Source organism: Scyliorhinus torazame, chromosome 15 (assembly GCF_047496885.1).
Source record: "Scyliorhinus torazame isolate Kashiwa2021f chromosome 15, sScyTor2.1, whole genome shotgun sequence".
Lineage (NCBI taxonomy): Eukaryota > Metazoa > Chordata > Chondrichthyes > Carcharhiniformes > Scyliorhinidae > Scyliorhinus > Scyliorhinus torazame.
In genome coordinates, this window is record NC_092721.1 from 52,800,045 (window position 1) to 53,071,833 (window position 271,789).

General features: G+C 51.3%; 1 protein-coding gene across 3 annotated transcripts; it reads left to right on the forward strand.

The window, feature by feature from the left end:
• Positions 1 to 391: 391 nt before the first annotated feature.
• LOC140391595 (claudin-10-like) lies at positions 392 to 163,464 on the forward strand. Of its 3 annotated transcripts, XM_072476243.1 has the most exons (6): positions 392 to 662; positions 31,990 to 32,151; positions 49,781 to 49,856; positions 137,190 to 137,297; positions 150,974 to 151,054; positions 162,948 to 163,071. In XM_072476243.1, exons 1-5 carry the CDS (start codon positions 434 to 436, stop codon positions 151,011 to 151,013), a joined length of 615 nt encoding a protein of 204 aa, XP_072332344.1. In that variant the 5' UTR covers positions 392 to 433; the 3' UTR covers positions 151,014 to 151,054; positions 162,948 to 163,071. The 3 variants fall into 3 exon arrangements, with proteins under 3 accessions (XP_072332344.1, XP_072332345.1, XP_072332343.1); XM_072476242.1 differs by lacking the exon at positions 150,974 to 151,054 and having other exon boundaries at positions 395 to 662; positions 162,948 to 163,464; XM_072476244.1 differs by lacking the exons at positions 137,190 to 137,297; positions 150,974 to 151,054 and having other exon boundaries at positions 393 to 662; positions 162,948 to 163,464.
• The last annotated feature ends 108,325 nt before the right edge of the window (positions 163,465 to 271,789 follow it).

The following is a 271,789-nucleotide window of genomic DNA, read 5'->3' on the forward strand; positions in this document are numbered from 1 at the left end:
TACTAAACAAAAACTTCAAACCTCCTTTGCTCAGACCATATTTGACTTTGTCCTTTGTGTTAATATTGTGCAGCTCATTGCATCTTACAACAGAACAATCCAATTGTTAATCCAAACAAGCAAAAGCATGCAAAGACAAAAAAATCCAACCTCCAATAAATCCAATAAAACTGGGTATTTTCTTCTTTTTGCACTTATTTCCCCTCATATGTGTTTTCCAATTAGTGAAAAAAAACCTAAAAGTGGTGATTTATTCAGAAAATATCACTAAGTAAGCATGTCCTGTAATATATGCAAATTGGCTAAGTCCAACACAAGTGCATTTGTGATCTTTTAATATTTTAATAGCCAACCATGCTGTTTCTGAGAAAAAGAAACACATTACGTCAAGATTGCTTTTTAAAGAAGCACTGAGTAAACACGACTTCAGTACATGTGTAACATGGCCAATGCCCGATTACAGATTCTAGGTTTCATATTTGGTTTTGTTGGTCTTGGTTTTGTGCTTGTTGCTACAATGTCTAAAGAATGGAAAATAACAAGCAGAGCAACTTCAGTGATCACTGCTACCTGGATTTTCCAAGGCCTTTGGACAAACTGTGCTGGGAATGCTCTTGGATCTGTTCAGTGCCGAGATCACTTAACTCTGTTCAAGTTGGCGAGTAAGATTCATTTACAACTTCAGTAGTTTTTGTAATGATATTAAAACCTAATTTGTATTGCATAAAAATGTGAATCGAGGTAACACTGGAAATATTAATTAATTTAGTTCCCTGAGGAAATACCCAGTGAAACGCGTTTTGATTTCAACTGTTAACCCCTGTCTTTTAATTGGATTAACCATCCATTAAAATTATGGGCACATTGACAAAGCATGTGTTTGACTAATATCGACTAATTTCTAGGTATAAAAGTTTTCCAATCCAGTAAGCAGATTTCAAAGGTCCAGGATGGTCAGTTTCAGGATGGTTGTCACTCTGGCTGCTTTCAGTTTAGCTGCAGTGTTGACAGAGCAGCCTCCTTCAGCAGTCACTGGTTAAGCCACAATACATTCAACACCAAGGGTGTGAGGAGCAGAACCCATGCTCCAGCCATTGGAACCTGATTATTAAATTGGAGGCCCACGAAAAGCCGTTGGATCTTAAATTAATTATTTTAATCAGACGGTTGCTAGTTTAAAGTTGACTGCTCATTTTGAGGCTTGTTTAAAAATGGAGTCTAATGTGACTCAGGCAGACTGTGTGCAGTTTCTTTCAAAATAAACTTTTGTCTGTCTCCCATCCTGTATAACAGTATTAAAATTGCAGTCTTCATGAATTCCCAGTCTCATTCAGACTCGCCAGGTGAACACAGGACGTTTAGGACCATAGGTTAATCAGACTGAAACCTGAAAAATCGGTCTGCTCTGCCACCGCTAAAAATATGTTGCAGGGGTGGAAGTTACAGGGCGTGATTCAACCAAATAGGAACTATGTCCCATAGCGAACGCATTTAGCCATGTGTTTCCCGCCAGCTTCACATCGCGACGTCTCGTGAGATCGCAGCACGGTAGCATTGTGGATAGCACAATTGCTTCACAGCTCCAGGGTCCCAGGTTCGATTCCCGGCTTGGGTCACTGTCTGTGCGGAGTCTGCACATCCTCGCCGTGTGTGCGTGGGTTTCCTCCAGGTACTCCGGTTTCCTCCCACAGTCCAAAGATGTGCAGGTTAGGTGGATTGGCCATGATAAATTGCCCTTAGTGCCCAAAATTGCCCATAGTGTTGGGTGGGGTTACTGGGTTATGGGGATAGGGTGGAGGTGTTGACCTTGGGTAGGGTGCTCTCCCAAGAGCCGGTGCAGACTCGATGGGCCGAATGGCCTCCTTCTGCACTGTAAATTCTATGATTCTATGATTCTATGATCTCGTGAAGCGTGGCAGGCAGGGTAGATTGCAGGAGCGGTGCCTCCCGTCATTTACCAGCCATATTGCGCCACGGCGTGCTGCTTGTCAGGTGCTGCGTGGCCAGTAGATCGTGCCCGCAATATCAGAGCTCAGAGGTCCCGGGGTAGCAGCCGACCACATTATTTCTGTCTGCGCTGGATTTGAACACCTATTCTTCTGAATTCTTCCCTTCAGCTAACTGCTCCATCGCTGGTCAAGTTGTTTTTGTCTGCACTGTGCAGACTTCGCTTAAGTTACTAATTAAAATGGCGAATGGGGGGCTAATTGTTTCAAAGGATCACAACTTTCATATTAAAAGGGGCCTTTCACCTGAATTTGACACCAGGTACAAAGTCCCTTTTAAAATGGAGCCGTCTGCATTGCTGCTGCGAATGGGATGATAAGGCCCCAGACTCCAGGTACTTCCCCGTTAATGCTAAGTAATGACACTCAAAATCAACCACGATATTTCCACAGAATGATTTTTGTTTCAATGTTTTGTGAGGGCCACGAAGAATCCAGCACGAGTTTCAAGGATACAAAGAAATAACATTTATTTACAATAACATATATATATACACAACAGCAGCAACCTCGCTTGCTGCTTACTCCTTCCTGTTGGTTCCAAACTGGCCAGTTATATTTATACAGGGAGTCTGCTGATGATTTCTCTGCCCCCCTCATTGGGGAAGCTCATACTCCCACAGGATTGTGGGATTGTCATTAGTCCCCAGCCAATGGTAAGCAGGCAGGTTATAACACAATGATTATTATAGTGGGTTGAATTTTAGGAGATGCTCATCTCTCCCCGAGGGCAGGAACAAAGTTTGAGGGGGCTCTGAAAAGCAGCGCTGGCTGGCTTTTCATTCCCAGTGCTGGCAATGTAAACCAGGGCAGGGAGAGGGATCTAGAGGGATATGAATGCAGAATACAGGGTTAACGGTAGAGTTCTTGGCAATGTGGAGGTGCAGAGAGATCTTGGGGTCTATGTTCATACATCTTTGAAAGTTGCCGTGAGGTGGTGATGCAGCTGTACAAAACTTTGGTAATGCCACATTTGGAGTACTGTGTACAGTTCTGGTCGCCTCATTTTAGGAAGGATGTGGAAGCTTTGGAAAAGGTGCAAAGAAGATTTACCAGGATGTTGCCTGGAATGGAGAGTAGGTCTTACGAGGAAAGGTTGAGGGCGCTAGGCCTTTTTTCATTAGAACGGAGAAGGATGAGGGGCGACTTGATAGAGGTTTATAAGATGATCAGGGGAATAGATAGAGTAGACAGTCAGAGACTTTTTCCCCGGGTGGAACAAACCATTACAAGGGGACATGAATTTAAGGTGAAAGGTGGAAGATATAGGAGGGATATCAGAGGTAGGTTCTTTACCCAGAGAGTAGTGGGGGCATGGAATGCACTGCCTGTGGAAGTAGTTGAGTCGGAAACATTAGGAACCTTCAAGCAGCTATTGGATAGGTACATGGATTACGGTAAAATGATAGTGTAGATTTATTTGTTCTTAAGGGCAGCACGGTAGCATTGTGGATAGCACAATTGCTTCACAGCTCCAGGGTCCCAGGTTCGATTCTGGCTTGGGTCACTGTCTGTGCGGAGTCTGCACGTCCTCCCCGTGTCTGCGTGGGTTTCCTCTGGGTGCTCCGGTTTCCTCCCACAGTCCAAAGATGTGCAGGTTAGGTGAATTGGCCAATGATAAATTGCCCTTAATGTCCAAAATTGCCCTTGGTGTTGGGTGGAGATGTTGAGTTTGGGTAGGGTGCTCTTTCCAGGAGCCGGTGCAGACTCGAGGGGCCGAATGGCCTCCTTCTGCACTGTAAATTCAATGATAATCTATGATTAATCTAGGACAAAGGTTCGGCACAACATCGTGGGCCGAAGGGCCTGTTCTATGTTGTATTTTCTATGTTCTATGTTCTATGAAGGTCTGCTCTCTATTGAGACCAATTAAAGTAGCTAAAAGGTTATTAAGAGCTTGCTAGAGTTCATAAACAGAATTCTGAAACAGGCTCACGAATTTCAGGCAGTGTCTGAAGTGGATCAGCTGAAGGAAGGTGGGTGGTTACATATTGGGGTACCAGTCATGACTGCCCCAGCCATGACATCACCCTGGCTCCATAAGGGAATCAGCAGGGCAAAGGGGGGACTGGGCACTCAGTTAGGAGGGACCCTTGGCATTGGGCAGGTGGCAGGGACAACAGACACTCAGTGGGATGGCACTTGGGAGGGGTCTCCCAAGGGATCGGAGGCCCATGAGTGGTTGGCCTCTGGGCAGGGTGGCATCCTGGCACTACTGGTGCCCCCTGGGCACATTGGCACTGCCATGGTGCCAGGCTAGCAGGGCCAATGTGCCCATGTAGCACAAGCAGTGCCAGGTGCTGGGGATTGGGCCCAGGGGTATCCTGCCCTTCTGAAGTGGCATGTTTGTGGGGGGGGGTGGAGAGTGGGACCTGATGACTCCCTTATATGTGAGTTGGGGCGGTCGCATCACCGAGATCGTGAGATCGGGGCGCCATTTAAAAATAGTGTCCCTATCTCCTCCTGCACTGAGGAGTTCTGGCCAGCAGAGCTCTTGAGTGCCGGGATACTAAATGAATATTTTTCGTCAGTATTCACTCAGGAAAAAGATAATGTTGTGGAGGAGAATGCTGAGACCCAGGCTATTAGAATAGATGGCATTGAGGTACTTAGGGAAGAGGTGTTGGCAATTTTGGACAGGCTTAAAATAGATAAGTCCCCGGGGCCTGATGGGATTTATCCTAGGATTCTCTGGGAGGCCAGGGAAGAGATTGCTGGAACTCTGGCTTTGATTTTCATGTCATCATTGGCTACAGGAATAGTGCCAGAGGACTGGAGGATAGCAAATGTGGTCCCTTTGTTCAAAAAGGGGAGCAGAGACAACCCCGGCAACTATAGACCGGTGAGCCTCACGTCTGTAGTGGGTAAAGTCTTGGAGGGGATTATAAGAGACAAGATTTATAATCATCTAGATAGGAATAATATGATCAGGGATAGTCAGGTCATGCCTCACAAACCTTATCGAGTTCTTTGAGAAGGTGACTGAACAGGTAGACGAGGGTAGAGCAGTTGATGTGGTGTATATGGATTTCAGCAAAGCGTTTGATAAGGTTCCCCACGGTCGGCTATTGCAAAAAATACGGAGGCTGGGGATTGAGGGTGATTTAGAGATGTGGATCAGAAATTGGCTAGCTGAAAGAAGACAGAGGGTGGCGGTTGATGGGAAATGTTCAGAATGGAGTTCAGTTACAAGTGGATCTGTTCTGGGGCCGTTGCTGTTTGTCATTTTTATCAATGACCTAGAGGAAGGCGCAGAAGGGTGGGTGAGTAAATTTGCAGACGATACTAAATTCGGTGGTGTTGTCGACAGTGTGGAAGGATGTAGCTGGTTACAGAGGGATATAGATAAGCTGCAGAGCTGGGCTGAGAGGTGGCAAATGGAGTTTAATGTAGAGAAGTGTGAGGTGATTCACTTTGGAAGGAATAACAGGAATGCGGAATATTTGGCTAATGGTAAAGTTCTTGGACGTGTGGATAAGCAGAGGGATCTAGGTGTCCATGTACATAGATCCCTGAAAGTTGCCACCCAGGTTGATAGTGTTGTGAAGAAGGCCTATGGAGTATTGGCCTTTATTGGTAGAGGGATTGAGTTCTGGAGTCAGGAGGTCATGTTGCAGCTGTACAAAACTCTGGTCCGGCCGCATTTGGAGTATTGCGTACAGTTCTGGTCACTGCATTATAGGAAGGACGTGGAGGCTTTGGAGCGGGTGCAGAGGAGATTTACCAGGATGTTGCCTGGTATGGAGGGAAAATCTTATGAGGAAAGGCTGATGGACTTGAGGTTGTTTTCGTTAGAGAGAAGAAGGTTAAGAGGAGACTTAATAGAGGCATACAAAATGATCAGGGGGTTAGATAGGGTGGACAGTGAGAGCCTTCTCCCGCGGATGGAAATGGCTGGCATGAGGGGACATAGCTTTAAACTGAGGGGTAATAGATATAGGACAGAGGTCAGAGGTAGGTTCTTTATGCAAAGAGTAGTGAGGCCGTGGAATGCCCTACCTGCAACAGTAGTGAACTCGCCAACATTGAGGGCATTTAAAAGTTTATTGGATAAACATATGGATGATAATGGCATAGTGTAGGTTAGATGGCTTTTGTTTCGGTGCAACATCGTGGGCCGAAGGGCCTGTACTGCGCTGTATCGTTCTATGTTCTATGTTCTATGTTCTAATGTGACTGACTGCGGTCTCAGAGGGGAGCATTCCCCGCTGAGCCACCAAAAAAATCAGAGTGCTGTTAGATAGCGGGCTCATTCCCAATTTCTGCCCAGAACAGAATCTGATTTTCTTTTGGTCAGATCGCGCCCAACGTTTCGAGTTCTTTGACTCTTCGTCAGAACTGAAGGGCAGTAGAATATGTTAGAACTGTAGAAACTGCAACAAAAAGTAACAACTTTAAGAACAAAAGACAGGTGGCCTGGTGTGGGAGGGGAAGGGGACTTTGCATTGAGGAAATACATAAATGGGATATAAATAAAAGGGGATTTAAGATTGAGGAAAAAGGTCAAAACCTAAAGTTGCCAAACGCAACATTGGGACACGAAGGCTATAATGTGATCAAATGGAAGATGAGGTGCTGCTTCCCCAGTTTGCATTGGGCTTCACTGGAGTATTGCAGCAGGCCAAGGATGGACATTTGGGCATGACAGCAAGCTGCTGAGTTAAAATGACAAGCAACAGGAAATATGGGATCATTCCTTCAAACTGAACGAAGGTGTTCTGCAAAGCGGTCACCCAGTCTGTGTTTAATCTTCCCATTGTAGAGGACACCACTTGGGAGCAATGAATACAATGGACCAAATTGAAGGAAGTGCAAGTGAAATGCTGCTTAACTTAAAAGGAGTGCTTGAGGTCTCGAATCATGAGGAGGAAGGAGGTGAAGAGATAGGCGTTAAGCTTCTCCAATTGCAAAGGAAGGTGCCATGGGAAGGGGGTGGGGATTTGGGCGTGATGGATGGGTGAACAACAGTGTCATGGACTGAGCGGTCCTGGTGGAACCATGGTTAGCACTGCTACCTCACAGCTCCAGGTTCAATTCCAGCCTCAGGTCACTGTCTGTGTGGAATTTGCACTTTCTCCCCGTGTCTGCGTGGGTTTCCTCCGGGTGCTCCGGTTTCCTCCCACAGTCCAAAGATGTGCAGGTTAGGTGGACTGACCATGATAAATTGCACTTAATGTCCAACAGGTTAGGTGGGGTTACTGTATTATGGGGATAGGGTGGAGGTGTGGGCTGAAGTAGGGTGCTCTTTCCAAGGACCGGTGCAGACTTGAGGGGCCGAATGGCCTCCTTCTGCACTGTAAAAAATCTATAAATGCTGACTGTTGGGTGAGGGGGAGATGTGTTTTGTGGTGGCAACGCGCGTGAGCTGTGGAGGAAGATCCTTTGAATGCAGAGGCTAGTGGTATGAAAATTGAGGACAAGGGTGACCTTATCATGGTTCTGGGAGGGAGGGAGGGTAAGGAGTGAGGGAAGAGGTGTGAGAAATGGGTTGAACCTGGTTAAATGGCCTGTTAACCACAGATGGGGGAATCCTTAGTTAAGGAAAAAAAGCAGACATGTCAGAAGCACCATTTTCAAAGGTGACATCATCAGAACAGATGTGACGGAGGCCAAGAAATGGGATGGAGTCCTTAACGGGAAGCAGGTGTAAATGGGATGGAGTCCTGAACAAAAGTAGGTGTGAAGAGCTGTAGTCGAGGTACCTGCGAGAGTTGGTGAGTTTGTAATGAATACTGGTGGGCAGTCTATCACCGGAAATAGACACAGAAAGGTCAAGTGAAGTGTTGGAGATGGACTATGTGAAGGTGAAAGAGGCATGGAAATTGGAAGCTGGATTGATAACATTTCCAGGTCCAGACAAGAGATGAAGCGGCATCAACACAGTCATCAATGTAATGGAAAAAGAGTTGTCGGAGGGGCCCTGAGTTGGACTGGAACAAAAAGTGTTGGCCACCTAACCCACAAAAAGATGGGCATAATTGGAGAAAATCTGTTCGCCATTGCCACACCTTTTATTTGCAGGAAGTAGGACATGTTTCCTGGAGGTGACTGAGGGTGCCAGAGAGACTGTTACTGTCCAGGCAGGTGGTCGCAAAGATTTCGAATACCTCACACCTCACGGCACCAGTCATTGTGCCCTGCTCGTAGCCACCAAAGCCCCTGAACGTCTTCACCTGGACTTCTTCATTTCTGGCTCTTTCCAGGGATTAGCTTATGAGCATCTTGCTCGTTACTGATGCCCTTTTTACCAGAGCTGGAGAGTGCATTCCTTTCACAACTTGTACTTTTTTTGATGAATACAGGTCATGGAGGGCGGGATTCTCCGTTTGAGAGATTAGGTGCTGACGCCTGGACTGAATGGCAGGTGTTCCACACCCCGATGGGCGTGAGACTGTCAAAGGCATTTAGGACATGCTAATGGGCCAACACTCAAGCCACATGGAACTAGTGCAATTCCAACCCGTGCCTGTGTCTATTTATTTACATTGTGTACCTTGTGTTGCCCTATTACGTATTTTGTTTTCATGTACTAAATGATCTGTTTGAGCGTCACACAGAAAAACTTTCACTGTACCTCGGTACACGTGACAATAAACAAATCCAAAAAAATCCAATGCTCGCCGGAGTGTGATTCATTGGGGTCGGGAATGTCACTGAAGAGCCTGACAAGCTGCAGCTGCATATAAGCACCCCCCCCCCCCCCCCCCCCGCCCCCAATACACTGTCATTCCAGCCAAGAAGATGGCACCCCGGAGAGCAGCCCTGAGGTTTGCAGACGCAGATCTGGTAGATAGTGCTGGATGCCATGGAGGAAACGCAGGACACCCTGCTCCCCAGGGCGGGAAGGAGGCTGTCAACAGCTGATGTTAACCGGGCCTGGATGGAGGTGGCAGAGCCTGTGAGTTCCTTGGGCCCTACCATGAGGACCGGACAGCAGTGCCGGAAGAAGGAGTATGAGCTCCTCAGAGCGGTCCGGGTGAGTCACCAGTTCCCTGCCACTGGCACCACCCTCGTCCCACACACCTCAACCCTCGACAAATACGTGGATAGAATGGGCACAGAAGGATATGGCACTAGGAGGTTCTGAGGGGTTTGGCAAAGGGTGGTATCAAGACCGGTACAGGCTTGGAGGGCCTTCATTCTTTGTTCACACCCATCACCTCACCCCCCCCACCCTACCTTGCGGCCCTCATCAGTCGGGCTGGGTGAGTCACCACCACTTGGCATCACCCCTGTCTCACACTCACGTAATCCTCCCCCACTCCGAGAGGGTGATCGAACTCCACCTGCTGATAGTCCGCTCGTACCCCACCCTGCACCACATGCCAATACTAATATCGCCCGCCATGTTTGATTGCCCTGTACATTCAGGCCACTAACTGTGGACCCTCTCCAGACAGAGCCCACCAGTCCTGCGCCCCTCACCGTTGCACAGCAGAGGGTAATGGACATGGTCAGCGGGGTGAGAGAGCAGGCAGTCGCAAAGGCAGAGGTGGGCATGGGACAGTCAAGTGAGCCCCCAATGCAATATCCCTCCCCCCAACACCCCGGCCCCAACACCACACCTACTCGCAATCCCCAATGTAGAGGAAAGGATTGCAAAGATGATTCTGGATAGGAGCGAAAGCAACAGAGTAGTTGTTATGGGGGACTTTAACTTTCCAAATATTGACTTGAAACGCAATAGTTCGAGTACTTTAGATGGGTCCGTTTTTGTCCAATGTGTGCAGGAGGGTTTCCTGACACAGTATGTAGATAGCCCAACGAGAGGCGAGATTTGGTATGGGTAATGAACCAGGACAGGTTCAATCTAACGATTTGGAGGTAAATGAGCACTTTGGTGATAGTGACCACAATTCGATTAAGTTTACTTTAGTGATGGAGAGGGATAGGTATACACTGCAGGGCAAGAATTATATCTGGGGGAAAGGCAATTATGATGCGATGAGGTAAGACTTAGGATGCAACGGATGGAGTGGAAAACTGCAGGGGATGGGCACAATGGAAATGTGGAGCTTGTTCAAGGAACAGCTACTGCGTGTCCTTGATAAGTATGTACCTGTCAGGCAGGGAGGAAGTGGTTGAGCAAGGGAACCGTGGTTTACTAAAGCAGTCAAAACACTTGTCAAGAGGAAGAAGGAGGCTTATGTAAAGATGAGACATGAAGGTTGAGTAAGGGCTCAAGAGTTACAAGTTAGCTAGGAAGGACCGAAAGAGAGAGCTAAGAAGAGCCAGGAGGGGACATGAGAAGTCTTTGGCAGGTAGGATCATGAATAACCCTAAAGCTTTCTACAGATATGTCAGGAATAAATGAATGACTAGGGTAAGAGTAGGGCCAGTCAAGGACAGTAGTGGGAAGTTATGCTTGGAGTCCAAGGAGATAGGAGAGGTGCTAAATGAATATTTTTCGTCAGTATTCACACAGGAAAAAGACAATGTTGTCGAGGAGAATACTGAGATTCAGGCTATTAGACTAGAAGGGCTTGAGGTTCATAAGGAGGAGGTGTTAGCAATTCTGGAAAGTGTGAAAATAGACAAGTTCCCTGGGCCGGATGGGATTTATCCTAGGATTCTCTGGGAAGCTAGGGAGGAGATTGCTGAGCCTTTGGCTTTGATCTTTAAGTCATCTTTGTCTACAGTGCCAGTGCCAGAAGACTGGAGGATAGCAAATGTTGTCCCCTTGTTCAAGAAGGGGAGTAGAGACAACCCCGGTAACTATAGACCAGTGAGCCTTACTTCTGTCGTGGGCAAAATCTTTGAAAGGTTTATAAGAGATAGGATGTATAAGCATCTGGAAAGGAATAATTTGATTAGAGATAGTCAACACAGTTTTGTGAAGCGTAGGTCGTGCCTCACAAACCTTATTGAGTTCTTTGAGAAGGTGACCAAACAGGTGGATGGGGGTAAAGCAGTTGATGTGTGTATATGGATTTCAATAAAGCATTTGATAAGGTTCCCCATGGTAGGCTACTATAGAAAATACGGGGGCATGGGATTCAGGGTGATTTAGCAGTTTGGATCAAACATTGGCTAGCTGGAAGACGACAAAGGGTGGTGGTTGATGGGAAATGTTCAGACTAGATTCCAGTTACTAGTGGTGTACCACAAGGATCTGTTTTGGGGCCAATGCTGTTTGTCATTTTTATAAATGACCTGGAGGAGGGCGCAGAAGGATGGGTGAATAAATTTGCAGATGACACTAAAGTCGGTGGAGTTGTGGACAGTGCGGAAGGATGTTACAAGTTACAGAGGGACATAGATAAGCTGCAGCGCTGGGCTGAGAGGTGGCAAATGGAGTTTAATGCAGAAATGTGTGAGGTGATTCATTTTGGAAGGAATAACAGGAAGAGAGTACTGGGCTAATGGTAAGATTCTTGGCAGTATGGATGATCAGAGAGATCTCGGTGTCCATGTACATAGATCCCTGAAAGTTGCCACCCAGGTTGAGAGGGTTGTTAAGAAGGCGTACGGTGTTTTAGCTTTTATTGGTAGAGGGATTGCGTTTTGGAGCCATGAGGTCATGTTGCAGCTGTACAAAACTCTGGTGCGGCCGCATTTGGAGTATTGCGTGCAATTCTGGTTGCCTTATTATAGGAAGGATGTGGGAGCATTGGAAAGGGTTCAGAGGAGATTTACCAGAATGTTGCCTGGTATGGAGGGAAGGTCTTATGAGGATAGGCTGAGGGACTTGAGGCTGTTTTCATTAGAGAGAAGAAGGTTCCGAAGTGACTTAATTGAGGCATACAAGATGATCAGAGGATTGGGTAGGGTGGACAGTGAGAGCCTATTTCCTTGGATGGTGATGCCTAGCACGAGGGGACATAGCTTTAAATTGAGGCGAGATAGATATAGGACAGATGTCAGAGGTAGGTTCTTTACTCAGAGAGTAGTAAGGGCGTGGAATACCCTGCCTGCAACAGTAATGGACTCGCCAACACTAAGGGCATTCAAATGGTCATTGGATAGACATAGGACGATAAGGGAATAGTGTAGATGGGCTTTAGAGTGGTTTCACAGGTCGGCGCAACATCGAGGGCCGGAGGGCCTGTACTGCGCTGTAATGTTCTATGTTCTATGTTCTATTATTTCTATAGCCACCTCCTTCAATACTCTGTAATGTAGCTCATCTGGTCCAGGGGGTTTATCAACCTTCATTCCAATTAATATTTTGAGTCCCATCTCTTAATGCTAATGTCTTTTATTTCCTCATTTTCACAGTCCCTTCGTCCCCTACTCTCGCTGGGAAATTTTCTACACCTTCTCTGCGAAGGTAAACAAAGTAAATATTTAGTTTCTCTGCTATTTCCCTATTCTCCATTATAAATTCTCCTGCCTCTGCCTGCAATGGACACATATTTGAGCTTGCTAATCTTTCACATCTTTTAACAAGCTTTTACAATACACCTTTATGTTGCTTTCTATCTTGCATTCATATTATCTTTTCCATTTCTTTATCAGTTTCTTGATCCTCGCAATCCTCAGGCTTATCATTTTTTTGGAAGCTTTACAACTCACTTCCTTTTGACTGAATGCAATATTGAACTTTTGTTGGCCACAGCAAATTTACATTTCCTGTTAGGTTTATGTATCTTCGAGGAATGTTGATTTCTTGTAAACCATGTTATACTTTCCACTGTCAAATCTTACAATCTACTTTTCCAATCCACCTTAACCAACTTGCCCCTCATTTCTTCATAATTTCCTTTCTTCAGATTTAGGACCCTGGTTTCAGAATGAACTATATCACTTTAAAACTTTGTGTGAAACTCTAGCATATTATGGTTACTATTTCCTACTGGCCCCATTCCGGTGAGTAGTTATTTTCCAGCAAGTAATACAACAGGGACTTAGATGCCCATCCAGAACCAAATGACGGGGATAATCGGCTTTAAGGATGCATTCTTGGTAAAGATGTGGAATATTGAAATAATATTTGAATGTTGTGATGTAGAACACTTAGCAATTGTAATCCCTTTTCTAACCAAACACTTCTGCTCACCTCTTCAGATACCATCATGGCAAGAGCAGTTCTTCCTCCCATTGCTGGAATACAAATGTGTTCCTCCTGCTCCTAACTATACCCATCAGTAATTCCAGCGATGAATCATTCAACCTGGGTGCTGCCCTTCCTTTATATCCCCTATCCATTCTCCAATTTCTGTTAGTGGTCTGTCCCTTTGAATACAGCTGAGATTGTGTCTTGTGAGTGAGTGTCACATCTACTGCACAGCTTGCAGAATGGAACCATAGAACCATAGAATTCCTACAGCGCAGAAGGAGGCCATTTGCCCATTGAGTCTGCACCCAACCTCTGAAAGGGCTCCCCACCCAGGCCCACTCCCCTACCCTATCCCCACCTAACATGCACATCGTTTGACACTAAAGGGCAATTTAACATGTCCAATCCACCTAAACTGCACATCTTTGGACTGTGGGAGGAAACTGGGGCACCCGGAGGAAACCCACACCGACACGGAGAGAAAGTGCAATCTACCGAGGCCGGAATTGAACCCAGGTCCCCTGGCGCTGTGAGGTAGCGATGCTAACCAAAGAACAACAAAGAACAAAGAAATGTACAGCACAGGAACAGGCCCTTCGGCCCTCCAAGCCCGTGCCGACCATACTGCCCGACTAAACTACAATCTTCTACACTTCCTGGGTCCGTATCCTTCTATTCCCATCCTATTCATATATTTGTCAAGATGCCCCTTAAATGTCCCTATCGTCCCTGCCTCCACTACCTCCTCCGGTAGTGAGTTCCAGGCACCCACTACCCTCTGCGTAAAAAACTTGCCTCGTACATCTACTCTAAACCTTGCCCCTCTCACCTTAAACCTATGCCCCCTAGTAATTGACCCCTCTACCCTGGGGAAAAGCCTCTGACTATCCACTCTGTCTATGCCCCTCATAATTTTGTATACCTCTATCAGGTCGCCCCTCAACCTCCTTCGTTCCAGTGAGAACAAACCGAGTTTATTCAATCGCTCCTCATAGCTTATGCCCTCCATACCAGGCAACATTCTGGTAAATCTCTTCTGCACCCTCTCTAAAGCCTCCACATCCTTCTGGTAGTGTGGCGACCAGAATTGAACACTATACTCCAAGTGTGGCCTAACTAAGGTTCTATACAGCTGCAACATGACTTGCCAATTCTTATACTCAATGCCCCGGCCAATGAAGGCAAGCATGCCGTATGCCTTCTTGACTACCTTCTCCACCTGTGTAGCCCCTTTCAGTGATCTGTGGACCTGTACTCCTAGATCTCTTTGACTTTCAATACTCTTGAGGGTTCTACCATTCACTGTATATTCCCTACCTGCATTAGCCCTTCCAAAATGCATTACCTCACATTTGTCCAGGTTAAACTCCATCTGCCATCTCTCCGCCCAAGTCTCCAGACAATCTAAATCCTGCTGTATCCTCAGACAGTCCTCATCGCTATCCGCAATTCCACCAACCTTTGTGTCGTCTGCAAACTTACTAATCAGACCAGTTACATTTTCCTCCAAATCATTTATATATACTACAAAGAGCAAAGGTCCCAGCACTGATCCCTGTGGAACACCACTGGTCACAGCCCTCCAATTAGAAAAGCATCCCTCCATTGCTACCCTCTGCCTTCTATGGCCTAGCCAGTTCTGTATCCACCTTGCCAGTTCACCCCTGATCCCGTGTGACTTCACCTTTTGTACTAGTCTACCATGAGGGACCTTGTCAAAGGCCTTACTGAAGTCCATATAGACAACATCTACTGCCCTACCTGCATCAATCATCTTAGTGACCTCCTCGAAAAACTCTATCAAGTTAGTGAGACACGACCTCCCCTTCACAAAACCGTGCTGCCTCTCACTAATACGTCCATTTGCTTCCAAATGGGAGTAGATCCTGTCTCGAAGAATTCTCTCCAGTAATTTCCCTACCACTGAAGTAAGGCTCACCGGCCTGTAGTTCCCGGGATTATCCCTGCCACCCTTCTTAAACAGAGGAACAACATTGGCTATTCTCCAGTCCTCCGGGACATCCCCTGAAGACAGCGAGGATCCAAAGATTTCTGTCAAGGCCTCAGCAATTTCCTCTCCAGCCTCCTTCAGTATTCTGGGGTAGATCCCATCCGGCCCTGGGGACTTATCTACCTTAATATTTTTTAAGACACCCAACACCTCGTCTTTTTGGATCACAATGTGACCCAGGCTATCTACACCCCCTTCTCCAGACTCAACATCTACCAATTCCTTCTCTTTGGTGAATACTGATGCAAAGTATTCATTTAGTACCTCGCCCATTTCCTCTGGCTCCACACATAGATTCCCTTGCCTATCCTTCAGTGGGCCAACCCTTTCCCTGGCTACCCTCTTACTTTTTATGTAAGTGTAAAAAGCCTTGGGATTTTCCTTAACCCTATTTGCCAATGCCTTTTCATGACCCCTTCTAGCCCTCCTGACTCCTTGCTTAAGTTCCTTCCTACTTTCCTTATATGCCACACAGGCTTCGTCTGTTCCCAGCCTTTTAGCCCTGACAAATGCCTCCTTTTTCTTTTTGACGAGGCCTACAATATCACTCGTCATCCAAGGTTCCCGAAAATTGCCGTATTTATCTTTCTTCCTCACAGGAACATGCCTGTCCTGTATTCCTTTCAACCACTGTGCCATCATGCCGCCCTGTAGTGGCAAAATCCAGAAGTCGGAACTAATAGACTTGAGTTGAGATTGCAGATTTCGATCCATTCAGTTGCGCTCCAAATTGCCTTCACACGATTCTATCTCACTGCATTACTGCTGGTTTCAGATTAACATCACTTAAAAAGGAAGTCACTAGGTATTTGGAAAGAAAGTCAAACAATTAACAATTAACAAACAATTAAACTAATTTGGCAGGGGGAGGCGACACAAACTGTTAACAGAATAGGGACACAGAATAATACAGAAAAGCAATCAAGTCTGAGAAAATACAGCGGTATTATGTTTCAAGGGAGTAAGGCAAGGCTGGATGGAGTATTACAGGTAAAACGGATGAATAAAGGGCAAGGATTGACATGTGGAATTGTGATATAGTAGCCATCACAGAGATGTGGTTGAGGGAGGGGCAGGATTGGCAGCTCAACATCTCGGGATATAGAATCTTCAGGTGAGACAGAGGAGGAGGTAAAAGAGGAGAAGGCATTGCATTATTAGTTAAGGAGTCAGTTACTGCGGTAAGGAGAGGTGATATCTTGGAAGGGGCATCAAATGAAGCTTTGTGGATAGAGATTAGGAATAAAAAATGGACAGGCACATTGCTAGGTTTTTATTATAGACAGCAGGAAATTGAGGAGAAAATATGTACGCAATTCGCAGAGGTGTGTAAAAATAACAATCGGGTAATTATATTAGGTAATTCCAATTTTCTCAATTGGGAATACTAGAACATAGAATGATACAGCGCAGTACAGGCCATCCGGCCCACGATGTTGCACCGACATGGGAAGTCAAAAAACAAAAGCCATCTAACCTACACTATGCCATTATCATCCATATGCTTATCCAATAAACTTTTAAATGCCTTCAATGTCGGCGAGTTCACTACTGTTGCAGGTAGGGCATTCCACGGCCTCACCACTCTTTGCGTAAAGAACCTACCTCTAACCTCTGTCCTATATCTATTACCCCTCAGTTTAAGGCTATGTCCCCTCGTGCTAGCCATTTCCATCCGCGGGAGAAGGCTCTCACTGTCCACCCTATCTACCCCTCTGATCATTTTGTATGCCTCTATTAAGTCTCCTCTCAACCTTCTTCTCTCTAACGAAAACAACCTCAAGTCCATCAGCCTTTCCTCATAAGATTTTCCCTCCATACCAGGCAACATCCTGGTAAATCTCCTCTGCACCCGTTCCAAAGCTTCCACGTCCTTCCTATAATGAGGTGACCAGAACTGTACACAATACTCCAAATGCGGCCGTACCAGAGTTTTGTACAGCTGCAACATGACCTCATGACTCTGGAACTCAATCCCTCTACCAATAAAGGCCAACACACCATAGACCTTCTTCACAACCCTATAAACCTGGGTGGCAACTTTCAGGGATCTATGTACATGGACACCGAGATCCCACTGCTCATCCACACTTCCAAGAATTTTACCATTAGCCAGATATTCCGCATTCCTGTTATTCCTTCCAAAGTGAATCACCTCACACTTCTCTACATTAAACTCCATTTGCCACCTCTCAGCCCAGCTCTGCAGCTTATCTATGTCCTTCTGTAACCTGCAACATCCTTCCGCACTGTCGACAACACCACCGACTTTAGTGTCGTCTGCAAATTTACTCACCCATCCTTCTGCGCCTTCCTCTAGGTCATTTATAAAAATGACAAACTAAATGAAAATACTAATTGGGATAATCATAATGTTAAGGGCTTATATGGAGTGGAGTTATTAAAATGTGCACAGGAGAACTTTTTCAGTCAATATGTAGAAGGTCCAACAAGGAACGGAGCATGCTAGACCTAATTCTGGAGAATGAAGCTGGGCATGTGGCTGAGGTATTGGTGGCTGAGGTATTTTGGTGATAGCGACCACAATATGGTAGAATTTAAGCTTGTTATGGAGAAAAAATAGACAAGTTGCAAAGAAAGGTTTTGCAGTGGGGCAGAGAGGATTTTAATAAAATAAAGCACGGTAACTGGGAAGAGTTATTTGTGGGGAAGTCTACAGAAGAGCGATGGGGTGTTCAAAAAGGGAATGGGGACAGTTCAGGCCCAACATGTTCCCTCTAGGGTGATAGGAAGGAGCAACAAGCCCAGAGAACAATGGATTGCAGCGATATTCAGTTTACGATGAGAAGAAAAAGAGAGGCTTTAGCAAGTACAAGGGGAGCAAATCAGTGAAGGCATAGAAAGTGCAGACTGGAGCTTAAGAAAGCAATTAGGAGAGCAAAGAAGGGATATGAATAAGCTCTGGGTGGTAGAAGTAGGGAAAATCCTAATATTTTCTCAGTGTATCAATGGGCCCATTAGGGACCAATCTGTGGGTGGAGCCAGAAGACATTGGAAGGGTATTGAACAAATACTTCACATTTGTCTTCACCCAAGAGAATGGCAATGCAGGTATGGAACTCAGGGAGAGAGACTGTGAGGTTCTTGAGCAAATTGACATAGGGAGTGACATGATATTGGAGGTGTTGGCAGGCTTAAAAGTGGACAAATCTCCAGGTCCGCATGAATCGTGTCCCAGAATGTTGTGGGAAGCGAGGGTGGAGATTGCAGGGGTTTTGACCCAATTTTTTAATTCCTCTCTGGCAACAGGGGAGGTGCCAGAGGACTGGAGAACAACTAATTTGATCTCACTATTTAAGAAAGGTTGTAGTGATAAGCCAGGGAACTACAGACCAGTGAGTCTCACGTCAGTGGTACGGAAACTACTGGAGAAAATCTGAGGAAGATAATCAATCTCCACTTGGAGAGGCAAGGTTTGATCATGGATAGTCAACATGGCTTTGTCAGAGGGAGTTCATGCCTACCAAATCTGAATTTGTTGAACGAGACTCTGGGCGGGATTCTCCGACTCTCCGCCGGGTCGGAGAATCGCCGTCTGCCCCCGCCGGCCACCGAATTCTCCGGCGGCAGAAATTCAGCGGGGGGGGGGGGAATCGCGCTGCGCCGGTCAGCGGGCCCCCCCGGTGATTCTCCGGCCCGCAATGGGCCGAAGTCCCGCTGTTGTCATGCCAGTCCCACCGGCGGGAATGAAACCACCTCTGTTACCAGCGGGACTGGCGGTGCAGGCGGGCTCCGGTGTCCTGTGAGGGGCGCGGGGCGATCTATTCCCAGGAAGTGCCCCCACGGTGGCCTGGCCCGTGATCGGGGCGCACCGATCTGCGGGCGGGCCTGTGCCGTGGGGGCACTCTTTTCCCTCCGCCTCGGCCATAGCCTCCGCCATGGCCAACGCGGAAGTGACCCCCCTCTGCGCATGCGCGGGGATGACGTCAGCAGTCGCTGACACTCCCGCGCATGCGCAGACTTCTGCCGTTTGGCGGAGACCCGTCGGCCCCGGCTGGCGTGGCGCCAAAGGCCTTTCCCGCCGGCCGGCTGCCGCCAACCACTCCGGCGCGGGCCTAGCCCCTCAAGGTGAGGGCTTGGCCCCTAAAGGTGCGGAGAAATCCGCACCTTTGGGGCGGCCCGACGCCGGAATGGTTCCCGCTACTCCATCCCGCCGGGACCCCCCGCCCCGCCGGGTAGGGGAGAATCCCAGCCCTGGTGTGTAGACGAGGGTAGTGTACTTTATATGGATTTCAGCAAAGTTTTTGATGAGGTCCCACATGGGAGACTTATAAGGAAGGCAAATGCACATGAGATACAGGGTAATTATATAAGGTGGAATCTAAGTTGGCTGAATTGTAGGTGACAGAGGGTGATAACAGACGGCTGCATTAGTGACTGGAAACCAGTGTCCAGTGGCGTAACCACAGGGTCCCCTGTTATTCATCATTTATATAAACAACATAGATGACTATGTGGGTGGTAGGATCAGTACGTTTGCGGATGACACTAAGATTGGAAGATATAGACAGGATGACCAAATGGATAGATAAGTGGCAGATGGAATTTAACACTGAAAAGTGTAAGATGATGCACTTCGGAAGGAGTTAGTTGACAAGGAAGTATTCAATGACACTGGGAAATTCCAAGGAACAAAGGGACCTTGGCGTGTTTGTCTATAGATCTCTGAAGTCAGAAGGGCAGGTTAATAGGGTGGTGAAAAAGGCATATGGGACACTTGCCTTTATCAATCGAGGCACAGATTATAAAAGCAAGGAGGTCATGTTGGTGTTGTACAGAACTTTGGTGAGGCCACAGCTGGAGTATTGTGTGCAATTCTGGTCGCCACATTATAGAGAGGATGTGATTGTATTGGAGTGTAGAGGGATTCACCAGGACATTGCCTGGGATTGAATATTTAAGTTATGAATAGAGGTTGGATAGGCTTGGGTTGTTTTCACTGAAGCAGGGGATACTGAGTGGCGACCTGATCGAGGTGTACAAGATTATGAGGGGCATGGACAGGGTGGATACGGTGCAGCTCTTTCCCTTAGTTGAAGGGTCAGTCCCAAGGGGACATAAATTCAAGGTGAGGGGTAGGAGGTTTGGGGGGTATTTGAGGAAAAGCCTCTTGATGCAGACGGTGGTGAGGGTCTGGAATGCACGGCCTGGGAGGGTGTTAGAGGCAGTTTGCCTCACATCCTTTAAAAAGTACCTATATGAGTACTTGGCACGTCATGACGTTCAAGGCCATGGGCCAAGTGCTGGCAAATGGGAGTGACTAGGTAGATCAGGGGAACGATCTAACCATTTCTGTTCTAAGTGTGGGACCGAGCAGTAACCGCTGGGTGTTTCCCGACGACTGACCCAGTGAGGCCCTCACCAGTATGTAATGTTAATTAAGGCACTTAATCATGCCTCACAGGCTTTACGTTGCAAATGACTGCCCCGCCAGCTGATTCGCCAGGACCGCTCCTGGAAACTCCCCTGGGGGAGCAATACTCATGCAAACAGTAGTGGACAGGCCTCTGGGGTACATTCTGGTGAGCACCACTCAATTACTGATGCACATTAGGTGGAGGCAGTGACACCCAGGTGAGACCGCAGTTGGAAGTCTGCTGGATCCCAGGACCCAGCTGGGTCCCAGTCAGATGCTGAGTCTGGACCAGACTCTGCCGGAGTTGATAAGGAGCAGCTGTGAGATTCAAAGGGGGATGTCAGCAGCACTCCAGCAGTTCCATAGCCGATTGGAGGAGTCGCAGAGGCTAAGCTTGCAGGAAATAGCACCTGCAATGCATGGGACCGAGGCCAACACGACTAGGGTGGCGGCCACAGTGAAGAGCCTGGTGCACGGTGCCAGCAGTATGAGTGCTGGTGTCCAAGGCATGGCTCAGTCAGTGAAGTCCATGGTTGAGTGTCTCGACAACATGTCCGAATCACTGGGGGACATGTCCCTGATACAGGTGGACCTTTCAGAGGCGCTGAAGGTGCATGTCCCAGTCTCAGGTGGGCATTGCTGAGGTGCTGTGGAGCATGTCCCAGACGCTGGGGACGTGTCTCAGTCTCAGGTGGATCTTGCTGAGGTGCTCCAGAACATGTGCCGGTCACTGAGGACCGTGTTCCAGATGCAGGTGTACATTGGCGAGGCACTGCAGAGTATGGCCGAGTCACAGAGTGGCATCGCTGAGGGCATCGACAACATGTTGCGGACATTGGGGAGCCGCCAGGGCTCGCAGAGTCAGATGACAGAGAGTTATTCGGAGCTCAATCCAGCTGCCCCTCCATCCCACGGTGACCCCCAGGGTCCTACGGGCACCGATCGGAAGGAGGGAACGCTAGAGGCTGAACCGGAGCCCCCCGACAGGGAGACGGCGGCTGTCACGAGCTATCTTGTGTCTACCCCCACCGCCCCCTCTCCCTGACAACAGCGTGTCTCAGAGTTAGCGTGTGGCACAGGGCGGCACGCAAAGACACTGTTGTGGAGGGATGGTGGTGGAATGGAGGGAGGGGGAAGAGGTGCGATATCGTACAAAGCCAAGCCCTATGAGAAGTGGGCTAAGATGAGGGCCTCCTTTGACCTCTGGGCATACTAGACACTCGCCGCTACCTCCTGTCATCCATCCTCCGACTGCTCCTCATCCTCCAGCCCTTCCTGGTCCGGCTTCTCCTCAGACGTGACCGGATATTCCTCCTCCACTCCTTCCAGCAGGTTGCCCGAGTGCTGCACCAGGTTATGGAGGAAAGACCACCACAAAGTGGGCGACCCTCCGAGGCGTGTACTGCAGTGCACCACCAGAGCGGTCCACGCATCAGAACTGCATTTTGAGCAGTCCGATGCACCGCTCAATGACAGCCCGGGTGGCCACATGGGCCTCTTAATATCGGATCTCCGCATCAGTCTCCGGCCTCTGTACTGGTGTCATCAGCCAGGATATGATTGGGCACCCTTTATCCCCCAAGAGCTGACAGGTCACCCGCACTGGTGCCGCACCATCTCCTTGTTGAGGCGGAGGCTCCTGCGGCACACATTGTCCGACATTAGTTCAAAAGACCAGCGATGCCTGGATACCTTGGGGTGTCGCTGGCCTCCCCTCTGGGACCCTCAATGGATGAGAAGGGGGTTTGTGTGATGGACTGGGCGGTGTTCACGACTCTCTGTAGTTTTTTCCAATCTTGGGACGAGCAGCTGCCATACCAGGCTGTGATACAGCCAGATAGGATGCTTTCTATGGTGCACCTGTAAAAGTTGGTAAGAGTCAATGTGGTCATGCTGAATTTCTTTAGTTTCCTGAGAGATTTTAGGCGCTGTTCTGCTTTCATGGTCGTAGCATCGACGTGGGTGGACCAGGACAGATTTTTGGTGATGTGCACACCTAGGAATCTGAAGCTGTCAACCATCTCCACCTCGGCCCCATTGATGCTGACAGAGGTGTGTACAGTACTTTGCTTCCTGAAGTCAATTGCCAGTGTGATATTCTGTTTCCTTGATAAGGATGGCTTTGATGTATAGTGCTCAACAAAGAACATCAAGCTATGTTGATTAACAAAGCTAATTTACTAACACTACGTATAATTAGATTCAAACGTTTTCCTAAGTACAGAGGTTGTGAAATAAACTTTGCTATAACTTTATCTGCAGAACTCCAGAACACATGACTACTTTCTCTCACGCCGAAACACCTTCTCTCAGAATCAAGGGTGTCACGTGATCTACGTGACTGCTCTTGATCACCATCTGGTGATTAGATGTATTTACATAAAATTGTTAACCATTCATCTCCCATCCAATATCCATATTGTTACAACCAGCTCTTTAGTTTTGCTGACATTGAGGGAGAGATTGTTGTCTTTACACCACTCAACTAGGTTCTCTATCTCCCTCCTGTATTCTGACTTGTCGTTGTTTGAGATCCGACCTACTACGGTCGTGTCGTCAGCAAATTTGTAGATGTAGTTGGAGCCAAATCTTGCCATGCAGCACGGTAGCACAAGTAGATAGCACTGTGGCTTCACACTGCCAGGGTCCCAGGTTCTATTCCCCGCTGGGTCACTGTGTGTGCGCATTTTGCACGTTCTCCCCGTGTCTGCATGGGTTTCTTCCGGGTGCTCTGGTTTCCTCCCACAGTCCAAAGACGTGCAGGTTAGGTGGATTGGCCATGCTAAATTGCTCTTAGTGTCTAAAAAAGGTTAGGAAGGGTTACGTGGATAGGGAGGAAGTGAGGGCTTAAGTGGGTGATTGCAGACTCGATGGACCAAATGGCCTCCTCCTGCACTGTATGTTCTATGTGTGGTGATGTGCATCAATGTAAATGCATGTAGGCTAGCTAGACACTTGAGGGAGCATTAGAAACATCACACACACACACTCAGCCAATAGATCAGTTGGATAGGAGATGACCAATGGACAATCACGATGCACGCGGAGGTGACACGACCACAGGGGGCACTACACCAATCCATATATAAAGGACACACATGATCTGCCTCTTTCCAGTGGAGACAGTCAGTGAGAACAGACACAGGGTTGATTCAATATTACACCCACCACGTGGATTGCAGCGGCTGGTTAGTCAGTCTGGGTAGCTATAATAGGATTAGCAGTAGTGTCGAACACGAGTAATACAAGTGTAAATAGTTTAATAAACATGTTGAAGTTATCTCCACATCTGAACCTTCCTTTGACAAGTGCACCACAAGGAAGCCGCTTATGTTACACCTACAACATAGCAAATCACTATGTTCAGTCGTGTGTGTATAGGGAGTATAGTAGAGGGCTTAGTACGCAGCCTTGTGGGGCCCCGGTATTGAGGATTATCGTGGAGGAAGTGTTGTTGTTTATCCTTACTGATTGTGGTCTATGGGTCAGAAAGTCGAGGATCCAGTTGCAGAGTGAGGAGCCAAGTCCTAGGTTTTGGAGCTTTGAGTGTAGGGCCAGGAGATGGCATCTGTTGTGGACCGGTTTTGGCAGTCTGCGAATTGCAGTGGATCTAGGCATTCTGGGAGTATTGAGTTGATGTGCCTCATGACTAATCCCTCGAAGCACTTCATTACGATCGATGTCAAGGCCACCGGATAATAGTCATTGAGGCACATTGCCTGGTTCTTCTTTGGCACCGGTATGATGGTGGTCTTCTTGAAGCAGGTGGGAACCTCGAAACGGAATAGGGCGAGGTTGAAGATATCCACGAACACATAGAACATAGAACATAGAACGATACAGCGCAGTACAGGCCCTTCGGCCCACGATGTTGCACTGAAACAAAAGCCATCTAACCTACACTATGCCATTATCATCCATATGTTTATCCAATAAAGTTTTAAATGCCCTCAATGTTGGCGAGTTCACTACTGTTGCAGGTAGGGCATTCCACGGCCTCACTACTCTTTGCGTAAAGAAACTACCTCTGACCTCTGTCCTATATCTATTACCCCTCAGTTTAAAGCTATGTCCCCTCGTGCCAGCCATTTCCATCCGCGGGAGAAGGCTCTCACTGTCCACCCTATCTAACCCCCTGATCATTTTGTATGCCTCTATTAAGTCTCCTCTTAACCTTCTTCTCTCCAACGAAAACAACCTCAAGTCATAGAACATAGAACAATACAGCGCAGTACAGGCCCTTCGGCCCACGATGTTGCACCAAAACAAAAGCCATCTAACCTACACTATGCCATTATCATCCATATGTTTATCCAATAAACTTTTAAATGCCCTCAATGTTGGCGAGTTCACTACTGTAGCAGGTAGGGCATTCCACGGCCTCACTACTCTTTGCGTAAAGAACCTACCTCTGACCTCTGTCCTATATCTATTACCCCTCAGTTTAAAGTTATGTCCCCTCGTGCCAGCCATTTCCATCCGCGGGAGAAGGCTCTCACTGTCCACCCTATCTAACCCCCTGATCATTTTGTATGCCTCTATTAAGTCTCCTCTTGACCTTCTTCTCTCATCAGCCTTTCCTCATAAGATATTCCCTCCATACCAGGCAACATCCTGGTAAATCTCCTCTGCACCCGCTCCAAAGCCTCCACGTCCTTCCTATAATGCGGTGACCAGAACTGTACGCAATACTCCAAATGCGGCCGTACCAAAGTTCTGTACAGCTGCAACATGACCTCCTGACTCCGGAACTCAATCCCTCTACCAATAAAGGCCAACACTCCATAGGCCTTCTTCACAACCCTATCAACCTGGGTGGCAACTTTCAGGGATCTATGTACATGGACACCTAGATCCCTCTGCTCATCCACACTTCCAAGAACTTTACCATTAGCCAAATATTCCGCATTCCTGTTATTCCTTCCAAAGTGAATCACCTCACACTTCTCCACATTAAACTCCATTTGCCACCTCTCAGCCCAACTCTGCAGCTTATCTATATCCCTCTGTAACCTGCTACATCCTTCCACACTGTCGACAACACCACCGACTTTAGTATCGTCTGCAAATTTACTCACCCACCCTTCTGCTCCTTCCTCTAGGTCATTGATAAAAATGACAAACAGCAACGGCCCCAGAACAGATCCTTGTGGTACTCCACTTGTAACTGAACTCCATTCTGAACATTTCCCATCAACCACCACCCTCTGTCTTCTTTCAGCTAGCCAATTTCTGATCCACATCTCTAAATCTCCCTCAATCCCCAGACTCCGTATTTTCTGCAATAGCCTACCGTGGGGAACCTTATCAAACGCTTTACTAAAATCCATATACACCACAGCAACTGCTCTACCCTCGTCTACCTGTTCAGTCACCTTCTCAAAGAACTCGATAAGGTTTGTGAGGCATGACCTACCCTTCACAAAGCCATGCTGACTATCCCTGATCATATTATTCCTATCTAGATGATTGTAAATCTTGTCTCTTATAATCCCCTCCAAGACTTTACCCACTACAGACGTGAGGCTCACCGGCCTATAGTTGCCGGGGTTGTCTCTGCTCCCCTTTTTGAACAATGGGACCACATTTGCTATCCTCCAGTCCTCTGGCACTATTCCTGTAGCCAATGATGACATAAACATCAAAGCCAAAGGTCCAGCAATCTCTTCGCTGGCTTCCCAGAGAATCCTAGGATAAATCCCATCAGGCCCCGGGGACTTATCTATTTTCAGCCTGTCCTGAATTGCCAACACCACTTCCCTACGTACCTCAATGCCATCTATTCTAATAGCCTGGGTCTCAGCATTCTCCTCCACAACATTATCTTTTTCCAGAGTGAATACTGACGAAAAATATTCATTTAGTATCTCTCCTATCTCTTCAGACTCCACGCACAACTTCCCATCCCTGTCCTTGACTGGCCCTACTCTTTCCCTAGTCATTCGCTTATTCCTGACATACCTATAGAAAGCTTTTGGGTTTTCCTTGATCCTACCTGCCAAATACTTCTCATGTCCCCTCCTTGCTCGTCTTAGCTCTCTCTTTAGATCCTTCCTCGCTACCTTGTAACTATCCATCGCCCCAACTGAAACTTCACACCTCATCTTCACATAGGCCTCCTTCTTCCTCTTAACAAGAGATTCCACTTCTTTGGTAAACCACGGTTCCCTCGCTCTACGCCTTCCTCCCTGCCTGCCCGGTACATACTTATCAAGAACACGCAGTAGCTGATCCTTGAACAAGCTCCACTTATCCAGTGTGCCCAACACTTGCAGCCTACTTCTCCACCATATCCCCCCCAAGTCACGTCTAATGGCATCATAATCGCCCTTCCCCCCATCTATAACTCTTGCCCTGCGGTGTATACTTATCCCTTTCCATCATTAACGTAAACGTCACCGAATTGTGGTCACTGTCCCCAAAGTGCTCTCCTACCTCCAAATCCAACACCTGGCCTGGTTCATTACCCAAAACCAAATCCAACATGGCCTCGCCTCTTGTTGGCCTGTCAACATATTGTGTCAGGAAACCCTCCTGCACACACTGTACAAAAAACGACCCATCTAATGTACTCGAACTATATCTTTTCCAGTCAATATTTGGAAAGTTAAAGTCTCCCATAATAACTACCCTGTTACTTTCGCTCTTATCCAGGATCATCCTCGCCATCCTTTCCTCTACATCCCTCGAACTATTTGGAGGCGTATAGAAAACTTCCAACAGGGTGACCTCTCCTTTCCTGTTTCTAACCTCAGCCCATACTACCTCGGAAGATGAGTCCCCATCTAGCATCCTCTCCGCCACCGTTATACTGCTCTTGACTAGCAGCGCCACACCTCCCCCTCTTTTGCCTCCTTCTCTGAGCTTACTAAAACACTTAAACCCCGGAACCTGCAACATTCATTCCTGTCCTTGCTCTATCCATGTCTCCGAAATGGCCACAACATCGAAGTCCCAGGTACCAACCCATGCTGCCAGTTCCCCTACCTTATTTCGTACACTCCTGGCATTGAAGTAGACACACTTCAAACCATCTACCTGAACACTGGCCCCCTCCTGCGACGTCAAATCTGTGCTCCTGACCACTATACTCTCATTCTCCCGTACCCTAAAACTACAATCCAGGTTCCCATGCCCCTGCTGCATTAGTTTAAACCCCCCCAAAGAGCACTAACAAATCTCCCCCCAGGATATTTGTGCCCCTAAGGTTCAGATGTAGACCATCCTGTCTGTCGAGGTCCCACCTTCCCCAGAAAGAGCCCCAGTTATCCAGAAAACTGAATCCCTCCCGCCTGCACCATCCCTGTAGCCACGTGTTTAATTGCTCTCTCTCCCTATTCCTCATCTCACTATCACGTGGCACGGGCAACAACCCAGAGATAACAACTCTGTTTCTTCTAGTTCTGAGCTTCCATCCTAGCTCCCTGAAAGACCACGACTTGGGGCTGCTCCCCCTCCCCCTTAAGGACCCGGAAAACACGATCCGAGACACATCTGTCAACTTGTCCGCACAGGCTCTGAGTGCACGATTAGGGACTCCGTCAGGACCCGTCGTCTTCCGAGAGTTCACTTTCAAGAAGGCCGATCTGACTTCGGAAGCTGTGATGGTGGGTATGGGTGTGTTATGGGCCGCTGGGGCAGTCAACAGCAGTAGAACATAGAACATAGAACATAGAACAATACAGCGCAGTACAGGCCCTTCAGCCCACGATGTTGCACCAAAACAAAAGCCATCTAACCTACACTATGCCATTATCATCCATATGTTTATCCAATAAACTTTTAAATGCCCTCAATGTTGGCGAGTTCACTACTGTAGCAGGTAGGGCATTCCACGGCCTCACTACTCTTTGCGTAAAGAACCTACCTCTGACCTCTGTCCTATATCTATTACCCCTCAGTTTAAAGTTATGTCCCCTCGTGCCAGCCATATCCATCCGCGGGAGAAGGCTCTCACTGTCCACCCTATCCAACCCCCTGATCATTTTGTATGCCTCTATTAAGTCTCCTCTTAACCTTCTTCTCTCATCAGCCTTTCCTCATAAGATATTCCCTCCATACCAGGCAACATCCTGGCAAATCTCCTCTGCACCCGCTCCAAAGCCTCCACGTCCTTCCTATAATGCGGTAACCAGAACTGTATGCAATACTCCAAATGCGGCCGTACCAAAGTTCTGTACAGCTGCAACATGACCTCCTGACTCCGGAACTCAATCCCTCTACCAATAAAGGCCAACACTCCATAGGCCTTCTTCACAACCCTATCAACCTGGGTGGCAACTTTCAGGGATCTATGTACATGGACACCTAGATCCCTCTGCTCATCCACACTTCCAAAAACTTTACCATCAGCCAAATATTCCGCATTCCTGTTATTCCTTCCAAAGTGAATCACCTCACACTTCTCTACATTAAACTCCATTTGCCACCTCTCAGCCCAGCTCTGCAGCTTATCTATATCCCTCTGTAACCTGCTACATCCTTCCACACTATCGACAACACCACCGACTTTAGTATCGTCTGCAAATTTACTCACCCACCCTTCTGCGCCTTCCTCTAGGTCATTGATAAAAATGACAAACAGCAACGGCCCCAGAACAGATCCTTGTGGTACTCCACTTGTGACTGTACTCCATTCTGAACATTTCCCATCAACCACCACCCTCTGTCTTCTTTCAGCTAGCCAATTTCTGATCCACATCTCTAAATCACCCTCAATCCCCAGCCTCCGTATTTTTTGCAATAGCCTACCGTGGGGAACCTTATCAAACGCTTTGCTGAAATCCATATACACCACATCAACTGCTCTACCCTCGTCTACCTGTTCAGTCACCTTCTCAAAGAACTCAATAAGGTTTGTGAGGCATGACCTACCCTTCACAAAGCCATGCTGACTATCCCTGATCATATTATTCCTATCTAGATGATTATAAATCTTGTCTCTTATAATCCCCTCCAAGACTTTACCCACTACAGACGTGAGGCTCACCGGTCTATAGTTGCCGGGGTTGTCTCTGCTCCCCTTTTTGAACAAAGGGACCACATTTGCTGTCCTCCAGTCCTCTGGCACTATTCCTGTAGCCAATGATGACATAAAAATCAAAGCCAAAGGTCCAGCATTCTCTTCCCTGGCCTCCCAGAGAATCCTAGGATAAATCCCATCAGGTCCCGGGGACTTATCTATTTTCAGCCTGTCCAGAATTGCCAACACCTCTTCCCTACGTACCTCAATGCCATCTATTCTATTAGCCTGGGGCTCAGCATTCTCCTCCACAACATTATCTTTTTCCTGAGTGAATACTGACGAAAAATATTCATTTAGTATCTCGCCTATCTCTTCAGACTCCACACACAATTTCCCATCCCTGTCCTTGACTGGTTTGATGGTTTCCTGCTCGAACCGAGCATAGAATGCATTGAGTTCATCGGGGAGGGGTGCGCTGCTGCCGGAGATTCTGCTCGGCTTCGCTTTGTAGCCTATTTTGCTGTTTAAGCCTTACCACCACCGACAAGAGTCTGTAACGCTAGTCTGTGACTCTAGCTTGGTCTGATATTGTCTCTTGGCATCTCGGATGACATCCCTAATGCCTCATGCCCATAACTTAATTCAAAGAGGTTGATGCCTGTGGACTTGTTAGGGGAGTCCCTGGTAATGAACAGCGGGAAACCTAAACCCTTCTCTTAGTCATGGAATAGTCCGGGCAATAGGTCCAAATTGTAGTTTTTAGGGTCTGGTGGTACCACTTGGATGTACTTTGGATTCATTGGCTTCAGCTGAGTTATTCCCAGACTGTGGACAACTTCCTGAACCAAAGGGACCATACATTTATTCTGTGATCTGATTGGATCTCTTTTGACAGGCTGTACTGGGCCAGTCCTTCGATCATGTCTTTGGCTGTGATATTTTGAGGGGAATGGCCTTGGGGAATCGAGTGACCAGGAGGCACTGATAGCCTGCCTGCTTGTGGCCCTACACAGTCTGTAAGAATTTGGTCAAATGCTTGTATGGGTTTGAGAGGTGCAGGTTTAATTTTAATTAATTGACTTGTACTTTTCCTACACCCTGACAGGTTTCGCAATGTGTGGCCACATCGGACTGGAGTCAAGGCCAGAAAAATTGCTTGCGTATGCGACTAATGTTTTGTAGATAACTACATGTCCAGTATTGGGAATAGCATGTGCAATTTGTAAGGTTTCCTTATGATATTTTGGTGAAGTGCTGTCCACTCTTCACCTACAGGCCTCCCAGGGACATCCATTTCATTACTATAATATCTCATAAGTATTGGACTCGGAGAGCTGAGCAGCTTTCTCCTCAGATCAGTCAGTATGTGCTATGTGCTTTAATTTGGGATCTACCAGCTGTGCTTTAATTGAGGCTCCCCCTCAGATAGGCTTTTAAAGGAGGTCTCAGCTAGAACTTCCTCCTGTAGCTGTTCGGTTTTTCCTTATCTTGCTTGACTGGTCTAAAATTATGGAGAAAAGTCACCACCTTACTACCAGCTAAATCATTCCCAAGAAGGGAATCTAGCCCTGCCACCGGCAGCTCGGTGACAATCCCTAAAGTGACTGAACCTGAGACTACATAATTCTGTAGATGGACCTGAAGGAGGGGAATGGAATAGATCCTCCTCCAACTCCCTTAATTAGCACTTGGTTTTCATGGCGGATCCTGGAGAAGGGGTCAGGTTTTCACCAGCACCAGGGATCGAGTGGCTCCTGTATCCCTGAGCAGTACAGTGGATTTGCTTACTTCCTGAGAGAAGTACAGTGACACCATTCTTTTGAGGACAGAACTTTGGTAGCTTTCGGGAATTTTGTCAGTTTCTGCCACATGTCAGACAGCACTATTTGAAGGGCAGAACTGAACAACACATCTGGCCTACGGTGAGTGAATGATAATGAGGGTGCGTTTAAATATGGTGACAGCATCTTTGACCTTATAAGGTAACACCCTGATTCACCCTGAAAATCCGCAGGGCGGATTAATCCTTTCCTTCCCCACCAGGAGATTTGACAAGTCCCTCATTGAAGCTTAATTAATGAGATGAAAAGTGAAAAATCGGGGTGGGGGGGGATGAATTTGATCCGCCGCCCAGTAGGAATCACACCGACTTTCCCGTACCAGCCCACTTAGACTTCAGAATGGAAAACTCTGCCCTCTGATTTAAGATGTTGCAGTTCCATTTCCAATCTGAGACCTCTGCAACAGCAGCTGTCAGCATAGTATCAGATATTATGTCTAGAATTTCACTGTGATGGCATGGACAAAGGGCTCTGGTTCATCTATTCTGCTGCCACGGAGTATGCTTTTCAGGGTGAATCAGGCTGACCAGTTCTCAATCTCGGTTTCATTGACATGTGAAATAGTCCTTCTTGGATGCTATGTCAGATTGTATAATCTTTGCTCCTCTTCATGAAATGGCCTTAAATCAACAAGTAGGTACACGTTTTTAGCTGACTTACTGATATTTATTATTCAAATACATTGTTCATATACATATATTCTAATTTATGTCTTTTTATGTTAATCGCAATTTACAAGTAAACCCTTAAAAGAAATTCTTACATATTGTTTGATATTCTTGAAACTTAGCCTACATCCAGGTCGCCAGAGCCCTCATGATTGCTTCTATCTGTCTGGGATTTTTTGGTTCCATATTTGCACTGATGGGGATGGAATGTACCAACATCGGAGGCTCAGGAAGGAGTAAAGCAAAAGTTGCTTTGTGTGCTGGAGTTATTTACATATTCGCTGGTAAGGATAATTCCTAATAAAGTGTTCCTTTTCTGACAAAGTATCACACTCACAGTTCTGGCCCCAGCCAGCTGCAGTATTCCTGTGAAGCTCAATGCAAGCTTGAGGAACAGCTTCTGATGAGGCACTTTGTGGTCACTTTTCACACCATGAGTCCTGCCCCCCAATTTGATGCATTTTTGCTATGTGCTGGTTTGAATTTTGTTTTGCATGTTTTTGCTTTTGGACAGAGCTGTTTGTTATTCTGCCATTCACACTCACTCCAGGAAAATGCATTATTTATTTTCGACAACTATTATGGAACTTTTGTTCCATGATATCTTGGTCATTTAATTTTTCTCAACCTCTACCCTATCACAAACCTTCATTTGCTCTTCCTTGCTGTGGGTCTGGAGTCACAGATAGGTCACTGTTACAACCTAAATGGAGGCCACGGGTTTGGACCATGAGGTTCCCCGTGGCCTCACCTGAATACCACCTGCCCAACTGAAGGGGTGGGGCTTAACCCTCAACCAGGAAGCTTGGAGCTTGGTAGACATAAAATCCCTGACCCATGTGTGGGTGGGTTGTGGGAGACCCTCTGTGGAGTAGTGAGTATAAGTACCTATTGTATATTAAACCTTTGTTCGACATCCAATATCGCTTCCTCGTGGCTGCTTGCCTGGGACCATACACTGGTGATGGGGATCCACTGGAGCTGCCAGAGACATCATTTCCTTGAACACGGCCCACTTTGCATAGGCCTCAGGAGGTCTCAAGCGAGGCAAGAGATGTACAGCATGTAGGGAAGTTAGAGGTGTTTGACGCCCATACGAGAGATCGGAAACAGTACATTGAATGGATGCAGTATTTTTTTGGTTTGAATGCAATCATTGGGAATGAAAGGCAAACAGTTACCCTCCTCACGGTTTGCGGGGCCACCACATACAGCATCATAAAGAGCTTAACCTACCCAGAAGCACCTGATAAGCAGTTGTTCGCGGAACTGGTCACGTTGGTTCCGTGCTCCACGGAAGCATTTTAACCGAAAACCACCCATTATAGTTTTCTTCTACTCCCTCTTCTTGGGCAGTCCCTCAGTATCGAGGATAACTTGATTCCACTCTGGGGAGGTGGGTTCTCCGGTGAAAAGTAACTGGGACCCCGAGGATCAGTGGCCATGGTCCCCCAATTCGGAGGACCTAAATCAGAGGGGTTGGTATGCCAGTGACCAGAAGGGCCAAACAGAGCGGCACCGGTAAAGAAGCCCACCGCCTGCCACCCCACCGGGTGCAGCTGCCCTGGGATAGGTCACCACGGCACCGAGAGTGGCGTCAATCCGTGTTCGACTGCATCGGATCTGGAGCCCGACAGTCGGAGCTACCGAACACAAACATATGATTTGCAATGCATACGGGGGGTACCATTGGCGATTGCAGGTACTTTGGTGGTCCCCATGGAGTATGAGCAGCAGTCTGCAAATTTACTACGGGTACGTGGGACTGGGTCTAGCTTGCTGGGGCTCGATTGGTTAAAGCGCCTCCGTTTGGATTGGCAACATGTTTGCCAGTTGTGCCCTGATGGACTGGACGCAATGCTGGCAAGGTTTTCCGGACGTATTTAAAAGAGGCCTGGGAACTATCCAGGGGAACGCTGTCAAGATTGTCATCGACCCATCGATCTGCCTCATTCCCTACATCCTGAAAAATGGATGCAAGCTGGACTGATTGGAGCAGTTGGGCATCATGAACCTGGTACAGTTTACGGATTGGGCAACATCAATCGTGCCTGTCTTGAAACCTGATGGCACCCTCAGATTATGCAGGGATTATACAAAATGACAGCGAGTACCCCAAATTGATAACCTCTATGCGTGGCTCAGCGGCAGGCACACCTTCACCAAAACGGACATGACCCATGCATACTGGCATTTGGTTTTGGAACGGATTTGTGGTGCCGAACGTGCACCGTGGCTTATGTAATACACCAGGTGGTCCTTTGGAGTGTCATCTGCCTGTGCCATTTTCAATGGGTTATGGAAAATATACTTTGGGGTTTGCCACGAGCTGCAGTTTGCCTGGACGATATTTTGATCACTTGGTCGTTGGACCAAGAGCACATGAAGAACCTTGCCACTGTGCTCCACCGGTTCGAGGTGGCAGGGGCCTGACTGCGCAGAGAAAAATGCATATTCCACGCCCAGGAGGTAGTTTATCTTGGGTATCGCATGGACCATTATGGATTGCACTCAGTTGAAGACAAGATGAGGGTGATGAGACAAGCCCCGCATTGAAGGATCCAATGGAACTCCGCTCCTTTTTGGGGCTAATAAATTACTACGGCAAGTTCATCCTGAACTTGGCGACGCTGTTGACCCCATTGCACCAACTATTGAAGATGGGTTTTGGGATCCACCGCATCAGGCAGCTTTCACCGAGGTAAAGCGGCAGCTCTCATCAGAGCCGCTTCTGCTGATTTGCAACACCTCGCCGTACAGCATCAGGGCTATTTTTGCCCACAGAATGGACGGCAGGACAGAAGGGCCCATAGTGTTTGCCTCACAGTGGCTGAAAGGAATTATGCCCAAATTGAGAAGGAATGGTTGGTGGTGGTTTTTGGGGTGAAAGGTTTTCACCAGTACGTTTTACAGACATGCATTTATGGTCCTTACAGATCACAAACCCTCATTGGGGTTATTTAAAGAGGATAGGGCGATTCCGCCCATGGGAATGGTGTGGATTCAGCATTGGGCATTGATACTGATGGCCTATGAATATGTCCTAGAGGACAGATCAGGGACGAAGATTCCCCACGCCGACGCCCTCAGCTGGATTCTAATGCCAACAATTATAGAATCACCAATGTGCAGAAGGAGGCCATTTGGCCCATCAAGTCTGTACCAACCCTTTCAAAGATCATCCTGCCTAGGCCCACAACCCGCCCCATTCCTGGAACCCAATAACCCCACCTTTTGGACACTAAAGGGCAATTTATCATGGCCTATCCTCGAATATCTTTGGATAGTGGCCTTACATTTCATGGACACTCTACCTGTGACAGAGGCCCTAATCAAGGCATGGACTCAGACAGACCTGGTATTAGCCAGAATCCACCATATCGTAGTCTAAGGGTTTCAGCATTGCGTGCTGTCGGGCGACCTGAGAGCGTTCAGGATGAAAGCAGCAGAACTCAGTGTTGAAGACAGGATCCTGCTATGGGGTTCGCGTGTGGTGGGGCCCATTCTGAAGGACCTTCACAACGGCCACCCGGGGTCTCCAAGATGAAAATGTTGGCCTGTAGCTACATCATGGTGGCCTGGCATAGATGCGGGTATTGAAACATTGGCAAAACAGTGTGTGCAGTGCCAGGAGCACCAAAAGCTGCCACCAGCAGCATCCCTCCATCCCTGGGAAAGGCCGGGCAGGCCATGGTCAAGATTACACGTCGGTTTGCACTGAGTGCTGAATTTGGGTGCATTTGAGTGCGATAGTGAGAGTTTGGTGACTGAGGGAGTGCTGAATTTGGGTGCATTTGAGTGCTGTAGTGAGAGTTTGGTGACTGAGGGAGTGCTGAATTTGGGTGCATTTGAATGCGATAGTGAGAGTTTGGTGACTGAGAGAGTGCTGAATTTGGGTGCATTTGAGTGCTATAGTGAGAGTTTGGTGACTGAGGGCGTAAGGTGCTCCTTTCATTTATTTCCTACATTTCCCCAAAGAGCGTGAAGGGAGCCGGGAGTTTACAGAGAGTGCAGCTGACTGGGAGCAGAGGCGGAGGGTGGAGTTCCAGTTGGTCCACAAAGTTCTGTAAGGTAAGAGGGGATGGAGGCTAGGACAGTTGCATGCTCCTCCTGTAGGATGTGGGTGGTGAGGGATACCACCGGTGTCCCCGCTGACTATATTTGCGGGAAGTGCACCCAACACCAGCTCCTCAGAGACGATGTTAGGGAACTGGAGCTGGAGCTTGATGAACTTTGGATCATCCAGGAGGCAGAGGGGGTAATAGACAAGAGTTACAGGGAGGTAACATCACCCAAGTACAGGACAAGAGTAGCTGGGTTACAGTCAGGGGAAAGAAAACGAGCAGGCAGACAGTGCAGGGATCCCTCGTGGCCGTTCCCCTTCAAAACAAGTATACCGTTTTGGATGTTGTTAGGGGGGATGACCTACCGGGGGAAGGCCCTAGCGGCCAGGTCTCTCACACTGAGTCTGGCTCTGGGGCTCAGAAGGGAAGGGGGAGAATAGAAAAACAATAGTGATGGGAAACTCAATGGTTAGGGGAATAGATAGGAGAGTCTGTAGTCGCGTGCGAGACTCCCGGAAAATATGTTGCCTCCTGGGTGCCAGGGATGTCTCAGATCGTGTCTTCAGGATCCTTAAGGGGGAGGGTGAGCAGCCAGAAGTCGTGGTGCACATTGCTACCAACGACGTAGGTAGGAAATGGGGTGTGGATGTAATAAACAAGTTTAGGGAGTTAGGCTGGAAGTTAAAAGTCAGAACAGACAGAGTTGTCATCTCTGGTTTGTTGCCGGTGCCACGTGACAGCGAGGCTAGGAATAGGGAGAGAGTGCAGTTGAATGGTGTAGAATTGAGGGCTTCAGGTATTTGGATAATTGGAGCACATTCTGGGGAAGGTGGGACCGGTACAAGCAGGAAGGGTTGCATCCGAACCAGAGGGGCACCAATATCCTGGGAGGGAGGTTTTCTAGTACTCTTCAGGAGGGTTTAAACTAATTTGGCTGGGGAATGGAAACCGGATTTGTAGTCCAGCAACTAAGGTAGCCGATGTTCAGGATGTCAAAGCATGTAGTGAGGCAGTGGGGAAGGGAACACTGACAAAGGAGAGTACTTGCAGGCACGGAGATGGGTTGCAGTGTGTATACTTCAACGCAAGAAGCATCAGGAATAAGGTGGGTGAACTTAAGGCATGGATCGGTACTTGGGACTACGATGTGGTGGCCATCACGGAAACTTGGATAGAAGAGTGGCAGAAATGGTTGTTGGAGGTTCCTGGTTATAGATGTTTCAATAAGATTAGGGTGGGTGGTAAAAGAGGTGGTGGGGGGGGGGGCGGGGGGGGGGGGGGGTTGCATTGTTAATTAGAGATAGTATAACAGCTGCAGAAAGGCAGTTCGAGGAGGATCTGCCTACTGAGGCAGTATTGGTTGAAGTCAGAAATAGGAAAGGAGCAGTCACCTTGTTGGGAGTTTTCTATAGGCCCCCCAATAGCAGCAGCGATGTGGAGGAACAGATTGGGAAACAGATTTTGGAAAGGAGCAGAAGTCACAGGGTGGTTGTCATGGATGACTTCAACTTCCCAAATATTGAGTGAAAACTCTTTAGATCAAATAGTTTGGATAGGGTGGTGTTTGTGCAGTGTGTCCAGGAAGCTTTTCTAACACAGTATGTAGATTGTCCGACCAGAGGGGAGGCCATATTGGATTTGGTACTTGGTAATGAACCAGGGCAAATGATAGATTTGTTAGTGGGGGAGCATTTTAGAGATAGTTACCATAATTCTGTGTCTTTAGTAATGGAGAGGGATAGGTTCGTGCAACAGGGCAAGGTTTACAATTGGGGGAAGGGTAAATACGATGCTGTCAGACAAGAATTGAAGTGCATAAGTTGGGAACATAGGCTGTCAGGTAAGGACACAATTGAAATGTGGAACTTGTTCAAGGAACAGATACTACGTGTCCTTGATATGCATATCCCTATCAGGCAGGGAAGAGATGGTCGAGTGAGGGAACCATGGTTGACAAGAGAGGTTGAATGTCTTGTTAAGAGGAAGAAGGATACTTATGTAAGGCTGAGGAAACAAGGTTCAGATAGGGCACTGGAGGGATACAAGATAGCCAGGAGGGAACTGAAGAAAGGGATTAGGAGGGCTAAGAGAGGGCATGAAAAATCTTTGGCGGGTAGGATCAAGGAAAACCCCAAGGCCTTTTACACATATGTGAGAAATATGAGAATGACTAGAACAAGGATAGGTCCGATTAAGGACAGTAGCAGGAGATTGTGTATTGAGTCTGAAGAGACAGGAGAGGGCTTGAACGAGTACTTTTCTTCTGTATTTACGAATGAGAGGGGCCATATTGTTGGCGGGGACAGTGTGAAACAGACTGGTAAGCTCAAGGAGATACTTGTTAGGAAGGAAGGTGTGTTGGTCATTTTGAAAAACTTGAGGAGAGACTAGTCCCCCGGGGCTGACGGGATATATCGAAGGATTCTATGGGAAGCAAGAGATGAAATTGCAGAGCCGTTGGCAATGACCTTTTTGTCCTCACTGTCAACAGGGGTGGTACCAGAGGATTGGAGAGTGGCGAATGTCGTGCCCCTGTTCAAAAAAGGGAATAGGGATAACCCTGGGAATTACAGGCCTGTTAGTCTTACTTCGGTGGTAGGCAAAGTAATGGAAAGGGTACTGAGGGATAGGATTTCTGAGCATCTGGAAAGACACTGCTTGATTAGGGATAGTCAGCACGGATTTGTGAGGGGTAGGTCTTGCCTCACAAGTCTTATTGAAATCTTTGAGGAGGTGACCAAGCACGTGGATGAAGGTAAAGCAGTGGATGTCGTGTACGTGGATTTTATGAAGGTATTTGATAAGGTTCCCCATGGTAGGCTTATGCAGAAAGTAAAGAGGCATGGGATAGTGGGAAATTTGGCCAGTTGGATAACGAACTGGCTAACCGATAGAAGTCAGAGAGTGGTGGTGGATGGCAAATATTCAGCCTGGATCCCAGTTACCAGTGGCGTACCGTAGGGATCAGTTCTGTGTCCTCTGCTGTTTGTGATTTTCATTGATGACTTGGATGAGGGAGTTGAAGGGTGGGTCAGTAAATTTGCAGACGATACGAAGATTGGTGGAGTTGTGGATAGTGAGGAGGGCTGTTGTCGGCTGCAAAGAGACATAGATAGGTTGCAGAGCTGGGCTGAGAAGTGGCAGATGGAGTTTGACCCTGAAAAGTGTCAGGTTGTCCATTTTGGAAAGATAAATATGAATGCGGAATACAGGGTTAACAGTAGGGTTCTTGGCAATGTGGAAGAGCAGAGAGATCTTGGGGTCTATGTTCATCGATCTTTGAAAGTTGCCACTCAAGTGGATAGAGCTGTGAAGAATGCCTATGGTGTGCTAGCGTTCATTTGCAGAGGGTTTGAATTTAAGAGCCGTGAGGTGATGATGCAATTGTATAAGGCCACATTTGGAGTACTATGTGCAGTTCTGTTCACCCCATTTTAGGAAGGATGTGGAAGCTTTGGAAAAGGAGCAAAGGAGATTTACCAGGATGTTGCCTGGAATGGAGAGTAGGTCTTACGAGGAAAGGTTGAGGATGCTAGGCCTTTTCTCATTAGAACGGAGAAGGGTGAGGGGTGACTTGATAGAGGTTTATAAGATGATCAGGGGAATCGATAGAGTAGACAGTCAGAGACTTTTTCCCCGGTTGGAACAAACCATTACAAGGGGACATAAATTTAAGGTGAATGGTGGAAGATATAGGGGGGATGTCAGAGGTAGGTTCTTTACCCAGAGAGTAGTGCGGGCATGGAATGCACTGCCTGTGGAAGTAGTTGAGTCGGAAACATTAGGGACCTTCAAGCGGCTATTGGATAGGTGCATGGATGACGGTAGAATGATGGGGTGTAGATTGATTTGTTCTTAATCTAGGACAAACATTCGGCACAACATTGTGGGCCGAAGGGCCTGTTCTGTGCTGTATTTTTCTATGTTCTATATTCTATGATTTCGCTGGGCCCTTTCAGGGCTCTATGTTTGTCTTCATCATGGATGCTCATTCAAAATGGTTGGATGTCCACCGCATGGCATCCATTACATCGCGGGCGATGGTTGAAAAACTCCAGCAAACATTCTGCATCCACAGGATCCTGGAGGTCTTGGTCTCAGACAATGGGACAGCCTTCACCAGCACAAAATTCGGTGACTTCCTACGGACAAATGGCATCCATCATGTGCAGACTGTGCCGTATCACCTGCATTGAATGGATGGTGTTATGAGCCAGGGTTTAGAGAACCCCAAAGTGTATCATGGAGTTCACCTGACACACAACCTTTTAAAATTGTGGTATGGGGAGCACACGGCCCACTTTACAGGTGTGGTACAGCAGAAATCAAAAAGCACTTTTTAAAGCAAAACAATGTTTATTCTATGAACTCAAGTTAACCTTTTCAAAACATACAGTGAACATCTTAGCAACCATCAATTCAAATACAACCCCCAAAGAAAACAACACTAAGTAATCCTTTAAGCTTTCCTTTCAACATCCATAAGACTTAAAACATTTTACCAGAAGCACTGTTATTAGTTTTAAATCACCAGGATCGATTTACAGTCTTTAGATTACAGAGAGAGATTCATACACCTTCTGGCTGTGACTGCAGCTATCCAGCTCTGAAAACGAAACTATAACACACCCTGCAGCAAACAGCCTAAAACGAAAGTAAAAAGCTAACAGACAGCCCAGCTCCACCCACTCTCTGACATCACTGCAGTAATAAACACCCATTTCTTAAAGGTACTCTCACATGACACCTCCCCCCAAGAACAAAAAATAAACCATCAACTTTAAGATGGTTTCATTTTTCACCTTTTCACTATTCTTTAAGAAATGTACACAGTAAATATACTTTTTGTTTTTAAAAAAAACAACACACGCAAACAGGTACAATAATATAGTCCATTTTTGTTCTTCTTCCTCCAACTGAAATGCTTCCTGATTGACATTCTCTTTGAACAAGAAGGTCTCTGCACGATCCGTCCATTTCTCTACGCCTCGGCATTTCTCTTTAAAGTCAGATACTTTAGTTCAATCTGATTATAGAGTCCCTTGCAATTCTCCAACACAGGAGCATTGGTTATCACAGCTTTCAGTCAAATGCCTATTGACACTCTGCTGTCCACTGGAATTTGTTACGCTTCTTCAGCAAGTCCATCAGTGGAGCAATCACGCTACAAAACCTTTGCACAAATGTTCATTCAAATCCACTCATGCCAAGAAATCGCATTATTTCCCTTCGTTTTGAGGGTATCGGAAACTCCTCAAGGAAAGTGACTTGGGCTTTTCCAAATTCACTTTTGGCTAGGTTTATCACCAAACCCGCCTCCTGAAGTCGATCGAATAACTCCCTCAGATATTTTAAATGTTCTTTCCATGTCTGGCTGAAAATTACCGGATGGCCGATGTATACCACACAATTGGGTAATCCTGAAACAACTTTGTTAGTGAACCGTTGAAAGGTGGCTGGGGTATTTTTCATGCCAAATGGTATAACTTTGGATTGGTATATACCATCTGGAGTCACAAAAGCTGAAATCTCCTTTGCCCTTTCGGATAAAGGTACCTGCCAGTAACCTTTAAGTAAATCCAGTTTGGAAATAAACGCTGATTGTCCCACTTTCTCAATGCAATCCTCCAAATGTGGGATAGGAGACCGTCTGGTTTTGGTACCATCACTATGGGTGAGCTCCATTGGCTGCAACCCACTTCAATTATGCCATTTTTAAGCATACTCTCAATCTCTTTGTTAACCTGCACCAATTTAAAAGGGTTAAGTCTATATGGATGTTGTTTGATTGGAACAGCATTTCCCACATCTACATCATGTATAGCCATTTTAGTACTTCCCAATTTATCTCCACAAATATGCCCATGTGATATCAATAACTCTTTCAGGTCAGTCCGTTTTACCTCTGGAAGGTAACTAACAATCTATCCCAATTTTTAAGAACATCGTCGTTTTCCAATTTTATTTGAGATATGTCAAATTCACAGTCTTCTGGATTTGGTTTGTCACTTTGAGTTAGAATCATTAAAACCTCCTTTGTCTCGCCTTCCCTTTTAAAGTACCTTTTAAGCATAATTTTTACCACATAATTCACCTCACTTAATTTCCTTTCAATCTGATACGCACTTGATTTAAATTGTTTTATTCCTAAGCTATCCATCGCTTCTTTGAATAACCTCAATGTAAAATTCAATCCTTGATCCAATTGTATTTCTGTGGGTAGTCCATATCTAGTAAAGAATTCATGTAACTCCTCCACAATCTTTTTAGCTGTAATATTACGTACTGGAATGGCCTCTGGAAACCTAGTAAACACATCCATTATCGTCAAAAGATATTGATTCCCACTTTTCGTTTTCGGAAGCGGTCCTACGCAATCAATTAGGATCCTTGTAAAAGGTTTCTGAAATGCTGGTATGGGTATTAAGGGCACTGGTTTTATCACTTCTTGAGGTTTCCGTATCACTTGACATGTGTGACATGATTGACAAAATTTAACTACATCTTTATGTAGTCCAGGCCAATAAAAATGTTTCTGGATTTTAGCTTGAGTTTTCCTTATTCTCAAATGACCTCCCATTGGTACCTCATGTGCTACTCGCAACACCTCCTTTCTATACCCTACCGGCAATACTACTTCATGAACTTCTGCCCACTTTTCATCCGCCTGCATATGTAAAGGTTTCCATTTTCTCATCAAGACATAACTTTTACTGTAATAACACTCTGGTATCCACTCAGATTCCTCTTCCGTGTATGCTTTCTGATACATCCGTTTTATTTCTACATCTTTCTGTTGTAACAACGCAAAACAATGTTTATTCTATGAACTCAAGTTAACCTTTTCAAAACATACAGTGAACATCTTAGCAACCATCAGTTCAAATACAACCCCCAAAGAATACAACACTAAATAATTCTTTAAGCTTTCCTTTTAACATCCATAAGACTTAAAACACCTTTTACCAGAAGCACATCAGGTTAAAGTCACTATTGGTATTAGTTTTAAATCACCAGGATAGATTTACAGTCTTTAGATTTCAGAGAGAGATTCATACACCTTCTGGCTGTGACTGCAGCTATCCAGCTCTGAAAATGAAACTAAAACACACCCTGCAGCAAACAGCCTACAATGAAAGTAAAAAGCTGACAGGCAGCCACTCTCTGACATCACTGCAGTAATAAACACCCATTTCTTCAAGGTACTCTCACATGACAATGGGCCGAATGGTGGGACACACGTTTAAGCAGGGAATGCAAAAACAGACCACAAGTTCGCTGGGGACTAACGCTGGGGACTAACGCCTAACGTGTTTCTTGTGATTATGGGGGACTTTAATCTGCATATAAATTGGGTGACTCAAATTAGTCACAGTGCAATAGAGGAGGAATACAAATTAGCAAGGAAAAGCAATGGACCTGAGGATTAGGAACAGCTTAAATTCAGCAAAGGCAGAACAAGGGATTTATTAAGATGGAGAAAATACAATTTGAAAGTAAACTGGCGGCGAACATAAAAAAGTTTCTATAGGTATGGAAAGAGAAAATATTAATAAAAACTAACGTAGGCCCCTCACAGTTAGAAACAAGGAAATTCATAACAGGGAACAAAGAAATGGCTGAGGAACTAGATTCGTACTTTGGTTCTGTCTTCACAAAGGAAGACGTGAATCATGTACCAAAAGTTCTGAGGAGCACAAGTTTTAGTGAGGAGCTGAAGGAAACTAGTATTAGTTAAGAAATGGCTTTGGCAAAATAAATGGGGTTGAAGGCGGACAAATCTTCAGGGCCTGATAATCTGCATCCCAGAGTACTAGAAATAGTAGATCCATTGATGGTCATTTTCCAAATTTCTTTGGACTCTGGAATGGTTCCTACAGATTGGACGGTAGCGAATGTAACCCCACTATTCAAAAGGGAGTTAGAGAGAGGGATCTATAGACCCGTGAGTCTAATGTTCGTGGTAGGGAAGTTGCTGGCGTCCATTATCAAGAATTTCATAGCACAGCATATGGAAAGCAATAGTCGCTTGCCTAGATCCTTACAGTCACCATACCAGGTAAGATCCTTGTTTAAAGTACATTAGAGACCTATGTAGTTCAGAACAGTCAGGGATAATTTCATGGTCACCATTACTGAGACTAGCTTTCATTGCCACATTTATTCATTGTATTTAAATTCCATCAGCTGCCGTGGTGGGATTTGAACTCGTGTCCCCAGAGGATTAGCCTCACCCTCTGGATTATCTGACTAGTGACATTTCCACTATGCCACCATGTTGCTCCACCTACCCTGCTTCATTTATGAAGTGTCATATTTGACACTAAGCATGGCCATTGTTTCTCTCTCCACAGATGCTGCCAGGCCTGCTGATTAATTTCAGAACTTTCAGTGTTTTGCTTTAATATTAGACTAGATTTCATCTGCTTTTGACTTAAAGGTTAAACATACAGCATCCAAATTGTTATTGAAAATCTATATAGGCACTGTAGAGGTCATGAAAAATATTAAACTAATAATTAAATAATAGTGATAGGTTCAAGGTGTTGGACCTCGAGGAATGTAAGAATGGGCATTTAACCTCTCAAAGTGATTCTGTCAGTCAAGGCTGATTTGATAACCTCCAATTATCGGCCTCATTTCCTTATCCCCTAAAAAAAAGATCTTTCAATCTGTTTATAAATTTTCAGTTGACAAGCTCAACCGAATATTGTGGGCAGAGAGTTTCAGATGTCCTTTGTGTGGAGAAGTGCTTCCTGGCATCAGCCTAAATGGCTTAGCTGTAATATTATGTCTCCTGGTTTCAGATTCTCCACGAGAGCAAATCACAATTATCTCTCCACTCTCTCAAATCCTTTAATCATGTAAAGCTAGAGCATCATCAATGGTCGCACAAATCCACCCTTTTGTAACATCCACCTTTCCATTGACCTGCTTGTTTTTTCAATCTGTCCACTAGATTGTAGTGATCTGCACACAAACCCCGAAAGCTATTTCTCTGCCACAGTTCGCAGCTTCTCTGGATTGAGCAAATATTTCTGATCTATCTTCCTTTGGTCTGAAATGGATGTCCTCACAGTTCCCAGGTTAAATTCCATCTGCCACAGTTTCTCCACTCACTTTCAATGTTGTCCCTTTTGCAATTTTCTGTTCCTATCTACATAATTAATATAGTTTGCAAACTTGGAAATATGATTCTCTAATTCCATTTAAGTAATTTTGTAAATACAATGAAAATATGAAGCCCCAGAAAGGATCTTCAGCAGACTTCCTTTCCTTCTTTTTTATAAATTTAGAGTAGCCAATCATTTTTCTTTTCCAATTAAGGTGCAATTTAGCGTGGCCAATCCACCTAACCTGCACATCTTTGGGTTGTGGGGTGAAACCCACGCAGACATGTGGAGGATGTGCAAACTCCACACGAACAATGACCCAAGGCCAGGCTTTGAACCTGAGTCCTCAGTGCCGCAGTCCCAGTGCTAACCACTGCACCACATGTCACCCTCAGATTTCCTTTCCTAAGGGACATTAGTGAACCAGATGGGTTTTTACAACAATAGTTTTGTGGTTATCATTAGACTTTTAATTCTAGATTTTTATGGAATTCACATCTATTCATCTTCCATGATGAGATTCAAACGCAGGTCCCCAGAGTATTGCCCTGGGTCTCCAATCCAGTGACAATACCACATCCTCATTTCCCCATGTCCCTTTGTCCTAACTGAATCCCTATCTATGTCAATATTTTGGGCGGATTCCCGGTTGCCGACAACAAAATCGCAAAATTGGGTGGAGAATAGGTTCCATAGCCAAAATCGCGGTGGGTGCCGATTTGATGCCAAATCGCCATTCTCCGTCACCTCGAAGCGGTGACAATGCATATCGGAACGCACATACAGTAAACACCGTTTGCATATCATCAGCAGGCCAAGCCGATATTCTCTAGGGCATCTATTTCGATGTGGACCGAGCCCACCAGAATGCTCAAGAAGCGGGGTTCGCCACCATCAACGGGATACCCCGGACCCAGGGGGTGATCGATGGGGTGCATGTCCCCCTACGAGCACCTGCAGATAACAGGCCACCCTACACCAACTGAAAGGGGTTCCACTCGATGAACGTGCAGCTGATATGTGACCGTCAGCTGCGCATCATACACGTTTGCGCCCGATACCCGGTCAGTTTGCACGCCGCCTTCATCCTGGCACACTTGACGATTCCTGATATGTTCGAGATGCCCCCCCCCCCCCCGCCGGCTGGGGTTTTGGATCCTGCGTGACAGAGGTTATCTACTGCGGTCGTGGCTGATGAAGCCTATCCGGAGGCCACAGGCCGACGCCAACACCTGCTATAATGAAGCCCATGCAGCACCCAGGAGAGTGATCAAGTGATGCTTTGGCCTCCTGAAGATACGGTTCAAGTGCCTGGACCATTATGGAGGGGCCCTCCAATATGATGCTGAGAGAGCTCCCCACATCGTGGCGACCTGCTGCGTTCTCCACAACATCGCGCAGCACAGGGGCGATGTGCTGGAGGAGGAGGAGGAACGCCAGGCCTCGTCTGATAAGAAGGATGCAGGGAAGGGAGTGGATGGACATGACATGGGCCCAGGCAGGCACAGGATGCCGCACAGTGTGTGCACCAGGGCCAACGTACACGGGAAGCTCAGATTGCCTCCAGGTTCACCGACTAGAGTGGAGGTGGAGGGGGGTTGGAGGGGGGGGGGAACTGCTGAGGGTCACAGACACTACACCCCACCCCCCCACCTCTCCCACCCCGGGCCAAATCCCGCCTGCAACTCCCTCCGTGATACACACTACGGGTTGAGGGCCATGGTCGAGGGGATGGAGGATGATGACAACCCACTCTGTGAACAGCTCTGGTTCTCCGCTTCGTATGACGAGGTTTGACTCCTACCCATGGTATCACTTTCCACCGTCCACCTGGGTGATCCCTACATGCGAGCTGCCAATTCCATCACACGGTGCCATCAAATCCCTGGGGTGACGGTGGTGGGGGCGGTTGGTGTAGAGCTCAAGCCATCCATAGGGTTCACCCATTACCACCCCAACATCAGCCCATTCCCCCTCGCCCCCTCACCATCCGACCAGCCCAGTCCAGCCCACCCCTCACACCCATCAGACAGAGCACTGAGGCAGGTAGTAACAGTGGCAACAAATGTTTGATGTGAACAAACAAACACAGATTTGTGCCCTAGCCCCTACAACTAAACTGTGTCCTCCACCCATGCCAACTGAAGTAGTGTCTAACTTCCTGGCCTTATGGGCCCTAACATTATGTCTAGGTGGTTTCCCAGATGGTACAGCAGGACTAGAGATGCCCTGCTATGATCCCTGCCATGTGACCCTGTTGGCGGGCGTCTTCTGGGGCGACTGGGCCTAGATGGACCTGGCTCCTGCTCTGGTGCGCAAGATGGCATGGTGCCGCCCAGCCCTGCCTTCTACCCACCAGATGCGCCAGTGACAGAAGGGGAGGGAGTCCGAGGTGCTGCAGTGTTCTGGTGCCTCCCCTGCGGGAGTCATCGGTACAGACCCCATTACCTCCTCCTCCCTCGGAGTTCCCGATGGCCGCCGGGTTACTCCATGGAGCAGGGGTGTGAGGGGAGTTATCCCCTGAGGCTCCAGCGCCACCTGGCGGTGCCAGTCCTGGAGGTCCGCTCTGGTATGGTGCGCTCCAGATAGTGTCCCAGAAGCCGCTTCACTAACATGCACAACTGAGATGAGTGACTCTGGAATGGTGGAGGATGTTCAAGACAGCTGTGATGGGAAATTACTGTCATCCTCTGACCCGAGCTCCGAGGTCTCCTGAATCTCGCACAGAGGGCTGGTGTCCGAACTGCTTTCAGCGTTGGTGCTGGGCTCACGAGGGGGGGCTCTGGCTATGGCATCTGCTGGGGCCAGGGATGCCTGTTGGACCCGCTCCATCTCCAGCAGGTCCTGTAAGACACAAGACAACTCGCATGATTAGACCGCGGGCCGGGGTGGAGTGGTGGCGGGCATGTCGGTGGGGCTGGGGGGGGTGGTGTGGGGGTGAGGGTGGTGTGGGTGTGAGGATGAGGGGGGGGGTGGGTTTTGGCACACCTGGCATGGGAAACCACACATAAGTAGGGTCTCACTTCCTCGCCCACGGCTGATCTACACATCGGCGACCGCCCTTTCCTCTGGCCTGCCAACCCTCCAGGACCCTCTGCTAGACCATGGTGCGGGTTCACAGGTCCAGTGGTCCCCCTCCTGTCTTCTCCCGCTCCTGGCGGTTGTGCGCGGCCTTCTCCTAGGGGGAGGGCGGGGGGGGGAACACAAAAAACAACAGTATTAGACAGTCCGACTCATGCAGCCCAGTGGGTGGGTAGCTGGTGGCCTCAGTGGCCAGGGCACCCAGCCATGGCGGCCGACATGCGTGCCAGAATGTGGGGCAGGGTGGGGGTTTGGCTGCCCTCCTGGTTGGGTGGGGTAGGGTTACGGGTGGGTGGGACTCGGGTCAGTGCCAGGAGCACAGTGCTGCCTACTCACCCTGGCAGATTCTTCCGGCACTGCTGGCCGGACGGTGTTGCTGGTGGTGCTCATGGCCTCTGCCATCTGCACCCAAACACGATGAATGGCAACAGCTGGCAACCTTCTTCCCGGGCCGGGGTACAGGGTCATCCGCCTCTGCTCCACCGCGTCCAGGAGGGTCTCCAGTTTGGCGTCGGTGAAGCGTGGAGCTGTTGTCCTTGCTGCCATCTTGTTGGCTTGGATGGTGTGCGTGGGGAGTGCAGTGAGTATCTGCGGCAGCAGCTTGTCAGCCTCCTGAGTGTTGATCGCTAAATCGGCGAATCAGGCACCGTTTCACATTAGAATCGATTGTGTTCCACGTGGCGTGGTGCCTTAACAGTAGCAGAATTCTTCCAGTTGCAGCGGCAGTTTTGCTATTGTGTAGGTCCACGAATTCTGCGTTGGCGTCAACACTTATCTCAGAAACAGAGAATCCCGCCGCTTGTCTCTCATTCCATGTAATTTCATTTTGGATGCCATATTTTACAAAATCTGAGAAATTAACGTCCAAAGATGTGCACACTAGGTGGATTGGTTATGCTAAATTGCCCCTTAGTATCCAAAAATGTGTAGGTTAGATGGGGTTACAGGGATAGGGCGGGGGAGTGGGTCTGAGTAGCGTGCTCTGAGAGGGTTGGTGCAGACTCAATGGGCAGAATGTCCTCCTTCTGCACTGGAGGAAGTCTCTGGTTCGAAAGCATACGCTTTGGAGAGAATTGATTGAAGTATTCAAAATATTGAAGGGACCAAACAGTGTACTCGTAAACAGATTAATTGAGTTGGATACATTAAACAGAGTGAGGGGACATGCATATAATCTATGCAAGCATAGAGTTAGGAGAAGTTTGAGGAGATTTTTGTTTTCCCAGAACGTCATTTAACTTTGAACTAAGTTGCAAGCTCATGCAGTGAATGCAGATTTTATGCAAATATTCAAAAGAGAGCAGGTCATGTTCCCAGAGATTCCTGATATCACTGAGTACTAAAGTAAATGAGATGTTGGGTAATTTTCTTCATAGTCATCCGTAATGGCTTGGACCTCATTTTCATTGCCTTTTGCCGTCAGAGAGGAATCTCCCAGAATCGTCTTTTTCCCAGAATTGGCCCAAGATTTTGAAATCTGCTTTTTTACCCTGCTAGAATATGAAATAGCCAGCAGTGAGTGGGGGCATTGGGAATTAATTATCAAGTTCCAAGAAGGCTGAATGAGATAGACCTGATGGAGCAACTGCTCTTTTATGTATGTTTGGAGATATTTTTAAAATATGTGATATTAATATTATTTTTATACTTTGCAGGTTTATCACCCTTGGTTGCTTGTTCATGGTATGCATATCAAATTGTCTTAGAACATTATGACCCCATAATGCCAAAGTAAGTATATAATTTCAATATTGGTACTTATTATTGTTGACTGGTGTAATGATGTACATTGACAGACTATAGAAACACAAGGGCACCTACCGTTACATCCCCCGACCGCACTTTGGGAAATCAGACCATAAGACGGTGCTCCTTCTCCCGGCATACAAGCAGATACTCAAGCAGGAGAATCCAGCTAAGGAGGTCGTGCAGTGTTGGTACGAGGAAACAGAAGAGCTCTTACGTGACTGCTTAGAGACAGTGGACTGGTCCATATTTGGGCAGCACGGTGGCATTGTGGATAGCACAATTGCTTCACAGCTCCAGGGTCTCAGGTTCGATTCCGGCTTGGGTCACTGTCTGTGCGGAGTCTGCACATCCTCCCCGTGTGTGCGTGGGTTTCCTCCGGGTGCTCCGGTTTCCTCCCACAGTCCAAAGATGTACGGGTTAGGTGGATTGGCCATGATAAATTGCCCTTAGTGTCCAAAATTGCCCTTAGTGTTGGGTGGGGTTACTGGGTTATGGGGATAGGGTGGAGGTGTGGACCTTGGGTAGGGTGCTTTTTCCGGTGCAGACTCGATGGGCTGAATGGCCTCCTTCTGCTGTGTAAATTCTATGAAATCTATGAAATATTTAAGACCAACTTAAATGAGTATGCCACCACCGTCACAGACTTAATCAGCAAATGTGTGGTCAACTGCATGCCAAAGAAAGCAGTACGTACGTTCCCCAATCGGAAACCATGGTTCAATCGCGAGATTGACTCCCTACTGAAGGACAGATCTGAGGCGTTCAAAACAGGCGACCCTGACCTATTCAAGAAATCCAGGTTTGACCTCCACAAATCCATCCGAGATGCCAAGAGAGAATATGAAACCAAGCTAGAGTCACAGACAGACTCTCAGCGGTTGTGGCAAAGACTAAACAACGTAACGGGCTACAAAGCGAAGCCGAGCAGTATCTCCGGCAGCAGCGCACCACTCCCCGATGAACTCAATGCATTCTATGCTCGGTTCGAGCAGGAAACCAACAATCCGCTGTCAAGTGCCCCAGCAGCCCATAACTCACCCATACCCACCATCACAGCTTCCGAAGTCAGATTGGCCTTCCTGAAAGTGAACCCTCGGAAGGCGACGGGCCCGGACCGGATCCCTGGTCGTGCACTCAGAGCCTGCACGGACCAGCTGGCAGAGGTGTTCGCGGACATCTTTAACCTGTCCCTACTCCACTCCGAGGTCCCCACCTGCTTCAAGAAGACCACCATCATACCGGTGCCAAAGAAGAACCAGGCAACGTGCCTCAATGACTACCGTCCGGTGGCCCTGACTTCAGGCGTAATGAAGTGCTTTGAGAGGTTGGTCATGAAGCGCATCATCTCCATACTCCCAGAATGCCTTGATCCACTGCGATTCGCATACCGCCGCAACCTGTCCACAGCAGGTGCCATTTCCCTGGCCCTACACTCATCCCTCGAGCATCTCAACACCAAGGACACCTACATCAGACTCCTATTTATTGACTACAGCTCCACCTTCAACACCATAATCCCAGCCAAGCTCATATCAAACCTCCAAAACCTCGGACTTGGCTCCCCACTCTGCAACTGGATCCTCGATTTTCTGACCAACAGACTACAATCAGTAAGAATGAACAACAACACTTCCTCCACAATAGTCCTCAATACCGGGACCCCAAAAGGCTGCGTACTTAGCCCCCTACTCTACTCCCTATACACACGACTGCGTGACAAAATTTGGTTCCAACTCCACCTACAAATTTGCTGACGATACGACCATAGTGGGCCGGATCTCGAATAACGATGAGTCAGAATATAGGAGGGAGATAGAGAACCTAGTGGAGTGGTGCAGCGACAACAATCTCCCCCTCAATGCCAGAAAAACTAAAGAGCTGTTCATTGACTTCAGGAAGCAAAGTACTGTACACACCCCTGTCAGCATCAACGGGGCCGAGGTGGAGATGGTTAGCAGTTTCAAATTCCTAGGGGTGCATGTGGTAGTATGCATTAGGGGTCATGTGGGACTGTGAAGCCGTGATGTCATTGGCTGACAGATCCCGGGTCCTGGTTGGCTGTTGATCTCTAGCTCCGCCCTGAAGGCGGAGTATAAGAACCAGGAGTTCTCCCCCGCAGGCCAGTCTGTTGCTGAACTGTGGGGAACAAGTCACGCTTAATAAAGCCTCATCGACTTCATCTCTATTCGTCTCTCGTGAGTCTTTGTGCGCTACAATTTATTAAGCGTGCTTAAAGGACTATGGAGCTCAGGATCTTCCCGGAATGCCTGAGGATCAGCCCCCATGCAGTGAACTGAGCAGCAGTTTTTAAACACTGGCAGGCTTGTTTCGAAGCCTACCTCAGAACGGCCCCCGGCCGGGTCACAGAAGACCAGAAACTACAGGTCCTGCACTCGAGGGTAAGCCCGGAAATTTACCCTCTCATAGAAGACGCAGAGGATTTCCAGACGGCGTTCGCAGCACTAAAGAGCATCTATGTTCGCCCAGTGAACCAGATCTACGCACGCTACCAACTCGCAATGAGACGGCAAAGTCCTGGAGAATCGCTAGACGAATTCTACGCCGCGCTGCTAATTTTGGGACGGGCCTGCAGCTGCCCGCCAGTAAACGCGATTGAACACACGGACATGTTAATTCGCGATGCGTTTGTGGCAGGTATGAACTCTCCCCAAATCCGCCAAAGACTTTTAGAAAAAGAGTCGCTAGGACTCTCAGAGGCACGGGCCCTTGCAGCCTCCCTAGATGTGGCCGCGCGAAACACCCGCGCCTACGGCCCCGACCACGCGGCAGCCCCTTGGGCTCCGTGGACCCCCGTCGCGACAAACCCCCCCCCCACAGGCTTGCGCGGTTCAGACGCCAAGTCGTCCCGGGGGGGCCCGCTGCTATTTCTGCGGCCAGGCGAAACACCCCCGGCAGCGCTGCCCGGCCCGCACAGCGATTTGCAAGAGCTGCGGGAAAAAGGGCCATTTTGCGGCTGTGTGCCGGTCCCGGGGGGTCGCCGCTGTCCCCGGAGAAGAAGGAGTCCTGCGCGTTTCAAACGCTCCCCGACCCCCCCAGCGCCTCATGTGCGACCCGCAGGCGCCGCCATTTTGGGTCCCGGCCACCACGAGGGGAGGAGGGGCGCCGCCATCTTGGGACCCCCCAGCCCTGTGCGACGCATGGGGGTGGCCATTTTGTCCACCCCGCCGCCATCTTGTGACCCCCCAGCCATGTGCGATGCATGGGGGCGGCCATTTTGTTCACCCCTGCCGCCATCTTGGACGGCAACAATGGACCCCAGCATCGACGGCTCCACGGGGTTGGAGGAAGACGCTGAAGCACTACGACCACGTCTGGCCTCAATGACGCTGGACCAAGCACGGCCCCGGACGCTCCAGACGACGACAACAACGGTGCTGATCAACGGGCACGAGACACCATGCCTGGTCGACTCCGGGAGCACAGAAAGCTTCATCCACCCTGACACGGTAAGACGCTGTTTTTTGACCATCCGTCCCAGTGCGCAAAAGATTTCCCTAGCTGCAGGATCCCACTCCGTACAGATCAAAGGTTTCTGCATCGTGACCCTAACGTGGCAAGGGAGGGAGTTTAAAAACTACAGGCTCTACGTCCTTCCCCAACTCTGCGCGCCCACATTACTGGGATTAGACTTCCAGTGCAATCTGCAGAGCCTAACTTTCCAATTCGGCGGCCCAATACCCCCACTCACTATCTGCGGCCTCGCAACCCTCAAGGTTGAGCCCCCATCCTTGTTTGCAAACCTCACCCCGGATTGCAAACCCGTCGCTACTAGGAGCAGATGGTACAGCGCCCAGGACCGGACATTCATTCGGTCCGAAGTCCAGCGGCTACTGAAGGAAGGCATAATCCAGGCCAGCAATAGTCCCTGGAGAGCACAGGTGGTAGTAGTAAAGACAAGGGAGAAGCAAAGGATGGTCATAGGCTATAGCCAGACCATCAACAGGTACACACAGCTAGATGCGTACCCTCTCCCCCGCATATCCGACATGGTCAATCGGATTGCCCAATATAAGGTCTTCTCCACCGTGGACCTCAAGTCCGCCTACCATCAGCTCCCCATCCGCCCAAGTGACCGCAAGTACACAGCCTTCGAGGCAGACGGGCGATTATACCATTTCCTAAGGGTCCCATTTGGTGTCACAAACGGGGCCTCGGTCTTCCAACGAGAGATGGACCGAATGGTTGATCAACACGGGTTGCAGGCCACGTTCCCGTATCTCAACAACGTAACCATCTGCGGCCACAATCAGCAGGACCACGACGCCAACCTCCAAAAATTCCTCCAGACCGCTAAAGCCTTGAACCTCACATACAACGAGGACAAGTGCGTTTTTAGCACAAACCGGCTAGCCATCTTGGGATATGTAGTGCGCAATGGGATAATAGGCCCCGACCCCGAACGTATGCGCCCCCTCATGGAATTTCCCCTCCCTCACTGCTCCAAAGCCCTAAAACGCTGCCTGGGGTTCTTTTCATATTACGCCCAGTGGGTCCCCCAGTACGCAGACAAGGCCCACCCCCTAATACAGACCACGACCTTCCCTCTGTCGACAGAGGCTTGCCAGGCCTTCAGCCGCATCAAAGCGGATATCGCAAAGGCCACGATGCGCGCCATCGACGAGTCCCTCCCCTTCCAGGTCGAGAGCGACGCCTCCGATGTAGCTCTAGCGGCTACCCTTAACCAAGCGGGCAGACCCGTGGCCTTTTTCTCCCGAACCCTCCACGCCTCAGAAATCCGCCACTCCTCAGTGGAAAAGGAAGCCCAAGCCATAGTGGAAGCTGTGCTACATTGGAGGCATTACCTGGCCGGCAGGAGGTTCACTCTCCTCACTGGCCAATGGTCAGTAGCTTTCATGTTCGATAATGCACAGCGGGGCAAAATTAAAAATGACAAGATCTTAAGGTGGAGGATCGAGCTCTCCACCTTCAACTATGAGATCTTGTACCGTCCCGGAAAGCTGAACGAGCCGTCCGATGCCCTATCCCGCGGCACATGTGCCAACGCACAAATTAACCGTCTCCAAACCCTCCACGAGGACCTCTGCCACCCGGGGGTCACTCGGTTCTACCATTTTATAAAGTCCCGCAACCTCCCCTACTCCGTGGAGGAGGTCCGTACAGTCACAAGGAACTGCCACATCTGTGCAGAGTGCAAACCGCATTTTCTCAGGCTGGATAGTGCGCACCTGATCAAGGCCTCCCGTCCCTTTGAACGCCTCAGTCTGGATTTCAAAGGGCCCCTCCCCTCCACCGATCGCAACACATACGTCCTGAACGTGGTGGACGAGTACTCCCGTTTCCCCTTCGCCATCCCCTGCCCTGACATGACAGCGGCCACAGTCATTAAAGCCCTTAACACCATATTCACACTGTTCGGTTGCCCCGCATACGTCCATAGCGACAGGGGTCCTCCTTCATGAGTGACGAGCTGCGCCAGTTCCTGTTCAGCAAGGGTATAGCCTCGAGCAGGACGACCAGCTACAACCCCCGGGGGAACGGGCAAGTAGAGAGGGAGAACGGCACGGTCTGGAAGACAGTCCTACTGGCCCTACGGTCCAGGGATCTCCCAGTTTCACGGTGGCAGGAGGTCCTCCCGGACGCCCTCCACTCCATCCGGTCGCTACTGTGTACCACCACTAACCAAACGCCTCATGAGCGCCTCCTTGTCTTCCCCAGGAAGTCCTCCTCTGGAACGTCGCTGCCGACCTGGCTGGCGGCCCCAGGACCCATCTTGCTCCGGAAACATGTGCGGGCGCACAAGTCGGACCCGTTGGTCGAGAGAGTTCACCTCCTCCACGCGAACCCGCAGTACGCCTACGTGGAGTACCCCGACGGCCGACAGGACACGGTCTCCCTGCGAGATCTGGCGCCCGCCAGCAACACGCACACCCCCTCGACACCAATCACCCCCTCCCTGCCACCGGCGCACCCCGCGACCGCCCCCTTCCCGGGAGGATCGGTCCTCCTCCCAGGTCCGACCAGAAGTGAAGCTGAAGCAGAAACCGTAAAGCTCCCGGAGACGACAACACTGGAACAAGCACCACCACCACCGGGGCTGAGGCGATCGACAAGGACGACCAGACCGCCCGACCGACTCGTGGCATCGGTGTAACACTAGAATGTTGTGGACTTTAACGAGAATTTTTTTTCCTTTTTCCCTCTTACGAATACTGTAAATAGTTCAAAACAAAAAAACCCTGTACATAGCCCAGTGTAGGGCACTGTGATGACATGCAAAAGTTTTTTTTTCCTCCCAGGACCAGCCTTGTAAACCCCTACCACCATGCGAAGCACCACCCCGCCGGGTTCATTTTTAACAAGGGGTGAATGTGGTAGTATGCATTAGGGGTCATGTGGGACTGTGAAGCCGTGATGTCGTTGGCTGACAGATCCCGGGTCCTGGTTGGCTGTTGATCTCTAGCTCCGCCCTGAAGGCGGAGTATAAGAACCAGGAGTTCTCCCCCGCAGGCCAGTCTGTTGCTGAACTGCGGGGAACAAGTCACGCTTAATAAAGCCTCATCGACTTCATCTCTATTCGTCTCTCGTGAGTCTTTGTGCGCTACAGTGCACATCTCCAAATGTCTGTCCTGGTCCACCCACGTTGACGCTACCACCAAGAATGCACAACAGCGCCTTTACTTCCTCAGGAAACTAAGGAAATTCGGCATGTCCACATTAACTCTTACCAACTTTTACAGATGCACCATAGCAAGCATCCTCTCTGGCTGCATCACAGCCTGGTATGGCAATTGCTCAGCCCAGGACCACAAGAAACTTCAGAGAGTCGTGAACACAGCCCAGTCCATCTCACGAACCTGCCTCCCATCCATTGACTCCATCTACACCTCCCTCTGCCTGAGGAAAGCATAATCAAAGACCCCTCCCACCCGGCTTACTCACACTTCCAACTTCTTCCATCGGGCAGGAGATACAGAAGTCTGAGAACACGCATGAACAGACTCAAAACCAGCTTCTTCCCCGATGTTACCAGACTCCTAAATGTCCCTCTTATGGACTGACCTCATTAACCCTACCCCGTATGCTTCATCCGATGCCGGTTTGTGTACCTTGTGTATTATGTATTTTCTTTTATTCCCTTTTCTTCCCATGTACTTAATGATCTGTTGAGCTGCTCGCAGAAAAATACTTTTCACTGTACCTCGGGACACGTGACAATTCCAATCCAATCCACAAAAGGTATTTATTAATTAGAAAAACTGTACAGACCTCATGGCCCACACTCAACTGCCCCAGTCCCTACATGTCTTCTCAATGTCTCCTGCTTAAGAGAGGACTCTACCCCGGGATGATTACCCACTCTCGGTCCCTATTGGTCCCTCAAGACAGGTGACCCTCTTCTGCTGGGTTGCCCTTCAAGGGTCAATCACCACAAAACACCACAGCTGGCTGAACCTTTTCATATGATTTCTTGACCTGTGGCTTTTGCGTCAGTTCAGTGAAGTGTGCAAAGATTGTATTTCCATAGTTAGAAAAAAATGACAACACTGTATTTTACAAGTTATGATCTGATTGCTCTTTGTGTTCCCACATTACTGAACACAATGGGAGTAAAAATTATAAATATTCATTATAAATAAAAGTGAGGGAATAAACATTGTGGCAAATTCTTTGAGGGACTGATGGAATCACCAGTAAAATGGCAAAGACTGGTTTATGTCAGGTTTCTATTATTTCTGTGATTTTGAGAGTAATCTAGTAAAGGACTGAATGTGTGCTTGTGATCCAGTGGCTCAGTCAGGCTAGCTCGAGAAAATACTGGAAATGTTCAGCAGGTGACACAGATCAGTGGCGAGAAGAAAGAGCTAATGGGCAGAATTCGAATTGTCAATGCAGGAGAAGGAAAGAGAGGCAAAACATTGCAAATTGCCAGAGGGTCAGAAACCCAAAGTGATCGTGCCAACATTTAGAGTTTACTGGGCCATGTTATGAGACACACAGTAAACCACCATGCAGATGTTGGTTGAGTCATTTAATAATCAACTGAGGTTTTTAATCCTGAATTCTGGCTTTAACAGTCAGTACAGAGGTTTTGCAGCTGCTTAGCATTTCCGCATCAACAAGATGAGCACAATGAAAAGTCAGTGATCAACGAAATTCACAGGCTGGAAAGCATTTAAACAATGACATTTTGTAACTGCTCGCCTGCTTGTGTGAAAGACTTCTGTTTACAACATATTTGTTCTGAGAGCCTAATTTCCCTGCAACGTAGGTGATTGTCAGCATTTTAGAAGTCATTGGACCTGCCCTGGACTTTACTCACCCTGATCTCAACTTCCCTTGCTGTCAGCCTCCTCTACTGCATGGGAGCAATCTATGCAGCTATAACATGGACCTCTGACGAGGAAGAACAAAGAACAAAGAACAAAGAAATGTACAGCACAGGAACAGGCCCTTCGGCCCTCCAAGCCCGTGCCGACCATACTGCCCGACTAAACTACAATCTTCTACACTTCCTGGGTCCGTATCCTTCTATTCCCATCCTATTCATATATTTGTCAAGATGCCCCTTAAATGTCCCTATCGTCCCTGCCTCCACTACCTCCTCCGGTAGTGAGTTCCAGGCACCCACTACCCTCTGCGTAAAAAACTTGCCTCGTACATCTACTCTAAACTTTGCCCCTCTCACCTTAAACCTATGCCCCCTAGTAATTGACCCCTCTACCCTGGGGAAAAGCCTCTGACTATCCACTCTGTCTATGCCCCTCATAATTTTGTATACCTCTATCAGGTCGCCCCTCAACCTCCTTCGTTCCAGTGAGAACAAACCGAGTTTATTCAATCGCTCCTCATAGCTTATGCCCTCCATACCAGGCAACATTCTGGTAAATCTCTTCTGCACCCTCTCTAAAGCCTCCACATCCTTCTGGTAGTGTGGCGACCAGAATTGAACACTATACTCCAAGTGTGGCCTAACTAAGGTTCTATACAGAACTATACAGTTCTATACAAGAAGCGGAACAGTCACACCCGTAACAGCATGAGCAAAGTCAGCTGCACCAATAGCACCAGAAACAGGAGCATCCCAACACCAACAACAACCCTGCTTCCTCCACAGCCTTGTGCCTCTCCATAGGATGGAGGGGATGGGTAAAGAGGTAAGACTCGCAGCACAGACTATAGAAGCAGAGAGTCAGCTTCCTCAACTTGAAGGAGCAACAGTTCTTCAGGCTCAGACCTCTGTGGCATTGTTGCTGACACCTGTAGCCTCCTGGAACCAAGTAGATCACCACAACCCTGAATTTCCTCACCACTGCCTTCTTCCAGGGACCTGCTGATGACATCGTCACAATCTACTGCCCACAAGTATATCTGCCAAATGACCAATGTCAATTTTGCCAAGAATGCCACATATGCCACTTTGACACTGATGCGGCCAGTCAGGCATAAATGAAACTGTGGTTGACAGGGCCCTCAACCGTGTCTGACCGATCTGCTGTGTTTCTGTCCTCGCGCTTTCCCCTCCCTGCCAGAACTATGATCAGGTCTGCCTTGTCCTTACTTTTCACCCTACTGGCCTCCACATTTAAAGGATCATCCACTTCCATTTCCGTCAATTCTTGCATGATGCCACCACCAAACATATCTCCCCGTCACCACCCATGTCAGCATTCTGTAAGGACCGCTCCCTCCGTGGCATCCTAGTCCACTGTTCCATCACCACAATCTTCTCCTGCAGCATCTTCCCATACAATCACAGAAGGTGCAACACCTGCCCCTTTACCTTCTCCCTCCTCAGCATCCAAGGCCCCAAATACTCCTTTCAGTGAAGGATCATTTCACTTCCACCTCCTTCAATTTAGTCAACTCTATTTTCTGCTCCCAATGTGATCTCCTCTACACTGGGGAGACTAAACGCAGACTGGGTCACTGAGTTCCATCAGTCGGCAAGCACAACTCCTCCTTTCCTGTTGCTTGCCATTTTAATTCACCATCTTGCTCCCATGCCGACATTCCCATCCTTGGCCTGCTGCATTGTTCCAGTAAAGCCCAACATAAACTGAAGGAATAACTCCTCATCTTCTGATTGGTCACTTTACAGCTTTTTGGCCTTAACATTAAGTTTAACAACTTCAGACCATGAACCCTCTCCTCCATTGTGATTTTTTATTTCCAAACCCCTCCACCACAGAGCCATTTGTAACTTGTTTTGTCTCACAGAGCACTGACATTTGTTCATGCCATTGTTAGTATCCTCTTTACTCTTTAATGCTCCCCTTGTCTTGTGGTTCATGACATCCTTCTCAATTTCTTCTGAGCTCCCACCTATCTCTGACCTTCTATCCTGCCCCACCATCTTCACCCCCCTCCTCCCAATTTATAATCCATCACCTTTCTGCTCCTCATCAACTGCGAAGAAGGTAGGTGGACTCGAATCGAAGCATTAAATCTGTTTCTCTCTCCACAGATGCTGCCAGACCTGCTGGCCCTGTGCAGCTTTTTCTGTTTTTGTCTCAGATTTTCAGCATCTGCAATATTTTGCTTTTATGACATAAAGTGATGCTCGCTGCAGTTGTTGGATTCCCACAGATACAGGAGGGTCATAGATTGCAACATGTGGCAATATGGTTACTTTCAGATCAGTCTGGAATGTTCACCACTCAGAAGGGAATGCACTCCTGCATTGTCTGGTTTGTCTGTACAAGATATCCTGGAAGCTGTGATGATTTATTTACAGTCACCTCTCCCACAGTTTTTGAAACCTCTACATAGAGTAGATCAGTATTTCCCTGGAAACAGGTGCTACCCCCTGAGGACTTAACTGATAACTCCTGTAATGACTCCTGATGCAGTGAGTCACAAGGACTATGATAGCAAGCCGTTGGGATGTGGAATATGTGATTCAGATGCATGGATGGACTTGGAGACACCCTTCAGTACGTCCCGTCAAGGCTTCCTAGAATGATTGTGGTCCGCTGTGCTGTGCACAAAGTCACACCGTGAAGAAGAATGGAGCTGCAGGAAGAGAAGACTGATCAGTATGTGAGGAGGTGGTGAAGGAGGAAGGGGAAGTGCAGGAGCTAGATGTGGCCATGATGTCTGGAGTTGCTCACCTGCCTGTGAAAGAAACCCAGGATTGGCTTATACAGGCAAGCTTCAGATAACCTGAGTGTGCGAAGAAATATGACAGAGCACTCAAATTCTCTAGCCCCAGAAATAACTCCCATCAGAAATCTAACTGTTATATTCATACCCTTCCCGCTTCTTTCAACTTGATTATACCACTCACCTGAAGATTACAGTCCATGTGAAGTTTGGGATTCAACAAATTACATGGCAGGAGAAGAGTTCAAATAACGTGTTTGATTCATTTGAAGAAACATATTCAAAATGTCATGAACATTATTATACACACCCAAATAAATCCCTTTATGTAACTAATACACTCTTCTTATCCACTTCCTATTACTCCTATGCAGCAGCTTCAGCCTCAGTCCCTTGCTCTTACATACACAATGGTCACTCTGTTTTATACTAGCTTACCTTCACCTGTACAGGGACAGAGTTGGTCATCAGTCGATGGAGAGCACATGGGGCCCTGTCTGAAAGGGATAAGGAAAGGGCTAAGGTTTGGGAAAACCTTGAGAAGAATCCACACTTCCATGAGCCCTTTCCCCATTTTCCCTCTCTTGAGCCATCTGCATTTAGAGCATTTGCCTGCATTTCAGGGAGACATTGGTTCATGAAGATCAGGCTTCCCTCCAACACTCTGTAAAGTTGCACAGCGAGCATGCAGGCATTGGTCTGTGCCAGCATGCACTCAGTTATCTGCCATGTCTGATTCCCCATGTAGGTGGCAACTCTTTTCATGATTGCAGAGAGATCAACAAAAATGCCTGAGACATCATGGCAGCACTACTAGAGATGGGCACCTCTAATTTCTGTCCAAGGACACACAGAAGCACACACATTTGTCATTGCTGCTCCAGAGGTTCCGATTTTGTGAATAAAATTTGTGGATTAGTATCTGTGTCTAGCTGAAGAGAGTTCTGCCCTCCAATGGGGGCTCTCCAATGTTTTTATCCTATTTTCAACACCTCTTTCTGCTCACGTGTGATGTGACTTAACTACATGACAACCTAACTAACCCTGCTGCATTACCCACTCAGGTGTATGTATCTGTGCTGGTGGAGGGTTATCATGAGTTATGAGATGATGCCTCCTCAGAGAGGACCTCCTCCGAGAACTCCTTGGACTCCTCCCACTGCTCATCGTCTGCAAATAACCTTTTAAAAAGTGCGCAATCTATCTCAAATTACTTTGAAAAGGCAAAATGTCTCAGAAATTTGAACAAAGGTTTAAGTAAGTCATTTCATGCTGCTACTATACAATGGCTACACAAGCAGTATTTTCCATGAATGGGATGCTGCCATCAGTCCAAGAGGATGCCTTGCCTACTCTACAATTGAGCAACTTTGTGCATCAATTTCAGTGCAGGTGCAATGCCACATCCCAATGATTGGCTGATTGAATCAAAAGCATGTTTCTTCAGTTGTTCTTAATAGGCAAGTACAGACCAAACTCGACCAGGCCATGCTTGCAGACCACCCCCCCCCCGCCAAAAAAAAACCTATTGTTAGATGTGATTCCGCGATTGGGTAGTACTTGCTGAACAATCCAATGTGTAACAACCAATTTAAAATAATCAATTAAGCTCAAAACAGGGATCATTTGCACTTGCTAGAAGTAACATCAGTCCACACCAGTGACTCATTCCCTGCAAATAAAAGGAACATGTTCAAGCCTTTCAACTTTTTTTAATTTTGTGGGAATTTGGGAACCTATTGGTCTACGATGTTTGCTCCATAGCAACACCTTGGTCAGTCAATCTGTGAGCATCCTTTTCTCCTGTAATATAAATCGTAATCATTTGAAAATTGACATAATTTTTTTTTTTGAAAATCTTTTTTATTGGCTTTTCTCATATTTATAAACAGTTGTTGCTTATATACATTACATTTTTCTTGCCCACACTAATTTGCTTTATTTTACAGAGAGGTTTGTTTTGCCCTTCATTTAACTAACTGTACGTACATTTTGTTGCCCTCTGGGTCAGTCTATGATATCCTGCCTTCCTCTCCCCGCCACCCCCCCCCCCCCCCCCCCCGCCTCCCATTGGTTTCAGCATCCTTCCTCTTCTCTTGTGGTTTCCCCATTTTACTACCCCCCACCCCCCGCCCCCCGGGTTGCGCAGTCCTTTGGTTATTCATCTTTTTTTCCTGGCTTACTCCTTGTTGCTGTCCTCGAACAGGTTTTGGAACAGGCTGACGAACTGCCCCCAAGTATCCAGGAAGCCTTCCTCTGACCCTCGGATGGCGTAATCATCTCCAGGTTCAGAAATTCCGAGAGGTCAGCGAGCCAGTCTGCAGCTGTGGGTGGTGCTGCTGATCGCCAGCCGAGCAGGATTCTCCGGCGTGCGATTAGGGAAGCGAAAGCAAGGGCGTTGTCCCCCTTCCCCATGTGTAGCTCTGGCTGCTCCGAACCCCGAAGATTGCCGCTATTGGGCATGGCTTCACCCTCACCCCCACAACCCTGGACATTGCCTCGGAGAAGGCTGTCCAGAACCCAGCAAGCTTGGGGCAAGCCCAGAACATGTGGGTGCGGTTGGCCGGGCCCCTCTGGCACCGCTCACGTTTTTCCTCCACCTCCAGGAAGAACCTGCTCATTCGGATTCTGGTCAGGCGCGCTCTGTGCGCCACTTTGAGCTGCATTAGGCTTAGCCTTGTGCAGGAGGAGGTGGAGTCCCACCCTACCTCTGTCCCCAGTTTGTCCTCCCATTTTTATCTGGTCTCGTCCAATGATGTTCGAGTTCTGTCCAGTAGCTGTCCGTACATTTTTACACATACCCCCCCCTTCCCACTGCTTGTGCCTATCAGGTCCTCTAGTAGTGTGCTTTCTGGGGCCCCGGAGTACCCTACTGTCTCTTTGCGGAGGAAGTGCTTTATTTGGAGGCTTCTCATTTCCTGTCCATTTGCTAGTTTCCACTTCCTCATCAGTTCGTCCAGTGTCGCCAGTCTGTGCCCTACGTAGAAGTCCCCAACCGTTAGTGTGCCCCGTCCCCCCTCCATCTTTTGAAGATGGTATCTAGCATAGCTGGGGAGAATCTGTGATTGCCGCAGATGGGGGCCATGGGGGACGTTTTGGTTATCCGAAAGTGCTCTCTCAACTGGGTCCACGTTCTCAGCATGGCCGCTACCACTGGGCTCGTTGTGTACCTTGTTGAGGAGGATGGGATGCTGCTGTGGCCAGGGCCTGGAGGGTCGTTCCTTTACAGGATGCCTCCTCCATTTGTACCCAATCTGTGTCGGGTTCTTGTACCCATCCTCTCACTCTTTCTGCCGTTGCTGCCCAGTGGTAGTATTGTAGGTTTGGTAAGGCCAAGTCCCCTCTGACTTTTCCTCTTTGCAGTGTCGGTTTGGGAATTCTCGGGTTTTTAACCCCCCCCCCCCCACCCCGCCCCATACAAATGCCATGATTAGACTGTCTACATTTTGGAAAAAGACCTTGAGGATGAAGATCGGAATGGATCTAAACAGGAAGAGGAACCTTGGCTGTACGTTCATCTTGATCGCCTGCACTCCCCCCGCCAGGGAGAGTGGGAGTGAGCCCCACCTTTGAAGGTCCCGTCTTACTTCCTCCACCAGGCTGGTCAAGTTCCACTTGTGGATCTGTGTCCAGTCTCTGGCTATTTGGATCCCCAGGTAACAGAATCTGTTCTGGGCTGTTTTAAACGGGAGCCCCTCCAGCTCTCTCCCTCCCCCGTTTGGGTTCACTGGGAATGCCTCGCTTTTGCCCAGGTTAAGTTTGTAGCCCGAGAAGGTTCCAAACTCTTTCAGGATCTGCAGTATTGCCTTCAGTCCCTCCTGTGGCTTCGAGACATAGAGGAGCAGGTCATCTGCATAGAGTGAAACTCTGTGCTCTCTGTCTCCTCTCCGGATTCCCTTACATCTTTTTGCGTTCCTCAGGGCTATCGCCAGGGGTTCGATCGCCAGCGTGAACAAGAGTGGGGACAGGGGGCAGCCCTGGCTTGTTCCTTTCTGCAGCTGGAAGTATTCAGAGCTGGTGGTGTTAGTTCGGACACTCGCTTTAGGAGTCTCAGCCAGGCGCTGAACCCAGTCCTAGCCCAAACCGTTCCAGTATCTTGAGGAGGTAGCTCCATTCGACCCTGTCGAAGGCCTTTTCTGCGTCCATAGAGATGTTCCCTCCCTGGGGGGGGGGGGGGGGGGGGGGGGGGGTCATTATTACATTCAGCAGCCGCTGATGTTCGCTGTGGGCTGCCTACCCTTGACAAAGCTCGTTTGGTCCTCAGCGACCACCACTGGTACGCAGCGCTCCAGCCTTTTGGCCAGGAACTTGGCGAGTATTTTCGCATCTACGTTCAGCAGTGAAATGGGTCTGCATGATCCACATTCCGTCAGGTCTTTATGTTTTCCCGGTATCAGTGAGATTGTGGCCTGTGCTAGCGTTGGGGGCAGGGTGCCCCTTGCCAATGAGTTCGCGAACATGTCCCTCAGGTGTGAGGCCAGGAATGGTGCAAATCTTTTGTAGAAGTCTGCCGGGAACCCGTCGGGTTCCAGTGCCTTCCCCGCCTGCATGGAGCTGATGCTCTCCATGATTTCTCCCAGGTCTATTGGTGCTTCCAGTTCCTCCCGTCTGTCTTCCCCCACCACTGTTAGTTCCAGTCAGTCGAGGAACTGTTTCATTCCCGCATCCCTGTCGGGGGGCTCGGAGGTGTACAGCCCTGGTAGAAGGTCTCAAACGCCCAATTGACCTCCTTTGGTTCTGTTCCCAGTCTGTTCCCAGTCTGCCTCTGCTATTCTTTACCTGCGCTATTTCCCTCGTGGCTGCCTGCTTCCTCAGCTGGTGAGCCAGTAGGCGGCCAGCCTTGTCTCCGTGTTTGTAGAAGGTGCCCCGTGTCTGGCGGAGATGGTATACTGCTTACCTAGTGGATAGCAAGTTAAAGTCCATTTGCAGCTTTTTCCTCTCCGCCAGCACCCCTACGGTTGGGGCTTCGGAGTATTTTCTATCGGCTTCCAGAATGGAGTCCACTAGCTGTTGCCTGGCCACCCTCTCTTCCCTATCTCTGCTTGCCATGTAGGCTATGATCTCTCCCCTGATCACGGCCTTCAGTGCCTCCCAGAACGTGGAGGGTGAGACCTCCAGGTTTTGGTTGTTACTAACGTAATCGCCTATGGCCTGCAATATCTTTTGGCAGAAAGCCTTGTCGGCCAGGAGGTCCATATCCAGCCTCCATGTGGGGCGCTAGGCCCGGCCTGTCTCCAACCTCACATCCATATGTGGACTGTGGTCGGAGATAACGATTGCGGAGCACTCCATTCCCGTGATCCCTGGAAGCACCGATTTCCCCACTGCAAAGAAGTCGATACGGGTGTATACCTTGTGCACCTGCGAGAAGAGCGAGAAATCCTTTTCTCCCGGGTCCACCGCCCCCATCTGTTCCATGAAGGCCCCTAGTTCCCGAGCCATGCCAGTCTTTTTCCCTGCTCTGGGTTTTGATCTGTCGGTCAGTGGGTCCTGTACACAGTTGAAGTCGCCCCCCCCATAATCAGTCGGAGTGTGTCAAGGTCGGGGATTTCTGCCATGGTCTTCGTTATGAATTCTGTGTCATCCCAGTTGGGAGCGTACACATTTACCAGTACGACCGGTGCCCCTTCCAGGACACCACTGACCATGACGTGCCTTCCCCCTGGGTCTGTAACTGTCTTGGTTTCTGTAAACCTCGTCCTTTTGCTAATTAATATTGCTACCCCCCTAGCCCTCATCCCCTAGCATGAATGGTACGTCTGTCCCACCCAGCCCTTCCTTACCAGCAGTCGGTCCTGTGGTGTTGGGTGCTCTGGTGCACAGATGAGCCAACACAGTTGTATGTGGTACAACTCTATTTTATTTTAACTCTTATAATACAGTTCGTTCTGGATACTCTGCACGTGCTGTCTCCCTGAGTGTGTTTGGTAGCAGATCTGTCCTGGTCCTCCTCTGCAGCTAATACTGACCACCGGGGGTCGTGTCTGTGCTTTTATATCTTTCTGTCATTGGTTGTGGTGTTGTGTGTTCTGATTTGTCTGTTGGTGTGTCTATCATGATGTGTGTGTTTGAATATCATGACATCCCCCTTTTTTACAAAGATATGTGCCTACGTGGTTATAAATATAATTGTGTCGTGAGTGCATCTAAGAGTGTGTGTGTGTGTTGTGTACAGCGTGTGTATATGACGTAACTATTTACATGGGGCGATGTCGGGTGCGTCACACTAACAAGGTTGTACCATAACAAAACATGGATGCGAGAGAGAAAAAAAAAAACTTGAACAGTGGTCCGGTCAGACGATATCTGGAACAATAAACAACAACAGGTTATAATACAGAAGTGTTTGACTTTTTGAACGTATGAACAGCGTTATAAGTCCAGTCTAATGGGTGACCGCCTCAAGAATGGGCTGGTCCTCAAGCCGGTTCAGCTGTGGAGATTTGTGGTCACACTGGTTCACCTTGGACTGTTGGAGGTGATGCTGTTGCCGAAGTCTCTACTTTACCATTTGTTGTACTTCGTGCAGTGCTTGGTTTTTTCATTCGTGCAAATATAACATTCAACATCTTTGTTAGTGTTGCCTTGGCTGTGGTTTGGTTCTGGTGGCGATGGAAGGGGCATGATCCATGGCATCGCCACAAAGTCATCCTTGGGAACCAGTGGAGGATCCGGCGTGTGCATACGGTTCAGTTGCGAGCGTGGAAGGCGGCGCAAAGCTCGCTGATTGCGCCTACGCACCAATCCATCCGCCCTGCATGCCAGGAACAAGGTGGAGTCTTTTCTCTTTTTATGTTTGTGGTGGACGGCATCTTGTAGCCGATGGGTCGTTGCCATCGAAGTAGCACCATCACTAATATCATGCAAGGCGATGACTGTGCCAGATGTGGAAGTTGGCCGAGACCGTGCACGCTGGTTCCGGCCACCTGCTGTGCCGGAAGGGCGACTCCGCAGAGAAACGTCGAAGCATGTCGCCTTGGAGAGAGAATTGTTGCTCGCATCAATGTCTGGCGATGGCGCAAATTGGTGTGTCCATCTTGGACCGCTGGTGCTGGTTGCCACTGCCGACCCAGTGGGACTGCCACGCGATCCATTCCCTGTCGCCGTGGCATCCGCCGTCACCCTGAGCGTGCCATCACCGAGGCCGCGACACCGCCCGTCCGGAGCAAGGTCTGGCGTGCGTGAATCAGAGTCGGCGCTTGGCTGCTCCCCATCTGGAGTCCGGTCTGCCTTCCGTCGATGCCCCCCGTCCGGAGTCCCAACAGGTTCACTGGAGGCAGCCGAGATTCCCTGAAGCTGCACTTCTGGAGTCGGAACATGCAGGAATGCACCAACCAGTGGAGAGGCTCGAGCCATCGAGGGTGGAAGCGGTGCGCCGCCACCGCAGTCGTCAGTGGTCCCACCGTGATCGTCGAGTGCCTCGGTACGCACTAGGCGAGGTCTGTCACCTTGCACCTTTTGCATGGGAAGTGGGATGCTGTCGTCACTCGTCTCACATCCCGTGGATAGATCCTCATTAGCAGCTTGCTGTTCACTAGGGTTGGGTAAATTGTCAGAGATTTCATCTGGTGGTGCACACCATGTCGGTGGACTGTCATTGTCTTGCCGTTGTCCTTCATTTGGGCTTTTCTTCTTTGGAATTTTAAATCTTCCCCCAGACATTGCAGAACCTTGTTTATTACCCCCAAATTCTCCCATATGTATGGTCTCGAATATAGGATCCAATGTTTCTATCGACATTGTACTATTTTCCAAAGAACATTCCGTTTCACTTTTCTTCTCAGGTACCTCATATGTATCTTTGTCTAATGTACATGCCTTCATGGTCTCTGGGTCTGATTTTGCTGGGACTGGCATGGTCACAGTCTCTCTTTTACTGTTCTCAATTGCCCACATTATACTCCCCATACATAACTGCTTAATCACTGGGGTTAGTGTGGTACAATGGATAATCGGGTCGACCTTATCTGCATCTTCACCATTAGTGGAAAGCACACTTGGTTCACTTGAAACTGCTGTGGGTTTTAAATTCGTTATCTGGCTACTCGATGTCGGTGTCCTCAGGATTCTTGCTCCAATGTTCTGCTCATTTATCAGTGGAGTGTGTATAGGTTCAATGCAATTAATGTTCCCCTCAAGGTTTGAAGAGTCATTACTGACTAACTGCTGGTCTTCGAAGTTGGGACTTTGCGGCGTTGTGTTGAAGGGAGACATTTGTCCCTGCTGTAGATATGATTCAGGTTGTGTTATTTCCATTAACTGAGGATCAATGTCTTGTCCATTTTTTCGATCCGTACTAAAACACTGGCAATTCTCAGTCTGCTCCTTGCAAGTTAAACATTCAATTAATTTCTTTAGCAAATCCTCAGCATCCTTCTGTGGCCGTGCAGCATTATTCATCTCTGTTGGGCTATAATGATCCTGAAGGTCAGCGCATAAACCTTTTTTCTTCGGGCTTGGACGAGGCGATTCCTTTGGCTTGTCTTCAGTTGGGCTTGAACAGTCTTCAGCGCTGTGCCCTTCATTGTAGCATGAGAGACCGTCATGGTCATGCTGCTGTGTAGTGGAGCATGGTAGGCTGTTATAGCCTTCTTGCTGTTCACGTGAGCATGGCAGACTTGCATCGTCTGCCGCTGGTTGGTCAGGAGAGGTTGCTAGACCCTCATGGTCGTGTTCCTGCAAGGACTGCACTCTGGAGTCTTGCGTTGCTTCTATCGTGGAGGCTGTCCACGAGCTCCCTGTGGAGGCTTGTGACTCTGGAGTCACTTCTTGTTCATGCAAGGACTGCGCTCTGGAGTCTTGCGTTGCTTCTATCGTGGAGGCTGTCCACGAGCTCTCTGTGGAGGCTTGTGACACTGGAGTCACTTCTTGTTCGTGCAAGGACTGCGCTCTGGAGTCTTGCGTTTCTGCAATTGTGGAGTCTGTCCACGAGCTTGCTGTGGAGGCTTGTGACACTGGAGTCACTTCTGGTTCATGCGAGGACTGCGCTCTGGAGTCTTGCATGTCTTCTTTCATAGAGTCGGGAACGTTGAGCGGGACGTGGACCACGCTCTGTGTGGCAGCAGGGCGCTCTCCGTGTGCTTCCAGCGCTCCCTGTCTGTTAATGTCAGGCTGCAGCATCATCCGGTACTGATAAGTTGGGACGTCATATCTGCTGGATTGAAGATCCTCAAATCCGAAAAATGAATCCGCATCTGCGTCGGATTCAATGTGGGGGCCGCCAATGTGCAACACGAAAGGTTCGTCCGAGTCATAGTCGTATAGGACCATGGAGCTATCATTGGGCTCGCGAGGTCCGGAAACACTGTAAAGATCATCATCGAAGTATTCGAGGTCGGAATCATCGGCTTGTGCGTAGGTAACTGCTTGTCGGAGGGTTCTTCGGAGGTCAAATTCATCTCCTGGGTCAATTTGCGGCAATGTGCTGTCATTCCAGGTGAGGGAAGGTTGTTTTACAGCTTTAACAGATTTTTGTTTTTTTGATTTGGGACGTTTCCCTTTTAAATTGGATTTGGGACGTTTCCCCTTTAAATTGGTGCGGTCTGGGGCCTCTGACATCCTGACGCTCGGTATGTAGCACGTAGGAAGCGATTGCGCATGCTCAGATCGCTGTTCCTTTACCGATGGCCGTTTTCTTGACTGCGCATGCGCAGCATCTCGCGCATGCGCAAACGAAACTTCCGGTTCTGCGCACTGCTCGCGCAACTGTGCTAGCGTGATACCTTTAGCAAGATGGCCGCCGACCTCGACCCAGCCCTCTCTCAGGCCCGGGATTTCGGGCCTCTGGGAATTCGGGCTCCGGGATCCCAGCCGCGAGGTGAGTACTGCAGCTTTTCTTACCTTTACTTGCCGATTGGATTGCGTTTTCTTCACAGTACTTGGAGAATTTGTCCAGGACTGCCTGGTAATCGTACCTTTGCTGCCTCCTGAAGAACCTGAACCTTGTGAATATTTCTCTTGCCCTTGCACCGGCGATGGTGAGGAGAAATTCAATTTTTTCGCTATCATCCAAGTCTTTGAGTTCAGCTGCCACCAGGAACAATTCGAACATTTGCCGGAATCGCCGCCAGTTTTCGCGGAGATCGCCGTAGCACTGGAGCGGCTGCGGAACCGGGAGCTCTATCATTTTGCCTGGGCACTGCTGGTTGTCTGTGTACACGGAGGTATGCCGGCAGGTATCGATCCACTCCTGTACCATGTGGTGTTGGGTGCTCTGGTGCACAGATGAGCCAACACAGTTGTATGTGGTACAACTCTATTTTATTTTAACTCTTATAATACAGTTCGTTCTGGATACTCTGCACGTGCTGTCTCCCTGAGTGTGTTTGGTAGCAGATCTGTCCTGGTCCTCCTCTGCAGCTAATACTGACCACCGGGGGTCGTGTCTGTGCTTTTATATCTTTCTGTCATTGGTTGTGGTGTTGTGTGTTCTGATTTGTCTGTTGGTGTGTCTATCATGATGTGTGTGTTTGAATATCATGACAGGTCCTTTTCCCTCAGCTGCGTCTGTTGTCGGTAGATTATGTCTACTTTTAGGCTTCTTAGGTGGGCGAAGACTCTGGATCTTTTCACTGGGCCATTGAGTCCCCTTACATTCCATGTAACAATCCTAGTGGGGGGTTTCTGAACCCCCAGTCCTGTGGGATCACCCATACTTTCCTGGTGGACGCGCCCCTGCACTCTGGGGTTTCCCTTCGCTGGGGGCCGTCCAAAACGGCCAGGGTCGCCGCTCTCACCATGGGGACGGCCCCCAGCGCTCCCGGGGTTTTTCTTTGCCCAGGGGGCACCCAATGTGGCCACCAGCTGTGTGTACGTCACGTGAGTGCGCCCTGCACTCCGGGGTCTCCCTCCGCCTGATGCCCTCTTGAGTGGGTGTTTGTGGCACCCTCTTGGTTCCTCACCCTGCCCGCCGGTCCAATGTCTGTACTGCTTCAGTATCTCACCCATCTCTTTGCTTCTCTTTTGTTCTGCGCTCTCTCCCAGACTCCTTTCCCCCCCTCCCTAGCTCCTGCCCCTTTGTTCCCCCCCCCTGCGTTCTCCCCCCCCCCCTTCTGCACCCCCTCCCCTCCTTGTGCCAGGCGCTCCCGTGCTGGCCCTCCTCGCTAGTTGCCCTCCTCCCAGTGTTTGCCCAGTTCTGGCCCTGTTTAACCCTTCCTCTTACTGGCCCTTGTCTTGCCTCCGGTTTGCTTTTCCCACCATCATTTCCCTCGCTCCACTCCCTCCCATTGCATTGAGAAAGGAGACAAGCTCTGAAACGAGGCAGCACATTCCCGCGCAGACATAAAACACATTGCACAGTTCATGAGTCCATTGTCCTTGTTTGCGGTCTGTCCTTTGTTCTGGTTTTTTCTTCCTTTTCCGTCCCATGTCTTTCATTGCAGTTGCGTCTGCTCCTCCCCCAGTTTGTTCACTCTAACAAACTATTCAGCCGCCGCTGGGAGTTAAAATACAGCTCTTTCCCCATAAATGTTACCCAGAGTTTGGCCGGGAATAACATCCCAAATTTTACCTTGCTTTTGTGCAGTGCTGATTTCGCCTTGTTGAATTCAGCCCTTTTTTGCCAGGTCCGCCCCAATGTCCTGATACACCCTTATGGTCTTCCCTTCCCACCTTGTGTGCTGGGCCCACTTTAGGATTTTCTCCCAGTCTTGGAACTGGTGTAACCTTGCAATAATTGCTCTGGGCTGGTTCCCGGCTTGGGCTGGGTCGGAGCGACCTGTGCTTCGTCTATTCCGGTGGGTTTGGGAATAGCTCCTTTCCCACTAGCTTGCCCCTCATTTGGGTGATGTAGCCTGTTGTGTCGCTGCCCTCTATCCCCTCTGGTAGACCCACTATTTTAATGTTCTGCCGTCTGGACCTATTTTCCTGGTCTTCCACTTTCCTCTTAGGCTCCTCTGGGCTGTTACTAACCTTTTGACCTCGGCTTCTAGGGTTATCACCCTGTCGTTCTGGTCCGAGGCCGCCCTCTCCAACTCCAGAATCGTTTTTTTCTGTGCCTTCACTTCCCTTTCCAGGCTTTCAATAGTCTGCTGAATTTTGTGCGTCGTTGGTGGAGCAAATGGTGGACCCGAGAGGGGCGCCTGTAGGGGGCGTCGGTGGGTGGGATGGCCTAGGCAGGGGCGGCGGAAGGGCTGACCCCCCCAGTGAGGTGCTGTGGGGTGGGGGTGGGGGGTGGGGGTAATGGTTCGGGTGCACGTGGGGGGCTCCAGGTCCCGGAGGGAGGACTGTATCTTGCCGGCCGTCAGGGAACGCCATGTAGGCATACTGGGGGTTAGTGTGCAGCAGGTGGACCCTCTCGACCAACGGTCCGACTTGTGCGCCCGCACGTGCTTCCGAAGCAGAATGGGTCCGGGGTGTCGCTAGCCAGGTTGGGAGCGAGGTCCCGGAGGAGGACTTCCTGGGGAAGACTTCATGAGGTGTCTGATTGGTAGTTGTACAGAGCAGAGACCGGATGGCGTGGAGGGCCTCCGGGAGGACTTCCCTGCCAGCGGGAGACTGGAAGATTCCTGGACCCCAGGGCCAGTAGAACGGTCTTCCAGACCGTTCCGTTCTCCCTTGCTACCTGCCCGTTTCCCCGGGGGTTGTAACTGGTTGTCCTGCTTGAGGCGATGCCCTTGCTGAGCAGGAATTGATGCTGTTCGTCGCTCATAAAGGAGGATAACATATCACTGTGTATGAACTTGAGGAACCCGAACAGTGTAAAGGTACCCTGGAGGGCCTAGATGACAGTGGTAGTGGTCATGTTGCGGCAGGGGATGGCTAACGGGAACCGGGAGTACTCGTCAATCACGTTCAGGAAATACGTGTTGCGGTTGGTGGAGGGGAGGAGGCCTATGAAGTCCATACTGAGGCGTTCAAAGGGACGGGAAGCCTTTATCAGGTGCACCCTCTCTGGCCGGTAGAAGTGTGGTTTGCACTCCGCGCAGATTTGGCAGTCCCTGGTGACTGTCCTGACCTCCTCGATGGAGTAGGGCATGTTGCGGGCCTTAATAAAGTGAAAAAAGCGAGTGACCCCCGGGTGGCAGAGGTCCTCGTGGAGGACTTGGAGGTGGTCCACTTGTGCGGTGGCACACGGCACGTGCCGCAGGACAGGGCATCGGGAGGCTCATTTAGCTTCCAGGACGGTACAAGATCTCGTAGTTGTAAGTGGAGAGTTCTATCCTCCACCGCAAGATCTTGTCGTTCTTAATCTTGCCCCGCTGTGCATTGTCAAACATGAATGCTACCGACCGTTGGTCAGTGAGGAATCTCCTGCCGGACAGGTAATGCCTCCAATGTCCTCACAGCTTCTACTATGGCTTGGGCCTCCTTTTCGACTGAGGAGTGGCGGATTTCGGAAGCATGGAGGGTACGGGAGAAGAAGGCCACGGTCTGCCTGCTTGGTTGAGGGTGGCAGCCAGAGCTACGTTGGACGCATCGCTCTCGACCTAGAAGGGGAGGGACTCGTCGATGGCACGCATCGTGGCCTTTGCAATGTCTGCTTTGATGCAGCAGAAGGCCTGGCGGGCCTCCGTCGACAGGGGGAAGATTGTGGACTGGATCAGGGGCCTGGCTTTGTCTGCGTAGTTGGGAACCCATTGGGCGTAATAGCTGAAAAACCCAAGGCAGCGCTTCAGGGCCTTGGGGCAGTGAGGGAGGGGGAACTCCATAAGGGGGCATGCGTTCAGGGTCGGGGCCTATAACTCCATTTCGCACTACGTAGCCGAGAATGGCTAGGGGGTCGGTGCTAAAGACGCATTTATCCTTATTGTACGTTAAATTAAGGATTTTCGCGGTCTGGAGAAATTTTCGGAGGTTGGTGTCGTGGTCCTGCTGGTCATGGCCACAGATGGTTACGTTATCGAGATACGGGAACGTTGCGCGTAAGCCGTACCGGTCAATCATTCGGTCCATCTCACGTTGGAAGACCGAGACCCCGTTAGTGACACAAAGGGACCCTTAAAAATTGATAGAGCCGCTCATCTGCTTCGAAGGCAGTGTACTTGCGGTCACTAGAGCGGAGGGGTAGCTGATGGTAGGTGGACTTGGGATCCACCGTGGAGAAGACCGTGGAGAATTGTGCGATCCAGTTCACCAGGTCGGATATGCGGGGGAGAGGGTACGCGTCCAGCTGCGTAAACCTGTTGATGGTCTGACTGTCGTCAATGACCATCCTATGCTTCTCCCGGTCTTTACCACCACTACTTGAGCTCTCCAGGGACTGTTGCTAGCTTCAATGACCCCTTCCCTCAGTAGCCTTTGGACCTCTGACCTGATGAAGGTCCGGTCCTGGGCACTGTACCGTCTGCTCCTGGTGGCGACGGGTTTGCAATCCGGGGTGAGGTTCGCAAACAGGGAAGGCGGGTCGACCTTAAGGGTCGCGAGGCCGCAGACAGTAAGGGGGGCTATAGGGCCGCCGAATTTAAAAGTGAGGCTTTGCAAGTTACATTGGAAGTCTAATCCCAGGGGTGTGGCCGCACAGAGGTGCGGCAGGATATAAAGGCGGAAATTGTTGAATTCCCTGCCTTGGACAGTAAGGTTTGCTAGGCAAAATCCCTTTATCTCCACCGAGTGTGACCCGGAGACCAGGGAGATTCTTTGTTCACAGGGTGGGTAACAAGTGAACAGCGCCTTACCATGTCGGGGTGTATAAAGCTCTCCGTGCCCCCAGAGTCGATCAGGCAAGACGTCTCGTGGCCGTTGATGGAGATCATCGTCGTTGCTGTTGCGAGTGTCCGAGGTCGATTCTGGTCCAGCGTCACCGAGGCCAGATGGAGCAGTTGTGGGTTGCGATCGGGCAGCATGTAGGCGGCTGTGCCGGGGGCCCCATCCAAGATGGCATCTCCCATGGATCGCACATGGAGGTCGGCGATGTACAAAATGGCGGCGGGGATGGACAAAATAGCGGCGCCCATCCGTCCAGCGTGGTGTCCGAGGGGTAAGATGGCCGCGGCCGTGGGTCGGGCGTGGTCCTCGGAGAAGGGGGGTGGCGGTGAGTGCTGGCCGCCTGGGGCCCGAAGGGAAGGTTGCCGCGGCAGTCCGGAGTCGTTGGAGACCGCGGTCACGGCTCGTGCTTGGCAGACCCCCACAAAATGGCCCTTCTTGCCGCACCCTTTGCAGGTGGAGGTGCGGGCTGGGCAGCGCTGGCGGGGGTGCTTCGTCTGCCCGCAGAAGAAGCAACGGGGCCCAACGGAGCTAGTGGGCCGTCTAACAGCGCAGGCCTGCGGGTCCCGGGGAAGGTCAGTGGGGCTGCCGCTGCGGGATGCCACGCAGCCCAGGGGGCCGCTGCGCGGGTCGGGGCGCATAGGACTGTGCGTTTTGGGAGGCCACATCCATGGACCCTGCCAGGTCCGTGCTTCTCTCAGTCCCAGGGGTGTCCTTTTCTAAAAGTCTTTGTCGGATCTCTGAAGAGCTCATACCTGCTACGAATGCATCCCAGATCAGAAGTTCCGTGTGCTCACTGCCCGAAACTTGCGAGCAGCCACAGTTTTTGCCCAGCACCAGTAGCGCATGGTAGAAGTCCTCCAGCGATTCCCCTGGCTTTGCCGTCTAGTTGCAAGCAGGTGGCGTGCATAGACATGGTTCACAGGGTGTATATAATGTCTCTTTAACAGTTCGATCGCATCATCATAGTCCTCCGCCTCCTCGATCAGGGTGAAGATTCCAGGGCTTACTCTCGAGTGCAGGAGATGCAGTTTCTGTTCTCCTGAGGGGGTGCCTCCGGCCGTATCGAGGTAGCCTTTAAAGCACGCCAGCCAGTGCTTAAATATCGCCGCCGAGTTCTCCGCATGGGGGCTGAGTTGTAGACACTCCGGCTTGATTCGGAGATCCATTCTTTCAGCTCAAGAGCAGTCTATTAAATTGATGCACGATCAATTATACTCAAAGACGAGGTTATATCATAACTGAAGGTTATAACTGAAGGTTTTAATGGACTAGATCTGTTCCCCAGCAGCTTCGGTACAGAATGAGGGCTGCTGGGACGGCATCTGATCTTACACACCGCCTGTCCGGGCGGAGCCACATACCAACATCCAATGGCAAGCTGCTAAGCTTACCCAATGGTCTACAGCCTCTCGGGTACCGCAATACCTGATACTACCACAGGTGTTTCGATGAGGGAGGCTTGCAGGCTCCCGGGGTGGGGGGGGGGGAGATAGGGGTTGTCGGTGTTTCGGTCAGGCAGGCTCGCGGGGGGAGGGGTTGTCGGTGTTTCGGTCAGGCAGGCTCGCGGGGAGAGGGGGTGTCGGTGTTTCGGTCAGGCAGGCTTGCAGGCTCGCGGGGGGGTGGGGAGAGAGGGGTTGTCGGTGTTTCGGTCAGGCAGGCTCGCGGGGGGAGAGCGGGTGTCGGTGCTTCGGTCAGGCAGGCTTGCAGACTCGCGGGGGGGGAGGGGGGGTTGATGTTTCGGTCAGGCAGGCTCGCGGGGGGAGAGGGGGGGTCGGTGTTTCGGTCAGGCAGGCTTGCAGGCTCGCGGGGGGGGGGAGAGAGGGGTTGTCGGTGTTTCTGTCAGGCAGGCTCGCGGGGGGAGAGGGGGTGTCGGTGTTTCGGTGAGGCAGGCTCGCGGGGGGGGAGGGGGGGTTGGTGTTTCAGTCAGGCAGGCTCGCGGGGGGAGAGGGGGGGGTCGGTGTTTCAGTCAGGCAGGCTCGCGGGGGGGAGAGGGGGGGTCGGTGTTTCGGTCAGGCAGGCTCGCGGGGGGGGAGGGGGGGTTGATGTTTCGGTCAGGCAGGCTCGCGGGGGGAGAGTGGGGGTCGGTGTTTCGGTCAGGCAGGCTCGCGGGGGGGTCGGTGTTTCAGTCAGGCAGGCTCGTGGGGGGGGGGAGAGGGGGTTCGGGGTTTCGGTCAGGCAGGCTCGCGGGGGGGAGAGGGGGGTCAGTGTTTCGGTCAGGCAGGCTCGCGGGGGGAGAGGGGGGGATAGGGTGAGTCGGTGTTTCAGTCAGGCAGGCTCGCAGGGGGGGTGAGGGGGGACGGCGTTTCGGTCAGGCAGGCTCGCGGGGGGGAGTGGGGCGGTCGGTGTTTCGGTCAGGCAGGCTCGCTGGGGGGCGGGGGGGGAGGTGTTTCGGTCAGGCAGGCTCGCTGGGTCGGGGGGGGAGGTGTTTCGGTCAGGCAGGCTCGCGGGGTGGGGAGAGGGAGGTTCGGTGTTTCGGTCAGGCAGGCTCGCGGGGGTGGAGAGGGGGGTCGGCGTTTCGGTCAGGCAGGCTCGCGGGGGGGGAGAGGGGCGGTCGTGTTTCGGTCAGCAGGCTCGCGGGTTGGGGAGAGGGAGGCTCGGTGTTTCGGTCAGGCAGGCTCGCGGGGGGCGGGGTGGGGGAGGTGTTTCGGTCAGGCAGGCTCGCGGGGAGGGGGAGAGGGGGGTTTTGGTGTTTTGGTCAGGCAGGCTCGCAGGGGGGGGAGGGGGGGTCGGTGTTTCGGTCAGGCAGGCTCGCGGGGGGGTGGGGGGGGTCGGTGTTTCGGTCAGGCAGGCTCGCGGGGGCGGAAAAGGGGGGGCCGGTGTTTTGGTCAGGCAGACTCGCGATGGGGAGAGGGGGGGTTGGTGTTTCGGTCAGGCAGGCTCGCGGGGGGCGGGAAAGGGGGGGGTCGGTGTTTTGGTCAGGCAGTCTTGCAGGGGGGAGAGGGGGGGGAACGGTGTTTCGGTCAGGCAGACTCGCGATGGGGGAGAGGGGGGGTCGGTGTTTCGGTCAGGCAGGCTCGCGGGGGGGCGGGGGGATCGGTGTTTCGGTCAGGGAGGCTCGCGGGGGCGGGGGAGGGGGGGTCTGTGTTTCGGTCAGGCATGCTCGCTGGGGCGGGAAAGGGGGGGTCGGTGTTTTGGTCAGGCAGGCTCGCGGGGGGGGAGAGGGGGGTCGGTGTTTTGGTCAGGCAGACTCGCGGGGGGGTGGGGGGGTCGGTGTATCGGTCAGCCAGGCTCGCGGGGGGGCGGGGGGGTCGGTGTTTCGGTCAGGGAGGCTCGCGGGGGCGGGGGGAGGGGGGTCTGTGTTTCGGTCGGGCAGGCTCGCTGGGGCGGGAAAGGGGGGTCGGTGTTTCGGTCAGTCAGGCTCACGGGGGGAGAGGGGGTGTCGGTGTTTCGGTCAGGCAGGCCCGCGGGGGGGGGAAAGGGGGGGTCGGTGTTTCGGTCAGGCAGGCTCGCGGGGTGTCGGTGTTTCGGTCAGGCAGGCTCGCGGGGGGTCGGTGTTTCGGTCAGGGAGGCTCGCCGGGGGGGGTAGAGAGGGGCGGTCTGTGTTTCAGTCAGGCAGGCTCGTGGGGGGGAGAGGGTGGGTCGGTGTTTCGGTCAGGCAGGCTCGCGGGGTGGAGAGGGGGTCGGCGTTTCGGTCAGGCAGGCTCGCGGGGGGGAGAGGGGCGGTCGGTGTTTCGGTCAGGCAGGCTCGCGGGTTGGGGAGAGGGAGGCTCGGTGTTTCGGTCAGGCAGGCTCGCGGGGGGCGGGGTGGGGGAGGTGTTTCGGTCAGGCAGGCTCGCGGGGAGGGGGAGAGGGGGGTTTTGGTGTTTTGGTCAGGCAGGCTCGCAGGGGGGGGAGGGGGGGTCGGTGTTCGGTCAGGCAGGCTCGCGGGGGGGGTGGGGGGGGTCGGTGTTTCGGTCAGGCAGGCTCGCGGGGGCGGAAAAGGGGGGGCCGGTGTTTTGGTCAGGCAGACTCGCGATGGGGAGAGGGGGGTTGGTGTTTCGGTCAGGCAGGCTCGCGGGGGCGGGAAAGGGGGGGTCGGTGTTTTGTCAGGCAGTCTTGCAGGGGGGAGAGGGGGGGAACGGTGTTTCGGTCAGGCAGACTCGCGATGGGGGAGAGGGGGGGTCGGTGTTTCGGTCAGGCAGGCTCGCGGGGGGGGCGGGGGGGATCGGTGTTTCGGTCAGGGAGGCTCGCGGGGGCGGGGGGAGGGGGGGTCTGTGTTTCGGTCAGGCATGCTCGCTGGGGCGGGAAAGGGGGGGTCGGTGTTTTAGTCAGGCAGGCTCGCGGGGGGGGGGAGAGGGGGGTCGGTGTTTTGGTCAGGCAGACTCGCGGGGGGGTGGGGGGGTCGGTGTATCGGTCAGCCAGGCTCGCGGGGGGGCGGGGGGGTCGGTGTTTCGGTCAGGGAGGCTCGCGGGGGCGGGGGGAGGGGGGGTCTGTGTTTCGGTCGGGCAGGCTCGCTGGGGCGGGAAAGGGGGGGTCGGTGTTTCGGTCAGTCAGGCTCACGGGGGGAGAGGGGGTGTCGGTGTTTCGGTCAGGCAGGCCCGCGGGGGGGGGAAAGGGGGGGTCGGTGTTTCGGTCAGGCAGGCTCGCGGGGGGTCGGTGTTTCGGTCAGGCAGGCTCGCGGGGGGGTCGGTGTTTCGGTCAGGGAGGCTCGCCGGGGGGGGTAGAGAGGGGCGGTCTGTGTTTCAGTCAGGCAGGCTCGTGGGGGGAGAGGGTGGGTCGGTGTTTCGGTCAGGCAGGCTCGCGGGGTGGAGGGGGGGGGTCGGTGTTTCGGTGAGACTGGCTCGCAGGTGGGGAGAGGGGGGATCGGAGTTTCGGTCAGGCAGGCTCGCGGGGGGAGAGGGAGGGGTCGGTGTTTCGGTCAGGCAGGCTCGCGGGGGGGAGGGGGGGAGGTGTTTCGGTCAGGCAGGCTCGCGGGGGGGGGGGAGTGGGGGGGTCGGTGTTTCGGTCAGGCAGGCCCGCGGGGGGGATTGGGGGGTCGGTGTTTCGGTCAGGCAAGCTCGCGGGGGGTCGGTGTTTCAGTCAGGCAGGCCCGCGGGGGGGGAAAGGGGCGGTCGGTGTTTCGGTCAGGCAGGCGCGCCGGGGGGTGGAGAGGGGCGGTCTGTGTTTTGGTCAGGCAGGCTCGCGGGGGGGGGGGACAGGGGGGGTTCGGTGTTTCGGTCAGGCAGGCTCGTGGGTTGAGAGGGGGGTCGGTGTTTCGGTCAGGCAGGCTCGTGGGGGGAGAGGGGGGGTCGGTGTTTCGGTGAGGCAGTCTCGCAGGGGGGGAGAGGGGGGATCGGAGTTTTGGTCAGGCAGTCTCGCGGGGGGAGAGGGGGGGTCAGTGTTTCAGTCAGGCAGGCTCGCGGGGGGAGAGGGGGGGGTCAGTGTTTCAGTCAGGCAGGCTCGCGGGGGGGGGAGAGGGGGGTCGGTGTTTCGGTCAGGCAGGCTCGCGGGGGGGGGGAGACAGGGGTCGGTGTTTCGGTCAGGCAGGCTCGCGGGGGGAGAGGGGGGGTCGGTGTTTCGGTCAGGCAGGCTCGCGGGGGCGGGAAAGGGGGGGTCGGTCTTTCAGTCAGGCAGGCTCGCGGGGGGAGAGGGGGGAAAAAGTGGGTCGGTGTTTCAGTCAGGCAGGCTCGCGGGGGGGAGGGGGGGGTCGGTGTTTCGGTCAGGCAGGCTCGCGGGGGGGGGGGGGTCGGTGTTTCGGTCAGTCAGGCTCGCGGGAGGGAGAGGGGGGGTCGGTGTTTCGGTCAGGCAGGCTCGCGGGGGCGGGAAAGGGGGGGTCGGTGTTTTGGTCAGGCAGGCATGCAGGAGGGGAGAGGGGGTGTCGGCGTTTCGGTCAGGCAGGCTCGCGGAGGGGGAGAGGGGGGTCGGTGTTTCGGTCAGGCAGGCTCGCGGGGTGGAGACGGGGTGTCTGTGTTTCAGTCAGGCAGGCTCGTGGGGGGAGAGGGGGGGTCTGTGTTTCAGTCAGGCAGGCTCATGGGGGGAGGGTGGGGTCAGTGTTTCGGTGAGACAGGCTCATGGGGGGAGAGGGGGGGTCGGTGTTTCGGTCAGGCAGGCTCGCGGGGTGGACAGGGGTTGTCGGTGTTTCGGTGAGGCAGGCTCGCGGGGGGGGAGAGGGGGGATCGGAGTTTTGGTCAGTCAGGCTCGCGGGGGGGAGAGTGGGGGTCGGTGTTTCGGTCAGGCAGGCTCGCGGGGGGGAGAGGGGGGGTCGGTGTTTCGGTCAGGCAGGCTCACGGGGGGGGGAGAGAGGGGGGGTCGGTGTTTCGGTCAGGCAGGCTCGCGGGGGGGAGAGAGGGGGGGTCGGTGTTTCGGTCAGGCAGACTCGCGGGGAGGGAGAGGGGCGGTCGGTGTTTCGATCGGGCAGGCTCGCGGGGGGAGAGGGGGGGTCGGTGTTTCGGTCAGGCAGGCTCGCGGGGGGGGAGAGAGGGGGGGTCGGTGTTTCGGTCACGGAGGCTCGCGGGGGGGTCGGTGTTTCGGTCAGGCAGGCTCGCGGGGAGGGAGAGGGGCGGTCGGTATTTCGATCGGGCAGGCTCGCGGGGGGGGGAGAGGGGGGGTCGGTGTTTCGGTCAGGCAGGCTCCCGGGGGGGAGAGAGGGGGGGTCGGTGTTTCGGTCAGGGAGGCTCGCGGGGGGGTCGGTGTTTCGGTCAGGCAGGCTCGCGGTGGGAGAGGGGGGTCGGCGTTTCCGTCAGGCAGGCTCGCGGGGGGAGAGGGGGGGTCGGTGTTTCGGTCAGGCAGGCTCGCGGGGACGGGGGGAGTGGGGGTCGGTGTTTCGGTCAGGCAGACTCGCGGGGGGGTGGGGGGGTTGGTGTATCGGTCAGCCAGGCTCGCAGGGGGGCGGGTGGGTCGGTGTATCGGTCAGGCAGGCTCGCGGGGGGGGGGGAGAGGGGGGTCGGTGTTTCGGTCAGTCAGGCTCACGGGGGGAGAGGGGGGTCGGTGTTTCGGTCAGGCAGGCCTGCGGGGGGGGGGGAAGAGGGGGTCGGTGATTCGGTCAGGCAGGCTCGCCGGGGGGGTGGAGAGGGGCAGTCTGTGTTTCAGTCAGGCAGGCTCGTGGGGGGGAGGGGGGGTCGGTGTTTCGGTGACGCAGGCTCGTGGGGAGAGGGGGGGTCGGTGTTTCGGTCAGGCAAGCTCGCGGGGTGGAGTGGGGGTGTCGGTGTTTCGGTGAGGCAGGCTCGCAGGGGGGGAAAGGTGGGATCGGAGTTTCGGTCAGGCAGGCTCGCGGGGGGAGAGGGGCGGTCGGTGTTTCGGTCAGGCAGGCGCGCGGGGGGGGGAGGGGGGGTCGGTGTTTCGGTCGGGCAGGCTCGCGGGGGGGTGGGGGGGAGGGGCGGTCGGTGTTTCGGTCAGCCAGGCTCGCGGGGGGGGGAGGGGGGGTCGGTGTTTCGGTCGGGCAGGCTCGCGGGGGGGGGGGGAGGGGGGTTCGGTGTTTCGGTCGGGCAGGCTCGCGGGGGGGGGGAGGGGGGGTCGGTGTTTCGGTCAGGCAGGCTCGCGGTGGGAGAGGGGGGTCGGCGTTTCGGTCAGGCAGGCTCGCGGGGAGGGAGAGGGGCGGTCGGTGTTTCGGTCGGGCAGGCTCGCGGGGGGGGGGGAGAGGGGGGGTCGTTGTTTCGGTCATGCAGGCTCGTGGGGGGGGGGAGAGGGGGGTCAGTGTTTCCGTCAGGCAGGCTCGCGGGGGGAGAGGGGGGTCAGTGTTTCGGTCAGGCAGGCTCGCGGGGGGAGAGGGGGGTCAGTGTTTCCGTCAGGCAGGCTCGCAGGGGGGGGGGGAGAGGGGGGTCGGCGTTTCGGTCAGGCAGGCTCGCGGGGTGGAGAGGGGCGGTCTGTGTTTCGGTGAGGCAGGCTCGCGGGGGGGAGGGGGGTGGTCAGTGTTTCGGTGAGGCAGGCTCGTGGGGGGACGAGGGGTGTCGGTGTTTCGGTCAGGCAGGCTCGAAGGGGGGAGAGGGGCGGTCTGTGTTTCGGTGAGGCAGGCTCGTGGGGGGACAGGGGGGGTCGGTGTTTCGGTCAGGCAGGGTCGTGGGGGGGAGGGGGGTCAGTGTTTCGGTGAGGCAGGCTCGTGGGGGGAGAGGGGGGGGACGGTGTTTCGGTCAGGCAGGCTCGCGGGGGGAGAGGGGGTGTCGGTGTTTCGGTGAGGCAGGCTCGCAGGGGGGGAGAGGGGGGATCGGAGTTTCGGTCAGGCAGTCTCGCGGGGGGAGAGGGGGGTGTCAGTGTTTCAGTTAGGCAGGCCCGCGGGGGGGAGAGGGGCGGTCGGTGTTTTGGTCAGGCAGGCTCGCGGGGGGAGAGGGGCGGTCGGTGTTTCGGTCAGGCAGGCTCGCCGGGGGGGGTGGAGAGGGGCGGTCTGTGTTTTGGTCAGGCAGGCTCGCGGGGGGGGTGGAGAGGGGCGGTCTGTGTTTCAGTCAGGCAGGCTCGCGGGGGGGAGGGGGGGGGTCAGTGTTTCGGTGAGGCAGGCTCGTGGGGGGAGAGGGGGGGTCGGTGTTTTGGTCAGGCAGGCTCGCGGGGTGGAGAGGGGGTGTCAGTGTTTCGGTGAGGCAGGCTCGCGGGGGAGAGGGGGGATCGGAGTTTCTGTCAGGCAGGCTCGCGGGGAGGGAAAGGGGCGGTCGGTGTTTCGGTCGGGCAGGCTCGCGGGGGGGGCGGAGGGGGGTCGGTGTTTCGGTCAGGCAGGCTCGCGGGGAGGGGGAGAGTGGGGGTCGGTGTTTCGGTCAGGCAGGCGCGCGGGGGCGGGGGGAGAGGGGGTTCGGGGTTTCGGTCAGGCAGGCTCGTGGGGGGGAGGGGGGGGATAGGGTGAGTCGGTGTTTCAGTCAGGCAGGCTCGCGGGGGGGAGAGGTGGGTCAGTGTTTCGGTCAGGCAGGCTCGCGGGGGGAGAGGGGGGATAGGGTGAGTCGGTGTTTTAGTCAGGCAGACTCGCAGGGGGGGTGAGGGGGGTCGGCGTTTCGGTCAGGCAGGCTCGCGGGGGGGAGAGGGGCGGTCGGTGTTTCGGTCAGGCAGGCTCGCTGGGGGGCGGGGGGGGAGGTGTTTCGGTCAGGCAGGCTCGCGGGGTGGGGAGAGGGAGGCTCGGTGTTTCGGTCAGGCAGGCTCGCGGGGGGGTCGGTGTTTCGGTCAGGCAGGCTCGTGGGGGGGGGAGAGGGGGTTCGGGGTTTCGGTCAGGCAGGCTCGCGGGGGGGAGAGGGGGGTCAGTGTTTCGGTCAGGCAGGCTCGCGGGGGGAGAGGGGGGGATAGGGTGAGTCGGTGTTTCAGTCAGGCAGGCTCGCAGGGGGGGTGAGGGGGGTCGGCGTTTCGGTCATGCAGGCTCGCGGGGGGGAGAGGGGCGGTCGGTGTTTCGGTCAGGCAGGCTCGCGGGGTGTGAGTGGGGGTCGGTGTTTCGGTCAGGCAGGCTCGCGGGGGCGGGGGGGGGAGGTGTTTCGGTCAGGCAGGCTCGCGGGGAGGGGGAGAGGGGGGTTTTAGTGTTTCGGTCAGGCAGGCGCGCGGGGGGTTGGGGGGGTCGGTGTTTCGGTCAGGCAGGCTCGCGGGGGCGGGAAAGGGGGGGTCGGTGTTTTGGTCAGGCAGTCTTGCAGGGGGGAGAGGGGGGGGGACGGTGTTTTGGTCAGGCAGACTCGCGATGGGGGACAGGGGGGTCGGTGTTTCGGTCAGGCATGCTCGCGGGGGGGTGGGGGGGTCGGTGTATCGGTCAGCCAGGCTCGCGGGGGGGGCGGGGGGGGTCGGTGTTTCGGTCAGGGAGGCTCGCGGGGGCGGGGGAGGGGGGGTCTGTGTTTCGGTCAGGCAGGCTCGCTGGGGAGGGAAAGGGGGGGTCGGTGTTTTGGTCAGGCAGGCTCGCGGGGGGGGGAGAGGGGGGTCGGTGTTTCGGTCAGTCAGGCTCACGGCGGGAGAGGGGGGTGTCGGTGTTTCGGTCAGGCAGGCCCGCGGGGGGGGAAAGGTGGGGTCGGTGTTTCGGTCAGGCAGGCTCGCGGGGGGTCGGTGTTTCGGTCATGCAGGCTCGCGGGGGGGTCAGTGTTTCGATCAGGCAGGCTCGCCGGGGGGGTGGAGAGGGGCGGTCTGTGTTTCAGTCAGGCAGGCTCGTGGGGGGAGAGGGTGGGTCGGTGTTTCGGTCAGGCAGGCTCGCGGGGTGGAGAGGGGGTGTCGGTGTTTCGGTGAGACTGGCTCGCAGGTGGGGAGAGGGGGGGTCGGAGTTTCGGTCAGGCAGGCTCGCGGGGGGAGAGGGGGGGGTCGGTGTTTCGGTCAGGCAGGCTCGCGGGGGGGAGGGGGGGGTCGGTGTTTCGGTCAGGCAGGCTCGCGGGGGGGGGGGGGGGAGAGGGGGGGGTCGGTGTTTCGGTCAGGCAGGCCCGCGGGGGGGGGAAAGGGGGGGTCGGTGTTTCGGTCAGGCAGGCTCGCGGGGGGTCGGTGTTTCAGTCAGGCAGGCCCGCGGGGGGAGGAAAGGGGCGGTCTGAGTTTCGGTCAGGCAGTCTCGCGGGGGGGGGGGGAGAGGGGGGGTTCGGTGTTTCGGTCAGGCAGGCTCGTGGGGGGAGAGGGGGGGTCGGTGTTTTGGTCAGGCAGGCTCGCGGGGGGGAGGGGGGGGGGGCGGTGTTTCAGTCAGGCAGGCTCGCGGCGGGAGAGGGGGTAAAAGGTGGGTCGGTGTTTCAGTCAGGCAGGCTCGCGGGGGGAGAGGGGGGGTCGGTGTTTCGGTCAGGCAGGCTCGCGGGGACGGGGGGAGTGGGGGTCGGTGTTTCGGTCAGGCAGACTCGCGGGGGGGTGGGGGGGTTGGTGTATCGGTCAGCCAGGCTCGCAGGGGGGCGGGTGGGTCGGTGTATCGGTCAGGCAGGCTCGCGGGGGGGGGGGGAGAGGGGGGTCGGTGTTTCGGTCAGTCAGGCTCACGGGGGGAGAGGGGGGTCGGTGTTTCGGTCAGGCAGGCCTGCGGGGGGGGGGGAAGAGGGGGTCGGTGATTCGGTCAGGCAGGCTCGCCGGGGGGGTGGAGAGGGGCAGTCTGTGTTTCAGTCAGGCAGGCTCGTGGGGGGGAGGGGGGGTCGGTGTTTCGGTGACGCAGGCTCGTGGGGAGAGGGGGGGTCGGTGTTTCGGTCAGGCAAGCTCGCGGGGTGGAGTGGGGGTGTCGGTGTTTCGGTGAGGCAGGCTCGCAGGGGGGGAAAGGTGGGATCGGAGTTTCGGTCAGGCAGGCTCGCGGGGGGAGAGGGGCGGTCGGTGTTTCGGTCAGGCAGGCGCGCGGGGGGGGGAGGGGGGGTCGGTGTTTCGGTCGGGCAGGCTCGCGGGGGGGTGGGGGGGAGGGGCGGTCGGTGTTTCGGTCAGCCAGGCTCGCGGGGGGGGGAGGGGGGGTCGGTGTTTCGGTCGGGCAGGCTCGCGGGGGGGGGGGGGAGGGGGGTTCGGTGTTTCGGTCGGGCAGGCTCGCGGGGGGGGGGAGGGGGGGTCGGTGTTTCGGTCAGGCAGGCTCGCGGGGGGAGAGGGGGGTCGGCGTTTCGGTCAGGCAGGCTCGCGGGGAGGGAGAGGGGCGGTCGGTGTTTCGGTCGGGCAGGCTCGCGGGGGGGGGGGAGAGGGGGGGTCGTTGTTTCGGTCATGCAGGCTCGTGGGGGGGGGGAGAGGGGGGTCAGTGTTTCCGTCAGGCAGGCTCGCGGGGGGAGAGGGGGGTCAGTGTTTCGGTCAGGCAGGCTCGCGGGGGGAGAGGGGGGTCAGTGTTTCCGTCAGGCAGGCTCGCAGGGGGGGGGGGAGAGGGGGGTCGGCGTTTCGGTCAGGCAGGCTCGCGGGGTGGAGAGGGGCGGTCTGTGTTTCGGTGAGGCAGGCTCGCGGGGGGGAGGGGGGTGGTCAGTGTTTCGGTGAGGCAGGCTCGTGGGGGGACGAGGGGTGTCGGTGTTTCGGTCAGGCAGGCTCGAAGGGGGGAGAGGGGCGGTCTGTGTTTCGGTGAGGCAGGCTCGTGGGGGGACAGGGGGGGTCGGTGTTTCGGTCAGGCAGGGTCGTGGGGGGGAGGGGGGTCAGTGTTTCGGTGAGGCAGGCTCGTGGGGGGAGAGGGGGGGACGGTGTTTCGGTCAGGCAGGCTCGCGGGGGGAGAGGGGGTGTCGGTGTTTCGGTGAGGCAGGCTCGCAGGGGGGGAGAGGGGGGATCGGAGTTTCGGTCAGGCAGTCTCGCGGGGGGAGAGGGGGGTGTCAGTGTTTCAGTTAGGCAGGCCCGCGGGGGGGAGAGGGGCGGTCGGTGTTTTGGTCAGGCAGGCTCGCGGGGGGAGAGGGGCGGTCGGTGTTTCGGTCAGGCAGGCTCGCCGGGGGGGGTGGAGAGGGGCGGTCTGTGTTTTGGTCAGGCAGGCTCGCGGGGGGGTGGAGAGGGGCGGTCTGTGTTTCAGTCAGGCAGGCTCGCGGGGGGGAGGGGGGGGGTCAGTGTTTCGGTGAGGCAGGCTCGTGGGGGGAGAGGGGGGGTCGGTGTTTTGGTCAGGCAGGCTCGCGGGGTGGAGAGGGGGTGTCAGTGTTTCGGTGAGGCAGGCTCGCGGGGGAGAGGGGGGATCGGAGTTTCTGTCAGGCAGGCTCGCGGGGAGGGAAAGGGGCGGTCGGTGTTTCGGTCGGGCAGGCTCGCGGGGGGGGCGGAGGGGGGTCGGTGTTTCGGTCAGGCAGGCTCGCGGGGAGGGGGAGAGTGGGGGTCGGTGTTTCGGTCAGGCAGGCGCGCGGGGGCGGGGGGAGAGGGGGTTCGGGGTTTCGGTCAGGCAGGCTCGCGGGGGGGAGGGGGGGATAGGGTGAGTCGGTGTTTCAGTCAGGCAGGCTCGCGGGGGGGAGAGGTGGGTCAGTGTTTCGGTCAGGCAGGCTCGCGGGGGGAGAGGGGGGATAGGGTGAGTCGGTGTTTTAGTCAGGCAGACTCGCAGGGGGGGTGAGGGGGGTCGGCGTTTCGGTCAGGCAGGCTCGCGGGGGGGAGAGGGGCGGTCGGTGTTTCGGTCAGGCAGGCTCGCTGGGGGGCGGGGGGGGAGGTGTTTCGGTCAGGCAGGCTCGCGGGGTGGGGAGAGGGAGGCTCGGTGTTTCGGTCAGGCAGGCTCGCGGGGGGGTCGGTGTTTCGGTCAGGCAGGCTCGTGGGGGGGGGAGAGGGGGTTCGGGGTTTCGGTCAGGCAGGCTCGCGGGGGGGAGAGGGGGGTCAGTGTTTCGGTCAGGCAGGCTCGCGGGGGGAGAGGGGGGGATAGGGTGAGTCGGTGTTTCAGTCAGGCAGGCTCGCAGGGGGGGTGAGGGGGGTCGGCGTTTCGGTCATGCAGGCTCGCGGGGGGGAGAGGGGCGGTCGGTGTTTCGGTCAGGCAGGCTCGCGGGGTGTGAGTGGGGGTCGGTGTTTCGGTCAGGCAGGCTCGCGGGGGCGGGGGGGGGAGGTGTTTCGGTCAGGCAGGCTCGCGGGGAGGGGGAGAGGGGGGTTTTAGTGTTTCGGTCAGGCAGGCGCGCGGGGGGTTGGGGGGGTCGGTGTTTCGGTCAGGCAGGCTCGCGGGGGCGGGAAAGGGGGGGTCGGTGTTTTGGTCAGGCAGTCTTGCAGGGGGGAGAGGGGGGGGGACGGTGTTTTGGTCAGGCAGACTCGCGATGGGGGACAGGGGGGTCGGTGTTTCGGTCAGGCATGCTCGCGGGGGGGTGGGGGGGTCGGTGTATCGGTCAGCCAGGCTCGCGGGGGGGGCGGGGGGGGTCGGTGTTTCGGTCAGGGAGGCTCGCGGGGGCGGGGGAGGGGGGGTCTGTGTTTCGGTCAGGCAGGCTCGCTGGGGAGGGAAAGGGGGGGTCGGTGTTTTGGTCAGGCAGGCTCGCGGGGGGGGGAGAGGGGGGTCGGTGTTTCGGTCAGTCAGGCTCACGGCGGGAGAGGGGGTGTCGGTGTTTCGGTCAGGCAGGCCCGCGGGGGGGGAAAGGTGGGGTCGGTGTTTCGGTCAGGCAGGCTCGCGGGGGGTCGGTGTTTCGGTCATGCAGGCTCGCGGGGGGGTCAGTGTTTCGATCAGGCAGGCTCGCCGGGGGGGTGGAGAGGGGCGGTCTGTGTTTCAGTCAGGCAGGCTCGTGGGGGGAGAGGGTGGGTCGGTGTTTCGGTCAGGCAGGCTCGCGGGGTGGAGAGGGGGTGTCGGTGTTTCGGTGAGACTGGCTCGCAGGTGGGGAGAGGGGGGGTCGGAGTTTCGGTCAGGCAGGCTCGCGGGGGGAGAGGGGGGGGTCGGTGTTTCGGTCAGGCAGGCTCGCGGGGGGGAGGGGGGGGTCGGTGTTTCGGTCAGGCAGGCTCGCGGGGGGGGGGGGGGAGAGGGGGGGGTCGGTGTTTCGGTCAGGCAGGCCCGCGGGGGGGGGGAAAGGGGGGGGTCGGTGTTTCGGTCAGGCAGGCTCGCGGGGGGTCGGTGTTTCAGTCAGGCAGGCCCGCGGGGGGAGGAAAGGGGCGGTCTGAGTTTCGGTCAGGCAGTCTCGCGGGGGGGGGGGAGAGGGGGGGTTCGGTGTTTCGGTCAGGCAGGCTCGTGGGGGGAGAGGGGGGGTCGGTGTTTTGGTCAGGCAGGCTCGCGGGGGGGAGGGGGGGGGGCGGTGTTTCAGTCAGGCAGGCTCGCGGCGGGAGAGGGGGTAAAAGGTGGGTCGGTGTTTCAGTCAGGCAGGCTCGCGGGGGAGGGGGGGTGTCGGTGTTTCAGTCAGGCAGGCTCGCGGGGGGGAGGGGGGGGTCGGTGTTTCGGTCAGGCAGGCTCGCGGGGGAGGGGGGTGTCGGTGTTTCGGTCAGGCAGGCTCGCGGTGGGGGAGAGGGGGGTCGGTGTTTCGGTCAGGCAGGCTCGCGGGGGGGTCGGTGTTTCGGTGAGGCAGGCTCGCGTGGTGGAAACGGGGTGTCGGTGTTTCAGTCAGGCAGGCTCATGGGGGGGAGGGTGGGGTCAGTGTTTCGGTGAGACAGGCTCGTGGGGGGAGAGGGGGGGTCGGTGTTTCGGTCAGGCAGGCTCGCGGGGTGGACAGGGGTTGTCGGTGTTTCGGTGAGGCAGGCTCGCGGGGGGGGGGGAGAGGGGGGATCGGAGTTTTGGTCAGTCAGGCTCGCGGGGGGAGAGGGGGGGTCAGTGTTTCAGTCAGGCAGGCTCGCGGGGAGGGAGAGGGGTGGTCAGTGTTTTGGTCGGGCTGGCTCGCGGGGGGGGGAGAGGGGGGGTCGGTGTTTTGGTCAGTCAGGCTCGCGGGGGGAGAGGGGGGGTCGGTGTTTCGGTCAGGCAGGCTCACGGGGGGGAGAGAGGGGGGGTCGGTGTTTCGGTCAGGCAGGCTCACGGGGGGGAGAGAGGGGGGGTCGGTGTTTCGGTCAGGCAGGCTCGCGGGGGGGAGAGAGGGGGGTCGGTGTTTCGGTCAGGCAGGCTCGCGGGGAGGGAGAGGGGGGGTCGGTGTTTCGGTCAGGCAGGCTCACGGGGGGAGAGAGGGGGGGTCGGTGTTTCGGTCAGGCAGGCTCGCGGGGGGGAGAGAGGGGGGGTCGGTGTTTCGGTCAGGCAGGCTCGCGGGGAGGGAGAGGGGGGGTCGGTGTTTCGGTCAGGGAGGCTCGCGGGGGGGTCGGTGTTTCGGTCAGGCAGGCTCGCGGGGAGGGAGAGGGGCGGTCGGTATTTCGATCGGGCAGGCTCGCGGGGGGGGAGAGGGGGGGTCGGTGTTTCGGTCAGGGAGGCTCGCGGGGGGGAGAGGGGGGGTCGGTGTTTCGGTCAGGCAGGCTCGCGGGGGCGGGGGGAGTGGGGGTCGGTGTTTCGGTCAGGCAGACTCGCGGGGGGGTGGGGGGGTCGGTGTTTCATGGAGGCAGGCTCGCAGGGGGGGAGGGGGGGTCGGTGTTTCGGTCAGTCAGGCTCGCGGGGGGCGGGGGAGAGGGGCGGTCGGTGTTTCGGTCAGACAGGCTCGCGGTGGGAGAGGGAGGTCGGCGTTTCCGTCAGGCAGGCTCGCGGGGGGGAGAGGGGGGGTCGGTGTTTCGGTCAGGCAGGCTCGCGGGGGCGGGGGGAGTGGGGGTCGGTGTTTCGGTCAGGCAGACTCGCGGGGGGGTGGGGGGGTCGGTGTATCGGTCAGCCAGGCTCGCAGGGGGGCGGGGGGGGCGGTGTATCGGTCAGGCAGGCTCGCGGGGGGGGGGGGAGAGGGGGGTCGGTGTTTTTCTGTCAGTCAGGCTCACGGGGGGAGAGGGGGGTCGGTGTTTCGGTCAGGCAGGCCTGCGGGGGGGGGGAAAGAGGGGGTCGGTGATTTGGTCAGGCAGGCTCGCCGGGGGGGTGGAGAGGGGCGGTCTGTGTTTCAGTCAGGCAGGCTCGTGGGGGGGAGGGGGGGTCGGTGTTTCGGTCAGGCAGGCTCGTGGGGGGGAGGGGGGCTCAGTGTTTCGGTCAGGCAGGCTCGTGGGGGAGAGGGGGTGTCGGTGTTTCATGGAGGCAGGCTCGCAGGGGGGGAGGGGGGGTCGGTGTTTCGGTCAGTCAGGCTCGCGGGGGGCGGGGGAGAGGGGCGGTCGGTGTTTCGGTCAGGCAGGCGCGCGGGAGGGGGGGTGAGGGGCGGTCGGTGTTTCGGTCAGGCAGGCTCGCGGGGAGGGTGAGGGACGGTCGGTGTTTCGGTCGGGCAGGCTCACGGGGGGGGGGGGGAGGGGGGTCGGTGTTTCGGTCAGCCAGGCTCGCGGGGGGGGGAGGGGGGGTCGGTGTTTCGGTCAGCCAGGCTCGCGGGGGGGGGAGGGGGGGTCGGTGTTTCGGTCGGGCAGGCTCGCGGTGGGGGGGGGGGAGGGGGGGTCGGTGTTTCGGTCGGGCAGGCTCGCGGGGGGCGGGAGGGGGGGTCGGTGTTTCGGTCGGGCAGGCTCGCGGGGGGGAGAGAGGGGGGGTCGGTGTTTCGGTCAGGCAGGCTCGCGGGGGGGAGAGAGGGGGGGTCGGTGTTTCGGTCAGGCAGGCTCGCGGGGAGGGAGTGGGGGGGTCGGTGTTTCGGTCAGGCAGGCTCGCAGGGGGGGAGAGGGGGGGTCGGTGTTTCGGTCAGGGAGGCTCGCGGGGGGGGGGGGGAGAGGGGGGTCGGTGTTTCAGTCAGTCAGGCTCACGGGGGGAGAGGGGGGTCGGTGTTTCGGTCAGGCAGGCCTGCGGGGGGGGGGGGAAAGAGGGGGTCGGTGATTCGGTGAGGCAGGCTCGCAGGGGGGGAGGGGGGGTCGGTGTTTCGGTCAGCCAGGCTCGCGGGGGGGGGAGGGGGGGTCGGTGTTTCGGTCAGGCAGGCTCGCGGGGGGGGGGTTGGTGTTTCGGTCGGGCAGGCTCGCGGGGGGGGGGGTCGGTGTTTCGGTCGGGCAGGCTCGCGGGGGGGGAGGGGGGGTCGGTGTTTCGGTCAGGCAGACTCGCGGGGGGGAGGGGGGGTCGGTGTTTCAATCAGGCAGGCTCGCGAGGGGGCGGGGGGGTCGGTGTTTCGGTCAGGCAGGCGCGCAGGGGGGGAGGGGGGGGCGGTGTTTCGGTCAGCCAGACTCGGGGGGGGTCGGTGTTTCGGTCAGGCAGGCTCGCGGGGGGGGGGGGGGGTTCGGTGTTTCGGTCAGGCCGCCTCGTGGTGGAGGGGGTGGGTGAGGGGGGGTCGGTGTTTCGGTCAGGCAGGCTCGCGGGGTGGGGGTGAGGAGGGGTCGGGGGTCGGTGTTTCGGTCAGGCAGGCTCGCGGGGGGGGTGGTGAGGAGGGGTCGGTGTTTCGGTCAGTCAGGCTCGCGGGGGGAGAGGGGGTGTCGGTGTTTCGGTCAGGTAGGCCCACGGGGGGCGGAAAGTGGGGGTCGGTGTTTCGGTCAGTCAGGCTAGCGGGGGTGAGAGGGGGGTTCGGTGTTTTGGTCAGGCAGACTCGCGGGGGGGGGGGAGAGGGGGGGGGTCGGTGTTTCTGTCAAGCAGGCTCGCGAGGGGGGGGGTGAGGGGGGGGTCGGTGTTTCGGTCAGGCAGGCTCGCTGGGGAGTGAGGGGGGTCGGTGTTTGGCTCAGGCAGGCTCGCGGGGGGGGTAAGGGGGGGTCGGTGTTTCGGTCAGGCAGGCTCGCAGGCTTGCGCTCTTAGGCGCTAGTTCTGTTCGGGGACCCGACTCTCCTCGGCCGCTTCTGAGTCTCCGGCTCCCATTCCCCCCGCACTTTAAAAAAAAAAATTCTCCTGCTCCTCTCGCAGACTTTTTTTTTGTCTTGGAAATCGACATTATTGGGTTACAGAAAGATATAGCCTGGATGGTCAACTGGGCTGATAAGTAGCAGATGGAATTTAATCCTGAAAAGTGTAAGGTGATACACTTTGGAAGGAGTAATTTAACATGGAAGTATACTATGAAAGGTCTGACACTGGGAAGTTCCGAAGAACAAAGGGACCTTGGTGTGTTTGCCCATAGATCTCTGAAGGCAGAAGGGCAGGGTAATAGGGCGGTGAAAAAGGCATATGGGACACTCGCTTACATCAATCATAGATTACAAAAGCAGGAAGGTAGTGATGGAGCTGCATCGAACGTTGGCAAGGCCGCAGCTGGAGTACTGTGTGCAATTCTGGTCATCACATTATCGGAAGAATGTAATTGCACAGGACGGGGTGCAGAGAAGATTCACCAGAATGTTGCCCGCAATGGAACATTTAAGTTATAAAGAGAAGTTGGATAGGCTTGGGTTGTTCTCTCTGGAGTGAAAAGACTGAGAGGTACACAAGATTATGAGGGGCATGGACAGGGTGGATAGGGAACAGCTGTTCCCCTTTGTTGACAGGTCAATTACAGAGGGACACAAGTTCAAAGTGAGGGGTGGGAGGTTTAGGCTGGATTTGAGGAAAACCATTTTTACCCAGAAAGTGGTGACGGTCTGGAGTGCACTGCCTGGGAGGTTGGTAGAGGCGGGATACCTCACATCCTTTAAAAAGGGCCTGGATGAGTACTTGGCATGCCATTACATTCAGGTCTATGGGCCAAATGCTGGCAAGTAGGATTAGCTAGGCAGGTCAGGGCCTTTCATGCATCGGTGCAGACTCGATGGGCATATTCTCCAACAATTAGTAAGACCAAAACCATTTGTTTGAGACCCCGAAATGGCACCAGTTCTGTGATGAACGGTTACTGCCTTATCATCATGTAAGGTGATGTCCCCTTTAAGACCAGGCTTGGAACCCTGGGGACTCCGCCTCTGGCTCTGCCCATCTGGGAGCCATACATAAAGGCCTGCCTCATGGTCTGTATAGCAGTCAGCTCTCGTCCATGTCTGTAGCACAGTTATTAGCTTAATAAAGCCTTCTTTACAGTTTAATCTCTAAGCATCATTATTGAGGGTACCTCAATTTATTAAGCTAAACTAGATTCAGGATGGACGCAGGCCTAAAACCAGAGAAGCTCAATCTGGAAGCACGAACACCGGAGGCAAAGGAAATTTTTAAATACTGGCTGCGGTGCTTCGAGGCCTACCTGGATTCCGCAGAGACTCCCATCCTGGGGCCACGCAAGCTGCGTCTACTCCACGCCCGGGTGAGTCACAGAATCTCCGCCACGCTCGAAAAGGCGACGACTTATGAGGAAGCGATTGAGTTGCTCCGCAAGCGGTTTGTCAAACCTGTCAATGAGGTGCACGCCCGGCATCTGCTCTCTACCTGCCGGCAGCGCTCGGGGGAATCGCTCGATGAGTTTGTTGAGAAACTCACCGCGCTGGCCAGGGACTGTGACCATCAGGATGTGACAGGGGAAGTCCATATGAACCTGCACATCAGAGATTCTTTCGTGTCCGGCATCCGCTCGACCTACATCCGGCAGCGACTGCTCGAAAACGGGGCAAAAGACCTCCAGGAGACGCTAACGCTCGCCTCCTCGCTGGAGGTGGCCCGACGTAACTTGGGTACGTACCCCGCGGACTCTGCCAGCCCCCCCCGGACTTCCTCAGACTCGCCCGTATTAGAGGCCTGCGCCACGCGGCGACCCGCTCACCATGGGGGCACACCTTGCTACTTCTGCGGGCAGGGCCAGCACCCATGCCCACGCTGCCCAGCCCGCTCCGCGATCTGCAGCGACTGCGGGAAGAAAGGGCACTTTGCGAGGGTCTGCCTGGCCAGACCCAGGGGCCAGCAAAACAAAGAACAGCCGGCCCGAAAATCAGGCCCGCAGGCCTCGCAATGCTGCTGCGCACCGACCCGACACGTCCTCTTCTGACGCGTCATCAGCCTCGTGCGAATGATGGGAGCGGCCATCTGGTCGGCGGCCATCTTCTCGACCCGACACGTGCGACCAACGGCAGCGGCCATTTTACGACTCCGACTACCCGCGATTGGGTGCGATCACCCTAGATCAAACTCGGCCACAACACCTGCAGAACTCCATGATGCAGGTCAACGGGCACGACACTGCATGCCTCTTCGGCTCCGGGAGCACGGAGAGCTTTATCCACCCTGAAACGGTAAGGCGCTGCTCCCTACGCACCCAGCCCACATCCCAAACCATAGCCCTCGCATCTGGGTCCCACTCGGTACAAATCACGGGGTACTGTAATGCGGATCTCTCGATCCAGGGTGCCAAATACACCCATTTCAAATTTTATATCCTCCCTCACCTCTGTGCCCCCCTGCTGCTCGGGCTGGATTTCCAGTGCAGCCACCGAAACCTGACACTGAAGTTCGGCGGACCCTTGCCCCCCCTCACGGTGTGCTGCCTTGCAACACTGAAAGTCGCACCCCCCTCGCTATTCGCTAACCTCACTCCCGACTGTAAGCCCGTAGCCACCAGGAGCCGGCGCTACAGTGCCCAAGATATGGCTTTTATCAAGTCAGAGGTCCAGCGTTTACTGGGAGAGGGGGTCATCGAGGCTAGCAACAGCCCTTGGAGAGCGCAAGTGGTGGTAGTCCGGTCCGGGGAGAAGAAACGGATGGTCGTGGATTATAGCCAGACCATAAACCGATTCACGCAGCTTGATGCGTACCCCCTTCCTCGCATCGCGGAAATGGTAAATCGGATCGCCCAATACCGAGTCTTTTCCACGGTCGACCTCAAATCTGCCTACCACCAGCTCCCCATCCGACCAAAAGACCGCCCCTATACTGCCTTCGAAGCAGCCAGCCGGCTCTTCCACTTCCTCAGGGTCCCCTTTGGTGTCACAAATGGGGTCTCTGTCTTTCAAAGGGCAATGGACCAAATGGTGGACCAGTACGGTTTGCGGGCTACATACCCGTACTTGGACAATGTCACCATCTGCGGCCATGATCAGCAGGACCATGACGCTAACCTCAAAGTTCCTCCAGACCGCCCGAGCCCTTAACCTGACCTATAACGAGGGCAAATGCGTTTTCCACACCACCCGGCTGGCCATCCTCGTCTATGTCGTGGAAGACGGGGTCCTAGGTCCCGACCCCGACCGCATGCGCCCCCTTAAGGAACTCCCTCTCCCCCGCAGCCTCAAGGCCCTCAAACGGTGCTTGGGGCTTTTCTCCTATTACGCCCAGTGGGTCCCCAAGTATGCGGACAAAGCCCGCCCACTCCTAAAGACCACCACTTTTCCCCTCTCGGCTGAGGCTCAATTGGCCTTCAACCGCATCAAGGCCGACATCATCAAGGCCGCCATGCACGCGGTGGACAAAACCATCCCTTTCCAGGTAGAGAGCGATGCATCAGACATCGCCCTGGCTGCTACCCTCAATCAGGCACGCAGACCAGTAGCGTTCTTCTCCCGAACCCTCACCGCCTCCGAGATTCGACACTCTGCAGTCGAAAAGGAGGCACAAGCCATTGTGGAGGCTGTGCGGTACTGGAGACACTACCTCGCCGGTAGGAGGTTTACCCTCGTCACCGACCAACGGTCGGTCGCCTATATGTTCGATAACACGCAACGGGGCAAAATAAAAAACGATAAAATTTTGAGGTGGAGGATCGAACTCTCCACCTACTCGTACGATATCAAGTATCGTCCAGGGGAGCTCAACGAGCCCCCAGATGCCCTGTCCCGCGGCACATGCGCCAACGCGCAGGAGGACCGCCTGCAAGCCATCCACAATGACCTCTGCCACCCGGGGGTTACCCGGCTCGTCCATTTCATCAAGTCCCGCAACCTACCTTACTCAACCAAGGAGGTCAAGGCCATGGTCAGGGCCTGCCAAGTCTGTGCGGAGTGCAAACCGCACTTCTATCGGCCAGACAAGGTGCGGCTCGTGAAGGCCTCGGGCCCCTTTGAGCGACTGAGCGTGGACTTCAAGGGGCCCCTCCCGTCCACCAACCGTTATGCCTATTTCCTCACCGTGATCGATGAGTTCTCCCGTTTCCCGTTCGCCATTCCCTGCACCGACATGACCTCAGCCACGGTGATTAAGGCACTGCACGGCATCTTCACCCTGTTCGGTTTCCCTGCTTATATCCACAGCGACCGGGGTACATCGTTCATGAGCGATGAACTGCGTCAGTATCTGCTCAGCAAAGGCATCGCCTCGAGCAGAACGACCAGCTATAACCCACGGGGAAACGGGCAGGTGGAAAGGGAGAACGCGACCGTGTGGAAGGCTGTCCTTCTGGCCCTGCGGTCGAGAAATCTCCCAACCACCCGCTGGCAGGAGGTCCTACCCGATGCCCTACACTCCATTAGGTCACTCCTCTGCACGGCCACAAATGAGACCCCTCATGACCGATTGTTTCTCTTCCCCAGGAGGTCTACCTCCGGGGTCTCGCTTCCATCTTGGCTGACGGCTCCGGGACCTGTTCTTCTTCGGAGGCACGCAAGGAGCCATTAAACGGACCCCCTAGTTGAAAAGGTCCGACTGCTCCACGCCAACCCCAATTACGCCTACATGGAGTACTCCGACGGCAGGCAAGATACGATTTCCCTCCGGGATCTGGTGCCCGCTGGATCCTCCACCACAGACGCCCCTTCCCGCGCCGCTCCCCTGCAGGACCCGTCGCCCCCTACAACACACCCCCTTCCATCCCTACCACCCGTTGGTGAGCTCGTACCGTGCGCCCCCCCTTTACACACCCCGCCGGCGCCGGCTCCGCTACCCCCGGCCCTGCCTAGTTCCTCTGCCCCGACCCGGACCGAAGCTCCGACCGCTGTGCTCCCGGATGTGCCCTCAACCGGGACGTCCGTGCCCGCCGCACCACCGCCTGAATTGAGGAGATCGAGGAGGACGATCCGGCCGCCGAGACGGATGGACCTATGATGGCACTTCACCCCCGCCGGACTCCTTTTTAAACGGGTTGAATGTGATGAACGGTTACTGCCTTATCATCATGTAAGGTGATGTCCCCTTTAAGACCAGGCTTGGAACCCTGGGGACTCTGGCTCCGCCCATCTGGGAGCCATACATAAAGGCCTGCCTCATGGTCTGTATAGCAGTCAGCTCTCGTCCATGTCTGTAGCACAGTTATTAGCTTAATAAAGCCTTCTTTACAGTTTAATCTCTAAGCATCATTATTGAGGGTACCTCAAGTTCCATCTCCATCATTTTCACAGGCTGAATCAGGTTACCTGGAAACTTTGGCATCTGTTCGACGTTCACATTCAATCCATTACCCTAGCTATCTGTTTTTATCTGTACAACACCACCTCTTTGCAACTCTACCTTAGCCCCTCCAACAGTGAAATTCTTAACTATATATTTTCACCTCCAGATTTGAATATTCGCTTTCTTAACTTCCTATACTCCACAAAATGTAATTCCCTTCGAACAGAGAAATCCCTATCCAGCATCACTCACCCATTAGGACTTCTCTCACTGACCATCATGAATTCCCCATCCCCAACTCATTCAATTTAAATTTCTCATTCTCCTTTACAAATCTCTCCATTTAATTGCCCGCCACACCATTGAAATATCCTTCAGCTGTAAATACTCACCCTTTATTCTTTTAGTTTTGATCTTTTTACAACTATCCTCAGCAGCACGGTAGCACAGTGGTTAGCACAGTTGTCTCACAGCTACAGGGTCGTGGGTTCCATTCCCGGATTGGGCCACTGTCTGTGCGGAGTCTGCACGTTCTCCCCGTGTCTGCGTGGGTTTCCTCCGGTGCTCCGGTTTCCTCCCACAAGTCCTGAAAAACGTGCTGTTAGGTGAATTGGAAATTCTGAATTCACCCTCTGTGTACCTGTGGCGACTAGGGGCTTTTCACAGTAACTTCATTGCAATGCTAATGTAAGCCTATTTGTGACAATAAAGATTATTATTAAATTATCTTTCATCCTACCATAAGTGGTAGTGCCGTCAGTTAATTACCATGGCCAAGTCTCTAGAACTTCCCCTAAACCTGATCACCTCTCCACATTTTGTTCCTCTTTTAAAAGCCTTGTCAATATCCATGTATTTGACAAAGTTACTCACCCCCTCTAACTTCTCCCTCTATAGTGTGACATCCAGATTTCACATATTTCTATCAATAAAGCGACTTGGGATTTTTTTTTAACATTAAATACCTGCACATTGTCCAGTGGTTTAACATTGCTGCTTCACGGTCCCAGGGTCCCAGGCTCGATTCCCATTTGGATCACTGTGTGAAGTCTGCACGTTCTCCCCATGTCTGCGTGGGGTTCCTCTGGATGCTCCGGTTTCCTTCCAAAGTCCTGAAAGACGTGCTTGTTAGGTGAATTGGATATTCTGAATTCTCCCTCTATGTACCCGAACAGGCGCGGGAATGTGGCGAATCGGGACTTTTCACAGTAACTTCATTGCAGTGTTAATGTAAGCCTACTTTTAACAATAATAAAAATTATTGATTTATTTTATTTATTTATAAATGGTTCTGTATAAATTAAATTTACTATTTTTGTTGAACTGTCAAGATAAATTGTAAGAAGGCATCTTATTTTTAAAAAATTATGGTAATACTTTGCAGAGCTGCTCCAGGTTTGGAGCCCAGGTAATATTTGTAACATTGCCGTCCAAGTTGCTTTCATACTTCTCTAGACAGCCTGGTAGCCTTCAGCTTCAAAACGACACCACCAGCACCTGATGAACAATGCCTTTGGTCCACCATCATGCCCAGAACCCAGAATCAAACTCAGATTTATTTTCACAAATTAAGATTATCTTAAAAAATTATGTTTAAAATGTACACACAAGCGAAAGTTGATATTAAGTTGGTCTTTTCTCTACATCCCAGTTATGACTGTAACATTACATTCTGTAGTCTCTCCTTCCTTCCCTATGCGTTGTCTGTGTAGCATGCACAAAACAACACTTTTCACTGTTTACTAATACATGTGGGCAGCACGGTAGCACAAGTGATTAGCACTGTGGCTTCACAGCGCCAGGGTCCCAGGTTCGATTCCCTGCTGGGTCACTATCTGTGCGGAGTCTGCACGTTCTCCCCATGTCTGCGTGGGTTTCCTCTGGGTGCTCCGGTTTCCTCCCTGTAGCGCACAAAGACTTACGAGAGACGAATAGAGATGAAGTCGATGAGGCTTTATTAAGCGTGACTTGTTCCCCGCAGTTCAGCAACAGACTGGAGCTGCGGGGAGAATTCCTGGTTCTTATACTCCGCCTTCAGGGCGGAGCTAGAGGTCAACAGCCAACCAGGACCCGGGATCTGTCAGCCAATGGCATCACGGCTTCACAGTCCCACATGACCCCTAATGCATACTACCACATTCACCCCTTGTTAAAAATGAACCCGGCGGGGTGGTGCTTCGCATGGTGGTAGGGGTTTACAAGGTTGGTCCTGGGAGGGAAAAAAAACTTTTGCATGTCATGACAGTGCCCTACACTGGGCTATGTACAGGGTTTGTGAACTATTTACAATATTCGTAAGAAGAAAAAGACCATTCTCGTTAAAGTCCACGACATTCCTGTGTTACACCGATGCCACGAGTCGAGCGGGCGGTCTGGTCTTCCTTGTCGATCGCCTCAGCCCCGGTGGTGGTGCAGTTGCTTGTTCCAGCGTTGTCGTCTCCGGGAGCTTTACGGTTTCTGCTTCAGCTTCACTCCTGGTCGGACCTGGGAGGAGGACCGATCCTCCCGGGAAGGGGGCGGTCGCGGGGTGCGCCGGTGGCAGGGAGGGGGTGATTGGTGTCGGGGGGTGTGTGCGTGTTGCCGGCGGGCGCCAGGTCTCGCAGGGAGACCGTGTCCTGTCGGCCGTCGGGGTACGCCACGTAGGCGTACTGCGCGTTTGCGTGGAGGAGATGAACCCTCTCGACCAACGGGTCCGACTTGTGCGCCCGCACATGTTTCCGGAGCAAGATGGGTCCTGGGGCCGCCAGCCAGGTCGGCAGCGACGTTCCAGAGGAGGACTTCCTGGGGAAGACAAGGAGGCGCTCATGAGGCGTTTGATTAGTGGTGGTACACAGCAGCGACCGGATGGAGTGGAGAGCGTCCGGGAGGACCTCCTGCCACCGTGAAACTGGGAGATCCCTGGACCGTAGGGGCAGTAGGACGGTCTTCCAGACCGTGCCGTTCTCCCTCTCTACTTGCCCGTTCCCCCGGGGTTTGTAGCTGGTCGTCCTGCTCGAGGCTATACCCTTGCTGAGCAGGAACTGGCGCAGCTCGTCACTCATGAAGGAGAACCCCCTGTCGCTATGGATATATGCAGGGCAACCGAACAGTGTGAATATGGTGCTAAGGGCTTTAATAACTGTGGCCGCTGTCATGTCGGGGCAGGGGATGGCGAAGGGGAAACGGGAGTACTCGTCCACCACGTTCAGGAAGTATGTGTTGCGGTCGGTGGAGGGGAGGGGCCCTTTGAAATCCAGACTGAGGCGTTCAAAGGGGCGGGAAGCCTTGATCAGGTGCACTCTATCCGGCCTGAAAAAGTGCGGTTTGCACTCTGCGCAGATGTGGCAGTTCCTGGTGACTGTACGGACCTCCTCCACGGAGTAGGGGAGGTTGCGGGACTTTATAAAATGGTAGAACCGAGTGACCCCCGGGTGGCAGAGGTCCTCGTGGAGGGTTTGGAGACGGTCTATTTGTGCGTTGGCACATGTGCCGCGGGATAGGGCATCGGACGGCTCGTTCAGCTTTCCGGGACGGTACAAGATCTCATAGTTGAAGGTGGAGAGCTCGATCCTCCACCTTAAGATCTTGTCATTTTTAATTTTGCCCCGCTGTGCATTATCGAACATGAAAGCTACTGACCGTTGGTCAGTGAGGAGAGTGAATCTCCTGCCGGCCAGGTAATGCCTCCAATGTCGCACAGCTTCCACTATGGCTTGGGCTTCCTTTTCCACTGAGGAGTGGCAGATTTCTGAGGCGTGGAGGGTTCGGGAGAAAAAGGCCACGGGTCTGCCCGCTTGGTTAAGGGTGGCCGCTAGAGCTACATCGGAGGCGTCGCTCTCGACCGGAAGGGGAGGGACTCATCGATGGCGCGCATCGTGGCCTTTGCGATATCCGCTTTGATGCGGCTGAAGGCCTGGCGAGCCTCTGTCGACAGGGAGAAGGTAGTGGTCTGTATTAGGGGGCGGGCCTTGTCTGCGTACTGGGGGACCCACTGGGCGTAATATGAAAAGAACCCTAGGCAGCGTTTCAGGGCTTTGGAGCAGTGGGGGAGGGGAAATTCCATGAGGGGGCGCATGCGTTCGGGGTCGGGGCCTATTATCCCATTGCGCACTACATATCCCAAGATGGCTAGCCGGTTTGTGCTAAACACGCACTTGTCCTCGTTGTATGTGAGGTTCAAGGCGTTTGCGGTCTGGAGGAATTTTTGGAGGTTGGCGTCGTGGTCCTGCTGATCGTGGCCGCAGATGGTTACGTTGTCGAGATACGGGGACGTGGCCTGCAACCCGTGTTGATCAACCATTCGGTCCATCTCTCGTTGGAAGACCGAGACCCCGTTTGTGACGCCAAATGGGACCCTTAGGAAGTGGTATAATCGCCCGTCTGCCTCGAAGGCTGTGTACTTGCAGTCACTTGGGCGGATGGGGAGCTGATGGTAGGCGGACTTGAGGTCCACGGTGGAGAAGACTTTATATTGGGCAATCCGATTGACCATGTCGGATATGCGGGGGAGAGGGTACGCATCTAGCTGTGTGTACCTGTTGATGGTCTGGCTATAGTCTATGACCCTCCTTTGCTTCTCCCCTGTCTTTACTACTACCACCTGTGCTCTCCAGGGACTATTGCTGGCCTGGATTATGCCTTCCTTCAGCAACCGCTGGACTTCGGACCGAATAAATGTCCGGTCCTGGGCGCTGTACCGTCTGCTCCTAGTGGCGACGGGTTTGCAATCCGGGGTGAGGTTTGCAAACAAAGATGGGGGTTCAACTTTGAGGGTTGCGAGGCCGCAGATAGTGACCACTCAATTCGGCGGTATTGGGCCGCCGAATTGAAATGTTAGGCTCTGCAGGTTGCACTGGAAGTCTAATCCCAGTAATGTGGGCGCGCAGAGTTGGGGAGGACGTAGAGCCTGTAGTTTTTAAACTCTCTCCCTTGCACCGTTAGGGTCACTATGCAGAACCCTTTGATCTCTACGGAGTGGGATCCTGCCGCCAGGGAAATCTTTTGCGTACTGGGACGGATGGTCAAAAAACAGCGTCTTACCGTGTCGGGGTGGATGAAGCTTTCTGTGCTCCCGGAGTCGATCAGGCATGGTGTCTCGTGTCCGTTGATCAGCACCGTTGTTGTCGTCGTCTGGAGCGTCCGGGGCCGTGCTTGGTCCAGCGTCACCGAGGCCAGACGTGGTCGCAGTGTTTCAGCGTCTTCTTCGAACCCCGTGGAGCCGTCGATGCTGGGGTCCATTGTTGTCGTCCAAGATGGCGGCGGGGGTGTACAAAATGGCCGCCCCCATGCATCGCACGTGGCTGGGGGGTCCCAAGATGGCGGCGCCCCTCCTCCCCTCGTGGTGGCCGGGACCCAAAATGGCAGCGCCTGCGGGTCGCACATGGGGCGCTGGGGGGGTTGGGGAGCGTTTGGGATGCGCTGGACTCTCTCTTCTCCGGGGACAGCGGCGACCCCCCGGGACCGGCACACAGCCGCGAAATGGCCCTTTTTCCCGCAGCTCTTGCAAATCGCTGCGCGGGCCGGGCAGCGCTGCCGGGGGTGTTTCGCCTGGCCGCAGAAATAGCAGCGGGCCCGGATGACCTGGCGTCTGGACCGTGCAAGCCTGTGGGAGGGGGGGAGGGGGTTTGTCGCGACGGTGGTCCACGGAGCCCAAGGGGCTGCCGCGCGGTCGGGGCCGTACGCGCGGGCGTTTTGCGCGGCCGCATCGAGGGAAGCTGTAAGGGCCCGTGCCTCTGAGAGTCCTAGCGACTCTTTTTCTAACAGTCTTTGGCGGATTTGGGGCGAGTTCATACCTGCCACAAACGCATCGCGAATTAACATGTCCGTGTGTTCAGCCGTGTTTACCGGCGGGCAGCTGCAGGCCCGTCCCATGATTAGCAGCGCGGCGTAGAATTCGTCTATCGATTCTCCGGGACTTTGCCGTCTCGTTGCGAGTTGGTAGCGTGCGTAGACCTGATTCACTGGGCGAACGTAGATGCTCTTTAGTGCTGCGAACGCCGTCTGGAAATCCTCTGCGCCTTCTATGAGAGGGTAAATTTCCAGGCTTACCCTCGAGTGCAGGACCTGCAGTTTCTGGTCTTCTGTGATCCGGCTGGGGGCCGTTCGGAGGTAGCCTTCGAAACAAGTCTGCCAGTGTTTAAAAATTGCTGCTGAGTTCACTGCATGGGGGCTGATCCTCAGGCATTCCGGGACGATCCTGAGCTCCATAGTCCTTTAAGTCACGCTTAATAAATTGTAGCGCACAAAGACTTACGAGAGACGAATAGAGATGAAGTCGATGAGGCTTTATTAAGCGTGACTTGTTCCCCGCAGTTCAGCAACAGACTGGAGCTGCGGGGAGAATTCCTGATTCTTATACTCCGCCTTCAGGGCGGAGCTAGAGGTCAACAGCCAACCAGGACCCGGGATCTGTCAGCCAATGGCATCACGGCTTCACAGTCCCACATGACCCCTAATGCATACTACCACACTCCCACAGTTCAAAGACGTGCGGATTAGGTGGATTGGCCATGATAAATTGCCCTTAGTGACCAAAAAGGTTAGGAGGGGTTACTGGGTTACGAGGATAGGGTGGAAGTGAGGGCTTAAGTGGGTCGGTGTGGACTCGATGGGCCGAATGGCCTCCTTTTGCGCTGCATGCTCTTTGTATCTATGTGACAATAATAAATCAAAATCAAATCCCTCCTAACAGCACGGGGTGTCACACCTGATATTTGTGTTCAAGACCTGGAGTGGGACTTGAACCCAAAGTCATGTGACTCAGAGGCCATTCAACCAACCAGTCCATTCCTGCATTTATTCTCCACTTGAGCAGACCCCCATCTTTCCTCATTTAAATGTATCTTAGTAACCTTCTATTACCTTCTCCCTCATATACATGTTCAGCTTCCCCTTAAATTCATCTGCCTATTCACTTCAACAGCTCGCTGTGGCAGGGAGTTCCACATTCTCATCACCCTTGACCTTGAGTTGTACTCTTCCCACAAATGGGAACATTCTCTCTGTATCTACCCTATCAAAACATTTGTAACTCTAAAACCTCTATTTGGTCACCCCTCAGCCTTCTCTTATCAGCTCATCAATGCTATCTGAAACATATACTCACACATTTCTGGTATTATCCTGGTAAATTTACTCTACACCCTTTCCAGTGCCTCTATCTCCTCCAAGTGTAACCAAGGTATTATACAGGTTCAGCACAAGCTCCCCCTTTCCAGTTCTATCCTGCCACAAATAATGGATGGTACTTGTTTTGTATGACCTTTGTAAGGCGTTTTCACTTTCTGTCTGCATGGTCTATAAATATATAGAATAGACTTTTAAAATCATGAAATGAAGCCTCTCAATTCCTTTCAATTAACATTTGGAAAATATGTATGGTTTGCAAGATTATTCTAGCCAAAACATGAAGGGATATTCTGGTGGTTTATCAGATACGTTATCCCAAATTCTGAGGCTGTTACAATATGCACAGATCAAATAATGAATGATATTTTGCATATATTTTGAAAAATGTTTTTATTAGTTTTTCATTTTATACAATACAAAATAAACAAATCTGTGCAAAACCAAATACAATTTACAAAAGCCAGAATTAGAAATAACCCCCAACACCCCAACTCCCTTACCCCCCACCCCCCGATCACCTTTCCCTTTAAAAAAAATATTTTGACATGTTTTTATTGGAAATTATGCAGTTTTGTGCATAGTTTATAAAAAGTGGTTATCATGTATAGTCCTTCCCCCCCCCTCCCTTCTCCTTGTTGGCTCCTGTGCACCCCACCCCCTCTCCTCGCTCTATTGGCTGTTGGCTTTGATGTGTTTTGTACTCTGGGATAACACAGGCTGCAACTCGATGCAGCTTTGACCAAAAGATACTCCAGACTTTGAAGTAAGTTCAATGTGATTTATTGAACCATTAGCACAGTTCTCTATGAATTTGACTCTCCTGCTAACCTTGCTATAGTAACTCAGTCTAACTGGTGCTCCCTCTAGTGTTTACTTAGTTGTAGTGTATTTACATTAACCCCTTGTGTATTTACAGTGATGCATATCACCACAGGTTTCAAACAGGTTCTGGAACAAGTTGGTGAATGACTTCCACATCTTGTGGAATCCCTCCTCTGACCCTCAGATGACAAACTTGATTTTCTCCAGGTGGAGAAATTCTGACAGGTCGGCCAGCCACTCTGCAGCTGTGGGTGGTGCTGCTGATCGCCAGCCGAGCAGGATTCTTCGGCGGGTGATTAGGGAGGCAAAGGCCAGGGCGTCGGCCCTCTTCCACATTAATAGTTCTGGCTGGTCTGACACCCAGACGACTGCCACTTTCGGGCACGGCTCCACCCTCACACCCATAACCTTGGACATCACCTCGAAGAAGGCTGTCAGAACACAACAAGTCTGGGGCATGACCAGAACATGTGGGCATGGTTGGCCGAGCCTCCAGTTAGAACCTGTTCATTCGGGTTCCTGTCAGCTGTGCTCTGTGCACCACTTTCAGCTGCATGCGGCTTAGCCTTGCGCATGAGGAGATGGAGTTGGCCTGCACAGTGCTTCGCTCCAGAGTCCCCACCCCATTTCCATCCCTAGCTCTTCTTCCCATTTTTCCCGTGTCTCGTCCCGTGAGAAGCATGTCCTTTCTAATAGTCGTCCATATAAGTCCTCCCAGTTCCCCCCTCCCAGATTGCCCTCGTCCAGTAGTTCCTCTAACATTCTGTGTCTTGGGGTCTGTGGGTATGATGTCATCTCCTTGCGGAGGAAGTTCTTTATCTGCAGGTGCCGCAGTTCGTTCCTGTTGGGTCGTTATAATTTTTCTGTCAATTCCTCTAAAGTTGCTAGCCTGTCCTCCGTATAGAAGTCACAGCAGTCAGTGTCGCACCCACCACCCCGCCCTGCCTTAAAGGTGGCATCCAACATGGCTGGCGCGAACCTGTGATTTATGCAGATGGGGACCACAGTGGGCATTTTGGATAGGTCAAAGTGCTGTCTTTGATTCCAGGTTTGGAGTGTGGCTACCACCAGTGGGCTTCTTGAGTGTTTGGTTCGTGGGGATGGGAGTGCTGCTGTGGCGAGGGCTCGGAGGTTTGTCCCTGTACAGGAGCTCTCCTCCATCCTCACCCATTCCATTTCCAGCTCTTTCACACATTCCCTCACTCTTTCTGCCGTGGCTGCCCAGTTGTAGTATTGTAGGTTTGAGAGGGCCAGGCCCCCCATGTCTCTTTTTCTTTGCAGGACCTTTTTGGGGATCCTTGGGTTACAAAGAACAAAGAACAAAGAACGTGGGGCAGCACGGTAGCATTGTGGATAGCACAATTGCTTCACAGCTCCAGGGTCCCAGGTTCGATTCCGGCTTGGGTCACAGTCTGTGAGGAGTCGGCACATCCTCCCCGTGTGTGCGTGGGTCTCCTCCGGGTGCTCCGGTTTCCTCCCACAGTCCAAAGATGTGCAGGTTAGGTGACTTGGCCATGATAAATTGCCCTTAGTGTCCAAAATTGCCCTTAGTGTTGCGTGGGGTTACTGGGTTATGGGGATAGGGTGGAGGTGTTGACCTTGGGTGGGGTGCTCTTTCCAAGAGCCGGTGCAGACTCGATGGGCCGAATGGCCTCCTTCTGCACTGTAAATTCTATGTAAATAAATATAAACAAAGAAAAGTACAGCACAGGAACTCCAAGCCTGCGCCAACCATGCTGCCCGTCTAAACTAAAATCTTCTACACTTCTGGGGTCCATATCCCTGTATTCCCATCTTATTCATGTATTTGAATAATCATGCCCCTTATACGTCACTAACACCCCTGCTTCCACCACCTCCTCCGGCAGCGAGTTCCAGGCACCCACTACCCTCTGTAAAAAACTTGCCATGTACATCTCCTTTAAACCTTGCCCCTCGCACGCTAAACCTATGCCCCTAGTAATTGACCCCTCTACCCTGGGGAAAAGTCTCTGACTATCCACTCTGTCTATGCCCCTCATAATTTTGTAGACGTCTATCCGGTCACCCTTAAACTTCCTTCGTTCCAGTGAGAACAAACCAAGTTTATTCAACCTGTCTTCATAGTAAATGCCCTCCATACCAGGCAACATACTGGTAAATCTCTTCTGCACCCTCTCTAAAGCCTCCACATCCTTTTGGTAGTGTGGCGACCAGCATTGAACACTATATTCCAAGTATGGTCTAACTAAGATTCTTTTCAGCTGCAACATGACTTGCCAATTTTTATACTCAATGCCCCGGCCAATGAAGGCAAGCATGCTGTATGCCTTCTTGGCTACCTTCTCCACCTGTGTTGCCCCTTTCAGTGATCTGTGGACCTGTACACCTAGATCTCTTTGACTGTCAATACTCTTGAGGGTCCTACCATTCACTGTATATTCCCTACCTGTATTAGACCTTACAAAATGCATTGCCTCACATTTGTCCGGATTAAACTCCATTTGTCATCTCTCTGCCCAAGTCTCCAAACGATGTAACTCATGCTGTATCCTCTGACAGTCCTCATCGCTATCCACAATTGCACCAACCTTTGTGTCGTCCACAAATTTACTAATCAGACCAGTTACATTTCCCTCCAAATCATTTATATATACTATGAACTGGAAATGTCCTAGCACTGAACCCCGCGGAACACCACTAGTCACAGCCCTCCAATCAGAAGAGCACCCTTCCATTACTACTCTCTACCTTCTATGACCTAGCCAGTTCTGTATCCATCTTGCCAGCTCACCTGTGATCCCGTGCGACTTCACCTTTTGTACTAGTCTACCATGAGGGACCTTGTCAAAGGCCTTACTGAAGTCCATATAGACAACATTCACTGCCCTACCGGCATCAATCATCTTTGTGGCCTCCTCGAAAAACTATATCAAGTTAGTGAGACACGACCTCCTCTTCACAAAACCATGCTGCCTCTCGCTAATACGTCCATTTGCTTCCAAATGGGAGTAGATCCTGTCTCAAAGAATTTTCTCCAGTAATTTCCCTACCACTGACGTAAGGCTCACCGGCCTGTAGTTCCCTGGATTATCCTTGCTACCCTTCTTAAACAAAGGAACAACATTGGCTATTCTCCAGTCCTCCGGGACATCACCGACAGTGAGGATCCAAAGATTTCTGTCAAGGCCTCAGCAATTTCCTCTCTTGCCTCCTTCAGTATTCTGGGGTAGATCCCATCAGGCCCTGGGGACTTATCCACCTTACTATTTTTCAAGACGCCCAACACCTCGCCTTTTTGGATCTCAATGTGCCCCAGGCTTTCTACACACCCTTCTTCAGACTCAACATCCACCAATTCCTTCTCTTTGGTGAATACTGATGCAAAGTATTCTTTTAGTACGTCACCCATTTCCTCTGGCTCCACACATAGATTCCCTCCACTGTCCTTCAGTGGGCCAACTCTTTCCCTGGCTATCCTCTTGTTTTTATGTACATGTAAAAAGCCTTGGGATTTTCCTTAACCCTCCCCTCCCCCCAACAAACAAACACCACAATCATTTTGTCAACCAAGTTAAAGAAGGCCTTGGGGATGTAGGTCAGTTAGGATCTGAACAGGGAAAGCAACCTGGGCAGCACGTTCATCTTGATCGTCTGCACCCTCCTCGCTGAGGGGTCACCAAATAGAGCGGGACTGTGTCCCACCTCTGCAGATTCTTTTTAACTTCCTCCACCAGACTGGCCAGGTTCCATTTGTGGATCCGTGTATAGTTCGTGGGCAACCTGGATCCTCAGATAGCGGAATTTGCATTGGGCTTGCTTGAATGGTAGTCCCGCCAGCTCTGCCCCTCCCTCTCTCGGGTTCACAGGGAAAACTTCACTCTTGCTCTACTTGTGTTTGTGGTCCGAGAAGGCTACAAACTCTCTCAGGATCTTCATCATCTCTTCCAAGCTGCTTTGCAGGTCTGAGATGTAGAGGAGTCCACATGGAGCGAGATTCTGTGCTCTCCGTCTCTTCAGATTCTCTTCCAGTTTTTCACTGTTCTGAGGGCGGTCGCCAATGGCTGGATTGCCAGGACGAATACATAGAACATAGAACATAGAACAGTACAGCACAGAACAGGCCATTCGGCCCTCGATGTTGTGCCGAGCATTGTCCGAAACCAAGATCAAGCTATCCCACTCCCTGTCATTCTGGTGTGCTCCATGTGCCTATCCAATAACCGCTTGAAAGTTCCTAAAGTGTCCGACTCCACTATCACAGCAGTCAGTCCATTCCACACCCTAACCACTCTCTGAGTAAAGAACTTACCTCGGACATCCCTCCTATATCTCCCACTCTGAATCTTATAGTTATGCCCTCTTGTAACAGATACATCCACCCGAGGAAATAGTCTCTGAACGTCCACTCTATCTATCCCCCTCATCACCTTATAAACCTCTATAAAGTCGCCTCTCATCCTGCTCCGCTCCAAAGAGAAAAGCCCTAGCTCCCTCAAACCTTTCCTCATAAGACCTATCCTGCAAACCAGGCAGCATCCTGGTAAATCTCCTTTGCACCCTTTCCAATGCTTCCACATCCTTCCGATAATAAGGTGACCAGAACTGCGCACAATACTCCAAATGTGGTCTCACCAGGGTCATGTATAGTTGCAGCATAACCCTTAAACTCATAAACTCAAGCCCCCTGTTAATAAACGCTAACACACTATAGGCCTTCTTCACGGATCTATCCACTTCAGAGATCTGTGGACATGAACCCCAAGATCTCTCTGTTCCTCCACATTCCTCAGAACCCTGCCGATGACCCTGTAATCCGCATTCAATTTTTTTCTACCAAAATGAATCACCTCGCACTTATCAGGGTTAAACTCCACCTGCCATTTTTCGGCCCAGCTCTGCAACCTATCAATGTCTCTTTGCAGCCTACAACAGCCCTCCACCTCATCCACTACTCCACCAACCTTGGTGTCATCAGCAAATTTACTGACCCACCCTTCAACCCCCTCCTCCAAGTCATTGATAAAAATCACAAATAGCAGAGGACCCAGCACTGATCCCTGTGGTACACCGCTGGTAACTGGTCTCCAGTCTGAAAATTTTCCATCCACCACCACCCTCTGTCTTCTATGTGATAGCCAGTTACTTATTCAATTGGCCAAATTTCCCTCTATCCCACACCTCCTTACTTTCTTCATGAGCCGACCATGGGGAACCTTATCAAACGCCTTACTAAAAGCCATGTATACGACATCAACTGCTCTACCTTCATCTACACACTTAGTTACCTCCTCAAAGAATTCAATCAAACTTGTGAGGCAAGACTTACCCTTCACGAATCCGTGTTGACTATCCTGGATTAAGTTGCGTCTTTCCAAATGGTCATAAATCCTACCCTTCAGGACCTTTTCCATTAACTTACCGGCCACCGAAGTAAGACTAACCGGCCTACAATTACCAGGGCCATTTCTATTCCCTTTCTTGAACAGAGGAACAACATTCGCCACTCTCCAGTCCTCTGGCACTATCCCTGTGGACAGTGAGGACCCAAAGATCAAAGCCAAAGGCTCTGCAATCTCATCCCTTGCCTCCCAAAGAATCCTAGGATATATCCCATTTGGCCCAGGGTACTTGTCGACCCTATGGTTTTTCAAAATTGCTAATGCATCCTTCCTCAGAACATCTCCCTCCTCCAGCCTACCCGCCTGTATCACACGCTCATCCTCAAAAACATGGCCCCTCTCCTTGGTGAACACTGAAGAAAAGTATTCATTCAACACCTCTCCTATTTCTTCTGAATCCATGCACAAGTTCCCACTACTGTCCTTGACCGGCCCTAACCTCACTCTGGTCATTCTTTTATTTCTCACATAAGAGTAAAGCCCTTGGGGTTTTCCTTGATTGAACCACCAAGGACTTCTCATGCCCCCTCCTAGCTCTCCCAAGCCCTTTTTTTTAAATATAAATATTTTATTGAAAATTTTTGGTCAACCAACACAGTACATTGTGCATCCTTTACACAATATTATAACAACACAAATAACAATGACCTATTTTATAAACAAAAAATGAATAAATAATAAATAACAAAAATGAAAACTAACCGTAATTGGCAACTGCCTTATCGCAAGTAACACTCTCCAAAGATATAATTTAACAGTCCAATATATAATTATCTGTCGCAACGACATATACATATTATACAGTATATATTAACAACCCTGAGAGTCCTTCTGGTTCCTCCCCCCACCCCCCCCCCCACCCCCCGGATCCTGGGCTGCTGCTGCTGCCTTCTTTTTTCTATTCCATCTATCTTTCTGCGAGGCATTCGACGAACGGTTGCCACCGCCTGGTGAACCCTTGAGCCGACCCCCTTAGAACGAACTTAATCCGCTCTAGCTTTATAAACCCTACCATATCATTTATCCAGGTCTCCACCCCTGGGGGCTTGGCTTCTTTCCACATTAACAATATCCTGCGCCGGGCTACTAGGGACGCAAAGGCCAAAACATCGGCCTCTCTCGCCTCCTGCACTCCCGGCTCTTGTGCAACCCCAAATATAGCCAACCCCCAGCTTGGTTCGACCCGGACCCCCACTACTTTTGACAGCACCTTTGTCACCCCCATCCAAAACCCCTGTAGTGCCGGGCATGACCAAAACATATGGGTATGATTCGCTGGGCTTCTCGAGCACCTCGCACACCTATCCTCCACCCCAAAAAATTTACTGAGCCGTGCTCCAGTCATATGCGCCCTGTGTAATACCGTAAACTGAATCAGGCTTAGCCTGGCACACGAGAACGACGAGTTTACCCTGCTTAGGGCATCTGCCCACAGCCCCTCCTCGATCTCCTCCCCCAGCTCTTCTTCCCATTTCCCTTTTAGTTCATCTACCATAGTCTCCCCTTCGTCCCTCATTTCCCTATATATGTCTGACACCTTACCATCCCCCACCCATGTCTTTGAGATCACTCTGTCCTGCACCTCTTGTGTCGGGAGCTGCGGGAATTCCCTCACCTGTTGCCTCGCAAAAGCTCTCAGTTGCATATACCTGAATGCATTCCCTTGGGGCAACCCATATTTCTCGGTCAGCGCTCCCAGACTCGCGAACTTCCCATCCACAAACAGATCTTTCAGTTGCGTTATTCCTGCTCTTTGCCACATTCCATATCCCCCATCCATTCCCCCCGGGGCAAACCTATGGTTGTTTCTTATCGGGGACCCCCCCCAAGGCTCCAGTCTTTCCCCTATGCCGTCTCCACTGTCCCCAAATCTTCAGTGTAGCCACCACCACCGGGCTTGTGGTGTAGTTCCTTGGTGAGAACGGCAATGGGGCTGTCACCATAGCCTGTAGGCTAGTCCCCCTACAGGACGCCCTCTCTAATCTCTTCCACGCCGCTCCCTCCTCCTCTCCCATCCACTTACTCACCATTGAAATATTAGCGGCCCAATAATACCCACTTAGGCTCGGTAGTGCCAGCCCCCCCCTATCCCTGCTACGCTGTAAGAATCCCTTCCTCACTCTCGGGGTCTTCCCGGCCCACACAAAACCCATGATGCTCTTTTCAATCCTTTTAAAAAAAACCTTCGTGATCACCACCGGGAGGCACTGAAACACAAAGAGGAACCTCGGGAGGACCACCATCTTAACCGCCTGCACCCTCCCTGCCATTGACAGGGATACCATATCCCATCTCTTGAAATCCTCCTCCATTTGTTCCACCAACCGCATTAAATTTAACCTATGCAATGTGCCCCAATTCTTGGCTATCTGGATCCCCAGGTAACGAAAGTCCCTTGTTACCTTCCTCAACGGTAGGTCCTCTATTTCTCTACTCTGCTCCCCTGGATGCACCACAAACAACTCACTTTTTCCCATGTTCAATTTATACCCTGAAAAATCCCCAAACTCCCCAAGTATCCGCATTATTTCTGGCATCCCCTCCGCCGGGTCTGCCACGTATCGTAGCAAATCGTCCGCATACAAAGATACCCGGTGCTCTTCTCCTCCTCTAAGTACTCCCCTCAACTTCTTGGAACCCCTCAACGCTATCGCCAGGGGCTCAATCGCCAGTGCAAACAATAATGGGGACAGAAGGCATCCCTGCCTTGTCCCTCTATGGAGCCGAAAATATGCAGATCCCCGTCCATTCGTGACCACGCTCGCCATCGGGGCCCTATACAACAGCTGCACCCATCTAACATACCCCTCTCCAAAACAAAATCTCCTCAACACCTCCCACAAATAATCCCACTCCACTCTATCAAATGCTTTCTCGGCATCCATCGCCACTACTATCTCCGTTTCCCCCTCTGGTGGGGCCATCATCATTACCCCTAACAGCCTCCGTATATTCGTGTTCAGCTGTCTCCCCTTCACAAACCCAGTTTGGTCCTCGTGGACCACCCCCGGGACACATTCCTCTATTCTCATTGCCATTACCTTGGCCAGGATCTTGGCATCTACATTTAGGAGGGAAATAGGTCTATAGGACCCGCATTGTAGGTCCTTTTCCTTCTTTAAGAGAAGCGATATCGTTGCTTCAGACATAGTCGGGGGCAGTTGTCCCCTTTCCTTTGCCTCATTAAAGGTCCTCGTCAATACCGGGGCGAGAAAGTCCACATATTTTCTATAGAATTCGACTGGGAATCCATCCGGTCCCGGGGCCTTTCCCGCCTGCATGCTCCTAATTCCTTTCACCACTTCTTCTACCTCGATCTGTGCTCCCAGTCCCACCCTTTCCGGCTCTTCCACCTTGGGAAATTCCAGCCGATCCAAGAAGCCCATCATTCTCTCCCTCCCATCCGGGGGTTGAGCTTCATATAATTTTTTATAAAATGTCTTGAACACTCCATTCACTCTCTCCGCTCCCCGCTCCATCTCTCCTTCCTCATCCCTCACTCTCCCTATTTCCCTCGCTGCTCCCCTTTTCCTCAATTGGTGTGCCAGCAACCTGCTCGCCTTCTCCCCATATTCGTACTGTACACCCTGTGCCTTCCTCCATTGTGCCTCTGCAGTGCCCGTAGTCAGCAAGTCAAATTCTACATGTAGTCTTTGCCTTTCCCTGTACAGTCCCTCCTCCGGTGCTTCCGCATATTGTCTGTCCACCCTCAAAAGTTCTTGCAGCAACCGCTCCCATTCCTTACTCTCCTGCTTCCCTTTATGTGCCCTTATTGATATCAGCTCCCCTCTAACCACCGCCTTCAACGCCTCCCAGACCACTCCCACCTGGACCTCCCCATTATCATTGAGTTCCAAGTACTTTTCAATGCACCCCCTCACCCTTAGACACACCCCCTCATCTGCCATTAGTCCCATGTCCATTCTCCAGGGTGGGCGCCCTCCTGTTTCCTCCCCTATCTCCAAGTCTACCCAGTGTGGAGCGTGATCCGAAATGGCTATAGCCGTATACTCCGTTCCCCTCACCTTCGGGATCAACGCCCTTCCCAGCACAAAAAAGTCTATTCGCGAGTAGACTTTATGGACATAGGAGAAAAACGAGAACTCCTTACTCCTAGGTCTGCTAAATCTCCACGGGTCTACACCTCCCATCTGCTCCATAAAATCTTTAAGTACCTTGGCTGCTGCCGGCCTCCTTCCAGTCCTGGACTTCGACCTATCCAGCCCTGGTTCCAACACCGTATTAAAATCTCCCCCCATTATCAGCTTTCCCATCTCTAGGTCCGGAATGCGTCCTAGCATCCGCCTCATAAAATTGGCATCATCCCAGTTCGGGGCATATACGTTTACCAAAACCACCGTCTCCCCCTGTAGTGTGCCACTCACCATCACGTATCTGCCCCCGTTATCCTCCACTATAGTCTTTGCCTCGAACATTACCCGCTTCCCCACTAATATAGCCACCCCCCTGTTTTTCGCATCTAGCCCCGAATGGAACACCTGCCCCACCCATCCTTTGCGTAGCCTAACCTGGTCTATCAGTTTCAGGTGCGTTTCCTGTAACATAACCACATCTGCCTTAAGTTTCTTAAGGTGTGCGAGTACCCGTGCCCTCTTTATCGGCCCGTTCAGCCCTCTCACGTTCCACGTGATCAGCCGAGTTGGGGGGCTTCCTACCCCCCCCCCTTGTCGATTAGCCATCCCCTTTTTCCAGCTCCTCACCCGGTTCCCACGCAGCTGTATCTCCCCCAGGCGGTGCCCCCCCGCCCATCCCCTCCCATACCAGCTCCCCCCTCTCCCCAGCAGCAGCAACCCAGTAATTCCCCCCTCCCACCCCGCCGCTAGATCCCCCGCTCGCGTAATTACTCCCCCCATGTTGCTCCCAGAAGTCAGCAAACTCTGGCCGACCTCGGCTTCCCCCCGTGACCTCGGCTCGCACCGTGCGACGCCCCTCCTTCCTGCTTCTCTATTCCCGCCATGATTATCATAGCGCGGGAACCAAGCCCGCGCTTCTCCCTTGGCCCCGCCCCCAATGGCCAACGCCCCATCTCCTCCACCTCCCCCCATCACCACCTGTGGAAGAGAGAAAAGTTACCACATCGCAGGATTAGTACATAAAACTCCTCTTTCCCCCCTTTTTAACCCCCCTCTTCGCCCCCCACATTCGCCCCACCACTTTGTTCAAACGTTCTTTTTAATAACCCGCTCATTCCAGTTTTTCTTCCACAATAAAAGTCCACGCTTCATCCGCCGTCTCAAAGTAGTGGTGCCTCCCTCGATATGTGACCCACAGTCTTGCCGGTTGCAGCATTCCAAATTTTATCTTCTTTTTATGAAGCACCGCCTTGGCCCGATTAAAGCCCTCCTTCTCGCCACCTCCGCACTCCAGTCTTGATAAACGCGGATCACCGCGTTCTCCCATTTACTGCTCCAAGTTTTCTTTGCCCGTCTAAGGACCATTTCTCTATCCTTAAAACGGAGGAATCTCACCACTATGGCTCTGGGAATTTCTCCTGCTCTCGGTCCTCGCGCCATCACTCGGTATGCTCCCTCCACCTCCATCGGACCCGCCGGGGCCTCCGCTCCCATTAACGAGTGCAGCATCGTGCTCACATATGCCCCGACGTCCGCTCCCTCCGCACCTTCAGGAAGACCAAGAATCCTCAGGTTGTTCCTCCTTGCGTTGTTCTCCAGTGCCTCCAACCTTTCCACACATCGTTTCTGATGTGCCTCATGCATCTCCGTCTTCACCACCAGGCCCTGTATGTCGTCCTCATTCTCGGCTGCCTTTGCCTTCACGACCCGAAGCTCCCGCTCCTGGGTCTTTTGTTCCTCCTTTAGCCCTTCGATCGCCTGTAGTATCGGGGCCAACAGCTCTTTCTTCATTTCCTTTATGAGCTCTTCCACACAGCATTTCAAGAACTCTTGTTGTTCAGGGCCCCATGTTAAACTGCCACCTTCCGACGCCATCTTGGTTTTTGCTTGCCTTCCTTGCCGCTGTTCTAAAGGATCCACTGCAATCCGGCCACTTTCTCCTCCTTTTTTCATCCGTATCCAGGGGGGATTCCCTTCTGGTTTACCGCACAGTGTTTTTAGCCGTCAAAATTGCCGTTGGGGCTCCTATCAAGAGCCCAAAAGTCCGTTTCACCGGGAGCTGCCGCAACGTGCGACTCAGCTGGTCATCGCCGCACCCGGAAGTCACCCCAAGCCCTTTTTTTTAGCTCATTCCTTGCTACCTTGTAACCCTCAAGCGACCCAACTGAACCTTGTTTTCTCATCCTTACATACGCTTCCTTTTTCCTCTTGACAAGACATTCAACCTCTTTTGTGAACCATGGCTCCCTCACACGGCCATTTCCTCCCTGCTTGACAGGGACATACCTATCAAGGACACGCAGTATTTTTTCCTTGAACAAGCTTCACTTTTCATTTGTGCCTTTTCCTGACAGTTTCTGTTCCCATCTTATGCTCCCTAATTCTTGCCTAATCGCATCATAATTACCCCTCCCCCAATTATAATCTTTGCCCTGCCGTATGGCCCTATCCCTCTCCATTGCAATAGTGGAAGACACCGAATTGTGGTCACTATCTCCAAAGTGCTCTCCCACAAACAAATCTAACACTTTGGAAAGTTAAAGTCACCCATGACAACTACCCTGAGACCTCCACACCTATCCATAATCTGTTTTGCAATTGCTTCCTCCACATCTCTATTACTATTTGGGGGCCCATAGAAAACTCCTAACAACGTGACCGCTCCTTTCCTATTTCTAACTTCGGCCCATATTACCTCAGTAGGCAGATCCCCTTTGAAATGCCTTTCTGCAGCCGTTAAACTATCCTTGATTAACAATGCTACTCCTACACCTCTTTTACCACCTTCCCTACTCTTACTGAAACATCTATACTCCAGAACTTCCAACAACCATTCCTGTCCCTGTTCTAACCATGTCTCCGTAATGGCCACAACATTGTAGTCCCAAGTACCAATCCACGCTCCAAGTTCACCTACCTTATTCCGGATGCTCCTTGCATTGAAGTAGACGCACTCCAACCCACCTTTCTGCCTGCCGGTACACTCCTGCGACCTTGATACCCTCCTCAGTACCTCACTACTCTCCACACTGGCTTCTGGAACACCGCTCGTTTTCCCAGCCTCCTGACAAATTAGTTTAAATAGAATAGAAGAGGGACAGTGGGTATCCCTGCCTTGTGCCCCTGTGGAACTGGAAGTATTCAGAGCTGGTGGTGTTGGTCCATATGACCGCCATGGGGGCATTGTACAGAAGTTTCACCCATGAGCTGAACCCTGCCCTAGCCCAAACAATGAGGTGCTTCCACTCGACTCTGTCGAAGGCCTTTCCTGTGTCCAGGGTGATGATCACCTCTGGTGTTCTCTCTCTGAACGGGGTCATTATCAGGTTTGGCAGTTGTATGATGTCCTCTGCGACCACCTCTGGTACGCAGTTCTGCAGTCACCCAGCCAGAATCTTCGTGAGTATTTTTGCATCCACATTGAGTAGCAAAGCGGAGCGAGTGCTACCGCAAAGTGTTTGTAGAAGTCTACCAGGAACCCATCAGATCCCAGTGCCTTCACTGCCTGCATAGACCGGTGCTCTCCATGACCTCTCCCAGTTGCAGTGGTGCCTCAGCCCCCTCCTCCTATCGTCTCCAATGACTGGCATGTCCAGTCCATCGAGGAACTGTTTCATTGGCGAGTCCCCATCGAGTGGCTTGGAGGTGTACAGCCCTCAATAGAAGGCCTTGAGTGCTTCATTGACCTTTTTTGGTTCGGCTACCAGTCCGCCTTAGGCCACTCGGCCCATCGAGTCGGCTCCACCATTCAATCATGGCTGATATTTTCTCATCCCTATTCTCCTGCCTTCTCCCCATAACCCCTGATCCCCTTATTAATCATGAACCTATATATCTCTGTCTTAAAGACACTCAGTGAATTGGCCTCCACAGCCTTCTGCGGCAAAGAGTTCCACAGATTCACCGCCGTCTGGCTGAAGAAAGTCCTCCTCATCTCTGTTTTAAAGGATCGTCCCTTTAGTCTGAGATGGTGTCCTCTGCTTCTAGTTTTTCCTACAAGTGGAAACATCCTCTCCAGGTCCACTCTATCTAGGCCTCACAGTATCTTGTAACTTTCAATAAGATCTCCCCTCTCATCCTTCTAAACTCCAACGAGTACAGACCCAGAGTCTTCAAACGTTCCTCATATGACAAATTCTTCATTCCAGGGATCATTCTTGTGAACCTCCTCTGGACCCTTTCCAAGGCCAGCACATCCTTCCTCAGATACGGGGCCCAAAACTGCTCACAATACTCCAAATGGGGTCTGATCAGAGCCTTATATAGTCTCAGAAAACCCCAAGTTTTTTAATCATACGTGAGAAATAAAAGAATGACCAGGGTGAGGGTAGGGCTGGTCAAGGACAGTAGTGGGAACTTGTGCATGGAGTCAGAAGAAATAGGAGAGGCGTTGAATGAATACTTTTCCTCAGTGTTCACAAAGGAGAGGGGCCATGTTTTTGAGGATGAGAGTGTGATTCAGGCGGGTAGGCTGGAGGAAGTGGATGTTCTGAGGAAGGATGTATTAGCAATTTTGAAAAACCTGAGGGGCGACAAGTCCCCTGGGCCAGATGGGATATACCCAAGGATTCTTTGGGAGGCAAGGGATGAGATTGCAGAGCCTTTGGCTTTGACCTTTGGGTCCTCGCTGTCCACGGGGTAGTGCCAGAGGACTGGAGAGTGGCGAATGTTGTTCCTCTGTTCAAGAAAGGGAATAGGAATGACCCTGGTAATTATAGGCCAGTTCGTCTTACTTCGGTGGTCGGGAGGATAATGGAAAATGTCCTGAAGGATAGGATTTATGACCATTTGGAAAGATGGAGCTTAATCCAGGATAGTCAACACAGATTCGTGAAGGGTAGGTCTTGCCTCACAAATTTGATTGAATTCTTTGAGGAGGTAACTAAGTGTGTTGATGAAGGTAAAGCAGTTGATGTTGTATACCTGGATTTTAGTAAGGCATTTGATAAGGTTCCCCATGGCCAGCTCATGAAGAAAGTAAGGAGGTGTGGGATAGAGGGAGATTTGGCCACTTGGATAAGTAACTGGCTATCACATAGAAGACAGAGTGGTGGTGGATGGAAACTTTTCAGACTGGAGACCAGTTACCAGCGGTGTACCACAGGGATCAGTGCTGGGTCCTCTGCTATTTGTGATTTTTATCAATGACTTGGAGGAGGGGGCTGAAGGGTGGGTCAGTAAATTTGCTGATGACACCAAGATTGGTGGAGTAGTGGATGAGGTGGAGGGCTGTTGTAGGCTGCAAAGGGAAATTGATAGGATGCAGAGCTGGGCCGAAAAATGGCAGGTGGAGTTTAACCCTGATAAGTGCGAGGTGATTCATTTTGGTAGAAAAAATTTGAATGCGGATTGCAGGGTCAACGGCAGGGTTCTGAGGAATGTGGAGGAACAGAGTGATCTTGGGGTTCATGTCCACAGATCTCTGAAGGTTGCCACACAAGTGGATAGAGCCGTGAAGAAGGCTTATAGTGTGTTAGCGTTTATTAACAGGGGGCTTGAGTTTAAGAGCCGCGGGGTTATGCTGCAACTATACATGACCCTGGTGAGACCACATTTGGAGTATTGTGTGCAGTTCTGGTCACCTCATTATAGGAAGGATGTGGAAGCATTGGAAAGGGTGCAAAGGAGATTTACCAGGATGCTGCCGAGTTTGCAGGATAGGTCTTATGAGGAAAGGTTTGAGGGAGCTAGGGCTTTTCTCTTTGGAGCGGAGGAGGATGAGAGGCAACTTAAAGGTTTATAAGATGATGAGGGGGATAGATAGAGTGGACGTTCAGAGGCTATTTCCTCGGGTGGATGTAGCTGTTACAAGGGGGTATAACTATAAGATTCAGGGTGGGAGATATCAGAGGGTTGTCCGAGGTAGGTTCTTTACTCAGAGAGTGGTTAGGGTGTGGAATGGACTGCCTGCTGTAATAGTGGAGTCGGACACTTTAGGAACTTTCAAGCGGTTATTGGATAGGCACATGGAGCACACCAGAATGACTGGGAGTGGGATAGCTTGATCTTGGTTTCGGACAATGCTCGGCACAACATCGAGGGCCGAAGGGCCTATTCTGTGCTGTACTGTTCTATGTTTAGAAGCACATCCCTGGTCTTGTATTCTAGCCCTCTTGACATGAATGCTAACATTGAATTTGCCTTGTTAACTGCCAATTGAACCTGCACATTAACCTTAAGAGAATCGTGAACAAGGACTCCCAAGTTCCTTTGTGCTTCTGATTTCCGAAGCATTTCCCCATTTAGAAAATAGTCTATGCCTAAATTTCCCCTTCCAAAGTGCATAAGCTCACACTTTTCCTCATTGTATTTCATTTGCCACTTCATTGCCCACTCTCCTAGCTTGTCCAAGTCCTTCTGCAGCCCCCTTGCTTCCTCAATCCTACCTGCCCCTCTACAGATCTTTGTATCATCTGCAAACTTAGCAACAGTGCCTTCAGTACCTTCTTCCAGATCATTCATGTACATTGTGAAAAGTTGTGGCCCCAGGCAGCCCCCTGAGACACACCACTAGTCACCGGCTGCCATCCTGAAAAAGACCCCTTTAACCCCACTCTCTGCCTTCTGCCAGTCAGCCAATCCTCTATCCATGCCGGGCAACATGGTAGAACACGTGGCTAGCGCTGTGGCTTCACAGCGCCAGGGCCCCAGTTTTGATTCCCCGCTGTGACACTGTCTGTGCAGAGTCTGTACATTCTCCCCGTGTCTGCGTGGGTTTCCTCCAGGTGCTCCGGTTTTCTCCCACAGTCCAAAGACGTGCAGGTTAGGCGGATTGGCCATTCTAAATTACCCTTAGTATCCAGAAAGGTTAGGAGGGGTTATTGGGTTATGGGGATAGGGTGGAAGTGAGGGATTAAGTGGGTCGGGGCAGACTTGATGAGCCGAATGGCCTCCTTCTGCACTGTATGTTCTATGTATCTATGTATGCCATGATCTTACCCTTAACACCATGGGCTTTTAACTTATTTAACAGTCTCCTATGCGGCACCTTGTCAAAGGCCTTCTGGAAATCTAAATAAATCACGTCCACTGGTTCTCCTTTGTCTAACTTCCTTGTTACCTCCTCAAAGAACTCTAACAGATTTGTCAGACACGACGTCCCTTTGACAAAGCCGCGCTTACTCAGTCCTATTTTACCATGCACTTCCAAGCGCTTTGCGATCTCATCTTTAATAACAGACTCTAAAATCTTACCAATGACCGAAATCAGGCAAACCGGCCTATAAATTCCCGTCTTCTGCCTCCCTCCCTTCTTTAACAGTGGTGTTACATTAGCCACTTCCAGTCCTCTGGGACCCTTCCTGCCTCCAGTGATTCCTGAAAGATCATCACTAATGCCTCCACAATTTCCTCAGCTATCTCTTTTAGGACCCTGGGGTGTAGTCCATCCGGGTCAGGTGACTTATCCACCTTCAGACCTTTCAGTTTCCTAGAATCTTCTCCTTAGTAATGGTCACTGCACTCACCTCTGTCCCCTGGTTCTCCTGGAGCTCTGGCATCCCACTGGTGTCTTCCACCATGAAGACTGATGCAAAGTAACTATTCAGTTTGTCTGCCATTTCTTTGTTTCCTATCATTACTTCTCCAGCCACATTTTCCAGTGGTCCAGTGCCTATTTTTGCCTCTCTCTTACCTTTTATACATTGAAAAAATCTTTTCCTATCTTCCTTTATATTACTAGCTAGCTTGCACTCATACTTCATCATCTCCCCCTTATTGCTTTTTTAGTTGTCCTCTGCTCGCTTTTAAAGGCTTCCCAATCCTCTGGTTTCCCACTAATGCTCACCACTTTGTATGCTTTTTCTTTAGCCTTTATACTGTCCTTGACATCCCTCGTCAGCCATGGATGCCTTGTCCTCCCCTCAGCATGTTTCTTCCTCCTTGGGATGAATTTCTGTTGTGCCTCCCATTAACCCCCAAAAACTCCTGCTATTGCTGTTCCGCTGTCTTTCCTGCTAGGCTCCTTTTCCAATCAATTCTGGCCAGCTCCTCCCTCATGTCTTTGTAGTTAACCTTATTTAATTGTAATACTGTTACATCTGATTGCAGCTTCTCCCTCTCAAACTGCAGGGTAAATTCTATCATGTTATGGTCACTGCTCCCTCAGGGTTCCTTCACCTTATGATCCCTAATCAAGTCTGCCTCATTACACATCACTAAATCCAGAATTGCCTGTTCCCTTGTAAGCTCTGTCATAAGTTGCTCCAAGAAAACATCTCTTAGACATTACACAAATTCCATTTCTTGGGATCCATTACCGACCTGATTTTCCCAGTCCACGTGCATATTGAAGTCCCCCATGATTATTGTGATATTGCCTTTTTTACAAGCCTTTTCTATCTCCTGATTTATTTTGTGCCCCACATCCTGACTACTGCTAGGGGGCCTGTACATAACTCCCATCAGTGTTTTTTTACCTTTGCGATTCCTCAATTCTACCCACAGAGATTCTATGCCTTCTGATCCTAAATCGCTCCTTTCTATCGATTTAACTTCATTCCTTACTAACAATGTTACCCTGCCCCCTTTGTCCATCTGCCTGTCCTTTCGCTAGGACATATATCCTTGGATATTTAGATCCAGCACTGATCCCCTTGCAGCCGTGTCTCTGTGATGCCCACAACATCGTATCGGCCAATTTCAATGTGCGCAACAAGCTCATTTACCTTGTTCCGTATACTGCGTGCATTTAGGTACAACACCCTCAATCCCTGCATTGACCACCTCCCTTTTCACACTCTCCTCACTCACTGTACCCTGTGCTGTGACTCTTTTTGATTATTGACTATGGCTTCTCTGCCTTACATTTTCCTCCTTACTGCTTTTTGTTTCTGGCCCGTTTTACTTCCCTCCGACTTCCTGTATCGGTTCCCATCCCCCTGCCACATTAGTTTAAACCCTCTCCAACAGCACTAGCAAACACTAGGTCATCGGTTCCAGTCCTGCCCAGGTGGAGACCGTCCGGTTTGTACTAATCCCACCTCCCCCAGAACCGGTTCCAATGCCCCGGGAATTTGAATCCCTCCCTCTTGCACCATCTCTCTAGCCATGCATTCATCCTATCTATCTAACCATACTTATCTTGTGGTTATGCCCCTGCATGCCGGTGTTTCCTTTCGTGCAGGGGCCACCCAACATGGCCGCCAACTGTGTATACGCCATGTGGCTGAACCCCTGCACTCCAGAGTCTCCCTTTTTTTAGGGACCCTCCAAAGTGGCTGCTTGCGGTGCCATTTTGTTCCATGTTTCCACAAGTAACCTGTTGAAGCCAGTTCCCCGCACCCCTGTTGTTTTGTTCCCCCCGTGGTCTTGCTCCCCCCACCTTCTGCAACCCCCCTATCCTACTGCTGCTCCCCCTTCCATCTTCCCCCCCCCCCATGTCTGGTGATGTGCCCACCTCCCCTCACCATGTGCTCTCTCCAAGTGGGAGATGTGCCACGGCACTCCCCCTTGGCTCAAACCTCCTGGTGCTAGCTTTCCCACTAGTGTGGTGGCCCCCCTCCTCGGGTCGGTGTGACCCCATCCTATGCCCCCTTTGTCAGTTTCCCCTCTGTGTCCTCCTCACCCTCTCCTAAGCTTTGCTAAATTCACCCCCTCCTTTCTGTGAACTGGCTCCCCAGTTCATAGTAACTGGTTGGCAGTTAAGTGTCAGTCACTTTAAATCTACCTTGATCTAAAAGCAGGTGGGGGAGGGGAGTCAACTCAGGCCAATTTTAAAAGAGCAACTTGTAAACTCACTCCCAGTGAGTTCTCCCAGTGAGCCAGAGAAGACACAGCCAGAGTGAGACAGCAGAGTGAGTTTGGGAATTTGAATCTAGGTGGGAATTCGAAGCTGGGTGGGGAGGAAGTGCTTTTTATCCCTGGTAAGTGATGGGTAAGTCGTTTTTCTTTTTCTTTTCATTGGTATATTTATTTATTTCTTCTTCATTGCTTTTTTGGGGGGGGGGGGAAATTGTAGTTGTTGAAGTTAACCGAAGGTTTAAGACATGACAGGAGATCTCAGACCCATGTCATGCTCCTCGCGTGCGATGTGGGAGCTCAGGGACACGTCCACTGTCCCTGGCTCTTTCACGTGCAAGAAGTGTGTCCAGTTGCAACTCCTGTTAGACCGCTTGACAGCTCTGGAGCTGCGGATGGACTCACTTTGGAGCATCCGCACTGCTGAGGACGTCGTTTAGCGAGTTGGTTACACCGCAAGTGAAAGGTACTGAGGGAGATAGAAAATGGGTGTCCCAAAGACAGAGCAAGAATAGGAAGGCAGTGCAGGTGTCCCCTGCGGTCATCTCCCTGCAAAACAGATATACCGCTTTGGATACTGTTGAGAGAGATGTCTCACTAGGGGAAGGCAGCAGCAGCCAGGTTCATGGCACTGTGGCTGGCTCTGCTGCGCAGAAAGGCAGGAAGAAGAATGGCAGAGCTATAGTGATAGGGAAGTCAATCATAAGGGGAATAGACAGGCGGTTCTGCAGACGCAATCGAGACTCCACGTTGGTATGTTGCTTCCCTGATGCAAGGGTCAAGGATGTCTCGGAGTGGCTGCAGGACATTCTGGGGGGGTAGGGTGAACAACCAGCTATCGTGGTGCACATAGGCACCAACGATATAGGTAAAAAACGGGACGAGGTCCTACAAGCTGAATTCAGGGAGTTAGGAGTTAAACTAAAAAGTAGGACCTCAAAGGTAGTAATCTCAGGATTTCTACCAGTGTCACGAGCTAGTCAGAGTAGGAATGTCAGGATAGATAGGATGAATGCGTGACTCGAGAGATGGTGCAAGAGGGAGGGATTCAAATTCCTGGGGCACTGGAACCGGTTCTGGGGGAGGTGGGACCAGTACAAACCGGACGGTCTGCACCTGGGCAGGACTGGACTCGATGTCCTAGGGGGGGTGTTTGCTAGAGCTGTTGGGGAGAGTTTAAACTAATGTGGCAGGGAGATGGGAACCGATGCAGGAAGTCAGAAGGTAGTAAAACAGGGACAGAAACAAAAGGCAGTAAGGGGGAAAGTGTAAGGCAGAAAAGCAATAGTCAAAAATCAAAAAGGGCGACAGTACAAGGTACAGTGACTGAGGGGAGCTCAGTGAATAGGACCAGGAATACTAAAAGGAATAAAACTGGAAGTAAAAACATTAATGGTAAGCGACGCGGGAGGTTGTTACATGAAGATATGGGTTCAACGACAAGGAAAATTAGGAGAAAAGTTAAGAGGAAATATAATTTAGGAGGGGTTACTGATCGAGGTGTTAAGATTCAGAACAGAGGTAATAAAAAACAACATAAGTGTACTTTAGATGAATGCTCGTAGTATTCGGAATAAGGTAAATGAGTTGATGGCGCAAATCATCGTGAATGACTATGATTTAGTGGCCATTACTGAAACATGGTTAAAGGATGGTCACGACTGGGAGTTAAATATCCAAGGGTATCAAACTATTCGGAAGGACAGAGTGGATGGTAAGGGAGGTCGTGGAGATCTGTTAATTAAGGATGACATCCGGGCAATAGTAAGGGATGACATCGGTGCTATGGAGGATAAGGTTGAATCCATTTGGGTGGAAATCAGGAATAGTAAGGCAAAAAAGTCACTGATAGGAGTAGTATATAGGCCACCAAATAGTAACATTATGATGGGGCAGGCAAGAAACAAAGAAATAACTGATGCATGTAGAACTGGTACAGCAGTTATCATGGGGGTTTTAATCTACATGTTGATTGGTTTAACCAGGTCTGTCAAGGCAGCCTTGAGAAGGAGTTTATAGAATGTATCCGCGATAGTTTCCGAGAACAGTATGTAATGGAATCTACGAGGGAACAAACGGTCCTAGATCTGGTCCTGAAAAATGAGACAGGATTGATTCAGGATCTCATAGTTAGGGATCCTCTCGGAAGGAGCGATCACAATATGGTGGAATTTAAAACACAGATGGAGGGTGAGAAGGTAAAATCAAACACTAGTGTTTTGTCCTTAAACAAAGGAGATTACAATGGGATGAGAGAAGAACTAGCTAAGGTAGGCTAGGAGCAAAGACTTTATGGTGAAACAGTTGAGGAACAGTGGAGAACCTTCCAAGCGATTTTTCACAGTGCTCAGCAAAGGTTTATAGCAACAAAAAGGAAGGATGGTAGAAGGAGGGAAAATCGACCGTGGATATCTAAGGAAATAAGGGAGAGTATCAAATTGAAGGAAAAAGCATACAAAGTAGCAAAAATTAGTGGGAGACTAGAGGACTGGGAAATCTTTAGGGGGCAACAGAAAGCTACTAAAAAAGCTATAAAGAAGAGTAAGATAGATTATGAGAGTAAACTTGCCCAGAATATAAAAACAGATAGTAAACGTTTCTACAAATATATAAAACAAAAAAGAGTGGCTAAAGTAAATATTGGTCCTTTAGAGGATGAGAAGGGAGATTTAATAATGGGGGATGAGGAAATGGCTGAGGAACTGAACAGGTTTTTTGGGTCGGTCTTCCCAGTGGAAGACACAAATAACATGCCAGTGACTGATGGAAATGAGGCTATGACAAGTGAGGACCTTGAGAGGATTGTTATCACCAAGGAGGTAGTGATGGACAAGCTAATGGGGCTAAAGGTAGACAAGTCTCCTGGACCTGATGGAATGCATCCCAGAGTGCTAAAAGAGATGGCTAGGGAAATTGCAAATGCACTAGTGATACTTTACCAAAATTCACGAGCGTCTGGGGTGGTCCCGACAGATTGGAAATTAGCAAACATGACACCACTGTTTAAAAAAGGAGGTAAGCTGAAAGCGGGTAATTATAGGCCAGTGAGCTTAACTTCGGTAGTAGGGAAGATGCTGGAATCTATCATCACGGAAGAAATAACGAGGCATCTGGATGGAAATTGTCTCATTGGGCAGATGCAGCATGGGTTCATAAAGGGCAGGTCGTGCCTAACTAATTTAATGGAATTTTTTGAGGACATTACCAGTGCGGTAGATAACGGGGAGCCAATGGATGTGGTATATCTGGATTTCCAGAAAGCCTTTGACAAGGTGCCACACAAAAGGTTGCTGCATAAGATAAACATGCATGGCAGTCAGGGGAAAGTAGTAGCATGGATAGAGGATTGGTTAATTAATAGAAAGCAAAGAGTGGGGATTAATGGGTGTTTCTCTGGTTGGCAATCAGTAGCAGATCCCTCAGGGATCAGTGTTGGGCTCACAATTGTTCACAATTTACATAGATGATTTGGAGTTGGGGACCAAGGGCAATGTGTCCAAGTTTGCAGACGACACTAAGATGAGTGGTAAAGCAAAAAGTGCAGAGGATACTGGAAGTCTGCAGAGGGATTTAGATAGGCTAAGTGGATGGGCTAGGGTCTGGCAGATGGAATACAATGTTGACAAATGTGAGGTTATCCATTTTGGTAGGAATAACAGCAAAAGGGATTATTATTTAAATGATAAAATATTAAAACATGCTCATGCCCAGAGACCTGGGTGTGCTAGTGCATGAGTCGCAAAAAGTTGGTTTACAGGTGCAACAGGTGATTAAGAAGGCAAAATGGAATGTTGTCCTTCATTGCTAGAGGGATGGAGTTTAAGACTAGGGAGGTTATGCTGCAATTGTATAAGGTGTTAGTGAGGCCACACCTGGAGTATTGTGTTCAGTTTTCATAGAATTTACAGTGCAGAAGGAGGCCATTCGGCCCATCGAGTCTGCACCGGCTCTTGGAAAGAGCACCCTACCCAAGGTCAACACCTCGACCCTATCCCCATAACCCAGTAACCCCACACAACACTAAGGGCAATTTTGGACACTAAGGGCAATTTATCATGGCCAATCCACTTAACCTGCACATCTTTGGACTGTGGGAGGAAACCGGAGCACCCGGAGGAAACCCACGCACACACGGGGAGGATGTGCAGACTCCGCACAGACAGTGACCCAAACCGGAATCGAACCTGGGACCCTGGAGCTGTGAAGCAATTGTGCTATCCACTATGCTACCATGCTGCCTTTTGGTCTCCTTACTTGAGAAAGGACGTACTGGCACTGGAGGGTGTGCAGAGGAGATTCACTGGGTTACTCCCAGAGCTGAAGGGGTTGGATTACGAGGAGAGGTTGAGCAGACTGGGACTGTACTCGTTGGAATTTAGAAGGATGAGGGGGCATCTTATAGAAACATATAAAATTATGAAGGGAATAGATAGGATAGATGCGGGCAGGTTGTTTCCACTGGCGGGTGAAAGCAGAACTAGGGGGCATAAACTCAAAATAAGGGGAAGTAAATTTAGGACTGAGTTTAGGAGGAACGTCTTCACCCAAAGGGTTGTGAATCTATGGAATTCCTTGCCCAGTGAAGAAGTAGAGGCTCCTTCATTAAATGTTTTTAAGATAAAAATAGATAGTTTTTTAAAGAATAAAGGGATTAAGGGTTATGGTGTTTGGGCGGGAAAGTGGAGCTGAGTCCACAAAAGATCAGCCATGATCTCATTGAATGGTGGAGCAGGCTCGAGGGGCCAGATGGCCTACTCCTGCTCCTAGTTCTTATGTTCTTAAAGTGGTACAGCCCCGCCCAAACTGTTCTTTAGTTCTCTCTGCCTCCTCTGTGCCCATCTCATCGCTGCCTCACTTGTTGCTAGTTCAGCCATTCTTTTGGACGAACCCATCCATTTCCGCAAGGACAGTCGTGTTCCTCGTTTTGGTATGTTACCCAGAGCCTGACTGGGAATAGCATCTCGAACCTGATATTGTTCTTGTACAGGGCCGACTGTTAAATTCTGCCCGGCGCTTTGTCAGGTCTGCCCCAATGTCCTAATACACCCTGATCCTGTGTCCCTCCCAGCTGCAGCCCTTTGTTTGCCTGGCCCAGCGAAGGATTTTCTCTCAGTCCTGGTAGCAATGTAATTTGACAATGATCCCTCTCGGCAGCTTCCTTGCCTTGGGTTTCGGCCTCGGCAATCTATGGGCCCTGTCGTCTCTGGCGGCTTGGGGAAGCTGTCTATCCCCACTAGGTTCCCCAGCATCGGGGCCACATGGTTGCTTGGGTCCTTGCCCTTGGTTCCCTCTGGCAGGCCCACTATCCTGATGTTCTGGAGTCGCGATTGGTTTTCCTGGTCCTCCACCTTCCCCTTCAGGTTCCCCTGAGTCGCCATCAACCTCTGTACTTCGGCCTCCAGGGCGATGATTAGGTGGCTCTGATCCGTCGAGACTTTCTCCAGTTCCTTTATCGTGTTCCCCTGGACCTCCAGTCTCTTTCCCATTTTGTCGAGGGCCAACTTCATGGCGGCCACGCCTCCGTCACTGCCACCTTGACCGGCGCCTTGATCGCTGTTTTTATATCCTCCTTCATTGGGAATGTCTCCCATCCATCCTCTGGCTGGGGTGGGGGGGGGGGGATTGTTTTACGTGTTGCTGGTCTACCTCTCTCGGGAGTGTCCGGTGACACCTCACCTCGTGGGTCTGCTGACCCGCTCGCTAGCTCCCTCGCTGTTTCTGGTGCCTCTACGGCCTCTGGAGCTGCTGCTTGCCAGCATTTCTTGTATTGTTGAGTGTGAGGGGATGTTTTAGTCCAGTTTTTGTGGGCTAATTTCGGTTAAAAGTGCCTATCTTCTTGTCTTTCGGAGGAGAGCCACCTGATGTGCGATTGCTAAGTACGTTCCCGGTCACTGGAAGTCATATTACGCTCTGTGTAGCAAAATGGATCAAGCTCCTTGTTTTCTTTATGGTCTATCAATGGTCATTGAGTGAATTGGACAGAATTATTCCCCCCACGTGAAATAAACAGCAGAATAGCTGAAGCATGATGCTTAATGAATACTCCACATGGTGGCGTTGTCTGAGCCAGTCAATGCTGCAATGATTTATTTTAAAGAAAAATGAAACTTTTGTTTAATTTCTACATTGGGATTTGTTTTTATCCCTGTGAGCCCTTTATGAAAGAATAATAAGGAGACTTCCGGTGGCGGCTATGAGGGAGTAAGTCGCATATTTGGTGGCTCTCGATCCGGTCGGACTTTTGGACCTTTTTCCCTGACTTTTTTGTACTTTTGAGCGCTGGATCTGAAGGCAGGCACTCAGGCACTGACTCCAAATATAGGTGCATGGAATTAAGAAGCAGAAAGAATCGCAAACAGTTGAAGAAGTGGGCAAACAAGGGCAGTGTGGAAGCTGCTGCTGAGGACAATATGGCCGATGTCCGGACCCCGGCGCAGACAGCCCAGCCAACAATGGAGCATCTGCTGAAGGTCATCCAAGAGGGCTTCACCGCGCTGAAACGGGACAATTTAGACCCGATTCAAAAATAAATCGAGCGCCTGCAGCACAGGCTGGATGCCCAGGATCGGACAATCCAGAAGCTGGAGAAGGCGCTGGAGGAGCAGGAGTATCACCAAACGGTGGTGGAGGTGGAGATGGAGAGGCTGAAAGACCAACAAAACAGGCTTCTGGAAAAGGTGGAGGACCTGGAAAATAGGTCCCGTCGGCAGAATTTGAGAATCGTTGGTCTTCCGGAGGGGGCTGAGGGAGAGGCTGCTGCTGCGTATGTGGCGGACATGTTCCAGAAGCTGTTGGGGAATGATGTCTTCCCTTGCCCATTGGAGGTGGACAGGGCGCACAGAGCACTGGTGAGGCAGCCGCGAGCAGGGGGCCCCTCGAGCGATGGTGGTCAGGTTCCACAGGTTCCTGGACAAGGAGCGGGTGCTACAGTGTGCCAAGCACACGCGGAGCTGCCATTGGAACAATATCTACCAGGACCTGAGCGTGGAGGTGGCCAGAAGGAGGGCAGGCTACAGGCAAGTCAAAGAGATTCTGTTTAAGAAGCAGGTGAAGTTTGGGTTGCTGTACCCGGTGCGCCTTTGGGTCAAGCACGAGTGACAGTACCATTACTTTGAGGAGCCCGAGGACGCAATGGACTTCGCCGAACTGAGGACTTTTTGGACTTAAGTTAAAAAGTTACTAAGCGATGTTTACACATTTTTCTTGTGTTGTGTTGTTTTTTTTCTCTTCTGTACTCGAGTTTTCACTGGAAAAAGAGGGAAGTTAAGGTATTTGGTGCTGGAGCCTTTTTGTGTTCTGATCGAGGTAGATGGAAGTGCCTATTACTTATTTTGTATTATTCGATTTGCACTACCGTCGGGGTTTTCTTTGTTCCTTGGGTTTTTTTCTCCAGAGCAATTGCTCGTGGGTGGTTGGTTTGGGGAAGTGGTGTTGATGGGTGGGTGGGGGATGGGTCAGAGGGAACAATAGGCGAGAGACTTGTTGGCGCCGGAGTCGAGAGTCACCAGGCTAGCTGGGTGAGCTGGTCTACGGAAACCAGGTGGGGGGGGTGTGTATATAGCTAGTTTATGGCAGGGGTTAGGTTACAGGGTGTTGTTGCTAGGGGGGGGAAGGGGGGTATTTGATCTGCTGACGAGGGAGGGATTTGGGTTCAGAACCTTGGGCCGGAGGGGATGAGGCACTTTATGGATAGACTGACCTTCCCAAAAGTGGGTAGGGGGTTGGTGGGTTGGTGGACGGGCTGGGGGCCCCAATTAGGACCGAAGAAATATTGGGGGGCTTGAGGGCCATGCAATCGGGTAAAGCCCCGGGGCCGGATGGGTATCCGGTGGAGTTTTATAAAAAGTTCTCTGAGATAGTGGGGCCGGTGCTGGTTAGGATTTTTAATGAGGTGAGAGACAGAGGGGTTTTACCCCCGACGATGTCACAGGCCACCATCTCCCTGATATTGAAACTGGACATACCGGAGGCATGTGGGTCCTATAGGCCAATCTCTCTGCTCAATGTAGATGCTAAAATACTGGCCAAGCTCTTGGCGACTAGGATTGAGGTCTGTGTGCCGGACGTTATTATGAAAGATCAAACCGGGTTCGTCAAGGGCAGGCAGCGGGTGGCCAACCTAAGAACACAGAGTTTCGTTGTACTCCGACGACCTGCTCTTATACATCACGGATGCAGTGGCTGGAATGGATTAAATCATGGGAATCCTGAGGGAATTTGGCCGGTTCTTGGGGTATAAACTAAACATGGCAAAAAGTGAGTTGTTTGTAGTCCAGGCGAGGGGCCAGGAGGGCCGCTGAGGGGGCTGCCGTTTAGGTTAGTAGGGGACAGTTTCAGATACTTAGGGACACAGGTGGCGCGGGAGTAGGGCCGGTTGCACAAGTTGAACTTATCTAGGTTGGTGGAGCAAATGAGGGTCGCGTTCCGGAGGTGGGATGCGCTCCCACGGACACGAGCGGGGAGAGTGCAGACGGTTAAAATGACAATCCTCCTGAGATTCCTGTTTGTATTCCAGTGTCTCCCCATTTTCATTCCGCGGTCTTCTTTCAAGAAGGTCAATAAAATGATTATGGGATTTGTGTGGGCGAGAAAGTCCCCGCGGGTGAGGAGATTGATACTCGAGAGGAACCGAGGGGAAGGGGGGCTGGAGCTGCCAAACTTTATTAATTACCACTGTGCGGCCAACATAGCTATGATGAGGAAGTGGATGGTGGGTGCGGGGCCGCTTTGAGGGTGGATGGAGGCCGCTTCATGCAGGGACACCAGCTTGGCGGCCCTGCCGCTCCCGCCGGCACGGTACTCCACTAGCCCTATAGTGGTGGCAACTTTGCAGATCTGGGGTCAATGGAGAAGGCATGTGAGGGAAGTGAGAGCATTAGTTTGGTCCACAATTTGCGACAATCACCGGTTTGCCCCGGGGAATATGGACGGTGGGTTCCGAACATGGTGGAGGGCTGGGATTCAGAGGATGGGGGATCTGTTCTTGGAAGGGAGCTTCCCGAGCATGAGGGCGCTAGAGGAGAAATTTGGGCTGGCGAGAGGGAATGATTTCAGGTACTTGCAGGTGCGGGACTTTCTACGCAGACAGCTTCCATCCTTCCCATGCCTGCCACTTAGGGGGATCCAGGACAGTGGATGGGTGGGGGAGTGGAGGGTCTCAGATATATACAAAGAACTTATGGGGGCAGAGGAGTCGCAGACCGAGGAGATGAAGCTTAAGTGGGAAGAGGAGCTCGGAGGTGGGATAGAAGATGGCTTATGGACAGAGGCTTTGAGCAGGGTTAACGCGACCGCAACATGCGCTAGGCTCAGCCTGATTCAATTTAAGGTCATCCACCGGGCCCACATGACAGTGGCCCGGATGAGTAAATTCTTTGTATTGGAGGACAGGTGCGCAAATGTTCGGGAGGACCAGCAAACCATGTCCACATGTTCGGGGCATGTCCAAAACTCAGGGGGTACTGGCAGGGATTCGCGGACGTTACTATGTCCCGGGTACTGAAAACAAGGGTGGTGATGAGTCCAAAAGTGGCAATTTTGGGGGTTTCAGAGGACCCGGGAGTACAGGAGGAGAGAGAGACTGACGTTTTGGCCTTTCCTTCCCTGGTAGCCCGGCGACGAATTCTGCTGGCATGGAGGGACTCAAAGCCCCCAGAGTCAGAGGCCTGGCTATCAGATATGGAGAAAATTAAGTTCGCTCTGAGAGGGTCACTGTCAGGGTTTGGCCGGAGGTGGCAACCATTTATCGACTTCTTCGCGGAAAATTAATCATCATCGGGGGGGGAGGGGGTTAGGGCACCGTAGATTAGGGGGGTAGTTAGCCGGGTCCTTGTAGGAGGGGAGCTGGTTTTTGCACTATGTTGATTGTTCTTTGCACACTGTTTTGTATTGTTGTTGTTTACTGTGCCAAAATGCCTCAATAAAATTGTTTATCAAATAAATAAAATAAAACGTTGTCTACATGGGCTTTAGCAAAGCCTTTGACAAGGTACCGCATGGTAGGTTGTTGCAGAAGGTTAAAGCTCACGGGATCCAGGGTGAGGTTGCCAATTGGATTCAAAATTGGCTGGACGACAGAAGGCAGAAGGGTGGTTGTAGAGGGTTGTTTTTCAAACTGGAGGCCTGTGACCAGTGGTGTGCCTCAGGGATCGGTGCTGGGTCCACTGTTATTTGTGATTTATATTAATGATTTGGATGAGAATTTAGGAGGCATGGTTAGTAAGTTTGCAGATGACACCAAGATTGGTGGCACAGTGGATAGTGAAGAAGGTTATCTAGGATTGCAACGGGATCTTGATCAATTAGGCCAGTGGACCGACGAATGGCAGATGGAGTTTAATTTAGATAAATGTGAGGTGATGCATTTTGACAGATCGAATCAGGCCAGGACCTACTCAGTTAATGGTATGGCGTTAGGGAGAGTTGTAGAACAAAGAGATCTAGGAGTACAGGTTCATAGCTCCTTGAAGGTGGAGTCGCAGGTGGACAGGGTGGTGAAGAAGGCATTCGGCATGCTTGGTTTCATTGGTCAGAACATTGAATACAGGAGTTGGGACGTCTTGTTGAAGTTGTACAAGACATTGGTACGGCCACACTTGGAAGACTGTGTGCGGTTCTGGTCACCCTATTATAGGAAGGATATTATTAAACTGGAAAGAGTGCAGAAAAGATTTACTAGGATGTTGCCGGGACTTGATGGTTTGAGTTATAAGGAGAGGCTGGATAGACTGGGACTTTTTTCCTTGGAGCGTAGGAGGCTTAGGGGTGATCTTATAGAGGTCTATAAAATAATGAGGGGCATAGATAAGGTAGATAGTCAACATCTTTTCCCAAAGGTAGGGGAGTCTAAAACTAGAGGGCATAGGTTTAAGGTGAGAGGGGAGAGATTCAGAAGGGCCCAGAGGGGCAATTTCTTCACTCAGAGGGTAGTGAGTGTCTGGAATGGGCTGCCAGAGGTAGTAGTAGAGGCGGGTACAATTGTGTCTTTTAAAAAACATTTAGATAGTTACATGGGTAAGATGGGTATAGAGGGTTATGGGCCAAGTGCGTGCAACTGGGACTAGCTTAATGGTAAAAACTGGGTGGCATGGACTGGTTGGGCCGAAGGGCCTGTTTCCATGCTGTAAACTTCGATGATTCTATGATTCTAAAAGAACAATAAGGCCACAATGTAGAATACAGATAATTAAACCGTTTCCTTAAGTAAATAATTGACATGTATATTTTACCTCTACAGATATGAATTAGGAACTGCTTTGTTCAGTGGCTGGGCTGGCGCAAGTCTTTGCATCTTGGGCGGTTTGAGTTTTTGCTTGTCAGTGGCTGAAGATAAACAATCCCAAAGGTAAACATTGAATAAACTTTATTGAAAGACACAGGAAGAAGAAACCTAGTTATTACTCCAACCCAGAAACAATTTCAGGATTTATGCTGTCAAATTCCTGTCCCATTGGTGTAAGGTTGTCATCCGCCTGCAGCACGATGGGGCAGATCGTGGTGAATCGTCAGCGCCTTTAATGTCTCTCATTTCCCATTTAAGGTTGACCAGGAGGGAAGGTAGTGAAGCTGGTGCTTGGTAGGGGATAAAAGTGGTCAACAGGAAGGGGCTTGAGCCAGCAATCACTGTGAGCCAAGCCTGAGGCCTGAAGAGATTGAGCGATCGATCCTGTGACCATAAGGCCTGTGATCAGAATTGATCTAGTTTGCATTCAGGAGGAATCGAGCCTGTGACCAGGATGGATGGGGCCTGTGACCAGGAGGGATGGGGCCTGTGACCAGGAGGGATAGAACATAGAACATAGACAATAGAAAATACAGCACAAAACAGGCCCTTTGACCCACGATGTTGTGCCAAACTTTTGTCCTAGATTAAGAACAAATCAATCTACACCACTGCATTCTACCGTAATCTATGTACCTATCCAATAGCCGCTTGAAGGTTCCCAATGTTTCCACCTCAACTACTTCCACAGGCAGTGCATTCCATGCCCCCACTACTCTCTGAGTAAAGAACCTACCTCTGATATCCCTCCTATATCTTCCTCCATTCACCTTAAATTTAGGTCCCCTTGTAATGGTTTGTTCCACAAGTCTCTGACTGTCTACTCTATCTATTCCCCTGATCATCTTATAAACCTCTATCATGTCACCCCTCATCCTTCTCCGTTCTAATGAGAAAAGGCCTAGCACCCTCAACCTTTCCTCGTAAGACCTACTCTCTATTCCAGGCAACATCCTGGTAAATCTCCTTTGCACCTTTTCCAAAGCTTCCACATCCTTCCTAAAATGAGGCGACCAGTATTCCAAATGTGGCCGTATCAAGGTTTTGTACAGCTGCATCATCACCTCACGGCTCTTAAATTCAATCCCTCTGCTAATGAACGCTAGCACACCATAGGCCTTCTGCACAGCTCTATCCACTTGAGTGGCAACTTTCAAAGATCTATGAACATAGACCCCAAGATCTCTCTGCTCCTCCACATTGGCAAGAACCCTACCGTTAACCCTGTATTCCGCATTCATATTTGTCCTTCCAAAATGGACAACCTCACACTTTTCAGGGTTAAACTCCATCTGCCACTTCTCAGCCCAGCTCTGCATCCTATCTATGTCTCTTTGCAGCAAACAACAGCCCTCCTCACTATCCACAACTCCACCAATCTTCGTATCATCTGCAAATTTACTGACCCACCCTTCAACTCCCTCATCCAAGTCATTAATGAAAATCACAAACAGCAGAGGACCTAGAACTGATCCCTGCGGTACGCCACTGGTAACTGGGCTCCAGGCTGAATATTTGCCATCCACCACCACTCTCTGACTTCTATCGGTTAGCCAGTTTGTTATCCAACTGGCCAAATTTCCCACTATCCCATGCCTCCTGACTTTCTGCATAAGCCTACCATGGGGAACCTCATCAAATGCCTTACTAAAATCCATGTACACTACATCCACTGCTTTACCTTCATCCACGTGCTTGGTCACCTCCTCAAAGAATTCAATAAGACTTGTGAGGCAAGACCTACCCCTCACAAATCCGTGCTGACTATCCCTAATCAAGTAGTGTCTTTCCAGATACTCAGAAATCCCATCCCTCAGAACCCTTTCCATTACTTTGCCTACCATCGAAGTAAGACTAACTGGCCAGTAATTCCCAGGGTTATCCCTAATCCCTTTTTTGAACAGGGGCATGACATTCACCACTCTCCAATCCCCTGGTACCACCCCTGTTGACAGTAAGGACGAAAAGATCATTGCCAACGGCTCTGCAATTTCATCTCTTGCTTCCCATAGAATCCTTGGATATATCCTGTCAGGCCCGGGGAACTTGTCTATCCTCAAGTTTTTCAAAATGCCCAACACATCTTCCTTTCTAACAAGTATCTCCTCGAGCTTACCAGTCTGTTTCGCACTGTCCTCTCCAACAATATGGCCCCTCTCATTCGTAAATACTGAAGAAAGCACTCGTTCAAGACCTCTCCTATCTCTTCAGACTCAATACACAATCTCCCGCTACTGTCCTTGATCGGACCTATCCTTGTTCTAGTCATTCTCATATTTCTCACATATGTGTAAAAGACCTTGGGGTTTTCCTTGATCCTATCCGCCAAAGATTTTTCATGCCCTCTCTTAGCTTTCCTAATCCCTTTCTTCAGATCCCGCCTGGCTATCTTGTATCCCTCCAGCGCCCTGTCTGAACCTTGTTTCCTCAGCCTTACATAAGTATTCTTCTTCCTCTTAACAAGACATTCACCTCTCTTGTCAACCATGGTTCCCTCACTCGACCATCTCTTCCCTGCCGGACAGGGACATACATATCAAGGACATGTAGTATCTGGTCCTTGAACAAGTTCCACATTTCAATTGTGTCCTTCCCTGACAGCCTATGTTCCCAACTTATGCACTTCAGTTCTTGTCTGACAGCATCGTATTTACCCTTCCCCCAGTTGTAAACCTTGCCCTGTTGCACGCACCTATCCCTCTCCATTACTAAAGTGAAAGTCACAGAATTGTGGTCACGATCTCCAAAATGCTCCAAAATGCCCCCCCACTAACAAATCTATCACTTGCCCTGGTTCATTACCAAGTACCAAATCCAATATGGCCTCCCCTCTGGTCAGACAATCTACATACTGTGTTAGAAAAGCTTCCTGGACACACTGCACAAACACCACCCATCCAAACTATTTCATCTATAGAGTTTCCACTCAATATTTGGGAAGTTGAAGTCACCCATGACTACTACCCTGTGACTTCTGCACCTTTCCAAAATCTGTTTCCCAATCTGTTCCTCCACATCTCTGCTGCTATTGGGGGGCCTATAGAAAACCCCTAACAACGTGACCGCTCCTTTCCTATTTCTGCCTTCAACCCATACTACCTCAGTAGGCAGATCCTCCTCGAACTGCCTTTCTGCAGCTGTTATACTATCTCTCAGGATCTATCTCTCTGAGGTATACTACCTCAGGATGAGGCTTGCGAAGAGGAGGGATGGAGTCTGTGACCAGGAGGGATGGGTCCAGCGAACAGGAGGGATAGGGCCTGTGATCAGAAGGTAAATGGCCTGTGACCAGGAGGAATCAAGCCTGTGACCAGGAGGAATGGGGCCTGTGACCAGGAGGACTGGGGCCTGTGACCAGGAGGGATGAGACCTACGATCAGGAGGGATGGGGCCTGCGACTAGGAGGGGTGGAGCCTGTGATCAGGAGGGATTCGGCCTGCGACTAGGTGGTATGCGGTCTGTGATAAGGAGGCATGTAGTCTGTGACAAGGATGGATGCGGCCTGTGACCAACAGGATGGGGCCTGTGTCCAGGAGAGATGCAGCCTGCGACCAGGAGGGATGGTGCCTGTGACCAGGAGGAATGGGGCCAGTGACCAGGAAGGATGGAGCCCGTGACCAGGAGCCATGCAGCCTGCAACCAGGAGGGATAGGGCTTGTGATCAGGAGGGAAATGGCCTTTGACCAGGAGCAATCAAGCCTGTGACCAGGAGGGAAATGCCCTCTGACTAGGAGGGATGGGGCCTGTGACCAGGAGGGAAATGGCCTGTGACTAGGAGGGATAGGGCCTGTGACCAGGAGGGAAATGGCCTGTGACCAGGAGGGATGGGGCCTGTGACCAGGAAGGATGGGGCCTGCGCCCAGGAGGACAGGGCCTGTGACCAGGAGGAAGGGGGCCTGTGACCAGGAAGGATGGGGCCTGTGACCAGGAGGGATGGGGCTTGTGACCAGGAGGGAGGGGTCCTGCGCCCAGGAGGACAGGGCCTGTGACTAGGAGGGAGGGGGCCTGCGCCCAGGAGGACAGGGCCTGTGACCAGGAGGGAGGGGTCCTGCGCTGAGGTGAGATCGGCCTGCAACCAGGTGGGATCACGCCTGTGGTCAGGCGGGATCAGGTATGAGCTTAGGAGGGATCATAGAATCATGAAATTTACAGTGCAGAAAGAGGTAATTCAGCCCATCGTGCCCTTGGAACGAGCACCCTACTTAAGCCTATGCCTCCACCCTATCCCCATAACCCCATCTAACATTTTGGACACTAAGGTGCAATTTAGCATGGCCAATCCGCCTAACCTGCACATCTTTGTACTGTGGGAGGAAACCGGAGCACCCGGAGGAAACCCACGCAGACATGGGGAGAACGTGCAGACACCACACAGACAGTGACCCGAGGCCAAAATTGAACCTGGGACCCTGAAGCTGTGAGTCTGCAGTGCCACCCTTGTGCCACGACCAGGAGGAGTCGGGCCTGCAATCAGATGGGATCGGGCTTGCGACCAGGAGGGGACGGATCTGCGACCAGGTGGTCCGGGCCTTCGATCAGGAGTGGGTTGATCCTGTGATTACTAGGGAGTTGAGCCTGTGACTTGGAGGTATCAAGCCAATGGTCAGGGGCAGGTTTGAGCCTGTGATCTGGAAGGGTAAAGGTGCTGACGGGGAATTGAGAAAGTGGGAGTCAAGACAATGATCTCGAGTGTGGTGATTTGGGAACACAGTGGATGGTAGAAGCCCATGTTTTCAGGGTGGAACGGTTACGTGTTCTCCAGCACCACATTCAGGTGGCCTTCTTTCAAGATTATGGTTTGACTGCAAATAAATCAGATTTCCCTGAAATCAGCTGACCTTGCATGTTCAGGGCAATGCGCAGAACACCTCAAAATGGCATTACACCCTTTAATTCAAAGGAACTGGGGCGTCATTCTCCGCCGGCGGGAGTCTCCGTTCTGCCGGCGCTCGGGGGTTTCCCGACGGCGTGGGGGTGCCCCACAATGGGAAACCCCATTGACCGGCCGGTGTTACGGAGACTCCCGCCGGCCGGTCGGGGCAGAAATGTGGCGGGGCAGGTAGGAGAATTTCGCCCCAGATATCTGTTTCCGGTGCCTATTTGTTGCTGATATGAGTTTGGTGAGCAGTGACATGCTGCCACCTTGGGGTATTATTTGCACATTTAGAATTTGAAAAACAACGAGAGCATGATGAAAAACAGGCTCAAATAGAAGGTTCTCATCAACTAGTTCATCTCCAAAATTATGAGTAAGTAGACATTTGTCATGTTATACATGAAATCACTGAATTATTTACATTTACACAGGGAATAATAACTGCACAAAATAGAACAGTTCAAATGGAACCATTAAAATATAAACCAAAGTTTAAAATTAAGGATCTACTTTCTTATATCCATCATGATATGGGCAGCACGGTAGCACTCGGGCAGCACGGTAGCACAAGTGGCTAGCAATGTGGCTTCACAGCGCCAGGGTCCCAGGTTCGATTCCCCACTGGGTCATTGTCTGTGCGGAGTCTGCACGTTCTCCCCGTGTCTGCATGGGTTTTCTCCGGGTGCTCCGGAGTTGCCTCCCAGTCCAAAGACGTGCAGGTAAGGTGGATTGGCCATGCTAAATTGCGCTTAGTGTCCAAAAAGGTTAGGAGGGGTTATTTGGTTACGGGGATAGGGTGGAAGTGAGGGCTTAAGTGGTCGGTGCAGACTCGATGGGCCGAATGGCCTCCTTCTGCACTTTATGTTCTATGTTCTACGACAGAGAGTTTGACATTCCTAATGTTTCAAAATGATTTAATTTTCAGTTAGCCAGAAATCTTATCCAGAAATCAATTTCTGTCAATATTTTTGTTCAACATTACCACCAATGAAGCAGTCCTTTTGGTGAAAACATGGCAATTATGGTAGCATTAATCAAGCAAAAAAGGTTTTGTTGGCTTGGACATGTGCACAGAGCAGAAGACAGCCACATCCCCAAGGATATGCGATATGGTGAGATAGCTTTCACCAAGAGACCAGCTCCAATTCGGGGATACTGTCAATAGAGACATGAAAGCCCTCAACTGCAATCCTGGTAACTAGGAGACTCCAGCTGACCACTGCAAATGGTGGCATCATTATAACATGTTGGATTCAGAAGTCAGATCCAAGGCAGATATCAGCCCTGCAAAAATCAAGATATCAGCAGAGATCATCATGTACCACCAGCAAAGGACAACCTCATGTGACAAGATTCACATTCTATTATTTATTAGAGTTTAAATTCCAATAGCTGCCGTGGTGAATTTTGACACCACGTGTGAATTAGCCTTGACTTATGGAATACTAGTCCAGTGAGATGACCACCATGCCACTATTTTCCTCAGTAGTTGGATCAGGGTCCTGATTAGCTAAAGGCTTGGTATTTGATAATTAGCATACAGCAGCTCAACAATATGTTGGGAAAGAAAGCAAAAACATTTTTGACTTACACTGGCTACAAGGGCCAGAGTTTTACCATTCCATTGGAGACAGGCTGGGAGGCGTGGGCGATGGTAAAATACAGTGAAAGGTGTCTTTACATCAGAACAGGATATTATCAAAGGGAGATGGTCTGACAGGAGGTGATCTTATTTATTTCCTTTTGTAATGCTGCAGTGAGGCTGAAAAGTAATTAAGTCTTTTAAACAGGCAATTAATAGCAATTTTACCAAGTTTTCCTAATTTTTAAATAAGCACAAGGGAATAATGGAGCTTCAAATCCTCACCAGCTTTAATTTTTTTAAATTAATTTTTATGGGATGTGGCTTCACTGGCTCGGCCAGCATTTGTTGCCCATCCCTAGTTGCCCTTGAGAAGGTGGTGGTGAGCTGCCTTCTTGAACGGCTGCAGTCCATGTGGTGTAGGTACACCCACAGTGCTGTTAGGGAGGGGGTTCAGGATTTTGACTCAGTGACTGGGAAGGAATGGCAATCCGGTTCCAAGTCAGGATGGTGAGTGACTTGGAGGGAAACTTCCAGGTGGTGGTGTTCCCAGGTATCTGCTGTCTTTGTCCTTCTAGGTGCTGGTGTTGTGGGTTTGGAAGGTGCTGCCTTAGGAGCCTCGGTGAGTTCCTGCATCTTGTAGATGGTACACACTGCTGTTACTGTGCGTGGGTGATGAAGGGGGTAAATGTTTGTGGAAAGGGTGCCAATCAAGCAGGCTGCTTTGTCCTGGATGGTGTTGAGCTTCTTGGCAAGGGGCACAGCAAGTTCTGGAGCACACATCTTCAATACTATTGCTGCAATATTGTCAGAGCCCATCGCATTTGCAGTATCCCGTGTCTTCAGCTGTTTCTTGCTATCATGTGGCGTGAATCGTATTGGCTGAAGACTGACATGTGTGATGCTGGGGACCTCCGGAGGAGACTGAGATGGATCATCCACTCAGCACTTCTGGCTGAAGATTATTGTGAATGCTTCAGACTTGTCTTTTGTACAGATGTGCTGGGCACCTTCATCATTGAAGATGGGAATATTTGTGGAGCCTCCTCCTCCAGTTTTCCTAATTTTACAATGGGCACAAGGGAATTATGGAGCTTCCACCACCACCATTCACAGCTGGATGTGACAGGACTACAGAGCTTAGGTCTAATGTGTTTATTGTGGAATTGCTTAGCTCTGTCTATTACTTGCTGCTTATGCGGTTTGGCACACAAGTAGTCCTGTGTTATAGCTTCACCAAGTTGACACCTTATTTTGCGGTATGCCTGATGTTGCTCCTGGCATGCTCCATTCTCCATTGAACCAGGGTTGAACCCCTGGCTTGATGGTAATAGTACAGTGCGGGACATGCTGGGCCATGAGTTTACAGATTGTGGCCAAGTACAATTCTGCTGCTGCTGATGGCCCACAGTGCCTCATGGATGCTGAGTCTTGAGTTGCTCGATCTGTTCGAAGGCAATCCCATTTAGCACAGTGGTAGTGCCACACAACACGATGGAGGGTATCCTCAATGTGAAGACGGGACTTTGTCTCCACAAGGACTGTACAGTGGTCACTCCTACTGATACTGTCATGGACAGATGCATCTGCAGCAGGCAGGTTGGTGAGGATGAGGTCTAGTGTGTTTTTCTCTCTTGTTGGTTCTACTGCCGCAAACCTAGTCTAGCAGCTATAACTTTGGGACTTGGCCAACTCGTTCAGTAGAAAGGGCAGCATGGTGACACAGTGGTTAGCACTGGGACTGCGGCGCTGAGGACCCTGGTTCGAATCCCGGCCCTGGGTCACTGTCCCTGTGGAGATAGAACATAGAACATAGAACATTACAGCGCAGTACAGGCCCTTCGGCCCTCAATGTTGCGCCGACCTGTGAAACCACTCTAAAGCCCATCTACGCTATTCCCTTATCGTCCATATGTCTATCCAATGACCATTTGAATGCCCTTAGTGTTGGCGAGTCCATGACTGTTGCAGGCAGGGCATTCCACGCCCTTACTACTCTCTGAGTAAAGAACCTATCTCTGACATCTGTCTTATATCTATCTCCCCTCAATTTAAAGCTATGTCCCCTCGTGCTAGACATCACCATCCGAGGAAAAAAAGCTCTCACTGTCCACCCTATGCAATCCTCTGATCATCTTGTATGCCTCAATTAAGTCACCTCTTAACCTTCTTCTCTCTAACGAAAACAACCTCAAATCCCTCAGCCTTTCCTCATAAGATCTTCCCTCCATACCAGGCAACATCCTGGTAAATCTCCTCTGCACTCTTTCCAATGCTTCCACATCCTTCCTATAATGCGGTGACCAGAACTGTACGCAATACGCCAAATGCGGCCGCACCAGAGTTTTGTACAGCTGCAACATGACCTCATGGCTCCGAAACTCAACCCCTCTACCAATAAAAGCTAACACACGCTACGCCTTCTTAACAACCCTCTCAACCTGGGTGGCAACTTTCAGGGATCTATGTACATGGACACCGAGATCTCTCTGCTCATCCAGACTGCCAAGAATCTTACCATTAGCCCAGTACTCTGTCTTCCTGTTATTTCTTCCAAAATGAATCACCTCACACTTTTCTGCATTAAACTCCATTTGCCACCTCTCAGCCCAGCGCTGCATCTTACCTATGTCCCTCTGTAACTTGTAACATCCTTCCGCACTGTCCACATCTCCACCGACTTTAGTGTCATCTGCAAATTTACACACCCATCCTTCTACGCCCTCCTCCAGGTCATTTATAAAAATGACAAACAGCACTGGCCCCAAAACAGATCCTTGTGGTGCACCACTAGTAACTGGACTCCAGTCTGAACATTTCCCATCAACCACCACCCTTTGTCATCTTCCAGTTAGCCAATTTCTGATCCAAACTGCTAAATCATCCTGAATCCCATGCCTCCGTATTTTCTGCAGTAGCCTACCGTGGGGAACCTTATCAAATCACATTCTCCCCGTGTCTGCATGTGTTTCACCCCCACAACCAAAGATGTGCAGGATAGGTGGATTGGACACGCTAAATTGCCCCTTAATTGGAAAAATAATAATTGGGTATTCTAAATTAAAAACAAACTCGGTCAGCAGATGGACATTGAAGTTCCCCATCCACAGTGCATTATGTGCCCATTCCAGACTCAGTGCTTCCTCCAAGTGGTGTTCAACATGGAGGAGTACTGATTCATCAACTAATGGTGGACAGTATGTGGTAATGACATTTCCTTGCCCATGTTTCACCTGAAGCCATGAGGCTTCATGGAGTCCAGAGTCGATGTTGAGGACTCCCAGGGAAACTCCCTACTGACTGTATACCACTGTGCCACCACCTCTGCTGGGTCTGTCCTGCCGGTGAGACGGGACGCACCCAGGAATGATGATAGTGGTGTCTTTAAGGTATGATTCTGTGAGGTGATTCATCAAGTGTTGATGCCGGAATAAACACCTGAGTGGTGTACGCCAGCGTCAATGAGCCTCCTGCCCCAGCAATTCAGCGGTCTTCAGGGGCTAGCACGGCGCGGGTCCGCATATGTGCGTGGTTGCCATCTCTGCGCCGGCATATGCACCTGGTTGGTGTCTCCCCGCCGGTGAGAAGCAACATGGCGGAGACCAACAGAAGGCCCACGCGGAAGGAGGTAGGCCCTGGCCAGATCGCAGATGCCCGCCGATCGGAAGCCACCGATCGCAGGCCTGAACCCCGTGGAGGCCCCCCCCTGGAGTCAGATCCCCCCCGCCCCCGTCCACCGTGGCCATGGGTCCGAGCTCCTGCCGGGTGGTACCATGTTGGAACCACGCCAGCGGGACTCGGCAACCGCGCGCGTGCGACTGGCGGGTCCACGGAGAATTGTAGAAACACCATCATGCCGCATTTCCGGCATGAACTGCTATTATCCACCCACGCGCCCAGTGTCTATAACCAGAATTCAACTTCCTGTTAATGTCAAGAAAGCAATGTTAGCGAAGACTTGAATCTTTCAGAGTGGTGTTCATGAGTGTACACCACGATAGAGAAAGAACTGATCCATGAGTGAAGTGATGAGAACCCAATGTCTGTTTAGTTGAAACACACCTTGGTGCTGATGTTCTATGCCTCAGGATCATTCCAAGGTTCCTCTGGGGATATCTATGGGTTCTCCTAGTCTGCAGCTCATCACTGCATCAATTCAACAGGTCCAGGTCCAACAAATATGGGTGTTATTGCAGCAATCCGGGCAGCCAGGCCGAGGGGACTGTAGGGTTTGGGGCTATCACTGTGTTCGTCCAGCTGCAGGATATCCTCGACTATACGTATGTGGCCATCAATGTTCTCACTGATCAACAGCAGCCTTCACTCACAGGAAGGACTTCCACTCACTCAAAGTATCACTGGTCTGCAACTACCACAAGTAAATACTTTAGCTTTGTGCTATAGATCCTGGGAAGCAATTCCTAGTGCCTGACTTTTTCAACCTGATTCTGGCATGCCTCCAAGGAACGGATGCTGGGTGACAAGGGAAACCCACTGAAGCTATAGCTGCCTATACCTGTGAGGAACCTGAACACAGATGCAAGGGGTTGTAACATCTGCCAATGCGACAATAAACCAAATCAAAAGGCTTCTGAACATACGCTGGAATGTGGCGACTAGGGGCTTTTCACAGTAACTTCATTGAAGCTTACTTGTGACAATAAGCGATTATTATTATTATACAGTTCAGATGCAGTGGTAGATCTGGTCGAGCCCTTCAATATGCCCCAGAGAGTGTGTCACACATCGTTGTGGTGTGCTGTGCTCTGCACAACCTGGCTCGATAATGGCACTAAAGCTTGGAACAATAAGGTCATCCTTGAGCACAATGCCTCCTCTGAGGATGAGCATATGGAGAGAGACAGTGAGCAGGTACAGTAAGATAAAGACCTGTGAAACTGCAGTGATATGTTTGAGGGAATCTCGCCGTGCCCTAATACAGACATTTCCCATTACTCTTCCTGAGACACCCATTCAATCAAATAAATCCTCCACCTTCTAAAGCCCTGCTGTCCTTTCCTTGAATGTCCCATACCATTTTCCTGAATCTGCCATCGCATGGAGCAACATAGGAACCACATTGACTTTATTTAGTGAGCTCATCCCATCATGTCCATCGCAAAGGCCATCAATGCGTGAATAGCCCAATGGTGTTTCTATAAGTAAAAGGATTCTTTTTGCACTGCTGCCTACTGGAACTCATTCAAGACAAATCAAGAGCAAAGTGGTATCTAATTACATCACTTAGAACATAGGGCAGCACAGTAGCACAGTGGTTAGCACAGTTGCTTCACAGCTCCAGGGTCCCAGGTTCGATTCCCGGCTTGGCTGACTGTGCGGAGTCTGCATGTTTCTCCCCGAGTCTGTGTGGATTTCCTCTGGGTGCTCCGGTTTCCTCCCACATGTGCAGGTTAGGTGGATTGGCCATGCTAAATTGCCCTTAGTGTCCAAAAAGGTTAGTTGGGGTTATTGCGTTACGACGATAGGGTGGAGGTTTGTGCTTATGTAGGATGCTCTTTCCAAGGGTCGGTGCAGACTCGATAGGCCGAATGGCCTCCTTCTGCACTGTTAATTCTGTGATCTATGACCTGTGAATCCAATGAGTGTCGTCACATGTACTTTCTCACATGCTTGAGATTCCTGCTATGTGATGTTCCCTCTGCACCGTCAGCTGGAGTGGAGACAAGTTGCTGATCTTTCTGCTCAATGACTTTTGACAGTGGTCCTCATCTGGCTGTCTGGGGCCTAAAAAACCATAGCAAAGTGGGACCTCCTGCAGCAGCCTCCTCTGTCTTTGTGACCTCTTGAGGCTCAGGTATTACTGTAGTGCCTACCATGTTGGGGAAATGATGTAAAGGTGCACCTTCTGATGTGTCCTCCTCATCCTCAGAGCTGGTGGACTGGTGCTCAGACTAGGTAGCAGGCAATTCTTCTTCATAAGTTGCAAGAAAGAGGGGAGTGATGAGAGGACAATGCATGTTCCAACACTTTCTTCTTCCAAGGATGTACAGGTTAGGTGGATTGGCCATGCCAAATTGCCCCTTAGTGTCCAAAACGTTAGGTGGGGTTACCGGATTACGGGGGATAGGGTGGAGGCATGGCCTCAAGTACGGTGCTCTTTCCAAGGGTCATGCAGACACGATGGGCCGAATGGCCTCCTTCTGCACTGTACATTCTCTGATTCTATGACTACAAGTCATCGAGAACTCTGTGTGACCAGTGCTGCACACATTAGCACTATGTTTAGCTTTCTGAGGATCTCCTGCATCCATTCCTTAAGCCATTCAGAGCTCCACCCATCTCACTATCAGCGATTGCCAGTTCTGTCTCCTTCCTCCCAATTCCAGTTATTCTTCCTCCATAAACCTGAGAATGGCCATAAAGGTCCAGTTCTTGACCTTTCTCTTCCATTGTGAACTCTTCTTCTGTAAGCACATGAATTCCCATTGTTACTCACCCATCAAAGATATGCACAGCACCTATGCTGGTAATGTCCATTATGGTGCCATAGGCATGCCACTTTCAGGCAGCCAATCAGCACTGGTTATGCAGGAATCATCTCTTCCTGATCAGTGTCCTGTGCAGTGAAGAACATGCATCTCTTAGCAAATGTTCTTGTCTAGGCATTGCCACTGCCTGAGCAAGCAACCCCTTCTCCAGTCTCATATTCATCTACAGTCACATTTAAGGCTGCAAGTTTAATTCTATTCGCTGAACTCAACTTGCCAGAACACACCTCTATTGGCACTGCAGCCAGGTATAGGGTCAAGTATGACTGCTGACCTTCTCTGCTATCTCCATTCATGCCTGACTGAACCAATCACCTTCTGCTGTCCCTAGGCCCCTGTGCCCTCACAGGCTGGAGAAACATCTCCAGGGAGGCATTGTTGAATCTGCGTGGGTTTCCTCCAGATGCTTCAATTTCCTCCCACAGTCCAAGGATGTGCAGCTCAGGTGGATTGGCCATGCGAAGAAATAGTGGGGTTACAGGATAGGGCGGGGGGTGTCCCCCTCTTTCAGAGGGTCGGTGCAGATCTGATGGTCTGAATGGCCTCCTTCTGCACTGTGGGAATTCCATGGATTCTATGAATCCAAGAGCAAGGAAGATAAACTTCCTTCTGCCATAGAAACAATTGGTGGAGTATCAAGAGCTCTGTCATGCTCCCTCTGTACTGCTGCATAAGCATGTTCTACAGACTGCCTTTTAAAGATGGGACCAGTGAATCAGGAGCTGGAAATTCACACTGCCCACCACACCTAACTGGCTTCTTCCTCTCTTAGGCAGCCCCTCGGAGTCGAGGCTGACTTGCTTCCACACTAAAAATGAATTCTCAGGTGACGAGGAGTCCAATGTGTGAATAGGTAGGACAGACAGTGGAGAAGGAGCGGATGGATGGGGTGACCGTTTTTTTCACTGTTGTTGCTCAGCTTCAGCTTGCTCTCAGCGATGAAACTTGAGCTGAACAGCTGCTTCCTGGATGCCTTTCCTCCATATCACGCAGTCTTGGGCCAGGAATTCCCAGGTGGGGATGTTTTTCAAGAAAGGTTTGAAGGTGTTCTTGATGTGTTTCCTCTGCTTTCCTGGGGGTTGTTTGGCGTTGAAGCTCCCAGTAGAGCACTTGTTTTGGAAGTCTCATGTCTGGCAAGCGAAGGACGTGGCCCACCCAGTGGAGCTGATAAGCTTGGTCAATGCTTCATTCCTGGAGATGTTGCCCTGAGCGAGAACACTGATGTTGGTTTGCCTAGCCTGCCCATGAATTTGCAGGATCTTGCAGAGGAAATGCCTGGTGATAATTCTCCAGGGCTTTGAGGTGTTTGTTGCAAAGTGCACATTTCTGAGCATCACTACTGCTCTGTAGACCATGAGCTTGGTGCCTTGTCTGAGGGCCTGGTCTTCAAACACTCTCTTCCTGAGGCAACCAAAGATTGCGCTGACATACTGAATGCGATGTTGAACCTTGGTGTCGATGTCTTCCCTTGTTGACAGTAGGCCCTCAAGGTACAGAAAGTGGTTGACATTGTCCATAGCCTTTTTGTAGATTTTAATATCTGGGGGCCAGGGCTGAGTGGTGGGGCCAGATTGGTAGAGGAACTTTTCTTATGGATGTTTAGTGTAAGGCCCATAGAATCCCGACAGTGCAGAAGGAGGCCATTCAACCCATTGAGTCTGCAGCAACCCAGCGAAAGAGTATCCTACCTAGGCCCAATCTCCATAACCCCACCTAACCTACACATCTTTGGAAACTAAGGATGGTATGTTGCCTCCCTGGTGCCAAGGTCAAGTATGTCCCTGAATGAACACAGGACATCTGGAAGGGTGAGGGTCAACAGCCAGAGGTCGTAGTACACATAGGTACTAACGACATCGGCAGGAAGAGTGATGAGGTCCTGCAGAAGGAATTCAGGGAGTTAGGCAATGAGCTAAAAAATAGGACCTCAAGGATTGTAATCTCAGGATTACTCCCTGTGCCACATGCCAGTGACACTAGAAATAGAAGGATAGTGCAGCTAAATATGTGGCTAAACTGGTGCTGTAGGAGGAAGGGTTTCAGATTTCTGGACCACTGGGATCTCTTCCGGGGCAGGTGGGACCTGTACAAGAAGGACGGGTTGCATCTAAACTGGAGAGGCACCAATATCCTGGCTGGGAGGTTTGCTAGAGTCACTCGGGAGGATTTAAACTACTATGGCAGGGGGGGGTGGGAACCAGTGTGCTAGCTTAGAAAGTGTAATAACTGAATAATAGAGAACAAAAATAAGAGAACAATATCACCCTATCTGCTCAAACGCAGTGGTCTGAAGTGTATTTGTTTCAATGCCAGAAGTATAGCAGGTAAGGCTTAGAACGCTGATTAATACTTGGAACTATGAAGTTGTGGCTATCACAGAAACGTGGTTAAAGGAAGGGCAGGATTGGCAGCTGAACGTTGGAGGATATAAATGCTTCAGGACTGATTGAGGGGCATATAAAAGGGCCGGGGGAGTCGCATTACTGGTTAAGGAGAATATTATAACCATATTGTGGGAGGACACCTCAGAAGACTCATACAATGAGGCAATCTGGATAGAGCTTGGGAACTGGAAGGGGGCAATCACAATGTTCGGGATTTATTACAGGCCCCTCAACTGCCAGCGAGGGATAGAGGAGCAGATAGGTGGAGAGATTTTGGATAGGTGCAAAAGTAACAGGGTTGTTGTGGTAGGGGATTTTAATTTCCCCTATATTGACTGGGACTCACTTAGTGCTAGGGGCCTGGATGGGGCAGAGTTTGTGAACCAGGAAACCTTCTTGATGCAATACGTAGATAGTCCAACTAGGGAAGGGACAGTACTGGACCTGGTATTGGGGAATGATCCTGGACATTTTGGGAGTAATTACAATTCTGTAAGTTTTAGGGTACTTCTGGACAGGGATGAGGGCAACCCTCGCGTTAAGGTGATAAACTGGGGAAAGGCAAATTACGATAACATTAGACTGGAATTGAAGAATTTGGATTGGGTGCGGCTGTTGGAGGATAAATCAACATCGGACATGTGGGAGTCTTTCAAGCGACAGTTGATTAGGATTCAGGAAAGTCACTTTTCTGAGAGAACGAAAGATCAGTATGGGAAGTTTAGGGAGCCTTGGATAACAAGGGATATTGTCAACCTCGTCAAAAAGAAAAAGGAGACTTTTGTACGGTCTGGAAGGGTGGGGACAGTCAAAACCCTTGAGAAGTACAAAGTAAGTAGGAAGGTACTGAAGCAGGAAATTAGAAGGGCGAGGACGGGTCATGAAAAGTCCTTGGAAGGAGGATTAAAGTGAATCCCCAAACTTTTTATTCATATGTAAAAAGCAAGAGGGTGGCCTGGGAAAGGATTGGACGACTTAAGGACAGTGGGGGGGAATCTATGTGTTGAGCCAGAGGAAATGGGCGAGGTACTAAATGAGTACTTTGCATCAGTGTTCACCAAAGAAAAGGACTTTGTGGAAGATGATTCTTGGGTAGGGTGTGTGGACAGTCTGGATCATGTTAACATCGAAAATGAGGAGGTATTGGGTCTTTTAAAAGATATTAAGGTAGATACATCTCCAGGGCCAGATTGGATTTACCCCAGAATACTGAGGAAATTGCTGGAGCCTTGACTGACATCTTTTTATCCTCATTGGCTGCAGGTGAGGTTCCAGAAGATTGAAGAACAGCTAATATGGCACTGCTGTTGGCACGGCTGGGGATTGAGGGTGATTTAGAGTTGTGGATCAGAAATTGGCTAGCTGAAAGAAGACAGAGGGTGGTGGTCGATGGGAAATGTTCAGAATGGAGTTCAGTTACAAGTGGCGTACCACAAGGATCTGTTCTGGGGCCGTTGCTGTTTGTCATTTTTATCAATGACCTAGAGGAGGGCGCAGAAGGGTGGGTGAGTAAATTTGCAGACAACACTAAAGTCGGTGGTGTTGCCGACAGTGCAGAAGGATGTAGCAGGTTACAGAGGGTCATAGATAAGCTGCAGGGCTGGGCTGAGAGGTGGCAAATGGAGTTTAATGTGTGAGGTGATTCACTTTGGAAGGAATAACAGGAATGCGGACTATTTGGCTAATGGTAAAGCTCTTGGAAGTGTGGATGAGCAGAGGGATCTAGGTGTCCATGTACATAGATCCCTGAAAGTTGCCACCCAGGTTGATAGGGTTGTGAAGAAGGCCTATGGTGTGTTGGCCTTTATTGGTAGAGGGATTGAGTTCCGGAGTCATGAGGTCATGTTGCAGCTGTACAAAACTCTGGTACGGCCGAATTTGGAGTATTGCGTACAGTTCTGGTCACCGCATTATAGGAAGGACGTGGAAGCTTTGGAGCGGGTGCAGAGGAGATATACCAGGATGTTGCCTGGTATGGAGGGAAAACCTTATGAGGAAAGGCTGATGGACTTGAGGTTGTTTTCGTTGGAGAGAAGAAGGTTAAGAGGAGACTTAATAGAGGCATACAAAATGATCAGGGGGTTAGATAGGGTGGACAGTGAGAGCCTTCTCCCGTGGATGGAAATGGCTAGCACGAGGGGTCATAGCCTTAAACTGAGGGGTAATAGATATAGGACAGAGGTCAGAGGTAGGTTCTTTACGCAAAGAGTGGTGAGGCCGTGGAATGCTCTACCTGCAACAGCAGTGAACTCGCCAACATTGAGGGCATTTAAAAGTTTATTGGATAAGCATATGGATGATAATGGCATAGTGTAGGTTAGATGGCTTTTGTTTTTTGACTTCCCATGTCGGTGCAGCATTGTGGGCCGAAGGGCCTGTACTGCGCTGTATCGTTAAAAAAAAAAGATCCTTGTGGGCTCCGGTGTTGAAGACTATTGTGGAGGAAGTGCTGTTGCCTATCCTGACAGATTGCGGTCTGTTGGTCTGTTGGTGAGGAAGTCAAGGATCCAGCTGCACGGGGAGGGGTCAATTCCAAGTTTGCGGAGTTTGGTTATTAGTCTTGTTGGGATAATGGTGTTGAAGGCGGAGCTGTAGTTTATGAACAGCAGTCTTACATAGGTGCCCTTGTTGTTGAGGTGTTCGAGTGTTGATTGTAGAGTGTTGATGGCTCCACGACCCAACCGACACCTTCCCGCGACCCTGACTTTGAAAATGACTGCACAATGGGATAGACACAAACTTCACATCCATACCCTCCACTGATATATTTTTATTTGACAAAGGGTCATCTGGACTCAAAACGTTAGCTCTTTTCTCTCCCTACAGATGCTGCCAGACCTGCTGAGATTTTCCAGCATTTACTCTTTTGGTTTCAGATTCCAGCATCCGCAGTAATTTGGTTTTATACTGATATATTTTGATTCAGCTGACGTTTTGAAGAGAATCTTCTCAGCAGGTTCTGAGTTGAACTGGTATCTCTCAAGATAACAATCTTTTTAGACCCTTCCTTGGGCAAAAATATAGTGACTTCCCCTTCAAATATAAATCTTCCATAATCCGTCGCATCCCTATTTACCCTTATGGTAAATACAATAGAAGGAATTGGTTTCCACCAAGCTTCACTTCTTTATATTGTATTCTCGAGCAAATCGTCATCCACTCTTGGCTTTCAGGTTTAACCTCCAGTATTCTGCCTCTGAACATCTAACTTTATGGCCTGAATTTTACACTCCCCTGCTGGCAGTACTTGAGGAAGGGGAAGGTAAGGAGCATGACATAAAATCAATGGACATTCCGGAAACCACCCACCCCAAAGCGGGTGTGGGCCAGGCCTCAGACATGCTTCCTGTTCTTGCCCAAATTGAGGTGCATAAGTGGCTAATTATTGACCACTTAAGAGCCTTTTCCAACCCAGTCTCAATTTTTATGCTTGCAGGAGATTTTGCAGGTGTGGGGGAAGCCCAAAATGATTGGGTTTGGAGCTCGGGTGGGAACGTGGGAGGTTGGTGCCTCTGTCAGAAGCCTCTTTCTAATTTTGGACACACCCCTCTGGTGGAGCTGGACCTCCCTCTTCATCACCAGCCTCCTCCCGCCCACACCGATGCCCTAATCCTCCACTATCTACCCACACCTGCCAACCAACACCACCCCCCCCCCAAGGCTTTCCCTACTCTCCTCGCCCTGCGACCCTGAAAACAAACCTATAGTCCACTCACGGCCCTTGGGTTCCATCATCTTGAGGAAGATCTACTCTGTCCATGGTAGCTTCTGTTACTACAGGGGGTATAGAACTGTCTGCCAATTGGACTGGCCGGCGGTGCTTCAAGGTGAGACTTCTTCCTGAGTGAGGGGCTGAAGTCCCGCCTGAAGCCAACTGATGCTCATCCGACCAGGAAAAGGCTGTGGGGCAGGCAGAGTTGGCGGGCGCTGTTCCCCACTGACTGGGGAAGGGTAACCCCACCATACAGAATATCCTGGCCCATGATGATGAAATCATACTGGTCATTTTGATTCATTACTGTCTGTGCGGAGTCTGCACGTTCTCCCTGTGTCTGCGTGAGTTTCCTCTGGGTGCTCCGGTTTCCTCCCACAGTCCAAAGATGTGCAGGTTAGGTAGATTGGCCATGTTAAATTGTCCTTAGGTTAGATGGGGTTACTGGGTTACAGGGAGAGGGTAGAGTTGTGGGTTTAAGTAGGGTGCTCTTTCCAAGAGCCGGTGCAGACTCGATGGGCCGAATGGTGTCCTTCTGCACTGTAAATTCTCTGATATCTATGATTCCTACCCTCCATTTTATTGACTCCTTTGAGGAGCATCTGCCTTTTCTCGAACCTCCTTCTCTAATCAGAAATCTTAGCATTGCCAAGGAATTTATTACTCCAGCTTCTGGAGGACTTAGTAGAGCTAGGAGGGAGCATGAGAAGTCCATGGCGGGTCGGATCAAGGAAAACCCCAAGGCGTTTTACTCTTATGTGAGAAATAAAAGAATGACCAGGGTGAGGGTAGGGCCGGTCAAGGACAGTAGTGGGAGCTTGTGCATGGAGTCAGAAGAAATAGGAGAGGCGTTGAATTAATACTTTTCTTCAGTGTTCACAAAGGAGAGGGGCCATGTTTTTGACGATGAGAGTGTGATTCAGGCGGGTAGGCTGGAGGAAGTAGATGTTCTGAGGAAGGATGTATTAGCAATTTTGAAAAACCTGAGGGTCGACACGTCCCCTGGGCCAGATGGGTTATACCCAAGGATTCTTTGGGAGGCAATGGATGAGATTGCAGATCCTTTAGCTTTGATCTTTGGGTCCTCGCTGTCCACGGGGATAGTGCCAGAGGACTGGAGAGTGGTGAATGTTGTTCCTCTGTTCAAGAAAGGGAATAGGAATGACCCTGGTAATTATAGACCAGTTAGTCCTACTTCGGTGGTCGGGAAGATAATGGAAAAGGTCCTGAAGGATAGGATTTATGACCATTTGGAAAGTAGCAGCTTTCAACCGGGAGAGTCAACACAGATTTGTGAAGGGTAGGTCTTGCCTCACAAATTTGATTGAATTCTTTGAGGAGGAAACTAAGTGTGTAGATGAAGGTAGAGCAGTTGATGTCGTATACATGGATTTTAGTAAGGCGTTTGATAAGGTTCCCCATGGTCGACTCATGAAGAAAGTAAGGAGGTGTGGGATAGAGGGAAATTTGGCCAATTGGACAAGTAACTGGCTATCACATAGAAGACAGAGGGTGGTGGTGGATGGAAACTTTTCAGACTGGAGACCAGTTACCAGCGGTGTACCACAGGGATCAGTGCTGGGTCCTCTGCTATTTGTGATTTTTATCAATGACTTAGAGGAGGGGGTTGAAGGGTGGGTCAGTAAATTTGCTGATGACACCAAGATTGGTGGAGTAGTGGATGAGGTGGAGGGCTCTTGTAGGCTGCAAAGAGACATTGATAGGATGCAGAGCTGGGCTGAAAAATGGCAGATGGAGTTTAACCCTGATAAGTGCGAGGTGATTCATTTTGGTAGAAAAAATTTGAATGCGGATTCCAGGGTCAACGGCAGGGTTCTGAGGAATGTGGAGGAACAGAGAGATCTTGGGGTTCATGTCCACAGATCTATGAAGGTTGCCACTCAAGTGGATAGAGCCGTGAAGAAGGCTTATAGTCTGTTAGCGTTTATTAACAGGGGGCTTGAGTTTAAGAGCCGCGGGGTTATGCTGCAACTATACATGACCCTGGTGAGACCACATTTGGAGTATTGTGTGCAGTTCTGGTCACCTCATTATAGGAAGGATGTGGAAGCATTGGAAAGGGTGCAAAGGAGATTTACCAAGATGCTGCCTGGTTTGCAGGATAGGTCTTATGAGGAAAGGTTGAGGGAGCTAGGGCTTTTCTCTTTGGAGCGGAGAAGGATGAGAGGCGACGTAACAGAGATTTATAAGATAATGAGGGGGATAGATAGAGTGGATGTTCAGAGACTATTTCCTCGGGTGGACGTAGCTGTTACAAGGGGGCATAACTATAAGATTCACGGTGGGAGATATAGGACGGATGTCCGAGGTAGGTTCTTCACTCAGCGAGTGGTTAGGGTGTGGAATGGATTGCCTGCTGTGATAGTGGAGTCGGACACTTCAGGAACTTTCAAGCGGTTATTGGATAGGCACATGGAGCACACCAGAATGACAGGGAATGGGATAGCTTGATCTTGGTTTCGGACAATGCTCGGCACAACGTCGAGGGCTGAAGGGCCTGTTCTGTGCTGTACTGTTCTATGTTCTGTATGGGCTTGTGAGCAGTGGTCTGCTGCCATATAGTTTAGTGAGTTGAATCATAGCTATCAGCCAAACAGTGATGTCCTATAAGTTATGGTCCTCTATGGTCCTCTATCTGCACCTGAGTCCTACTGAAGTACTGGGTGAGAATTCCAGCTGTTCATGCCGGGCGGATCCTCCGATCCCACTGATGCCGCGGGTTTGCCAGCGACATGGGGGTGGATTCATTGGGAAATTCCATTGACACTGGCGGGACCAGAAGATCCCTCCTCAGGCAAGCTGCAGCCGCACATAAACAATTCTCCCCCCCCACACACCATCCCAGCCAACAAGATGGCAATGAGGAGAGCAGCCCCGAGGTTCACAGACACTGAGCTGTTGGATATGGCGGAGGAGCAGTGGATGACCTAGGCCCGGGAAGGAGGCTGCCAGCTGCCACTGTTCATCGCGCCTAGGCGCAGGTGGCAGAGGCGGTCAGCGCCACCAGCAACTCCATCCGGACCGGCCAGTCGTGCCGGAGAACACTGCACAACCTCCTCAGGGTGGCCAAGGTGAGTAGGCAGAACTGTGCCCCTGGCACTAACCCCGTCCCACACATCGGAGGTGGAGAATCGCAGAGGCCCCGGAGAATACCTGGTCGGGTGGCTAATGACACGGAAATGATGTCTACTGTAGGTGCGTTCCGGAACGCATTGACACCGCTGTCGAGGTGATGGAGAATCGCGATTCGGAACTGAATCTCTGCCCAATCACCTTTCCTGATTTTGGCGTCGGCCAACGGAGAAACCCGCCACATTTATTTTTCCCCAGCAAATCCTACAAATGTGTTATTTTGGGCTGGATTCTCCGTTTGGGAGACTAAGACATCACGCCGGCATGAACACGGTGGTGTTTTACGCCACAAAAACTGGCGCGAAATGGTCACCGATTCACCGTTTTGCTGGGGGCAAGCAGGAGTCCGCAGCCGCAATGCTCGGTTCACGACGGGTGAGACCTTGAGAGTCCCACGCCGTCGGGAACTCGGCCGGTCGAGGACGGAGAATCGCGGGGCAGGACTCAGGCAATGGCAATGATCTGAAGACTGTTCATCCAAAAGGCTTGAATTTACATCCAATGCTTTTCCTGCGGGTGTGTGGGACGGTGTTAGTGCCCTGGGCACGGTTCTGCCTACTCACCCTGCCCAAAGCAATTTAGTGCAGGGAGAGGAAATACCTTTCAACCCCTTCCTCATAGAAAATGAGAATAAGGTGAATATTCCTAGCTAAATCAAAAACAATTAATTCAAATCATTGCTCATCTATGTAAATGAAGAAATTTGAAACCCAGTTATTAACAGAAAGAACTATACCAGAAGGTTTCATGTTTGGAACAAATATTTTACTGTACAAGAATAAAATCAAACAATAACGGGCACGATTCAATGGGGAAGAAAACAGAGTCCACCCACTTTTGGCCACGTTTAGCCGGGTGTTTCTTGGCGGCTGCTGCGTTGATAAATACCCCGCTATTCACAGGCACTTTGCTGTTTTTTTGGCCTTGCCAGGAACGTCCCATCGAGACCGCACTTCAGCCATTTCTTGGGATGGACACGGCTTTTATTAACAAAGTGCTGTTGTCGATTCCCGGTCTCGATCTCATGGGGGAGGGGGGATTTTTAATTGTGTTTCAGATCTGAGCCTGGATAGGTCGAGTCCCAAGTCCTGGAGTTCAATGGGTGGAGAAGGAGTTATTGGTGTTCATGGAACAGATGGCAGGGACAGACCCACGTAGCTTTAGGTTTCTGAGGGAGTTTTCCTTTTTTTCTCCCATCCACCGGGTCTACTCCCGAATAAACCTTTTTGTGGATAGTAGGTCTCTTCTCCCGAGGGTGAAGGGAGCGGGTTACTTGGCGATTGTTTTATCGGATCATACTCCACAGTTTGTGGATGTGTTGTTGCAGCCAGGCATTCAGAGACTCTCGTGGAGACTGGACACGGTGTTGCTCGCGGATAAGAGGTTTTGAGAGCGAGTATCCTCTGCTATTGTGTATGTTACGTTTAACAGGAATGAGCCATCCATGCTCTGTGAGGCCCTGAAAGCAGTGGTTAGGGGTGAGATAATCTTGCTTAAGGCACATGGGTATAAATCAGAACAGGTGGAGAGACGGAGGCAGGCGGACTCCATTTTCAAGGTGGACCAACAGTACACGATTGCTCCAACGACGGAATTACTGATGAACATAAAGAAGGTGCAATTGGAGTTTGAGTTGCTGATAACGTGGAAGGAGGTGACCCAGTTACATCGCTTGAGGGGGATTTTGAATATGGGGAGAAGGCCAGCCGCCTGTTGGTTCACCAGCTGAGGCTGCAGGCAGCTTCCCGAGAGATAGTATAATAATCTTTATTATTGTCACAAGTAGGCTTACATTAACACTGCAATAATGTTACACATTCCGGCGCTTGTTCGGGTACACGGAGGGAGAATTCAGAATGTCCAATTCACCACAATATATTGATAATGCCAGGAAATAATCTACTTGCAATTATCATAGAATTTACAGTGCAGAAGAAGGCCATTCGGCCCATCGAGTCTGCACCGGCTCTTGGAAAGAGCACCCTACCCAAGGTCAACACCTACACCCTATCCCCATAACCCAGTAACCCCACCCAACACTAAGAGCAATTTTGGACACTAAGAGCAATTTATCATGGCCAATCCACCTAACCTGCACATCTTTGGACTGTGGGAGAAAACCGGAGCACCCAGAGGAAACCCATGCACACACGGGGAGGATGTTGACCCAAGCCGGAATCGAACCTGGGACCCTGGAGCTGTGAAGCAATTGTGTTATCCACAATGTTACCGTGCTGCCCCTTAAGACTACATTTATGCAGTAAATTAGAGATAGATGCCACACTAAATTAACAAAATGTAATATAACCTCTTCAGATTGTAGCATAACCAGTCAAATGGAGTTTGGAGTAGATATCAATGCAATTAATCTTAATTATATACTTGCACTGAAGCAGCACTTTTGTTAGTATTCTGTTATTAAGCAGATTTTCTGAAGTTCGTGTCAAAGGTATTTCTTTTATTTGCATTATGTCAATTAGAAGAAGAAACAATGGTCACATTCAGGAAATCTTTTCTATGCAGTGAATGGTTACCATCTGCAAATCACTGCCTGAGAGTGTGGTGGGGGGAGATTCAATCAGATTCAATCAAGGCATTCAGAAGCGAATTGGATCATTATCTTTTAAAATATTTTTATTCCGATTTTAACATTTACAATACATAGCATTACAAAGTAAAACCAATAGAAAACCCCAAACCCCCCCACCCCCCCCCCAACACCATAACCAACCTCCCCATCTTGCTCCCTCCCCTCCCCCCTAGCAGTTGATGGTAACTAGCTCCTTGAAATGTAATATAAACAAACCCCATCTCTTATGGAACCCCTCACTCGCCCTCCTTAGAGCAAATTTCACTTTTTCTAAGTGCAAGAACTCCATTAAATCCCCCAGCCACACCGAGGCACAAGGTGGAGAAACTGACCTCCACCACAACGCCTGCGAGCAGTCAACGAGACAAAGGCTTAAACTTCTGCGCCCGCTCCCGTCTGCACCTCCAGCAAATCCAACACCCCGAATATGGCCCCCAGTGGACTGGGCTCTCAGCCCACATGCAAGATCGCCAAAATGTTGCCAAAGAATGGCATCCAAATTTTCTCCAACTTCGGGCAGGACCAGAACATGCATACGTGATTGGCTGGGCCCCTCCCCCTCAATATCCTCCACCTCCTCAACAGTCGATTGGATCATTATCTGCAAAAGAAACATTTGCAGAATTACAGGGAAAAGCTGAGGAAGCAGTACTAGGTGCATTGCCCCACCCCCACCCAATCCACCAGCCCCCCACAGGGAGCCAGCTCTGATCCAAAGGGTTGAATAGTGTCCATCTGTGCTAACAACCATTCTATGATTTTACCCTCCTTGTTCCTGTTCGTTGCGCTAATTTAAACAGTAGAATTTGAAAACTGCTAAGTATGAAGGGTTTAACTTTTGTACAATAGTTTCATTCCTGGGAAAAGGTACAAATGCTTGAACTTCAACACATTTTGTTTCTTTCAGAACCAGATATGGAGCAATGCCATTTCTTCCTTCTCAAACAAAGGGATACAGTGGTGCAATTGAAATGAGGTCAGCCAAAAGCATGGCGATGTCACCAAAACAATTTGATAAAAACTCATATGTTTAACAAAAGCATCACATTAAGAGAAAGATGGAAATGTAATGCTTATTTAATCAACTCTAGTTCACAGGAAGATTTCCTTTCACTCATAATAACCTAATAACATTTACTGTTCACCATTTCATGATTGCAAAAATTTCAAACTACTGGCTTTGTAAAATATGCTAACTCATTTTCCCTTTTGAAAAGTTTTATCCTTATTCAGTTATTTTCACATGAGAAACTTACATTATTGTGGACATTTTTGGAAGATGTAAAACGTAATGGTTCTGTACATTTGTTCTTTTCACATAAAATTACATTTATTAACAAGGCTAACTTGGCAATCTCTATAAATAGATTGCTTTATTCTTGGGAATGAGAGGAAAATAAATAGTTTACTACCAAATAACAAAATCTCCTTTTGAACTCTTTGAATTAAAGTGACAGATTTGCAAGCAGCCTGACAGTGCCTAAAGAGAGCCGGTGGGGTGGTGGATTTGCTGCTGGACGTAATCCAGAGACCCAGGGTAATGATCTGGGGAGTTGGGTTTGAATCCCACACGGCAGGTGGTGGAATTTAAACTCAATAAAATATCTGGAATGAAAAGCCTAATGATGACTATGAAACCATTGTCCATCATAAAAACCTATCTGGTTCACTAATGCCCTTTAGGGTAGGAAATCTGCCATCTTTACCTGGTCTGGCCTACATATGACTCCAGACCCAAAGCAATGTGGTTGACCCTTATTTGCCGAGCAAGCCACTCAGTTGTATTCAACCACTACAGAAACATGAAAATGGAATGAAACCATCGACCCAGTCACTGGGAGCAAAAACGACAAACCAGCCCTACCGACCCAGCAACGTCCTCCTTACTAACTACCACACAGGCTGGTCAAGCAACAGCCTGACATCAGCATACTCACAGAATCATACCTTACTGACAATGTCCCAGGCACCACTATAACCATCCCTGGGTATGTCCTGTCTCACTGGCAAGACAGATCCAGCAGAGTTGGCAGCACAGTGGTATACAATCAGGAGGGCGTCGCCTTGGGAGTCCTCAACATCGACTCTGGAACCCATGAAATCTCATGGCTTCAGGTTAAACCTGGGCAAGGGTACCTCCTGCTGATTACCATGTACCGTCCACCATCACCTGATGAATCAGCACTCCTCCATGTTGAACGGCACTTGGAGAAAGCACTGCTGGTGGCAGGGGCGTGGAATATCCTCTGGGAGGGGGACATCAATGTCCATCACCAAGAGTGGCTCGGTAGTACCACCACAGATGAGCTGGCTGGGTCCAAAAGGACATAGCTGTTAGACTGGGACTGCTGCAGGTGGTGAGGGAACGAAGAGGTAAAAACATGCTTGACTTCATCCTCATCAACTTGCCTGCCACAGATGCATCTTTCCATGACAGTATCGGTCGAAATGACCATCTCTTGTGGAGACGAAGTCCGTCTTCACATTGAGGATACCTTCCTTCGTGTTGTGTGGCACTACCACTGTGCCATATGAACTTCGAGCAGGTCTAGCAACTCAAAACTGGGCATCTATGAGGCGTTGTGGTCCATCAGCAGCAGCAGAATTATACTCAACCACAATCTGCAACCTCATGGCCCAGCATATCCCCCACTCCACCATTACCACCAAGCCAGGGATCAACCTTGGTACAATGAAGAGTGCAGGAGAGCATGCCAGGAGCAACACAGAGCATCCATAAAAATGAGGTGTCAACCTGGAAAAGCTAAAACACAGGACTACTTGTGTGCCAAACAACATAATCAGCAAGTAATAGAGATAGTTAAGCGATTCCACAACAAATGCATCAGATCTAAGCTTTGCAGTTCTGCCACTTCCAGCTGTGAATGGTGGTGGGTAATTAAGCAACACGCTGGAGGAAGAGGCGCCACAACTATCCTCATCCTCAATGATGGAGGAGCCCAGCACATCAGTGCAAAAGATAAGACTAAAGGAATCACAATAATCTTCAGCCAGAAGTGTCGCGTGGATGATCCATCTCGGTCTCCTTTGGAGGTCCCCAGAGCATCACAGATGTCAGTCTTCAGCCAATACGATTCACTCCACGTGATATCAAGGAACAGCTGAAGGCACTGGATACTGCAAGGACTATGGGCCCTGACAATATTCCGGCAATAGTACTGAAGACTTGTGCTCCAGAACTTGCCGCACCCCTAGCCAAGCTGTTCCAGTCCAGCTACAACACTGGCATCTACCTGGCAATGTGGAAAATTGCTCAGGTATGTCCTATACACAAGAAACAGGACAAATCCAACCCAGCCAATTACCATCCTATCAGTTTACTCTCCAACATCAGCAAAATGTTGGATGGAGTCATCACAGTGCCATCAAGCAGCACTTACTCGGCAATAAACTGCTTACGGAGACTCAGCTTGGGTTCCGCCAGGGTCACTCAGCTCCTGACTTCATTACAGCCTTGGTTCAAACATGGACAAAAGAGCTGAATGCCAGAGGTGAGAGTGACTGCCTTTGACATCAAGGCAGCATTTGACCAAGTATGGTATCAAGGAGCCCTGGCAAAACTGGAGTCAATGGGAATTAAGGGGGAAACTCTCCACTGGTTGGAGTCACACCTGACAAAAAGGAAAATGGTTGTGGGGGTTGGAGGTCAATCATCTCAGCTCCAGGACATCACTCAGCTGCTTCATCAATGACCTGCCTTCCATCATAAGGTCAGAAGTGGGGGTTCGCAGTTGACTGCACAATGTTCAACACCATTTGCGACTCCTCAGATACGGTAGCACAAGGTAGCATAAAGGGCAGCACGGTAGCACAGAGGCAGCATGGTAGCACAGTGGTTAGCACATTTGCTTCACAGCACCAGGGTCCCAGGTTTGATTCCTGGCTTGGGTCACTGTCTTCGCAGAGTCTGCACATCCTCCCCGTGTCTGCGTGGGTTTTCTCGGGGTGCTCCGGTTTCCTCCCACAGTCCAAAGATGTGCAGGTTAGGTTGATTGGCCTTGCTAAATTGCCCTTAGTGTCCAAGGAGGTTGGGGGGGGGGGTTACTGGGCTACGGGGATAGAATGGAGGTGTGGGCTTGAGTGAGGTGCGATTTCTAAGGGCCGGTGCAGACTCGTTGGTCCGAATGGTCTCCTCTGCACTGTACATTTTATGACTCTATACTGAAGTAGTCCATGTCCAAATGCAAAAAGACCTGGACAATATCCAGGCTTAGGCTGACAAGTGGAAAGCTCCATTGGCGCCACATAAGTGCTAGGAAATGACCATCTCCTACAAGAGAGCATCTAACCATCGCCCCTTGACATTGGGAGATTGTGTCTCACTAACTTGATTTAGTTTTTTGAGGAAGTGACAAAGATGATCGATTATAGTAGAAATCTAGTGCTAGGAAACAGATAGTTAACAGTAACTTTTAAAATTTTTAAAAAACTTTTAACTTTAATTTACTAATTAATTGACGCAATGTCAGTTAGAGGGGTGCAGTGCTCTGACTGTGAGATGTGGCAGGTCCAGGAGGCTTCCAGCGTCCCGGATGGCTTCATCTGCAGAAAGTGCACCCAACTGGAGCTCCTCACAGACCGCATGGCTCGGTTGGAGCGGCAATTGGATGCACTTAGGAGCATGCAGGTGCTGGAAAGCGTCATAGATAGCAGTTATATGAATGTGGTCACACCCAAGGTGCAGGCAGAGAAATGGGTGACCACCAGAAAGGACAGGCAGTCAGTGCAGGAATCCCCTGTGGTTGTCCCCCTCTCGAACAGGTATACCCCTTTGGATACTGTCGGGGGGGATAGCCTATCAGGGGAAAACAGCAGCAGCCAGAGCAGTGGCACCACGGCTGGCTCTGATGTTCAGAAGGGAGGGTCAAAGCACAGAAGAGCAATAGTAATAGGGGACTCTATAGTCAGGGGCACAGATAGGCGCTTCTGTGGACATGAAAGAGACTCCAGGATGGTATGTTGCCTCCCTGGTGCCAGGGTCCAGGATGTCTCCGAACGGGTAGAGGGCATCCTGAAGGGGGAGGGCAAACAAGCAGAGGTCGTTGTACATATTGGTACTAACGACATAGGCAGGAAGGGGCATGATGTCCTGCAGCAGGAGTTCAGGGAGCTAGGCAGAAAGTTAAAAGACAGGACCTCGTCAAAAAGAAATCTCGGGATTACTCCCTGTGCCACGTATCAGTGAGGCTAGAAATAGGAAGATAGAGCAGCTAAACACGTGGCTAAACAGCTGGTGTAGGAGGGAGGGTTTCCGTTATCTGGACCACTGGGAGCTCTTCCAGGGCAGGTGTGACCTATATAAGAAGGACGGGTTGCATCTAAACTGGAGAGGCATAAATATCCTGGCCACGAGGTTTGCTAGTGTCACACGGGAGGGTTTAAACTAGTATGGCAGAGGGTGGGCACGGTAGCAATAGGTCAGAAGGTGAGAGCATTGAGGGAGAACGAGGGAATAGGGACAGTGGGGCTCTGAGGCAGATCAGACAGGGAGAAGTTGCTGAACACAGCGGGTCAGGTGGCCTGAAGTGCATATGTTTTAATGCAGGAAGTATTACGGATAAGGCAGATGAACTTAGAGCTTGGATTAGTACTTGGAACTATGATGTTGTTGCCATTACAGAGACCTGGTTGAGGGAAGAGCAGGATTGGCAGCTAAAAGTTCCAGGATTTAGATGTTTCAGGCGGGATAGAGGGGGATGTAAAAGGGATGGCGGAGTTGCGCTACTGGTATCACAGCTGTACTATGGGAGGACACCTCAGAGGGCAGTGAGGCTATATGGGTAGAGATCAGGAATAAGAAGGGTGCAGTCACAATGTTGGGGGTTTAATAAAGGCCTCCCAACATCCAGCGGGAGATAGAGGAGCAGATAGGTAGACAGATTTTGGAAAAGAGTAAAAACAACAGGGTTGTGGTGATTGGAGACTTCAACTTCCCCAATATTGACTGGGACTCATTTTGTGCCAGGGGCTTAGACGGGGCAGAGTTTGTAAGGAGCATCCAGGAGGGCTTCTTAAAACAATATGTAGACAGTCCAACTAGGGAAGGGACGGTACTGGACGTGGTATTGGGGAATGAGCCTAGCCAGGTGGTAGAAGATTCAGTCGGGGAGCATTTCGGGAACAGTGACCACAATTCAGTAAGTTTTAAAGTGCTGGTGGACAAGGATAAGAGTGGTCCTAGGGTGAATGTGCTAAATTGGGGGAAGACTAATTATAACAATATTAGGCGGGAACTGAAGACCCTAGATTGGGGGCGGATGTTTGAGGGCAAATCAACATCTGACATGTGGGAGGCTTTCAAGTGTCAGTTGAAAGGAATTCAGGACCGGCATGTTCCTGTGAGGAAGAAGGGTAAATACGGCAATTTTCGGGAACCTTGGATAACGAGAGATATTGTAGGTCTCGTCAAAAAGAAAAAGAAGGCATTTGTCAGGGCTGAAAGGCTGGGAACAGACGAAGCCTGTGTGGAATATAAGGAAAGTAGGAAGGAACTTAAGCAAGGAGTCAGGAGGGCTAGAAGGGGTCACGAAAAGTCATTGGCTAATAGGGTTAAGGAAAATCCCAAGGCTTTTTACACGTACATAAAAAGCAAGAGGGTAGCCAGGGAAAGGGTTGGCTGAATGAAGGATAGGCAAAGGAATCTATGTGGGGAGCCAGAGGAAATGGGTGAGGTACTAAATGAATACTTTGCATCAGTATTCACCAAAGAGAAGGAATTGGTAGATGTTGAGTCTGGAGAAGGGTGTGTAGATAGCCTGGGTCACATTGAGATCCAAAAAGACGAGGTGTTGGGAGTCTTAAAAAATATTTAGTGTTGGGTAGGGTTACTGGGTTCTGGGGATAGGGTGGAGGTGTAGACCTTGGGTAGGGTGCTCTTTCCAAGAGCCGGAGCAGACTCAATGGGCTGAATGGCCTCCTTCTGCACTGTAAAATTCTCTGAATTCTCTGAATAAGTCCCCAGGGCCTGATGGGATCTACTCCAGAATACTGAAGGAGGCTGGAGAGGAAATTGCTGAGGTCTTGACAGAAATCTTTGGATCCTCACTGTCTTTAGGTGATGTCCCGGAGGACTGGAGAATAGTCAATGTTGTTCCTCTGTTGAAGAAGGGTAGCAAGGATAATTACTGGAGAGAATTCTTCGAGACAGGATCTACTCCCATTTGGAAGCAAATGGACGTATTAGTGAGAGGCAGCATGGTTTTGTGAAGGGGAGGTCTCACTAACTTGATAGAGGTTTTCGAGGAGGTCACAAAGATAATTGATGCAGGTAGGGCAGTGGATGTTGTCTATATGGACTTCAGTATGGCCTTTAACAAGGTCCCTCATGGTAGACTAGTACAAAAAGGTGAAGTCACACGGGATCAGGGGTGAGCTGGCAAGGTGGATACAGAACTGGCTAGGTCATAGAAGGTAGACTGTAGCAATGGAAGGATGCTTTTCTAATTGGAGGGCTGTGACCAGTGGTGTTCTGCAGGGATCAGTGCTGGGACCTTTGCTGTTTGTAGTATATATAAATGATTTGGAGGAAAATGTAACTGGTCTGATTAGTAAGTTTCCAGACGACACAAAGGTTAGTGGAATTGCGGTTAGCGATGAGGACTGTCAGAGGATACAGCAGGATTTAGATTGTTTGGAGACTTGGGCAGAGAGATGGCAGATGGAGTTTAATCCGGACAAATGTGAGGCAATGCATTTTGGAAGGTCTAATGCAGGTAGGGATTATACAGTGAATGGTAGAACCCTCAAGAGTATTGAAAGTCAGAGAGATCTAGGAGTACAGGTCCATAGGTCACTGAAAGGGGCAACACAGGTGGAGAAGGTAGTCAAGAAGGCATACGGCTTGCTTGCCTTCATTGGCCGGGGCATTGAGTATAAGAATTGGCAAGTCATGTTGCATCTGTATAGAACCTTAGTTAGGCCACACTTGGATTCAATTCTGGTCGCCACACTACCAGAAGGATGTGGAGGCTTTAGAGAGAGTGCAGAAGAGATTTACCAGAATGTTGCCTGGTATGGAGGGCATTAGCTATGAGGAGCGGTTGAATAAACTCGGTTTGTTCTCACTGGAACGACGGAGGTTGAGGGGCGACCTGATAGAGGTCTACAAAATTATGAGGGGTATAGACAGAGTGGATAGTCAGAGGCTTTTCCCCAGGGTAGAGGGGTCAATTACTAGGGGGCATAGGTTTAAGGTGAGAGGGGCAAGGTTTAGAGTAGATGTACGAGGCAAGTTTTTTACACAGAGGGTAGTGGGTGCCTGGAACTCGCTACCGGAGGAGGTAGTGGAAGCAGGTACGATAGTGACATTTAAGGAGCATCTTGACAATACATGAATAGGATGGGAATAGAGGGATAAGGACCCAGGAAGTGTAGAAGATTGTAGTTTAGTCGGGCAGCATGGTCGGCACGGGCTTGGAGGGCCGAAGGGCCTGTTCCTGTGCTGTAGATTTCTTTGTTCTTTGTTCTTTGAAAGCAGGACAGTTGTCAACATGGACTTCAGTAAGACCTTTGTCAGGATCCCTCATGGCAGATTGGTACAGAAGATGAAGGTACACAGGATCAGAGGATACAGAAATGGCTAGGTCACAGAAGACAGAGAGTAGCAGTGGAAGGGTGCTTTTCTGAATGGAGGGCTGTAACCAGTGGTGTTCTGCAGGGGTCAGTGCTGGGACCTTTGCTGTTTGTAGTATCTATAAATGATTTGGAGGAAAACGTAACTGGTCTGATTAGTAAGTTTGCGGATGACACAAAGGTTGGTGGAATTGCGGATAGCGATGAGGATTGGCAGATGATACAGCAGGATATAGATCGGTTGCGGGCTTGGGCGGAGAGATGGCAGATGGCGTTTAATCCAGTCAAACATGAGGTAATGCATTTTGGAAGGTTTAATACAGGTGGGAAATATCCAGTTAAGAGCAGAATCCTTAAGTGTATTGGCAGACTGAGGGATCTGGATGTATAGGTCCACAGGTCACTGAAAGTGGCAGAGCTGATGGAGAAGGTAGTCAAGAAGGCATATGGCATCCTTTCTTTCATTGGCCAGGATATTGAGTATAAAAATTGGCAAGTCATGTTGCAGTTGTATAGAATCTTAGTTAGGCCACACTTGGAGTATAGTGTTCAATTCTGGTCGCCACACTACCAGAAAGATGTGGAGGCTTTGGCAAACGTGTGAAGAGGTTTGCCAGAATGTTGCCTGGTATGGAGGGCATTAGCTATGAGGAGAAGTAGGATAAACTCAGTTTGTTCTCACTGGAACGACGGAGGTTGAGATGTGACCTGATAGAAGTCTACAAGATTATGAGGGGCATGGACAGAGTGGACAGTCAGAAGCTTTTTTCCAAGGTGGAAGAGTCAATTACTAGGGGACAGAGGTTTAAAGTGCCGTGGGGCAAAGTTTAGAGGAGATGTGCGAGGGAACTTTTTTACATAGAGGATAGTGGGTGCCTGGAACTCACTGCCGGAGGAGGTGGCGGAAGCAGGTACAATAGTGATGTTTGAGGGATGTCTTGACAAATACATGAATAAGACGGGAATAGAGGGATACGGACCCCGGAAGTGTAGTAGATTTTAGGTTAGACGGGCAGCATGGTCGCTGCAGGCTTGGAGGGCCGAAGAGCCTGTTCCTGTGATGTACTTTTCTTTGTTCTTGTTCTATTCAAAGGCATTACGATCACTGAATCCCCCACGATCAACATCCTAGAGGTTACCATTGGTCAGATACTGAACTGGACTAGCCACATTAATACTGTGGCTACCAGAGCAGGTCAAAGGTTAGGAATCCTACAGCAAGTAACTCATCTCCTGACCCCAAAGCCTGTCCACCATCTACAAAGTACAAGTCAGGAGTGTCATGGAATACTTTCCACTTGCCTGGATGAGTGCTGCTCCAACAACACTCAAGATACTGGACACCATCCAGGACAAAGCAGCCCGTTCAATTGCTCCCCCTTCCACAAGCATTCAAACACTCCACCACCTACGAACAGTGGCAGCCGTGTGTACCATCTACAAGATGCACTGCAGTAACTTGCCAAGGTTCCTTAGACAGCACCTTCCAAGCCCAAGACCACTACCATCTAGAAGGACAAGAGCAGCAGATACCTGGCAACCCCACCACCTGGAGGGTCCCCTTTAAGTCATTCACCACCTTGACTTGGAAATATATTTCCGTTCCTTCACTGTCGCTGGGTGAAAATCCTGGTAATCTCTCCCTAACAGCACTGTGAGTGTACCTATACCTCAAGGACTGCAGCGGTTCAAGAAGGCAGCTTACCACAACCTTCTGAAGGACAACTAAGGATGGTCAATAAATGCTGGCCTAACCAGTGACGCCCACATCCCGTAAATGAATAAAAGAGTATATGCCTGGAATGAAATGTCACTTTAGTCCTTTAATAATCTTCGGTAATCATTTTAGGGCAACAGGTAAAATTAATATGACTGCTACTTCAAGAGAAAAAAATGAACCGTGACAGATAGCATCTCTTCCCAGCCTTTTGCATTGTCAATTTCCTATGGGGGGTGGAGAAGTTTTACATTGAGAAATCGGGACCATAGACATCCTGTGCATGTGTACAAAATCCTATGTGATGACATTCGGTCGTTGTGCCAAAGTCAACATGCCAATCTCCATTAAAATAGAAGCCAGGCGGTTGCTGAAATTGGCAACACAGAGGCTCCTGAGGAAGTGGAAAAGAGTTGTATACAATGAGTACCTTCAGACAACAAGAATGAACATCGGGTATCCCGTCAAAAACATATGCATGAAATGATTGACAAATCAGAAAATTATGACAATGTGCATCATGAGACGTAGAACGGTAAACATATATTTTATACCATTAATCTTGTGGAAAACATACATGCCATCACACTGTCCAAAGCGTTTGCCAAGATAAAAATCGTCTGTCCTGAGAAAGTTGGCAGCTATTTGTTATTTCCATCAGCCTGGGGCTCAGCATTGACATGGGGCAAGTGCCAACATACGACCTCTGAATTCTAAAAGACAGATATCCACAGATGTGCAAGGCCATTGTGAAACCTTCAGCTGTGCAATTTTCAGTATACAACAGTTCATTATTCGATGTGCGGGAAAGGATCCATAATTCTGGGGTGCAAGTACAATCAATCCTCCTGGGTTATTCTACATCATGCAGACTAAAGGCCCAGGAATTGCAGGTTTTCCAGCATGCCATGATAATAATAGTAATCTTTATTGTCACAAGTAGGCTTACATTAACACCGCAATGAAGTTACTGTGAAAAGCCCCTCGTCGCCACACTCCTGCGCCTGTTCGGGTGCACTGAGGGGAAATTCAGAATGTCCAAATTATCTGACAGCACATCTTTGGACTGTGGGAGGAAACTGCAGCACCCGGAGGAAACCTATGCAGACACAGGGAGAACGTGCAGACACTGCACAGACAGTGATCCAAGCCGGGAGATCGAACCTGGGACCCTGGCACTGTGAAGCCACAGTGTTAACTACTGTGCTACCGTGCTGCCCACCACAGGAAATCCACAGAACTAATCAGATCTCATAAGCAGGATCAACCTCAGAAACTACTCCTATCACTTTTATTCAAGATCTAACATCAAAATATCCAGAATGTTTCAACAGACTTGGCAGTTTCAAAGGAGCTGTAATGTTATATTTGCAGGAGAATGAAAGTCCGTCAATTGATCTGGTACATTCTACGCAACACAAATGCCAGCACCTTGAAATAAAATAGCAAAATATTCCATACTGATTAATTATCTTTGAAGGCAAACCTGGATCACTTCTGTATGCCCATTAACACAAGACCACTTTGGCCTTATCGGATGAGCTCGGCATCTCCCAGGGAGTCATTTTTAAAGGCAGGCATGTCATCAACTTTGTGGCCTGATATTCTTCAACAACTTTATCACTCATAATGGGCAATAGATCAGATGAGAACACTCACAGGAGAAACATTCTATTGGCCAGGTATATACAATGACATTAAAGTCATAGAAACATAGAAAACAGGAATGGGGGCCATTCGGTACTTCGAGCCTGCTCCGCCATTCATTGTTATCATGGTTGGTCATCCAACTCAATAGCCTAATCCTGCCTTCCCCCCATATCTTTTGATCCCCTTCACCCTCAGTGCTTTATCTAACTGCTTCTTGGAAACAGACAGGTCTGGACTCTCCGTTTCAGCAGCTAATTGCTGGCTTGAACGGAGAATTGGCAGGCATTTTATGACTGAAAAGTCAGCGCCGACCCCACACCGATTCCAGGACTGGTGTGGCGCTAGCAGTGGCACCTTCTGAAACTCCTGGCTCCCACACCACAAACGGCCAGAGAATGGTCGGGTCCCTGGCTGCGCATGAGCACAGCGACAACCTGCAGTGAACGCGCCGTACAACATGGCGCCGGCAGTGCGCAGACCTGACCCACCATCCACGACCCCACAGGCCACCCCCTGACCACCACCTGGCCACCCCCCACCAGTCCCACCAAACCCTCACGGAAGCACTCCACGGCCAGCGGCATGGATCCCGGCCGAGTGTGGCGGCATTGGATGCAGTCCGCAGCCGCCACACTGGGTTCCCGGCCACTGAGACCACACGTGTTCTGCGCGGTCGGGAACTTGGCCCATCAGGGGTGGAGCACGTGAGAGGACCTGCCGATGATGTGCCAACGGAGTTGCAATGGCGCATGGCAAGCAACGCAATTACGCCATTTTGGAGGGGGCAGAGCATAGCTGACTGGCGTCAAACCGACGTCAGCCCCGAGGTGGGCGTCGGAGTGGATTCTCAGCCCGATTGCCGATTACGATATTGCCATCGAGCAAAGGAGAATCCCACCCATGTTTTGCCTCAACAACTTCCTCTGACTTGGGGATTCTGGGAGATGATGGTGAGGCATGATAGAGAGCAGTTGTGTACTTGATAGTTCTGTTAGTTAGAGATAGCATAGTTTAATACAGAAACCTTCTACTTTAGGAACGTGAACAAATCTTAGTTAGTGGTGTAAAAAATTTATAGTTTTGTTCGTTAACAAAGCTTTGTGTTCTTTATTCAACACTATGCAGCCAAGCCATCCAGGTAAAGCAAAATAGAGAACAACATGCTACCAGAAGTGGACAACTTTAAATAGTAGAGAACACAACATGGTACCAGGTCTGAACCTAGAATAGATTAGTAAGGTTAAGAGAGAAAGAAAGAATCTCCGTTCAAAGAAAGAAAAAAACGTGTAGAAAAGAAATCTCAACCAGACTCCAGTAACAACAACCAGACTCCAGCAACAACCAACAGCTTCACACAAAGAAATACCCAACTGAAGCTTCATGGAAGGTCTGCAGACTCCAAGGTTACTCAGGATATCGGGTAAAGTAGATGTGAACTGGAAAGTTTTCACTAGCTGCGCTCCGAGTGATTCCAAACAAACTTCTTCTCCTCATTACCCTAGGTCTAATGGCCTGAATGAATTATCCGCTTAGTGAAAACCCTAATTCTCAGATTTAGACTGGCGCAGCATGAATAACAGATTGCAATGTTACATCTGAAAACACCACCTTAATGTAATTACTCCACTGGCAGAGTTCAGGTTTGGCAGGCCAGTGCAGACCAATTTACCTACTCTTACTCATTCTATTCTTTCAGACACTAGAGAGTAACTTTGACTGCATGAGAAGACAACCAATGCGCACAATAAAAATGAAAGTACAGAATTGACAAATGTATGGTTGGGACAATAGGCTTGCATCCAGAATTCCACAGAAGGTATGCGGCAATCAGCCAAGGTGAGAAGGATTTGTTCAGAACCAAGTTCCTGTGAAGTCATGACACATAAAGGCGCAATGGTGAGGAATAATCGAGGACAATGAGGTAGATTCCAGTTCCTCAACCACTGCCATATTGCATTCAGGACAAGATCATGAATGAAACCAGGAACATTCAGGATTTACAATCCCACAGTGAACTAAAGAAACATTAAGATTACCATTAAAATATCTGGGTGTACCAGTAGATTACCTCTATGCTTTAAGTCTCATAGATTTACCAGTCCTATACACTTTTGTAATCATAATTAAACATTGTCATGTGAGAGTACCTTTAAGAAATGGGTGTTTAAGAAATGTTCCTTTAAGAAATGGGTGTTTATCAGTGATGTCAGAGAGTGGGTGGAGCTGGGCTGTCTGTCAGCTTTTTACTTTTGTTTTAGGCTGTTTGCTGCAGGGTTTGTTTTAGTTTCATTTTCAGAGCTGGATAGCTGCAGCAACAGCCAGAAGGTGCATTAGAGTCTCTCTCTATAATCTAAAGAATGTAAATCGATCCTTTGGTGAGTTAAAAATAATAACTGCTCTCAGTAGTGACTTTAACCTGATGTTCTTCTGTTTAAAGTTCTTTATTAAGTCTTATGGATGTTAAAAGGACAGCCTAAGGATTACTTAGTGTTATATTCTTTGGGGGTTATATTTGAATTGATGGTTGCTAAGATATTCACTGTATGTTTTAAAAAGGTTAACTTGAGTTCATAGAAGAAACATTGTTTTGCTTTAAAAATTACTTTTCCATTTCTGCTGTACCACACCTGTAAAGTGGTCCATGTGCTCCCCATACCACAATCTATTAAAAGTTGTGGGTCAGGTGAACTTCATGAAACACTTTGGTGTTCTCTGAACCCTGGCCGATAACAAATTGGGAGCTCATCCGGGTTAAAAGTCTATCTGTTGGATTGGCTTAGTGAACTTAAAGACAGTGAGGGGTGAGCATATTGTGGTTGCTTTTCAGGTGTGTTATTCTAGTTTAAGTGGGGAGTGTGTTGTGGACAATGGCTCTTTCAGAGGCTCTGAAGTTTTTGGGGGTGGAGACGGTCACACGCAGTGCCTTATGGACAGGGACTAAAAGCAGACTGTTAGATTTGGCAAAATCATTCCAGTTATGATTACCTGACAAAATGCGAAAAGATTATCATAGATTATCATAGAATTTACAGTGCAGAAGGAGGCCATTCGGCCCATCGAGTCTGCACCAGCTCTTGGAAAGAGCATCCTACCCAAGGTCAACACCTCCACCCTATCCCCATAACCCAGTAACCCCACCCAACACTAAGGGCAATTTTGGACACTAAGGGCAATTTATCATAGCCAATCCACCTAACCTGCACATCTTTGGACTGCGGGAGGAAACCGGAGCACCCGGAGGAAACCCACGCACACACGGGGAGGATGTGCAGACTCCGCACAGACAGTGACCCAAGCCGGAATCGTACCTAGGACCCTGGAGCTGTGAAGCAATTGTGCTATCCACAATGCTACCATGCTGCCCCCATAATGAGGACATTATGGCGGTGGATAAGCATTTAAAATTGCCTGAGATACAGTTTGATTCAGTGGAAATGGCAAAAATTCAGTTACAAATTAAACAAATGGAACATGAGAAAGAATTAAATCAACTTGAATACGAAAGAGAGAGAGAGGAAAAAGAAAGAGAGAGAGGAAAAAGCGAGAGAAGAAAGGAGAACAGAAAGAATAGCCCTAGCAGTCAAAAAGAAAGAGAAAGGGAGATACAGATCAGGGAAAAAGATAAAGAGAGAGAGTTTGAACTTCAGAAAATGGCCATGAAACATGACAGTCAGTTAAAATTGGCAGACGTATAGGGAAACGTACAGTTGGTTGATAGTGATGAGAATAGTGAGAAAGAGCGTCAAAGTCAAAGGCTTGGTGGGAATCTATTTAAATATGTAAGAAACATTGCCAAGGTTTGACGAGAAGGAGGTAGAAGCCTTTTTCATTTCATTTGAGAAGGTGGCTGAACAAATGAAATGGCCACAGGACATGTGGATATTACTGATTCAAGCAAAGCTGGTAGATAGAGCTAGTGAAGTGTTTGCATCACTGCCGGAGGAGGTATCTGGGACATATGAGGAGGTGAAAAAATCCATCTTAGGTGCATATGAACTAGCGCTTGAAGCCTACAGACAAAGGATTAGAAATTTAAGGAAAGAATTTGGTCAAACATACATGGAGTTTAAAAGGATCAAACAGAGTAATTTTGATTGGTGGATAAGGGCTTTGAAAGTAGACCAAATGTACGAAGCTCTCAGAGAAATTATACTTTTGGAGGAGTTTAAAAGTTCAATTCTTGATGTAGTGAGAACTCATGTGGAAGAGCAGAGGGTTGAAGCTGCGAGATTAGCAGCAGAAATGGCAGATGATTATGAATTAGTTCATAAATCAAAGCTTGGTTTCCAACATCAGTTTCAGCCGGTGAGGGATAGAAACCGGGGACATGAGAAATACTCAAGTGGTAAAGGGAAAGGTGATCTGATGGGACATAAAAAGGAGAGTGTACCTCAGACTAAAAAAGAAATCCAGGAGGGTGGGAAAAAGATGAAAAGTTTCAAATGTTTTCTCTGTAATAAACTAGGCCATGTAAAGTCACAGTGTTGGTGGTTGAAGAAAAGCACTGGGAAGGCTGATGTGGTAAAACAGGATAAGACAGTAGGTTTATTAAAGTGGTAAAGGAAAGCCCAAGTGAAGTGAAGGAGGTGCAAAAAGTTGTACTGCCTGATCAAGAGGTGATTGATAAGAAGGTGCCAGATCTCTTTAAAGAATTTACTTGTGTCGGTAAAGTTTACTCATGTGTATCAAGAGGAGCAGGTAAAGAAGTCACACTTTTAAGAGATACGGGAGCTAGTCAATCTTTAATGGTAAGAGATGAGGAGTTATGTAGTTTGGGAAGAATGTTGCCAGAAAAGGTGGTAATATGTAGAATCCAGGGTGAGAGGAGGAATGTTCCATTATATAAGGTAAGGTTGGAAAGTCCAGTGAAGAGTGGTGAAGTGGTAGTAGGAGTAAGAGAGAAACTATCTTGTCCAGGAATACAGTTTATCTTGGGTAATGATATAGTTGGATCACAGGTGGGAGTGATGTCTACTGTGGTTAATAAGCCAGTGGAAGACTTCCATTTGCGGCTATGCGGAGTTAAGTCTCTTTTCAGGGCCCGTAACACGACGTTTCCCAGTGTAGGAGGGGGATAGCAACATTCCCCCGTTAGTGTATGGAATGGACCAGGAGTGGGGCGATTAGAAAAGTGGCAGTGAAGCAAAGAAAGGTGCGAGGGAGGAGGACCAAGATGGCGGCGGGCGGAGACCAGGCAGAGTGGAGGCAGTGGGCGCGAAAACAGCAGGAGGTTCTCCAGCGCTGTTTTAAGGAACTGAAAGCAGAGCTGCTGGAGCCAATGAAAGCTTCAATCGATAAGCTGCTGGAGACCCAGACGGCCCAAGGGGCGGTGATCCAGGAGGCCCGGCAGAAGGTCTCGGAGAACGAGGACGAGATCCTGGGCCTGGCGGTGAAGGTGGAGGCGCACGAGGCGCTCCACAAGAAATGGCAGGCGAGGTTCGAGGAGATGGAGAACCGGTCGAGGCAGAAAAACCTGCGGATCCTGGGTCTCCCGGAGTGGCTGGAGGGATCGGACATGGAGGCCTACGTGGTCACCATGCTGAATTCGCTGATGGGAGCGGGGGCCTTTCAGGGGCCCTTGGAGCTGGAGGGGGCCCACCGAGTGCTGGCGAGGAGGCCCAAGCCCTGCGAGCCGCCGCGGGCGGTGCTGATGCGGTTCCACCGATTTGATGATCGAGAGTGTGTGTTAAGGTGGGCGAAGAAGGAGCAGAGATCCGGATCTACCAGGATTGGAGTGCAGAGGTGGCGAAGAAGAGGGCCAGTTACAACCGGGCGAAGGGAGTGCTGCACAGGAAGGGGTGAAGTTCGGTATGCTGCAGCACCTAGTCTGTGGGTCACCTTTCAGGATCGGCACCACTATTTCGAGACCCCGGAGGAGGCGTGGGCCTTTGTTCAGGCCGAAAAACTGGACTCAGACTAAGGGTCGGGGATGAGGGGTCACAGTGGAGGGATGGTTGGGGATTGTTGGGTTGTGTTTCGAGGGGGGTTCTCTGTTTTTTTGGGGTTGATTGGGCATTGTTCTAATTAGGTCCGCCGGGTGGGCCCGTGGGAGGGTGGGGGGGGGGGGGGGGGTAGGTAAACTGCTTGGGGGTTGATGGTCGGTAGGGGAGATGTGGCCCCGCGGGGGTGGGGGGTGGGGGGGGTGGGGGTGGAGGCCTGAGTTGGGGGTAATGGGACCGGGCCTGGAAAGGGCGCTGCGCCAGGGGAGTCGGGGACGGGCGAGTGGAAGGCACAGGTTTTTTTTCGCCACCTTTAGGGCTGAAGGGGCGCGGCCGGAGCTTTGAAGCGTGGGCTTTCTCTCCCGCGCTGGGAGTGGAATGGACGAGATTCCTCTGGTGGACAGTGGGGGGGGGGGAGGGGAAGTTCCACACTGGGGGAGGGGGTCGATGGAGCGGCGGGAGTGGCCGGGGTCAGCAGGAGTCAGCTGACTTACTGGAGTGCAGTGGGGGGAGCAATGCAGCTAGGTGGGGACCTAGCTGGGGTGCGGGGGGGGGAACCAGGTTGCTGCTGGAATGGCCACGGGGGAGCTGGAGTTGGTAGAGGAGGCCGGGGCGGGGGTCTGCCGTTGTGGGGAACGGGCCGTGCGGGGGGCGCGGGCACGTGGATGGCATAGGAAGGGATATGGCTAGTCGGCGGGGGGGGATGGGGTGAGTAGCCCCCTGATCCGGCTGATAACCTGGAAAGTAAGGGGACTGAATGGGCCGGTCAAGCGGGCCCGGGTGTTCGCGCACCTGAAGGGGCTGAAGGCAGATGTGGCCATGCTTCAGGAGACACACCTGAGGGTGGCAGATCAGGTAAGGTTGAGAAAGGGGTGGGTAGGGCAGGTGTTTCATTCGGGTTTGGATGCAAAAAATCAGGGGGTGGCGATCTTGGTGGGGAAGAGAGTGTCGTTCGAGGCGTCGAGCATTGTGGCAGACAATGGCGGTAGGTATGTGATGGTAAGTGGCAAGCTGCAGGGGGAGCGGGTGGCGTTGGTCAATGTATACGCCCCGAATTGGGACGATGCGTATGCTGGGCCGGATTCCGGACCTGGAGACAGGGGGCCTGATAATGGGGGGGGGATTTCAACACGGCGCTGGACCCGACATTGGATCGCTCTAGGTCGAGGACGGCGGCGGCCAAGGTGCTGAGGACCGGATGGGAGGGGTGGATCCATGGAGGTTTGCGAGACCAGGGGCCAGGGAATTTTCATTCTTCTCCCATGTTCACAAGGCCTACTCCCAGATTGACTTTTTTGTCATGAGCATGGCGTTGATTTCGAGGGTGGAGGATACGGAGTACTCGGCGATAGCCATTTCTGATCATGCTCCGCACTGGCTGGACCTCGAGTTGGGGGAGGAGAGGGACCAGCGCCCGCTGTGGCGCCTCGAGGTGGGGTTGCTGGCGGACGAGGAGGTGAGCGGGCGGGTCCAGGATATAGAGTGAATAGAGAGGTACCTGGAGGCTAATGACAATAGGGAGGTGCAAGTAGGGGTGGTCTGGGAGGCACTGAAGGTGGTGGTCAGAGGAGAGCTGATCTCCATTAGGGCACACAAGGAGAGGGGGGAGAGGAGAGAGAGGGAGAGGTTGGTGGGGGAGATGGTGAGGATGGATAGGAGGTACATGGAGGCCCCGGAGGAGGGATTGCTTAGGGAGCGGCATAGCCTCGAGGCTGAGTTCGATTAGTTGACCACAAGGAAGGCGGAGGCGCAGTGGAGGAAGGCGCAGGGGGCGGTATATGAATACAGAGAAAAGGCGAGCCGTATGCTGGCGCACCAGCTTCGGAAGCGAGAGGCAGCTAGGGAGATCGGGGGAGTTAGGGATGGAGGAGGGAACATGGTGCGAATTGCGGTGGGTATCAATGGGGTCTTCAGGGACTTCTACGAGGAACTGTCCCTGTCTGAGCCCCCACTGGAGGAGGGAGGGATGGGTCGCTTCCTGGACCGGCTGGGGTTTCCGAGGGTGGAGGAGGGGCAAGGTGGCGGGGTTGGGGGCACCCGTTGGGTTGGAGGAGTTGGTCAAAGGGATAGGGGACATACAGGCGGGGAAGGCACCGGAGCCGGATGGGTTCCTGGCTGAATTTTATAAGAAGTATGCGGTCCTGCTGGGCCCGCTGTTGGTAAGGACCTTTAACGAGGCAAGGGAAGGGGGGGCTCTGCCCCCGACGATGTTTAGAGCACTGATTTCCCTGATCCTGAAGCGGGGCAAGGATCCCCTACAGTGTGGGTCATACAGGCCGATCTCAACCTTGAATGTAGATGCAAAGTTGCTGGCAAAGATTTTGGGCATGAGGATAGAGGACTGTGTGCCGCAGGTCATACATGAGGATCAGACGGGGTTCGTGAAAGGGAGGCAGTTGAATACTAATGTCCGGATGCTCTTCGATGTTATAATGATGCCGACGATGGAAGGGGAGGCGGAGATGGTGGCGGCGATGGATGCGGAGAAGGCCTTTGATAGCGTGGAGTGGGGGCACCTGTGGGAGGTGTTGGAAAGGTTTGGGGAGGCGTTCGTCAGGTGGGTGAGGCTGCTGTATGAGGCCCCGGTGGCGAATGTGGCCATCAACAGAAGGAGGTCAGAGTATTTCCGGCTACACCGGGGGACGAGGCAGGGGTGTCCCCTGTCCCCCCTGCTCTTCGCACTGGCGATTGAACCCCTGGCTATGGCACTGAGAGAGTCGAGGAACTGGAGGGGGTTGGTGCGGGGTGGGGAGGAGCATAGGGTGTCGCTTTATGCGGACGACCTGCTGCTGTATGTGGCGGACCCGGTGGGAGGAATGCCAGAGGTAATGAGGATGCTTAGGGAATTCGGGGACTTTTCGGGGTACAAGCTCAATATGGGGAAGAGCGAGCTGTTCGTAGTTCAGCTAGGGGACCAGGAGAGGGGGATTGGCGAGCTCCCACTAAAAAGGGCGGAGAGGAGTTTCAGATATTTGGGTTCCAGGTGGCCAGGAGCTGGGGGGCCCTGCATAGGCTTAACTTTACAAGGCTGGTGGAGCAAATGGAGGAGGAGTTCAAGAGGTGGGATGCGTTGCCGCTGTCCCTGGCGGGTAGGGTGCAGTCAATCAAAATGACGGTGCTCCCAAGGTTTTTGTTCCTGTTCCAGTGCCTCCCCGTGTTTATCCCGAAGGCTTTTTTCAGGCGGGTTAACAGGAGTATAATGGGGTTTGTGTGGGCGCGAGGGACTCCGAGGGTGAGAAGGGTGTTCCTGGAGCGGAGTAGAGATAGGGGGGGGCTGGCGCTGCCCAACCTCTGTGGGTACTACTGGGCCGCCAATGCGACAATGGTGCGCAAGTGGGTGATGGAGGGGGAGGGGGCTGCATGGAAAGGCTGGAGACGGCGTCCTGTGTGGGTGCGAGTCTGGGGGCGCTGGCAACGGCACCGCTGCCACTCCCTCCAAGGAGGTATACCACGAGCCCGGTGGTGGTGGCGACCCTCAAAATTTGGGGGCAGTGAAGGCGGCATAGGGGGGAAGTTAGGGCCTCGGCGTGGACCCCATTACGGGGGAACCACCGGTTCGCCCCAGGAAGAACAGGTGGAGGGTTTTCGGGGTGGCACAGGGCAGGCATACGAAGGTTGGGGGACCTGTTTGTGGACGGGAAATTCGCGAGCTTGGGTGAGCTGGAGGAGAAGTACGGGCTCCCCCCGGGGAACACCTTCAGGTACTTACAGGTAAGGGCGTTTGCCAGACGGCAGGTGGTGGAATTCCCATGGCTACTGCCACACACAGTACAGGACAGGGTGCTCTCGGGGGGGTGGGTGGGAGTGGGGAAGATCTCGGAAACTTACCAGGTGATGCAGGAGGAGGAGGAGGCCTCGGTGGTGGAGTTGAAAGGTAAGTGGGAGGAGGAGTTGGGAGAGGAGATCGAAGAGGGGACGTGGGCAGATGCCCTAGGGAGGGTGAACTCTTCCTCTTCATGCGCGAGGCTCAGCCTCATACAGTTTAAGGTGCTGCACAGGGCACACATGACCGGGACAAGGATGAGCAGGTTCTTTGGGGGTGAGGACAGGTGTGTTAGGTGCTCAGGGAGCCCAGCAAATCACACCCATATGTTCTGGGCATGCCCAGCGCTGGAGGAATTTTGGAAGGGCGTAGCGAGGACGGTGTCGAGGGTGGTAGGATCCAGTGTCAAACCAGGCTGGGGGCTCGCAATATTCGGGGTGGCAGAGGAGCCGGGAGTGCAGGAGGCGAAAGAGGCCGGAATTCTGGCCTTTGCGTCCCTGGTAGCCCGGCGAAGGATTCTCCTTCAGTGGAAAGATACGAGGCCCCCAAGCGTGGAATTCTGGATCAGCGGTATGGCAGGGTTCATTAAATTGGAGAGGGTGAAATTCGCCTTGAGAGGGTCGGTACAAGGGTTCTTTAGGCAGTGGCAACCGTTCTTAGACTTTCTGGCAGAACGCTAGACATTGGTCAATGGCAGCAGCAGCTCGGGGGGTGGGGGGGGCTTACTTTATTTTTGTTTATGTTATTTACACTGGAAGGGTCTGAGGGGGTGTATACACCTGTTGTCTTAAGTCGGGGCATTAATGTTAATTTATTATTTAGGTACGGGGGGGAGGGGTTTGGGGGGTTGCTTTTTTAGATTGTGTTTTGTACTTAGCCCTGTTGGGTTCTTTTTTCTTTCTCATTTTGTTATTGATATTTTATGAAAACCTTTAATAAAAATTATTTAAAAAAAAAAACTATTTGTTGCCTAGCACTAGGTTTCTAATATGAATGCGAAAGCTAAATATAGTACTCTCCGATCTCTGGCTTAGATACCCCTCTAAATTATAATTAAGTAATTATGTTTAATTAGTTACCAATGCTTAATTTTTCTAATTTAGTGTAGATTCCCAACCAGCCACTCAGGTCACAGCTTTTCTGTGATGCCACTTCAGTTTCCCCCAACACCCACAATTTGAAAAAGGTATAAAAGTAAAAATGAGTAAAAATCACTTACTTACCTTCTCACCTTCTGAGTGTCTTAGATGTTCTCAGGTTCTCTCCCTGACAGAGACTGCTCCTCCTCCTCCGAACGGCTCCCGAAACTAGGCCGCGATCTTTTAAAATCTCCGCTCTGACTCGCAGCTCCTGCGCTTTTTAAATCTCCCGCGCTTTTTAAATCTCCCGGCTCCCTCTCCTCTCGCGCTGTTTTCAATGTTCCGGCTCTCTTGCCTCCCGCGCTGTTTTCAATGTCCCGGCTCACTCTCCACTCGCGCTGTTTTCAACGTCCCGGCTTTCTCTCCTCCCGCGGTTTTAAAATCTTCCGCTCTCTCTCCACTTGCGCTGTTTTCAATGTCCCGGCTCACTCTCCACTCGCGCTGTTTTCAATGTCCCGGCTCTCTCTCCACTCGCGCTGTTTTCAATGTCCCAGCTCTCTCTCCTCAGGCGCATTTTAAATCTCCCGCTCTCTCTCCACTCGCGCTGTTTTCAATGTCCCGGCTCACTCTCCACTCGCGCTGTTTTCAATGTCCCGGCTTTCTCTTCTCCCGCGCTTTTTAAATCTTCCGCTCTCTCTCCACTCGCGCTGTTTTCAATGTCCCGGCCCACTCTCCACTCGCGCTGTTTTCAATGTCCCAGCTCTCTCTCCTCAGGCGCATTTTAAATCTCCCGCTCTCTCTCCACTCGCGCTGTTTTCAATGTCCCGGCTCTCTCTCCACTCGCGCTGTTTTCAATGTTCCGGCTCTCTCTCCACTCGCGCTGTTTTCAATGTCCCGGCTCTCTCTCCTCAGGCGCATTTTAAATCTCCCGCTCTCTCTCCACTCGCGCTGTTTTCAATGTCCCGGCTCTCTCTCCTCTCGCGCTGTTTTCAATGTCCCGGCTCTCTCTCCTCCCGCGCTTTTTAAATCTCCCGCTCTCTCTCCACTCGCGCTGTTTTCAATGTCCCGGCTCACTCTCCACTCACGCTGTTTTCAATGTCCCGGCTCACTCTCCACTCGCGCTGTTTTCAATGTCCCGCTCTCTCTCAACTCGCGCTGTTTTCAATGTCCCGGCTCTCTCTCCTCCCGCGCTTTTGAAATCTCCCGCTCTCTCTCCACTCGCGCTGTTTTCAATGTCCCGGCTCACTCTCCACTCGCGCTGTTTTCAATGTCCCGGCTCTCTCTCCTCCCGCGCTTTTTAAATCTCCCGCTCTCTCTCCACTCGCGCTGTTTTCAATGTCCCGGCTCACTCTCCACTCGCGCTGTTTTCAATGTCCCGCTCTCTCTCCACTCGCGCTGTTTTCAATGTCCCGGCTCACTCTCCACTCGCGCTGTTTTCAATGTCCCGCTCTCTCTCAACTCGCGCTGTTTTCAATGTCCCGGCTCTCTCTCCTCCCGCGCTTTTGAAATCTCCCGGCTCTCTCTCCACTCGTGCTGTTTTCAATGTCCCGTCTTTCTCTCCACTCGCGCTGTTTTCAATGTCCCGGCTCACTCTCCACTCACACTGTTTTCAATGTCCCGCTCTCTCTCCACTCGCGCTGTTTTCTATGTCCCGGCTCACTCTCCACTCGCGCTGTTTTCAATGTCCCGGCTTTCTCTCCTCCCGCGCTTTTTAAATCTCCCGCTCTCTCTCCACTCGCACTGTTTTCAATGTCCCGGCTTTCTCTCCTCCCGCGCTTTTTAAATCTCCCGCTCTGTCTCCACTTGCGCCGTTTTCAATGTCCCGGCTCACTCTCCACTCGCGCTGTTTTCAATGTCCCGGTTCTCTCTCCACTTGCGCTGTTTTCAATGTCCCGGCTCACTCTCCACTCGCTGTGTTTTCAATGTCCCGGCTCTCTCTCCTCCCGCGCTTTTGAAATCTCCCGCTCTCTCTCCACTCGCGCTGTTTTCAATGTCCCGGCTCACTCTCCACTCGCGCTGTTTTCAATGTCCCGCTCTCTCTCAACTCGCGCTGTTTTCAATGTCCCAGCTTTCTCTCCTCCCGCGCTTTTTAAATCTCCCGCTCTCTCTCCTCTCGCGCTGTTTTCAATGTCCCGGCTCTCTCTCCACTCGCGCTGCTTTCAATGTCCCGGCTCACTATCTATAAAATAATGAGGGGCATAGATAAGGTAGATAGTCAACATCTTTTCCCAAAGGTAGGGGAGTCTAAAACTAGAGGGCATAGGTTTAAGGTGAGAGGGGAGAGATTCAGAAGGGCCCAGAGGGGCAATTTCTTCACTCAGAGGGTAGTGAGTGTCTGGAATGGGCTGCCAGAGGTAGTAGTAGAGGCGGGTACAATTGTGTCTTTTTAAATACATTTAGATAGTTACATGGGTAAGATGGGTATAGAGGGTTATGGGCCAAGTGCGGGCAACTGGGACTAGCTTAATGGTAAAAACTGGGCGGCATGGACTGGTTGGGCCAAAGGGCCTGTTTCCATGCTGTAAACTTCTATGATTCTATGATTCACTCTCCACTCGCGCTGTATTCAATGTCACGGCTTTCTCTCCTCCCGCGCTTTTAAAATCTCCTGCTCTCTCTCCTCACGCGCTTTTTCAATCTCCCGCTCTCTCTCCACTCGCGCTGTTTTCAATGTCCCGGCTTTCTCTCCTCCCGCGCTTTTAAAATCTCCCGCTCTCTCTCCTCACGCGCTTTTTCAATCTCCCGCTCTCTCTCCACTCGCGCAATTTTCTATGTCCCGGCTCTCTCTCCACTCGCGCTGTTTTCTATGTCCCGGCTCACTCTCCACTCGCGCTGTTTGCAATGTCCCGCTCTCTCTCAACTCGCGCTGTTTTCAATGTCCCGGCTCTCTCTCCTCCCGCGCTTTTGAAATCTCCCGCTCTCTCTCCACTCGCGCTGTTTTCAATGTCCCGGCTCACTCTCCACTCGCGCTGTTTTCAATGTCCCGCTCTCTCTCAACTCGCGCTGTTTTCAATGTCCTGGCTCTCTCTCCTCCCGCGCTTTTGAAATCTCCCGCTCTCTCTCCACTCGCGCTGTTTTCAATGTCCCGGCTTTCTCTCCTCCCGCGCTGTTTTCAATGTCCCGGCTCACTCTCCACTCGCGCTGTTTTCACTGTCCCGGCTCTCTCTCCACTCGCGCTGTTTTCAATGTCCCGGCTCTCTCTCCTCCCGCGCTTTTTAAATCTCCCGCTCACTCTCCACTCGCGCTGTTTTCAATGTCCTGGCTCACTCTCCACTCGCGCTGTTTTCAATGTCCCGTCTTTCTCTCCTCTCGCGCTGTTTTCAATGTCCCGGCTCTCTCTCCACTCGCGCTGTTTTCAATGTCCCGGCTCACTCTCCACTCGCGCTGTTTTCAATGTCCCGGCTCACTCTCCACTCGCGCTGTTTGCAATGTCCCGCTCTCTCTCAACTCGCGCTGTTTTCAATGTCCCGGCTCTCTCTCCTCCCGCGCTTTTGAAATCTCCCGCTCTCTCTCCACTCGCGCTGTTTTCAATGTCCCGGCTCACTCTCCACTCGCGCTGTTTTCAATGTCCCGGCTTTCTCTCCACTCGCGCTGTTTTCAATGTCCCAGCTCTCTCTCCACTCGCGCTGTTTTCAATGTCCCGGCTCTCTCTCCACTCGCGCTGTTTTCACTGTCCCGGCTCACTCTCCACTCGCGCTGTTTTCAATGTCCCGGCTCTCTCTCCTCTCCCGCTGTTTTCAATGTCCCGGCTCACTCTCCACTCGCGCTGTTTTCAATGTCCCGGCTCACTCTCCACTCGCACTGTTTTCAATGTCCCGGCTCACTCTCCTCTCGCGCTGTTTTCACTGTCCCGGCTCACTCTCCTCTCGCGCTGTTTTCATTGTCCCGGCTCACTCTCCACTCGCGCTGTTTTCAATGTCCCGGCTCACTCTCCACTCGCGCTGTTTTCAATGTCCCGGCTCACTCTCCACTCGCGCTGTTTTCAATGTCCCGTCTTTCTCTCCACTTGCGCTGTTTTCAATGTCCCGGCTCACTCTCCACTCGCGCTGTTTTCAATGTCCCGGCTTTCTCTCCTCCCGCGCTTTTTAAATCTCCCGCTCTCTCTCCACTCACACTGTTTTCAATGTCCCGGCTTTCTCTCCTTCCGCGCTTTTTAAATCTCCCGCTCTCTTTCCACTTGCGCCGTTTTCAATGTCCCGGCTCACTCTCCACTCGCGCTGTTTTCAATGTCCCGGCTCACTCTCCACTCGCGCTGTTTGCACTGTCCCGCTCTCTCTCAACTCGCGCTGTTTTCAATGTCCCGGCTCTCTCTCCTCCCGCGCTTTTGAAATCTCCCGCTCTCTCTCCACTCGCGCTGTTTTCAATGTCCCGGCTTTCTCTCCTCCCGCGCTGTTTTCAATGTCCCGGCTCACTCTCCACTCGCGCTGTTTTCACTGTCCCGGCTCTCTCTCCACTCGCGCTGTTTTCAATGTCCCGGCTCTCTCTCCTCCCGCGCCTTTTAAATCTCCCGCTCACTCTCCACTCGCGCTGTTTTCAATGTCCCGGCTCACTCTCCACTCGCGCTGTTTTCAATATCCCGTCTTTCTCTCCATTGCGCTGTTTTCAATGTCCCGGCTCACTCTCCACTCGCGCTGTTTTCAATGTCCCGGCTTTCTCTCCTCCCGCGCTTTTTAAATCTCCCGCTCTCTCTCCACTCGCACTGTTTTCAATGTCCCGGCTCACTCTCCACTCGCGCTGTTTTCAATGTCCCGGCTCACTCTCCACTCGCGCTGTTTTCAATGTCCCGGCTCTCTCTCCTCCCGCGCTTTTTAAATCTCCCGCTCACTCTCCACTCGCGCTGTTTTCAATGTCCCGGCTCTCTCTCCTCTCGCGCTGTTTTCAATGTCCCGGCTCACTCTCCACTCAAGCTGTTTTCAATGTCCCGGCTCTCTCTTCACTCGCGCTGTTTTCACTGTCCCGGCTCTCTCTCCACTCGCGCTGTTTTCAATGTCCCGGCTCACTCTCCACTCGTGCTGTTTTCAATGTCCCGACTGTCTCTCCTCTCGCGCTGTTTTCAATGTCCCGGCTCTCTCTCCACTCGCGCTGTTTTCAATGTCCCGGCTCTCTCTCCTCTCGCGCTGTTTTCACTGTCCCGGCTCTCTCTCCACTCGCGCTGTTTTCAATGTCCCGGCTCTCTCTCCACTCGCGCTGTTTTCAATGTCCCGGCTCTCTCTCCTCTCGCGCTGTTTTCACTGTCCCGGCTCTCTCTCCACTCGCGCTGTTTTCAATGTCCCGGCTCTCTCTCCACTCGCGCTGTTTTCACAGTCCCGGCTCTCTCTCCACTCGCACTGTTTTCAATGTCCCGGCTCACTCTCCACTCGCGCTGTTTTCAATGTCCCGGCTGTCTCTCCTCTCGCGCTGTTTTCAATGTCCCGGCTCTCTCTCCACTCGCGCTGTTTTCAATGTCCCGGCTCACTCTCCACTCGCGCTGTTTTCAATGTCCCGGCTCACTCTCCACTCGCGCTGTTTTCAATGTCCCGGTTCTCTCTCCACTTGCGCTGTTTTCAATGTCCCGGCTCACTCTCCACTCGCTGTGTTTTCAATGTCCCGGCTCTCTCTCCTCCCGCGCTTTTGAAATCTCCCGCTCTCTCTCCACTCGCGCTGTTTTCAATGTCCCGGCTCACTCTCCACTCGCGCTGTTTTCAATGTCCCGGCTCTCTCTCCACTTGCGCTGTTTTCAATGTCCCGGCTCACTCTCCACTCGCTGTGTTTTCAATGTCCCGGCTCTCTCTCCTCCCGCGCTTTTGAAATCTCCCGCTCTCTCATCACTCGCGCTGTTTTCAATGTCCCGGCTCACTCTCCACTCGCGCTGTTTTCAATGTCCCGGCTCACTCTCCACTCGCGCTGTTTTCAATGTCCCGGCTCACTCTCCACTCGCGCTGTTTTCAATGTCCCGGCTTTCTCTCCTCCCGCGCTTTTAAAATCTCCCGCTCTCTCTCCTCTCGCGCTGTTTTCACTGTCCCGGCTCTCTCTCCTCTCGCGCTGTTTTCACTGTCCCGGCTCTCTCTCCACTCGCGCTGTTTTCAATATCCCGGCTCACTCTCCTCTCGCGCTGTTTTCAATGTCCCGGCTCTCTCTCCACTCGCGCTGCTTTCAATGTCCCGGCTCACTATCTATAAAATAATGAGGGGCATAGATGAGGTAGATAGTCAACATCTTTTCCCAAAGGTAGGGGAGCCTAAAAGTAGAGGGCATAGGTTTAAGGTGAGAGGGGAGAGATTCAGAAGGGCCCAGAGGGGCACTTTCTTCACTCAGAGGGTAGTGAGTGTCTGGAATGGGCTGCCTGAGGTAATAGTAGAGGCGGGTACAATTGTGTCTTTTTAAATACATTTAGATAGTTACATGGGTAAGATGGGTATAGAGGGTTATGGGCCAAGTGCGGGCAACTGGGACTAGCTTAATGGTAAAAACTGGGCGGCATGGACTGGTTGGGCCAAAGGGCCTGTCTCCATGCTGTAAACTTCTATGATTCTATGATTCACTCTCCACTCGCGCTGTTTTCAATGTCCCGGCTTTCTCTCCTCCCGCGCTTTGAAAATCTCCCGCTCTCTCTCCTCACGCGCTTTTTCAATCTCCCGCTCTCTCTCCACTCGCGCTGTTTTCAATGTCCCGGCTTTCTCTCCTCCCGCGCTTTTGAAATCTCCCGCTCTCTCTCCTCACGCGCTTTTTCAATCTCCCGCTCTCTCTCCACTCGCGCAGTTTTCTATGTCCCGGCTCTCTCTCCTCTCGCGCTGTTTTCAATGTCCCGGCTCTCTCCACTCGCGCTGTTTTCAATGTCCCGGCTTTCTCTCCTCTCGCGCTGTTCTCAATGTCCCGTCTCACTCTCCACTCGCGCTGTTTTCAATGTCCCGGCTCACTCTCCACTCGCGCTGTTTTCAATGTCCCGGCTTTCTCTCCACTCGCGCTGTTTTCAATGTCCCGGCTTTCTCTCCACTCGCGCTGTTTTCAATGTCCCGGCTCACTCTCCTCTCGCGCTGTTTTCAATGTCCCGGCTCTCTCTCCACTCGCGCTGTTTTCAATGTCCCGGCTCACTCTCCACTCGCGCTGCTTTCAATGTCCCGGCTCACTCTCCACTCGCGCTGTTTTCAATGTCCCGGCTTTCTCTCCAGTCGCGCTGTTTTCAATGTCCCGGCTCACTCTCCACTCGCACTGTTTTCAATGTCCCGGCTCTCTCTCCACTCGCGCTGTTTTCAATGTCCCGGCTCTCTCTCCACTGGCGCTGTTTTCAATGTCCCGGCTCACTCTCCTCTCGCGCTGTTTTCAATGTCCCGGCTCTCTCTCCACTCGCGCTGTTTTCAATGTCCCGGCTCTCTCTCCACTCGCGCTGTTTTCAATGTCCCGGCTCTCTCTCCACTCGCGCTGTTTTCAATGTCCCGGCTCACTCTCCACTGGCGCTGTTTTCAATGTCCCGGCTCTCTCTCCACTCGCGCTGTTTTCACAGTCCCGGCTCTCTCTCCACTCGCACTGTTTTCAATGTCCCGGCTCACTCTCCACTCGCGCTGTTTTCAATGTCCCGGCTGTCTCTCCTCTCGCGCTGTTTTCAATGTCCCGGCTCTCTCTCCACTCGCGCTGTTTTCAATGTCCCGGCTCACTCTCCACTCGCGCTGTTTTCAATGTCCCGGCTCACTCTCCACTCGCGCTGTTTTCAATGTCCCGGTTCTCTCTCCACTTGCGCTGTTTTCAATGTCCCGGCTCACTCTCCACTCGCTGTGTTTTCAATGTCCCGGCTCTCTCTCCTCCCGCGCTTTTGAAATCTCCCGCTCTCTCTCCACTCGCGCTGTTTTCAATGTCCCGGCTCACTCTCCACTCGCGCTGTTTTCAATGTCCCGGCTCTCTCTCCACTTGCGCTGTTTTCAATGTCCCGGCTCACTCTCCACTCGCTGTGTTTTCAATGTCCCGGCTCTCTCTCCTCCCGCGCTTTTGAAATCTCCCGCTCTCTCATCACTCGCGCTGTTTTCAATGTCCCGGCTCACTCTCCACTCGCGCTGTTTTCAATGTCCCGGCTCACTCTCCACTCGCGCTGTTTTCAATGTCCCGGCTCACTCTCCACTCGCGCTGTTTTCAATGTCCCGGCTTTCTCTCCTCCCGCGCTTTTAAAATCTCCCGCTCTCTCTCCTCTCGCGCTGTTTTCACTGTCCCGGCTCTCTCTCCTCTCGCGCTGTTTTCACTGTCCCGGCTCTCTCTCCACTCGCGCTGTTTTCAATGTCCCGGCTCACTCTCCTCTCGCGCTGTTTTCAATGTCCCGGCTCTCTCTCCACTCGCGCTGCTTTCAATGTCCCGGCTCACTATCTATAAAATAATGAGGGGCATAGATGAGGTAGATAGTCAACATCTTTTCCCAAAGGTAGGGGAGCCTAAAAGTAGAGGGCATAGGTTTAAGGTGAGAGGGGAGAGATTCAGAAGGGCCCAGAGGGGCACTTTCTTCACTCAGAGGGTAGTGAATGTCTGGAATGGGCTGCCTGAGGTAATAGTAGAGGCGGGTACAATTGTGTCTTTTTAAATACATTTAGATAGTTACATGGGTAAGATGGGTATAGAGGGTTATGGGCCAAGTGCGGGCAACTGGGACTAGCTTAATGGTAAAAACTGGGCGGCATGGACTGGTTGGGCCAAAGGGCCTGTCTCCATGCTGTAAACTTCTATGATTCTATGATTCACTCTCCACTCGCGCTGTTTTCAATGTCCCGGCTTTCTCTCCTCCCGCGCTTTGAAAATCTCCCGCTCTCTCTCCTCACGCGCTTTTTCAATCTCCCGCTCTCTCTCCACTCGCGCTGTTTTCAATGTCCCGGCTTTCTCTCCTCCCGCGCTTTTGAAATCTCCCGCTCTCTCTCCTCACGCGCTTTTTCAATCTCCCGCTCTCTCTCCACTCGCGCAGTTTTCTATGTCCCGGCTCTCTCTCCTCTCGCGCTGTTTTCAATGTCCCGGCTCACTCTCCACTTGCGCTGTTTTCAATGTCCCGGCTCTCTCCACTCGCGCTGTTTTCAATGTCCCGGCTTTCTCTCCTCTCGCGCTGTTCTCAATGTCCCGTCTCACTCTCCACTCGCGCTGTTTTCAATGTCCCGGCTCACTCTCCACTCGCGCTGTTTTCAATGTCCCGACTTTCTCTCCACTCGCGCTGTTTTCAATGTCCCGGCTTTCTCTCCACTCGCGCTGTTTTCAATGTCCCGGCTCACTCTCCTCTCGCGCTGTTTTCAATGTCCCGGCTCTCTCTCCACTCGCGCTGTTTTCAATGTCCCGGCTCACTCTCCACTCGCGCTGCTTTCAATGTCCCGGCTCACTCTCCACTCGCGCTGTTTTCAATGTCCCGGCTTTCTCTCCAGTCGCGCTGTTTTCAATGTCCCGGCTCACTCTCCACTCGCACTGTTTTCAATGTCCCGGCTCTCTCTCCACTCGCGCTGTTTTCAATGTCCCGGCTCTCTCTCCACTGGCGCTGTTTTCAATGTCCCGGCTCACTCTCCTCTCGCGCTGTTTTCAATGTCCCGGCTCTCTCTCCACTCGCGCTGTTTTCAATGTCCCGGCTCTCTCTCCACTCGCGCTGTTTTCAATGTCCCGGCTCTCTCTCCACTCGCGCTGTTTTCAATGTCCCGGCTCACTCTCCACTGGCGCTGTTTTCAATGTCCCGGCTCACTCTCCTCTCGCGCTGTTTTCAATGTCCCGGCTCTCTCTCCACTCGCGCTGTTTTCAATGTCCCGGCTCTCTCTCCACTGGCGCTGTTTTCAATGTCCCGGCTCACTCTCCTCTCGCGCTGTTTTCAATGTCCCGGCTCTCTCTCCACTCGCGCTGTTTTCAATGTCCCGGCTCTCTCTCCACTCGCGCTGTTTTCAATGTCCCGGCTCACTCTCCACTCGCGCTGTTTTCAATGTCCCGGCTCACTCTCCACTCGCGCTGTTTTCAATGTCCCGGCTTTCTCTCCTCTCGCGCTGTTTTCAATGTCCAGGCTCTCTCTCCACTCGCGCTGTTTTCAATGTCCCGGCTTTCTCTCCTCTCGCGCTGTTTTCAATGTCCCGGCTCACTCTCCACTCGCGCTGTTTTCACTGTCCCGGCTCACTCTCCACTCGCGCTGTTTTCAATGTCCCGTCTTTCTCTCCACTCGCGCTGTTTTCACTGTCCCGGCTCACTCTCCACTCGCGCTGTTTTCAATGTCCCGGCTCTCTCCACTCGCACTGTTTTCAATGTCCCGGCTCTCTCCACTCGCGCTGTTTTCAATGTCCTGGCTCTCTCTCCTCTCGCGCTCTTTTCAATGTCCCGGCTCACTCTTCACTCGCGCTGTTTTCAATGTCCCGGCTCTCTCTCCACTCGCGCTGTTTTCAATGTCCCGGCTCTCTCTCCACTCGCGCTGTTTTCAATGTCCCGGCTCACTCTTCACTCGCGCTGTTTTCAATGTCCCGGCTCACTCTCCACTCGCGCTGTTTTCAATGTCCCGGCTGTCTCTCCACTCGCGCTGTTTTCAATGTCCCGGCTTTCTCTCTCCTCGCCCTGTTTTCAATGTCCTGGCTCACTCTCCACTCGCGCTGTTTTCAATGTCCCGGCTCTCTCTCCTCCCGCGCTTTTGAAATCTCCCGCTCTCTCTCCACTCGCGCTGTTTTCAATGTCCCGGCTCACTCTCCACTCGCGCTGTTTTCAATGTCCCGCTCTCTCTCAACTCGCGCTGTTTTCAATGTCCTGGCTCTCTCTCCTCCCGCGCTTTTGAAATCTCCCGCTCTCTCTCCACTCGCGCTGTTTTCAATGTCCCGGCTTTCTCTCCTCCCGCGCTGTTTTCAATGTCCCGGCTCACTCTCCACTCGCGCTGTTTTCACTGTCCCGGCTCTCTCTCCACTCGCGCTGTTTTCAATGTCCCGGCTCTCTCTCCTCCCGCGCTTTTTAAATCTCCCGCTCACTCTCCACTCGCGCTGTTTTCAATGTCCTGGCTCACTCTCCACTCGCGCTGTTTTCAATGTCCCGTCTTTCTCTCCTCTCGCGCTGTTTTCAATGTCCCGGCTCTCTCTCCACTCGCGCTGTTTTCAATGTCCCGGCTCACTCTCCACTCGCGCTGTTTTCAATGTCCCGGCTCACTCTCCACTCGCGCTGTTTGCAATGTCCCGCTCTCTCTCAACTCGCGCTGTTTTCAATGTCCCGGCTCTCTCTCCTCCCGCGCTTTTGAAATCTCCCGCTCTCTCTCCACTCGCGCTGTTTTCAATGTCCCGGCTCACTCTCCACTCGCGCTGTTTTCAATGTCCCGGCTTTCTCTCCACTCGCGCTGTTTTCAATGTCCCAGCTCTCTCTCCACTCGCGCTGTTTTCAATGTCCCGGCTCTCTCTCCACTCGCGCTGTTTTCACTGTCCCGGCTCACTCTCCACTCGCGCTGTTTTCAATGTCCCGGCTCTCTCTCCTCTCCCGCTGTTTTCAATGTCCCGGCTCACTCTCCACTCGCGCTGTTTTCAATGTCCCGGCTCACTCTCCACTCGCACTGTTTTCAATGTCCCGGCTCACTCTCCTCTCGCGCTGTTTTCACTGTCCCGGCTCACTCTCCTCTCGCGCTGTTTTCATTGTCCCGGCTCACTCTCCACTCGCGCTGTTTTCAATGTCCCGGCTCACTCTCCACTCGCGCTGTTTTCAATGTCCCGGCTCACTCTCCACTCGCGCTGTTTTCAATGTCCCGTCTTTCTCTCCACTTGCGCTGTTTTCAATGTCCCGGCTCACTCTCCACTCGCGCTGTTTTCAATGTCCCGGCTTTCTCTCCTCCCGCGCTTTTTAAATCTCCCGCTCTCTCTCCACTCACACTGTTTTCAATGTCCCGGCTTTCTCTCCTTCCGCGCTTTTTAAATCTCCCGCTCTCTTTCCACTTGCGCCGTTTTCAATGTCCCGGCTCACTCTCCACTCGCGCTGTTTTCAATGTCCCGGCTCACTCTCCACTCGCGCTGTTTGCACTGTCCCGCTCTCTCTCAACTCGCGCTGTTTTCAATGTCCCGGCTCTCTCTCCTCCCGCGCTTTTGAAATCTCCCGCTCTCTCTCCACTCGCGCTGTTTTCAATGTCCCGGCTTTCTCTCCTCCCGCGCTGTTTTCAATGTCCCGGCTCACTCTCCACTCGCGCTGTTTTCACTGTCCCGGCTCTCTCTCCACTCGCGCTGTTTTCAATGTCCCGGCTCTCTCTCCTCCCGCGCCTTTTAAATCTCCCGCTCACTCTCCACTCGCGCTGTTTTCAATGTCCCGGCTCACTCTCCACTCGCGCTGTTTTCAATATCCCGTCTTTCTCTCCATTGCGCTGTTTTCAATGTCCCGGCTCACTCTCCACTCGCGCTGTTTTCAATGTCCCGGCTTTCTCTCCTCCCGCGCTTTTTAAATCTCCCGCTCTCTCTCCACTCGCACTGTTTTCAATGTCCCGGCTCACTCTCCACTCGCGCTGTTTTCAATGTCCCGGCTCACTCTCCACTCGCGCTGTTTTCAATGTCCCGGCTCTCTCTCCTCCCGCGCTTTTTAAATCTCCCGCTCACTCTCCACTCGCGCTGTTTTCAATGTCCCGGCTCTCTCTCCTCTCGCGCTGTTTTCAATGTCCCGGCTCACTCTCCACTCAAGCTGTTTTCAATGTCCCGGCTCTCTCTTCACTCGCGCTGTTTTCACTGTCCCGGCTCTCTCTCCACTCGCGCTGTTTTCAATGTCCCGGCTCACTCTCCACTCGTGCTGTTTTCAATGTCCCGACTGTCTCTCCTCTCGCGCTGTTTTCAATGTCCCGGCTCTCTCTCCACTCGCGCTGTTTTCAATGTCCCGGCTCTCTCTCCTCTCGCGCTGTTTTCACTGTCCCGGCTCTCTCTCCACTCGCGCTGTTTTCAATGTCCCGGCTCTCTCTCCACTCGCGCTGTTTTCAATGTCCCGGCTCTCTCTCCTCTCGCGCTGTTTTCACTGTCCCGGCTCTCTCTCCACTCGCGCTGTTTTCAATGTCCCGGCTCTCTCTCCACTCGCGCTGTTTTCACAGTCCCGGCTCTCTCTCCACTCGCACTGTTTTCAATGTCCCGGCTCACTCTCCACTCGCGCTGTTTTCAATGTCCCGGCTGTCTCTCCTCTCGCGCTGTTTTCAATGTCCCGGCTCTCTCTCCACTCGCGCTGTTTTCAATGTCCCGGCTCACTCTCCACTCGCGCTGTTTTCAATGTCCCGGCTCACTCTCCACTCGCGCTGTTTTCAATGTCCCGGTTCTCTCTCCACTTGCGCTGTTTTCAATGTCCCGGCTCACTCTCCACTCGCTGTGTTTTCAATGTCCCGGCTCTCTCTCCTCCCGCGCTTTTGAAATCTCCCGCTCTCTCTCCACTCGCGCTGTTTTCAATGTCCCGGCTCACTCTCCACTCGCGCTGTTTTCAATGTCCCGGCTCTCTCTCCACTTGCGCTGTTTTCAATGTCCCGGCTCACTCTCCACTCGCTGTGTTTTCAATGTCCCGGCTCTCTCTCCTCCCGCGCTTTTGAAATCTCCCGCTCTCTCATCACTCGCGCTGTTTTCAATGTCCCGGCTCACTCTCCACTCGCGCTGTTTTCAATGTCCCGGCTCACTCTCCACTCGCGCTGTTTTCAATGTCCCGGCTCACTCTCCACTCGCGCTGTTTTCAATGTCCCGGCTTTCTCTCCTCCCGCGCTTTTAAAATCTCCCGCTCTCTCTCCTCTCGCGCTGTTTTCACTGTCCCGGCTCTCTCTCCTCTCGCGCTGTTTTCACTGTCCCGGCTCTCTCTCCACTCGCGCTGTTTTCAATATCCCGGCTCACTCTCCTCTCGCGCTGTTTTCAATGTCCCGGCTCTCTCTCCACTCGCGCTGCTTTCAATGTCCCGGCTCACTATCTATAAAATAATGAGGGGCATAGATGAGGTAGATAGTCAACATCTTTTCCCAAAGGTAGGGGAGCCTAAAAGTAGAGGGCATAGGTTTAAGGTGAGAGGGGAGAGATTCAGAAGGGCCCAGAGGGGCACTTTCTTCACTCAGAGGGTAGTGAGTGTCTGGAATGGGCTGCCTGAGGTAATAGTAGAGGCGGGTACAATTGTGTCTTTTTAAATACATTTAGATAGTTACATGGGTAAGATGGGTATAGAGGGTTATGGGCCAAGTGCGGGCAACTGGGACTAGCTTAATGGTAAAAACTGGGCGGCATGGACTGGTTGGGCCAAAGGGCCTGTCTCCATGCTGTAAACTTCTATGATTCTATGATTCACTCTCCACTCGCGCTGTTTTCAATGTCCCGGCTTTCTCTCCTCCCGCGCTTTGAAAATCTCCCGCTCTCTCTCCTCACGCGCTTTTTCAATCTCCCGCTCTCTCTCCACTCGCGCTGTTTTCAATGTCCCGGCTTTCTCTCCTCCCGCGCTTTTGAAATCTCCCGCTCTCTCTCCTCACGCGCTTTTTCAATCTCCCGCTCTCTCTCCACTCGCGCAGTTTTCTATGTCCCGGCTCTCTCTCCTCTCGCGCTGTTTTCAATGTCCCGGCTCTCTCCACTCGCGCTGTTTTCAATGTCCCGGCTTTCTCTCCTCTCGCGCTGTTCTCAATGTCCCGTCTCACTCTCCACTCGCGCTGTTTTCAATGTCCCGGCTCACTCTCCACTCGCGCTGTTTTCAATGTCCCGGCTTTCTCTCCACTCGCGCTGTTTTCAATGTCCCGGCTTTCTCTCCACTCGCGCTGTTTTCAATGTCCCGGCTCACTCTCCTCTCGCGCTGTTTTCAATGTCCCGGCTCTCTCTCCACTCGCGCTGTTTTCAATGTCCCGGCTCACTCTCCACTCGCGCTGCTTTCAATGTCCCGGCTCACTCTCCACTCGCGCTGTTTTCAATGTCCCGGCTTTCTCTCCAGTCGCGCTGTTTTCAATGTCCCGGCTCACTCTCCACTCGCACTGTTTTCAATGTCCCGGCTCTCTCTCCACTCGCGCTGTTTTCAATGTCCCGGCTCTCTCTCCACTGGCGCTGTTTTCAATGTCCCGGCTCACTCTCCTCTCGCGCTGTTTTCAATGTCCCGGCTCTCTCTCCACTCGCGCTGTTTTCAATGTCCCGGCTCTCTCTCCACTCGCGCTGTTTTCAATGTCCCGGCTCTCTCTCCACTCGCGCTGTTTTCAATGTCCCGGCTCACTCTCCACTGGCGCTGTTTTCAATGTCCCGGCTCTCTCTCCACTCGCGCTGTTTTCACAGTCCCGGCTCTCTCTCCACTCGCACTGTTTTCAATGTCCCGGCTCACTCTCCACTCGCGCTGTTTTCAATGTCCCGGCTGTCTCTCCTCTCGCGCTGTTTTCAATGTCCCGGCTCTCTCTCCACTCGCGCTGTTTTCAATGTCCCGGCTCACTCTCCACTCGCGCTGTTTTCAATGTCCCGGCTCACTCTCCACTCGCGCTGTTTTCAATGTCCCGGTTCTCTCTCCACTTGCGCTGTTTTCAATGTCCCGGCTCACTCTCCACTCGCTGTGTTTTCAATGTCCCGGCTCTCTCTCCTCCCGCGCTTTTGAAATCTCCCGCTCTCTCTCCACTCGCGCTGTTTTCAATGTCCCGGCTCACTCTCCACTCGCGCTGTTTTCAATGTCCCGGCTCTCTCTCCACTTGCGCTGTTTTCAATGTCCCGGCTCACTCTCCACTCGCTGTGTTTTCAATGTCCCGGCTCTCTCTCCTCCCGCGCTTTTGAAATCTCCCGCTCTCTCATCACTCGCGCTGTTTTCAATGTCCCGGCTCACTCTCCACTCGCGCTGTTTTCAATGTCCCGGCTCACTCTCCACTCGCGCTGTTTTCAATGTCCCGGCTCACTCTCCACTCGCGCTGTTTTCAATGTCCCGGCTTTCTCTCCTCCCGCGCTTTTAAAATCTCCCGCTCTCTCTCCTCTCGCGCTGTTTTCACTGTCCCGGCTCTCTCTCCTCTCGCGCTGTTTTCACTGTCCCGGCTCTCTCTCCACTCGCGCTGTTTTCAATGTCCCGGCTCACTCTCCTCTCGCGCTGTTTTCAATGTCCCGGCTCTCTCTCCACTCGCGCTGCTTTCAATGTCCCGGCTCACTATCTATAAAATAATGAGGGGCATAGATGAGGTAGATAGTCAACATCTTTTCCCAAAGGTAGGGGAGCCTAAAAGTAGAGGGCATAGGTTTAAGGTGAGAGGGGAGAGATTCAGAAGGGCCCAGAGGGGCACTTTCTTCACTCAGAGGGTAGTGAATGTCTGGAATGGGCTGCCTGAGGTAATAGTAGAGGCGGGTACAATTGTGTCTTTTTAAATACATTTAGATAGTTACATGGGTAAGATGGGTATAGAGGGTTATGGGCCAAGTGCGGGCAACTGGGACTAGCTTAATGGTAAAAACTGGGCGGCATGGACTGGTTGGGCCAAAGGGCCTGTCTCCATGCTGTAAACTTCTATGATTCTATGATTCACTCTCCACTCGCGCTGTTTTCAATGTCCCGGCTTTCTCTCCTCCCGCGCTTTGAAAATCTCCCGCTCTCTCTCCTCACGCGCTTTTTCAATCTCCCGCTCTCTCTCCACTCGCGCTGTTTTCAATGTCCCGGCTTTCTCTCCTCCCGCGCTTTTGAAATCTCCCGCTCTCTCTCCTCACGCGCTTTTTCAATCTCCCGCTCTCTCTCCACTCGCGCAGTTTTCTATGTCCCGGCTCTCTCTCCTCTCGCGCTGTTTTCAATGTCCCGGCTCACTCTCCACTTGCGCTGTTTTCAATGTCCCGGCTCTCTCCACTCGCGCTGTTTTCAATGTCCCGGCTTTCTCTCCTCTCGCGCTGTTCTCAATGTCCCGTCTCACTCTCCACTCGCGCTGTTTTCAATGTCCCGGCTCACTCTCCACTCGCGCTGTTTTCAATGTCCCGGCTTTCTCTCCACTCGCGCTGTTTTCAATGTCCCGGCTTTCTCTCCACTCGCGCTGTTTTCAATGTCCCGGCTCACTCTCCTCTCGCGCTGTTTTCAATGTCCCGGCTCTCTCTCCACTCGCGCTGTTTTCAATGTCCCGGCTCACTCTCCACTCGCGCTGCTTTCAATGTCCCGGCTCACTCTCCACTCGCGCTGTTTTCAATGTCCCGGCTTTCTCTCCAGTCGCGCTGTTTTCAATGTCCCGGCTCACTCTCCACTCGCACTGTTTTCAATGTCCCGGCTCTCTCTCCACTCGCGCTGTTTTCAATGTCCCGGCTCTCTCTCCACTGGCGCTGTTTTCAATGTCCCGGCTCACTCTCCTCTCGCGCTGTTTTCAATGTCCCGGCTCTCTCTCCACTCGCGCTGTTTTCAATGTCCCGGCTCTCTCTCCACTCGCGCTGTTTTCAATGTCCCGGCTCTCTCTCCACTCGCGCTGTTTTCAATGTCCCGGCTCACTCTCCACTGGCGCTGTTTTCAATGTCCCGGCTCACTCTCCTCTCGCGCTGTTTTCAATGTCCCGGCTCTCTCTCCACTCGCGCTGTTTTCAATGTCCCGGCTCTCTCTCCACTGGCGCTGTTTTCAATGTCCCGGCTCACTCTCCTCTCGCGCTGTTTTCAATGTCCCGGCTCTCTCTCCACTCGCGCTGTTTTCAATGTCCCGGCTCTCTCTCCACTCGCGCTGTTTTCAATGTCCCGGCTCACTCTCCACTCGCGCTGTTTTCAATGTCCCGGCTCACTCTCCACTCGCGCTGTTTTCAATGTCCCGGCTTTCTCTCCTCTCGCGCTGTTTTCAATGTCCAGGCTCTCTCTCCACTCGCGCTGTTTTCAATGTCCCGGCTTTCTCTCCTCTCGCGCTGTTTTCAATGTCCCGGCTCACTCTCCACTCGCGCTGTTTTCACTGTCCCGGCTCACTCTCCACTCGCGCTGTTTTCAATGTCCCGTCTTTCTCTCCACTCGCGCTGTTTTCACTGTCCCGGCTCACTCTCCACTCGCGCTGTTTTCAATGTCCCGGCTCTCTCCACTCGCACTGTTTTCAATGTCCCGGCTCTCTCCACTCGCGCTGTTTTCAATGTCCTGGCTCTCTCTCCTCTCGCGCTCTTTTCAATGTCCCGGCTCACTCTTCACTCGCGCTGTTTTCAATGTCCCGGCTCTCTCTCCACTCGCGCTGTTTTCAATGTCCCGGCTCTCTCTCCACTCGCGCTGTTTTCAATGTCCCGGCTCACTCTTCACTCGCGCTGTTTTCAATGTCCCGGCTCACTCTCCACTCGCGCTGTTTTCAATGTCCCGGCTGTCTCTCCACTCGCGCTGTTTTCAATGTCCCGGCTTTCTCTCTCCTCGCCCTGTTTTCAATGTCCTGGCTCACTCTCCACTCACGCTGTTTTCAATGTCCCGGCTCACTCTCCACTCGCGCTGTTTTCAATGTCCCGGCTTTCTCTCTCCTCGCCCTGTTTTCAATGTCCCGGCTCACTCTCCACTCGCGCTGTTTTCAATGTCCCGGCTCACTCTCCACTCGCGCTGTTTTCAATGTCCCGGCTCACTCTCCACTCGCGCTGTTTTCAATGTCCCGGCTCACTCTCCACTCGCGCTGTTTTCAATGTCCCGGCTGTCTCTCCACTCGCGCTGTTTTCAATGTCCCGGCTTTCTCTCTCCTCGCCCTGTTTTCAATGTCCTGGCTCACTCTCCGCTCACGCTGTTTTCAATGTCCCGGCTCTCTCTCCTCTCGCGCTGTTTTCAATGTCCCGGCTCACTCTCCACTCGCGCTGTTTTCAATGTCCCGGCTCTCTCTCCTCGCGCGCTGTTCTCAATGTCCCGGCTCTCTCTCCTCCCGCGCATTTTAAATCTCCCGCTCTCTCTCCACTCGCGCTGTTTTCAATGTCCCGGCTCTCTCTCCACTCGCGCTGTTTTCAATGTCCCGGCTTTCTCTCCACTCGCGCTGTTTTCAATGTCCCGGCTTTCTCTCCACTCGCACTGTTTTCAATGTCCCGGCTCACTCTCCACTCGCGCTGTTTTCAATGTCCCGGCTCTCTCTCCACTCGCGCTGTTTTCAATGACCCGGCTCACTCTCCTCTCGCGCTGTTTTCAATGTCCCGTCTGTCTCTCCTCTCGCGCTGTTTTCAATGTCCCGGCTCTCTCTCCACTCGCGCTGTTTTCAATGTCCCGGCTCACTCTCCACTCGCGCTGTTTTCAATGTCCCGGCTCTCTCTCCACTCGCGCTGTTTTCAATGTCCCGGCTCACTCTCCTCTCGCGCTGTTTTCAATGTCCCGGCTCTCTCTCCACTCGCGCTGTTTTCAATGTCCCGGCTCTCTCTCCACTCGCGCTGTTTTCACTGTCACGGCTCACTCTCCACTCGCGCTGTTTTCAATGTCCCGGCTCACTCTCCACTCGCGCTGTTTTCAATGTCCCGGCTCACTCTCCACTCGCGCTGTTTTCAATGTCCCGGTTCACTCTCCACTCGCGCTGTTTTCAATGTCCCGGCTCACTCTCCACTCGCGCTGTTTTCAATGTCCCGGCTCTCTCTCCACTCGCGCTGTTTTCAATGTCCCGGCTCTCTCTCCACTCGCGCTGTTTTCAATGTCCCGGCTCACTCTCCACTCGCGCTGTTTTCAATGTCCCGGCTCTCTCTCCTCTCGCGCTGTTTTCAATGTCCCGGCTCTCTGTCCACTCGCGCTGTTTTCAATGTCCCGTCTTTCTCTCCACTCGCGCTGTTTTCAATGTCCCGGCTCACTCTCCACTCGCGCTGTTTTCAATGTCCCGGCTTTCTCTCCACTCGCGCTGTTTTCAATGTCCCGGCTTTCTCTCCACTCGCGCTGTTTTCAATGTCCCGGCTTTCTCTCCACTCGCGCTGTTTTCAATGTCCCGGCTTTCTCTCCACTCGCGCTGTTTTCAATGTCCCGGCTCACTCTCCTCTCGCGCTGTTTTCAATGTCCCGGCTCACTCTCCACTCGCGCTGTTTTCAATGTCCCGGCTCACTCTCCACTCGCGCTGTTTTCAATGTCCCGGCTCACTCTCCACTCGCGCTGTTTTCAATGTCCCGGCTCACTCTCCACTCGCGCTGTTTTCAATGTCCCGGCTCACTCTCCACTCGCGCTGTTTTCAATGTCCTGGCTCACTCTCCACTCGCGCTGTTTTCAATGTCCCGGCTCTCTCTCCACTCGCGCTGTTTTCAATGTCCCGTCTTTCTCTCCACTCGCGCTGTTTTCAATGTCCCGGCTCACTCTCCACTCGCGCTGTTTTCAATGTCCCGGCTCTCTCTCCTCTCGCGCTGTTTTCACTGTCCCGGCTCACTCTCCACTCGCGCTGTTTTCAATGTCCCGGCTCACTCTCCACTCGCGCTGTTTTCACTGTCCCGGCTCACTCTCCACTCGCGCTGTTGTCAATGTCCCGGCTTTCTCTCCACTCGCGCTGTTTTCAATGTCCCGGCTCACTCTCCACTCGCGCTGTTTTCAATGTCCCGGCTTTCTCTCCACTCGCGCTGTTTTCAATGTCCCGGCTCACTCTCCACTCGCGCTGTTTTCAATGTCCCGGCTCTCTCTCCACTGGCGCTGTTTTCAATGTCCCGGCTCACTCTCCACTCGCTGTGTTTTCAATGTCCCGGCTCTCTCTCCTCCCGCGCTTTTGAAATCTCCCGCTCTCTCTCCACTCGCGCTGTTTTCAATGTCCCGGCTCACTCTCCACTCGCGCTGTTTTCAATGTCCCGGCTCACTCTCCACTCGCGCTGTTTTCAATGTCCCGGCTCACTCTCCACTCGCGCTGTTTTCAATGTCCCGGCTTTCTCTCCTCCCGCGCTTTTTAAATCTCCCGCTCTCTCTCCTCTCGCGCTGTTTTCAATGTCCCGGCTCACTCTCCACTCGCGCTGTTTTCACTGTCCCGGCTCTCTCTCCTCTCGCGCTGTTTTCACTGTCCCGGCTCTCTCTCCACTCGCGCTGTTTTCAATGTCCCGGCTCACTCTCCTCTCGCGCTGTTTTCAATGTCCCGGCTCTCTCTCCACTCGAGCTGCTTTCAATGTCCCGGCTCACTATCTATAAAATAATGAGGGGCATAGATAAGGTAGATAGTCAACATCTTTTCCCAAAGGTAGGGGAGCCTAAAACTAGAGGGCATAGGTTTAAGGTGAGAGGGGAGAGATTCAGAAGGGCCCAGAGGGGCAATTTCTTCACTCAGAGGGTAGTGAGTGTCTGGAATGGGCTGCCTGAGGTAATAGTAGAGGCGGGTACAATTGTGTCTTTTTAAATACATTTAGATAGTTACATGGGTAAGATGGGTATAGAGGGTTATGGGCCAAGTGCGGGCAACTGGGACTAGCTTAATGGTAAAAACTGGGCGGCATGGACTGGTTGGGCCAAAGGGCCTGTCTCCATGCTGTAAACTTCTATGATTCCATGATTCACTCTCCACTCGCGCTGTTTTCAATGTCCCGGCTTTCTCTCCTCCCGCGCTTTGAAAATCTCCCGCTCTCTCTCCTCACGCGCTTTTTCAATCTCCCGCTCTCTCTCCACTCGCGCTGTTTTCAATGTCCCGGCTTTCTCTCCTCCCGCGCTTTTGAAATCTCCCGCTCTCTCTCCTCACGCGCTTTTTCAATCTCCCGCTCTCTCTCCAATCGCGCAGTTTTCTATGTCCCGGCTCTCTCTCCTCTCGCGCTGTTTTCAATGTCCCGGCTCACTCTCCACTCGCGCTGTTTTCAATGTCCCGGCTCTCTCCACTCGCGCTGTTTTCAATGTCCCGGCTTTCTCTCCTCTCGCGCTGTTCTCAATGTCCCGTCTCACTCTCCACTCGCGCTGTTTTCAATGTCCCGGCTCACTCTCCACTCGCGCTGTTTTCAATGTCCCGGCTTTCTCTCCACTCGCGCTGTTTTCAATGTCCCGGCTTTCTCTCCACTCGCGCTGTTTTCAATGTCCCGGCTCACTCTCCTCTCACGCTGTTTTCAATGTCCCGGCTCTCTCTCCACTCGCGCTGTTTTCAATGTCCCGGCTCACTCTCCACTCGCGCTGCTTTCAATGTCCCGGCTCACTCTCCACTCGCGCTGTTTTCAATGTCCCGGCTTTCTCTCCAGTCGCGCTGTTTTCAATGTCCCGGCTCACTCTCCACTCGCACTGTTTTCAATGTCCCGGCTCTCTCTCCACTCGCGCTGTTTTCAATGTCCCGGCTCTCTCTCCACTCACGCTGTTTTCAATGTCCCGGCTCACTCTCCACTCGCGCTGTTTTCAATGTCCCGGCTCACTCTCCTCTCGCGCTGTTTTCAATGTCCCGGCTCTCTCTCCACTCGCGCTGTTTTCAATGTCCCGGCTCTCTCTCCACTCGCGCTGTTTTCAATGTCCCGGCTCACTCTCCACTCGCGCTGTTTTCAATGTCCAGGCTCTCTCTCCACTCGCGCTGTTTTCAATGTCCCGGCTTTCTCTCCTCTCGCGCTGTTTTCAATGTCCCGGCTCACTCTCCACTCGCGCTGTTTTCACTGTCCCGGCTCACTCTCCACTCGCGCTGTTTTCAATGTCCCGTCTTTCTCTCAACTCGCGCTGTTTTCACTGTCCCGGCTCACTCTCCACTCGCGCTGTTTTCAATGTCCCGGCTCTCTCCACTCGCGCTGTTTTCAATGTCCCGGCTCTCTCCACTCGCGCTGTTTTCAATGTCCTGGCTCTCTCTCCTCTCGCGCTGTTTTCAATGTCCCGGCTCACTCTTCACTCGCGCTGTTTTCAATGTCCCGTCTTTCTCTCCACTCGCGCTGTTTTCACTGTCCCGGCTCTCTCTCCACTCGCGCTGTTTTCAATGTCCCGGCTCTCTCTCCACTCGCGCTGTTTTCAATGTCCCGGCTCTCTCTCCACTCGCGCTGTTTTCAATGTCCCGGCTCACTCTTCACTCGCGCTGTTTTCAATGTCCCGGCTCACTCTCCACTCGCGCTGTTTTCAATGTCCCGGCTGTCTCTCCACTCGCGCTGTTTTCAATGTCCCGGCTTTCTCTCTCCTCGCCCTGTTTTCAATGTCCTGGCTCACTCTCCACTCACGCTGTTTTCAATGTCCCGGCTCTCTCTCCTCTCGCGCTGTTTTCAATGTCCCGTCTGTCTCTCCTCTCGCGCTGTTTTCAATGTCCCGGCTCTCTCTCCACTCGCGCTGTTTTCAATGTCCCGGCTCACTCTCCACTCGCGCTGTTTTCAATGTCCCGGCTTTCTCTCCACTCGCGCTGTTTTCAATGTCCCGGCTTTCTCTCCACTCGTGCTGTTTTCAATGTCCCGGCTTTCTCTCCACTCGCGCTGTTTTCAATGTCCCGGCTTTCTCTCCACTCGCGCTGTTTTCAATGTCCCGGCTCACTCTCCTCTCGCGCTGTTTTCAATGTCCCGGCTCACTCTCCACTCGCGCTGTTTTCAATGTCCCGGCTCACTCTCCACTCGCGCTGTTTTCAATGTACTGGCTCACTCTCCACTCGCGCTGTTTTCAATGTCCCGGCTCACTCTCCACTCGCGCTGTTTTCAAAGTCCCGGCTGTCTCTCCACTCGCGTTGTTTTCAATGTCCCGGCTCTCTCTCCACTCGCGCTGTTTTCAATGTCCCGGCTCTCTCTCCACTCGCGCTGTTTTCACTGTCCCCGCTCACTCTCCACTCGCGCTGTTTTCAATGTCCCGGCTCACTCTCCACTCGCGCTGTTTTCACTGTCCCGGCTCTCTCTCCACTCGCGCTGTTTTCAATGTCCCGGCTCACTCTCCACTCGCACTGTTTTCAATGTCCCGGCTCTCTCTCCACTCGCGCTGTTTTCACTGTCCCGGCTCTCTCTCCACTCGCGCTGTTTTCAATGTGACGGCTCTCTCTCCACTCGCGCTGATTTCAATGTCCCGGCTCTGTCTCCACTCGCGCTGTTTTCAATGTCCCGGCTCACTCTCCACTCGCGCTGTTTTCAATGTCCCGGCTCTCTCTCCACTCGCGCTGTTTTCAATGTCCCGGATCACTCTCCTCTCGCGCTGTTTTCAATGTCCCGGCTCTCTCTCCACTCGCGCTGTTTTCAATGTCCCGGCTCTCTCTCCACTCGCGCTGTTTTCAATGCCCCGGCTCACTCTCCACTCGCGCTGTTTTCAATGTCCCGGCTCACTCTCCACTCGCGCTGTTTTCAATGTCCCGGCTGTCTCTCCACTCGCGCTGTTTTCACTGTCTCGGCTCACTCTCCTCTCGCGCTGTTTTCAATGTCCCGGCTCACTCTCCACTCGCGCTGTTTTCAATGTCCCGGCTCACTCTCCACTCGCGCTGTTTTCAATGTCCCGGCTCTCTCTCCACTCGCGCTGTTTTCAATGTCCCGGCTCACTCTCCACTCACGCTGTTTTCAATGTCCCGGCTCTCTCTCCACTCGCGCTGTTTTCACTGTCCCGGCTTTCTCTCCACTCGCGCTGTTTTCAATGTCCCGGCTCACTCTCCACTCGCGCTGTTTTCACTGTCCCGGCTTTCTCTCCACTGGCGCTGTTTTCACTGTCCCGGCTGTCTCTCCTCTCGCGCTGTTTTCACTGTCCCGGCTTTCTCTCCACTCGCGCTGTTTTCAATGTCCCGGCTCACTCTCCTCTCGCGCTGTTTTCAATGTCCCGGATCACTCTCCACTCGCGCTGTTTTCAATGTCCCGGCTCTCTCTCCACTCACGCTGTTTTCACTGTCCCGGCTCACTCTCCACTCGCTCTGTTTTCAATGTCCCGGCTTTCTCTCCACTCGCGCTGTTTTCAATGTCCCGGCTCTCTCTCCTCTCGCGCTGTTTTCAATGTCCCGGCTTACTCTCCACTCGCGCTGTTTTCAATGTCCCGTCTTTCTCTCCATTCGCGCTGTTTTCAATGTCCCGGCTCACTCTCCACTCGCGCTGTTTTCAATGTCCCGGCTTTCTCTCCACTCGCGCTGTTTTCAATGTCCCGGCTCACTCTCCACTCGCGCTGTTTTCAATGTCCCGGCTTTCTCTCCACTCGCGCTGTTTTCAATGTCCCGGCTTTCTCTCCACTCGCGCTGTTTCAATGTCCCGGCTCTCTCTCCACTCGCGCTGTTTTCACTGTCCCGGCTCTCCCTCCACTCGCGCTGTTTTCAATGTCCCGGCTCTCTCTCCACTCGCGCTGTTTTCAATGTCCCGGCTCTGTCTCCACTCGCGCTGTTTTCAATGTCCCGGCTCTCTCTCCACTCGCGCTGTTTTCAATGTCCCGGCTCTGTCTCCACTCGCGCTGTTTTCAATGTCCCGGCTCACTCTCCACTCGCGCTGTTTTCAATGTCCCGGCTCTCTCTCCACTCGCGCTGTTTTCAATGTCCCGGCTCACTCTCCTCTCGCGCTGTTTTCAATGTCCCGGCTCTCTCTCCACTCGCGCTGTTTTCAATGTCCCGGCTTTCTCTCCACTCGCGCTGTTTTCAATGTCCCGGCTCACTCTCCACTCGCGCTGTTTTCAATGTCCCGGCTCACTCTCCACTCGCGCTGTTTTCAATGTCCCGGCTGTCTCTCCACTCGCGCTGTTTTCACTGTCTCGGCTCACTCTCCTCTCGCGCTGTTTTCAATGTCCCGGCTCACTCTCCACTCGCGCTGTTTTCAATGTCCCGGCTCACTCTCCACTCGCGCTGTTTTCAATGTCCCGGCTCTCTCTCCACTCGCGCTGTTTTCAATGTCCCGGCTCACTCTCCACTCACGCTGTTTTCAATGTCCCGGCTCTCTCTCCACTCGCGCTGTTTTCACTGTCCCGGCTCTCTCTCCACTCGCGCTGTTTTCAATGTCCCGGCTCACTCTCCACTCGCGCTGTTTTCACTGGCCCGGCTTTCTCTCCACTTGCGCTGTTTTCACTGTCCCGGCTTTCTCTCCTCTCGCGCTGTTTTCACTGTCCCGGGTTTCTCTCCACTCGCGCTGTTTTCAATGTCCCGGCTCACTCTCCTCTCGCGCTGTTTTCAATGTCCCGGCTCACTCTCCACTCGCGCTGTTTTCAATGTCCCGGCTCTCTCTCCACTCGCGCTGTTTTCAATGTCCCGGCTTTCTCTCCACTCGCGCTGTTTTCAATGTCGCGGCTCTCTCTCCTCTCGCGCTGTTTTCAATGTCCCGGCTTACTCTCCACTCGCGCTGTTTTCAATGTCCCGGCTCTCTCTCCACTCGCGCTGTTTTCACTGTCCCGGCTCACTCTCCTCTCGCGCTGTTTTCACTGTCCTGGCTCACTCTCCACTCGCGCTGTTTTCAATGTCCCGGCTTTCTCTCCACTCGCGCTGTTTTCAATGTCCCGGCTCACTCTCCACTCGCGCTGTTTTCAATGTCCCGGCTCACTCTCCTCTCGCGCTGTTTTCAATGTCACGGCTCACTCTCCACTCGCGCTGTTTTCAATGTCCCGGCTCACTCTCCACTCGCGCTGTTTTCAATGTCCCGGCTCACTCTCCTCTCGCGCTGTTTTCAATGTCACGGCTCACTCTCCACTCGCGCTGTTTTCAATGTCCCGGCTCTCTCCCAACTCGCGCTGTTTTCAATGTCACGGCTCACTCTCCACTCGCGCTGTTTTCAATGTCCCGGCTTTCTCTCCACTCGCGCTGTTTTCAATGTCCCGGCTCACTCTCCACTCGCGCTGTTTTCAATGTCCCGGCTTTCTCTCCACTCGCGCTGTTTTCAATGTCCCGGCTCACTCTCCACTCGCGCTGTTTTCAATGTCCCGGCTCTCTCTCCACTTGCGCTGTTTTCAATGTCCCGGCTCACTCTCCACTCGCTGTGTTTTCAATGTCCCGGCTCTCTCTCCTCCCGCGCTTTTGAAATCTCCCGCTCTCTCTCCACTCGCGCTGTTTTCAATGTCCCGGCTCACTCTCCACTCGCGCTGTTTTCAATATCCCGGCTCACTCTCCACTCGCGCTGTTTTCAATGTCCCGTCTCACTCTCCACTCGCGCTGTTTTCAATGTCCCGGCTTTCTCTCCTCCCGCGCTTTTTAAATCTCCCGCTCTCTCTCCTCTCGCGCTGTTTTCAATGTCCCGGCTCACTCTCCACTCGCGCTGTTTTCACTGTCCCGGCTCTCTCTCCTCTCGCGCTGTTTTCACTGTCCCGGCTCTCTCTCCACTCGCGCTGTTTTCAATGTCCCGGCTCACTCTCCTCTCGCGCTGTTTTCAATGTCCCGGCTCTCTCTCCACTCGAGCTGCTTTCAATGTCCCGGCTCACTATCTATAAAATAATGAGGGGCATAGATAAGGTAGATAGTCAACATCTTTTCCCAAAGGTAGGGGAGCCTAAAACTAGAGGGCATAGGTTTAAGGTGAGAGGGGAGAGATTCAGAAGGGCCCAGAGGGGCAATTTCTTCACTCAGAGGGTAGTGAGTGTCTGGAATGGGCTGCCTGAGGTAATAGTAGAGGCGGGTACAATTGTGTCTTTTTAAATACATTTAGATAGTTACATGGGTAAGATGGGTATAGAGGGTTATGGGCCAAGTGCGGGCAACTGGGACTAGCTTAATGGTAAAAACTGGGCGGCATGGACTGGTTGGGCCAAAGGGCCTGTCTCCATGCTGTAAACTTCTATGATTCCATGATTCACTCTCCACTCGCGCTGTTTTCAATGTCCCGGCTTTCTCTCCTCCCGCGCTTTGAAAATCTCCCGCTCTCTCTCCTCACGCGCTTTTTCAATCTCCCGCTCTCTCTCCACTCGCGCTGTTTTCAATGTCCCGGCTTTCTCTCCTCCCGCGCTTTTGAAATCTCCCGCTCTCTCTCCTCACGCGCTTTTTCAATCTCCCGCTCTCTCTCCAATCGCGCAGTTTTCTATGTCCCGGCTCTCTCTCCTCTCGCGCTGTTTTCAATGTCCCGGCTCACTCTCCACTCGCGCTGTTTTCAATGTCCCGGCTCTCTCCACTCGCGCTGTTTTCAATGTCCCGGCTTTCTCTCCTCTCGCGCTGTTCTCAATGTCCCGTCTCACTCTCCACTCGCGCTGTTTTCAATGTCCCGGCTCACTCTCCACTCGCGCTGTTTTCAATGTCCCGGCTTTCTCTCCACTCGCGCTGTTTTCAATGTCCCGGCTTTCTCTCCACTCGCGCTGTTTTCAATGTCCCGGCTCACTCTCCTCTCGCGCTGTTTTCAATGTCCCGGCTCTCTCTCCACTCGCGCTGTTTTCAATGTCCCGGCTCACTCTCCACTCGCGCTGCTTTCAATGTCCCGGCTCACTCTCCACTCGCGCTGTTTTCAATGTCCCGGCTTTCTCTCCAGTCGCGCTGTTTTCAATGTCCCGGCTCACTCTCCACTCGCACTGTTTTCAATGTCCCGGCTCTCTCTCCACTCGCGCTGTTTTCAATGTCCCGGCTCTCTCTCCACTCACGCTGTTTTCAATGTCCCGGCTCACTCTCCACTCGCGCTGTTTTCAATGTCCCGGCTCACTCTCCTCTCGCGCTGTTTTCAATGTCCCGGCTCTCTCTCCACTCGCGCTGTTTTCAATGTCCCGGCTCTCTCTCCACTCGCGCTCTTTTCAATGTCCCGGCTCACTCTCCACTCGCGCTGTTTTCAATGTCCCGGCTCACTCTCCACTCGCGCTGTTTTCAATGTCCAGGCTCTCTCTCCACTCGCGCTGTTTTCAATGTCCCGGCTTTCTCTCCTCTCGCGCTGTTTTCAATGTCCCGGCTCACTCTCCACTCGCGCTGTTTTCACTGTCCCGGCTCACTCTCCACTCGCGCTGTTTTCAATGTCCCGTCTTTCTCTCAACTCGCGCTGTTTTCACTGTCCCGGCTCACTCTCCACTCGCGCTGTTTTCAATGTCCCGGCTCTCTCCACTCGCGCTGTTTTCAATGTCCCGGCTCTCTCCACTCGCACTGTTTTCAATGTCCTGGCTCTCTCTCCTCTCGCGCTGTTTTCAATGTCCCGGCTCACTCTTCACTCGCGCTGTTTTCAATGTCCCGTCTTTCTCTCCACTCGCGCTGTTTTCACTGTCCCGGCTCTCTCTCCACTCGCGCTGTTTTCAATGTCCCGGCTCTCTCTCCACTCGCGCTGTTTTCAATGTCCCGGCTCTCTCTCCACTCGCGCTGTTTTCAATGTCCCGGCTCACTCTTCACTCGCGCTGTTTTCAATGTCCCGGCTCACTCTCCACTCGCGCTGTTTTCAATGTCCCGGCTGTCTCTCCACTCGCGCTGTTTTCAATGTCCCGGCTTTCTCTCTCCTCGCCCTGTTTTCAATGTCCTGGCTCACTCTCCACTCACGCTGTTTTCAATGTCCCGGCTCTCTCTCCTCTCGCGCTGTTTTCAATGTCCCGTCTGTCTCTCCTCTCGCGCTGTTTTCAATGTCCCGGCTCTCTCTCCACTCGCGCTGTTTTCAATGTCCCGGCTCACTCTCCACTCGCGCTGTTTTCAATGTCCCGGCTTTCTCTCCACTCGCGCTGTTTTCAATGTCCCGGCTTTCTCTCCACTCGTGCTGTTTTCAATGTCCCGGCTTTCTCTCCACTCGCGCTGTTTTCAATGTCACGGCTTTCTCTCCACTCGCGCTGTTTTCAATGTCCCGGCTCACTCTCCTCTCGCGCTGTTTTCAATGTCCCGGCTCGCTCTCCACTCGCGCTGTTTTCAATGTCCCGGCTCACTCTCCACTCGCGCTGTTTTCAATGTACTGGCTCACTCTCCACTCGCGCTGTTTTCAATGTCCCGGCTCACTCTCCACTCGCGCTGTTTTCAAAGTCCCAGCTGTCTCTCCACTCGCGCTGTTTTCAATGTCCCGGCTCTCTCTCCACTCGCGCTGTTTTCAATGTCCCGGCTCCCTCTCCACTCGCGCTGTTTTCACTGTCCCCGCTCACTCTCCACTCGCGCTGTTTTCAATGTCCCGGCTCACTCTCCACTCGCGCTGTTTTCACTGTCCCGGCTCTCTCTCCACTCGCGCTGTTTTCAATGTCCCGGCTCACTCTCCACTCGCGCTGTTTTCAATGTCCCGGCTCTCTCTCCACTCGCGCTGTTTTCACTGTCCCGGCTCTCTCTCCACTCGCGCTGTTTTCAATGTGACGGCTCTCTCTCCACTCGCGCTGTTTTCAATGTCCCGGCTCTGTCTCCACTCGCGCTGTTTTCAATGTCCCGGCTCACTCTCCACTCGCGCTATTTTCAATGTCCCGGCTCTCTCTCCACTCGCGCTGTTTTCAATGTCCCGGATCACTCTCCTCTCGCGCTGTTTTCAATGTCCCGGCTCTCTCTCCACTCGCGCTGTTTTCAATGTCCCGGCTCTCTCTCCACTCGCGCTGTTTTCAATGCCCCGGCTCACTCTCCACTCGCGCTGTTTTCAATGTCCCGGCTCACTCTCCACTCGCGCTGTTTTCAATGTCCCGGCTGTCTCTCCACTCGCGCTGTTTTCACTGTCTCGGCTCACTCTCCTCTCGCGCTGTTTTCAATGTCCCGGCTCACTCTCCACTCGCGCTGTTTTCAATGTCCCGGCTCACTCTCCACTCGCGCTGTTTTCAATGTCCCGGCTCTCTCTCCACTCGCGCTGTTTTCAATGTCCCGGCTCACTCTCCACTCACGCTGTTTTCAATGTCCCGGCTCTCTCTCCACTCGCGCTGTTTTCACTGTCCCGGCTCTCTCTCCACTCGCGCTGTTTTCAATGTCCCGGCTCACTCTCCACTCGCGCTGTTTTCACTGTCCCGGCTTTCTCTCCACTGGCGCTGTTTTCACTGTCCCGGCTGTCTCTCCTCTCGCGCTGTTTTCACTGTCCCGGCTTTCTCTCCACTCGCGCTGTTTTCAATGTCCCGGCTCACTCTCCTCTCGCGCTGTTTTCAATGTCCCGGATCACTCTCCACTCGCGCTGTTTTCAATGTCCCGGCTCTCTCTCCACTCGCGCTGTTTTCACTGTCCCGGCTCACTCTCCACTCGCTCTGTTTTCAATGTCCCGGCTTTCTCTCCACTCGCGCTGTTTTCAATGTCCCGGCTCTCTCTCCTCTCGCGCTGTTTTCAATGTCCCGGCTTACTCTCCACTCGCGCTGTTTACAATGTCCCGTCTTTCTCTCCATTCGCGCTGTTTTCAATGTCCCGGCTCACTCTCCACTCGCGCTGTTTTCAATGTCCCGGCTTTCTCTCCACTCGCGCTGTTTTCAATGTCCCGGCTCACTCTCCACTCGCGCTGTTTTCAATGTCCCGGCTTTCTCTCCACTCGCGCTGTTTTCAATGTCCCGGCTTTCTCTCCACTCGCGCTGTTTCAATGTCCCGGCTCTCTCTCCACTCGCGCTGTTTTCACTGTCCCGGCTCTCTCTCCACTCGCGCTGTTTTCAATGTCCCGGCTCTCTCTCCACTCGCGCTGTTTTCAATGTCCCGGCTCTGTCTCCACTCGCGCTGTTTTCAATGTCCCGGCTCTCTCTCCACTCGCGCTGTTTTCAATGTCCCGGCTCTGTCTCCACTCGCGCTGTTTTCAATGTCCCGGCTCACTCTCCACTCGCGCTGTTTTCAATGTCCCGGCTCTCTCTCCACTCGCGCTGTTTTCAATGTCCCGGCTCACTCTCCTCTCGCGCTGTTTTCAATGTCCCGGCTCTCTCTCCACTCGCGCTGTTTTCAATGTCCCGGCTTTCTCTCCACTCGCGCTGTTTTCAATGTCCCGGCTCACTCTCCACTCGCGCTGTTTTCAATGTCCCGGCTCACTCTCCACTCGCGCTGTTTTCAATGTCCCGGCTGTCTCTCCACTCGCGCTGTTTTCACTGTCTCGGCTCACTCTCCTCTCGCGCTGTTTTCAATGTCCCGGCTCACTCTCCACTCGCGCTGTTTTCAATGTCCCGGCTCACTCTCCACTCGCGCTGTTTTCAATGTCCCGGCTCTCTCTCCACTCGCGCTGTTTTCAATGTCCCGGCTCACTCTCCACTCACGCTGTTTTCAATGTCCCGGCTCTCTCTCCACTCGCGCTGTTTTCACTGTCCCGGCTCTCTCTCCACTCGCGCTGTTTTCAATGTCCCGGCTGACTCTCCACTCGCGCTGTTTTCACTGGCCCGGCTTTCTCTCCACTTGCGCTGTTTTCACTGTCCCGGCTTTCTCTCCTCTCGCGCTGTTTTCACTGTCCCGGCTTTCTCTCCACTCGCGCTGTTTTCAATGTCCCGGCTCACTCTCCTCTCGCGCTGTTTTCAATGTCCCGGCTCACTCTCCACTCGCGCTGTTTTCAATGTCCCGGCTCTCTCTCCACTCGCGCTGTTTTCACTGTCCCGGCTCACTCTCCACTCGCGCTGTTTTCAATGTCCCGGCTTTCTCTCCACTCGCGCTGTTTTCAATGTCCCGGCTCTCTCTCCTCTCGCGCTGTTTTCAATGTCCCGGCTTACTCTCCACTCGCGCTGTTTTCAATGTCCCGGCTCTCTCTCCACTCGCGCTGTTTTCACTGTCCCGGCTCACTCTCCTCTCGCGCTGTTTTCACTGTCCCGGCTCACTCTCCACTCGCGCTGTTTTCAATGTCCCGGCTTTCTCTCCACTCGCGCTGTTTTCAATGTCCCGGCTCACTCTCCACTCGCGCTGTTTTCAATGTCCCGGCTCTCTCTCCTCTCGCGCTGATTTCAATGTCCCGGCTTACTCTCCACTCGCGCTGTTTTCACTGTCCCGGCTTTCTCTCCACTCGCGCTGTTTTCACTGTCCCGGCTCACTCTCCACTCGCGCTGTTTTCACTGTCACGGCTCACTCTCCTCTCGCGCTGTTTTCAATGTCCCGGCTTTCTCTCCACTCGCGCTGTTTTCAATGTCCCGGCTCACTCTCCACTCGCGCTGTTTTCAATGTCCCGGCTCACTCTCCTCTCGCGCTGTTTTCAATGTCACGGCTCACTCTCCACTCGCGCTGTTTTCAATGTCCCGGCTCACTCTCCACTCGCGCTGTTTTCAATGTCCCGGCTCACTCTCCTCTCGCGCTGTTTTCACTGTCCCGGCTTTCTCTCCTCTCGCGCTGTTTTCAATGTCCCGGCTCACTCTCCTCTCGCGCTGTTTTCAATGTCACGGCTCACTCTCCACTCGCGCTGTTTTCAATGTCCCGGCTCTCTCTCAACTCGCGCTGTTTTCAATGTCACGGCTCACTCTCCACTCGCGCTGTTTTCACTGTCCCGGCTCACTCTCCACTCGCGCTGTTTTCAATGGCCCGGCTTTCTCTCCACTCGCGCTGTTTTCAATGTCCCGGCTCACTCTCCTCTCGCGCTGTTTTCAATGTCCCGGCTCACTCTCCACTCGCGCTGTTTTCAATGTCCCGGCTCTCTCTCCACTCGCGCTGTTTTCACTGTCCCGGCTTTCTCTCCACTCGCGCTGTTTTACTGTCCCGGCTTTCTCTCCACTCGCGCTGTTTTCAATGTCCCGGCTCACTCTCCTCTCGCGCTGTTTTCAATGTCCCGGCTCACTCTCCACTCGCGCTGTTTTCAATGTCCCGGCTCTCTCTCCACTCGCGCTGTTTTCAATGTCCCGGCTTTCTCTCCACTCGCGCTGTTTTCAATGTCACGGCTTTCTCTCCACTCGCGCTGTTTTCACTGTCCCGGCTTTCTCTCCACTCGCGCTGTTTTCAATGTCACGGCTTTCTCTCCACTCGCGCTGTTTTCAATGTCCCAGCTCACTCAGCTCCCGCGCTGTTTTCAATGTCCCGGCTCACTCTCCACTCGCGCTGTTTTCAATGTCCCGGCTCACTCTCCTCTCGCGCTGTTTTCAATGTCACGGCTCACTTTCCACTCGCGCTGTTTTCAATGTCCCGGCTCACTCTCCACTCGCGCTGTTTTCAATGTCCCGGCTCACTCTCCTCTCGCGCTGTTTTCAATGTCACGGCTCACTCTCCTCTCGCGCTGTTTTCAATGTCCCGGCTCACTCTCCTCCTGCGCTGTTTTCTATGTCCCGGCTCACTCTCCACTCGCGCTGTTTTCAATGTCCCGGCTCTCTCTCCACTCGTGCTGTTTTCAATGTCCCGGCTCTCTCTCCACTCGCGCTGTTTTCAATGTCCCGGCTTTCTCTCCACTCGTGCTGTTTTCAATGTCCCGGCTCTCTCTCCACTCGCGCTGTTTTCAATGTCCCGGCTCACTCTCCGCTCGTGCTGTTTTCAATGTCCCGGCTCACTCTCCTCCTGTGCTGTTTTCTATGTCCCGGCTCACTCTCCTCTCGCGCTGTTTTCAATGTCCCGGCTCACTCTCCTCTCGCGCTGTTTTCAATGTCCCAGCTTTCTCTCCACTCGCGCTGTTTTCAATGTCCCGGCTCACTCTCCACTCGCGCTGTTTTCAATGTCCCGGCTCACTATCCTCTCGCGCTGTTTTCAATGTCCCGGCTCACTCTCCACTCGCGCTGTTTTCAATGTCCCGGTTTTCTCTCCACTCACGCTGTTTTCAATGGCCCGGTTTTCTCTCCACTCGCTCTGTTTTCAATGTCCCGGCTTTCTCTCCACTCGCGCTGTTTTCAATGGCCCGGTTTTCTCTCCACTCGCGCTGTTTTCAATGTCCCGGCTTTCTCTCCTCCCGCGCTGTTTTCAATGTCCCGGCTCACTCTCCACTCGCGCTGTTTTCAATGTCCCGGCTCACTCTCCACTCGCGCTGTTTTCACTGTCCCGACTCACTCTCCACTCGCGCTGTTTTCAATGTCCCGGCTCACTCTCCACTCGCGCTGTTTTCAATGTCCCGGCTCACCCTCCTCCCGCGCTGTTTTCAATGTCCCGGCTCACTCTCCACTCGCGCTGTTTTCAATGTCCCGGCTCTCTCTCCTCCCGCGCTGTTTTCAATGTCCCGTCTTTCTCTCCTCTCGCGCTGTTTTCACTGTCCCGGCTTTCTCTCCTCAGGCGCATTTTAAATCTCCGGCTCTCTCTCCACTCGCGCTGTTTTCAATGTCCCGGCTTTCTCTCCTCTCGCGCTGTTTTCTCTGTCCCGGCTTTCTCTCCTCAGGCGCATTTTAAATCTCCGGCTCTCTCTCCACTCGCGCTGTTTTCGATGTCCCGGCTTTCTCTCCTCCCGCACTTTTTAAATCTCCCACTCTCTCTCCACTCGCGCTGCTTTCAATGTCCCGTCTTTCTTGAGTCGATTTCGGCGTGAGAACAGCTGGTGAGTCAGTTTCAGCGGGAGCAGTGCGGAAGGAGGTTGCTGGGAGGTAAGTCAGCCTTTAAAAGCACTTGTCTTTGCAGGGGCAGGCCAGTCGATTTCGGCGGGAGTGGAGCTGGCTGGTTAGTCAATTTCAGCAGGAGCTGAGAATTTTTCTTTTTTTTTTAAATTAGTTTTTTAGGCGGGAACAGGAAGTTGACCCGCGGACGTCTGGGAAGACCCTCACCAATAAATTCTGGTGGAGAGGAAACCCGAGACACTACAGTGTAGTGTCTCCCACCCACCCTCCTCCTCTAACCTAATAATAAAACCCATTGGTCTGAGGTAAGTACCATATTTTATTATATTATTACTATTTTTTCTAAAAATTTAATTTAGTTGTTAGCCAGATCTTGGTAGAAAGTTAGAGGAATGGCAGGGAAGGGCGTGCAATGTTCCTCCTGCAGGATGTTTGAGGTGAGGGATGCAGTTAGTGTCCCTGCTGATTTTACCTGCAGGAAGTGCTGCCATCTCCAGCTCCTCCAAGACCGAGTTAGGGAACTGGAGCTGGAGTTGGAAGAACTTTGGATCATTCGGGAGGCAGAAGGGGTCATAGATAGCAGCTTCAGGGAATTAGTTACACCAAAGATTGGAGATAGGTGGGTAACTGTAAGAGGGACTGGGAAAAAGCAGTCAGTGCAGGGATCCCCTGCGGTCGTTCCCCTGAGAAACAAGTATACCGCTTTGGATACTTGTGGGGGGGACGACTTACCAGGGGTAAGCCATGGGGTACGGGCCTCTGGCACGGAGTCTGTCCCTGTTGCTCAGAAGGGAAGGGGGGAGAGGAGCAGAGCATTAGTAATTGGAGACTCTATAGTCAGGGGCACAGATAGGAGATTTTGTGGGAGCGTGAGAGACTCACGTTTGGTATGTTGCCTCCCAGGTGCAAGGGTACGTGATGTCTCGGATCGTGTTTTCCGGGTCCTTAGGGGGGAGGGGGAGCAGCCCCAAGTCGTGGTCCACATTGGCACCAACGACATAGGTAGGAAAGGGGACAAGGATGTCAGGCAGGCTTTCAGGGAGCTAGGATGGAAGCTCAGAACTAGAACAAACAGAGTTGTTATCTCTGGGTTGTTGCCCGTGCCACGTGATAGTGAGATGAGGAATAGGGAGAGAGAGCATTTAAACACGTGGCTACAGGGATGGTGCAGGCTGGAGGGATTCAGATTTTTGGATAACTGGAGCTCTTTCTGGGGAAGGTGGGACCTCTACAGACAGGATGGTCTACATCTGAACCTGAGGGGCACAAATATCCTGGGGGGGAGATTTGTTAGTGCTCTTTGGGGGGGTTTAAACTAATGCAGCAGGGGCATGGGAACCTGGATTGTAGTTTTAGGGTAAGGGAGAATGAGAGTATAGAGGTCAGGAGCACAGATTTGACGTCGCAGGAGGGGGCCAGTGTTCAGGTAGGTGGTATGAAGTGTGTCTACTTCAATGCCAGGAGTATATGAAACAAGGTAGGGGAACTGGCAGCGTGGGTTGGTACCTGGGACTTCGATGTTGTGGCCATTTCGGAGACATGGATAGAGCAGGGACAGGAATGGATGTTGCAGGTTCCGGGGTTTAGGTGTTTTAGTAAGCTCAGAGAAGGAGGCAAAAGAGGGGGAGGTGTGGCGCTGCTAGTCAAGAGCAGTATTACGGTGGCGGAGAGGATGCTAGATGGGGACTCTTCTTCCGAGGTAGTATGGGCTGAAGTTAGAAACAGGAAAGGAGAGGTCACCCTGTTGGGAGTTTTTTATAGGCCTCCTAATAGTTCTAGGGATGTAGAGGAAAGGATGGCGAAGATGATTCTGGATATGAGCGAAAGTAACAGGGTAGTTATTATGGGAGACTTTAATTTTCCAAATATTGACTGGAAAAGATATAGTTCGAGTACAATAGATGGGTCGTTTTTTGTACAGTGTGTGCAGGAGGGTTTCCTGAAACAATATGTTGACAGGCCAACAAGAGGCGAGGCCACGTTGGATTTGGTTTTGGGTAATGAACCAGGCCAGGTGTTGGATTTGGAGGTAGGAGAGCACTTTGGGGACAGTGACCACAAGTCGGTGACGTTTACGTTAATGATGGAAAGGGATAAGTATACACCGCAGGGCAAGAGTTATAGCTGGGGGAAGGGCAATTATGATGCCATTAGACGTGACTTGGGGGGGATAAGGTGGAGAAGTAGGCTGCAAGTGTTGGGCACACTGGATAAGTGGGGCTTGTTCAAGGATCAGCTACTGCGTGTTCTTGATAAGTATGTACCGGTCAGACAGGGAGGAAGGCGTCGAGCAAGGGAACCGTGGTTTACCAAGGAAGTGGAATCTCTTGTTAAGAGGAAGAAGGAGGCCTATGTGAAGATGAAGTGTGAAGTTTCGGTTGGGGCGATGGATAGTTACAAGGTAGCGAGGAAGGATCTAAAGAGAGAGCTAAGACGAGCAAGGAGGGGACATGAGAAGTATTTGGCAGGAAGGATCAAGGAAAACCCAAAAGCTTTCTATAGGTATGTCAGGAATAAGCGAATGACTAGGGGAAGAGTAGGACCAGTCAAGGACAGGGATGGGGAATTGTGTGTGGAGTCTGAAGAGATAGGCAAGATACTAAATGAATATTTTTCGTCAGTATTCACTCAGGAAAAAGATAATGTTGTGGAGGAGATTGCTGAGCCCCAGGCTAATAGAATAGATGGCATTGAGGTACGTAGGGAAGAGGTGTTGGCAATTCTGGACAGGCTGAAAATAGATAAGTCCCCGGGACCTGATGGGATTTATCCTAGGATTCTCTGGGAGGCCAGGGAAGAGATTGCTGGACCTTTGGCTTTGATTTTTATGTCATCATTGGCTACAGGAATAGTGCCAGAGGACTGGAGGATAGCAAATGTGGTCCCTTTGTTCAAAAAGGGGAGCAGAGACAACCCCGGCAACTATAGACTGGTGAGCCTCACGTCTGTAGTGGGTAAAGTCTTGGAGGGGATTATAAGAGACAAGATTTATAATCTTCTAGATAGGAATAATATGATCTGGGATAGTCAGCATGGCTTTGTGAAGGGTAGGTCATGCCTCACAAACCTTATTGAGTTCTTTGAGAAGGTGACTGAACAGGTAGACGAGGGTAGAGCAGTTGATGTGGTGTATATGGAGTTCAGCAAAGCGTTTGATAAGGTTCCCCACGGTAGGCTATTGCAAAAAATACGGAGGCTGGGGATTGAGGGTGATTTAGAGATGTGGATCAGAAATTGGCTAGCTGAAAGAAGACAGAGGGTGGTGGTTGATGGGAAATGTTCAGAATGGAGTACAGTCACAAGTGGAGTACCACAAGGATCTGTTCTGGGGCCGTTGCTGTTTGTCATTTTTATCAATGACCTAGAGGAAGGCGCAGAAGGGTGGGTGAGTAAATTTGCAGACGATACTAAAGTCGGTGGTGTCGATAGTGTGGAAGGATGTAGCAGGTTACAGAGGGGTATAGATAAGCTGCAGAGCTGGGCTGAGAGGTGGCAAATGGAGTTTAATGTAGAGAAGTGTGAGGTGATTCACTTTGGAAGGAATAACAGGAATGCGGAATATTTGGCTAATGGTAAAGTTCTTGAAAGTGTGGATGAGCAGAGGGATCTAGGTGTCCATGTACATAGATCCCTGAAAGTTGCCACCCAGGTTGATAGGGTTGTGAAGAAGGCCTATGGAGTGTTGGCCTTTAATGGTAGAGGGATTGAGTTCCGGAGTCGGGAGGTCATGTTGCAGCTGTACAGAACTCTGGTACGGCCACATTTGGAGTATTGCGTACAGTTCTGGTCACCGCGTTATAGGAAGGACGTGGAGGCTTTGGAGCGGGTGCAGAGGAGATTTACCAGGATGTTGCCTGGTATGGAGGGAAAATCTTATGAGGAAAGGCTGATGGACTTGAGGTTGTTTTCGTTGGAGAGAAGAAGGTTAAGAGGAGACTTAATAGAGGCATACAAAATGATCAGGGGGTTGGATAGGGTGGACAGTGAGAGCCTTCTCCCGCGGATGGATATGGCTGGCACGAGGGGACATAACTTTAAACTGAGGGGTAATAGATATCGGACAGAGGTCAGAGGTAGGTTCTTTACGCAAAGAGTAGTGAGGCCGTGGAATGCCCTACCTGCTACAGTAGTGAACTCGCCAACATTGGGGGCATTTAAAAGTTTATTGGATAAACATATGGATGATAATGGTATAGTGTAGGTTAGATGGCTTTTGTTTCGGTGCAACATCGTGGGCCGAAGGGCCTGTACTGCGCTGTATTGTTCTATGTTCTATGTTCTATGTTTCTCTCCACTCGCGCTGTTTTCACTGTCCCGGCTCACTCTCCTCCCGCGCTGTTTTCAATGTCCCGGCTTTCTCTCCTCCCGCGCTTTTTAAATCTCCCGCTCTCTCTCGACTCGCGCTGTTTTCAATGTCCCGGCTCACTCTCCACTAGCGCTGTTTTCAATGTCCCGGCTCACTCTCCACTCGCGCTGTTTTCACTGTCCCGGCTCACTCTCCACTCGCGCTGTTTTCAATGTCCCGGCTTTCTCTCCACTCGCGCTGTTTTCAATGTCCCGGCTCACTCTCCACTCGCGCTGTTTTCAATGTCCCGGCTCACTCTCCTCTCGCGCTGTTTTCAATGTCACGGCTCACTCTCCACTCGCGCTGTTTTCAATGTCCCGGCTCACTCTCCACTCGCGCTGTTTTCAATGTCCCGGCTCACTCTCCTCTCGCGCTGTTTTCAATGTCACGGCTCACTCTCCACTCGCGCTGTTTTCAATGTCCCGGCTCTCTCTCAACTCGCGCTGTTTTCAATGTCACGGCTCACTCTCCACTCGCGCTGTTTTCAATGTCCCGGCTCTCTCTCCACTCGCGCTGTTTTCAATGTCCCGGCTCTCTCTCCTCTCGCGCTGATTTCAATGTCCCGGCTTACTCTCCACTCGCGCTGTTTTCACTGTCCCGGCTTTCTCTCCACTCGCGCTGTTTTCACTGTCCCGGCTCACTCTCCACTCGCGCTGTTTTCACTGTCCCGGCTCACTCTCCTCTCGCGCTGTTTTCAATGTCCCGGCTTTCTCTCCACTCGCGCTGTTTTCAATGTCCCGGCTCACTCTCCACTCGCGCTGTTTTCAATGTCCCGGCTCACTCTCCTCTCGCGCTGTTTTCAATGTCACGGCTCACTCTCCACTCGCGCTGTTTTCAATGTCCCGGCTCACTCTCCACTCGCGCTGTTTTCAATGTCCCGGCTCACTCTCCTCTCGCGCTGTTTTCAATGTCACGGCTCACTCTCCACTCGCGCTGTTTTCAATGTCCCGGCTCTCTCTCAACTCGCGCTGTTTTCAATGTCACGGCTCACTCTCCACTCGCGCTGTTTTCAATGTCCCGGCTCACTCTCCACTCGCGCTGTTTTCACTGTCCCGGCTTTCTCTCCACTCGCGCTGTTTTCACTGTCCCGGCTTTCTCTCCTCTCGCGCTGTTTTCACTGTCCCGGCTCACTCTCCACTCGCGCTGTTTTCAATGGCCCGGCTTTCTCTCCACTCGCGCTGTTTTCAATGTCCCGGCTCACTCTCCTCTCGCGCTGTTTTCAATGTCCCGGCTCACTCTCCACTCGCGCTGTTTTCAATGTCCCGGCTCTCTCTCCACTCGCGCTGTTTTCACTGTCCCGGCTTTCTCTCCACTCGCGCTGTTTTCACTGTCCCGGCTTTCTCTCCACTCGCGCTGTTTTCAATGTCCCGGCTCACTCTCCTCTCGCGCTGTTTTCAATGTCCCGGCTCACTCTCCACTCGCGCTGTTTTCAATGTCCCGGCTCTCTCTCCACTCGCGCTGTTTTCAATGTCCCGGCTTTCTCTCCACTCGCGCTGTTTTCAATGTCACGGCTTTCTCTCCACTCGCGCTGTTTTCACTGTCCCGGCTTTCTCTCCACTCGCGCTGTTTTCAATGTCACGGCTTTCTCTCCACTCGCGCTGTTTTCAATGTCCCAGCTCACTCAGCTCCCGCGCTGTTTTCAATGTCCCGGCTCACTCTCCACTCGCGCTGTTTTCAATGTCCCGGCTCACTCTCCTCTCGCGCTGTTTTCAATGTCACGGCTCACTCTCCACTCGCGCTGTTTTCAATGTCCCGGCTCACTCTCCACTCGCGCTGTTTTCAATGTCCCGGCTCACTCTCCTCTCGCGCTGTTTTCAATGTCACGGCTCACTCTCCTCTCGCGCTGTTTTCAATGTCCCGGCTCACTCTCCTCCTGCGCTGTTTTCTATGTCCCGGCTCACTCTCCACTCGCGCTGTTTACAATGTCCCGGCTCTCTCTCCACTCGTGCTGTTTTCAATGTCCCGGCTCTCTCTCCACTCGCGCTGTTTTCAATGTCCCGGCTCACTCTCCACTCGCGCTGTTTTCAATGTCCCGGCTTTCTCTCCACTCGCGCTGTTTTCAATGTCCCGGCTTTCTCTCCACTCGTGCTGTTTTCAATGTCCCGGCTCTCTCTCCACTCGCGCTGTTTTCAATGTCCCGGCTCACTCTCCGCTCGTGCTGTTTTCAATGTCCCGGCTCACTCTCCTCCTGTGCTGTTTTCTATGTCCCGGCTCACTCTCCTCTCGCGCTGTTTTCAATGTCCCGGCTCACTCTCCTCTCGCGCTGTTTTCAATGTCCCAGCTTTCTCTCCACTCGCGCTGTTTTCAATGTCCCGGCTCACTCTCCACTCGCGCTGTTTTCAATGTCCCGGCTCACTATCCTCTCGCGCTGTTTTCAATGTCCCGGCTCACTCTCCACTCGCGCTGTTTTCAATGTCCCGGTTTTCTCTCCACTCACGCTGTTTTCAATGGCCCGGTTTTCTCTCCACTCGCTCTGTTTTCAATGTCCCGGCTTTCTCTCCACTCGCGCTGTTTTCAATGGCCCGGTTTTCTCTCCACTCGCGCTGTTTTCAATGTCCCGGCTTTCTCTCCTCCCGCGCTGTTTTCAATGTCCCGGCTCACTCTCCACTCGCGCTGTTTTCAATGTCCCGGCTCACTCTCCACTCGCGCTGTTTTCACTGTCCCGACTCACTCTCCACTCGCGCTGTTTTCAATGTCCCGGCTCACTCTCCACTCGCGCTGTTTTCAATGTCCCGGCTCACTCTCCTCCCGCGCTGTTTTCAATGTCCCGGCTCACTCTCCACTCGCGCTGTTTTCAATGTCCCGGCTCTCTCTCCTCCCGCGCTGTTTTCAATGTCCCGTCTTTCTCTCCTCTCGCGCTGTTTTCACTGTCCCGGCTTTCTCTCCTCAGGCGCATTTTAAATCTCCGGCTCTCTCTCCACTCGCGCTGTTTTCAATGTCCCGGCTTTCTCTCCTCTCGCGCTGTTTTCTCTGTCCCGGCTTTCTCTCCTCAGGCGCATTTTAAATCTCCGGCTCTCTCTCCACTCGCGCTGTTTTCGATGTCCCGGCTTTCTCTCCTCCCGCACTTTTTAAATCTCCCACTCTCTCTCCACTCGCGCTGCTTTCAATGTCCCGTCTTTCTTGAGTCGATTTCGGCGTGAGAACAGCTGGTGAGTCAGTTTCAGCGGGAGCAGTGCGGAAGGAGGTTGCTGGGAGGTAAGTCAGCCTTTAAAAGCACTTGTCTTTGCAGGGGCAGGCCAGTCGATTTCGGCGGGAGTGGAGCTGGCTGGTTAGTCAATTTCAGCAGGAGCTGAGAATTTTTCTTTTTTTTTTAAATTAGTTTTTTAGGCGGGAACAGGAAGTTGACCCGCGGACGTCTGGGAAGACCCTCACCAATAAATTCTGGTGGAGAGGAAACCCGAGACACTACAGTGTAGTGTCTCCCACCCACCCTCCTCCTCTAACCTAATAATAAAACCCATTGGTCTGAGGTAAGTACCATATTTTATTATATTATTACTATTTTTTCTAAAAATTTAATTTAGTTGTTAGCCAGATCTTGGTAGAAAGTTAGAGGAATGGCAGGGAAGGGCGTGCAATGTTCCTCCTGCAGGATGTTTGAGGTGAGGGATGCAGTTAGTGTCCCTGCTGATTTTACCTGCAGGAAGTGCTGCCATCTCCAGCTCCTCCAAGACCGAGTTAGGGAACTGGAGCTGGAGTTGGAAGAACTTTGGATCATTCGGGAGGCAGAAGGGGTCATAGATAGCAGCTTCAGGGAATTAGTTACACCAAAGATTGGAGATAGGTGGGTAACTGTAAGAGGGACTGGGAAAAAGCAGTCAGTGCAGGGATCCCCTGCGGTCGTTCCCCTGAGAAACAAGTATACCGCTTTGGATACTTGTGGGGGGGACGACTTACCAGGGGTAAGCCATGGGGTACGGGCCTCTGGCACGGAGTCTGTCCCTGTTGCTCAGAAGGGAAGGGGGGAGAGGAGCAGAGCATTAGTAATTGGAGACTCTATAGTCAGGGGCACAGATAGGAGATTTTGTGGGAGCGTGAGAGACTCACGTTTGGTATGTTGCCTCCCAGGTGCAAGGGTACGTGATGTCTCGGATCGTGTTTTCCGGGTCCTTAGGGGGGAGGGGGAGCAGCCCCAAGTCGTGGTCCACATTGGCACCAACGACATAGGTAGGAAAGGGGACAAGGATGTCAGGCAGGCTTTCAGGGAGCTAGGATGGAAGCTCAGAACTAGAACAAACAGAGTTGTTATCTCTGGGTTGTTGCCCGTGCCACGTGATAGTGAGATGAGGAATAGGGAGAGAGAGCATTTAAACACGTGGCTACAGGGATGGTGCAGGCTGGAGGGATTCAGATTTTTGGATAACTGGAGCTCTTTCTGGGGAAGGTGGGACCTCTACAGACAGGATGGTCTACATCTGAACCTGAGGGGCACAAATATCCTGGGGGGGAGATTTGTTAGTGCTCTTTGGGGGGGTTTAAACTAATGCAGCAGGGGCATGGGAACCTGGATTGTAGTTTTAGGGTAAGGGAGAATGAGAGTATAGAGGTCAGGAGCACAGATTTGACGTCGCAGGAGGGGGCCAGTGTTCAGGTAGGTGGTATGAAGTGTGTCTACTTCAATGCCAGGAGTATATGAAACAAGGTAGGGGAACTGGCAGCGTGGGTTGGTACCTGGGACTTCGATGTTGTGGCCATTTCGGAGACATGGATAGAGCAGGGACAGGAATGGATGTTGCAGGTTCCGGGGTTTAGGTGTTTTAGTAAGCTCAGAGAAGGAGGCAAAAGAGGGGGAGGTGTGGCGCTGCTAGTCAAGAGCAGTATTACGGTGGCGGAGAGGATGCTAGATGGGGACTCTTCTTCCGAGGTAGTATGGGCTGAAGCTAGAAACAGGAAAGGAGAGGTCACCCTGTTGGGAGTTTTTTATAGGCCTCCTAATAGTTCTAGGGATGTAGAGGAAAGGATGGCGAAGATGATTCTGGATATGAGCGAAAGTAACAGGGTAGTTATTATGGGAGACTTTAATTTTCCAAATATTGACTGGAAAAGATATAGTTCGAGTACAATAGATGGGTCGTTTTTTGTACAGTGTGTGCAGGAGGGTTTCCTGAAACAATATGTTGACAGGCCAACAAGAGGCGAGGCCACGTTGGATTTGGTTTTGGGTAATGAACCAGGCCAGGTGTTGGATTTGGAGGTAGGAGAGCACTTTGGGGACAGTGACCACAAGTCGGTGACGTTTACGTTAATGATGGAAAGGGATAAGTATACACCGCAGGGCAAGAGTTATAGCTGGGGGAAGGGCAATTATGATGCCATTAGACGTGACTTGGGGGGGATAAGGTGGAGAAGTAGGCTGCAAGTGTTGGGCACACTGGATAAGTGGGGCTTGTTCAAGGATCAGCTACTGCGTGTTCTTGATAAGTATGTACCGGTCAGACAGGGAGGAAGGCGTCGAGCAAGGGAACCGTGGTTTACCAAGGAAGTGGAATCTCTTGTTAAGAGGAAGAAGGAGGCCTATGTGAAGATGAAGTGTGAAGTTTCGGTTGGGGCGATGGATAGTTACAAGGTAGCGAGGAAGGATCTAAAGAGAGAGCTAAGACGAGCAAGGAGGGAACATGAGAAGTATTTGGCAGGAAGGATCAAGGAAAACCCAAAAGCTTTCTTTAGGTATGTCAGGAATAAGCGAATGACTAGGGGAAGAGTAGGACCAGTCAAGGACAGGGATGGGGAATTGTGTGTGGAGTCTGAAGAGATAGGCAAGATACTAAATGAATATTTTTCGTCAGTATTCACTCAGGAAAAAGATAATGTTGTGGAGGAGATTGCTGAGCCCCAGGCTAATAGAATAGATGGCATTGAGGTACGTAGGGAAGAGGTGTTGGCAATTCTGGACAGGCTGAAAATAGATAAGTCCCCGGGACCTGATGGGATTTATCCTAGGATTCTCTGGGAGGCCAGGGAAGAGATTGCTGGACCTTTGGCTTTGATTTTTATGTCATCATTGGCTACAGGAATAGTGCCAGAGGACTGGAGGATAGCAAATGTGGTCCCTTTGTTCAAAAAGGGGAGCAGAGACAACCCCGGCAACTATAGACTGGTGAGCCTCACGTCTGTAGTGGGTAAAGTCTTGGAGGGGATTATAAGAGACAAGATTTATAATCTTCTAGATAGGAATAATATGATCTGGGATAGTCAGCATGGCTTTGTGAAGGGTAGGTCATGCCTCACAAACCTTATTGAGTTCTTTGAGAAGGTGACTGAACAGGTAGACGAGGGTAGAGCAGTTGATGTGGTGTATATGGAGTTCAGCAAAGCGTTTGATAAGGTTCCCCACGGTAGGCTATTGCAAAAAATACGGAGGCTGGGGATTGAGGGTGATTTAGAGATGTGGATCAGAAATTGGCTAGCTGAAAGAAGACAGAGGGTGGTGGTTGATGGGAAATGTTCAGAATGGAGTACAGTCACAAGTGGAGTACCACAAGGATCTGTTCTGGGGCCGTTGCTGTTTGTCATTTTTATCAATGACCTAGAGGAAGGCGCAGAAGGGTGGGTGAGTAAATTTGCAGACGATACTAAAGTCGGTGGTGTTGTCGATAGTGTGGAAGGATGTAGCAGGTTACAGAGGGGTATAGATAAGCTGCAGAGCTGGGCTGAGAGGTGGCAAATGGAGTTTAATGTAGAGAAGTGTGAGGTGATTCACTTTGGAAGGAATAACAGGAATGCGGAATATTTGGCTAATGGTAAAGTTCTTGAAAGTGTGGATGAGCAGAGGGATCTAGGTGTCCATGTACATAGATCCCTGAAAGTTGCCACCCAGGTTGATAGGGTTGTGAAGAAGGCCTATGGAGTGTTGGCCTTTAATGGTAGAGGGATTGAGTTCCGGAGTCGGGAGGTCATGTTGCAGCTGTACAGAACTCTGGTACGGCCACATTTGGAGTATTGCGTACAGTTCTGGTCACCGCATTATAGGAAGGACGTGGAGGCTTTGGAGCGGGTGCAGAGGAGATTTACCAGGATGTTGCCTGGTATGGAGGGAAAATCTTATGAGGAAAGGCTGATGGACTTGAGGTTGTTTTCGTTGGAGAGAAGAAGGTTAAGAGGAGACTTAATAGAGGCATACAAAATGATCAGGGGGTTGGATAGGGTGGACAGTGAGAGCCTTCTCCCGCGGATGGATATGGCTGGCACGAGGGGACATAACTTTAAACTGAGGGGTAATAGATATCGGACAGAGGTCAGAGGTAGGTTCTTTACGCAAAGAGTAGTGAGGCCGTGGAATGCCCTACCTGCTACAGTAGTGAACTCGCCAACATTGGGGGCATTTAAAAGTTTATTGGATAAACATATGGATGATAATGGTATAGTGTAGGTTAGATGGCTTTTGTTTCGGTGCAACATCGTGGGCCGAAGGGCCTGTACTGCGCTGTATTGTTCTATGTTCTATGTTCTATGTTTCTCTCCACTCGCGCTGTTTTCACTGTCCCGGCTCACTCTCCTCCCGCGCTGTTTTCAATGTCCCGGCTTTCTCTCCTCCCGCGCTTTTTAAATCTCCCGCTCTCTCTCGACTCGCGCTGTTTTCAATGTCCCGGCTCACTCTCCACTAGCGCTGTTTTCAATGTCCCGGCTCACTCTCCACTCGCGCTGTTTTCACTGTCCCGGCTCACTCTCCATTCGCGCTGTTTTCAATGTCCCGGCTTTCTCTCCACTCGCGCTGTTTTCAATGTCCCGGCTCACTCTCCACTCGCGCTGTTTTCAATGTCCCGGCTCACTCTCCTCTCGCGCTGTTTTCAATGTCACGGCTCACTCTCCACTCGCGCTGTTTTCAATGTCCCGGCTCACTCTCCACTCGCGCTGTTTTCAATGTCCCGGCTCACTCTCCTCTCGCGCTGTTTTCAATGTCACGGCTCACTCTCCACTCGCGCTGTTTTCAATGTCCCGGCTCTCTCTCAACTCGCGCTGTTTTCAATGTCACGGCTCACTCTCCACTCGCGCTGTTTTCAATGTCCCGGCTCTCTCTCCACTCGCGCTGTTTTCAATGTCCCGGCTCTCTCTCCTCTCGCGCTGATTTCAATGTCCCGGCTTACTCTCCACTCGCGCTGTTTTCACTGTCCCGGCTTTCTCTCCACTCGCGCTGTTTTCACTGTCCCGGCTCACTCTCCTCTCGCGCTGTTTTCAATGTCCCGGCTTTCTCTCCACTCGCGCTGTTTTCAATGTCCCGGCTCACTCTCCACTCGCGCTGTTTTCAATGTCCCGGCTCACTCTCCTCTCGCGCTGTTTTCAATGTCACGGCTCACTCTCCACTCGCGCTGTTTTCAATGTCCCGGCTCACTCTCCACTCGCGCTGTTTTCAATGTCCCGGCTCACTCTCCTCTCGCGCTGTTTTCAATGTCACGGCTCACTCTCCACTCGCGCTGTTTTCAATGTCCCGGCTCTCTCTCAACTCGCGCTGTTTTCAATGTCACGGCTCACTCTCCACTCGCGCTGTTTTCAATGTCCCGGCTCACTCTCCACTCGCGCTGTTTTCACTGTCCCGGCTTTCTCTCCACTCGCGCTGTTTTCACTGTCCCGGCTTTCTCTCCTCTCGCGCTGTTTTCACTGTCCCGGCTCACTCTCCACTCGCGCTGTTTTCAATGGCCCGGCTTTCTCTCCACTCGCGCTGTTTTCAATGTCCCGGCTCACTCTCCTCTCGCGCTGTTTTCAATGTCCCGGCTCACTCTCCACTCGCGCTGTTTTCAATGTCCCGGCTCTCTCTCCACTCGCGCTGTTTTCACTGTCCCGGCTTTCTCTCCACTCGCGCTGTTTTCACTGTCCCGGCTTTCTCTCCACTCGCGCTGTTTTCAATGTCCCGGCTCACTCTCCTCTTGCGCTGTTTTCAATGTCCCGGCTCACTCTCCACTCGCGCTGTTTTCAATGTCCCGGCTCTCTCTCCACTCGCGCTGTTTTCAATGTCCCGGCTTTCTCTCCACTCGCGCTGTTTTCAATGTCACGGCTTTCTCTCCACTCGCGCTGTTTTCACTGTCCCGGCTTTCTCTCCACTCGCGCTGTTTTCAATGTCACGGCTTTCTCTCCACTCGCGCTGTTTTCAATGTCCCAGCTCACTCAGCTCCCGCGCTGTTTTCAATGTCCCGGCTCACTCTCCACTCGCGCTGTTTTCAATGTCCCGGCTCACTCTCCTCTCGCGCTGTTTTCAATGTCACGGCTCACTCTCCACTCGCGCTGTTTTAATGTCCCGGCTCACTCTCCACTCGCGCTGTTTTCAATGTCCCGGCTCACTCTCCTCTCGCTCTGTTTTCAATGTCACGGCTCACTCTCCTCTCGCGCTGTTTTCAATGTCCCGGCTCACTCTCCTCCTGCGCTGTTTTCTATGTCCCGGCTCACTCTCCACTCGCGCTGTTTTCAATGTCCCGGCTCTCTCTCCACTCGTGCTGTTTTCAATGTCCCGGCTCTCTCTCCACTCGCGCTGTTTTCAATGTCCCGGCTCACTCTCCACTCGCGCTGTTTTCAATGTCCCGGCTTTCTCTCCACTCGCGCTGTTTTCAATGTCCCGGCTTTCTCTCCACTCGTGCTGTTTTCAATGTCCCGGCTCTCTCTCCACTCGCGCTGTTTTCAATGTCCCGGCTCACTCTCCGCTCGTGCTGTTTTCAATGTCCCGGCTCACTCTCCTCCTGTGCTGTTTTCTATGTCCCGGCTCACTCTCCTCTCGCGCTGTTTTCAATGTCCCGGCTCACTCTCCTCTCGCGCTGTTTTCAATGTCCCAGCTTTCTCTCCACTCGCGCTGTTTTCAATGTCCCGGCTCACTCTCCACTCGCGCTGTTTTCAATGTCCCGGCTCACTATCCTCTCGCGCTGTTTTCAATGTCCCGGCTCACTCTCCACTCGCGCTGTTTTCAATGTCCCGGTTTTCTCTCCACTCACGCTGTTTTCAATGGCCCGGTTTTCTCTCCACTCGCTCTGTTTTCAATGTCCCGGCTTTCTCTCCACTCGCGCTGTTTTCAATGGCCCGGTTTTCTCTCCACTCGCGCTGTTTTCAATGTCCCGGCTTTCTCTCCTCCCGCGCTGTTTTCAATGTCCCGGCTCACTCTCCACTCGCGCTGTTTTCAATGTCCCGGCTCACTCTCCACTCGCGCTGTTTTCACTGTCCCGGCTTTCTCTCCACTCGCGCTGTTTTCACTGTCCCGGCTCACTCTCCACTCGCGCTGTTTTCACTGTCCCGGCTCACTCTCCTCTCGCGCTGTTTTCAATGTCCCGGCTTTCTCTCCACTCGCGCTGTTTTCAATGTCCCGGCTCACTCTCCACTCGCGCTGTTTTCAATGTCCCGGCTCACTCTCCTCTCGCGCTGTTTTCAATGTCACGGCTCACTCTCCACTCGCGCTGTTTTCAATGTCCCGGCTCACTCTCCACTCGCGCTGTTTTCAATGTCCCGGCTCACTCTCCTCTCGCGCTGTTTTCAATGTCACGGCTCACTCTCCACTCGCGCTGTTTTCAATGTCCCGGCTCTCTCTCAACTCGCGCTGTTTTCAATGTCACGGCTCACTCTCCACTCGCGCTGTTTTCAATGTCCCGGCTCACTCTCCACTCGCGCTGTTTTCACTGTCCCGGCTTTCTCTCCACTCGCGCTGTTTTCACTGTCCCGGCTTTCTCTCCTCTCGCGCTGTTTTCACTGTCCCGGCTCACTCTCCACTCGCGCTGTTTTCAATGGCCCGGCTTTCTCTCCACTCGCGCTGTTTTCAATGTCCCGGCTCACTCTCCTCTCGCGCTGTTTTCAATGTCCCGGCTCACTCTCCACTCGCGCTGTTTTCAATGTCCCGGCTCTCTCTCCACTCGCGCTGTTTTCACTGTCCCGGCTTTCTCTCCACTCGCGCTGTTTTCACTGTCCCGGCTTTCTCTCCACTCGCGCTGTTTTCAATGTCCCGGCTCACTCTCCTCTTGCGCTGTTTTCAATGTCCCGGCTCACTCTCCACTCGCGCTGTTTTCAATGTCCCGGCTCTCTCTCCACTCGCGCTGTTTTCAATGTCCCGGCTTTCTCTCCACTCGCGCTGTTTTCAATGTCACGGCTTTCTCTCCACTCGCGCTGTTTTCACTGTCCCGGCTTTCTCTCCACTCGCGCTGTTTTCAATGTCACGGCTTTCTCTCCACTCGCGCTGTTTTCAATGTCCCAGCTCACTCAGCTCCCGCGCTGTTTTCAATGTCCCGGCTCACTCTCCACTCGCGCTGTTTTCAATGTCCCGGCTCACTCTCCTCTCGCGCTGTTTTCAATGTCACGGCTCACTCTCCACTCGCGCTGTTTTCAATGTCCTGGCTCACTCTCCACTCGCGCTGTTTTCAATGTCCCGGCTCACTCTCCTCTCGCTCTGTTTTCAATGTCACGGCTCACTCTCCTCTCGCGCTGTTTTCAATGTCCCGGCTCACTCTCCTCCTGCGCTGTTTTCTATGTCCCGGCTCACTCTCCACTCGCGCTGTTTTCAATGTCCCGGCTCTCTCTCCACTCGTGCTGTTTTCAATGTCCCGGCTCTCTCTCCACTCGCGCTGTTTTCAATGTCCCGGCTCACTCTCCACTCGCGCTGTTTTCAATGTCCCGGCTTTCTCTCCACTCGCGCTGTTTTCAATGTCCCGGCTTTCTCTCCACTCGTGCTGTTTTCAATGTCCCGGCCCTCTCTCCACTCGCGCTGTTTTCAATGTCCCGGCTCACTCTCCGCTCGTGCTGTTTTCAATGTCCCGGCTCACTCTCCTCCTGTGCTGTTTTCTATGTCCCGGCTCACTCTCCTCTCGCGCTGTTTTCAATGTCCCGGCTCACTCTCCTCTCGCGCTGTTTTCAATGTCCCAGCTTTCTCTCCACTCGCGCTGTTTTCAATGTCCCGGCTCACTCTCCACTCGCGCTGTTTTCAATGTCCCGGCTCACTATCCTCTCGCGCTGTTTTCAATGTCCCGGCTCACTCTCCACTCGCGCTGTTTTCAATGTCCCGGTTTTCTCTCCACTCACGCTGTTTTCAATGGCCCGGTTTTCTCTCCACTCGCTCTGTTTTCAATGTCCCGGCTTTCTCTCCACTCGCGCTGTTTTCAATGGCCCGGTTTTCTCTCCACTCGCGCTGTTTTCAATGTCCCGGCTTTCTCTCCTCCCGCGCTGTTTTCAATGTCCCGGCTCACTCTCCACTCGCGCTGTTTTCAATGTCCCGGCTCACTCTCCACTCGCGCTGTTTTCACTGTCCCGACTCACTCTCCACTCGCGCTGTTTTCAATGTCCCGGCTCACTCTCCACTCGCGCTGTTTTCAATGTCCCGGCTCACTCTCCTCCCGCGCTGTTTTCAATGTCCCGGCTCACTCTCCACTCGCGCTGTTTTCAATGTCCCGGCTCTCTCTCCTCCCGCGCTGTTTTCAATGTCCCGTCTTTCTCTCCTCTCGCGCTGTTTTCACTGTCCCGGCTTTCTCTCCTCAGGCGCATTTTAAATCTCCGGCTCTCTCTCCACTCGCGCTGTTTTCAATGTCCCGGCTTTCTCTCCTCTCGCGCTGTTTTCTCTGTCCCGGCTTTCTCTCCTCAGGCGCATTTTAAATCTCCGGCTCTCTCTCCACTCGCGCTGTTTTCGATGTCCCGGCTTTCTCTCCTCCCGCACTTTTTAAATCTCCCACTCTCTCTCCACTCGCGCTGCTTTCAATGTCCCGTCTTTCTTGAGTCGATTTCGGCGTGAGAACAGCTGGTGAGTCAGTTTCAGCGGGAGCAGTGCGGAAGGAGGTTGCTGGGAGGTAAGTCAGCCTTTAAAAGCACTTGTCTTTGCAGGGGCAGGCCAGTCGATTTCGGCGGGAGTGGAGCTGGCTGGTTAGTCAATTTCAGCAGGAGCTGAGAATTTTTCTTTTTTTTTAAAATTAGTTTTTTAGGCGGGAACAGGAAGTTGACCCGCGGACGTCTGGGAAGACCCTCACCAATAAATTCTGGTGGAGAGGAAACCCGAGACACTACAGTGTAGTGTCTCCCACCCACCCTCCTCCTCTAACCTAATAATAAAACCCATTGGTCTGAGGTAAGTACCATATTTTATTATATTATTACTATTTTTTCTAAAAATTTAATTTAGTTGTTAGCCAGATCTTGGTAGAAAGTTAGAGGAATGGCAGGGAAGGGCGTGCAATGTTCCTCCTGCAGGATGTTTGAGGTGAGGGATGCAGTTAGTGTCCCTGCTGATTTTACCTGCAGGAAGTGCTGCCATCTCCAGCTCCTCCAAGACCGAGTTAGGGAACTGGAGCTGGAGTTGGAAGAACTTTGGATCATTCGGGAGGCAGAAGGGGTCATAGATAGCAGCTTCAGGGAATTAGTTACACCAAAGATTGGAGATAGGTGGGTAACTGTAAGAGGGACTGGGAAAAAGCAGTCAGTGCAGGGATCCCCTGCGGTCGTTCCCCTGAGAAACAAGTATACCGCTTTGGATACTTGTGGGGGGGACGACTTACCAGGGGTAAGCCATGGGGTACGGGCCTCTGGCACGGAGTCTGTCCCTGTTGCTCAGAAGGGAAGGGGGGAGAGGAGCAGAGCATTAGTAATTGGAGACTCTATAGTCAGGGGCACAGATAGGAGATTTTGTGGGAGCGTGAGAGACTCACGTTTGGTATGTTGCCTCCCAGGTGCAAGGGTACGTGATGTCTCGGATCGTGTTTTCCGGGTCCTTAGGGGGGAGGGGGAGCAGCCCCAAGTCGTGGTCCACATTGGCACCAACGACATAGGTAGGAAAGGGGACAAGGATGTCAGGCAGGCTTTCAGGGAGCTAGGATGGAAGCTCAGAACTAGAACAAACAGAGTTGTTATCTCTGGGTTGTTGCCCGTGCCACGTGATAGTGAGATGAGGAATAGGGAGAGAGAGCATTTAAACACGTGGCTACAGGGATGGTGCAGGCTGGAGGGATTCAGATTTTTGGATAACTGGAGCTCTTTCTGGGGAAGGTGGGACCTCTACAGACAGGATGGTCTACATCTGAACCTGAGGGGCACAAATATCCTGGGGGGGAGATTTGTTAGTGCTCTTTGGGGGGGTTTAAACTAATGCAGCAGGGGCATGGGAACCTGGATTGTAGTTTTAGGGTAAGGGAGAATGAGAGTATAGAGGTCAGGAGCACAGATTTGACGTCGCAGGAGGGGGCCAGTGTTCAGGTAGGTGGTATGAAGTGTGTCTACTTCAATGCCAGGAGTATATGAAACAAGGTAGGGGAACTGGCAGCGTGGGTTGGTACCTGGGACTTCGATGTTGTGGCCATTTCGGAGACATGGATAGAGCAGGGACAGGAATGGATGTTGCAGGTTCCGGGGTTTAGGTGTTTTAGTAAGCTCAGAGAAGGAGGCAAAAGAGGGGGAGGTGTGGCGCTGCTAGTCAAGAGCAGTATTACGGTGGCGGAGAGGATGCTAGATGGGGACTCTTCTTCCGAGGTAGTATGGGCTGAAGCTAGAAACAGGAAAGGAGAGGTCACCCTGTTGGGAGTTTTTTATAGGCCTCCTAATAGTTCTAGGGATGTAGAGGAAAGGATGGCGAAGATGATTCTGGATATGAGCGAAAGTAACAGGGTAGTTATTATGGGAGACTTTAATTTTCCAAATATTGACTGGAAAAGATATAGTTCGAGTACAATAGATGGGTCGTTTTTTGTACAGTGTGTGCAGGAGGGTTTCCTGAAACAATATGTTGACAGGCCAACAAGAGGCGAGGCCACGTTGGATTTGGTTTTGGGTAATGAACCAGGCCAGGTGTTGGATTTGGAGGTAGGAGAGCACTTTGGGGACAGTGACCACAAGTCGGTGACGTTTACGTTAATGATGGAAAGGGATAAGTATACACCGCAGGGCAAGAGTTATAGCTGGGGGAAGGGCAATTATGATGCCATTAGACGTGACTTGGGGGGGATAAGGTGGAGAAGTAGGCTGCAAGTGTTGGGCACACTGGATAAGTGGGGCTTGTTCAAGGATCAGCTACTGCGTGTTCTTGATAAGTATGTACCGGTCAGACAGGGAGGAAGGCGTCGAGCAAGGGAACCGTGGTTTACCAAGGAAGTGGAATCTCTTGTTAAGAGGAAGAAGGAGGCCTATGTGAAGATGAAGTGTGAAGTTTCGGTTGGGGCGATGGATAGTTACAAGGTAGCGAGGAAGGATCTAAAGAGAGAGCTAAGACGAGCAAGGAGGGGACATGAGAAGTATTTGGCAGGAAGGATCAAGGAAAACCCAAAAGCTTTCTATAGGTATGTCAGGAATAAGCGAATGACTAGGGGAAGAGTAGGACCAGTCAAGGACAGGGATGGGGAATTGTGTGTGGAGTCTGAAGAGATAGGCAAGATACTAAATGAATATTTTTCGTCAGTATTCACTCAGGAAAAAGATAATGTTGTGGAGGAGATTGCTGAGCCCCAGGCTAATAGAATAGATGGCATTGAGGTACGTAGGGAAGAGGTGTTGGCAATTCTGGACAGGCTGAAAATAGATAAGTCCCCGGGACCTGATGGGATTTATCCTAGGATTCTCTGGGAGGCCAGGGAAGAGATTGCTGGACCTTTGGCTTTGATTTTTATGTCATCATTGGCTACAGGAATAGTGCCAGAGGACTGGAGGATAGCAAATGTGGTCCCTTTGTTCAAAAAGGGGAGCAGAGACAACCCCGGCAACTATAGACTGGTGAGCCTCACGTCTGTAGTGGGTAAAGTCTTGGAGGGGATTATAAGAGACAAGATTTATAATCTTCTAGATAGGAATAATATGATCTGGGATAGTCAGCATGGCTTTGTGAAGGGTAGGTCATGCCTCACAAACCTTATTGAGTTCTTTGAGAAGGTGACTGAACAGGTAGACGAGGGTAGAGCAGTTGATGTGGTGTATATGGAGTTCAGCAAAGCGTTTGATAAGGTTCCCCACGGTAGGCTATTGCAAAAAATACGGAGGCTGGGGATTGAGGGTGATTTAGAGATGTGGATCAGAAATTGGCTAGCTGAAAGAAGACAGAGGGTGGTGGTTGATGGGAAATGTTCAGAATGGAGTACAGTCACAAGTGGAGTACCACAAGGATCTGTTCTGGGGCCGTTGCTGTTTGTCATTTTTATCAATGACCTAGAGGAAGGCGCAGAAGGGTGGGTGAGTAAATTTGCAGACGATACTAAAGTCGGTGGTGTTGTCGATAGTGTGGAAGGATGTAGCAGGTTACAGAGGGGTATAGATAAGCTGCAGAGCTGGGCTGAGAGGTGGCAAATGGAGTTTAATGTAGAGAAGTGTGAGGTGATTCACTTTGGAAGGAATAACAGGAATGCGGAATATTTGGCTAATGGTAAAGTTCTTGAAAGTGTGGATGAGCAGAGGGATCTAGGTGTCCATGTACATAGATCCCTGAAAGTTGCCACCCAGGTTGATAGGGTTGTGAAGAAGGCCTATGGAGTGTTGGCCTTTAATGGTAGAGGGATTGAGTTCCGGAGTCGGGAGGTCATGTTGCATCTGTACAGAACTCTGGTACGGCCACATTTGGAGTATTGCGTACAGTTCTGGTCACCGCGTTATAGGAAGGACGTGGAGGCTTTGGAGCGGGTGCAGAGGAGATTTACCAGGATGTTGCCTGGTATGGAGGGAAAATCTTATGAGGAAAGGCTGATGGACTTGAGGTTGTTTTCGTTGGAGAGAAGAAGGTTAAGAGGAGACTTAATAGAGGCATACAAAATGATCAGGGGGTTGGATAGGGTGGACAGTGAGAGCCTTCTCCCGCGGATGGATATGGCTGGCACGAGGGGACATAACTTTAAACTGAGGGGTAATAGATATCGGACAGAGGTCAGAGGTAGGTTCTTTACGCAAAGAGTAGTGAGGCCGTGGAATGCCCTACCTGCTACAGTAGTGAACTCGCCAACATTGGGGGCATTTAAAAGTTTATTGGATAAACATATGGATGATAATGGTATAGTGTAGGTTAGATGGCTTTTGTTTCGGTGCAACATCGTGGGCCGAAGGGCCTGTACTGCGCTGTATTGTTCTATGTTCTATGTTCTATGTTTCTCTCCACTCGCGCTGTTTTCACTGTCCCGGCTCACTCTCCTCCCGCGCTGTTTTCAATGTCCCGGCTTTCTCTCCTCCCGTGCTTTTTAAATCTCCCGCTCTCTCTCGACTCGCGCTGTTTTCAATGTCCCGGCTCACTCTCCACTAGCGCTGTTTTCAATGTCCCGGCTCACTCTCCACTCGCGCTGTTTTCACTGTCCCGGCTCACTCTCCACTCGCGCTGTTTTCAATGTCCCGGCTTTCTCTCCACTCGCGCTGTTTTCAATGTCCCGGCTCACTCTCCACTCGCGCTGTTTTCAATGTCCCGGCTCACTCTCCTCTCGCGCTGTTTTCAATGTCACGGCTCACTCTCCACTCGCGCTGTTTTCAATGTCCCGGCTCACTCTCCACTCGCGCTGTTTTCAATGTCCCGGCTCACTCTCCTCTCGCGCTGTTTTCAATGTCACGGCTCACTCTCCACTCGCGCTGTTTTCAATGTCCCGGCTCTCTCTCAACTCGCGCTGTTTTCAATGTCACGGCTCACTCTCCACTCGCGCTGTTTTCAATGTCCCGGCTCTCTCTCCACTCGCGCTGTTTTCAATGTCCCGGCTCTCTCTCCTCTCGCGCTGATTTCAATGTCCCGGCTTACTCTCCACTCGCGCTGTTTTCACTGTCCCGGCTTTCTCTCCACTCGCGCTGTTTTCACTGTCCCGGCTCACTCTCCACTCGCGCTGTTTTCACTGTCCCGGCTCACTCTCCTCTCGCGCTGTTTTCAATGTCCCGGCTTTCTCTCCACTCGCGCTGTTTTCAATGTCCCGGCTCACTCTCCACTCGCGCTGTTTTCAATGTCCCGGCTCACTCTCCTCTCGCGCTGTTTTCAATGTCACGGCTCACTCTCCACTCGCGCTGTTTTCAATGTCCCGGCTCACTCTCCACTCGCGCTGTTTTCAATGTCCCGGCTCACTCTCCTCTCGCGCTGTTTTCAATGTCACGGCTCACTCTCCACTCGCGCTGTTTTCAATGTCCCGGCTCTCTCTCAACTCGCGCTGTTTTCAATGTCACGGCTCACTCTCCACTCGCGCTGTTTTCAATGTCCCGGCTCACCCTCCACTCGCGCTGTTTTCACTGTCCCGGCTTTCTCTCCACTCGCGCTGTTTTCACTGTCCCGGCTTTCTCTCCTCTCGCGCTGTTTTCACTGTCCCGGCTCACTCTCCACTCGCGCTGTTTTCAATGGCCCGGCTTTCTCTCCACTCGCGCTGTTTTCAATGTCCCGGCTCACTCTCCTCTCGCGCTGTTTTCAATGTCCCGGCTCACTCTCCACTCGCGCTGTTTTCAATGTCCCGGCTCTCTCTCCACTCGCGCTGTTTTCACTGTCCCGGCTTTCTCTCCACTCGCGCTGTTTTCACTGTCCCGGCTTTCTCTCCACTCGCGCTGTTTTCAATGTCCCGGCTCACTCTCCTCTCGCGCTGTTTTCAATGTCCCGGCTCACTCTCCACTCGCGCTGTTTTCAATGTCCCGGCTCTCTCTCCACTCGCGCTGTTTTCAATGTCCCGGCTTTCTCTCCACTCGCGCTGTTTTCAATGTCACGGCTTTCTCTCCACTCGCGCTGTTTTCACTGTCCCGGCTTTCTCTCCACTCGCGCTGTTTTCAATGTCACGGCTTTCTCTCCACTCGCGCTGTTTTCAATGTCCCAGCTCACTCAGCTCCCGCGCTGTTTTCAATGTCCCGGCTCACTCTCCACTCGCGCTGTTTTCAATGTCCCGGCTCACTCTCCTCTCGCGCTGTTTTCAATGTCACGGCTCACTCTCCACTCGCGCTGTTCTCAATGTCCCGGCTCTCTCTCAACTCGCGCTGTTTTCAATGTCACGGCTCACTCTCCACTCGCGCTGTTTTCAATGTCCCGGCTCACTCTCCACTCGCGCTGTTTTCACTGTCCCGGCTTTCTCTCCACTCGCGCTGTTTTCACTGTCCCGGCTTTCTCTCCTCTCGCGCTGTTTTCACTGTCCCGGCTCACTCTCCACTCGCGCTGTTTTCAATGGCCCGGCTTTCTCTCCACTCGCGCTGTTTTCAATGTCCCGGCTCACTCTCCTCTCGCGCTGTTTTCAATGTCCCGGCTCACTCTCCACTCGCGCTGTTTTCAATGTCCCGGCTCTCTCTCCACTCGCGCTGTTTTCACTGTCCCGGCTTTCTCTCCACTCGCGCTGTTTTCACTGTCCCGGCTTTCTCTCCACTCGCGCTGTTTTCAATGTCCCGGCTCACTCTCCTCTTGCGCTGTTTTCAATGTCCCGGCTCACTCTCCACTCGCGCTGTTTTCAATGTCCCGGCTCTCTCTCCACTCGCGCTGTTTTCAATGTCCCGGCTTTCTCTCCACTCGCGCTGTTTTCACTGTCCCGGCTTTCTCTCCACTCGCGCTGTTTTCAATGTCACGGCTTTCTCTCCACTCGCGCTGTTTTCAATGTCCCAGCTCACTCAGCTCCCGCGCTGTTTTCAATGTCCCGGCTCACTCTCCACTCGCGTGTTTTCAATGTCCCGGCTCACTCTCCTCTCGCGCTGTTTTCAATGTCACGGCTCACTCTCCACTCGCGCTGTTTTCAATGTCCCGGCTCACCCTCCACTCGCGCTGTTTTCAATGTCCCGGCTCACTCTCCTCTCGCTCTGTTTTCAATGTCACGGCTCACTCTCCTCTCGCGCTGTTTTCAATGTCCCGGCTCACTCTCCTCCTGCGCTGTTTTCTATGTCCCGGCTCACTCTCCACTCGCGCTGTTTTCAATGTCCCGGCTCTCTCTCCACTCGTGCTGTTTTCAATGTCCCGGCTCTCTCTCCACTCGCGCTGTTTTCAATGTCCCGGCTCACTCTCCACTCGCGCTGTTTTCAATGTCCCGGCTTTCTCTCCACTCGCGCTGTTTTCAATGTCCCGGCTTTCTCTCCACTCGTGCTGTTTTCAATGTCCCGGCTCTCTCTCCACTCGCGCTGTTTTCAATGTCCCGGCTCACTCTCCGCTCGTGCTGTTTTCAATGTCCCGGCTCACTCTCCTCCTGTGCTGTTTTCTATGTCCCGGCTCACTCTCCTCTCGCGCTGTTTTCAATGTCCCGGCTCACTCTCCTCTCGCGCTGTTTTCAATGTCCCAGCTTTCTCTCCACTCGCGCTGTTTTCAATGTCCCGGCTCACTCTCCTCCTGCGCTGTTTTCTATGTCCCGGCTCACTCTCCACTCGCGCTGTTTTCAATGTCCCGGCTCTCTCTCCACTCGCGCTGTTTTCAATGTCCCGGCTCACTCTCCGCTCGTGCTGTTTTCAATGTCCCGGCTCACTCTCCTCCTGTGCTGTTTTCTATGTCCCGGCTCACTCTCCTCTCGCGCTGTTTTCAATGTCCCGGCTCACTCTCCTCTCGCGCTGTTTTCAATGTCCCAGCTTTCTCTCCACTCGCGCTGTTTTCAATGTCCCGGCTCACTCTCCACTCGCGCTGTTTTCAATGTCCCGGCTCACTATCCTCTCGCGCTGTTTTCAATGGCCCGGCTCACTCTCCACTCGCGCTGTTTTCAATGTCCCGGTTTTCTCTCCACTCACGCTGTTTTCAATGGCCCGGTTTTCTCTCCACTCGCTCTGTTTTCAATGTCCCGGCTTTCTCTCCACTCGCGCTGTTTTCAATGGCCCGGTTTTCTCTCCACTCGCGCTGTTTTCAATGTCCCGGCTTTCTCTCCTCCCGCGCTGTTTTCAATGTCCCGGCTCACTCTCCACTCGCGCTGTTTTCAATGTCCCGGCTCACTCTCCACTCGCGCTGTTTTCACTGTCCCGGCTTTCTCTCCACTCGCGCTGTTTTCACTGTCCCGGCTCACTCTCCACTCGCGCTGTTTTCACTGTCCCGGCTCACTCTCCTCTCGCGCTGTTTTCAATGTCCCGGCTTTCTCTCCACTCGCGCTGTTTTCAATGTCCCGGCTCACTCTCCACTCGCGCTGTTTTCAATGTCCCAGCTCACTCTCCTCTCGCGCTGTTTTCAATGTCACGGCTCACTCTCCACTCGCGCTGTTTTCAATGTCCCGGCTCACTCTCCACTCGCGCTGTTTTCAATGTCCCGGCTCACTCTCCTCTCGCGCTGTTTTCAATGTCACGGCTCACTCTCCACTCGCGCTGTTTTCAATGTCCCGGCTCTCTCTCAACTCGCGCTGTTTTCAATGTCACGGCTCACTCTCCACTCGCGCTGTTTTCAATGTCCCGGCTCACTCTCCACTCGCGCTGTTTTCACTGTCCCGGCTTTCTCTCCACTCGCGCTGTTTTCACTGTCCCGGCTTTCTCTCCTCTCGCGCTGTTTTCACTGTCCCGGCTCACTCTCCACTCGCGCTGTTTTCAATGGCCCGGCTTTCTCTCCACTCGCGCTGTTTTCAATGTCCCGGCTCACTCTCCTCTCGCGCTGTTTTCAATGTCCCGGCTCACTCTCCACTCGCGCTGTTTTCAATGTCCCGGCTCTCTCTCCACTCGCGCTGTTTTCACTGTCCCGGCTTTCTCTCCACTCGCGCTGTTTTCACTGTCCCGGCTTTCTCTCCACTCGCGCTGTTTTCAATGTCCCGGCTCACTCTCCTCTTGCGCTGTTTTCAATGTCCCGGCTCACTCTCCACTCGCGCTGTTTTCAATGTCCCGGCTCTCTCTCCACTCGCGCTGTTTTCAATGTCCCGGCTTTCTCTCCACTCGCGCTGTTTTCAATGTCACGGCTTTCTCTCCACTCGCGCTGTTTTCACTGTCCCGGCTTTCTCTCCACTCGCGCTGTTTTCAATGTCACGGCTTTCTCTCCACTCGCGCTGTTTTCAATGTCCCAGCTCACTCAGCTCCCGCGCTGTTTTCAATGTCCCGGCTCACTCTCCACTCGCGCTGTTTTCAATGTCCCGGCTCACTCTCCTCTCGCGCTGTTTTCAATGTCACGGCTCACTCTCCACTCGCGCTGTTTTCAATGTCCCGGCTCACTCTCCACTCGCGCTGTTTTCAATGTCCCGGCTCACTCTCCTCTCGCTCTGTTTTCAATGTCACGGCTCACTCTCCTCTCGCGCTGTTTTCAATGTCCCGGCTCACTCTCCTCCTGCGCTGTTTTCTATGTCCCGGCTCACTCTCCACTCGCGCTGTTTTCAATGTCCCGGCTCTCTCTCCACTCGTGCTGTTTTCAATGTCCCGGCTCTCTCTCCACTCGCGCTGTTTTCAATGTCCCGGCTCACTCTCCACTCGCGCTGTTTTCAATGTCCCGGCTTTCTCTCCACTCGCGCTGTTTTCAATGTCCCGGCTTTCTCTCCACTCGTGCTGTTTTCAATGTCCCGGCCCTCTCTCCACTCGCGCTGTTTTCAATGTCCCGGCTCACTCTCCGCTCGTGCTGTTTTCAATGTCCCGGCTCACTCTCCTCCTGTGCTGTTTTCTATGTCCCGGCTCACTCTCCTCTCGCGCTGTTTTCAATGTCCCGGCTCACTCTCCTCTCGCGCTGTTTTCAATGTCCCAGCTTTCTCTCCACTCGCGCTGTTTTCAATGTCCCGGCTCACTCTCCACTCGCGCTGTTTTCAATGTCCCGGCTCACTATCCTCTCGCGCTGTTTTCAATGTCCCGGCTCACTCTCCACTCGCGCTGTTTTCAATGTCCCGGTTTTCTCTCCACTCACGCTGTTTTCAATGGCCCGGTTTTCTCTCCACTCGCTCTGTTTTCAATGTCCCGGCTTTCTCTCCACTCGCGCTGTTTTCAATGGCCCGGTTTTCTCTCCACTCGCGCTGTTTTCAATGTCCCGGCTTTCTCTCCTCCCGCGCTGTTTTCAATGTCCCGGCTCACTCTCCACTCGCGCTGTTTTCAATGTCCCGGCTCACTCTCCACTCGCGCTGTTTTCAATGTCCCGGCTCACTCTCCTCCCGCGCTGTTTTCAATGTCCCGGCTCACTCTCCACTCGCGCTGTTTTCAATGTCCCGGCTCTCTCTCCTCCCGCGCTGTTTTCAATGTCCCGTCTTTCTCTCCTCTCGCGCTGTTTTCACTGTCCCGGCTTTCTCTCCTCAGGCGCATTTTAAATCTCCGGCTCTCTCTCCACTCGCGCTGTTTTCAATGTCCCGGCTTTCTCTCCTCTCGCGCTGTTTTCTCTGTCCCGGCTTTCTCTCCTCAGGCGCATTTTAAATCTCCGGCTCTCTCTCCACTCGCGCTGTTTTCGATGTCCCGGCTTTCTCTCCTCCCGCACTTTTTAAATCTCCCACTCTCTCTCCACTCGCGCTGCTTTCAATGTCCCGTCTTTCTTGAGTCGATTTCGGCGTGAGAACAGCTGGTGAGTCAGTTTCAGCGGGAGCAGTGCGGAAGGAGGTTGCTGGGAGGTAAGTCAGCCTTTAAAAGCACTTGTCTTTGCAGGGGCAGGCCAGTCGATTTCGGCGGGAGTGGAGCTGGCTGGTTAGTCAATTTCAGCAGGAGCTGAGAATTTTTCTTTTTTTTTTAAATTAGTTTTTTAGGCGGGAACAGGAAGTTGACCCGCGGACGTCTGGGAAGACCCTCACCAATAAATTCTGGTGGAGAGGAAACCCGAGACACTACAGTGTAGTGTCTCCCACCCACCCTCCTCCTCTAACCTAATAATAAAACCCATTGGTCTGAGGTAAGTACCATATTTTATTATATTATTACTATTTTTTCTAAAAATTTAATTTAGTTGTTAGCCAGATCTTGGTAGAAAGTTAGAGGAATGGCAGGGAAGGGCGTGCAATGTTCCTCCTGCAGGATGTTTGAGGTGAGGGATGCAGTTAGTGTCCCTGCTGATTTTACCTGCAGGAAGTGCTGCCATCTCCAGCTCCTCCAAGACCGAGTTAGGGAACTGGAGCTGGAGTTGGAAGAACTTTGGATCATTCGGGAGGCAGAAGGGGTCATAGATAGCAGCTTCAGGGAATTAGTTACACCAAAGATTGGAGATAGGTGGGTAACTGTAAGAGGGACTGGGAAAAAGCAGTCAGTGCAGGGATCCCCTGCGGTCGTTCCCCTGAGAAACAAGTATACCGCTTTGGATACTTGTGGGGGGGACGACTTACCAGGGGTAAGCCATGGGGTACGGGCCTCTGGCACGGAGTCTGTCCCTGTTGCTCAGAAGGGAAGGGGGGAGAGGAGCAGAGCATTAGTAATTGGAGACTCTATAGTCAGGGGCACAGATAGGAGATTTTGTGGGAGCGTGAGAGACTCACGTTTGGTATGTTGCCTCCCAGGTGCAAGGGTACGTGATGTCTCGGATCGTGTTTTCCGGGTCCTTAGGGGGGAGGGGGAGCAGCCCCAAGTCGTGGTCCACATTGGCACCAACGACATAGGTAGGAAAGGGGACAAGGATGTCAGGCAGGCTTTCAGGGAGCTAGGATGGAAGCTCAGAACTAGAACAAACAGAGTTGTTATCTCTGGGTTGTTGCCCGTGCCACGTGATAGTGAGATGAGGAATAGGGAGAGAGAGCATTTAAACACGTGGCTACAGGGATGGTGCAGGCTGGAGGGATTCAGATTTTTGGATAACTGGAGCTCTTTCTGGGGAAGGTGGGACCTCTACAGACAGGATGGTCTACATCTGAACCTGAGGGGCACAAATATCCTGGGGGGGAGATTTGTTAGTGCTCTTTGGGGGGGTTTAAACTAATGCAGCAGGGGCATGGGAACCTGGATTGTAGTTTTAGGGTAAGGGAGAATGAGAGTATAGAGGTCAGGAGCACAGATTTGACGTCGCAGGAGGGGGCCAGTGTTCAGGTAGGTGGTATGAAGTGTGTCTACTTCAATGCCAGGAGTATATGAAACAAGGTAGGGGAACTGGCAGCGTGGGTTGGTACCTGGGACTTCGATGTTGTGGCCATTTCGGAGACATGGATAGAGCAGGGACAGGAATGGATGTTGCAGGTTCCGGGGTTTAGGTGTTTTAGTAAGCTCAGAGAAGGAGGCAAAAGAGGGGGAGGTGTGGCGCTGCTAGTCAAGAGCAGTATTACGGTGGCGGAGAGGATGCTAGATGGGGACTCTTCTTCCGAGGTAGTATGGGCTGAAGCTAGAAACAGGAAAGGAGAGGTCACCCTGTTGGGAGTTTTTTATAGGCCTCCTAATAGTTCTAGGGATGTAGAGGAAAGGATGGCGAAGATGATTCTGGATATGAGCGAAAGTAACAGGGTAGTTATTATGGGAGACTTTAATTTTCCAAATATTGACTGGAAAAGATATAGTTCGAGTACAATAGATGGGTCGTTTTTTGTACAGTGTGTGCAGGAGGGTTTCCTGAAACAATATGTTGACAGGCCAACAAGAGGCGAGGCCACGTTGGATTTGGTTTTGGGTAATGAACCAGGCCAGGTGTTGGATTTGGAGGTAGGAGAGCACTTTGGGGACAGTGACCACAAGTCGGTGACGTTTACGTTAATGATGGAAAGGGATAAGTATACACCGCAGGGCAAGAGTTATAGCTGGGGGAAGGGCAATTATGATGCCATTAGACGTGACTTGGGGGGGATAAGGTGGAGAAGTAGGCTGCAAGTGTTGGGCACACTGGATAAGTGGGGCTTGTTCAAGGATCAGCTACTGCGTGTTCTTGATAAGTATGTACCGGTCAGACAGGGAGGAAGGCGTCGAGCAAGGGAACCGTGGTTTACCAAGGAAGTGGAATCTCTTGTTAAGAGGAAGAAGGAGGCCTATGTGAAGATGAAGTGTGAAGTTTCGGTTGGGGCGATGGATAGTTACAAGGTAGCGAGGAAGGATCTAAAGAGAGAGCTAAGACGAGCAAGGAGGGAACATGAGAAGTATTTGGCAGGAAGGATCAAGGAAAACCCAAAAGCTTTCTATAGGTATGTCAGGAATAAGCGAATGACTAGGGGAAGAGTAGGACCAGTCAAGGACAGGGATGGGGAATTGTGTGTGGAGTCTGAAGAGATAGGCAAGATACTAAATGAATATTTTTCGTCAGTATTCACTCAGGAAAAAGATAATGTTGTGGAGGAGATTGCTGAGCCCCAGGCTAATAGAATAGATGGCATTGAGGTACGTAGGGAAGAGGTGTTGGCAATTCTGGACAGGCTGAAAATAGATAAGTCCCCGGGACCTGATGGGATTTATCCTAGGATTCTCTGGGAGGCCAGGGAAGAGATTGCTGGACCTTTGGCTTTGATTTTTATGTCATCATTGGCTACAGGAATAGTGCCAGAGGACTGGAGGATAGCAAATGTGGTCCCTTTGTTCAAAAAGGGGAGCAGAGACAACCCCGGCAACTATAGACTGGTGAGCCTCACGTCTGTAGTGGGTAAAGTCTTGGAGGGGATTATAAGAGACAAGATTTATAATCTTCTAGATAGGAATAATATGATCTGGGATAGTCAGCATGGCTTTGTGAAGGGTAGGTCATGCCTCACAAACCTTATTGAGTTCTTTGAGAAGGTGACTGAACAGGTAGACGAGGGTAGAGCAGTTGATGTGGTGTATATGGAGTTCAGCAAAGCGTTTGATAAGGTTCCCCACGGTAGGCTATTGCAAAAAATACGGAGGCTGGGGATTGAGGGTGATTTAGAGATGTGGATCAGAAATTGGCTAGCTGAAAGAAGACAGAGGGTGGTGGTTGATGGGAAATGTTCAGAATGGAGTACAGTCACAAGTGGAGTACCACAAGGATCTGTTCTGGGGCCGTTGCTGTTTGTCATTTTTATCAATGACCTAGAGGAAGGCGCAGAAGGGTGGGTGAGTAAATTTGCAGACGATACTAAAGTCGGTGGTGTTGTCGATAGTGTGGAAGGATGTAGCAGGTTACAGAGGGGTATAGATAAGCTGCAGAGCTGGGCTGAGAGGTGGCAAATGGAGTTTAATGTAGAGAAGTGTGAGGTGATTCACTTTGGAAGGAATAACAGGAATGCGGAATATTTGGCTAATGGTAAAGTTCTTGAAAGTGTGGATGAGCAGAGGGATCTAGGTGTCCATGTACATAGATCCCTGAAAGTTGCCACCCAGGTTGATAGGGTTGTGAAGAAGGCCTATGGAGTGATGGCCTTTAATGGTAGAGGGATTGAGTTCCGGAGTCGGGAGGTCATGTTGCAGCTGTACAGAACTCTGGTACGGCCACATTTGGAGTATTGCGTACAGTTCTGGTCACCGCATTATAGGAAGGACGTGGAGGCTTTGGAGCGGGTGCAGAGGAGATTTACCAGGATGTTGCCTGGTATGGAGGGAAAATCTTATGAGGAAAGGCTGATGGACTTGAGGTTGTTTTCGTTGGAGAGAAGAAGGTTAAGAGGAGACTTAATAGAGGCATACAAAATGATCAGGGGGTTGGATAGGGTGGACAGTGAGAGCCTTCTCCCGCGGATGGATATGGCTGGCACGAGGGGACATAACTTTAAACTGAGGGGTAATAGATATCGGACAGAGGTCAGAGGTAGGTTCTTTACGCAAAGAGTAGTGAGGCCGTGGAATGCCCTACCTGCTACAGTAGTGAACTCGGCAACATTGGGGGCATTTAAAAGTTTATTGGATAAACATATGGATGATAATGGTATAGTGTAGGTTAGATGGCTTTTGTTTCGGTGCAACATCGTGGGCCGAAGGGCCTGTACTGCGCTGTATTGTTCTATGTTCTATGTTCTATGTTTCTCTCCACTCGCGCTGTTTTCACTGTCCCGGCTCACTCTCCTCCCGCGCTGTTTTCAATGTCCCGGCTTTCTCTCCTCCCGCGCTTTTTAAATCTCCCGCTCTCTCTCGACTCGCGCTGTTTTCAATGTCCCGGCTCACTCTCCACTAGCGCTGTTTTCAATGTCCCGGCTGTCTCTCCACTCGCGCTGTTTTCAATGTCCCGGCTCACTCTCCACTCGCGCTGTTTTCAATGTCCCGGCTTTCTCTCCTCTCGCGCTGTTTTCACTCTCCCGGCTCACTCTCCACTCGCGCTGTTTTCAATGTCCCGGCTTTCTCTCCACTCGCGCTGTTTTCAGTACTACGTGTCCTTGCTATGTATGTCCCTGTGCGGCATGGAAGAGATGGTCGAGTGAGGGAACCATGGTTGACAAGTAAGGTGAATGTCTTATTCAGAGGAAGGAGATTTATGTAAGGCTGAGGAAATAAGGTTCAGACAGGGCGCTGTAGGGAAATAAGATAGCCAGGAGGGAACTGAAGAAATGGATTAGGAGAGCTAAGAGAGGGCATGAAAAATCTTTGGCGGGTAGGGTCAAGGAAAACCCCAAGGCCTTTTACACATAAGTGAGGAATATGAGACTGACTAGAGTGAGGGTAGGTCCGATCAAGAAGAGTAACAGAAGATTGTGTATTGAGTCTGAAGAGATAGGAGATGTCTTGAACGAGTACATTTCTTCAGTATTTACGAATGCGAGGTGCCATATTGTTGGAGAGGACAGTGTGAAACAGATTGGTAAGCTCGAGGAGATACTTGTTAGGAAGGAAGATGTGTTGGGCATTTTGAAAAACTTGAGGTTAGACAAGTCCCCCGGGCCTGACGGGATATATCCAAAGATTCTATGGGAAACAAGAGATGAAATTGCAGAGCCGTTGGCAATGATCTTTTCGACCTCACTGTCAACAGGGGTGATACCAGGGGATTGGAGAGTGGTGAACGTCGTGCCCCTGTTCAAAAAAGGGAATAGGGATAACACTGGGAATTACAGGCCAGTTAGTCTTACTTCGGTGGTAGGCAAAGTAATTGAAAGGGTACTGAGGGATAGGATTTCTGAGCATCTGGAAAGACACTGCTTGATTCGGGATAGTCAGCACACATTTGTGAGGGGTAGGTCTTGCCTCACAAGTCTTATTGAATTCTTTGAGGTGGTGACCAAGCACGTGGATGAAGGTAAAGCAGTGGATGTAGTGTACATGGATTTTAGTAAGGCATTTGATACGGTTCCCCATGGTAGGCTTAAGCAGAAAGTAAGGAGGCATGGGATAGTGGGAAATTTGGCCATTTGGATAACGAACTGGCTAACCGATAGAAGTCAGAGAGTGGTGGTGGATGGCAAATATTCAGCCTGGAGCCCAGTTACCAGTGGCGTACCGCAGGGATCAGTCCTGGGTCCTCTCTGTTTGTGATTTTCATTAATGACTTGGATGAGGGAGTTGAAGGGTGGGTCAGTAAATTTGCAGACGATATGAAGATTGGTGGAGTTGTGGATAGTGAGGAGGGCTGTTGTCCGCTGCAAAGAGACATAGATAGGATGCAGAGCTGGGCTGAGAAGTGGCAGATGGAGTTTAACACTGAAAAGTGTCAGGTTGCCCATTTTAGAAGGACAAATATGAATGCGGAATACAGGGTTAACGGTAGGGTTCTTGCCAATGTGGAGGAGCAGAGAGATCATTGAAAGTTGCAACTTAAGTGGATAAAGCTGTGAAGAAATCTTATGGTGTGCTAGCATTCATTAGCAGAGGGATTGAATTTAAGAGCCGTGAGGTGATGATGCAGCTGTACAAAACCTTGGTAAGGCCACATTTGGAGTTCTGTGTGCAGTTCTGGCCGCCTCATTTTAGGAAGGAAATGGAAGCTTTGGAAAAGGTGCAAAGGGGATTTACCAGGATGTTGCCTGGAATGGTGAGTAGGTCTTATGAGGAAAGGTTGAGGGTGCTAGGCCTTTTCTCATTAAAATGGAGAAGGATGGGGGGGAGACTTTATAGAGGTTTATAAGGTGATCAGGGGAATAGATAGAGTAGACAGTCAGAGACTTTTTCCCCGGGTAGAACCATTGCAAGGGGACATAAATTTAAGGTGAATGGTGGAAGATATAAGGGGGATGTCAGAGGTTGGTTCTTTACCCAGAGAGTAGTGGGGGCATGGAATGCACTGCCTGTGGAAGTAGTTGAGTCGGAAACATTAAGGACCTTCAAGCAGCTATTGGATAGGTACATGAATTACGGTAGAATGATATAGTGTAGATTAATTTGTTCTTAATCTAGGACAAAAGTTCGGCACAACATCGTGGTCCGAAGGGCTTGTTCTGTGCTGTATTTTTCTATGTTCCATGTTCTATCTGATGGAGTTATTCGATCGACTTCAGGAGGTGGGTTTGGTGGTAAACCTAGCCAAAAGTGAATTTGGAAAAGCCCAATTCACTTTCCTTGAGGAGTTTCCGATACCCTCAAGACGAAGGGAAATAACGCGATTTCTTGGCATGAGTGGATTTCATCGAACGTTCGTGCAAAATCTTTGTTGTGTGGTTGCTCCACTGATGGACTTGCTGAAGAAACATCGAAAATGTCAGTGGACAGCGGAGTTTCAACAGGCATGTGACAGCCTGAAAGCTGTGATAACCAATGCTCCTGTGGTGGAGAATTACAAGGGACTCTGTGATCAGATTGAACTAAAGTATCTGACTTTAAAGAGAAATGCTGAGGCGTAGGGAAATGGATGGATCGTGCAGAGACCTTCTTGCTCAAAGAGACTGTCAATCGAAAAGGATTTCATTGGAGGAAGAAGAACGGAAAAAAATGGACTATATTATTATACCTGTTTGAGTGTGTTGTTTTTTGAAACAAAAAAGTATATTTACTGTGTGCATTTCTTAAAGGATAGTGAAAAGGTGAAAAATGAAACCATCTTGAAGTTGGTGGTTTAATTTTTTTCCTTGGGGTGGGGGGAGATGTGTCATGTGAGAGTACCTTTAAGAAATGGACGTTTAAGAAATGTACCTTTAAGAAATGGGTGTTTATCAGTGATGTCAGAGACTGAGTGGAGCTGGGCTGTCTGTCAGCCTTTTACTTTCGTTTTCGGCTGTTTGCTGCAGGCTGTGTTTTAGAACATAGAACATAGAACAATACAGCGCAGTACAGGCCCTTCGGCCCACGATGTTGCACCGAAACAAAAGCCATCTAACCTACACTATACCATTATCATCCATATGTTTATCCAATAAACTTTTAAATGCCCTCAATGTTGGCGAGTTCACTACTGTAGCAGGTAGGGCATTCCACGGCCTCACTACTCTTTGCGTAAAGAACCTACCTCTGACCTCTGTCCTATATCTATTACCCCTCAGTTTAAAGTTATGTCCCCTCGTGCCAGCCATTTCCATCCGCGGGAGAAGGCTCTCACTGTCCACCCTATCCAACCCCCTAATCATTTTGTATGCCTCTATTAAGTCTCCTCTTAACCTTCTTCTCGCCAACGAAAACAACCTCAAGTCCATCAGCCTTTCCTCATAAGATTTTCCCTCCATACCAGGCAACATCTTGGTAAATCTCCTCTGCACCCGCTCCAAAGCCTCCACGTCCTTCCTATAATGCGGTGACCAGAACTGTACGCAATACTCCAAATGCGGCCGTACCAGAGTTCTGTACAGCTGCAACATGACCTCCCGACTCCGGAACTCAATCCCTCTACCAATAAAGGCCAACGCTCCATAGGCCTTCTTCACCACCCTATCAACCTGGGTGGCAACTTTCAGGGATCTATGTACATGGACACCTAGATCCCTCTGCTCATCCACACTTTCAAGAACTTTTCCATTAGCCAAATATTCCACATTCCTGTTATTCCTTCCAAAGTGAATCACCTCACACTTCTCTACATTAAACTCCATTTGCCACCTCTCAGCCCAGCTCTGCAGCTTATCTATATCCCTCTGTAACCTGCTACTTCCTTCCACACTATCGACAACACCACCGACTTTAGTATCGTCTGCAAATTTACTCACCCACCCTTCTGCGCCTTCCTCTAGGTCATTGATAAAAATGACAAACAGCAACGGCCCCAGAACAGATCCTTGTGGTACTCCACTTGTGACTGAACTCCATTCTGAACATTTCCCATCAACCACCACCCTCTGTCTTCTTTCAGCTAGCCAATTTCTGATCCACATCTCTAAATCACCCTCAATCCCCAGCCTCCGTATTTTCTGCAATAGCCTACCGTGGGGAACCTTATCAAACTCTTTGCTGAAATCCATATACACCACATCAACTGCTCTACCCTCGTCTACCTGTTCAGTCACCTTCTCAAAGAACTCGATTAGGTTTGTGAGGCATGACCTACCCTTCACAAAGCCATGCTGACAATCCCATATCATATTATTCCTATCTAGATGATTATAAATCTTGTCTCTTATAATCCCCTCCAAGACTTTACCCACTACAGACGTGAGGCTCACCGGTCTATAGTTGCCGGGGTTGTCTCTGCTCCCCTTTTTGAACAAAGGGACCACATTTGCTATCCTCCATTCCTCTGGCACTATTCCTGTAGCCAATGATGACATAAAAATCAAAGCCAATGGTCCAGCAATCTCTTCCCTGGCCTCCCAGAGAATCCTAGGATAAATCCCATCAGGTCCCGGGGACTTATCTATTTTCAGCCTGTCCAGAATTGCCAACACCTCTTCCCTACGCACCTCAATGCCATCTAATCTATTTACCTGGAGCTCAGCATTCTCCTCCACAACATTATCTTTTTCCTGAGTGAATACTGACGAAAAATATTCATTTAGTATCTCGCCTATCTCTTCAGACTCTACACACAACTTCCCATCCCTGTCCTTGACTGGTCCTACTCTTTCTCTCGTCATTCGCTTATTCCTGACATACCTATAGAAAGCTTTTGGGTTTTCCTTGATCCTTCCTGCCAAATACTTCTCATGTCCCCTCCTTGCTCGTCTTAGCTCTCTCTTTAGATCCTTCCTCGCTACCTTGTAACTATCCATCGCCCCAACTGAAACTTCACACCTCATCTTCACATAGGCCTCCTTCTTCCTCTTAACAAGAGATTCCACTTCTTTGGTAAACCACGGTTCCCTCGCTCGGCACTTTCCTCCCTGCCTGACCGGTACATACTTATCAAGAACACGCAGTAGCTGATCCTTGAACAAGCTCCACTTATCCAGTGTGTCCAACACTTGCAGCCTACTTCTCCACCTTATCCCCCCCAAGTCACGTCTAATGGCATCATAATTTCCCTTCCCCCAGCTATAACTCTTGCCCTGCGGTGTATACTTATCCCTTTCCATCCTTAACGTAAACGTCACCGAATTGTGGTCACTGTCCCCAAAGTGCTCACCTACCTCCAAATCCAACACCTGGCCTGGTTCATTACCCAAAACCAAATCCAATGTGGCCTCGCCTCTTGTTGGCCTGTCAACAAACTGTGTCAGGAAACCCTCCTGCACACACTGTACAAAAAACGACCCATCTAATGTACTCGAACTATATCTTTTCCAGTCAATATTTGGAAAGTTAAAGTCTCCCATAATAACTACCCTGTTACTTTCGCTCTTATCCAGGATCGTCCTCGCCATCCTTTCCTCTACATCCCTAGAACTATTTGGAGGCCTATAGAAGACTCCCAACAGTGTGACCTCTCCTTTCATGTTTCTAACCTCAGCCCATACTACCTCGGAAGATGAGTCCCCATCTAGCATCCTCTCCGCACCGTAATACTGCTCTTGACTAGCAGCGCCACATCTCCCCCTCTTTTGCCTCCTTCTCTGAGCTTACTAAAACACCTAAACCCCGGAACCTGCAACATCCATTCCTGTCCCTGCTCTATCCATGTCTCCATGTTGTCCACAACATCGAAGTCCCAGGTACCAACCCATGCTGCCAGTTCCCCTACCTTATTTCGTATACTCCTGGCATTGAAGTAGACACACTTCAAACCACCTACCTGAACACTGGCCCCCTCCTGCGACGTTAAATCTGAGCTCCTGACCTCTATACTCTCATTGTCCCTTACCCTAAAACTACAATCCAGGTTCCCATGCCCCTGCTGCATTAGTTTAAACCCCCCCAAAGAGCACTAACAAATCTCCCCCCCAGGATATTTGTGCCCCGCAGGTTTTAATCAACACATCTTCCTTCGTCCATTACTCCATCAAGAAAATGATTAGAGATACAATAGCTTCCAAGACCGGAGATTATGGAATTGACTGAGAGATACTAAATAAGATAACAATGTATTCTAGATACAATGGAGTTGTACAATAAGATTCAGAGACCCTCTGGTAGAAATGTACAACTTGGAGGCACTTTAGAAATAAATCATTTTTAATCATTTAGTAAGTGGGCTATCTGCCAATTAGGGTCGTCGAGTGCAATAATTTTAAACCAATCTAATTGCCGCTGCTTTCTGTAAAAACAAACAGAGGTCATGAGAGAATGAGCATCTCTAGAATACCACCCACAACTCCTCAGATGCTGAAACAGTCCATGTCCAATACAGCAAGACCTGGACAATATCCAAGCTTGGGTTTTAGTTTGGTTTTCAGAGCTGGATAGATGCAGTCACAGCCAGAAGGTGTATTAGAGTCTCTCTCTGTAATCTAAAGAATGTAAATTGATCCTTTGGTGATTTAATAATAACTGCTCTCAGTAGTGACTTTAATTTGATGTGCTTTAAATTGAGGGGAGATAGATATAAGACAGATGTCACAGGTAGGTTCTTTACTCAGAGAGTAGTAAGGGCGTGGAATGCCCTGCCTGCAACAGTAGTGGACTCAGCAACACAAAGGGCATTCAAATGGTCATTGGATAGACATATGGACGATAAGGGAATAGTGTAGATGGGCTTTAGAGTGGTTTCACAGGTCGGCGCAACACCGAGGGCCGAAGGGCCTGTACTGCGCTGTAATGTTCTATGTTCTATGTTCCATGCTTCTGTTAAATGTTCTTTTTTAAGTCTTATGGATGTTAAAAGGACAGCCTAAGGATTATTTAGTGTTGTATTCTTTGGGGGTTATATTTGAATATAAATATTATGGTTGATAAGATGTTAACTGTATGTTTTAAAAATGTGAACTTGAGTTCAGAGAAGAAACATTGTTTTGCTTTAAAAAATACTTTTCCATTTCTGCTGTACCACATCTGTAGAGTGGGCCATGTGCTCTCCATACCACAATCTATTAAAAGTTGTGAGTCAGATGAACTCCATGATACACTTTGGGGTTCTCTAAACCCTGTCCCATAACAACATGAACACGTAGTGAAAATAGTTATACTTCTTTCAAAGAGGGAGAGTATCTTTAAAATGAAAGGTGTATGTTTTAGTAGGCCTTTAAGGGATTAGCAGCATGCCATCAGTAGAAGAGAGGTGTGAGCCAGTCTCTTTCCCTTTGGCCTATGAGCAGGACAAGGCACACACAGCTCTGCTGCTGCTGTTTTCAAACTTTCCATCTTTGTATAAATGTTCCTATGTGTCAAGTCTTAATCAGTGAACCCACAATGTGTTTACACAATCCCTTCTATATCAGTATGAAAACACAAGACATACATTCCTCCTCATATTGTGCAAGCCTCCAACGTTAAAGCCATCTATATGATCCCCCTGCCACCTTCCCTTGTTCCCAAACCCCTCCCACTTTCTTCAGCACTATCTTTGCAGGAGAGAGCTATGTGCCCTTGAAACCTCACCACCCCAGGCCTTCCTCCAGCCTTGTCCAGTGGTTTCACTCTATTTATAGACAGATCATTCCAGCACTCCTCCTCTATGGGGGACAACATAGCTATTCTGGCTGTAGTTCTGGTTCTCTCTTGGGCACTTTCATGTTGGACCTTCCCCCTGCCACCCAGCTGTTAAGTATAAAATTCCCCCCCACATTTCTATGTTTCCTCTTCCACGCTTAAAAAAAATGGATATAGGTCTAGGGATGCAAATTATGTCCAAAGTTTACTTGATGTTATTCTATTGTCATTTTTCAACCTTGTATTCATTTGTCCATAGTGGGGGGGTCACATACTTTATGTCACCTTTGACCGGACAGTAAGTGACACATCACAATTGTGAATTGTGCCAGTCACAACTCAGTTGGGCTGTTCATGTAGCCAGAATACCTGACACTCATCTACCAAAACAAATCTTTTCTGGAGAGATTAAGTCTGAGGTGCACCCTAATGGCAGTCAAATAAAGCATGACACGGACACTCTGAAGGTTTCACTTCAGAGTTTTGATATTGACTTCGAGTCTGGAAGAAGCTTGCTCAGGATCGCTGTTCGCTGGTGCAACCAAATAAAAAATGGTACGGTCTCCCTCAAAATCAAGTGCAAATCAGAGGCAGAAAGAAAATGCAAGGTGAGGAAACCCAGAGCCAGCCACTCATCCAAAATGCAATAATCTGAGGTGTCCGGTCCTATTTTCAGCAGAATCTTTGGGACCTACCAAACTCGTCCGATGATGAACATCGTTACCTTCGTCTCGAAGAACAACTTGTTTCTAAGGCCTCTAGTTTTGGATTCTCCAAAAAGCAGGAAGACACATCTATCCAGTCTAGCTCATTAATTATTTTAAAGACCTCTTTCGGGTCACCCCTAAATGTCCTCTTTTCCAAGGTGAAAAGTTTCAATCTTTCCCAACAGTTGCACTCTGTCAGTTCTGATACCATTCTTGTAAATCCCTTTTGTACCATCTCCAATGCTTCAATGTCCTTTTTATAGTATGGTGAGCAGATCTATGCACAGAATGCATAAGTGTGGCCTGACCAGAGTGCTATACAAATTTAACATAACTTCACCACTTTTGAATTCTTTTTCCCAGACATATATTCCATGCTTTTTTAGCATTTTACTTGCTTTGCTAACCTGCAGAGGTTTCAATTTTTGTTCATCTGCATCCCTGAATCCCTCTACTGTTTCACTCCATTCAGTTTATTATTTTCTAAGATGTAGGTGATGTTTCTGTCCAGGTACGTCATCCCATGTATGAAATTTAATTCTTCACAGGTTTGTTGTTACATATCTATTACAAAGATAAAGTTTTCAAATAGCGAAGATCTAAATTGCACTGGATCACAATAAGTATTTATAAAAGTTGTACACTGTGGTTTTTCAAAAGTATTATTTAGGAGTCACACAAAATGTGTACAGTCTGCGCATGTTTCAGAAAAATTGTTTGTTAGTCTTCAAACATATTGGGAAGAATGTAATGCTTTCCCAGGAGATGGGGATTTCTCTCATCTACATCATTAATATATATTGTGAATAGCTGGGGACCCAGCACCGATCCCTGCAGTACCCGCAATTCAGTCAAGGATGGGAAGACTTGAGGATGGCCTTTCTGCCTGGAGGCTAATTAAAGCCTTTAATCAGCCAATTAAAGGCCATTTAAGGACCTCATTTTGTTGGTATTCAGCCAGCAGCAGGCAGGGGTCGTGCTATATGGAAAAACTGCCAAGTAAACCCTAGCGGGGATGCCCACCCGTACTGGAGAGCAGCCAACTTCAATCTGGCTGACAGCTCTTGGAAGAGGTATGTCCATACCAGACAATGTGGTGGGAAATGTCCCATGATAGAGCATGGCAGCAAATAGGATGCATAATTGGGACTTAATCTATGTCAGGCTCCTGGAAATAGCCGCGATGGGGTCTCCCCCAGCTTTGTCGCCGGTGGATGGGCTGTCATAGAATCCCTACAGTGCAGAAGGAGTCCATTCAGCCCATTGAGTCTGCACCGTCCCTCTTAAAGAGCACCCACCCACTCCCCCACCCTAACCCTGTTGCCCCACCTAACCTTCACATCTTTAGACTCTAAGGGGCAATTTAGCAATACAGAAATAATGAATATAATATTAGAGAGAGGAACTTGATAGTTGTTGATAGCAATCACACAAACAGTTTCATAGAAAGTATAAATATCTTCCCAGCTTTCAGCTTTTGTGTTTCTAAGCTATACTTTTCATTCAGAAAGTTTCTACTTATTTTGAGGTTGCCAGTGGTACTTTTATAAAACTAAGTTCACATTCAAACAGCTCAGACAAAAAATAACTTGCCCTGGTGTACATCACCTCTCTCCCTCAATTGCTTTCTGCAATGGATGAAATCTGTTGGTTCCTAGACATTTACACATTGGATTGGTGAATAAGTAGTCTATTTGTGTCCTTACTTACTCATTGCTTCTTTAGCAAGTCAGGGGAATGCAATGACTTGCCATTTGTTCCTCGCAATAATGGTGTTGAGATGCAGAACCCCTTCCTGGCTTTCTGTTTGAAAATCAGATTTGATATGTTTGGCAAATGTCCTTATCAGTATGTCCCTGGACAAGACAGTGCAAGCCTTTATAATAATATAATCTGTCACAACAAAAATGTCACTTAATAGACAGTTAATTGAATATTATTGATTGATGGTTTAATGAAGTGGAGAAAGCATCAAGTTCAAGGTCAGTTGTAAATTGTCTAAAACAGCTAATTTGCCAATATTCATACACAGTAAACCAGAGTTTGTTCAAAAGTAGGTAATAATAATAATACTCTTTATTGTCACAAGTAGGCTTACATTAACACTGCAATGAGGTTACTGTGAAAAGCCCCTCGTCACCACATTCCGGCACCTGTTCGGGTAACAGGGAGAATTCAGGATGTCCAAATTAGAACATAGAACATAGAACATACAGTGCAGAAGGAGGCCATTCGGCCCATCGAGTCAGCACCGACCCACTTAAGCCCTCACTTCCACCCTATCCCCGTAACCCAATAACCCCTCCTAACCTTTTTTGGGGGACACTAAGGGCAATTTAGCATGGCCAATCCACTTAACCTGCACGTCTTTGGACTGTGGGAGGAAGCCGGAGCACCCGGAGGAAACCCACGCAGACACGGGGAGAACGTGCAGATTCCGCACAGACAGTGACTCAGCCGGGAATCGAACCTGGGATCCTGGAGCTGTGAAGCAACAGTGCTACCCACTGTGCTACTGTGCTGCTGTGTTGTAGCATGTGACCTGACCCAAAACTGAATGCAGACCTTGTGAAAAAGATCATTTCATGGTAAATTGATGGAATGAATTTGTGAAGTAGTCTGCAAAAGTCCCCTACTTTATATGTTCACGCATGGCCTTTAGGACAGAAACCTATTGTTTTTATTTGGCATGGCCTAAATAGAATTCAGTTCCAGTGTTCATTCTTAATTGCCTTTTAAAAGAAGCCTCAAAAGCGACTTAATTGTACCAAATCTGGGATGGGCAATGTGTGTTGGCGGTAGAAACAAAGCTGACATCTCGAGAATGAATTAAATAAGATGATTGGGCCACTGTGTCCACCCTCACCTCCATCAACATGTTTGAGAAGCTCATGGGCTTTAACGTGAAGCTTGAGGCTAATCATTCAGACTGCGGCTTCTCTCATTTTCTTGGCCGACTGGGCCGAATCTCCCCTAGGCTCCCTCTGCCCGATACTGTCTCTCTTCATGCCCTTTCTGAACTCAGGTCCATGACGGCCTAAATCCCTGACCACCCAGCTTCCCTTTCTGGTCAGGTTTGGGTTTCCTCTCTTCAGGCGCTATTCTCTTCCTTTCAAATATGCCATTGCGCCTTCTCCCTTTAAAAGACACTTTATTGACTCCTTTCTTCCTTGACAAAGTGCTGCCCGATTCCAATCTGTGCCTACCTTTCCTGAAACTCCTTCAATATGGTTTCTGAACATGCCACACCACTCAAACAGTTGTAGATGTCACTAATGACATCCTGTGTGATTGTGACAGTGCTGAATTATCCTTTCTTATCCTTCTTGATCTATTTGCAGCCTTTGAAATGGTTGACATCATCGTCCAAAATAAAAGGTCACATTCCATGTGTATATTGTTGGGACCTCATTACTATCTCTCTTGACCATTCCACTGCCTCTAATTGTCACTCAGTAATTTCCTCCAATTAACAATTGGGTAGACCAAAACTCTGTACCCCAGCCACTAAGCCATTAGCCCCAACCATTCCTCTTCCTGGCAGCTGTATGAAGCTGAACCAGACTACTCGCAACCTTGGCATCCTACCTGACCTTAGGTTAAGTTTCCATCCGAATCCGCATAGGTGCTGAGGTCTGCCCATGGAGGATACATGGTGAGTTGGATCAGTAAAGTTAAAGGGTGACAGAGGCATAGTTAGCATGGAGGGTATGAGCGACATGGGGGTGGATAGGGGGCATGAGGTAGCATAGGTTGGCATGGAGAGTATATGTGGGGGGGGGGCAAGTGTTGGTGCAAGCTGCTTAATGTTTTATTCTTTATTTTTGGACACATTGCTGGAGCCCTTGTATTTTCCAGCTTTCCACAGTTTCACCTCAATTTGCTAATCTATTAATCTTACCCCTCTTCCATCATCTTGAATTTTATATGGTGTTGTGTTATTGCATGGTCACTTTAAGAGTTTAGCCATGTGTGCTTCACGTGCTTTTGCCTTAGTCTAGATCAAACCTTTGTATTGTTCACAGCAGTCTAATAAACCTGTGTTCAACCCATGTTCTTCAGTGTTACATTCTTTTATCCTGTAAATAAAATCCACAACAGGATAAAAAGAAAACTCGCGACAAGGAACGGATCAGAAGCAAAATTATTTTCCAAAGCGAAAAATAAATCAAAGTTTTCAACGGTCGACGTTGAGGCAGACTAACAGTAGGTCAGCGATGGCACCGCACACTGCATTGGAACAGTAAGGTTGTTGGGCACAAATTTAAAAAAGGAAGTTCCATACCTTAAAGTTAATCTGCCACCCCGGAGAACTCAGGCTGCAAAGCTTGCCATGTGCAGTAGGGTAAAGCACGGGCATAGGGTGGGGCAAAGAAAATAATTCTGGTATCTGAAGCTGCTACATTTGGCTTATTCATCCTCATTAACTAGACTATTTAAAATATATATATATATATATATTCAATTATTTTAAATTTATACACAATACAAGAACAAAACAACGCAACCAATCAGAATAAAAAAACACTCCCACCTGCCCCCCCCCACAGATCCTAGCCCCACCCCTCCAAAAACATCTAACCACTCACCCCATTCCACCACCCCGCACCCCCCCCCCCCCCCCCAGCCCACCCCCCACCCCCACCGCCATTAGCAACTAGTTTTTTTAATCCTGTTTCTTAGCCTGGGCAAATCAAACTAGCCACAATGCCGTAGAGGAGGAATTCCTGGAGTGTATGAGGGATGGTTTTCTTGACCAATATGTGGAGGAACTAACTAGAGAGCAGGTCGTCTTAGACTGGGTACTGTGTAATGAGAAGGGAATCATTGCCAATCTGGCTGTATGAGACCCCTTGGGGATGAGCGATCATAACACGATAGAATTGTTTATCAAGATGGAGAGTGAAGTAGTTGATTCGGAGACAAGGGTGTTGAATCTTAATAAAGGGAACTATAAAGATGTGAGGCGTGGGTTGGCCTTGATAGATTGGGGAGAGTTACTTAAAGAGATGACAGTGGATAGACAATGGTAAACATTCGAGGACGCATGGGGGAACTACAGCAACTGTTCATTCCTGTCTGGCACAAAACCAAAGGGGGTAAGAGGGCCAATCCATGGCTAACAATCCATGAGAAATAGTATCCGATACAAGGAAGAAGCATACAGATTGGCCAAGAAAAACAATAGGTCTGAGGATTGGGAGCAATTTAGAATTCAGCAAAGAAGGACGAAGGGATTGATTAAGAAGGGGAAAGTACAGTATGAAAGGAAGCTTGCAGGGAAGATAAAGACTGACACTAAGAGTTTTTCGATAGATATGTGAAGAGAAAGAGATTGGTAAAGAGAACTGTAGGCCCCCTACAGAAACAGGGGAATGCATAATAAGTGACAAAGAAATGACTGAGCAATTGAATTCATACTTTGGTTCTGTCTTCACAAAAGAGGATTCAAATCAGATCCCAGAAATGTTGGAGAATGAATGGTTTAGTGAGAGGGAAGAACTGAGGGAGATTGACATTAGTAGAGAAATGGTGCTGGGAAAATTAATGGGAATGAAGGCGGATAAATCCCCAGGGCCTGAGGATCTGCATCCCAGAGTGCTTAAGGTGGTGGCTCTGGAAATAATGGATGCATTGGTGGTCATCTTCCGGGATTCTATAGACTGTGGAACTGTCCTTGCAGATTGGAGGGTAGCTCACATCACTCCGATATTCAAAAAGGGAGGTAGAGAGAAAGCAGGGAATTATAGACCAGTAAGCCTAACATCGGTAGTGGGGAAAATGCTTGAATCCATTATCAAGGACTTTATAGCGGAACATTTAGAAAGCAGTGGCAGGATCAGTCAGGGTCAGCATGGATTTATGAAGGGAAAATTATGCTTGATAAATCTGTTGGGATTGTTGGAAGATATAACCAGTTGACAAGGGTGAGCCAGTTGATGTAGTATATTTGGACTTTCAGAAGGCGTTTGACAAAGTCCCGCATGAGAGATTATTGTGCAAAATTAAAGCACATGGGATTGGGGAAATGTATTGAGGTGGATAGAAAACTGGTTGGCAGAGAGGAAACAAAGAGTAGGGATTAATGGGTCCTTTTCAAATTGGCAGGTATTTGACTTGTGGGGTACCACAGGGATCGGTGCTGGGACCCCAGCTATTCACAATATATATTAATAATTTGGATGAGGGAACAAAATGTAACAACTCAAAGTTTGCAGATGATACCAAGTTAGGTGGGAGGGTGAATTGTGATGAGGATGCAGGGACCCTACAGCGTGATCTGGACAGGTTGGGTGAGTGGGCAAACCAATGGCAGATGCAGTATAATTTAGATAAGTGTGAGGTTATTCACTTTGGAAGTAAAAACAGAAGGCAGATACTACCTGAATGGTTGTAAATTGGGAGAGGGTAGTGTGCAGCAGGACCTGGGTGTCCTTGTGCACCATTCACTGAAGGTAAGCATGCAGGTGCAGCAGGCGGTAAAGAAGGCTAATGGTATGTTGGCCTTCATTGCGAGAGGTTTCGAGTATAGAAGCAGTGATGTGTTGCTGCAATTGTACAGGGCCTTGGTGAGGCCACACTTGGAATATTGTGTGCAATTTTGGTCTCCTTCTCTGAGGAAGGATGTTCTTGCTCTCGAGGGAGTGCAGCAAAGGTTTACCAGACTGATTCCAGGAATGGTGGGTCTGTCATATGAGGAGAGATTGACTAGGTTGGGACTGTTCTTGCTGGAGTTCAGAAGAATGAGGGGGGATCTCATAGAGACTTGTAAAATTCTAACAGGATAGATGCAGGGAAGATGTTACCAATGATGGGTGTGTCCAGAACCAGGAGTCACAGCCTGAGGATTCAGTGTAAACCATTTCGGACAGAGATAAGGAGATATTTCTTCACACAAAGAGTGGTGAGCCTGTGGAATTTATTACCACAGGAAGTAGTTGATGCTAAAACTTTGAATATATTCGAGAGGCGGCTGGATATAGCACTTGGGGAGAATGGGATCAAAGGCTATGGGGAGAAAGCAGGATTACGCTATTGAGTTGGACGATCAGCCATGATTGTGATGAATCGCGGAGCAGGCTCGAAGGGCCAAAAGGCCTCCTCCTGCTCCTATCTTCTATGTTTCTATGTAACAGTGGGCAGCTCTTTGTAATACACAATAAACAGCTGCCATCTTCGGTAAAACCCCTCCATTGCTCCCCTCACTGTGTCCGTGACTTTCTTGAGGTATAGGAACTCCATCAAATCTCCCAGCCGCACTGAGGCACTGGGTGGAGAGGCTGACCTCCACACCATCGCTTCCGAGCAATCAGCTGCACTCGCCTGCAGCTCTGATGAGTCTGACACCCCAAATATGGCCACCAAGGGACAGGGCTCCAGCTCAATCTTCAGAATCGCCGCCATGGTGCAAAAGCAGGAGGCCCAGAAAGCCACAAACTTGGGACACGACCAGAACATGTGCATATAGTTGGCCGGACCCCTGGACAGCGCTCGCACTTGTCCTCCTCCCCATGCAAAGAACCGACTCATCCTGGACCTAGTTAGATGAGCCCTGTACACCACTTTAATTTGTATTAAGCCAAGCCTCGCACATGGGAACGTGGTGTTTACCATTCGCAGGGCCTCACTCCACACATCATCATCCAACACAGGCCCCAACTCCTCCTCCCATCTGGCTTTAACCCCCTCCACCGATTCTGAGTCCTCCGATATAATCCACCCATAGATACCAGAAATGCTCCCTTTCTCTGACCCTGCGAACAAAAGAACCCTCTCCATCGCAAGGTTGGTGGCTATAGGGGCTAGGACACAGATCTATAAATATTTGTTCACAATAAACAGGTTACCACCGTTGCCTCGGTGGTCTGAGGGATGGGCTGTTCTGGGTTGGTCGGGAGGTGGTAATAGTGCAGGCCCTGTGGGTGGCCCGTGCTCCCCACCCTCCTCCCGCACTGCCCCGACCGTCCCCACCACCGCCACCATCGCCTTTCCCGATTTCGGCATCGGCCGAAGGAGAATCTCGCCCGAGGATTTCAGTAGCAGATGATCAAAGACTGGTGATGTTGTTGTGGTAGAAGTAGAAACACTTGCTGATGGAGCAATGTGGAGTTGAAAACTTACCTGAGGATCAAGTAGTTTGCCAAAGTTCTGGATGTTCAGGTTCAGCCTAAGACAGTGGCCAAGGAGGAGAGTCAGTGGCTAGAGAAACCAAATTTATTGAGGAAAGAAATAATGGGCTGGATTCACTGTTTCTAAGACTAAGTGTTGACCCTAGCGGAGGATGTGTGGAGTTTTACGACAGAAAAATCGGCACAACACCTGCACCAAGCCAGCAACTTTTAATGGGCTAGCACCGGCACCGTGTGGAACACAATCAATTCCAGGAAAAACGGTGCCAGATTCGCCGGGTCCATGATTGGCGCTCATGAGGCTGACACGCCTCAGCCACACTGAAATGGTCCTTCCCCCACACACATCGTCCCAGACAACAAGATGGCCAGAAGGAGAGCAGCGCCACGGTTGTGGGACTGAGCTGGCCACCCTCTTGGACATGTTGGAGGAGAACAGATGACCCTATACCCTGGCCCGGGAGGAAGGCCACCGGATGCCACCGTTCGCTGCGCCTGGCCGCAGGTGGCAGAGGCAGTCAGCGCCATGGACAGCGTCACCCTGACTGGCATTCAGTGCCACGGGAAACTCCACGACCTTCTCAGGGCGGCAAGGGCGAGTTGGCTGCTCCGTGCCCCTGGCACTAACCCCCCCCCCCTCCCCGTAACCCGGCCCCTGCCCCCCTGGGGGACGGCCGAACCCCATCCTGCCCCACATGCCAGCACCCATGCCATCCGCCATGGCCGGGTGCCCTGGCCACTGAGGCCACCTTCTACCCAACCCCTGGGTTGCATGCATTGGAACGTCTAACACTGTCTTTGTATGTATTTCCACCTAACCCCAGCTGATGGCCCAGAGGAAAGGAAGGTCGCCATGGTGGAGTGCAGTCGTGGGCGAGCAGGTGAGATCCCCTCAGTTGCGGTTCCCCGTGACACATGTGTCAAGATCCCTCCCCTCACTCCCACACACCTCTCACCTCCACACCACCCTCACCCCCCACCCTGACACCCCCACCCCCACACCGCTTACCCCCACACGACCCTCATCCCCACACCACCCTCACTGCCACATCCCCACACCATCCCCAACCCCACATCCCCACACACCCTCGCCCCTACACCCCCCTCACCCCCATTCAGTTTTGTTCTCAGTTGTATTTTTTAACTTACATTTGTCATTAGCACATTTTTTCTTCCCTATCTTAATGCCTAACTCTTTAATCATCCAGGGAGGTCTGGATGTGTTTGCTTCCCTTTCCCTTTCAAGGGAATATATCTTAGAACATAGAACATACAGTGCAGAAGGAGGTCATTCGGCCCATCGAGTCTGCACCGACCCATTAAGCCCTCACTTCCACCCTATCCCTGCAACCCAATAACCCTTCCTAAACTTTTTGGACACCATGTGCAATTTATCATGGCCAATCCACCTAACCTGCATATCTTGGACTGTGGGAGGAAACCGGAGCATCCGGAGGAAACCCACGCACACATGGGGAGAACATGCAGACTCCGCACAGACAGTGACCCAGCGGGGAATCGAACCTGGGACCCTGGCGCTGTGAAACCACAGTGTTAGCCACTGTGCTACCGTGCTGCCCACCTTGACTCTGCCGGAATCATATTTTCATTGAAGGTAGCCCATTGGTCATGTATCATTTTTCTTGTCAACCTTTGGTTCTAGTTCAGCCTAGATCCATTCTTACTCCATTGAAGTTGGCTTTCCACCGGGTAATTATTTGTGAAGGGGAGGTCGAGCCTCACTAATTTGATTGAGTTTTTCTAGGAAGTGACAAAGATGATAGATGAGGGAAAGGAAGTTGATGTTGTATACATGAACTTCAGTAAAGCCTTTGACAAGGTACCTCATGGTAAGCTGGTACCAAAGATGAAGTCACATGGGATCAGAGGAGAGCTGGCATGTTCGATACAGAACTAGATTGGGCACCGAAGACAGAGGGTAGTAGTAGAAGGGTGCTTTTCTGAATGGAAGGCTATGATTAGCAGTGTTCCACAGGGATTAGTTCTGGGGCCTCTGTTGTTTGTGGTGTATATAAATGATTTGGAAGAAAATGTAGCTGATCTGATTAGTAAGTTCGCAGATGACACAAAAATTGTTGGAGTTGCGGATAGTGAAGAGGATTGTCAGAGGATACAGCAGGATATAAACTGGTTGGAGTCTTGGGCGGAGAAATGGCAGATGGAGTTTAATCCGAACAAGTGTGAGGTAATGCACTTTGGAAGGTCCAATGAATGTAGTAATTACACAGTAAATGGTAGAACTCTTGCGAGTACTGACAGACAGATCTGGGCGTGCATGCCCACCGATCACTGAAAGTGGCAACACATGTAGATAAGGTGGTCAAGAAGGCATTCGGCATGCTGGTCTTCATCGGTCGGGGCATTGAATATAAAAATTGGCAAGTCATGTTGCAGCTGTACAGGACCTTAGTTAGGCCACATTTGGAATATTGTGTACAATTCTGGTCGCCACACTACCAGAAGGATGCGGATGCTTTGGCGAAGGTACAGAAGCGGTTTACTAGGACAGTGTTTTTCAAACGTTTTTTCCGGGGATCCATTTTTTCCAACTGGCCAACCTTCGGGACCCACGCCGGCCAACTTTCGCGACCTATACCGGCCGACATTCGCGACCCACACCGGCTGACATTGACACAATAAATAAATCCATACCATAAAAAATAATTCTTTAATCAGCTTTGTGCCTTATTTCAGCTTCTTAATGGGCTGTTCACCAGAGGCCCTGGAGCTCACACCAGCACTGCTTTGTCCTGCTGTGGATTCTCCTGAGCCACTATCTGCAGCAGGTTTAGTTGTGAGATCCTGGCCTGTTTGTGTCTCTGGCCTTCCTTCTAACAAAATGATCCATTTTAAATTTTATTTGTTTGCTGCTGACAAAATGGAGGAATTGCAATCACGCCCAAAACACATGACGTCAGCGTTCGGGGCGCATGACCTGCTCTCTGCCTTGCTTCAGGCAGGAAAATAACATTGAATTTAAAAAAAAATCTTCTCCTGCGTTAGCGTGCTGATGTCAGGAGGAGACGGTACTTCTAACTGGGTGCCGCGCATGTGCACTGATGAGCGGGCACGCATGCGCAGTGCGCCCACATTTTTAAATATGGTTGTGGCTGTCACAGTCAAAGCCGCTCGCAGCCGGCATTGTTAAAAGCCTCCTGACACCTGCACGGGACGCACCTGCGGGTCACGACCCCCACTTTGAAAATGCCTGTGCTAGGATGTTGCCTGGTATGGAGGGCATTAGCTATGAGGAGAGGTTAGATAAACTCGGTCTGTTCCCACTGGAACAACGGAGGTTGAGAGACGGCCTGATAGAGGTCGACAAGATTATGAGTGGCACGGACAGAGAGGATAGGCGGGTGTTCTTTCTTCGGGTACATATGTTTAAAGTGCGTGGGGAAAAATTTAGAACAGATGTGCGAGGTAGGTTTTTTACACAGAGGTGGTAAATATATGGAACACGCTGCCTGGGGAGGTGGGGGAGCAGGTACGATAGCGGCATTTAAGGGACATCTAAACAAGTATATGAATAGGAAGGGACTGGAAGGTTACGGACTCCATAAGTGCAGACGGTTTTAGTTTAGGCAGGTACCATGGTCGGCGCAGGCTTGGAGGGCCTGTTACTGTGCTGTATTGTTCTTTGTTCTTTGTCCTGTTCCGTAGTCATTTCTAAACATTATGAT

Bases quoted from the DNA above. Each gene is read 5' to 3' on its own strand.
- LOC140391595 (XM_072476242.1), top strand. From the start codon at position 434: ATGTGTAACATGGCCAATGCCCGATTACAGATTCTAGGTTTCATATTT. The intron at 32,152-49,780 runs GTAAGGATAATT...TATACTTTGCAG, and splicing joins AGTTATTTACATATTCGCTG to GTTTATCACCCTTGGTTGCT. The intron at 49,857-137,189 runs GTAAGTATATAA...TTACCTCTACAG, and splicing joins TATGACCCCATAATGCCAAA to ATATGAATTAGGAACTGCTT.